Genomic DNA, 242,709 nt, shown 5'->3' with positions numbered 1-242,709 from the left:
TCGAGGAACAGAGTGCTTGAAATATCTCTGTACATCTCTTTAATGAGAAGCACGAAAGAAGCTGGGAAACCGAAAGCATCCAGCGTCCCGTAAATATACTCGTGCTCTAAAAAGTCGAACGCCTTCTCTTGATCAAGGGAAACAAGAAGACCCTGTGCGCGCCGCCGTAAAGTATACGTTAGGATGTCTCGCGTTACAGAAGATAAACTATGTATTTCACGGCCTGGGATGGAGCAAACCTGGTGGCAGGAAATAAGCAACGGGAGGAGAGACCGCAGACGACGAACGAGTAATTTTGCTAGTACTTTGTAATCTGAATTTAGTAGGGTGATAGGGCGCCAATCTGCCGGACATGTCGAGAAAGGAGACTTTTTGGGAATTAGGACAATGCGGCCTCTTTTGAATGATTCAGGGAAAACTTGCTGAGTGAAGCATAATTTTAGCACTTCCGAGAAAATGGGGCCTACAATATCCCAGAATTGTAAATAGAACTCCACAGGAAGGCCGTCTGGTCCAGGTGCTGAGCCTCGTTTCATGGAGTCCAACGCCTCCTTGATTTCCCTTGTTGTTGGCAGAGCCATAAGGCCGTCATGGAGTTCAGTGGAAACCTGAGGCAAGCCTGCTAAAAATGGGTTTGCGGAAACTACATTTCGATCAAGTAGAAGGAGCGACTGAGCAATACTGCTGAAATGGTTATAAAACGCACTGAAGTTCCTGCCACCTGGTTGGGACATAGACCCTGCGGTAGGTGTAAAGGCAGGGGCACCTTGAGGGGTCAACAGCTCTTGACGCGCAAAGCGAAGTACCTCGGGATGAGCAGTTGGACTGCGTCGACAACGCCATGCAGAAGCTGTCAAAGAGGAGGCACGTAAAAGGCGCTGTAGGCGCTCCGAAAGCTCCTCTTTCCATGCGCACATAAGCGACGAAGGCGACGGGGTGCGTTGAGCAATACGCAACTTCGCCGTCACCACGCGCACCTCATCTGACACGCGAGCCCTAAGGGCTCGACCAGATGCGGCGCAATGGTGACGCCACTGCTCCTTCAGACGGTCCCAGTCACCAGGCACGGCCCCAACAACCGAAAAACGCAAGACGCGCGTGAGCCCCTCTTTAGTGCTGGCGTCGTGAAGGATGCGTGCATCCAACCGCCATGGTCTCTGAGGAGATCCTGCAGCCGCCGGAACCGCGAGCGATAGAAGAAAAGGGCGGTGGTCTGATATGTGCACCGGCGAGGATGGTAGCATCATTACATTGGCTGCACACACTGTCCGCGAAAGGCTCGTCGGAACATACGCCCTGTCTAACCGACTCGCCGATAACTCGCGACGCCAAGTCCACACAAAGACGTTGCCATAGAGGAGCTCATAAGCGTCCGTGAGCATAAAATGGCTGATTAGGCGGCGCAACTCGCGCGCATTCCAGCCTGGCCTACCCCTACCAGGGCCTTGCACATCGGCGACCGTATCGAGCACGCAGTTGAAATCGCCCAACATCACAACATTACGCCCTCCAAGAAAATACACATCTAAATCTTTAAAGAATGCGTTTACCAAATTAGAATGAGCAGGCGCATAAATGCAAAGAATTCTCAGCTGAAGTGCGTTAAACGTGCAGTCGAACGCCAGCACGCTTCCAAGCGCATCGTAGATAACATGATCTCGCAAGAGTGAGCGGTTCAAAACGAGAACGCCAACGCCGCTAGAACGCGTGCTGGCGTACGAAAAGAAGGCATCGACGCCAAACCTACTCTTGAATTTCAACACGTCACTGAGGCGAAAAAAATTGGTTTCCTGCAGACAGACAATATCGCAACCCGAGGAACGAGCGAATGCGACCACCGCTGCCTGCTTCAAAACACTGCGGAACCCCTGTACGTTAAGAGAAATAATTTGAAGATGAGTCATTTTGGAAATGAAAAATTAAACCTGAAAAGTCGTGATGTTTAGGCAATACAAAGCGCGCCGCGAACGGCGCTAAACCACCTCACTTTTTGCGGAGGGTCGGACCAGAGGAGGCACGAGGCCTCCTTGGCCGACCGGCAGAATTGTCCGAGTCCGTAGTTGACGTATGTGGACGCTTTAAGCTTGAACTCAAAGCGACCATCTCAACATCGGAAGACTGTGCGCTGGAAGTGCTGGCGCTGGTCCTCGATGTCGAAGAGGACGGCGATTGCACAGGATCAGCGTCTGGAGATGATCTTGGCTCCTCTCCAAGCGATGTCGGCGACGACGACGGCGGCGTCGGGTCCTCCTCAGGCGTGATGACAGTCTCGTCAATGACGAGGTTGACTGAAGAGGCTGAGGATGGCAAGCTGCTGTCGTCACCGTCAACCTCAGCTATGTCGGTGTCCCTGCTCAAATCCGCAACGCTGGCCGCGGGCTGTAGCACGGGCTCCGAGAGGGGCACGTTCTCAGCATCATGGTTTTCCAGGGCCACAGTAGGCTCGACCCCCGTGGCATCAGGGACGCACGGAGAGACGGAGGCTGACGCAGCACGCACATTTACTGTCTGCTCACTTGGTGCAGTATTGGACGCATCAAGAGCAGACTCCGGTTCTTCAACGCAGTGAGGCTGGGACGCAGCGGAAGCAACCGTAACGGCGTGGGTGTTGGATGCGCCGGGCTTCTTGATGGTTTCAGCGGCTCCCTGAGCGGCCTGCGGGGGCGCAGGGCGGGTCGCAGCCTCCGAGTACGAGGGCTTGATGGCGCACGCCACGGTAGCGTGTGGATCGCCACAACGGCGACATGGGAGCACGCAACCTTGGCCTTGGTGCCCAAAGACCCCACAGCGGGCGCAGAAAGGAGCCGTACACTGTGCCCTGAAGTGCGCAGTGGACCCACAACGCCGGCAAACGCGCTGCATTCCCTTGTAGTCACAAGTCACGCGGTGGCCCGCGACCTTGATGTAGTTTGGTACGGGTGACTCCGGCTTCATCTCAATCCGCACATAACGGGTCCCGGTGGTGACAGTGGGACGCGACCCCATGACGCCGCGACTTATGTGCAGCACCTTGCCATAAGGGGAGAGAGCCTTGGCAAGGGCGTCACTAGGTACACGGGCGGGCAGAAAGAGGACAGTCACCTGGGTCACCTGCGGGCTCAGGGGAACGATGGCGACGCGTTCCTTGCCGATGATGAGGCAGGAAGCTTCAACGATTTTAGCCATGGCGGCTTCACTTTTCACAGTGACTTGGTAGTTGCGTCCACCGAAGTGCTGGACGCAATACACTTCTTCCAATCCAACAACGGAGGCTGTCGCATCGACGACATCCTCCGGACTAGCCCCCTCAGGGACGACAACATCAAAGGCAAGAGCCTTTGTAGGTGGCTGGCTCACCATATTGAGGCGCCCGCCAGCCGAAGGACACCTTAACAAAAGCGCACGTCCAAAGGCCGAACACCGGCCACCGACGCAAGCCGGCGGCCGGAACACACACCGCAGCGTCCACCAGCTAGCTAGCCAAGAGGCCGAGAAGCCGCGTTCCCTCCACCACCACGCACTTCCGCGTTCCCTTTACCACCACGCACTTCCCCACTCAGTAACACGTTGCTCGTTTCATATACGTTGTTGTGTCGAACATCCTAGACAGTTCCAACAATTGACAGGTTAATGACAGAACACGATGGATAGAAATACAAGAATATAAATATGAAATAGCCTAATTAACCTTTCTAGTTAGACCGCATAAATCAATAAAACCGAGAACGAAATTGGTCGAGTTGGGGAATCGAACCAGGGTCTCCGGAGTGCGATACGAGCACGCTAGCCACTCCGTAATGCCAGCTGAATGGTTTGGAATGAACAAAGGCGCGTATAGCTAATACGGCGTCTTCGTTCACTCCCATCTTCCCCCTTTCCCATACGGCGAGGTGCAGGTGTCCACCCAGATATGCGAGAGAGATACATTTCCTTTCCTCAAAAAAATTACCGACGATTACGTTACTTCCTAATGCGAAATTTGAGCGCAGCAAAAAGCTGTTTCACCTTTTCGATAGATTGAGGAAGGAAGGAAGGAAAAACTTTATTTTACTCTAGTCCTTTTTCCTGCGGTTTGGGAGCATCTTCAGAGACGTTTTCTCCTTGATTTTACCCCCAGGAGTCTTCTCTGATTAGAGGCGGACGACTTCGATAGATTGAGGCAAAGAAATCGAGCAACACATGTATGCGCTATCACAGATTTTTTTTTTATTTTTCACACGTATTCCTTTAACAAAGATTCCACTAACAGTTCTTGACAGTCATGAAGGAAGCTTTGTGGTCGGAGAAATAGACTGATATATGTTCGAATTGGTACACCAATGCTTGATTCTCAAAGACGAGATCTATACAAGTGCCTCGCGAGGTTGTCACAGCCGTGGGACGCGTTACGAGCGAGAGGAACGGGATGTTCTCCCGCATAAGAGTTAGGAAATTGCTGTTTGTCTTTATGTCAACATTAAAGTCCCCCACTACTATCATCGGTGTGGATCGATGGACGGTTAATGCGAGTTGCAGGAAGTGCATGACGTCTTTCGTGAGTGCGGTAGGGGCGAAGTAGGCAGCTACTACCAGCAAGCCGTTGGGCAACTTTGCGGCGCACAGTTCGCCAAGTTCATGTGACGTGCCAAACATTTCGACTGGTATTGCAGAGAGACCTGTGCGCAAGTAGATAGCGACTCCCGCCGCTGTGTTGTGGTCTCTGCGAGCACCACAGCAGTATAGGAAATCTATGATTTCGAGAGGCTCTTCGGGATCCATCCAGGTTTCAGCAAAGCAAAGTACAGAGGAATGGCGCAGAATGTGATCGTGGTGTACGTCCTTGGCATGTGCGGCAAGGGAGCGTACGTTAAGAATGTGGTTGTGAATGATGAATCAAGTGCTGCCAGCGAATGACGCGTCCATTGGCTGTCTGCGTGTGTTACTGATGTGTGGTTAACATGTTAAGCTTCGCCTGTAAGAGTGGAACGCGACAGCGTCTTGCAACGCTGCCAGGGAGTCCACAGAACGCCATCGCCAATTCGGCTGTACGCCTTGCTGGACGGTAAATTTATTTTTTGAGGAAAGGAAATGTATCTCTCTCGCATATCTGGGTGGACACCTGCACCTCGCCGTAAGGGGAAGGGGGAAGATGGGAGTGAACGAAGACGCCGTATTAGCTAGACGCGCCTTTGTTCATTCCAAACCATTCAGCTGGCATTACGGAGTGGCTAGCGTGCTCGTATCGCACTCCGGAGACCCTGGTTCGATTCCCCAACTCGACCAATTTCGTTGTCGGTTTTATAGATTTATGCGGTCTAACTAGAAAGGTTAATTAGGCTATTTCATATTTACATTATTGCATTTCTATCCATCGTGTTCTGTCATTAACCTGTCAATTGTTGGAACTGTCTAGGATGTTCGACACAACGTATATGAAACGAGCAACGTCTTACTGAGTGGGGAAGTGCGTGGTGGTGGAGGGAACGCGGCTTCGTACTTATGTTTTTTTTTCAGCAGCGTCTCCTTCCGCGGACGCTGTTGTCGCTGCGGCGCGCGTCTTTCTTTTCTTTTCTTCTGACCTCTTCATTCCCCTCTATATTAATTAGGCTAATTGATTAATTAAGCAATTAACTAAACTCAGTCCAACTTAGTTGCAGCATCACTATACGATCCCTTTGATTGGTTGCATGGTTACTAGCCAAAGTACAATTGGCCCCATTTGAAATTCGCGCACTGTGACGTCACGAGCATTTCGACCAATTGAAAAGCATGACATTGGGGGCGGAGCTGGTTACGAGGCCGACGCCGACGCCTACGCCGACGCCGACGACGACGCGAAACCCAGGAACGGACGCCAAAGAGCTGCGCTCTAAAAATAAATTTACCGTCCAGCAAGGCGTACAGCCGAATTGGCGATGGCGTTCTGTGGACTCCCTGGCAGCGTTGCAAGACGCTGTCGCGTTCCACTCTTACAGGCGAAGCTTAACATGTTAACCACACATCAGTAACACACGCAGACAGCCAATGGACGCGTCATTCGCTGGCAGCACTTGATTCATCATTCACAACCACATTCTTAACGTACGCTCCCTTGCCGCACATGCCAAGGACGTACACCACGATCACATTCTGCGCCATTCCTCTGTACTTTGCTTTGCTGAAAACTGGATGGATCCCGAAGAGCCTCTCGAAATCATAGATTTCCTATACTGCTGTGGTGCTCGTAGAGACCACAACAGAGCGGCGGGAGTCACTATCTACTTGCGCACAGGTCTCTCTGCAATACCAGTCGAAATGTTTGGCACGTCACATGAAGTTGCCGAACTGTGCGCCGCAAAGTTGCCCAACGGCTTGCTGGTAGTAGCTGCCTACTTCGCCCCTACCGCACTCACGAAAGACGTCGTGCACTTCCTGCAACTCGCATTAACCGTCCATCGATCCACACCGATGTTAGTAGTGGGGGACTTTAATGTTGACATAAAGACAAACAGCAATTTCCTAACACTTATGCGGGAGAACATCCCGTTCCTCTCGCTCGTAACGCGTCCCACGGCTGTGACAACCTCGCGAGGCACTTGTATAGATCTCGTCTTTGAGAATCAAGGATTGGTGTACCAAGTCGAACATATATCAGTCTATTTCTCCAACCCCAAAGCTTCCTTCATGACTGTCAAGAACTGTTAGTGGAGTCTTTGTTAAAGGAATACGTGTGAAAAATAAAAAAAAAAATCTGTGATAGCGCATACATGTGTTGCTCGATTTCTTCGCCTCAATCTATCGAAAAGGTGAAACAGCTTATTTGCTGCGCTCAAATTTCGCATTAGGAAGTAACGTAATCGTCGGTAATTTTTTTTCTTTTTATTTATTTTTTGCTCCTTTTCTTAATTTCATTGTTTTTATTTTTATTTTCACATCTTATTTTTATTTTGTTTATTTTCTTATTTTTATTTTTTATTTTCCTGACTTTACTCCTTTTATTTTATTTATGAAGCCCATGCATTCACTAGTTATGCCTTTATCCATGCTGGAACCTTGCGCCTTTTAAGCAGTGACGCCGAAAGGCGGACGAATCTGCCGACGGGTCTGTCGACTCGGCTGCCGACACGGCTGCCGACGCGTCTGTCGACACTCCTGCCGACGCGTCTGTCGACACTTCTGCCGACGCGTCTGTCGACACGGCTGCCGACGCGTCTGCTAACGACAGTATGAGGCACTAAAGGCTTTCGCCTTAAAATAGTGAATACAGTGTTGTCTTAGACGGGTGCTTTAGAGGCATGTACTGTGCTGTACATACCTTTCGGGTGTACACGGAAATATGAGACCGGATTTCCTTTCCTTAAAACGAATTTTCATTTCATTTTCTTTAAGGACCTTACTTCGCGGTTCGGGTGTCCACCGAGATATGGAAGAGACAGGCGTCGTTTCTTTCCCTTAAAACCAATTTTCATTTCATTTTTTTTGCCTTACGGCGCGGTTCAGGTGTCCACCGAGCTATGAGAGATTGTCGTTTCATAAAGCCATTTTTCATTTCATTTTCCTTGCCTTACTGCGCGGTTCGGGTATCCACCAAGCTATGAGAGACAGGCGCTGTTTCCTTTCCTTCAGGCAAGGCGTCGCGCCGAACGGGCGTTGGCGTCCTGTGGACCCATTTGTAGCCCTGCAACACGCTGTCGCGTCCCACTCTTAAAGACAAAGCTCGAGGGTCCTCCAATTTTTTTTCATCCTTCCTTCAGTCGCAACAACAGGTGTAGAGCGCTCCTCATTTTGATGTCACTTGGCAGGTAGCGTGCATTTTGCTGCTGCACGCTGTCAGTACGTGGTTACATTAAGGAGAAAGCCTTTTATACTGCCGTGACCAACATGCGTTAGCAAATCTGTCCGCGATTCAGATTGGTTGAAATGGTCATGATGTCACTGCGCGCGAATTTTGACGGGTGTCCACCGAAATATGTGAGATATTTACTGCGTAATTTCCTTTCCTCAAAAACGATTTTCATTTTCTTCATTGCGGCCCCTGTTTCTTCTTCTGCCGAAATTACATGAATGGCAGGATAGGTCGTCACGCGCTCCGTATACTCCTCGCAGCGAGTGACAGAATTAAAAACCGGGAAGAACAAAACGACAAGATCCGACACAAAATTGTGTGGGTACCGGGGCACACGGGGGTGGCAGGGAACCGAGAGGCCGACAGGATAGCTCGAGGATACATTACTTTCCGAGCTTCCGACGAGACCGCGGAACTAGCACCAGCACCCAGGGAATACTCGGCCATACTACAAAACTATAGAGGCAGAAGAATGCGATATCCCCCACCGCACAAATCTCTCAGCAGAGAGGAAGCTGTCACTTGGAGACAATTACAAACAGGCTCTTTCCCAAACCTACATATACTAAACAAAATGCACCCTACGATATACACGAACAAATGTCCCTGGTGCGACGAAAAAACTACACTATACCACATCACATGGGCCTGCCAAAACATACACGTGGTCCCCAAAATACAAAACCCGAGTGCGGAGCAGTGGGAGACTCTGCTGTCCAGCGACCGCTGCGAAGACCAACAAGGTCTGGTACAGCGAGCTCAACGGGCGGCAGTGGCCAGCGGAGCCCTGGACTGAGGGCAACCGACCCACTGATTAGATCCGGACGACTTCGACAGAGAAGGCTCCTGGGGGTAGAACCAAGACGTCTCTGAAGATGCCCCCAAACCGCAGGAAAAACCATTAGTGTAAATAAAGTTTTCCCTTCCTTCCTTCACTCCACTTCCTCTCTTCGTGTACGGTGCGGTTCGGGTGTCCACCGAGATGACAGAGAATTATAGCTCCATTTTCTTTCCTCAAAAACCGTTGCGTTCACAGGGCAATCCATTGCGCCGAACGGGTGGTGGCGTTCCATGGACTCCCTGGCAGCGCTTCAACACGGTGTCGCGTTCCACTCCTAAAGGCAAAGATTAAGTGTTTGGTTTTATGGGGTTTATCCCCCTCCCCACCCCCGCCTATCCCACTCCCAACAAATCCTCTGGAGGCGACTCCAGACCCGAACTCTTCCTACCCCTCAGCTTCTATCCCACTTCCGCCATGTTTCCCCCGAGTGCACTCTCTGCGGAGAACAGCACGCCACCCTAGACCACATCCTCTTCGGCTGCCCTGCCGATCCTCCCCCGCAGGGACAGCCCGCCATCGGTACATGGGAGGAATGGGAGGCCCTCCTTGCGTCGCAGGACCCGGACGCGCAACTTCGCTGTGTGAACCGGGGTGCCAGTGCCATGGCCCTACGTGGCCTGGACACATGCGCGTAATGTGAGGGCTGTGCGGTGGCCCTGAGACCTTGTACGGTCCAAACTCACTTGCTCAATAAAGTTTTCCATCCATATGGGGTTTAACGTCCCAAAGCGACTAAGGCTATGAGAGACGCCGTAGTGGAGGGCTCCGGAAATTTCGACCACCTGGGGTTCTTTAACGTGCACTGACATCGCACAGTACACGGGCCTCTAGAATTTCTCCTCCAAAGAAATTCAACCGCCGCGGCCGGGATCAAGTGTCATTAATTGACAGTTAATTAATGCACCAACAGAACTTGAAGTGAACAATCGCGTAGCAGAATGCAGCTCTCAGGCTTTCGCCTTTCACCACTTAAGCCGCTAAAGTTCCTCGTAATTTTTTGTCTTGCTGTTTTTCCTTTAAACTCCCGTCTCTTCGTCATTGCACCTTGCCGGTTGGCGACTGCGGACTCGCGTCGCAACAACCACTGCAGATCTGCGTCCCAACAACTGGATGGCAGCGCTGGGGTAGACGTCAGCTCATCGCATCGCCTAGCAGGAGATGGCAGTTGCAAGAGCACCCACGCCGGAGGACCCCATAATCGCAGCTCTGTGAGTGACTGACCTTTCTTCCATGAGGTGTTTTGCCAGGATTTTGAGTTTAGCGTCAAGTCTAACAGGCTTTTTTTGGCAGTGTTGTAAGTACTGATCGTTTAACGCATTGTTAAGAATTAATAAGAGATCGGTTGGTTGGTTTATGGGGTTTAACGTCTCAAAGTGACTAAGGCTATGACAGACGCCGTAGTGGAGGGCTCCGGAAATTTTAACCAGATGTGGTTCTTTAAGGTGCACTGACATCGCACAGTACACGGGCCTCTAGAATTTCTCCTCCAAAGAAATTCAACCGCCGCGGCCGGGATCGAACCTGCGTATTTCGGTTCAGCAGCCGAGCACCATAACCACTGAGCCACCGCGGCAGTAGGCCGAGTGTGTGAGCGCAAGATGAACCTGAAGTCTTTGCAAAAGCCGGATGTAATTTTGATCAGCAAAGAATTTGGGGTTGAACTTTTGAAGTCCGTGTGAAAACCGCACTTCATAGAGGCAATAATATCTAGCGAAGTGGACGAAGAGGAGCTTAGCGAATGCTGGGAATTGATTAAGGAAAAGAAAGCGGCTGAGAAGGAACAGCATGAGCTGGAACAGAAGCAACGTGATCGCGAGCTTCAGCTAAGGGAGAAGAAGCTCGAGTTAGCACGCCAACAGTAGAATATTTATCTAACGTTATTGGACGCGGAGTGGATGAGAGCCAAAGCTCGCGTCGCTCAGTCACGTTCCTCCAGGTCCGGAGGCTGGGAAACAATAAGTATCAAAGGTTTCATGCAACCCTTCGAGCTAGGCGAGGACATTGGTATTTTTTGGTGAACTTCGAGAGGACATGCCAACAATCTAATCTTGGGAAAGATGGGCGGCCGCAGCAACTATCGATCCTGTTGCCGTGAAATCAGAAATCAAGGAAATAAGTATTTGCTGGCAATGCTGTGCCCAGCTACTAAATTCCATGAGGCAGTGCCGCTGAAAGAGCGAACCTCCATGGCAGTAGTCGGTGGTTTACTGGTTGGTTTGGTTTATGGGGTTTAACGTCCCAAAGCGACTAAGGCTATGAGAGACGCCGTAGTGGAGGGCTCCGGAAATTTCGACCACCTGGGGTTCTTTAACGTGCACGGAGATCGCACAGTACACGGGCCTCGAATTTCTCCTCCAAAGAAATTCAGCCGCCGCGGCCGGGTTCGAACCCGCGTCTTTCGGGACAGCAGCCGAGCACCATAGCCACTAAGCCACCACTGTCTGTGTTCGCACGTGTAGGGTTCCCAACAGAGGTGCAGAGCTTTCAGGGTTCCGTGTTCACCAGGGCATTGACAACCACATGCCTCGAACGGTGCGGCATCAAGGTGATTCATAGCTTGGTGTACCACCCTCGATGGAATAAAGCCACTCCATTATAAAACGAGTCCTTCGGGCCCTTTGCTATGAGCATAACAAAGATTGGCACCCCTGCATCCCAGCTACACTCTTTGCACTTCCGACAGTGACGCATGAATCGGCATGGTTCTCTCCGGCCGAGCTTGTTTACGGCAGAAACCTCAGGTCACCTATGCTCAGGCTCCGAGAAATACGGGAAAAACGAGATGAGGACTCAACGGTGGTTCAGTACGTTTTGACCTCTTTAGAGAGGGTGAAGAGGGCTCGCAAGCTAGCGGAAAAAGAAATGGAGGCTAGCAGAGCCAGTGCGATAGCCTATTATGACCGAACTGCAAGAGAGCGAACATTCAGTCCGGGCGACAAGGTTATGTTCCTCAGGCCTTCGAAGGCAAACTTAACTAAAAATCCAATGGGAACGTCCAGCACCTAATTTGGAAAAACTGTCTCCCACAAATTACGTAGTCAGAATGCCAGGCAAGCGAAAGATTTGCAGCATCTATGACGCAAATATTTTGAAAGGTTGCAGGGAACGCGAGGCAATCGTGAATATGACTGTGAACCTACCGGAGGATGTTACAGAAGACATTCCTGAACTGGAGAGCGTCACTCGAAATTTCTCAGTAGAGGATATTGAGAAGCTCACCGTAAATCTGCATCACCTATTTTGGCATCGGCTTCAAGGCCTCCGAGAGGTCATCAGAGAATTCAAAGATATATTCTCAAAACGAGCAGGGCGGACCAACCTTGTGACGCACGGCATTGAGTTAAAAGTTTATGCATCCCCCGGTAGTTCAAAACCGTACCGGCTGTCACCTGAACAGCGGACCATACTCGAGAGCGAGGTCCGCAAGATGCTGGAGCTGGGGGTGATAAAAATTCAGGTGTGAGGGGGGGGGGGGAGCTTGGCTGTCCTAAAGTGCGGTCAAGCGAACGCCTTAGTGTTTCTGCTTGTGTCACTGATGCGTGGTTAAGATGTTAAGCTTCGCCTCTAAGAGTGGAACGCGACAGCGTCTTGCAACGCTGTCAGGGAGTCCACAAAACGCCATCGCCCGTTCGGCTCTACGCCTTGCTCGTTGGTAAATTGGTTTTTAAGGAAAGGAAATGTATCCGTCTCGAAAATTTCGGTGGACACCTGAACCTTGCCTTAACGGGAAGGGAGGAAGATGGGAGTGAACGAGGACACCATATTCACTAGACGCGCCTTTGTTCATTCCAAACCATGGAGCTGGCATGGCGGAGTGGTTAGCATGCTCGTCTCGCACTCCGGAGACCCTGGTTCGATTCCAAACCTCGATCAATTTACTACTCGGTTTCTTTATTCATGTGGTCTGACTTGAAAGTTTAATTAGGCTCAATTAGTCGTTAATTATCATGCAGTTATAATAAAATGTGTTAAATCCCGTTTCGATATCATTCGAATGCCATCTATTAAGTATAGATTAAGTAATGATTGTCACATGCCCATATAAGGCACGTAACCGAAACGCAGACACACTTGCCGATACGGCTGCTAACGACAGTATGAGGCATTAAGGCCTTCCCCCCTTAAAAGAGGTAGAAAGCGACTATAGATCTCCCATAATTACTGTTGAGGACCCGGCAAAAGATCCGCGACCATGCATCGACTACAGGAAGCTTAACGCACTCACAAAAGGCCAAATCTTTCCTATACCTAACATTGAAGAAAGGATTGAACAAGGCAGGGCCGCAAAAAATTCAGGGGGCACTTTGACTGTCTAAAGTGCGTAGAGGCGAAAGCGTTTTCCGCACCACTTTCAGTGCTTCTGTGGCACTGGTGGCGTCACATGTAATTGAGTACTAATTTCTAAGTGATGACAAATCACTAATTAATGGTTAATTACTGATTAATGCCTCAATGCTAATTAACTGCTAATTAAGCTTAAGCTTAAGCTTCGCCTTTAGGAGTGGAACGCGACAGCGTGTTGTAGCGCTGCCAGGGAGTCCACAGAACGCCACCACCCGTTCGGCGCGATGCCTTGCCGTTTCAACGCAACGGTTTTTGAGGAAAGGAAATGGCGCAGTAAATCTCTGTCATCTCGGTGGACACCTGAACCGCACCGTAGAGGAACGGAGGAAGTGGGAGTGAAAGAAGAAAGACGAAGATGGCCCGTAATGAAGAAAACGAAAATTGTATTTGAGGAAAGAAAATTACGCAGGAACTGTCTCACGTATCTCGGTGGACACCCGTCAAAATTCAGGGGGGGGGGGTGCACTTTTTTGACCTAAAGTGTGGTCACTGATGTGTGGTTAAGATGTTAATCTTCGCCTCTAAGAGTGGAACGCGAGAGCGTCTTGCAACGCTGCCAGGGAGTCCATAGAACGCCATCGCCCATTCGGTTCTACGCCTCGCTCGTCGGTAAATTGGTTTTTGAGGAAAGGAAATGTATTTCTCTCTCATATCTCGGTGGACACCTAAACCTCGCCGGAAGGGAAGGGAGGAGGATGGCAGTGAGCGAAGACACCGTATTCACTAGACGTGCCTTTGTTCATTCCTAACCATCGAGCTAGCATGGCGGAGTGGATAGCATGCTCGTCTCGCACTCCGAAGACCGGGGTTCGATTCCCGAGCTCGACCAATTTCTTACTAGGTTTTATTTATTTATATGGCCTGACTAGAGAAGTTAATTAGGCTAATTGGGTAATTAAGCAATTAACTAAGCTATGTCCCACTTACTTGGAGCATCACTATATGGTCCCTTCAATTGGTTGCATGGTTACTAGCCAAAGTACAATTGGCCCCGTTTGAAATTGGCGCACTGTGACCTCACGACCGTTTCGACCAACTGAAAAGCGTGACATTCTCTGTCGACAACTGCTGCTTACAACGATGAGACATTAAAGGCTTTCGCCTTAAAATTTATCTCAGCTTTCGGCCTCGTACCAGGATGTTTGCAAGTCCCACTTTCAGAGGTGGCTCACAGGTACGCAACCTTCGTCACGCCATTCGGAATGTCCTCTCCGACGGTGCTCAGTTTTGGCCTTAAGAACGCGCCGTTCTGTTTATCGCCTAGTGCGCAAGGTACAGCGCGGTCTAGGGGGCCTATGCTGTGACGTATCTAGATGATGTGGCCGTCTTTTAAGGCGGAAGCCTTTAATGTCTCATCGTTGTAAGCAGCAGTTGTCGACAGAAAATGTCACGCTTTTCAATTGGTGGAAACGGTCGTGACGTCACATTGCGCGAATTTCAAGCGGGGCCAATTGTACTTTGGCTAGTAACCATGCAACCAATTGAAGGGATCGTATAGTGATGCTCCAATTAAGTGGAACTGAGCTTAGTTAATTGCTTAATTACCCAATTAGCCTAGCTAGCTTTACTAGTCAGGCCATATAAATAAATAAAACCGATTAAGAAATTGGTCGAGCTCAGGAATCGAACCCCGGTCTTCGGCGTGAGAGACGAGCATGCTATCCACTCCGCAATGCCAGCTCGATGGTTTGGAATGAACAAAGGCGCGTCTAGTGAATACGGTGTCTTCGCTCACTCTCATCCTCCTCCATTCCCTTCCCGCGAGGTTTAGGTGTCCACCGACAAATGAGAGACAGATACATTTCTTTTCCTCAAAAACCAATTTACTGACGAGCGAGGCGTAGACCCGAATGGGCGGTGGCTTTCTATGGACTCCTTGGCAGCGTTGCAAGACGTTGTCGCGTTCCACTCTTAGGGGCATCAGTGACCCCACTTTAGGTCAAAAAAGTGCCCCCCTGAATTTTGTGAGACAGTTACTGAGTAATTTCCTTTCCTCAAATACAATTTTAATTTTCTTCATTACGGCTCCTCTTTATCTATCTTCTTTCACTCCCTGGACTCCCTGGCAGCGCTACAACGCGCTGTCGCGTTCCACTCCTAAAGGCGAAGCTTAAGCGTCATTAATTAGCAGTTAATTAGTATTCAGGCATTAATCAGTAATTAACAATTGATTAGGGATTTGTCATCACTTAGTAATTAGTACTCAATTATATGTGACGCCACCGGTGCACAGAAACAGCGAAGGTGGTGCGGAAAACGCTTCCGCCTCTACCCACTTTAGACAGTCAAAGTGCCCCCTGAATTTTTCCGATGGCTGTGACAAGCACTTGGTTCACCTGAGAAATGCGCTCTCTAACCTACAAAGCGCCGGTCTCGCGGTAAAACCCGAAACGTATCCTCCCCATGTGTGACCTGCGTCTCTCTGAGCCTGTGCGTGCTCGCAGACGCTGGAGACCCAAGAGCAAGAAATGGAGAGAGAAAGAGAGAGAGAAAGGGTGAGAGGAGAGAGAAGAATTCTCTCCAGCTACAAGTTTGGGCCAATCAGCGACCGGAACGCTCCTAAAGATAGCGTTCAAAAAGGCAGCGCTTCCTGATTGGACGAAATAGGCAGGAATGTGAGCTCGCGATTGGATTTAAGAGCTCCCGCCTCCTATGTTCAGAGCATTCCCCATTTTGAAGTATCTTGGCAGGTAGCGTGTATTTCGCTGGTGCACGATGTAAATTTGTGAATATATTTTTCTCTAGTTTTTCTTTTAAACTCCACGTCTACTCGTCATTGCTACTGCCAGTTGGCGACTGCGGACCCGCGTCCCGACAATCACTGCGGAGCCGCGGCCCATCAACCACTGCGACCCGCGTCCCAACAACTGGATTGCAGCGTTGGCGTGGAAGTCAGCTTTCCGCAACGCCTAGCAGGAGATGGCAGTTGGAAGTGCTTCCACGTCGGAGGACCCTATGATCGCAGCTCTGTGAGTGACCGACCGTTCTTCTCTGCGGTGTTTTGCCGAGCTTTTGAATTTAACCTCAATGCTGGCAGGCTTTCTTTTTGGCAGTGTTCTAATTACTGATTGTTGTACGCATTGTTAAGAAGTGATAGGGTATGGGTCGACTGTCTTATCTCTCCGATTTACTTTTAGTTTTGACAACTTCGGCCCTTGAGCCCAAAACTACACTCCCGAGAGTAAGCCACGGCATCGTTATTGCTTTTCAAATACCTATCTGTACTTCATATTACTCTGCTCCCATAACGCCCTATACTTCATTATCCCGACATTTCTTCCCCCTTTTTCCCTAAGAACTGTTCGTGGGTATTCTGTGTATATCGGTCCTTCGTTACCCCATACCCCGAGATATTTGTATACGGCCATTCAGGGTACCTCATGACATTGAATTGTAAGCCCTTGACCAACTCTATCTTTGAAAATCATCACACTTAACCGCGCAAAAACTGAAACCCAAAGCGTTTCCTTTGCCTTCGCAAGATGTAACCAAAGTTCGGAAATCTATTCATTGCAAAACAATCTCTCCTCAAAAGCTTTTGTTTTGTACGCACGCTGGAATGTTTTTCCGGTTAAAGGCGCTCGGACTTAAATTTATTATAGCACTGTGCTTGCCGGTTGATAACAAGGTCCTCAATCTGGATGGGGCGCACTGTAAAGTACATATATCTGCTAATGATGACGGAAGCATTAACAAAAATTAGGACAACGCTTAAGCTTCGCCTTCAATAGTGGAACGCGACAGCGTCTTGCAACGCTGCCAGGGAGACTACAGAACGCCAGTGCCCGTTAGGCGCGACGCCTTGCTCGTCGGTAAAGTGGTTTTTTGAGGAAAGAAAATGACGCAGTATCTGTCTCGCATATCGCATTATGCGCACCTCCTTTCCTTAAAATGATCGGAGTGTAAAACATTGACGACGCCGACACCAATGAACACAATGAACGCTGACAGCCTATGGCTTCAGCGCCGCGTTTCTGGCACAACCTTGTCAATGCCTGCAGCCCACATCTTTCTTTCTATAAGCAGCATTCAGGCGCCCACTGACCCAGGAAGCCATTATGCGCACTTCCTTTCCTTAAAATGATCGGAGTGTAAAACGTTCTCAACGCCAACGCCAATGAACACAGTGAACGCCGACGGCCTATGGCTTCAACGCTGCGTTTCTGGCACAGTGTTGTCAATACCTGCAGCACACATCTCTCATCACCCCGCGTACCTACAAACGCGATTCCGGCGTCCACAGGCCCTGGGAGCAAGTTATGCGCACTATGGCTTCAACGCCTATGGCTTCTGCGCCGCGTTTCTGGCACAACGTTGTAAATGCCAACGCACGCAGTGCCCATATATCACTACCGCCACCCGCCGCGGTGGCTCAGTGGTTAAGGTAGGCACTCTTCTACTGCGCCAGAGTACGCGGGGTTGAACCCGAACGCGGCGGCCGCGTTTCGATGGAGGCAGAACGCAAAAGGCGCCCGTGTGATGTGCGATGTCAGCGCACGTAAAGATCCCGGGTGGTCTAATTTATTCCGGAAACCTCTACAGCACCTCATTCTCTCTTCTTTTACTCTCGACCCTACTGCGCGGTTCAGGTGTGCGCCGAGATATGTGAAGCGAATACTGCACCATTTCCTTTCCTTAAAATCCAATTTACCAATTTTACCGCTATGTAGCTTAAAGCATGGTTGAGGTGTCCACTATTCCAAGTGGGCACCAATGAACATTAAAATACGATGAAAGCTCTTTGCTTCGCAGCAGGGAAAAATGTGAAGAATCACTGTAGGAAAAGTGCTTTTTCGGAAGAGATTGAATGAGATCGTCGCTGTCCGAGAGAGGGTCAATTCTGGTATGAGCAGCTCGTGAGCACTAGACGGGAATGAAGCACGTCAGTATGAGTACGCGTTCAGACAAAGCAGAGTGCTGAGCACACACGTTAACCTTGTTGAAATCAAACTAGCATTTTCATGAACCTCGTCCTCATTTCATTCAATGCCGTCGAACGCAGAGTTGGCGCCACGCGTGAAGCGTGCTGCGTGCAACGAGCTCCACGAGAACCGCCGAGCCTCCTTCCAGAACCGTTCCAGCCGTCACTGGCTTCTTGCACGAGACCAGTCAAGCTTCGGTACGCACCAGTCTCCGAGACCGGGGTTCATCCTGTCAGCCTCCCAGGAACAACACCTCTGCGAGTGCTACCCGTTGGCTGTACAGTGAGTGGTTGCTGCTATCTTTGCGGAGCTCTACTGCGTCATTGGCTCCGGTTGAAAGCGCGTGCGGCAGGCCTATTTGGAAGGCACAGCATAGAGAACGATATTGGTCTATGGGCACAGTATTAAGGCAAAAGCCTTTAATGCCTCATGCTGCCGTTAGCAATCCGTGTCGGCAGACGTGTCTGCGTCCGTGTCGGGAGCCGTGGCGACAGATGTGTCCGCGTTTTCACGGGTGTCCAGCGAGATATGTGACAGCTCCTGCGTAATTTCCTTTCCTCAAATGCAATTCTCAGTTTCTTCATTACAACCCCTCTTTCTCGTTCTTTCACTCCAACTTCCTCCCTTCCTATACGGTGCGGTTAAGGCGTCCACGGGGATGAATGAGAATTACAGCGCCATTTCCTTTCCTCAAAAAGCGTTACGTTCAAAGGGCAAGGCATCGCGCCGAATGGATAGTGGCGTTCCGTGGACTCCCTGGCAGGGCTACAACACGCTGTCGCGTTCCGCTCCTAAAGACGAAGCTTAAGCAGTCAATTAGCGCCGAGTGATTAATCAGTAATTAGTCATTAATAGTAATTTGCCATTACTTCGTCATCAATTATGTGACATCATCCAGTGGTGACGTCACCAGTGTCACAAAGGCAAAGTGGTGCGGAAAACGCTTATGCACTTTAGACAGTCAAAGTGCCCCCTGAATTTTTTCACCCTGGCTCGAGTAAAGTCACTAGTGCCTCTCCATTGTTGTAGCATCTCAGTTATCTGGGAGGCGTGGCAGCTCACTTAATGTCTATAACAATTTCTTGCCGGTTGCTCTTCCATATCGCTATTTTTTTGTTGCTGGTGAACCGAGGCAACGCGCTTGCTTGCGTGACAAGGCTAGAATTTCTAGACGCCCAGCGCCACTTAATGGCCGTCATGGCGTCCCTGCCCCGCCAAATCATCAGCCGCAATGGTATGCCTTCATTATTTTCGTACTGTGGGCCATGAGACAATGTATCAATGCGGTGCATTGGTGAACTTCGGAATTCTTCCGCCTAATATGATGCGGCTAAATAGTGGCTTCTACCTCCCTGTATCGCGGCAGTGGCATCCAGGCACCCTAGACGGGACCACTTTTGGCCAAATGCCTCTGACACAGTGGCTAAGACGTGTTCTGATAGCTTTCGCTGAGAGTCTGGAACTCTCTACGGGGCGGTCATTGCTGGACTCTGCTTAGCTAACATGGTCTGTAATCTACCGCAGCATAACCGCATCACGCGTCGCTTCTCATTAGTTCACGGCACTGCCCTCGGGCCCTCGGGGGCGTGCGTCCCACGCAGCTTTCGCGGACACCGAGCAGCTTGCCTGGTCGCTGCCCGACATTAAACGCTCGTTGATGTAGATGGGTTCGCCTCTTACCATACGTAGATCTCTCTGCTGTTAGCGGAGGCAGCAATAGTTCGCAGCTCACGCGAGTTTGTCGAATTGGCACACCAGTATACGCTGTCGTTGTGAGGTGTTGCAAAGTTCATCGGCACGCCCACTGCCGGAAAGAAAACGCACTAGGTGGGCGTCCCCTATTTGCGAAGTAGGCCTTGTCTCCCTCCTCTCCTTACCTTTTGTGATGTAGCAATACCCAGCGCATATTTTGCCTGAAGCCTGCTTTGCGCTCGTTTGGGGGCGAAACCTGGCAGCCATTCACGCAGAGTAAATTCCGTCATGGTGAAGGCTTTTAGGTGAAGTGCCTTTATGACGAAGGCCTTTAGGGTGACGACCTCCAAAAGGCCTTGATGGTGAAGGCATCGAGGTAATATGCCTTTGGATCAAATACCTTTAAAGCCCTTTAGGTGAATGAATGCATTCACTCACATTCACAGCATGTAATTCCCTTAAGAGAACAGGGTAAGCAAAAAATTCAAAAAAATTTAATTTTAAGATTCTTCAATTTCTGAAGAAAATTCATTGCTACATCTATTGCAGTATCACAATTTCTCCTACGTTGTATATCTCGTTTTAAAGAATAGCTTTAAAAATTACAGAAGGAACATCCAGACGACCATTTTTGTATAGGCAATATCATAGCAGCACTTTAAAGAAAAATTTCCTGACCGGAACTCAATGTTTCTTGATTCAGTTTGAATAAAAAATAACTAGAAACAATCTTCAAGCTTGCAGTATCTATGAAAGCATTTCAGTCCTTCATTGAAAACATCTGGGAGGAAGCTTCAAAAAAGAATGCATATTTAGTACCACAGGCACTCAATGCGTGTACAATAGGCCGCCTTCATATATTCGACGGAGGTATCCTAGAAAAAGCCAAGATTCTATAGGCGTCTAGACTAAATTAAGTTGCAGTACTCTCCGCCCACTGAAAGAAGTTGACCGACATCGTTTCGTCTGGTTGCTGATGAGCACAGCATGTAAAAATATAAGTAAAAACAGAACGACTGGTATTGAAACATATAAATTGAATAACGACTACGGAGCTCGTGCCTGTGGAATAAATCGGTCAGCGAATATTGGTATTGAAACACATGAATAATGACTATGGAGGTCGTGCCTGTGGAGTAAATCGGTCAGCGAATGTTTCGAAAGCAGAAAACTGCGTTATAAATCTGCCTTTATTTCAGATCGCTTATCTCAAAAAGAGCATTTTTGTCATTATCTTAAGTACTACAACAAGCTGCAGGTCCGTTCTTCGGTTATAATGAACCAAAATTAGGCGTGTGCAGTTTGGTTTCGATGTTGTAGCCAGCAACATCTCCAAAAGTAGCCTTGAATCTTGTCCTGTACATAAAATTTTAAAAAAATTGTGTTTTAAATGTGCAATGTTTTGGCTCGGTCTAAAAAGCATAAACCTATGGTAAAAAGAACATAGGATCCGTCGGTGCTATTTATATTTTTTTTATTAATGCGCACCAAAACATGCCCTAAAATACATTTGTTGGGCAAGCGTCAGCCTCCCTTGTGTTCCGAAAGTAAGCTAGTGCTACTGCACAGTAATTTCGCGCATAACAAGGTTAAACCTTCCATATTTCTCCTACTTATGAATGTGCTACAGCTGCCATCAGTCAGCTGGCCGAAAAGGATAGAGGCCGGCAACTCTCGTTATCTGTCCTAAAGATCACTGAAGAGCATTTCTCATGCACTTCACTGAATTATTAGCGCCAGTGAATAACAAAACCATTGTGGTTTCGTACATAGCATTGAGGTCTAATCCCGGCACCAGGGAAATCCATGACACCCACTTGCTGCGTGATAACAGCACATGTTTCAGTACGTAGTCGTTCTTCGTCAGCGGACTCCAATCTCGGTAGCAGTGAAATTCTAGGGTCGCCCACGTGCAGCGTGATTCCTGCTCATGCAGTAGAATCTATCGGGTGTCATGTACCGTCTCGAATCCTGGCAGCAGCGAAATTCAAAAAAGGCCCACGTGTAGTGCGGTCCCAGAGCGCTTTTGAGTAGGTACTGGTTCTTCGTTAACGGGCTCAAATGACGGCATCAGTGAAATTTAAAGTATGCCCACGTGCAGTGCAATTACAGTGCATGCTGGAGAATCTATTGGGTTGTTTGGTCATGTATGGAAAAGCCTGGGCGCACGCTGCACAGCCGTCGCAGCCGCTAACTTGCCTGATTGAGGGCGATGGGTGTCCTGATAGGGCAAAAAGCAGACTTGTCTCTGCTGATCGCGCCGAATATCTAAGGATATGGATGACAGGCCTGACATCTAATGATCTTGCCTTCGTTTCCTTCCTTCCAGCATACCTGGGCCGCCCACCATCTCGTCGTGAAACCACCCCGGACTGGACTGCTCCCTGACTGAGGCCTACCGCATTCTTAACAGCCACCGACCTTGACCTATGCCCGACTTCGACCTTGATTCAACATGACTGATAAAAACACAAGTACGTTGATTTCAACACATTCCTGCCAATACCGCAGATGCGAGCAGTAATGTTCACGTGCTTCACAGGCTGAAAATATGCAAGGGCTAGAAATGTTAACGAGGTATATTGTGGTGCCACGGACATCGTATGGACTAGGCTTTGGTGTCCCATCTCTCTATTTGGCAGTGCGAAAGCGGAAAAAGAAGGGTTCACAGCTTTGGTTCGGCAACCGCACAATTAAATTTCTTGGATAATAGCACAATGCTCTGAGCAGCCAGACATTCTACAAAAATCTATTCAGAATTCAATGTTCCGATCCACAATCATGTGCATAATTTAACTTGGCAGAAATAAAACTCTCTCAAGAACAAACTGCCGCAGCCGTTAGCTGCTGCTTATAGCAAGAGAAGCCTATTTAAAATTGAGGACCGTAAGCTCGCACTACGTATGCCGCTTGGTTTACGTGAGCGGTGTTCTTTGAGAACAGGGAAGAGTCCTGATCGAAGCAGGGTCGATGTCCGTTCAGTAATTTCTGAACTGTACCGATTCATAATCAGCCTAGCTAGTTCTTAGTCATTCCCATTGCAAATTCAGGGCATACTGTCTCTGTGGGGTCTTTCTGAATTTTTTCTGGTCTTTTCTGGCGCCAAGCTGGTCTACTGAGCCATGAAACTCTTCGGTCGGTCATGTTGCCACTTCCAGTCTATGTGCATATTTAGCTGTTTTAAACACAAAACTTTAATGAAAACCTGCGTTGTAACCAGTTCTTTACTGCAAGCTTAGGGTCTTCTGTCCGCCGTTGTCCGAATAAGCTCCTCACCTTCCATGTCTTCAGCCTGTGCATCGTGTCATCATTCCACGCTGTTGCCCTGACATCTATACCAGCACCTTGGGCTGAGTTTTTCCATCTTAATAATGGAGATTCATGTGCCTGCCTGTTGGGTGGTATGAGGCCTTTACGGGGCGATGTCACGGCATTTCATCAGCACTTTAAGGTAAATGTTTACTGCCCTATAGAATATTGTACTTGTTACAAAATGTATATAAAACTACGTTTTTTATTAGGGTGAAATAGAGGGTGTATTTCCAAATTCAGAAGAATAGTACATAAAAGAGCTTAGACATGAGCATGCTAAATTAATATATGGGCCAGCCACTATTTTCACTTCGCCTTCGAGAAACTTGGTATGGGGCTTTTATTGTGGTATTTTAAGGCGGAAGCCTTGAATGCCTCATCGTTGTAAGCAGGAGTTGTCGACAGAAATGTCACGCTTTTCAATTGGTCGAAACGGTCGTGACGTCACAGTGCGCGAATTCCAACAAGGCCAATTGTACTTTGGCTAGTAACCATGCAACCAATTAAAGGGATCGTATAGTGATGCTCCAAGTAAGTGGGACTGAGTTTAGTTAACTGTTTCATTACCCAATTAGCCTAATTAACTTTTCTAGTCAGCCCAGATCAGTAAATAAAACCGAGGAGGAAATCGTTCGAGTTCAGGAATCGAACAACGGTCTCCGGAGTGCGAGACGAGCATTCTAACTACTACGCCATGACACCTCGATGGTTTGGAATGAACAAAGGCGCGCCTAGTGAATACAGTGTCTTCGTTCACTCCCATCTTCCTCCCTTCCGTTGCGGTGAGGTTTAGGTGTCCACCGAGGTATGCGAAACAAATACATTTCCTTTCCTCAAAAAACAATTTACCGACGAGCAAGGCGTAGAACTGAACGGGCGATGGCGTTCTGTGGACTCCCTGGCAGCGTTGAAATACGCTGTCGCGTTTCACTCTTAGAGGCGAAGCCTAACATCTTAACAGCGCTTCAGTGACACAAGCAGCAACAATGCGCTAAGGCGTTCGTCTCACCGCACTTTAGGTCAACAAAGTGCCCCCTGAATTTTAACTCCATAATTTAACCCGGTGCATAAAATTGCACTTTAGAGGCATGCTTCTATTCAACCTTATCCGATCCACGCATGCATGCTGACATAACATTTAATGCCGCTGATACGAGACCTTTCTTTTGGTCACCTCAGTGTTCACGCATTACGGCGATGTCTTCTGGCGATTGTATGCTTTTTTTTATTTCATTACAATACAAACTTGCGTGCAGCCTGTTCGCTTGCCGCGAAATTCATTTTACAGGTAACTGCAGTTCAGATGCTTCCCTACCTGTAGCTGCTTTCTTGCGGTACCCTAACCTTAGAGAGGTCGTGGTCACGAGAGCACAGCTGAGCTTTCGGCTAGCAGAAAAATCCCGCGCAATTCTGGACTGCAAACTCCTGCATTCTAAAATTGCACAAGATCTGCAATTTATTACTGACATCCCCTCTTCTGCCATCGTTAAAATTATTGTTTTTTCCACAAAGCTTCTGTGATGAGTTTTAGCTGGAATAATTACTCAATTTTCATGCTCAAAGATCTCAGCAAGCAGTTTTTGTTATTAACTGAGGCGTCAAATCTTATGCTTTTGGGGATATTTATGTGTAGCATAACCGAACCTTGGCGCTGGTGGCGCTGGTTGACACACTCGAGGTTCGATTATACAACACACAAATACTTCCAGACGCAGGAGATTGGCCAGCAGTCGCCATAGTTCAGTTCGCGAAATTCAGAAATCGCAGGTTCGAATCCCACCTGTGGGATGTGGTTGTTTTTCTTCAGCTTTTGTTATTCACCAGCTTTTATTATTCACTCACTGATGAAAGCCACACAGTTAAGACATCCCCTATGCTTGTTAGTTTCAGTCAACATATGTCAACGACCACCTTTTTCAGTTCCCTTGTCAGCTCACGTCAGCTCAGTTAATGTGTTGCGTAAGGGTTGTATTTATTAAATAATGCCACCGGGTTTAACTTTGTATGCTTCAAATCGCGGATGGTTCAGATTGTGTAGTGTGCACGGCATTGATCGAACAAGGAGATTTTTCTTCACAGGCTGCATGTTTTTTTTTTACGTGCATATCAACAAATCAGTTCATGTGGGAGTTGCCGGTAATATACTTCAAGTGTTTCTACACATCTTGGTTTTTTATAACTAAGGAACAATTCTTAATTCAAGGCTAGTTTGTAGTGCACTTGTAGCTATTATCCACTGGTACCGACCCACGGGGGTTCTTTGCACGTCAGTCTCATTATATAACCTGCTTTGATTCATCTCCGACGTCGGATCTGTGCGTCCATCGCAGACCACTGCGGGTACGTGAATGAACGATTATAGCTTGCAAAATCTACGTACAATGCAGTAGTTTGTGATAGATCATGCCGTGCTCAACGCAGTTATTAGCGAGCCTGAAATGAGAGCGCTGACAGAGAGCAGGCGCATTGTAGACGTTTTATCCGTGCTTCTCAAGTGACTCCTAATCTCTGTTGGATGCAACCGTACAATAGGACTTGACGGATAGGATATCATCTGAAGTCGATAAGTAGAAATGCTTTTGCAAGTTCATGGCTACTATGACATCTGAACTCAACCGCTCAATGAGTAGTCTGAGCTTTTGAAATTCCCCACCGCAGTAAGAGCAGACTGACAACAAATCATGTTAAAATTGCGAGTTACTGGTAATATACGACACATGTTTTCCAAAATGGTCTAGTATAACTATGCAACTACTCTTAATTCAAGACTTGTTTACAGTACACTTGTTGCTGATATCCAGTGGTACCAACACGCTTGGGGTTCTTTGCATGTCAGTCTCATTATAATAAACTTCCTTTCTTTAATTCAGCTGCGGTGCCCGGATCGACCAGCGCAGCGCCAACCGCTGACGGTATGTGCATCAATGACCATAGCTTCCGAAATCTCTACGTAAAATGCAATAGTTTATGCTACATCATGTCGTGCTCAATGCAGTTATCAACAAGACTGAAATATGAGCGCTGGCAGAGAGCAGGCTTGTTCTAGATGTTTAATCCGTGGGCCTACCGCAGTGACACCTAATCTATATTTGATGTGACTACAGTTCCACTTGATGCTGTAGCTTCTAAAGCTGATAAATTGAAATCCTCTAACAAATTCATGGCCACTGATATCTTGACTCAACTCCTCACAAATTTGACCTTTTTAATTTCACCCCTACTGTAAGAGCTGACTGAGGGTAGTCGTATACTTTGGTGTGGAAGGGGTGTGCGTGAGTAGGATTTCACGAGCATGCGCAGCAAGAAAGCAGGTAGTATTTGCAGACAAAAATGCAGTTACTTATAACGTCTTATCCAGGAACGTCCCCTCACTCCTGGGAAGCACAACTGGAGTTTTCTTTTTTTTTTTAAGCATGGCTTCAAATTTCCCCTGCAATGAATGCATCAGCGTCTCTTCAGTTGTGCTTTGCAGCTCTTGCAGAAAATTTCTGCGAGATTCAGACATACGTTTTGCAGGCCGCGCAATACTTTGGAACATTAGAGCCTTGCTCCGTCAATAATGAAAGCTGCCGCTCCCTTGTTTGGTCGTTTACACAGCCTCTAGTCTCTCCTACGTACGTTTTCTCACAGGTTAGTTGTACCTGATAGACTCTGGCAGCTCACTTCACAGAGGGTGTTGGGAGCTTTTTCTCATCACTTTTTTTTTGTTGTCCTCGTATTAAATGAGGGCATAGTTTCGCCACTTCGAACGGCGTTCGAGGCGCCATAGCAACTTTCCACTTGCCTGCAATCTACTTCAGTTTGTGTGACACCTGCAGTGAATCTGGCATAACCACCAGTTTTACTTGAGTTAAGCCCCTTGCTACACTTTGCAGTAGTGTTTCAAAATCACTCCCCCCACAATCGCACAAGAGAAGCCGACATAGATGAGGCTGCACTGAGATCTGTTACCTTATTATTCAGTGCACTTGAAAATCGTTGAAGGCGCAATTGGCGCTCTGAGACTAGACTCCCCCCTCTTGAACATTTGTCCACAAGATTAAAGGAAAGCTTTATTGTCCACATTGCTGGCTTGTCCGTTCCAGCTTGTCCTCTGCGAACAGGTGGCTGGAACTGCAGTATCACAGATGTCAGAGCGACAAAGGGGTGCAACCAAAGTGAAACCGCTGGCGATGGCCTATGTGCATAAATTATAAATAGCAGTGGTAAGCGCTGCGCTAAAGATTGTCTAGCGCTTTCAGATTGTTGTGTTCGAATTTTTTCGCTTAACGTTTTTCCAGTGCTTGTCTTCTGTCGCGCCCTCATCTACCAGCATTTCCGCAGCGAGTGCGCTCCCCGAAACTGGTACGCATTATATACAGCTCTGTACGGTTAATAAAGCTGTAAAGTTATCAGAATATACATATCTTTCACCTACTTACAAAGTTGCACACCGGTTAAAACATACAGCATTGGCATCGCGCAGCGCGAGTATCTTGACCTGTTCTTCTAAATCCATATCCGTTAGATGTCCTGCATAGGTTCTGAAGAAGACACGCTGCCTGAAACTGTTGTACATATAACCAGCATATGTTGCCAAGTTTCCTAATTGTAATGACATCAATTACAGCGGGACATAAAAGGGGCTTCAACAGCTTGTATTGATAAACACCTCCCGCCACAGAAAAGAATGCGTCGACGTCGGCACTGTTAAGAGTGGCGCCAAATGTACAAAAGTCTCCTGATAAGCAGCTTAGGTGGGAGAGGTAAAAGGTAGATGAGCCACCTAGATCACGTGACCTTATGACGCCATCACATCCAGCTTACAGGATTATGTGCAAGCCGCCTATCGTGACCGGTGGCAGTTAAATTACTGACTGGGAAGCAGCAACATGGGTCTCTCAAGCCCCATTGATGGCTGTGCTTGAAGCAGGCACTTGCCGGGGTAGGTGCGCCTGGTTTAACTGCTTTCCCACTGCGCCAGGATAGGTATGATGACTCAGCAACCTGTGACAGAAGAGACCTGTTTATTTGTTTATCGGGGTTTAGCGTCCCAAAGTGACCCAGGCTATGGCAGACGCTGTAGTGAAGGGCTCAGGAAATTTTGACCACCTGGGGTTCTTCAACGTACACTGAGATCGCAGAGCACATGAACACAAATTCTGCACATATGGGAATTACCCTAATAAAGGTATTGCTTCATACTGTTAAGGCGGAAAGTATTCTCTCCAGCTTTCCACCAAAGGTAGCCAGCTCTTGTTGCTTCACTGTGACCATTTCCGCATAATTCACATAATGTCAGCAGCTTCACTATGATGCCATTCAAAAAGGTAATCAATCTTGCTAAAAGCACGCAGAGAATACAAAAACAGGTTTAAAACTAAAGCAAGCAGTATAAATTGCACAACCGGGTGGGGGTGGTTTATGTTACAGAGCAGCATATGAGCTATGAGAGACGCCGTATATAGGGCTCTGGGATCGTACGATAGGTTTTGACACCACTAAAGCACAACCTGTGATGTGCTGACATCTTGCAGTGCGCGGATGTTCTTTTCGCCTCTGGCATTTGTGGTGGGTCTAGTCACAACCCTCCCAAATAGCTTATGCGTAAGATTATAATTAGCTGCCACTTAGCAATTTTCGATAAGCCCAACCATCAGAACACGGCAAGCAAGGAAACTGCATACAAGGGATGTAGCGCCGAAACAGACAACACACAGCAAAATGGACCGGTGCATCTATCTTGCTGTGTGTTGTCTGTTTCGGCGCTACATCCCTTGTCTGGAAACATGCACCAACTAGCCCCCCAACAAGTATTACTCAAGGAAACTGCAGTTCACATTTGGTAGCGAGTTGCTGGAAGTGGTAAGGAAGAATATCTAGTCAGGTAGTATCCGCTGATCCGCATCATGAGAGGGAAAGAACTAGAACAATAAGAATGGGTTGAAGTGCATATGGCAGGTTCTCTCAGATAACAATGACATTTTACTAATCTACTTCAATAGAAAAGTATACAACACTTGCATTTTGCCAGTACTCGCAGCGCACAACAGAATGGATTCCAAGAGAAGGGCGGCAAAAAATATGGCGGGTGGTTGAGACTGAGCATTTTGATGAGATATGGTGGCCGCAGCTGGCAAAGGATGGCTTTAAGTGGAGATACATGGCAGAGGCCTTTGCTGTGAGCGTCGTCAGGCTGACGATGATAGTGATAATGATGGTCATGCAGCCAATTTTAAGTAAGTGCGCTAACTATCCAATTACAATTGACACTAATTTGAATGGTACAGTGTCGAGCCGAATGAATCAATTGCGTTGGTAGAAGGCTAACTGAATTAGGTTTGGTTTATTGGGGTTTAACGCCGCAATGGGACTCAGGCTATGGCGACATCCTAGTGGAGGGCTCCAGAAATTTCGACCCCCTGGGGCTCCTTCACGTGCACTGACATCGCTCAGTACAGGGGCCTCTAGAATTTCGCCTCCATATAAATTCGGCCGCTGCGGCCGGGATCTAACCAGCTTCTTCCGGGCCAGCAGCCGGCCGCCGTAACCACTGAGCTACTCCGGCGGGCTCGGCACTTAATTAGCACAATGAGAACTCCGAAGGCAATAACCCTCATTGAAAAAATAATAGCTCTTCAATCTACGACGACAAAATTCATCATCTTTTTAGAGCCGCCTTGAAAGTTTCAGTTTACTGGAATAGAATAAACCACTAATGGTACTTCCGAGGAGCATATAAAACTTCGCTGAGCAATCCCGACGGCTCCTATCAGCGCAAAACCTTTTCTTTAGCTGCGTATGGCGATTGTTTAAGCTCTCTAGGATTGCTTGTCAAGTTGGATGAACATTAGGAAGCCTATTGTATGGTCAGGAAGCTGACTCTGCCATTTGATACCATGAAATAATGTTCAGCTCAAAAGCATGTGATCACTGAATTAGAAAATAATCATATCCCAATAAAGCGGCGCCACTCACTGTCCATGTTTCTCCTTATGACGTAAAAGTGTGTAATATGTTTGTGCCTTACGATATGGGACACCTATGGTTAGCAGAGAAAAGTCAGTTTCTCAGTGCCGTTTATTGTATTACCCAGCCCTCTTTCACAAATAGGGAATTGTGAGATGAGCTAATTTGGTAAGGATATTCTGGATCACATATCCGAACCTGGCAGGTACACTACATACTAAGGAGAGTCTGAGTGCCAGAGCACGTTCACGTTTCTGTTAGTGCCACGCCGCATCGGTCGAAGTGAGACTCCTTTCAACCTGCTGGTGGATACTCCCTGCATAATCAGCCTGTATGCAATGGAGCCAATGATAGCAACCTGTCGTAATGCATGCCCGTGGAAAGCAAGAGCTCAGTGTCGTGTGGCCACAGGTTTGTGCACCAGGAGCAGAAAAAATGCATCCCGGTTTGTGTCAGTAATATCTAAAGCCTTGCTCTTTCTGTGCCCAGAGTAGTTTCGTACCTACTTCTGAAGCCACATCCCGAGCATTTGCTGATCTCCGCTAAGAACATCTGGAGTCTGGTCCCGCCCAATACCACACCGCTTTTGTCTCCCACACCTAAGGCAATACCAGACACTTCCGCTTATTGCTAGTTCTTATTTTTGCTTAATAATAATCGAAAATGTAGCTTGAATTGTCAGTGTTAAAGCGGGCTAAAACGAAGCCTTATGCAAATACCTTCCTTCCTTGCAGCAAAGGCGCCAACCTCCGGGCGGCTGACACCACAGGTCGGTGCTTCAAATCTATTGCCCTCCCTGGTAAAGGCACTGTAATGGAGCTAAAATCCACGTCCTTAATGCTGCACACAGGACTGAAGAGCAAAATTGGCCCAGACACAGGCGGCCGTGCATGTGGTCTGTCAGCCATGGTGTTTAATTTTAGTCAGCTCGCGTTGACGGTCACTGTGAAAAGCAATTTTATGAACCTGTTTTAGGCGGTCTTCAAAGTTATAGTCCTTTAGCTTTGAAGTTCAATGAGGTTTTCGAAATATACACGCTGCGAACGGAAGCCATTCGATTGATCTGTCATGTTTCCTACGTGCTAACAATGGCCGTTCGCGAATGTGTTTAATTAGCAGCAAATGCAGTAGGAGCCACGCTACTTGGCAGAGAACACATGCAGCCCCCAGCTGCTGTCTTAAAACAAAGCGACGCAGTCAGTAATTATTCAGTGTGCAATAAATGCAAGAAACTTTCCGACCAGAGTCCACCGAGTATACGCACCTTGTTTAGAGGTGTGCGGTTTTCTTTGCCCAAACGATGGTCACCAGTGTTCGATTCCCGCAGTCCACGCAATATAGTACACTGCATTTTTTATGCTCTTTCGCTACTGAGGCCTTACAGAGAAACCCTAAATGCAAAATAGTAGTACTGCATTGTGTAGCAACGGTTCGGGTAATTCGTTCTTCTGAGCATATCCAGCTTTATTCGCTAAGGCCTGCACTTATCATTCCGTCGCTAAATTATTAAAGGTTCTGACAAAATATGATTGTAATTCAATGTTACAAAAGCGACTTGAGCGAAGTCGGTGAGCGAGTACTAACAATGGCATCTATATAGCCGGAATCCTGGGCAATATTCAGAGAAGAGACAATGGCAGATGTCCAATGCTACTGCTACCCCAAAATATTCATCTGGGCTTAACACTTTAAGGCGCCATTTATCATCGGGTGTCAGAATATCTTTTCAATTATGCATTAAATTCAGGCCTCAAGAACGCCAGTCGAATTAGAAACTGCAATATTCAAATACTAGTAATTCCAAAATCACCGTGCCAGCAGCCGTCATAATTTTTTTCGGCGAATCATATGCCTCCACAATTTCGAAAAAGTGACATTAGTGCCAGGAACAAATATAGCCAATGAAATGGCGTAAGTTGTGGAAATCATGTTTTGAAAAATATTTTCTGCATTCGCTAGTTCACAAACTGCCTGTTTCCAAAATTGCGGCTGTAACCATTGATGGAGCACACCCTTGAAAAAGCCGCCAATTCGTAATGTACACTTGTCTTCCAAGGTCCTTAAAGCATCGATGTGGATGTTGGCTCCAAGCCGTATGTGCACTCTAGTGGCTTCATAGACTGCCATGTATTGAAGAAATGAATCTCGCGGTAATTTTTCTGCTTTATTTTTTTTTGTTGTGTAGTCATCAGTCACTGCTTGCTCTTCAGAACAAGCTTGACCGATGTGTGCACAGGGGCGGCTGTGCAGGGTATACAAATTTTCTTTAGGACAAGAAGTTTAGACAATGCAATTAGATGCTGAGGTGGACGTAAATGAAATCCCTTCCTATAGCTCTGTTGCTGTCACATTCCGCACCTTAGGTCAGTGATGGTTTACAATATTTAGTGGTGATTTTCGAGTTGTTGTCGAGCCAAAAGAGTACTGTACTGCGGGCAACAGTGTGGCTTTGGTTGCGGGATTTCCACTTCGAACGTGATTACTTTCTTGCAGGAGCTGCGGCGGTTGCCTCTATGTTGTCTCTGGGTAATGGCGTGCAAACTAAAATGCAACTCTTTCTTCTTTTTGTAATATTTTTTAAATTTTTTTAAATTACCAACCTAGTGTTCATTAGATGAGCACTTTCTTTCAAATGTTACATGTTAGGTTAAAGGAGGCACATGTGGAATTTGCAATCTAGAGAGTGGTGTACAAAGGTTCATAAAGGGTGCATGTTGACTTAGCAAATGTGCAATTTGGTGTCTTCGTAGAGTTGTTTATGTTTATGAAATGAAGCTCAGGGCACATTTACACCCCTATATTTTCAGGTGCATATCTGATTCACTGGTTGCTCGCTAGAAAAGGTTTCGCTGACGTGTGCGGCCGAGGTGCCAGTCCAACTGTATAGAAAGGTGAATCGAAATGAAACCCACTTCATCCGCCACATGCTACTGTGGGCGGGGGGAAATGAATGGAACGAAATCCTATCCTGACGGTGAGGAGAGAGGACCTGATGGGAGGCATAGCAGCTTGGGACGTCATTGCAAAATCAGGCTAATGCGCAGCTGGACGAGAAGAGGTTAGTGGCCGGCAGTGATGTCGCGGCTGAGCAATGCACAAGTTAGGTGTGATTTCACGATAAAATCCTTATCTATATGGTAAAACCAAAGCTACTAGAGCTTTTTAGCAGCCAAAAATTGGCCATTAAATGAAAACTTAGTTTTCGTTGATCAACACCACACCAAAAATACATGCCATATAACTGCCCCGAGTGTCCTTTACCTCACAGGCCTTCTCGTAATATGATAGTTAAGTTATGAGCCTCCCAACGCGAATCTGGCTATTAGGGTCACCGTAGTAGAGGGCTGCGGACAATTTCAACTGACTGGGGTACATTACCATGCACTGACATCGCGCAGTACTCGAGACGCTAGCATTTCGCCTCCATCAAGATGCAATCGCCGCTGCCCGGATTGATCCCGCGTCTTTCGGGTCAGCAGCCGCGAACCATAACCTCTGAGCTAACCAAGCGGCTGTTCTTGTGGTCTTCATGCCTTAGGTAGTGTGAGGGCTCTTGCGCAGCCTCAGGCCTCATCGTTCAATCTATTCCCATCTAACACTCAAGGTAATCGTGTGTTCGTTGCTCACGAGAACGGTTGGCTGGTGAGCCATTTTAAAGTTCTATCACGAATAATCGATACCTTCAAATGTAGATGATTGTATCCCAGGTGTGGTTGGCATGGTCACACTGCAATGGTTAAGACTTTTGCTGTGGCTGTGTCAACCATTAGCCGAGTTTAGTCTTAAGTTTCAACATCGAATCCAGTGACAGTGGCTACACCCAGTATCTCTGACATCACTCTGAAAGAAGGGAATAAGTCCTTACAAAACTTTCCAATGAAAGGATGCACGGCATGCAATCTGAGGCGCAGCAGGGTCAAAATCAACGGGCATGACAGTCTGGGCAGAGTTCGCAGGCGTAATGTATACACATGCATACGTGGGCTCCTTTATGCTTCATTTTCCATAAATAGTCAGCCCTCTTGTACTTGCCGTAATTTCAGATTGAAAGCTGAAATTTCAGGCTTTTAGGACTATCTAAAGAATTTGTGGACGTTATTGCACTTCCTCTTCGATTTTTTCTAATATACCATGAGCGCCTGGTTACTCGCACTTTTTAAAATCTCGATACCGAGGAGCACAAAGCATGCAAAGCGGATTTTAGGATTATCTGTTGCTTCGTTGCTGATAATACTGATAAAGCTGATAAGGCTGATCGCAATTGAAGAGGAGTATACAATGAGAGGTCCTCGGTTTACTCAGAAGCGCCACACACTTCGTCTTCTGTACTTGCGATGGAGCATAATTTTTCTGTCAAAATTGAAAACTGGATGTTACTCCAGGCATGCACGTATACCGCAAATTAAGGTTAATGTGATATGACCTTAGAGAGCAAGGTGCTTCACTGCGACGACTGTCGTAGCAGTGTCACCACCACCAAAGCCTTGAACTCAAAAAAACGCTTTCACTGGGGCAATTAATTCTGCTTGACCAATTAACTGAACAGCAGTGGCTAATCTGCTTTTGCTTGGTAGACTTCAAGCTTTGTATTGATTTTCCTAATTGCGTAACCAATTTGAATTACCAGGATATTATTTCTCAGTACGCTCTTGCAGAAAGTCGCGTAGGCACCAGCGAATGCAGTGTAATAAGCTCTAAACGCAGCCAAAGGGCGTTGTAGCAAGCTACGATTTCGATTATTCCTTAAAGAATGCTCCTCATCATGAGCCTGAATAGGTTGTGTGTAGGAAAAAGGCATCTCCCATATCTCGCGAGTTACCCACCACCTTGCGAGCTGTGGCAACCCTATTCCAACAGATATCTAATCTCATCCTTCCGTCTCACTTTCGGCCGCCCCTTGCTACGCTTGCCTTCTCTTCAAAAACTTTGGTGCCCTTAAGGACCATAGGTTACTTTTCCATCGCATTACATGTCCTGCCGAAGCCTAACTCTTCCACCTCATTTCGACTCAGATGCAGTAAATCCGCGTTTGATGCCTGACCTTCTCTGCCGTCTTCCTGTCTCTTAACTTTACCTGTTATATTTCTTTCCCTAGCTCACTGCGTTTTTGTTACCTGGAACCCTTTACATTATGGTCCCCGTTTATGCCCCCATAGGTACATGCAACTCATACTACTCAGGTAAAAAAATACCTTTTCGGATCATAGGAAATAGGAGTTATGCGTAGATTAGGTGTTGAATGTGCTAGAACTAGATTGAAGTGCATACGAAGCAGAATAACACTGTACTATGCTGCTGTGGGTATCTATAAATATCATCCAATTACTGTGCTCGAAAAAAACCGGTGTGAATTGGCGGAATCTAGCAGAAATACTTATGCAATTGCTTGTTTTGCGTTTTTATCAGAGCGGACCACCACCAGCAGCTCCCGAAAAGAATCCTCGGGTACGTATAAAACATTTATTTCAATATGGAACGCAAACACCTGTTTACAACACTGGTTACATTTTCGTGAATTCTAACCAGGCTACCGAGACCGCAGATGTTGCGGGTTGGTGGCTGAGTGGTGGCGCTCCAATCGCCAACCCTTATGTTCTCCTAATAGCGTGAAATGTGGTAAGGGAAGGCAGATAGACCTCTGTCTGCCTTTTTTTAATGCACACGCCTGCCTTAGCTAGGGCGTGGTTGAGCTCGGAACTCAGGCTTACACTTCGCGACCGCGCGACTTGCATCTGCCTCTTCGCTACCTTCCTCTAGAGGTTTACTTCTAGTATGAGATGCGACAAGGGCACAGCTGAGAGATATCTACCGGAGGCAAGGAGTACAGAACGTGTGCCATATACAACTCACGCAATCTTCAGCACGTTAGAATAGCCCCGGTCTGCACAGCGACATTGCTGTTGAGACGAGAGACCCAACTAAAAAACAACTGCACTCATAAGGCAGAGTATTCCTTTTATTGTTCGCCACTCGATTAAGTAATTACGTGTGTGAAGATACTCTCATAATATGAATTTTGCAAATTAAGAAAAATGTTACGCACCTTTGGCCGGTTCTCAATGCAGTAAGAAAACAGACAAAAAATCTGAAAGGCAGCGTCTGAAAGGGAAAAAAATCTGAAAGGAGCATGGGCATGTGCATTTTCGGTAATATTCTCAGCAGTGCCCTGTCCCGATTGGGACAAACTGTGGAGACGGCAAGGAGGGTGCGTTTAGGGCTGCCTGCCTCCTCTTTGTGAAAGAGCAGGGCTGCCACCACGTGCAGTACATGCATGAGTGATTATCCTTTCTGACAGAACGTGTGCCATATACAACTCACGCAATCTTCAGCACGTTAGAATAGCCCCGGTCTGCACAGCGACATTGCTGTTGAGACGAGAGACCCAACTAAAAAACAACTGCACTCATAAGGCAGAGTATTCCTTTTATTGTTCGCCACTCGATTAAGTAATTACGTGTGTGAAGATACTCTCATAATATGAATTTTGCAAATTAAGAAAAATGTTACGCACCTTTGGCCGGTTCTCAATGCAGTAAGAAAACTTAGACAAAAAATCTGAAAGGCAGCGTCTGAAAGGGAAAAAAATCTGAAAGGAGCATGGGCATGTGCATTTTCGGTAATATTCTCAGCAGTGCCCTGTCCCGATTGGGACAAACTGTGGAGACGGCAAGGAGGGTGCGTTTAGGGCTGCCTGCCTCCTCTTTGTGAAAGAGCAGGGCTGCCACCATGTGCAGTACATGCATGAGTGATTATCCTTTCTCAGCGCTGTTGTATCCATATTATTTGACTTACAAATGATTAGTAAACAAATAAATAAGCATCACCCTATGCTTCTGCTCTTCTGGCTTTCAGGGACGGCGCAGAAGTTTAAGGAGTCTGTGCACTCTCAATGATAAATTTTTTTATATGTTTATTCAGTTCAATGGTCAGGAAGATTTCGAATCTTCGGCGCCGTGCAGGTCACAGATTCTTGAACAACAGTTTTGAATAATTGAAAGCTCTAAGATACTGGCTAGAAATAAGGTAATAAAGATGCGAGCCATTGAAAAACCGCAGAAATCTTTCTTCTATAGTTTTTCCATGCCTCACATCGAGCAGCTAACACGCCATAGAAAACCTAATTGGAACACCGATGAATATTTGCGGTATATTGATTGTTATAGGAATGTCTTTCAATATGTGAAAAAATTGCCCTCAAAACTCTTTGCCGTTAAATAATGGCGACGTGGGCTACATAAACGGCAAGTATTAAACCAATAGGATGCTACATGACGTTTGCAACACCGAATAGAAATCATAGAGCCTATAAGGATCAGATATCCTTATGAAATAGTTTAAATAGCAAAGGGATTCCCATATAGTATATCATATGGATTGCATATTCCTGTTTCTCTGTATGGGCAGACCATATGAAACATTGCAGTGGGGATAGCCTTGTTTTTGCGCATTTTCGCTTTCGCTAATTATACACAATACAATACAACAGTTTCAGCGATGGGATTCCTCATATGGAGGAGTAAACGGTAGAACGCGAAGACCGCATATGAAAATAACCTGTTTGGTTTCTTTTTGATTTCAAATGAGAAGTGCAAAATGTACCGTTAGTTATTTCTCCTATTAACCGTGCCATCAAAGTAACCATGTAGCTAAGCATCGCTAAGCGTCACTTTCTTGCTACTGTGCACAGTGATGTTATATATGGTGAAATTAAAACCTTGGTACTGTAGGGCATGAGTGGTTTCATGGTTTTAATTGGAGGTTAGTTGCGAAAACGTATGCATAACAAATTTGAATTGTTGGTGAAGAGCTGGGACAGTGTATATTTAACTATCTGTTGTACCTAACAGAGAGCCCGACAGTTTCTTCAGTTCAGTGCTATCAAACATAATCGGATCCACCTATTTATTATTGTGTCCCTCCGAAGCAACACGAGCGAAGAATTTCAAGCAGTGGGGTTATCGATACAAATGAAGGGTAGTATTATCGTAAGAGGAAAGTGTCAGAAAATTGCATACAGTGTGTACACCCCACAGTAAGAAATGTATTTTAAACAGCTTCATAACTTCTTTGAATAGTTGTAGTGTGTATGTGATTGCAATGTGTATGTGCAGCATTTCGGCTGTTTTGGTATAATCTTCACCCATTGTTTCGAACATTTATTGTCAACGCCTTGGAAACTAGGAGTGACAATGTATGTGTAAGGAGAAAGCTTTAAATTAGGCACCAAAACTGGTAAGATATCAAAATTTGTAAGTGAATACACGGCATGTAGACACCTCAGCTTGAATGTGTGTTGGGAAAAATTACAATTAGGATGAGATGGAGCCCGTTAAGTTTGCGACTGAACTGCGGGTGCAATCTTCAAAATAACTTATTTGGTATCTCGCTAGACGCAGAATTTTCGAAGACAAAGAAAAGTTGTTCTGTTTCAATATGCACTCTGGAAAACAGCGATAAAGCGAAGCGATAACACAGTAAAGAAGAAATGCCCAATGCAAGCATATGCTTGCGAAAAAGTGAGAACTAATGGTGTCCTTGTGCAACTGAAACTAGTGTGTAGGCTAAATTAAGAAGTATTCTATTAAAGCTTCGCCAAAGCTGACGCAGGCCCATGTTAGAAGTGTCTAACAGTGGAGATGTGGTGTGCCCATGTAGAAAAATCTCGAGAAAAATGCTAAAAATGTAAAATTGGCAAAGATTGAAGATAGTGTTTCTATTGATCGCATCGAATGGTAAAGACTGCCATAAAAAGCTAGTAGGGATTGCTTTGGACGACAGCAAAAACTTTTATTGAAAAAATTCAAGACAGCTGTCGGGTGATCTCCCGGTGTATTGACTATTGCAGTAAATCTTAGGTTATACGAAAAAATTGCGTTCATAAATGGTTTCGTCCTCAAAAATGTCTTGGTGTAGATTTGTCGTTTACGTTAAATTTATTTATTTATTTATTGATGATACCTTACAGCGCCCAGAAGAGCATTGAGAAACGGGGGCAAAGAACGACAAAATGTGCAAAAGAGACTAATTAATACAACATGAAATAAAAAAAGATAAAGTAAAAAGTAACTAATCGAACAACTCATTAGTAAGTGCATATGCGACTGCGTTGCGGTCCGCATTTCAAGGCCAAGACCTGCTGACTGGGCAAAAAACTCTAGTGGCAGTCGATCCCTATGCGTATTTTTGCAAGCACAGCAAACAAAAATGGCCATAGAATTACAGCAGCGCCTCTGTGGTTGCTTGCGTTGCAGGGTGAGGCGCTGGGGCGTCTGGATAATGCGCCTGTGCATTGTGTTGGTTCGCCTACTCCTCTGGTGGAGCATATTCCACTGTGCTTATAAGTTTTGCATTATCTTGGTTACTGCTTTATGTGTAAGCATTCAGATTGGAGAGCTGGTATCAAAGTGTGCCACTTCCTCCTTTTCTTGTGCGAAAGGAATCAGTCGGCCAAAGCCTATCACGCTGCCTATACCTGTTCTGCGCGCGAAATACAAGGTTGTAGACCACGTGACTCCTTCCCCAGACTTGTAACGGCCATACTAGAGACGACCATGACTCAATAATATATTTATACACGCATAACAGACTCTGTATAGGCTTCTGTTCAGGTCCAAGAGGATTGTTTGCACCGTTTGATGGAAGTATCAGCTTTTGTGTTCAAAAGTAACCTCCCGTGAACGAAAATATGAAGGGTATACCTGCAGTCGAAGTGATCATGTTTTGCTTCAATGGCACCCAGAATTTCAGTTGAATTTGTCACTGTGAGCCTTTCCACATTTCTTTACACTACACGTGCACAGCTTGTGGCACACCACACTTCACAGACTCGAAGTAGTAGTCTGTGTATTTTTGATGTCTGAACGAATAACAAGAATTTTCTTCTGCAATGTTTGTCAAGTGAGTTCGAGGAGAACTTCATTACCTAGTCTGGAGGGTGATTGTGAATTGTACTAATATTACGGGTCTAATTGGTGACACGCTGCCAATTAAGGCTTCCATTATGAAAGCTGCTGTATGTAACACTGAAGAGCGCTAGTCGTTATTGAGCGTTTTTGTCTGCTGCCGGAAAGTAAGGTTGCGTTTACAGTTACCGTTCCAAATGTTCAAAGTATCTTGCAGCGCAAACGTCATTCGGATATGCTTCCAGGTGGCTGCGCATAGATTTCTTGCAATGGGCAGCTCGGAGTTTTCTTGAATATAGGGAGTCTTTCGGAGGAGTCTTGAATATAGGGTCACACAACAGCGCGAATAAGCTTCAACTTTGACCTTCATCCATCCATCGCTTCCTTCATCAGCAGCACAAAGACTAAAAAGGCAATCCACTGCTCTTCTCCAAGCTCCTAGTTCGAAGAAGAGACGCACGGTCTGGAGCTTCACGGTTCTTTACGGGACAAACTTCTGACTGAAGGCATTCCAGACACAATCGCTACGGTTGAACTCTGTGGACGATTGTGTGTTTCTGTGCAGTGGAGCTATAGGTTGGTGTTATACAGGGTGTTTCACCTAGGAGCTTCTGCAATTTTTGAAAATTGGATTTTTGAATTACAACGAATTTTTCTGGCACTTCATTGTCACCTGCGTAGTGCATGAGAGTGGAGATAAAATCTATAGATAGCAGGCTGCTTGTCTAATGCTGAGTAGATCGTTTTTACAATCACTGTTATCGTTTCTGAGCATTTAAGAGGCGTAAACCCACTATATATACCTATATTAGTTTTAGAAGTGCCAAAATGAGATTGCTCTTGGCACTGTTGCCAAAAAAATATTGTTTGCTACATACATGCGCTTTTGAGGAACTTGCAGACAAAGTAACCTCATCAGCGCATGCTACTTGCCGAAATAGCCAAAACATGTAGGACCACAGCACTGAGGGCTACTGCGTTTTCGGAATTCTCAAGTAATAATGGATATTGCTTATGGAGGGCTACACGTCTCTGAATTAAGGAGCCCATAAGATGATGAGGATGATTCAGGACTGCCGTGTTTCGTCGTCATCGCTGATGGCTTGAGTGGTCGACTCGGGCTGAAGCTGCTACCTCCGGCTGGCTGTCACGTCTTGCTGCGTCATGACTACTGCCTGCATTGGCCGCCGCTTTCTGTTAATAAGTACTTGTTCAAGCCTAAAAGTGCTAGTTTAAATGTTTACTGTTTAATATTAGCTGACCAGCGTTTTAGTTCCCAGGTAGCACCAAACATTAGAATAGTGTCATAAAAATGTTATGTAAGTTGGAATAATGTTACATGTTGCATAGTAACTTTACATTAACATTAAAAATTAACGTATAACGTTATAATTTACATGGGAAACATTACTTTCACATTCTAAACAAACGTTGTTTTAATATAATCTTATAAATTTTATTATAATGTTAGAGTCGCAACTATAAAACAACATTGCAAATATATTTCGAGCACGGATTTCCAGACATTTTCTCACTGTTCTTAGAGTAAAGATGCTTTTCAACTAACAGTACGTTGTAACCACATCTCTTGGATAGTACTCGCCATAGATTACATGAAGAGCCCCATTATTTCGTCACAAAACTCTAGTTATTACCCATTCCCCACTGTCACACATGGGACATCCCGCAGTAGCGAGTATATAAGCTAGGCGGCATGATATCGGTTTTGAGGTGAGTGAATACGAGTTGCTGGGCTGTAGTATAGTGGAGAAGGTGTCGCTCTTGTTGTTGGTTCTTGCAAAGTGTCGTAAGTTGTGTGCCGTCACCACTAGCAGGCCTGGCCTGCATGCTTGTGCGGGGCTGCTTCACCATTTTCGAGAAAGTTCCATTTATGTTGTTTACATGTTTCATGAATGTTCGGGGGAAGGTTATTCGAACATTTATATGTAACATTACAAACACGTTAGAAAAAAGGACATTAAGGACATTGAAATAACATTTGAGCGTAAAAAAAATGTAACATTATCGCAATGTTTCTGTGCTACCTGGGTTACATCTTAGCTCAATGCATTTGTAAACGCACCGTTGACAATGCTATGCAGGAAAAAGCGCTCTTCTAACTAAAAAACCCATTTTCAAAAAGTGCTTCGGTTTTAACGCAGTTAACTCGAGTAGGCGTGTGAAAGCATCTGCTAGTTGTGTGTCGAAGCGATTTGGGCAAGTCCTTGCAACTTGCAACGTTTTTGGGGTCTCGTAGTGGGTGAAGCGTCATGGCGCAGAGGCCAGAGGCGTGCGCGCAGTGCTTGTGGCACTTGGTGAGAGAGGAGAGACTGCCGCGTGAGCTGCCTTCGTTGCGTACTTGTCACACTGGTGCTACAAGTCCTCTTGGCGATATCTTCCAGTAGGGCCATTTACTAGCTGCGATCACATGAGTCACCCTAAAGATCAAGCTTCACCCTATTTTCATGGTGCACCGTCGCGGTGGCTCTGGTTACGGCGCTCGGGCGCTGACCCGAAAGACGCGGGTTCGATCCCGGCCGCGGCGGCGGAATTTCGATGAAGGTGAAATTCTAGAGGCCCATGTACTGTGCGATGTTAGTGCACGGTAGAGAACCCCTGGCGGTCGAAATTATCCGGAGCCCTTCACTACGGCGTCCCTCATAGCCCGAGTTGCTTTGGGACGTTAAACCCCAATAAGTCAAACCAAATCTATTTTCTTGGTTGGGGTTGCACCGCGTTAGACTGCATGCACACTAAAAGTGCACAAAGAGTTAGATGAAACAAGGAATGAGGGAGCAGACTGGAGTGTCGGTTATAGTCGGCGTTGTCACTTCGCCGGATGCGGTTGTTGCGACGTGCGTCTGTTCTTTCAATCTTTCTTCATCTCACATCTCTGTCTGCTCGTGTAAGCGATTGTGGCCCAGCTCGAGCCAGTGGGCAGGCCCTTGTACTTCTCTTTTCATCTTTCCTTCAGTCAGGTGAAACACCCTTATGTAGTATAAGACGCTAGCAGCGTTCAGCCTGACCTTGCTCTGTGCTTACCTGGTAGATTGCCCACACCATCACGTTGTCTGAAAGGCTTTTGAGCACTGGAACGCCGCAACTAAAGTGTGTTCACACATCGCAATTGTTAGTGGGCATCTTTCTCATGGCAAGAAGCAGGCCTGAAGATTTTTGTTATTTAAACCCAGACATTCTGAGAGTAGAATATCAGTGTTCAAAGTGTTTTATCTGTGCCGCTCATCGAGTCCGTTCCACCTCATCAGTTTTTCTCCTCACATTGCTAATTGGCACCGCAAAATTTTTTTCGGGCAGTTGTATTTTAGCACAATAGACCAACTTTTCATCGCGGCTTCTTCACGAACCCAAGCCATTCTGGGTGTTGGCGCAGTCCTTGACTACTCCTAATGCTCATGAAACTCCTGCAGCAGTTTGGTTTGCCTACAAAAGCGGACACTTAGGGCGCCACCTCCTATCGGGACGCCGCAAGCGGCAGTTCGCGTCGAAATATTAGTGTGGTTGTGCTACAGGAGCTTGCGAAGGTCCTGGATCTGCTGCTGTTCCGTTAGTGTAGACTGCTTGACGCTTATGTGATGAAATGCTGCCACCAATGCCACGGATGGCTTCTTTCCTGCCATTGTGCTGATCAACTAGTATACCTGTCTATCACTCGTCGGTTAACACCTATTTCAGACAGTTATGTTCTGATGACCATACTATTGAAGCATAAATGTATAAGTTCCTTGGAGTGCGCCTTTACTTTCACTTAACGTGGCATCACAATAATGACTTCACCTTAACGCCTCCTAATCGGTCAGTTGGTCCCCTAAAACGTTACCTCAAACACGCCCCTATCCACTTTGAAAAACTTGCCTTTAGCACCTTAATGCGGCACTTCAGTACAGCGTCTCTCTTAGCCTGAGTTACTTTGGGACATAAAACCCCAATAAATTAAACCTTCCTTAATACTGCCCAAACTCAAATACGCTAAGGCCGTCTGGGCCCCGATAAAGCTTATGTTATCACTAACACTGAATCCTTCCAGAGCAATGCGGTTCGTTTCGTATTTCCGCCATAAACTTGCCTGTTTAATTCTTTTTCATGAACTCTATCGCCATCCATCTCTTTATGACAATTTGTCGTCTGATGTTATCTTCCATTGTTTTAAAGTTAAACGCGTAAAGTGCCATCCATCATCTCATGCAAACCCTTTCATTCCTTGCACTATCATTGAATGGATAATGGTTTACAATCGGACATTGCTACAGAAAGGCAGAAAGTCCAAGAACTGACTGGCTGTAACGAAAATGTGTTGTGATTATTTTAGTTTTTTTTTCTTCCCATTGCGTTATGACCTGTTCTATTCGTTTTATCATTTCTCTCGTACTTCTTAAAATGTAACTCCTTAATAAAAAGTATCTCCCCCTCCTCTTTTTTGTAATACCCTCCCGGTGAGGGCCTTTAGAGGTAACGTGAATAAATAAATAAAAATAAATAAATGGGATTGCTGTGCTGTATTTGGTGAATAAGACTGAGCTAGCAAGGAACTCATATTTGCAGCACGCTTCTGTCACTGGTTACGCTGCAGTGGACACGACTGCAGGTGAAAGAGCGCGTTGAGGTATTCCGCGGTACATTTAGCGTGGCCCAGCGTGAGATTTTAATGGATTGTTTTTAATGCAATCGCATTATATGGTTTTTCCCATCAGCAGAAGGTTTCCTCAGTTTTTTCCGCGCGACTACTTCGTTCTCTGAAGATATGTGTGAAAGTGTTATTGTGACAGATTGTGTGTGTGTGTTAACGTGGGAAATATTTGGTTGATGAGGTGCATTCAGTTAATTAAACAGGAAAGAAAACGCAAAAAAGACAGACGTGAAAATAACTATGGATGCCGATAAAGTGCATGACGTAACAACAGCCACGGACTTCAATATAGTATGTGAACATTTTGCTTTCACGTTGTTCCAACGCGTGTCGCCATAGTGATCTGTTTTTTTTATACCTAAGCTTATGCGCGATTTTCGCACACGATACTTCCTACATAACTCCATTCTGAATCGTGACGAGGTGTGACAGGGTCAAGTACGCTTTACAGCATGGTAGCGCGGTCGTCTATAACGTGCTAAGGTACAGCAATTTGGTTTATGAGGTTGAACGTCTCAAAGCGACACAGGCTATGAGACGCTGTAGTGAAGAGCTCTGGAAATTGCGATCACCTGGAGTTATTTAACGTGTACCGGCATCGCATGAACACGAATCGAACCCGCGTCTTTCAGCTCAGCAGCCAAGCACCATAATCACTGAGCCACCGCGGCGGCCCAATGTAGAGTAAATTTGCAACAGACCCATCCATGGCTGTCTCTGACATTATACATTGTTATGCCGGAAAACCCGCCCAGATTCCAAATCTGCAGGCCGCAAACTTTCTACTGCGAACGTCCCTTTGACAAGCCCTGGTGCTGCGCCGCAAGGCAACAAACCCTAACGCTCCCTTGACAAGCCACGATGCTGCGCCGTAAGTCAGCTGGGTCTTAAGAAGAAGCATCGGCGAGCAGCGTGCCTGGACACGTCGCTGGGTGCCAGACTACGAGGCGCCCGTTTCCCTTTCCCCAGGGCGTCACCGCGCGCGGCAAAATTTGAAGCAGTTGGCCCGCGCGGTCGCTGGTTGGTCCTTTCGGAGTGCCGTCGAGTGCTGCCTTTGGATTGGCCAGTTCTGAGGGGCCACCGTTCCTCAGGCTATATAAGCCCCACCGCTGCCGCTTGGGCAGCAGCTAAAACTACGAGAGTGACCGACCCACCGTGAGTCAAGTGCTGCTCACGAGTGGAGTCGGATGGTGTGACGTGCTGGTGTCTCGCTGATCGTCGCTGTGCGAGAACCGTCGCGTTGTGTAGCTCTCGGCCCCCGTGCCGATGTTGAACTATATTATGCCCTGTACATAATGTATAAAGCGTTTTTCTTGATCTCACCGACGCCGGACTCGTCGCTACCGTCAAGAGGGCTCCCGTGCCGATGTTGAACTATATCATGCCCTGCACATAATGTATAAAGCGTTTTTCTTGATCTCACCGACGCCGGACTCGGAGTCTTCGCTACCGCCAAGAGAGCTGGCAGCGCTCAGTCACGAAACGGGTGGCGAGCGCTACGGGACCACCTCTTTGGCACAACATTGGTGGCAGCGGTGGGATGCCTAAGTCACAACAGCATGCACAAAATGGAAATGTGAACGTGTTATAAGCAGGAACAAATTATTCACATATGTTATAAAGGGGAAAAAGCGTCAACATAGCGGTCGTTTTCGGCTTGACTACTTGTTTCCTTGGACGGCGAATTTTTCCCATAGGAATGTGCGTGAGTTATGATTAAAGTGTCTCTGCAGATCTGGATTGGGCAGCTGAAAGTGAAAAAAAAAGGAAATAGAAAGGTGTGCGAGGGAGTCTATTTTTCTAGAAATTACAGCTATGATGAATTAGCACTAGCAAGCTACCTGTGCTTACGCTGGTTCTCACAGGGACTAGCTGCTTTGGTAACATCGTCGATGTGTGGGTGTTTGGGGAATTATCATCCGAAGCGTAGGCTGCTGTGTAAGCATATGGTGAAATATGGCTTCGCTCTGTTGATGGCGTAGAACGTGGAGTGGGCGTCATTAAGAATTGAGGGAGCTCCGTGAATAACCAGGAAGAGCGTCAGACTTCAGCCTCTCCAGCTAATTTAGCATACTCACCCCAATTCATTAGGAATTCGTCGTGCGGGCGATGTCCGTTGGGCATTTGTGCAAAATAAGCCACCAACTTCTGTTTCCTCTTTTCAGCCTTTCACAGTAAACCGTTTTCTCTGTTCGGCCTCAAACAGTAAAAACTTTGTCGTTGTTGCTCCCAGCTGGTCATTTTAGCGGTAGTTTGCGTGACGGTGAGGAAACACTCACATGTGCAGGGTAGAGCGCTGTAAATAGTGTCGCGTACCACCATTAACAGCCGCGGCTCCTTCAGAGCCTGATCTCAGCTTGCGGTCTAATGCCTTCGCCACACTTTCAAGAGGAAGTAGTTGAGCCAATATTAGGACAGCCTGCAGGTACCTACGCAAATTAGATCATACAGCTCTAAAAAGCGTCCTGTTGTCCATGCCATAGGATTTGCCCCTCTGGACCCATAAGACTACCTTTTCTATTGTGTGAGGCTGTAAAACGATTCATATATTTCTGTAGCTTCTCAGACTATATCGCCGTACGGCTTTTGAGGGTTTAAAAAGTTTTCCAATTTTTCCAAGAGAATGCTGCAAATGACTGCATCTTGAAGGCGTTAAATGCACCGGTGTCGCATCTGACATAGGTTAACTCAGTAGCGGCACCTTCAACCACAAACTTGCGTGCCACAGCTTATCGCTAATCGTGTTCTTGAACATAGCCACTGCTGTATGCTTATTCGGTTTTGAACGCTTTTACAGCCGAGTATAAGTCCCAGCTATTTGCGCTTAAGTAGTAGTTTTGTTTGCCTACCAGCAATTGATTCTGTACCAATTTCTAGCCTAGCATTACAAGAGAGAGAGAGAGAGAAAAGGACGGAAAGGCAGGGAGGTTAACCAGGCGATGCCCAGTTGGCTACCCTACACTTGGGGAGGGGAACAAAGGGGAAAAAAGGAAAAAGAGCGGCAAGGAAATGAGTTTTCTAAGTGTCCAGCGACCACCATGTCACAGGGACAAAGGGCGCGCACTGAAAACTTAAAGATTATAGGCGGGAATGCAACCCCGAGTCCCGTAAGAAAGTCAGGAGCGCTTTCACCGCTTTCCGTTGTCTGGAAGGTTGAGTCCAAGGTCCCAGAACGTTAGACTCTGTTAAAGGACGCGAGTCCAAGCGGAGCAGAGAAACACTTAGGACACCGCGCTCTCGCTCGGTGTCCTAAGGCAGTGTATGCTAGGGAGCGGGATTTAGCGTTCGTGTTCGTGATCTTGACTACATTCGTTTGCTTCCGCGCTGCCTCGTTTTGGGTTTAAGTCTGCTGCAAAGCACTGGCTGACAATGGGCCATGTGTGACGAGTGCTCGCTTCTTCCGCCATGATAAAAAAAAAATTGATGAGACCATCCGCATGCATCTTATAGAATCAGAGCAGTTCAGTCTTCATAATCTAGGTGAATAGCTCTCTGGATCGGCCAGTCAAATGAATCAGTACCGATCAGGCAAGATACAGTACAGTTGTAACTTTCTTGATTGGCATTTATTGAAGTTTTTTGCGTGCTAATGACTGCGCAGCTTCGTTGGGGTTCATTTGGCCAAATGAGCGAGCGTTATATGCCTGGTAGGCATAAAAACCTTTAAAAAAGTCTCAATTTGCGCTTAATGCAGTTGCCCCCCAACGACCTACACGGCTGCCATGGACCACCGCAAATGTGACAAAAGGTAAATACGCATGCCTCTGGGTGTACGACTTATCGGAGTGAAGAAGCTCTAATAGAATAAAGCGCGTTTTCAATCCGATCTGGCGAGAAAAATTATATAAACGCGCAACATAAGTAATGGTTCAGATTAATGTGGGTAACAGCTCTTTGTGTTCTGATGCGGAAGTTACGACGCACTTATTAGTGCAGCTGAACTATTGAAATGGTCGGTGAATGGACAGTTGCCAATACAAGCGGTTCGGGATCATTTTCTCTGGGTGCTGATTGCACCTACTAGGTATGTAAGATTTTTTTATTTTGCATACAAGGATTGCAAAATTAGGAAAAACAAAGCCATTTCATGTCATTTTGTTCAATATTGCTGCATGACGGGCAGCCGAAGAATCAGGCGGGTTGACTGATGGCAGTGAGATGATTTAATGGCCGCTGGCCTAGAGCGAGCGCTGCATCCCAGCCACTACCAGCTTCGTCTACTTCATCACAATATGTGCTAATGACCATTTGTCGCCCACAATCCGAAGTTTACGCGAAAGAAAATGCCAAGTAACGGGCTCGTAGAGGTGCCCTTAGGCGGCGGGGCACAGTCCTTGGTCTGTGAGGGACAGGAGGCTCCCGCTCTGAGCGATGGCAGTGCGGCTAGGCTAATGCTCTTCCTCACAGTGACTTCGGGGAGAGCAGGACCCATCCTGACGACTCACGGTGCCGACAACACGACCGGGTCGTAGTGCGGTTTGAGGCGTTGGACATGCACAGAGTCGCGGACACATCGGCGGAGGTGGGCAGACGGCGTGAGGGGCTCCTGTAGTTGAGTGAACAGGTGCACTACAGGACGCATTAGGGGCCATGTCATTTGGAAAGAATTTTCTGGGAGAGACCCCGAGCACTGTAGGAGATCAACTGCCAGACTTGTGACAGTGCAGTGCAATCAATAGCGACAGTATAGTGAAACAGTGACAGTGAAACCTGGCAGCACTCATCTGCTTGCTGGGCAGCTTTAAACTGAGTTGTACACAAAGATGAGGCAGGGCGGTAGGGGGAGAGGTGTTTCGATGGGAGCGCAAAATATACAAGAGCGAGAAACGTGAATGGGGTGGTTTGTGTTTTCGCGGACATAGTATGGACTACGCTTTGGTGTCCCATCTCTCTATGTGGCAATGCAAAACGGGAAAAAGAACGGTTCGCAGCTTTTGTTCGGCAACCGCAATTAAATTTCTTGGGTAACGCGTCAGAACTTTGACCAGCCAGACATTATATAAAAATATGTTCTCGATTCAGATTGGCGATGTGGTCAGGCTGAAATTGTGAGAAGTACTGCTAGCACAAATGAATAAACGTGAGGAAAGTGTCCAAGATATCAGTTGCCTTCCCACCAAAGGAAGATGGTGTGAGGGGCATGGAGACCGCCACTCAGGCTGACATCAATTACTCTCCACTTGCGCAAACGCCTGGGCGCACGCTGCACACCCGTCGCAGCCACTGCCTTGATGGAGGGCGGTGGGTGTAGGTCCTGATAGGGCGACAACCATAGTTCTCTCTCCTGATCGCGCCGAATATCTAAGGACATGGGTGACAGGCCTGACATCTAATGATCTTGCCTTCGCTTCCTTTCTTTCAGCATACGTGGGCCGCCCAACACCTCGTCGTGCTACGACCCCTGACTGGACAGAGCCTACCCCACTCTTAACAATCACCAATTTTGACCTGCACTGGACCTTGACCTTAATTGAACATGACCGATAAAAACACAAGTACGTTGAATTCAACCCATTCCTTCTAATACCGCAGCTGCAAGCAGCAACGTGATATGCTTCACAGGCGCAAAATATACAAGAGCGAGAAACGTGAATGGGGTGGTTTGTGTTTTCGCGGATATTGTATGGGCCACGCTTTGGTGTCCTATCTCTCTATGTGGGAATGTGAAACCGGAAAAAGAAGGGTTCGCAGCTTTTGTCCGGCACCTGCAATTAAATTTCTTGGGTATCACGTCAGAACTTTGACCAGCCAGACATGCTATAAAAATCTATTCACGATTCAATATTCCACGCCACAATCATGTGCATAATTTAAATTGGCGGAAATAGAGGACTCTCATGAACAAACTGCTGCAGCCATTAGCTGGTACATATAACAAGACAAGTGTATTTAAAATTGAGTACCGTAAGCTCACACTACGTATGCCGCTGGGTTTATGTTAGCGGGTCTTCCTTGACAACAGGGAAGACTCCTGACCATAGCAGGGCCAATGTTCCGTTCAGTAATTTATGACCTGTACCAATTGATAACCAGCCTAGCTAGTTCTCAGTCCTTTCCTTTGAAAATTCAAGGCATGCTGTCTCTGTCGGGTCTTTCTGAATTTCTCTGGTCTTTTCTGGCGCCAAGCTGTTTATTGAGCCATGACACCCTTCTGTCGGTCTTGTAGCCCCCTCCAATCCATGTGCATATATAGCTGCTTAGGAGAAGACAATCGTCAAAAGACTCTAATAAAAACCTGCGTTGTAACTAGTTCTTCATTGCAAGCCTAGGGTCTTGTTTCCGCCGCTGTCTGAAAAAGCTCCTCAGCTTCCCAGCCATGAACCTCTGCGTCGTGCCATCATTCCACACTGTTGCCCTGACAATTATATCAGCACCTTGGGCTGAGATTTTCAATCGTAATAGTGGTCGTTCATGTGGCTGCCTGTTGGGTAGTGTGGGGCCTTCATGGGGCGCTGTCACGGTATTTCATCAGCCCTATAAGGTAAATTTTTTTGCTCCCTCTGGAATATTGTAATTGTTACAGCATGTGTTTAAAACTACATTTTTTTATTACAGTGAAATAGAGAGTGCATTTCCAAATTCATACAGAAGAATAGTATATAAGAGCTAAATGTGCATGCTAAATTCATGTAAGAGCCAGCCACTATTTTCAATTCGCTTTTAAGAAACTTGATATGGTGTTTTCATTGTGGTATATTAACACCATAATTTAAACCGATGCATAAAATTGCACTGTACTGGCATGCTTCTGTTGGACCATCTTTTGGTAACCACACTGTTCACGCATTACGGCTATGTCTCCTGGAGATTGTATGGCTTTTTTATTTCTTTACGATATGAACTTGCGTGCAGCCTGTTTGTTCGCTTGCCACGAAGTTCATTTTACAGGTAGCTGCAGTGCAGATGTTTCGCTGCATGTAGCTGCTTTCTTGTGGTATCCTAACCTTAGGGAGGTCTTTGTCACGAGAGCAGAGCTGAGCTTTCGGCTAGCAGGAAAATCCCGCGCGATTCCGGACTACAAACTCCTGCATTGTAGGATTGCACAAGACTTGCACTTTATTACTGACATCTCTGCTGCCCTCTGCCATAGTTAAAACTATTGTTTTTTCCAGAATGCTTCTCTGATGAGTTTTAGCGGGAATAGTTACTAAATTTTCATGCTCAGAGACCTCAGCAAGCAGTTTGTGTTATTAAATGAGGTGTCAAATTTCCTGCTTTTGGGGATAATTTTGTGTAGTTTAACCAAACCTTCGTGCTGGTGGCGCTGGTTAACACACTCTAGGTTCGGTCGCACAACACATAAATGCCACCAAAAACAGGAGATTGGACCGCTGTCACCATAGCTCAGTTAAATAAGGAAAAAAAGGTCACCATTGTTCAGTTCGTAAAGCACTGGACGCGGAATTCGGAAATCGTAGGTTCGAATCCCAAAGGTGGGATGCGGTTGTTTTCCTTCAGCTTTTGTTTTTCACCCACTGATGCAAACCACACGGTTAGGACATCCCCTAAGCTTGTTAGTTTTAGTCAGCGTATGTCAACGACCACCTCTTGTAATTCCCTTGTCAGCTCATTTTAGCGCAGTTAATATGTCGCGTAAGGGTTGTATTTACTAAATGATATGACCGGGTTCATATGCATTAAATTGCGGATGGTTCAGACTGTGCTGTGTACATGGCACTGATCGAACCAGACGATTTTTCTTCAGAAATTTCAATTTTTTTTAATTGGCATATCAACATATCAGTTCATGTGGAAGTTGCAGGTAATATATTTCAAGTGTTTCTCAAAATTTTGGTGTTTTATAACTATGCAACAATTCTTGATTCAAGGCTAGTTGATAGTGCACTTGTAGCTATTATCCACTGGTACCGACCCACCGGGGTTTTTTGCACGCCAGTCTCACTATATAACCTGTTTTCTTTTATTCATCTGCGGCGTCGGTACTGCGCGCCCATCGCAGACCCCTGCGGGTATGTGAATGAACGATTATAGCTTAAGAAATTTGCGTACAATGCAATAGTTTGCGTTATATCATGCCGTGCTCAACGCAGTTATTAGCGAGCCAGAAATGAGAGCGCTGAAAGAGAGCAGGCGTTTTGTAGACGTTTTATCCGTGCTTCTGACACAAGTGACTCCTAATCTCTGTTGGATGGAACCGTACTATAGAACTTGATGCGATATCTTCTAAAGCCAAAAAGTAGAAATGCTTTTGCAAGTTCGTGGCTACTATGACATCTGAACTCAGCTGCTCAATGAGCAGTCTGAGCTTTTGAAATTCCCCACCGCAGTATGAGCAGACTGAGAGCAAATCATGTTAATAGTGCGAGTTACTGGTAATATACGACTCATGCTTTCTAAATTGGTCTTGTATAAGTATGCAACTGCTCTTAATTCAAGACTAGGTTGCAGTACACGTGTCGCTGATCTCCAGTGGTATCAACATGCTTGGGGTGCCTTGCATGTCACTCTCATTATATAACGTGCTTTCTTTGATTCAGCTGCGGTGCCCGGATCGTCGAATGCCGCGCCAACCGCTGACGGTATGTGCATGAATGACCATAGATTCCGAAATCTCTACGTAAAATGCAGCAGTTTGCGCTATATCATGCCGTGCTCAACGCAGTTATTAACAAGCCTGAAATGTGAGCGCTGACAGAGAGCAGGCTTGTTCCAGATGTTTAACCCGTTAGGGCCTAAGAAAAATCTAAGAGAGGGATTTTCTTCATATTTAGCACATAATGCTGTCTTATAGAGAAAAACAGATTACTTAAATTTCATTACAATTGCTTAATTCGTGCCGAAGTTACGCAGGTGTACATTTTATACTACACTGGGTCTTCCCCATAGCACATGTGGCTACTGCGCTGCACTTCTACTTGGTGGCGGGAATTTTGTTAACATGTCCGTGATTTTTATGCAGGGTGGTACAACACTTTTTGCAGGCCCTCAGGAATCTTTTTTGGATATACTGGCCCTGCAGTTATTCTAATCTGTGCAGTAATCATTGTCCTTTTCAAAGAAGATTCATACACAGTTGAGCCAGAGTGTCTGCGAACCTCTGGTTGTTGCATGTCAAGGCGTAGGTAATGGCAAGTAACATTCTTACCAAAGCAAAAACAGTCAGCAGGCTTGTCTCTAACAATCTGGTATATTGATTAGGCATTCACAATTGCAAAGTGGAGCTTTCATCTCAACAGCCACTCCCACTTTTTGTCCCTGATGCTGGTGTGGTTGCAATTGATTTATTGATCCAAAAGGTCGACACCTGCCATACCGCTCTTGGTAAAGGAAAGAAGTTTAGGCTTACAAAAGTCCTGTTTTTCGTGCGCGCTAGGCTACCACTGCTTTACAAAACATGTAGGCTCAATGCTGCTATAGTTTCAGGCCATACTGAGAACACTGTTGTCGATAGACTTCAATAAAAGCATGTAACCTGCACTACTAAAGAAGAACCAATTTTTCCTGGCTGCTTCTATTCCGGTGCTTTCTTTAGGCCGAGTGGACACTTCCTAAACCCGCTTTGGTGAACGGTTATAGTAGCCCAAAATTCTTCCCAGCGGAGCGTTATCATTAAATCCTGACTGGCAAAAAAAATGCCAAAAAAGATGAAGTGTTCGATAAACATTCAAATAATCTCAGGCAATAATAGGACAATGCATGCTTGGAAAAGCTTCTTTTCCGAGCTCAACGACTTTCCACAGTAGATGTGAAATGCATAACAATAACCGTCTGCTCTGCAGAGCATCCAGTTCTTATAACCAAACCTTGATTATAACCAATTCAAATCACACCATCACCATATTCAGCACAGCTATAGCGACAAGTAGTGCAGCCTCTGAGGCCTCGCTGAGCAAATAAGTGTTTTTTTTTATTAATTGCAAGGAACCATAAGATATATGGCCTTGAATATATAGGCGTCGTTGTGCACACAGGAAGAGCCAGGGTACTATGAAAATTAAAGCATCATATAATTCATCATAGCGCAAAAAAAAAAACCAAGGGTACGGTACTTTCAAAGCATCCATTATTTAATTTCATCATTCTGCCACTGTGTACTTAAAACTAGCGTAATATGTAGATAAAGATGGCCGTGAGAAAATTATAAGGCATCAACAACCGGTGCAGTTCATGGGAAAGAAACATGAAGTTTCACCATGGAAAGACGACGTACTGAGAAGATGAAAGGCGCCTTCTTAGTTAAGGGCCGTCGGCCGATGCCTTGGTGACAAAAGCATTACCTCCTTTCTTTGACTCAGCTGCAACGTCCGGATCTGCGGGCACATCACAGAACGCTGCGGGTACTTGCATTAACGATTATAGCTTGCGAAATCTACGTAAAATGCAGTAGTTTGTGACAGATCATGCCGTGCTAAACGCAATTATTAACGAGCCTGAAGTGTGAGCGCTGACCGCGAGCAGGCGTAATCTAGACGTTTTATCTGCGCTTCTATACAAGTGACTCCTAATCTCTGTTGGATGTGAGCGTACAATGGGACTTGATGCTGCAGCTTCTAAAGCCGATAAGTAGAGATGCTTTTACAAGTTCATGGCTACTATGGCATCTGAACTCAACTGCTCAATCAATAGTCTCAGCTTTTGAAATTCCTCACCGCAGTAAGAGCAAACTGACAACAAATCATGTTAACAGTGCGAGTTGCTGGTAATATACGACACGTGTATTCCAAAATGGTCTTGTATACGTACGCAAGCACTCTTGATTCAGGACTTGTTTACAGGTCACTTGTCGCTAATATCCAGTGGCAGCGACACATTTGGGGTTCTTTGCATGTCAGTCTCATTATATAACCTGCTTTCTTTGTTTCAGCAGCAGTGTCTGCAGCAAACAGCACAGCGCAAACCGCTGACGGTACGTGCATGAACGACCATAGCTTCCGAAATCTCTACGTAAAATGCAGTAGTTTGTGCTATACCATGTCGTGCTCAGTGCATTTATCAATGAGCCTGAAATGTGAGCGCTGGCAGAGAGCAGGCGTATTCTAGATATTTGATCTGTGCACCCACAGAAGTGACAGCTAATCTATATTTGATGTGACTGTACAGTACCACTTGATGCTGTAGCTTCTAAAGCCGATAATAAGAAATGCTTTTACAAATTCATGGGTACTATTACATCTTTACTCAACTGCTCACAAATCTGGGCTTCTTAAATTCACCCCTACCATAAGAGCTGACTGAGGGCAGTCGTATGCTTCAGTGTTGAAGTAGTGCCCGTGAGCAGGATTTCTCGAGCATGCGCAGCAAGAAAGCAGGTAGTATTTGAAAAACCAAAATGCATTTCCTTATAACATCTTATACAGGAACGTCCCATCACTCCTGTGAAGCACAGCTGGAGTTTTCGTTTTTTGAAGCATGTCTTCATAAGTTCCCCAGCAATGACTCCATCACCGACTCTTCAGTTGTGCTTTGCAGCTCTTGCATAAAATTTCAACCAGATTCCGACATAGGAGATACGTTTTGCAGGCCGCGCAATATTTAGGAAAATTAGAACCTTGCTCCATCGAAAACAATAGCTCACGCTCCCATGCAGGATCGTTCATGCAGCGTTTAGTCTCTCCTACGTACGTTTTCTCACAGGTTACTTGTGCCCGATAGACTCGGGCAGCTCATTTCACAGAGGGCGTTGTGAGCTTTTTCTCATCACTTTTTTTCTATTGTTCTTGTCTTAAACGAGGCCACAGCTTCGCCACTTCGAACGGCTTTAGAGACGCCTTAGGAACGTCCCACTTGCCCGCGACCTATTCGAGTTTATGTGACACCTGTAGGGAATGTGCATAACCACCGGGTTTACTTGAGTTTAAGCCCTTTGTCGCGCTTTGCAGTAGTGTTTCAATCACTGCCTCCACAATTGCACAAGAGAATCCGACATAGATGAGACTGCACAGATATCTATTGCCTTATTAGTATTCAGGACACTTGAAAATTTTTGAAGGCGCAATTGACGCTCTGAGTCTAGCCTCCCCCCTCCTGAACATTTGTCCACAAGATTACAGGAAGGCTTCATTGTCCACGTATGCTGGCTTGTCCCTTCCAGCTTGTCCTCTGTGGACAGGTGGCTGAAACTACAGCATGAGAGAAGTCAGAGCGACAAAGGAATGGAACCAATGTAAAACCGGTGGCGATGGCCTATGTGCATAAATTATAAATAGCAGTGGTAAGCGCTGCGCTAAAGACTGTCTAGCGGTTTCATGTTGTTCTGATCAATATTTTTCGCTTAACCCTTTTCCAGTGCTGCCTTCTGTCACGCCATCATCTGCCGGCATTTCTGCTGCGAGTGCGCTCCCCGAAACTGGTACGCATTATATACCGCTGTGTACACTTCATAAAGCTGTAAAGTTATCAGACTATACTTATCTTTCACCTACTTACAAGGTTGCACACCGGCTAAAACATATGCATTGGCATCGCGCAGCTTGAGTATTTTTACCTGTTCTTCTAAATCCATCACCATTATATGTTCTGCGTAGGTTCTGAAGATGCCACTCAGCCTGAAATTGTTGTACTATCAGGAACAATTGTGGTATACTCCACAAGGCGGGAGTTAACAGTGTTAAGTGCCTCCCACCACACAAAAGACTGCGTCAACGTCAGCGTAGTTGAATGTGACCGACAAATGTATAAAAATCTCCTGATAAGCCACTTGGGTGGGACAGATAGGATGCAGATGAGCCACATAGACCACTTGACCTTATGCCATCATCAAAATCTGCTTACAGTATTGTGTGCAAGCCGGCTATCGTGACCGGTGGCAGTTAAATTACTGTCTGGGAAGGAGCAACCTGGGTATCACAAGCCCCATTGATGGCTGTGCTTGAAGCAGGAATTTGCCGGGGTAGGTGCGCACACGTTGTTTAAGAAACCGGTTGATGGTTTATTGGGGTTTAGGGTCTCAAAGGACCCAGGCTATGGCCGACGCCATAGTGAATGGCTCGGGAAATTTTGACCACCTGGGGTTCTGCAACGTACACTGAGATCGCAGAATACACGAACACCAACTTCGCATATATGGGGATTACCCTAATGAAGGTATTGCATCATACTGTTAAGGCAGAAACTATCCTCTCCAGCTTTCCACCAAAAGTAGCCAGCTGTCGTTTCTTCACTGCGACCATTTGCGCATACTCCAAATAATGTCAGCAGCTTCACTATGATACAATTCAAGAAGGTAATCAGTCTTGCTATTAGCGCGCAGACAATACAAAAACTGAGGTTTAAAACTAAAGGAAGCAGTATAAATTGCACAGCTGGGCGGTTTATGTTACAGAGCAGCATATGAGCTGTGAAAGACGCCGTATATAGGGCTCTGGGATTTCTACCATAGGCTTTGACTCCACGAAAGAACAGCCTGTGATGTGTGCTGACATCTTGCACTGCGCGGATGTTTCTTTTGTCTCTGGCAGTTCCGGCGGGTCTAGCTACGTATTTTTCTAGTCATAACGCTCCCGAAGACCTCATGCGTTCGACACTAATTAGCTGGCGCTTAGCACTTTTCTATAAGCCCAACCGTCAGAATACGGCAAGCAAGGAAACTGCAGTTCGCAATTGGTAGTGAGTTACTGGTAGTGGTTAGAGAGAACATCTACGTAGTCAGGTAGTAGCCGCTGATCCGGTTCATGAGAGGCAAATAACTAGAAGGGTAGGAATGGGGTGGAGTGTATATAGCAGGTTCTCTCAGATGCCTGTGACATTTTACTAATATCCCTCAAGAGAAAAGTATACAACACTTGTATTTTGCCAGTACTTGCCTCTTGGTCATAAATGTGTAGGCTAACAAAAAGGGTTCAGCTTTGTTGAGCACAGCGCAGTGAGCTACGGAACGAAAAATGTTAGGTGCAACGTTTAGAGACAGGAAGCGGGCAATGTGATTAAGAGAACAAACAGAGATTATTGATGTTCTAGTCAAAATAAAGGGAAAGAAATGGGCTTGAGCTGGGCATGTAATGCGAAGGCAAGATAACCGCAACATAATGGATTCCAAGAAAGAGCGTCAAGAAGTTTAGCAGGTGGTTGAGATTAAGCAGTTTGCAGGGATATGGTGGCCGCAGCTGTCGAAGGACAGGTATAACTGGAAATATATAGGAGAGGCCTTTGCGCTGCACTGAGCGCAGTCAGGCTGATGACGATGACGATCCGCTAACTATCGAATTACAATAGACACTAATTTGGTTGGTGCAGTGTAAATCGGGATGAATCAATTGCATTCGTAGACGGCTAACTGAATTAGGTTTGGTTTATTGGGGTTTAAGGTCGCAATGGCACTCAGGCTATGAGCGACACTCTAGTGAAGGGCTCCAGAAATTTTGACCAACTGGGGCTCCTTGGCGTGCACTGACATCGCACAGTACAGGGGCCTCTAGAATTTCGCCTCCATTGAAATTCGGCCGTTGCGGCCGCGATCGAACCAGCTTGTTCGGGTCATCAGCCGAGCGCCCCGGAGGGCTCAAGACTGAATTAGCACAATGAGAAAACTTTGAAGCCAATAACCTTCTTTGAAAAAATATTAGCTCTTCAATCTGCCACCACAAAATTCATCATCGTTTTAGAGCCGCCTTCAATATTTCTGTTTACTAGAATCGAATAAACCACTAAAGACACTCCTAGGAGCATATAAAACATCACTGTGCAATTCTGACGGATTCTATCAAGCGCAAAACCTTTTTTTATTGAGCTGCGTATGCCGATTGTTCATGCTCTCTAGCATTGTTTGTCAAATTATATGAACATTAGGAAGCATATTGTATGGTCAGGAAGCTATCTCTGTCCTTTGATACCATGATATAATGCTCGGCTAACAAGCATGTGATCACTGAATTTGAAAATAATCAGACCCCAATAAATCGGCGCCTCTCACAGCCCGTGTTTCTCTTTATGAAATAAACGCGTATAATATGCTTGTGCCTTACGATATGGGACACCTATGGTAAGCAGAGAAAAGTCAGATTCTCAGTTCCATATATTGTAATACCCAGCCCCCTTTCAAAAATAGGCAATTTTGAGATGAGCTAATTCGGTAAGGATATTCTAGAGCACATATCTGAACCTGGCACATAAGCTCATACTAAGGAGAGTCTGAGCGCCGGACGACGTTCACGTTTCTCTTACTGCCACATCGCATCGGTCGAAATGAGACTTCTTTCAACCTACTGGTGGATACACACTGCATAATCGGCCTGTATGCAATGGAGCCAATGATAGCAACCTGTCGTAATGCATGCCCGTGGAAAGCAAGAGTTCAGTGTCGTGTGGCTACAGGTTTGTGCACCAGGAGCAGCAAAAATGCATCCCAGTTTGTGTCAACAACACCTACAGCCTTGCTCTGTCTGTGCCCAGGGTAGTTTCCTACCTACGTTTGAAGCCACATCCTGAGCATTTGCTGATCTCCGCTAAGAAAATCTGGAGTTGGGTCCCGCCCGCTGCCACACCGCTTATCTCTCTCACACCTGTGGCAATGCTAGACACTTCCGTTTATTGATAGTTCTTATTTTTGCTTATTGCTTATTAATAATCGAATATGTATCTTGAATTGTCCATGGTAAAGCGGGTTTAAAACGAAGCCTTATGCAAATACCCTCCTTCCTTGCAGCAAAGGCGCCAACCGCTCAGCGAACAACATCACAAGCTGGTACGTGAAAGCCATTGCCCTGCCTTGTAAAGATATTGCGATGGAACTAGAATCCCCTTGATTACTGCTACACAGAGGACTGAAGAGCAAAATTAGCTAAGACACAGGCGGGAGTGCATGTGCGCTGTCAGCCATGGTGTTTAATTTTACTATGCTCGCGTTGACGGTCATTGTTATGAAAAGTAATTTTAAGAACCTGTTTCAGGCGGTTTTCAAAGTTATAGTCCTTTAGCTTTGAACTTCAATGAACTTTTCGAAATATACGCGCTGCCAACGGAATCCATTCGATTGATCTGTCATGTTTCCTACGTGCTAACAATGGCCGTTCGCGAAGATTTTTAATTAGTAGCAAAAGCAGTAGGAGCCGGGCTACTTGGCAGAGAACACATGTAGCCCACAGCTGCGGTTTAAAAACAAAGCGACGCAGTCAATAAATATTCAGTATGCAAAAAATGCAAGAAACTTTCCGACCGCAGTCCAACAAGCATACGCACCTTGTTTGGAGGTGTTCGGCTTTCTTTGTCCAGACGATGGTCACCAGTGTTCGATGCCAGCAGTCCACGCCCTATAGTATACCGCATTTTTGGTGCTCTTTCAGTACTGAGGCCTTAAAGAGAAACCCTAAATGCAAAATAGTAGTAGTGCATTGTCAAGTAGGCGTTCGAGTAATTCGTTGTTCTGAGCATATCAAGCTTTCTTCGATATGGCCTGCGCTTATCATTCCATCGCTAAATTATTAAGCGTTTTATCGAAAATATGATTGTATTTTAATGTTCACAAAAGGAACTCGAGCGAAGTCGGAGAGCTATAACTTTTTTCAGGTGCGTGCGGCCATCTTTCGACAGCAGCGCCGTCTTGCGTCTGGCCGATTTCTCCGCCATGTTGGCTTGGGTGGCCGCCGCTGCATTACAGGCAGCGACTACTCGCCGCGCGGTTCAGCCTTGTCCGAGTGTTGATTTTTGCATGGTTTTGACCTGCAAAGTGTCGCACTGTATGCACTGAGCAACTGTGAACAAAACGGCCTATGCTTCGGCGAGCGGCGACGCGGATGTTTCCCTGCAAGTTGTGCCGAAAATCGACATTGGAGATGCGCTTCTACGCAAGTGTGCGCAATTCATTTAACGGCTTTCTGGTATCAATAATCGAGACATTTATTAATACAAGCACGAAACTGGCTGACGCGCTTCTATGTAGTAGCTATAATTATAAAAGAAAACCGCTCCGTTCCGAGCTAACAGCAGTGTTGCTGTCAAGCGCTCAAGCGGTCTGCTCTGCGTTGCACTGGTGACACGAACAGGTTTCAACTGCGTTCGACCGTGTCTTTCACAATTCTCCCTGTGCACTGTCCTAAAAAGCTGTACTTTCTGTACATGGAGAAGGCACCGCTGGAGCGCATAAGCGCACAGAATTCTGTGCGCACAGAATGCGGTGGGGAATTTGAAATTCCCCACAGCAGTAAGAGCAGACTGACAACAAATCATGCTAATAGTGCGAGTCGCTGGTAATATATGACACATGACTTCCAAAATTTTCTTGTATAAGTATGCAACTACTCTTGATTCGCGATTAGTTTATAGGTCACTTGTAGCTAATATCCAGTGGTACCGACACACTTGGGGTTCTTTGCATGTCAATCTCATTATATAACCTGCTTTCTTTGTTTCAGTGGCAGTGTCTGCACCGAACAGCGCTGCGCCAACAGCTGGCGGTACGTGCATGAACGACCATAGCTTCCGAGATCTCTACGTAAAATGCAGTATTTTCTGCTATATCATGTCGTGCTCAGTGCATTTATCAAAGGGCCTGAAATGTGAGCGCTGCCAGAGAGCAGGCGTATTCTAGATATTTAGTCCGTGCACCTACAGAAGTGACAGCTAATCCATATTTGATGTGACTCCACAGTAGCTCTTGGTGCTGTAGCTTCTAAAGCAGATAAGTGCAAATGCTCTTACAAATTCATGGGTACTAAGGCATCTTTTCTCAACTGCTCACAAATCTGAGCTTTTTAATATCACCCCTATCATAACAGCTGACTGAGCGTAGTCGTATGCTCCAGTGTGGAAGTGGTGCCCGTGAGTAGGATTTGACGAGCATGCACAGCAAGAAAGCAGGTAGTATTTTCAGGCAAAAATGCAGTTACTTAAAACATCCTATCCAGGAACGTCCCCTCACTCCTGTGAAGCACAACTGGAGTTTTCTTTTTTTTTAAGCATGCCTTAAGTACCCCAGCAATGAATACAACAGCGTCTCTCCAGTTATGTTTTGCAGCTCTTGCATAAAATTTCAACAAGATTCAGACATACGTTTTTAAGGACGCGCAATACTTTGCAAAATTAGAGCCTTGCTCCGTCGATAATAAAAGCTCACGCTCCCGTGCATAATCGTTCACGCAGCGTTTAGTCTCACCTGCGTACCTTGTATCGCAGGTTAGTTGTGCCCGATAGACTCAGGCAGCTCATTTCACAGAGGGTGTTGTGAGCTTTTTCTCATCACTTTTTTTCTATTGTTCTCGTGTTAAACGAGGGCACAGCTTCGCCACTTCGAACGGCTTTAGAGACGCCTTAGGAACGTTCCACTTGCTCGCCCCCTATTTGAGTTTATGTGACACCTGTAGGGAATCTGCGTAACCACCGGGTTTACTTGAGTTTAGCCCTTTGTCGCGCTTTACAATAGTGTTTCAATCACTGCCTCCACAATCCCACAAGAGAAGCCCACATAGATGAGACTGCACTGATATCTATTGCCTTATTAGTATTCAGGGCATTTGAAAATTGCTGAAGGCGCAATTGGAGCTCTGAGCCTTGACTCCCCCCACCTGAACATTTCTCCACAACATTATAGGAACGCTTTATTGTCCACGTTGCTGGCTTGTCCGTTCCAGCTTGTCCACTGCGGACAGATGGCTGAAACTGTTGTATGACAGATGTCAGAGCGACAAAGGGGTGGAACCAAAGTAAAACTGGTGGCGATGACCTATGTGCATAAATTATAAACAGCAGTGGTAAGCGCTGTGCTAAAGACTGTCTAGCGCTTTCAGATTGTTGTAATCGAATTTTTTTGCTTAACTTTTTTCCAGTGCTGCCTTCTGTCGCGCCATCATCTACCAGCATTTCCGCAGCGAGTGCGTTCTCCGAAACTGGTACGCATTATATATCACCGCATACGGTTAATAAAGCTGTAAAGTTAGCAGAATATACATATCTTTCACCTACTTACAATGTTTCACACCGGTTGAAACACACGGCATTGGCATCGCACAGAGCGAGTATTTTTACCTGTTCTTCAAAATCCATATCAGTTAGATGTCCTGCATAGGTTCTGAAGAAGACACGCTGCCTGAAACTGTTGTACATATGATCAGCATATGTTGCCAAGTTTCCTAATTTTAATGAGATCAGTCAATTACAGCACGACATGACAGTGGCTTCAACAGCTTACATTGATATAAAAACGTTAAACGCCTCCCGCCACGGAAACGTGTGTGTGGACGTCTGCGTAGTTGAATGTGAGCGCCAAATGTACAAAAATCTCCTGATAAGCAACTTGGGTGGGAGAGAGAGGAGGTAGATGAGCCAGCTAGGTCACAGGACCTTATGGCGCCATGGCATCCTGCTTTCAGGATTGTGTGTAAACCACCTATCGTGACTGGTGGCAGTTAAATTACTGACAGGGAAGGAGCTACCTGGGTCTCATAAGCCCATCTGATGGCAGTGCTTGAAGCAGGCACTTGCCGGGGGAGGTGCGCATGGTTTAACCACTTCCCCACTGCGCCAGGACAGGTATGAGGACTCGGCAACCTGTGACTGAAGAGACCAGTTAATGGTTTATGGGGGTTTAACGTCTATGGCAGACGCCATACTGAAGGGCTCAGTGTATTTGACCACCTGGGGTTCTTTTACGTACACTGAGATCGCAGAGTGCATGAACACCAATTCCGCATATATGGGGATTACCCTAATAAAGGTATTGCATCATACTGTTAAGGCGGAAAGTATCCTGTCCAACTTTCCACCAAAAGTAGCCAGCTGTCGTTGCTTCACGCTTATCATTTGCGCATACTACACATAAAGTCCAGCTTCAATATGATGCCATTCAAGAAGGTAATCAGTCTTGCTAATAGCGCGCAGAGAATACAAAAACTGAGGTTTAAAACTAAAGCAAGCAGTATAAATTGCACAGCTGGGTGGTTTATGGTACGCAGCAGCATATGTGCTGTGAGAGACGCTGTACAGAGGGCTCTGGGATCAAACCATAGGCTTCGACAGTACTAAAGAGCAACCTGTAATGTATGCTGACATCTTGTAGTCCGCGGATGTTTCTTTCACCTCTGGCAGTTTCGGCGGGTATAGCTACGTATTTTTTTAGTGACAACCCTCCCGAAGAGCTTATGCTTAAGACTCTAATTAGCAGGCGTTTAGCAGTTTTCGATAAGCCCAACCATCAGAACACGGCAAGCAAGGAAACTGCAGTTCACTTTTGGTAACAAATTGCTGGATGTGCTAAAGGAGAACGTCTACTTGTCAGGTAGCAGCTGCTGCTCCGGGTCATGACGGGCAAAGAACTAGAAGAGTAAGAATGGGGTTGAGCGGATATGGCAGGTTATCTCAGATAGAAATTGCATTTTACTAATATCCCTCAAGAGAAACGTATACAACACTTGCATTTTGCCAGTACTCGCCTATTGGGCATAAACGTGTAGGCTAACGAAAAGCTTTGAACTTAAGTTGAGCACAACGCAGTGCGCTACGGAACGAAAAATGTTAGGTGCAACGATTAGAGACTTGAGCAGGGCATGTAATGGGAAGACAAGACAACCGCTCGTACTTAAGGGCAACAGAATGGATTCCAAGAGAAGGGCGCCAAAAGGTTGGGCAGGTGGTTGAGATTAAGCAGTTTGCAGGGATATGGTGGCCGCAGCTGACAAAGGACGGGTTTACTGGAGATACATGGGAGAGGCCTTTGCGCTGCAGTGAGCGCAGTCAGGCTGATGACGATGATGGCGATAATGATATGAACTTGCAGCCAATTTTTAGTAGGTGCGCTAACTATCCAATTACAGTAGACACTAATTTGGATGGTGCAGTGTCAAGTGGGATGAATCAATTGCATTGGTAGGCGGCTCACTGAAATAGGTTTGGTTTATTGGGGTTTAACATCGCAATGAGACTTAGGCTATAAGGCCACCATAGTGACGGGCTCTAGAAATTTCGACCACCTAGGGCTCCTTGACGTGCACTGTCATCGCACAGTAATGGGGCCTCTAGAATTCGAATTCGGCCGCTGCGGCCGGGACTGAACCAGCTTTTTTAGGGTTAGCAGCCGAGCGCTGTAACCACTGAGCTACTCTGGCGGGCTCAGCTCTGCATTAGCACAATGAGAAAACTTTGAAGGCAATAACCCTCTTTGAAAAAAGTAATAGCTCTTCAATCTACCACGGCATAATTCATCATCGTTTTAGAGCCGCCTTGAAAGCTTCAGTTTACTGGAATAGAATAAACCACTAATGGCGCTTCCGAGGAGCATATAAAACTTCGCTGAGCAATCCCGACGGCTCCTATCAAGCGCAAAATCTTTTTTTAGCTTGGCATGGCGATTGTTTAAGCTCTCGAGCATTGTTTGTCAAGTTGGATTAACATTAGGAAGCTTATTGTATGGTCAGGAAGCTAAGTCTGCCATTTGATACCATGAAATAGTGTTCAGCTCACAAGCATGTGATCACTGAATTAGAAAATAATCAGATCCCAAAAAAGCGGCGCCTCTCACAGCCCATGTTTCTCTTTATGACGTAAAAGCGCATATGTTTGTGCCTTACGATATGGGACACCTATGGTAAGCAGAGAAAAATCAGTTTCTGGGTGCCGTATGTTGTGCATACCCCGCCCTCTTTCACAAATATGGAATTGTGAGATGAGGTAATCCGGTTAGGATATGCTAGAGCACATATCCCAACCTGGCAGGTACACTACATACTAAGGAGAGTCTGTGCACCGCAGGACGTTCATGTTTCTGTTAATGCCACGCCGCATCGGTCGAAATGAGACTCCTTTCAACCTGCTGGTGGATACACCCTACATAATCAGCCTGTATGCAATGGAGCCAATGATAGCAACTTGTCGTAATTTATGCCCGTGGAAGGCAAGAGTTCAGTGTTGCATGGCTGAGGGTTTGTGCACCAGGAGCAGCAAAAATGCATGCCGGTTTGTGTAAACAATATCTACAGCCTTGCTCTGTCTTTGCCCAGAGTAGGTTCGTACCTACTTCTGAAGCCACGTCCCAAGCATTTGCTGATCTCCGCTAAGAAAATCAGGAGTCTGGTACGGCCGCTGCATCACCGCTTTTCTCTCCCACACCTGTGGCAATGTTAGACACTTCCGTTTATTGCTAGGTCTTATTTTTGCTTAATAATAATCGAAAATGTAGCTTGAATTGTCAGTGTTAAAGCGAGTTAAAACGAACCATTATGCAAATACCTTCCTTCCTTGCAGCAAAGGCGCCAACCGCTCAGCGAACAACTTCACAAGCTGGTACGTGAAAGCCATTGCCCTGCCTTGTAAAGATATTGCGATGGAGCTAGAATCCCCTTGATTACTGCTTCACAGAGGACTGAAGAGAAAAATTTGCTCAGACACAGGCGGGAGTGCATGTGCGCTGTCAGCCTCAGTGTTTAATTTCACTGTGCTCGCGTTGACGCTCATTGTTGTGAAAAGTAATTTTACGAACCTCTTTCAGCAGGCATTCAAAGTTGTAGTACGGAAGCCATTCGATTGATCTGTAATGTTTCTTACGTGTTAAGAATGGCCATTCGCGAAGGTGTTTAATTAGCAGCAAAAGCAGTAGGAGCCGGGCCACATGGCAGAGAACACACGTAGCCCGCAGCTGCGGTCTAAAAACAAAGCGGCGCAGTCAATAATTATTCAGTGTGCGAGAAATGCAAGAAACTTTCCGACCAGACTCCAACAAGCATACGCACCTTGCGGTTTTCTTCGCCGAAACGATCGTAGCCAGTGTTTGATACCCGCAGTCCGCGCAATATAGCATACAACGTTGTTTATGCTCTTCACTACTGCGGCCCTACAGAAAAACCGTAAATACAAAATAGTAGTACTGCATTGTGAAGCAGCAGTTCGAGTAATTCGTTCTTCTGAGCATATCCAGCTTTCTTCGCTATGGCCTGATCTCATCATTCCATCGCTAAATTATTAAACGTTTCGTCAAAATATTGTTGTAATTTAATATTAGCAAAAGGGACTCGAGCGAAGTCGGTGAGCTATAACACACGCAAATACTAACAATGGCATTCATATAGCCGGAATCCTGGATTTTTGGATTGTAAAACGTTTATTGCCAACAGTCTGAAGGGCATATAGGCCCCCCGCCTAAACGACGGCCAGAAGGTCTTGGCTCCTGGCGGCGTCTTCGGTCCGGGCAATATTCACAGAAGAGACTATGGCAGATGTCCAATGCTACTGCTACCCCAATATATTCATCTGGGCTTAACACTTTCAGGCGCCATTTATCATCGCGTGTCAGAATATCTTTTCAATTATGCATTAAATTCAGGCCTCAAGAACGCCAGTAAAATTAGAAACTGCAATATTCAAATACTAGTATTCCCAAAATCACCATGCCAGCGGGCGTCATAATTTTTTCTACGAATCATATGCCTCCACAATTTCGAAAAAGCGACATTAGTGCCGGGAACAAACATAGTCAATGAAATGGCGGAGGTTGTGGCAATGATGTTTTGAAAAATATTTTCACCATTCGCTAGTTGTCAAACTGCTTGTTTCCAAAATTCGTCTCTAACCATAGGCAGAGCACACCCAATTCGTAATGTACACTTGTCCACCAAGGTACCTAAAGCATCGATTTGGATGTTGGGTCCAAGCTGTATGTGCATTGTAGTGGCTTCATAGACTGCTCTGTACTGAACAAATGAATCTCGCGGGGCTTTTGCTGCTTTATTTTTTGGTTGTTATGTAGTCATCACTCGCTGCTTGCTCTTCAGAACAAGCTTGACCGATGCGTGCACAGCGGCGGTTGAGCAGGGTATACAAATTTTTGTTAGGACATGAAGTTTGGAGAATGCAATTAGATGCTGAGGTGGATGCAAATAAAATACCTTCCTATAGCTCTGTTGCTGTCACATTCGGCTACTTTGGTCAGTGATGTTTTAAAATGTTTGCTGGGGCTTTTTCGAGTTGAGGTCGTACAAAAAGAGTACTGTACTGTGGGTAATGGTGTGGCTTTGGTTGTGGGATTGCCTCTTCGAACGTGATTACTTCCTGACAGGCGCTGAGCGGCGGCCTCTGCTGAGGAACAGCATTCTATCTCAAATGAATCAAATTTGTCGCTCTCTGGGTTATGGCGTGCAATAAAAATGCAATTATTTCTTCTTTTTGTAATAATTTGTTAAAAAATTTTTAAAATTAACAACCTAGTGTTCATTGGATAAGCGCTTTATTTCAAATATGCTAAAGGAGGCACATATCCAATTTAGAATCTAGACAGTTGTGTACAAATGTTCATAAAGGGTGCAAAGACTCGCCTCACAAACAGAGATCTAGGATTTGATAGCTCCGATCCCATATACATAAATGAACACCTTTGCCCCTCCCTGAAGAAGCTTCTCAGCTTGGCCAAACAAAAGAAAAAAGAACAAAACTGGAAGTTCGTGTGGGTTCGTGGCGGAAACATCTTTGCTCGCAAACATGAAACGTCAAAAGTTCTTCGCATACAATGCGAAAAAGACATTGGAAAGATTCAGTGAGCACAACAACTTATCTAGTATCCCATCTTGTCATTCAGAATGGCATTACAGCCTGCTGAAGTTAACAATCTTATCACATCTGGAAACATGAGAGGTCTTAAATGCTTCCATCTGAACATAAGATCAAGTCGTAATAAAGAAGACATACTTAATATTTTTCTTGAAAACTTTACCTTCCCTTTTGATGTGGTCATGTTAACGGAAATGTGGTCTACAGCAGAATGTGATGCTATAATTGATGCAAATTATAAAACCTTCTTTTTGAACCGATCGAAAAAGCGTGGTGGCGGAATTCAATTGAATATTAGGAAGTGCTTTCAGTGTGACTTACTTGATCAGTTCGCTGTTATCAATGACTACATCGAATGTCTTGCCGTAGTTAGTGAGCCCTACATTTTCGCTGTGATTTACAGGCCGCCTGATGGGTGCATGAACAGTTTCTTTCAATTTCTTGAAACCTTACTTGATTTTTCAAATAAGAATGACTACACAACAATCCTGGGAGGTGATCTTAACATAGACCTGCTTACCTCGTCCACCTCTAAGCAGTTATTACAGACAACACTCTTCTCGCAAGGCTACAGTAATATGATTCAGACTCCCACAAGGATAACCACAAAATCATCCACACTGATAGATCTATTCATAACAAACCTGCCTAAGCACGAAACAACAGCAGGTACAGTTTCATCAAATATCAGCGACCACTTGGCAATAGTTTTACTCTGTAAAACAACACCTAAACGTACGAATACTGTATCACTTCCAAGCAGAAAAATTCAAAGCATCAGTGAGTCTACTATATCCACTTTTCGTAGTAAACTTATACAAACTGGAGTGATGTTTATAGCACAACATCAGCTGATGATGCATATAATAACTTTTTAAATAAATTAATAGATGCATATTCACAGTCGTTCCCCTTCATTACTGCAAAAAAATTCAAGAAATCACGTAAACCTTGGATTACCAAGGAGTCCCTAAAAATGATAAAAAAGAAAGACAAACTCTTCCATAGATTTCAAAGCACGCCCGATACAGAAGATTGGAAAGCCTTCAAAAAATATAGAAACAAAACAAATGCCATACTGCGGAAAGAAAAACAGCGGTATCTTTACCTATTCTTTGAGACGGGTCATACCATAAAATCTGACGTTATGTGGAAGAAATTAAATGAGCTACTTAATCGAAACCCTCATAGTCCGAATGCACATGAATTAATTATAAATGACAAAGTTATTTGTGGACAAGAGCTAGCTGAAGAATTTAACAACCATCTAGCCAACCAGGTTACTAGTGCTCACTGTGTAGAAGCAACGGGAAATATTGCTAGAAATTTAGACAGCATCTTTTTTGTTCCCACAAGTGAAAGTGAAGTCCATGATGTATTTAGTTCTCTTCGTAACAGTTCGGCGCGGGACATAAACGATCTTCAGCTAAGGCCTGTAAAAGGTGCACTTGTCTTGCTTACACCACATCTCACTCATATCTACAATTTAGCTCTCTCCACAGGCGTTTTCCCAGCAAAGATGCAACTATCTAAAGTAATAACAATTTTCAAAGGCGGTGATCGCAACAATTTATCAAACTATCGCCCAATATCCTTGCTACCTATCTTTTCAAAAGGACTTGAAAAAGTAATTCATATCCGCATCATCAATTTTTTTGAAAAGCACAATTTGTTAACACCGACACAATTCGGCTTTCGCAAAGGCAAATCCACAGAACTAGCATTGCTCACACAGAAAGAAATTATACTGAAAGCATTTGAAGAAAAAGAAGCAGTAGTTGGCATCTACATTGATTTTTCTAAAGCTTTTGATCGTCTTAATCACATAACATTACTAAAGAAACTAGAAATATATGGAGTAAGGGGAACACCACTAGCACTCATAACTTCATATCTACAACATCGAAGGCAAAGCGTTTCAATAGATAACAACATGTCATCATACAGACCTGTAACCACCGGCATACCTCAAGGAAGCATACTTGGCCCCCTCCTATTTAACATATACGTAAATGATATCACATCTGTTAGCCCTGTTCCACATTATATATCCTATGCAGATGACACTACCTTATTATTCCACGAGCGTAACTTTCAATCCTTAGAGGCTGGTATTAACGCGATCCTTCAAGATCTCTACCAATGGAGTAAAGCGAACTCCCTGGACATTAATACGAAAAAAACAAAGGCAGTCATGTTCACTCCCAGGCAATCGAAAGCACCACACTTCTTAAATATCACATTAGGATCCGAACCAATAGAATTTGTTGATTCAGTTAAAACACTTGGCGTATATCTGCACAAAAATATGCTATGGGACACTCACGTCAATTATGCTATAACAAAAATATCTAAATCTGTCGGAATACTAGCGAGGTTCCACTCTTTCCTACCACAAGCAATTAAACTGCACATATACAATGCCTTGATTCTATCACATATAAGTTACTGCTTTCTTGTTTGGGGGAGAACAACCGTCACAAATCTAAATCGTTTGCACGTACTCCAAAAGAAATCTATTCGGCATATCGTAGGGGTCGACTCGCAAGCCCACACAGGCGAATATTTTATGCAGCTTAATGTAACAAGTGTACATAATCTATACCTATATACATTGGCAAAAAGATACAAACAACAACTTCGTAACAGCCAGCAAGAATTAAAATATATGGCACAGTTAACTCGAACAACACATGTACGTGATACACGCTTTTCAGAACCTTGGAAAGTTCCTTATTCACGGACAAATTATGGGCAACAAATGCTACGTCATTCATTACCAACACTTTTAAACAATCTTGAACATAACGGAATTGACATTAACCATATTAGTATTTCAAAAATTAGGTATTTCCTGTCGGAGCAAGCATCAGACAACCCATACTAATTAGTGCACCTGAAATAATAACATGCAATTCTGTTGCAAAACCGTTTGCCTTTATGAATATGTACCTATGCACTTTCCATTCTGTTTGTAAATTACTACAGTTTATTTTGTTTTGTCTTCGTACTTGCTGTACATATAAAAAATTGTTTAAGTTCCACAAGAGAGCTTTGCAAAACCACTCTATATTGTTTAACCTTGTACGTTTTGCTTGCTTTGTTTCATATTTCCATATTCCACGAGTATGTTTTATATAATGTCCACCTGTTTGTCGTCACTGCATGCCATGTAAAAGGGGGCTTGAGCGCAATCAAGTGAACATGTTTCACTTTTTGCTCGAGCCTCCTCCGTTGATTTCTTTCTGACGGAAAATAAACTGCATTTGATTTGATGTTGACTTAGCAAATGTGAAATTCGGTATCTTCGTAGAGTTGTTTATATTGAGGAAATGAAGCTGAGGGAACATTTACACCCCTATATTGTCAGGCACATATCTGACTGTCCCTGGCTGCTCGCTAGAAAAGGTTCGACCGACGTGTGCAGCCGAGCTGCCAGTCCAACTGTATACAATTAAAAGGCGAATTGAAATGAAACTCAATTCATCCGCCACCTGCTACTGTGGGCAGGTGGAAAAATGGATGGAACAAAATCCTCTCGCGACAGTGAGGAGAGAGGAGGGAGGACCCGATGGGAGGCCTAGTAGCTTGGGACGTCATTGCGAAAGCAGGCTAATGCGCAACTGGAAGGTAGCTCCACAGGAAGAATTTAGTGGCTGGCTACTACGCAGTAGGCGTCACGGCTGAGAAATGCACAACTTAGGCGGGGTTCCACGATAAAATTTACAGCTATCTGACGTAACTAATGCTACTAGAGCTTTGGCAGCCAAAAATTGGCCAATAGATGAAAACTTAGTTTCAATTGATCAACACCATACAAAAATGCATGCCGTATAGCTGGCCCCCAATGTCCCTTACCTCAGTGGCCTTCTCGTAATATGATAGTTAAGTTTTTAACCTCCCAACGTGACTCAGGCTAAGAGGGAGACCGTAGTAGAGGGCTGCGGACAATTTCCACCGCCTGGGGTTCTTTACCATGCACTGACATTTTGCAGTACTCGAGCCTATAGCATTTCGCCTTCATTAACATGCGATCGCCGCTGGCCGGATCGATCTGGCATCTTTTGGGTCAGCAGCACCGAGCCATAACCTCTGACCTAACCAAGCGGCTGCTCTGGTAGTCTTCATGCCTTAGGTAGCGTGAGGGTTCTTGCACAGCCTCCGACCTCATCATTCAATCTATTTTCATATAACACTCACAGTAATCCCGTGTTCGTTCCTCACGACAAAGGTTGGCTGGTGATCACATTTAAAGTTCAATTTCACGAAGAATCGATACCTTAAAATGTAGATGGTTGGATCCAAGGGACCGTTCGGATGTTCACACTGCTCTGGACAATTGCGTATTAAATGGCTGTGTCAACCGTTAGCAGAGTTTAGTTTTAATTTTCAACATCGAAACTAGTGACAGTGACCAAGCCCATTATCTCTGACGTCACTCTGAAAGAAGGGAATAAGTGCTTCCGAAACTTTCGAATGAAAGGATGCACGGCGTGCAATCTGAGGCAAAGGAGGGTCGAATTCAAGGGGCATGACAGTCTGTGCAGAGTTTCCAGGCGGAATGGATACACATGCATGCGTGTGCTCCTTAATGCTTCATTATCCGTAAATAGTCAGCCCTCTTGACCGTGCCATAATTTCCGGCACTAATTCTTGGGCATAAAGAGTTAAAAGCTGAAATTTCAGGCTTTTCGGCCTATATATAGAATTTTCGGACGTTATTGGATTTCCTCTGCGATGTTTTGTATATACCATGAGCGCGTGGTTACTGGCACTTTTTAGAATCTCGATATCGAAGAGCACAAAGCATGCAAACAGGATTCTAGGATTGTCTGTTGCTTCGTTGCTGATAGCCCTGATAAAGCTGATCAGGCTGCTCGCAACTGAAGGAGAGTATACAATGAGAGGTCCTCTGTTTATTCAGAAGTGGCTTACACTTCGTCTTCTGTACATGCAGCGGAGTTCAATGTGTTTTCTGTCAAAATTGAGAACTTGTCGCTACTCCAGACATGCGTGTATACAGCAAATTGTTAGTGGTATATGCCTTTAGAGGGCAACTTACTTCGCTACGACGACTTTCAAAGCGTTTTCACCACCACCAAAAGCCTTAAACTCAAAGGAATGTATTCACTGGAGGAATTAATCCTTTTCGACCAATTTACTGAAAAGCAGCGTCTAATCTGCTTTTGATTGGTACACGCCAAGCTTTGTATTGATTTTCCTAATTGTATGTCGAATTTGTATGAACAGGATATTATTTCTCACTACGCTCTTGGAGAAAGTTACGTAGGCCCCAGCGAATGGAGCGTAATGAGCTCTAAAGCAGCCAAAGGGCGTTGTAGCAAGCTACGATTTTGATTATTTATTAAAGCATCCTCATCGTCAACAGCCCGAATACGTTCAGTGTAGGACGAAGGCTTCTCATATTTCTCGAGTTAACCACCCCCTGTGCGAGCTGCGGCTACCCTATTCCCACGGACATCTAATCTCATCATCCCACCTAACACTCTGCCTCACCCTGCTACGCTTGCCTTCTCTTGAAATATTTTGGTGCCCTTAAGGACCATAGGTTATTTTTCCTTCGCATTATATGTCGTGCCCAGCCGAACTCTTCTAATCGATTTCGACTAGGATGCGGTTAATCCGCGTTTGATCCCTGACCGTCTCTGCCTTCTTCCTGTCTGTTAACTTTACCTGTTTTTTCCCTAGCTCACTGCCTTTTCGTTAACCTGATCCCCTTACATTAAGGTGCCCATTTATGCCTCATAGGTACGGAAAACAGATACTATTCAGGTAAAAAGAAATACCTTTTCGAATCATAAGAACTAGCAGGTATGCGTAGACTAGGTATTGGACTTGTGAGAACGAAAGCAGAATGATACAGTACTTCTGCTGTTATGGGTAGGTATACATAACATCCAATTCCTCTGCTTGATAAAACTGGTTTCAGTTTGTGGAATCTAGCAGAAATATTGGCGCAATTGGACAGCCAGCAGCAGCTCCAAGGAATCCTCGGGTACGTGTTAAACATTTCCCTCAACGTGCAACGCAAACACCTGCGCGCAACACCGCTTACATTTTCGTGCATTCTAACCAGGCTACCGAGACTGCAGATGATGCGGGCTGGTGGCTGAGTGGTGGCGCTGTAATCGCCAACCCTTGTGTTCTCCTAATAGCATTAAACTGGTAAGGGAAGACTGGTAACGCTTGGGAAAGATGGTAGCTTGAATAGACTTCATCAGTAAACGCCATAGAGCTTTCTCTGCCTTTTTTTATGCACACGCTTGCCTTGGCTAGGGCGTGGTCGAGCTCGGAACTCAGGCTTAGACTTCCCGTCCTCGTGACTTGCATCAGCCTGTTCGCTACCTTCGTCTAGAGGTTTACTCCTAGCGTGAGATGCGGCAAGGGCACAGCTGAGAGCTAGTTCTGCCGGAGGCAAGGACTACAAAATTTGTGCAAAAATTACGAGGAACTTTAGCGGCTGAAGTGGTGAAAGGCGAAAGCCGGAGTGCTGCATTCTGCTACGTGATTGTTCACTTCACATTTTGTTGGTGCATTAATTAACTGCCAATAAATGACGCTCAATCTTTGCCTTTAGGAGTGGAACGCGACAGCGTGTTGTAGCGCTACCAGGGACTCCACGGAAAGCCACCGCCCGTTTGGCGCGATGCGTTGCCCTTTGAACGCAACGCTTTTTGAAGAAAGGAAATGGCGCTGTAATTCTCTGTCATCTCGGTGGACACCTGAACCGCACCGTACAGGAAGGGAGGAAGTGGAGTGAAAGAAGAAAGAAAAAGAGGGACCGTTATGAAGAGAATGAAAATTGTATTTCAGGAAAGGAAATTATGCAATAACTGTCTCGCATATCTCGGTGGACACCAGTCGAAAATTGTATTTCAGGATAGGACATTGCGCAGTAACTGTCTCGAATCTTTCGGTGGACACCCGTCAAAATTCGCGCGCAGTTACGTCACGACCATTTCGGCCAATCTGAAACGTGGACAAATTTCCTAACACGTCTTGGGCACGACAGCATGAGCCATTAAAGGCTTTAGCCTTAATATACAACTCACGAAGTCTTCAGCGCGTGAGAATAGCCCCGGTCTGCACAGCGACAATGCTGTTGAGACGAGAGACCCAACTAAAAAACAACTCCACTGATCTATCCGAGCAGTCCACTTTCATTGTTCTCAACTCGATTAAGTAATTACGTGTAGGAAGATGCTGCCCTAATACGACGTTTGCATATTCCAAAAAATGTCACGCAAATTTTAAATATGAATGCGATGCGAAACCTTCGGCAAAATATTTTAAAAGCAGCGTATGCACATCAAGTGCGTCTCAACTACCGCATGCAGCAATAAAAGGAGCATGAATGTCGGCCTTTTTGACTGTCCTCTCAGCAGTGCCCTGTCCCGAGTGGGACACACCGTGGAGACGGGAAGGAGGGCGCGGTTAGGGCTGCCTGCCTCGTCCTCGTAAAAGAGCAGGACTGCTCCCACCTGCAGTACACGCATGAGTGAAGCAACTCGTTACTCCGGGGCCAGTCTGGTATTATCCTTTCTGAGCGCTGTTGTATCCATGTCATTTGACTAGCATCACCGTATCTTTCTTCTTTTCTGGCTTTCAGGGACGGCCGAGAAGGGTAAGCAGTCTGTGCACTCTCGGTGATAGTAAATTTTTTTTGCTGTTCTGCACCAGTTTACCAGGTTCAATGTTTAGGAAAATTACGAATCTACGGCGTCGTACAGGTCCATCATTTTTGTACAAGAGTATTGATCAGTTGAATACAGCAACTTTGAAATTAATGGGATGCTATATGACGTCGGCGAAAAGAAATGGAAATCATCGAATCTATAAGAAACAGATATCCATAAAAAAGGCACAAATAGCAAAGGGATATTATTATAGTATATCATATGGATTGCATATTCATATCGCTCGGTATCAGCGGATCATATGATACTTTGCAGTTGGGATAGCTATCCCTGTTTTCGGGCATATAGCGTTCGCTAATTGTACCCCATAAAATACAACTGTTTGAACGATTGGATTCCTCATGAGGACGAGTAAACGGCAGAATGCAGAGAGCACAAAAGAAAGTAGCGTTTTTTGTTTCCTTTTGACTACAGAAGACGAGAAGTAAGTACACTATGTACAGTAAGTTATTTGCTGTATTAACCTTGACATTAAAGTAGCCGTCTAACACATCGTCGCTTTTTCACCGCTGTGCACGGTGATTTTATGTATGTTTCGATTTAAACCTTGGTACAGTAGGGCGTCAACGGTTACATGGTTTTAAGTGGAGGTTAGTTGCAAGAATATATGCATAACCAATTTGAATTGCTAGTGAAAAGCTGTGACACATTATATTTAACTATCCATTGGTTCAGTTGTTGGGTGAGCATGGGCGCCATTTTTGGTGACTGAGGGATTTTCGAGATATTTATCTGAGTAATCCGAGCTCTTATTCAGTGCTATCAAACATAATTGCAGCCACCTGCTTAGTATTGTATCCCTCTGAAGCAACACGAGCGAAGTATCTCAAGCAGTGGGGTACCCTGGTGCTGGTGGGCGTGAACGGCTTCATGGTTCTAAGCCGAGGGTAGTTGCAACAATGTATGCTTATAAATTTTTCATTATTAGTGAAGAGCTGTGATTTTGTATATTTAACTATCTATTGTACCTAATAACGAGTACGACAGTTCCTGCTTCGGCATGGGAGCCAGTTTCTGCGATTGAGCGATTTTCAGGACATTTATCTGAGTAATCACAGCTTGTGTTTAGTGCCATCGAACATAATCGGAGCCACCTATTAAATATTGTGTCTCTCTGAAGGAACACGAGGGAATTATCTCGAGCAGTGGGGCTATGAATACATATGAAGGGTAGTATTACCGTAAGAGGAGAGAGCCAGAAAGCTGCCTAGAGTGTGTACACCTAGCAGTATGAAATGTATTTTTAAACGCTTCGTAACTTCTTTTAATGATCGCAGTGTGTTTGAGCAGCATTCTGGCTGTTTTAGAGCGCAGCTCTTTGGCGTCCGTTCCTGGGTTTCGCGTCGTCGTCGGCGTCGGCCTCGTAACCAGCTCCGCCCCCCTTTCATCCGCAGCTGGGGTTGACTCACTATCGGCGTCAGCGGCATCAGTCAGTCGCTGCTATCTCTTCCCTCCTCCCTTTATCGTGTTGTCCGCTTGCTGCGCGCGCTTCTGCCCCCATCGTTTGCCGCTGGGTGTACACGCCGCCCCCCTCCCCCCTCTTCCTGCGAGTCTCCGGTTGTCAAAGCGCCGGCTCGAACTTAATTCCTTTCTTCGCTCCTCCTCCAATGCAACCCCTGTGCGGTGGCAATCAGAGAGCCAGATCGGTGGCGGCGGATCTGTATATGTGCACCGCCCGAGCCGAAATTGCCGCTGCCGTTCGCCCTGTGCGGTGGCAATCAGAGAGCCAGATCGGTGGCGGCGGATCTGTATATGTGCACCGCCCGAGCCGAAATTGCCGCTGCCGTTCGCCACTGCGAAATTATCTGCCAGTTCTTTCTGAGCCATGAGCGAGACGACCGATGGAAGTCCTCCGTCTGTTAAAAAAAAAAAAATTCTGTGATAGCGCATACATGTGTTGCTCGATTTCTTTGCCTCAATCTATCGAAAAGGTGAAACAGCTTATTTGCTGCGCTCAAATTTCGCATTAGGAAGTAACGTAATCGTCGGTAATTTTTTGGTATAATTTTCACCCATTGTTTCACTTATTGCCAATGCCTCGGGAACTATCAATCACAATGTATATATGTGAAGAAAGCTTTGAATTAGATATCGAAATTGGTAAGATACATAAATTTGTAAGTGCATACACTGCACTTAATGACCTCAGCTTCGACGTGTGTTGTGAAAAATTAGAATATAGAACAGATGTACCCCGTTAAGGTAGCGGTGGAATTGCGCGTGCAGTTATTCAAAATAATTTCTTGGGAACCTCGCTAGACGCAGAATTTTCGAAGACAAAGAAAAGTTGCTTTGTGTCAATATGGACTATATCTACAGGAAGTATGGAAGCATACGGACGCTACAAGTAGTGATAGAGAAAACAGCGATAAAGCGAAGTTTTAGCCAGTAAACAAGAAATGCACAGTGCAAGCGTATTTTAGCAGAAATTGAGAACTAGTGGCTTCCTTGTGCCACTGAAACTTCCTTGTGCAGCAATCTCGGAGAAAAATGTTAAAAATTGAGAAATTATTACACAGTCACATGAAAGGATCGAAGATATTGGTTCATTCGTCTGGCAGGTAGCAACACGTTTCTTTTAAACTGGTTCCACTGATAGCATCGAACAGTTAAGACTGCCGTACAAAACCATTAGGGAACGCTTTTGATGATAGCAAAAACGTTTGTAGAAAAAATTCTAGGCAACCGTTGGGTGACCTCCCGGTGTACTGAATATTACAGGAAATCTTAGATTGTATGAAAAAATTGCCTTCATAGACGGTTTCTTGCTCAAACGTGTCCTTGTACAGAGTTGTTGCTTATGTTAAATTTTAGGACAACTCATTAGTATGTGCATATGCGGCTGCATTGCGGTGAGCATTGAAAGGCCGAGGTTTTCACATGCTGACTAGGCAGAAAACTCTGGCAGCAGTCAACGCTTATGCATATATTTGCGCGCGCAGGAAAAAAAAATGCCATGGAGTTGCAGCAGTGCCTGTTTGATCGGTTACATTGCAGGGAGGAGAGGAGGCTGCGGCTCTACAACATATGCTGCCTCCTCCTTTTGCTCGTCATGCTGCTCTGGTGGCTGATCTTCAGAGTCGCGCGTAAGTTGTTGCATTATCTTGTTTAAAGCATTATGTGTAAGTGCATAGATTGATAAGCAAAGCTATCAAAGTGCGGCACTTCTTTCTTTTCTTGTGCGAAAGAAATTAGTCGACCAAAGCCTATCGCGTTGCCTGTATCTTTTCTGCACGCGAAATACAACACTGTAGACGCCGCGACGTCTTCCAAGACCTGTAGCGGCCATACTACAGACGACCATGACCCAATAAAACATTTGAACAGCCGTAACAGACACTGTATATGCTTCTATTCAGGCCCAAAAGGATCGTGTATGCTGTTTCGTGGAAGTATATGTTTTTGTGTTCAAAATTAACTTGCCATGAACAAAAAAATGAAGGGTATACCTACACTCGGGGTGATCATTTTTTGCTTCAATGGCATCTAGAATTTCTGTAGAATTCGTCACTGAGCGTCTTGCCGAATTTCTTTACCCTCGATGTGCACAGCTTGTGGCGCACCGCATTTCACGGACAAGTAGTCTGCGTATTTTTGAACACTTAACGAAGAAAAATAATTTTCTTCTGCAGTGCACTTCTGAAAGTGACTAACTTGTGCTCACTTCTGCAAGTGAGTTCGAGACGAACTTCATTACCTAGGCTGTAGTGTAATTGTGAAATGCACTTAAATTACGGGTCTATTTGTAAACACGCAGTCAATTGAGACTTCCTAGGTGAAAACCATTGTATCTAACACTCAAGAGTGTTAGGCATTATTGAGCGTTTTTTCTGCTGCCTGAAATGATTTCTCGAGTAAGGTTACATCTACAGTTGCCGTTCGAAACGTTCAAAGTATATTGAAGCCGTAGTGAAGGGCTCTGGAAATTCCGACGACCTGAGGTTCTTTAACATGTACTGATATCGCACAATACAAGGCTTCTCGAATTTCGCCTGCATCGAAATTCAACCTCCGCGCTCTGAATCAAACTTGCGCGTTTGGGCTCAGTACCAGAGAACCTTAATCACTGAGCCCCCACGGCCGCCCAATGTACAGTAACTTCGCAACAGACCCGTGGCCGTCTTTGCTGATATACATGCACAAAATGAAAATGTGAACGTCTTATAAAGTAGGAAAAAGTTATTAACATATATTACTAAAGGGGAAAAGCGTCAACATAGCCGCTGTTTGTGGCTCGACTTCTTATCTCCTTGGGCGGGGACTTTTTCACGGAGGAAAGTGCGCGAGCTACGATTAAAGCGTCCGCGCAGCTCTGGATTGGGCAGCTGAAATTCTGGAAACAAAGTAAATAGAAAAGTGCAACAGCCAGTATAATTTTTCGTGCAATTACAGCTGTGCCCATTTGCTGTAGCAGGCTACCTGTGCTTACGCTGGTTCTCACCGTGATTGGCTGCTTCGGTAGCATCTTCGATGTTCAGTTGTTTAGGGAGCGAGTCATCCGTAACGTACGCTGCTGTGCAAGCATGTGGTGAAACATGGCCTTGCTTTGCTGATGGCCTAGAACGTGGATTGCGCTGAATTAAAAATTGACGGAGCTCCACGAAGAACCAGCAACAGCGCCAGGCGTCAGCCTCTCCAGCTCACGTGGCAGGCCCACCCCAATTCATCGTGCGAATGATGTCTGTTGGACCGCTTGGGAAATAAAAACTGAAGCTATTGACATCTGTTTTCTCTATTCAGCCTCAGTCAGCAAAAGTGTTTTCTCTGTTTGGTCTCAGACAGTAAGAAATTTGTCGTCGTTGCTCCCAGGCGGTAATTTTAGCGGTAGCGTGCGTGACGGCGAGGTAAGACTCGCTGGTGCTGGGTACAGCGCTGGAAACAGCGTCGCGTGCCAGTATTAAGCGCCGCGGCTCCTTCAGTGCCTGATCTCAGCTACGCGGTCCAGTGCCTTCGCCACGCTTCCGAGAGGGAGTAGTTGAGCCGATATTAGGACAGTCTGTAGGTACTCACGCATTACAGATCATGCAACCCTGAAAGGCGTCTGTTACAAGTCCTTGCGTAGGATTTGCTCCTCTGTACCCATGAGGCTAACTTTCCTATTCCTATTCCTAGGGCCTATTGCGTGAGGCCCTAAAACGATTCATATTTTTCTGTAGCTTAAAAGATTATATCGCCGAATGGCTTTTGAGGGTTTAAAAGTTTTCCAAGTAAAATGCTCTTATTTCACGCTGCTTCCTGCCAGGCCATTTCACAAGAGGCGCTCGAAAATCAAATAACGCGGTGTTATACGACATCCTTATTCGACAGAACGCCACTGACTGAGGCTGAAGAGAATGCTGCAAATGACTGCATCTTGAAGGCGTTAACTGCAGCGGTGTCGCATCTCTCGGAGGTTAACTCAGTACCGGCACCTTCAACCATTAACTTGCGTGCCACAGCTTATCGCTAATACTGTTTTTGAACATAGCCACTGCTCGAAACTTATACGGTATTGAACGTTTATACAGCCCAGTATAGTTCTCTGCTTCTTGTAATTAAGTAGTAGTTTTGTTTACCTACCCGAAATCGATCCGGTACCAATTTCTAGCCCAGCATTACACAAGGCAGAGTATGCTAGGGAGCGGGATTTGACTTTCGGGTTCGTGGTCTCGACTACTTTTATTTGCTATGGCACTGCCTCCGTTTGCGTATGAGTCTGCTGCAAAGCACTGGTTTACAATACGCAACGTGTGACGAGCGCTCGCTTTTTCTGCCATGATAAAAAAACGGATCACACCATCGGCATGCATCTTACAGAAGCAGAACACTTCAGTCTTCATAATCTAGGCGAATAACTCCCTGTATCGGCCAGTCAATTGAATCGGCGGGGTGATACCGTACAGTTTTAACGCTCTTGATTGGCATTCATTGAAGGCTCTAGCCTGCTAATGACTGCACAGCTTCGTTGTAGTTTATTTGGGTAAATTAACGAGCGCCACTTGTCTCCTGCCCCTTAGGCTTAGTTCGCGCAATTGTTTGTGCTGCATTTCATTACATGCCTGGTAGGCCTAAAAGGCAATAATATCTCATTTTGTTCTTAATGCAGCTGTGCCACCAACAGAAGGCGCCTTGCCAACCATTAGCGGAGGAAAATGCATATTGTGTGTGGGTATATAAGTTGTCGGAGTGAGGAAGCTTTAATATAATAAGGAGCGTTTTCGCTCCGATCTGGCGAGAAAAAATATATAACCGCAAAACATAAGTAATGGTTAAGATTAATCTGGGTAACAGCTCTTTTTGTTCTAACGCGGAAGTTACGACGCACTTATTAGTGCAGCTTAACTATTTAAATGGTCGGTGAATGGAAAATTGCCAATACAAGCTGTTCGGTATCATTTTCTCAGGGTGCTGATTGCACCCACTAGACATGTAAGATTTTTTTTTCTTTTACATACAAGGTGTGCAATATTAGTGAAAACAAAGCCATTTCTTGTCATTTTGTTCAATATTGTCGCTTGACGGGCAGCCGAAGAATCAGGTGAGTTGACTGATGGCAGTGAGGTGATTTAATGGCCGCTGGCCTAGAGTGAGCGCTCCGTTCCAGCCACTACCAGCTTCGTCTTCATCACAATATGTGCTAATGATGCTTTGACGCCAACAATTCATTGCTTACGTGAAAAAAAAAGGAATCAGCAGGCGCCCAGTCTGAGCGATTTAAGTGCAGCTAGGTCAATTTCCTTCCTCAGAGTGGCCCTGGGGAGAGCAGGACCCATTCTGATGACTCACGGTGCTGCAATACTCACGGTGGCGACAGCACGACTGGGTCTTAGGACGGTTTGAGGCGTTGGACATGCAGAGTCGTGGCCACATTTGCGGAGATTGGGAGACAGGTGTGAGGGGCTCAGTAATGTAGTTGACTCAACACGTGCACTGCAGGACGCAGTAGGGGCCATGGTCTTTCGAAAGAACTTTCTTCTAGAGACCGCGGATACTTCAGAGGATCCTCAGCCAGACTAGTGAACCGGGTGGGAAAGCCTTTTCAAGCTGACCTTGTCATGGCGGTGCTGACAGCAGTCATCTGCTTGCTGGGCAGCTTCATTAACAGTTGTACTCAAAGATTAGGCAGGGCGATAGGGGAGAACTGTGTCAATGGGTGCGGGTAGATGCCGGCTTTGAAGGAAGAAAAACAATTTGGTTTATGGTTTATATGATTAACGGCCTAAAATGACTTAGGCTATGAGCGACGTCGTAGTTAAGAGCTCTGAAAATTTCGACCACCGGGGGTTCTTGAACTTCCATTGACATTGCATTGTACATGCGCCTTTAGCATTTTGCTGCATCGAAAGGCGTCCACCGTGGTCGGAATCGAACTCGCGTGCTTCAGGTCAGCAGCAAGGCATTATAACGACTGAGCCATCGTGGCGATGCCAAGAAGAATGGGCAGAAATCGGTCGTGGATTGGGTAGCAGTGTTGTAGGCGTACGTTATATAAGTAGAAAGAGGTTACAGCGCGTGTAGGTGGCAGTAACGTGTAATGTCCAGCATGTCCCCCAGAGTGCGATTAAGGCATTCGTTTAGACCATTTTTTTTTTGCAGATGGTAGGCTATACAAGCCAGATGAATTATATTGCACTTGGCAAGTATGGTTTTAATTACGTCAGACAAGAAAACTCCTGCTCTGTCACTGGAGAGTTCACGAGCAGCACTTTGGCGGTGTATGGAGCGCTGCAAAATGAAGGACGAGCTGCTACAGCTGGGAGTGTTGTGGTTTCACCATAACTGTTGAATTGACTAATGACCCAATGGTTGCCAGTAGCGGTGTTTGACAGAGGGACGTACAAATCGGTGCCAACATGGTCAGAAGGATCAGGAGGACAATATAGTAGCTGTAAATCGCCATTAGCGTAATCAGGCAGTTTCTTGTGGTGTTTGCAGGCCAGGGAGTAGCGGATGTAGTACTTGAGAATGAAATTATACATGCCCCTCCAATAGTGCCGGAGATGGTTGCGACTTTACGTCTTGAATACTTCCGCGTGGCCGAAATACTGGTCAGCGTAGAAACAGGAGCAGATTTGGGAAGGACGAGAAGTCATTTCCGCCCATCAAGAGTTATATCTACTCCGATAAGAGATTACCACTAACTGCAAAATGTGAACCTTGGGGACTCAGGGAAAAGGACGCTGGAACCGGAGACTGGTCGGAGAGAAAGTTGAGAAGAGACAATCTAGTGATATTTACGCTGCTTGGAAGGCATGCCACAGGTGGTGAAGAAGTGCGCAGTGGATTTCCGGTCGGAGAGGCAGGAGACATTGGCCTGTAGTTGGGAGTGGGATTGGGAACCGGCGTCCTGTTGCTTGTGGCCCGATTGGTAGACGACGCGTATGTTATATACTCTTGTAGACAGAGCCTATCGAGCCAGGTGGCCGGAGAGATCTTTTAGCGAAGGAAGCCAACAGAGGGCATGGAAGTCCGTGACTACATCATAAGGCATGGATGGTGCAAGCGGCTACATATTCCTCTAACCAAGACTTGCACTGGGTAAGCACAGTCCCTAGGCCGGTACTACTGGCGTCCGTGCATACTTTAGTTGGGGCTGGGGGTCCAAGTGGCGACATATGGGTGCTGCCATGAGATGACTACTCAAGGTGTTGTAGGTTTCCTCACATTCAGGCAACTAACTCGAAAAATCCAAGTTCCTGCTGAGAAGCCGAGTTAAAGGGGCAACAGTTGCCAAGTTCTAAATAAAACATCAAAAATAATAAGAGGCCTTGGAAGCTGCGTAGCTCTATAATGGAATCAAATATTGGAAATGAAGTCACAGCTCGAAGTTTCCTAGCGTCGGGAAGGGCACCCTCCTCTGACACAAAGTGGCTTAAAATTAAGTTCATGAGCACCAAAGCGGCACTTTTTTTTAAGTTGAGCTGAATGCCGGCATGAGTAAACACGTTAAGGCATGCGTCAGCCGGGACTGATGAGTTTCAAAATCAGCGAAAAAGATCACGTTGTCACCCTGATAACAGAAGCTCGACCTCACCTTGAGAGTGCGAAATCGTATCAATCATGAGCTCGAGAGTAGCTGAACCGTTGCCGAGGCCGAAAGGCTGTAATGAAAGCAGAAACGAATCGAGCCATTTTTCTTCACGAGTGTCACGGGTGAGGCCTGTGGACTGAGAGGCCTGAATCACACAGCTGGGAACCTTTAGAGAGTGTTCTTGAATAACTTGGCGCCCAGTGGCGGAGACAAGACATTGGCCTTGACGCAGAAGGGCATGGACACCGGTGCCTATGTGGTAGGCAACACTTGACGTGCGGGTCAAGTTGGATTGGTGTGAATTCGAAGGAGGAACGAAATTAATGAAGCAGCTCGAGAATTTAAGTGCACTGATATGCAGGAAGAGAGGCATCGATGGAGGGAAGGAAGACGTCTATAGGTGAAGTGTGGAGTGCAGGAATCTGAACGAAATCAATGAGCTGGATGGTACCGAGGCACTTACCGCGACGCACAGCGGGATGACATATAAACGGACAGGTCGCGTACAATGCAATAAGGCCAGCCGAAATACTGAGTACATCGTAAGATGGCTGGCAGGTACATGCGGCGAATAAAGAGGGGTAAAGGTGTAAAAGGAATTTTGCCTTCAAAACAAGGTCAGAAAAGGGCACAAGGACAGGAGAGTACACAAGTACAGCCTTTGTTAAAAGTTTAGAGCCCAGGGGGTTTGCTTCTAAGCCTCGCAGTGGGACTCCTGTAACATTCGTGGTCGTCCTACCCATTGGAGGAGACAGGACCAGAAATCTCCTTTCCTTCAGCATATTTGGAGAACTGGAGATGCATTACGAACCAGACAGTGTGCTTCAGAAGCAAACCCCCTAGGCTCCAAACTTTTGACAAAGGCTGTACTTCAGTGTCCTACGGAACAATGCGGAAACTGAAATTGTTTTATTCAATATGATAAAGTTTACGCTAATAGGAAGGAATCCACGTACCCTACCCATCTTCACAGATTTCGTTTTTACTCTCGCCTAGCCAAATAAAATCCTGTCGACACTTATGGAATGAGTTTCGAGCTATTATTGGATACTTTCCGACAGCTTTTGTGCAGCTCTAGTCGGCTCATTCCAAGAAGCCAAATATAACTTCTGTAGGGGTCAGCTGGGACTAGAATGTTGCACTTGCAGCTAGCCCTACGCGCTCAAACTATGGACCGCACACACCGGTACTGAGGCGAAAACAAACATTGGTCAGTCTGCGGTTTACGGTAAAGTTTCCGCACGGATTAGTGCCACCCAAGTTGATTAATGTTCTCTTTGTTCATCTTGCCTCTGTAAACAGTAGGCGTGTGACCGTACACTGAACACACTACTATTTAAGAACCTTATGGCGACCACTTATGATAACAGCTGCGGAGATACCTGAGCTGTATGTACTTATTCTTGGAGGCTTGATAACTACGCAGAAAACTCAAGGTGCGTTTTATGTTCAGGGAATAAAAGTTAATTGGTGCCAGTACTGTAGCACCGTTAATATCAGCCTCAGTAAAAAAACTATGATGCAATAACCTCAAATGGTTTTTCATACATATATGGCATTCATTTTTTAAATGATACATTTGTATTACAAATGTCAAACTATATCAAATTGCATTCATTTGTATGAAGAGAAGCCTGTATGAGGTTATTGCATGATACTATGATTGGTTGGTCCATCAACATCATCGTTAGTACTAAGACGCAGTTTATTCCTGCACGTTCTCATTCGCTTTTTTAGGATCCGGCCGACCTCTTGTCACGGAAGCCGTAAGTCCTTGTTTCGTTTTACTCTCGTACTGGCTCAGCCTTCGGGGTTTGGTTTGGTTTGGTTTGGTTTGGTTTGGTTTGGTTTGGTTTGGGTTGGGTTGGGTTGGGTTGGGTTGGTTTGGGTTGGTTTGGGTTGGTTTGGGGTGGTTGGGTTGGTTGGGTTGGTTGGTGGGTTGGGTTGGTTGGTGGGTTGGTTGGGTTGGTTGGGTTGGTTGGTGGGTTGGTTGGGTTGGTTGGGTCGGTCGGTCGGTCGGTCGGTCGGTCGGTCGGTCGGTCGGTCGGTCGGTCGGTCGGTCGGTCGGTCGGTCGGTCGGTCGGTCGGTCGGTCGGTCGGTCGGTCGGTCGGTCGGTCGGTCGGTCGGTCGGTCGGTCGGTCGGTCGGTCGGTCGGTCGGTCGGTCGGTCGGTCGGTCGGTCGGTCGGTCGGTCGGTCGGTCGGTCGGTCGGTCGGTCGGTCGGTCGGTCGGTCGGTCGGTCGGTCGGTCGGTCGGTCGGTCGGTCGGTCGGTCGGTCGGTCGGTCGGTCGGTCGGTCGGTCGGTCGGTCGGTCGGTCGGTCGGTCGGTCGGTCGGTCGGTCGGTCGGTCGGTCGGTCGGTCGGTCGGTCGGTCGGTCGGTCGGTCGGTCGGTCGGTCGGTCGGTCGGTCGGTCGGTCGGTCGGTCGGTCGGTCGGTCGGTCGGTCGGTCGGTCGGTCGGTCGGTCGGTCGGTCGGTCGGTCGGTCGGTCGGTCGGTCGGTCGGTCGGTCGGTCGGTCGGTCGGTCGGTCGGTCGGTCGGTCGGTCGGTCGGTCGGTCGGTCGGTCGGTCGGTCGGTCGGTCGGTCGGTCGGTCGGTCGGTCGGTCGGTCGGTCGGTCGGTCGGTCGGTCGGTCGGTCGGTCGGTCGGTCGGTCGGTCGGTCGGTCGGTCGGTCGGTCGGTCGGTCGGTCGGTCGGTCGGTCGGTCGGTCGGTCGGTCGGTCGGTCGGTCGGTCGGTCGGTCGGTCGGTCGGTCGGTCGGTCGGTCGGTCGGTCGGTCGGTCGGTCGGTCGGTCGGTCGGTCGGTCGGTCGGTCGGTCGGTCGGTCGGTCGGTCGGTCGGTCGGTCGGTCGGTCGGTCGGTCGGTCGGTCGGTCGGTCGGTCGGTCGGTCGGTCGGTCGGTCGGTCGGTCGGTCGGTCGGTCGGTCGGTCGGTCGGTCGGTCGGTCGGTCGGTCGGTCGGTCGGTCGGTCGGTCGGTCGGTCGGTCGGTCGGTCGGTCGGTCGGTCGGTCGGTCGGTCGGTCGGTCGGTCGGTCGGTCGGTCGGTCGGTCGGTCGGTCGGTCGGTCGGTCGGTCGGTCGGTCGGTCGGTCGGTCGGTCGGTCGGTCGGTCGGTCGGTCGGTCGGTCGGTCGGTCGGTCGGTCGGTCGGTCGGTCGGTCGGTCGGTCGGTCGGTCGGTCGGTCGGTCGGTCGGTCGGTCGGTCGGTCGGTCGGTCGGTCGGTCGGTCGGTCGGTCGGTCGGTCGGTCGGTCGGTCGGTCGGTCGGTCGGTCGGTCGGTCGGTCGGTCGGTCGGTTTTGGTTTTGGTTTTGGTTTTGGTTTTGGTTTTGGTTTTGGTTTTGGTTTTGGTTTTGGTTTTGGTTGGCTGTGGTTGTGGTTGGCTGTGGTTGTGGTTGGTTGGTTGTGGTTGGTTGGTTGGTTGTGGTTGGTTGGTTGGTTGTGGTTGTGGTTGGTTGGTTGGTTGGTTGGCCAACCCAACCAACCACGCCAACCAACCAACCCAACCAACAACCCAACCAACCCAACCAACAACCCAACCAACCCAATTGGGTTGGTTGGGTTGGTTGGGTTGGTTGGTTGGTTGGTTGGTTGGTTGGGTTGGTTGGTTGGGTTGGTGGGTTGGTTGGGTTGGTGGGTTGGTTGGTTGGTTGGTTGGTTGGGTTGGTTGGCTTGGTTGGCTTGGTTGGGTTGGTTGGTTGTGGTTGGTTGGGTTGGTTTTAACGTCCCAAAGCGACTAAGGCTATGAGAGACGCCTTAGTAGAGGCCTCCGGAAATTTCGACCACCTGGGGTTCTTTAACGTGCACTGACATCGCACAGTACACGGGCCTCGAATTTCTCCTCCAAAGAAATTCGACCGCCGCGGCCGGGATCGAACCCTCGTCTTTCAGGACAGCAGCCGAGCACCATAGCCACTGAGCCACCGCGGCGGCTGATACTATGATTGCATAATACAATAAGATTAATAGTTTCATCATTCCCTGTAAGGAACCGAGGCCGATACCTAGGAGATCTCATCGAATCTATATGATAGTTTGTTGCTGAAGTATCGAGAGGTAAATATTTTATATGGATATATTCTACATGTTCTGACACAACGCCTCATACATGTCGTTTTGCTCATGAACGCTTCCTCTGTATGCTTAGGGAACTTTAAAAACAACTGAGGGAGCAGCTTAGCTACGTAAAGGGCAAAGGCCACTTTGCCACGGCTGGCAGACGAGGGTGAATTCGGTGTATATAGTTCGATGTAGCATGGATATAGTTTGGATGCTGATGATCAATGGCAGGGTACCCCAAATCTGCCGCCGCGGTGACTGAGTGGTTATGGTGCTCGGCTGCTGACCTGAAAGACGCTGGTTCGATCCCGGCCGCGGCGGTTGAATTTCTTTGGAGGAGTTGAATTTCTTTGGAGGAGAAATTCTAGAGGCCCGTGTACTGTGCGGTGTCAGTGCACGTTAAAGAAGCCCTGGTGGTCGAAATTTCCGGAGCCCTCCACTACGGCGTGTCTCATAGCCTGAGTCGCTTTGGGACGTTAAACCCCATAAACCAACCAACCATCTAGCTTTGTCATAGTATTTTATCCTTTCCATTAAAAATTCTTTGTCGTGTAATGAAAACCATTTTGATTGCAGCACTCTAGTAATGTGTGTGATATTTGTTTAAATCTCTAAAAGTCTGCACGGCAACTTTTTGGCGTGGATATTTTTTGTGCAGGCACGAATCAATGCAAAATGAATTCACTTTCTGTAAGGCATTTTGCTTTTAGACTTTATGAATTTCAGGGCCTTAATACATTATATTTTTTTTTGTAGCCCCACAACAGAAGGTACGGTTTTCTTAAGTACTCATCGATGCTCCGCCACTCTGAATATCAACTATGATCTTAGCACTGTAGAGAAAAAGAGCGCAATGCTTGGAAGCTATACTGATAAGCATGATATCACTTATGACCAGAGGTCGCAGTACTAAAGCGACAAGCAGCGGTGCTCCATGCAATGTCAATTAGGGACAACTGTGCAGTGATTCAACACTGAGGTACGCGGGGAAAAGTTCCGCTTGTGGTATTATTATGTATGTTCTTATGCTCATCCTGTTCATGCTGCTTGAAGTATGGAGTGAACACGAAGCACACTGCCCTTTGCTCAGAAGCGTTGTTCTTTGTAGAATGCATGCTGAGAACAGAAAATAACGGCTATAGAAATATTCTGAGGAGGGGAAAAAATAAAAACAGGCGGCACACGGAAAGTGTGGCACCAAGCTGTCACTTAAGAGTTTTTCAGGGGATGCTTCAGCCTGGCGTTCTTGCGTGAAAACACCCTTTGTTGCCCGTTGCTCCACCCTTGCCATGGCCTACTCATTGCACAGCAGCAGGCTACGAATATTTCATTGTCAGCTATCCTCGAGTTGCGCATTTCTCCGCCCTCACCATAACCTCCAAAGCCACTGAACAACCAGCCATTTCCATCCGGTATCCTCTCTTGCTTCCCACTTAAAGTAGATTATAGAAACTAATCACTTTTCCGAAGTATATTGCGCAATGTACTGACCCCTTGTTAACGTGTTACGACTGGTGCTGTAGAGTCTCCAACAGAATGCAAGGCTCCATTCCCTGAGCCAAAGCTATGACATCTTGGGTTGTAAAAAAAGGAATCCTGCTTTGAGCCGGGCGTATGCACATGCAGATTTCCAAGCATGAAAGAAAATGCGTCAACTTCTAAAAACCGAATACACGCCTGTAGCGTTCTGGAGGGCAACGTGAGAAGTCTTGCAGGAATTACAGACATAAATTACCTACATAAAAGCTCATAGAAAGGAGATCGCAGTGCAGTTGATGTTTACTCTCTAACAATGTTCCCAAAGCCACAGTTTCTAGCATGCGCTCAATGCAAAAACATCCACTTCTCTGAGACACTCTGTGACTAGTAGTACTGTGCCGGGTACAATGAATTGAGGATGCAAAAAGCGTTAATTGGAAATGTTTTTAAGTAAAGCTACCGAAACAACGCGTGCAACTCTCGTGTGGAGAAAATGGGCCTGCATAACGATTGGAGAGAACTGACTGAAGCGGTTAGAACATCGCAAATCGAAAGGCTAACATCCACACCCGCAGGAAGGAAATACCTAGAGCTAGCGAAATGGGCAACCGTAGATAGCACAGTGAACACCAGAACAGATCTGGGAAGAGAAATAAGAGAGCATCTTATTTTCGCTCCCATACCTAGAAACATGCATCCCATCCACGACAAAGGCAGAAGGAAAAGCAGGGTCGCACAGCTGACTGCTAAGCTAGGCAAGATGCCACAGGGAACCGTGGCCTACACTGATGCCGCGGTAGGCACGCTAGGAGACACCGTCTCCGTAGCCGTCGGGGACTCAGGCAGAACGTTACGCGTTTTAAGACACCTTGACTTAAAACCCCTTGTGGCGGAGGAGGTTGCAATAGCGATCGCTCTAACTCAGCCAGGTACCAAATACGTAGTAAGCGACTGCAAAGCCGCAATTAGAAATTACAGCAAGGGACGCATCCACGAAATGGCGGCTAAATATCTAAAAGACTTTATCCCAGCCCACAATATTCTAATTATCTGGACCCCAGCCCACTCGGGTCTGGTTGGAAACGAGGCCGCCCACAGGCTCGCCCGCTCCTCTTTACCTCGGGGAGCCGTGGACACCTCATACGAATTCAGCACTAAAGAGGAAACCAATACCTTTAATAGCATCACAGACATTCAGAAAAAGAACAAAAGGATCTATCCTCCTCCGGATAGATCGCTTAGCTCGGCTGAGGCCTATGACTGGAGAAGACTCCAAGCTAAAAACTTCGCATCCCCGCTCTGGAGGAGCTGGACAGGAGGTGACACGAGGGAGGATGCGGAGGTGTGCGAGTTCTGCGGGCATAACGCTACACTCGAACACATACTATGGAGATGCCCCAGTGTCCCAGGATATGGCAGAATCAATAATGCAGAGAAATGGGAGACCATACTCAGAATTGCCGACCTTAGCATACAACGATACGCTACCCGCCTGGCAGCAGAAGCTGCGCGACTATACCGTTGCTAGTCTTCCAGCTGCGACGCTGCCCCTCCCCGGACGCCTGCGTGCGGACCCGGAGGGGCACGGGTCTTCTTCTGGCGGAAATAAAGTTTCTTCACTCACTCACTCTCGTGTGGAGAAGCACTGCTCTTAGGTGAGTGGAGCACTCCATAAGCAACAAGCGCGTGCATCAGCCACTACTCAGGCAGCAGTTTCTTGCCTGGCGAAACAGTGAATACTATATCTATAATAAAAGCTATCGCCTTAGCTTAAGTAAGTCGTAGTTTAACGCCGTAGTGTATCTTACAGCACTTAGTACGCATAAAGCAAACACCTCTCCTATTATCTTAAACAGGTCACAGTAAAATTTTTCGCGCAGAAAACCAGCGAGACAAGGTTTAGGCTGGACAAGGCTGTTATGGGTGTATAACCCGCGTTATTCGGTGAAATCTTTCGCGATTTTAAATTTTCATACATAAAAAATTTTTGATCAGTGCAGTAACATCATGACTAAATAATTAGCATTTTTTTCAGTGTCCAAGTCGATGTTTTTCAGCTGTTGTTTACTTCCCGAGAGCACAGACCAAATTCACATATTTTTTTGATAGCATTGGAGAGGTCCTGAATGAACTAGGTGATATATTAATGTGCCTTCTATTAATGCCTGCTTGATTTATGCAACATTGACTGTTTCCACTCTTTTTTTAGATGACGAACATAAAGCAACTTCGACCAGTTCTTCCAAAGGTGAGCCATGATTTCAACTATACATTCACGATGAGGCCCTTTTTGGTATGGGCTTTTTTGGTGGAGGGCGCCTGTTCCGAACAATGGTGCAGTTATTAATTTCATCTTTGTAGCATATCAACAAGGGTCCTTTAACATCATTACCGCCGGTCCGCGCTTTCTGATACAATGGCAGGTGCGTGTACAGTGCAGTTGCACACACGCATAACTTGCAGCATAGTGTGTTGGGGAACCATGTATACTAGCCTTCTGTAATATTTCCAAAAAATATAATGAGGGCATTGGAATAGCTACCTACAGGTCGCTTCATAGCAGTGCTTCATATTATAGACTAACATTTAAATAACTATCATAGAACCCATGCATACCGGTTCCACAGTGTACATGGTGGTGTAGTTGTCCTTTTTTGCACAAAATGTTTAGCTCTGAAATCTTGTGTATATACTGCTACATTATACTGGATCAGTCGTCATTGTATGCATCAATCAACCTTCTTTGATAACAGGCGCTTTGAAGGATTTAACTGCACCAACCCCTTGAAAATTTAATTCGTTCATTTTAATTTATGCTCAGTGACGCATTTCTGTCAATTTATGGGCACTGAGTTTAAAAAGACTGTTAATCACTTCAGTGCAGTTTGGATACATCAAACTACGTACCTAACAACATCAAGACAGTGCAACGACTAAAAATGAGGCAAGAACACGTGACTGCTTGCGCGCAGGGATGCGAAGGCATACGCAGAACTGCACAAGATAGATGAACGGATTAGTTTTCCACACGCTTTCATTGTTGCCGTGCGCAGTGACTGCGAAGCAAGCTGGAGCCCAGTTCATAGCTTGATCGTACTCTCGCCACCTGGAGAGCTGGTGCACAGTACTCTGCGCATGTGGACGCAGAATAATGGTTCAGGCCCTGCTAAGGATGGGAGCTGGTGAACCAAAATCTTCATCCACATGTCTAACTAATGCTTGGCGATCACGTGGAGATGTGTTGGCGATGATGACGCGGCATCAAAACAAAACTCTCTGCTACGTCTAACGATGCTCAGGAATCTTTCGAATTTCGTGCCATAAACAGCGGACGGTGGCTTTTGGGCTAATAGGACACGTAATGCTGTCACGTTAGTAACAGTGATCGCTACTTTTCAGCAATTTTCACCTGGTTGAGTTCTATCCCGAGCTTCTTTTCATTATACGAAAGAACGTTTTCTATCTTTCGCAATAAAACTGGAAAACAATACGTTTACCGCAGAGCTCACCAGTCTTTGCACTCGAATAATTTGCAGTTGTACCGCCGTCAGAAAAACGCAATATATGAAGAAAGTATGCTCTACACCATCTACACCGAATCACTAAGCGCTAAACTCCAGGAAAGGAAAGCACTCCCGCGTCACTAGTAGATATCACTGACAATGTAGCGTGCCACCGTGGTCCAGCAGCCGAAGACGACGACTGTCCCAGTACGCCTGCCAAGCACGCGCTGACTGGATTTTCATGGCTGCTTAACTGCAAGGCCGGCGCAGCGCTGTTCCGTCCCAGCCTGGGTGTGCGCGTCTAGCCGAATATATTTGTGGAGACCCGACGATGACTGGTGCCCACGAGTCGTCTCCACAACAATGTAGCAAAAGCTGAAACATGCGGACAAGAAATGTTGAATTGCCGGTGACGATATATGGTACGCATGTGCACGACGATCTCACGAAAGCAAAACTACAAAACGTAAATAATCAGGTCAAGGATTAAAATTTTTAGGGCAAGCTAATAACAATGACAACCCAGTTGGGATAATCAAAATCAACTCCGATCTAAACGTGGTAAAAATGACCCCCAGCAAATGAAACTCGTCTGAATTCCGAGAACGCGACTTATCTCTTGTGTCGTCTTCAATTTGGACATACGCATCTTACACAACCTTCTACTCAGGAAACGAAATCTCCGTGGAACGGCGGGGTTGAGGCAGCCACAGTAAATAATTGCTTGAGAAACAAAAAAAACGCAATGCACCAAAGCAAAAAGAGCTAATAGTCCGGTGAGGGCTGCCCTGGATTAGAGCCACAGTTATTCTGCTTGATATTTCAGTATTTTGAATGTTACACAACAAGCTAGGTTTTGTCCCCTTACTGACCTAATCAGAGCAGTGTGAAGTGACCGGCGACTGTGAAAACTGCACGTTCTGTCTATTCCGCGTTACCCCCAGCCATGGCAGTGCGCTTTCTTTACCCAGTAAGGCACTTTCATCGATGGCCAAGTGGATGTTTTTCAGAGCTCTGTTTTCTTATGTGGGCAGTAGCACCATAAGAGCCCAACGAGCAGCAGACTGACATCAGTGGTGTATTATTCTAGAATACAGCTAAGACGTGCTAACTGGCAGGCTGGTTAGGTAGTATTGAAAAGATAATTTTTGCTATTTCTATGAATTACATGCACTGGAGAGGTTGCTTTGCCTGACGCAGTGCCGAGGGTAACAGAGTTTAGGAAATTTTAAAATCGATATGGATATTAGTTATGGTGTGCTACCCACCTCTCAATTAAAAATGAACTAAACTAATATTTAGAAAGCTGACTATTCAGTATAAATAAACCAGCCTTCTATTTAGGACTCAGCTGAATTCTGATGTCCTATAGCGGTTACAATGTTGTGTCTAAAAAAGCACTCTTCTAACTCAACACGAAAATATTGAAAAGTATGTAAAGTCTTAGGTGAAATCCCCTCTATTTTTCAGAGAAAAATAGAATGCTTCTGATCTCTGTGATATTAGACTGTGTTCTATTAGCTGTGTGACGGCTTGACTCACAAACACAATTTCCTCTGCTTTCATAGATGATGAAAACATCCAGTCGTCGACGGCTGCATCTAAAGGTGAGCATTTTTTTAGCAATATACACAGGAAGTGCCATGGTGTCAGGCATTGCAAATGAGCATCAATTTGGAATGCACTTTTTCGGTTTAGGGAGAATGCTTCATAAAAATGCGTGCCAGCGCTCCAAAGATATTTCCATCTTTGTTTAGAACATATTGACAAGGCCCATTTAAACCTCATTACTTGTCCATGCTGTCAGTACATTAATAGATCCCACTAGAGTGCATTTACACGTGCGCCTATAATTAACAGCACAATGTGTATATGAGCCACGCATATATATAGTGTGGAATATTTGAAAAAAAAGAAACAATCAGGCTATTTTTATAGCTACCTTTAGTGCGCTGCACAACAGTGCTGTGCTTGTCACACGATGCACTATTAATGCCCCAGCTTTCTAGCCATTCACTTGCCATTTTCAAGAGGATACCTCTGTCGTCTCAGTGTTATCTACAAATTCAAACTCACCGGTTTGTACTTTAGTATTGGTCGATGCATTTCTCATTAGGAGCCGCATTGAGACCTGTTTCTTAATTCACTATATTGTGTGCCTAAAATATTAGGTGTTTCAGAGAATGTGATCATTTTTTTTAAATTTCGCTATTTGCACATATTCCATTCATGACTGAATTATCGGCTCCTGTTTCACCAGACGTCGTTAACAACCTCGAAGTCTGATATCCTGGGACTTGCATTGCACGTTGTCCTCGGCATCAGGTCAGGACTTCGTCGTGCATGTGAATCGTTGCAAGTGCATGTATTCGAAGCTTAGTATCTTGGTGCAGTGTCGTTCTGAACGCGGTTCACGTCGTGGTCGAGGTTGACGTTTTGTGCCGCGTCGTAGTATCGGGGCGGCGTCTCATGCAGAGTGGTCGTTGAAGGATCTCTGTCGTTTCACTCGTGAGGAGACTGTGAATGCCGTAGCTGACGCTGCCGGCATGCAGTGCGTTTTTCGTGTTCTCCTCGTGTATTCCAGAGCAGACGTTTCTAGTCTGTCACACCACAGCATGTTCGAGAAACTGCAAAGGAGTGATTTTTATGCTTATGAGTGAGAGTGGCCTATCTCCGTCGATGATGTTATTACATATTCGAAGATGTTTTAGCAAACTGACGTTGAAATGTTGCTTATTTTTCTTTTCTGCCTCGGGCCAAAAATGGGCTCATATGGCTGCTGCAGGGCTTTGGCTGGATTACTCGAAGAGCAGTGCAGACACCGCTAAAAGCAGGAGAAAGAGCTCGGCATGATAGCACTTTTTACTGCTATGGTGCATCTATTCAGGTGACTGTATTGGCCATGTTTCACACGTTGTGATACCGACATGAAGAGAAAGAGATGTCGAAACAACTCGTTCTCTTGTAGCTCGCGCCGAGCACTCTGTGCAGAGGCAGCATAGTCATGAACGGCACGTGTGTTTCTCACGTCCAGGGCCCGTATAACGGAACTTTGTCAAAAATCTGTCAAAAGTTATTGACAGTGACGTCAAAATGACGAAACGATGTGACGTCGACGCCTAACGCAAAATTGACGCAACGAGGAATCAGCCAATTACAGCTGAGCGGCGCCCCGAAGCATTTACCTGCACGACGAGGGACCGTCTGCTAAATTTTTCTAAAACAGTAAAGAAATGCACAGCGATAAAAATAATTATTATTTTATTTTGCCAGAAAATGATGTTTAAAGCTAAAAAAATATAAAGAAAAACAAGAAGCGGAAGAAGTTAGGTTATTAAATTTGCTAGTGGGTAACTTTTCCTGCCGCGGGGGTGCGCAGACGGCGGTAAAACGTCAACAAGCCGCTTTGCACGAAACAGCTATTCCACGCCTTGATACTGTTTTCTTACGCGGCGTCGAAAATCAAGGTACTGTGCGGTTGTTCTAAGTGCGGAAAAATCGACGAAGCCAGCTTGCTAAGGTCTGTGTTGTTCGGCTTTTACGATCAATGACAAAAGTGTCAAAGCGTGAAGCATTGTATGTGATGTGTGGTCGTCTGTTTCTTTTTCCTCGACCGGTAAACAGAAGACGACCACGAAGTGCGATTTGCAGGGGAAAATAAAGTTCTTTGCCAGCATAAGCATGTTTTATTTGTATGTAGCTGTGGCACAGAGGTGTCGCCGGCTGTCGAAGCTTGCATGAAAGCCGCCGGTCGCAAATAACCGCTGTGCACACAGCACCCGCCGCTGCACCGACAGCGCGCTCGCACGCACCCCTCCCAATTCATCGGCGAGTTCGTCGCACAGCCACACCGCAGTCTGCCTCTCCAGTCGAAAAAGGCGTCGGAACAGCTCGTCCGGCAAGTCAAACGCGTCTTCGTGCGCCCTCCTTCGCCGTTGCTCGCGTCGCCGCAGCCGCCTCAGCCACATACGACGCAGCTGCCGCCGCCGCCATTTTCTGTCAAAAACGGAACGGTCCAATTTTGACCGCCTGGAAGCCGTAAAAAAAACGTCAAAATGCGCCTGCATAATTAGCTGTGCAACGTCACCAGTTCTGTCATGTCCGTGACGTAAACGCCAGTCACCCATGACGCAAGAAAGCAACATGGCCGCCGGCCACGGCCGACCAATAGGAGCGCGGCTAGGGCGGGGCTTTTTGACGAGTTTTTGACGCGTTTTTGATTTGACAGTTCCGTAATACGGCCCCAGGATGACATCTACATTATGCTTGACCTGGTTGCAAAGCACTTGCGTGAGGGTTCCTGTCTAACTCTTCGTGGATGACCGCGTAGAGATGACCAGTAGGCTTCTGTGAGCAAGTTGCAGTGGCTTCGTTGAGTCTCCGGCCTGTGTCTCCGATGTTTCCTTAGGCGGTGATCAGCTGATGAAAAGTTGACGAAAAAATGCCTTGCCCGCTTTGACTCACGCATAACGGGCCAAGTGCTGTTCAAAGTAATTCTGGCGTTTTTTTTTGGCTCAAGATGCATGCCTGCAAATTTTTATTCCCGTAGAATCCCGAGGGGGATACAGTATTGCACGTCGAAGGTATGAAACCTCTTCACTGTAGAACAGCCATTCAACACTTCAGTCTAAGATGTATTTTACTTATGCTTGGTACTACCTCTTTTGAGGTATATACCTATAACCTAGTCGTTAACTTTGCAGCTGATTTCAGCTCTTCAGCAAGCATTTAAAAAGGGAGTTTTGATGTAATGCTGACTCCTAACATTCCTCGAGGTAATTATCAGATCCGGTCTCGAATCCTTTGTAATCTGTTTTCACAGTACGGAGGGACTACATTCAAAATTCTTTGCTTCAAAAATCTATCTTACTATTACAGCTAGCCTTATCTGCGTCGTCATTCCTGCTTTTTGTCTTTTTTCTGTTGTTTTGCTGTAAAAAAAACTGTTTAACAGTCTGGGTGATCACCTTCGCTTGTGTGCAAATACCAAGTGATCGTCATTCATGTAGCCGGTAAATCTCAGTAACCAAGTTTCGGCGTCTGTTCAGTGTTACTTATATTTCTAAAATTGTTTATAAAGTATTCCATGCATATATTGCGATATTCATATATTACGATAGAGGGACTGCATCATGCCTCGCAGCTTTCATAGCGCCTGGAAACTGCTTTTTTTCGCAGAACAGAAACAAGGACTAATAAAGGCGATTTTATGTCTGGTAATTGTGGCTGTCAAAAATTTTCTTCTTCTATATCGATCCCGCAGTAATTTTTTTGCTCTTCCTTTACAGATGAAAACCAATCGACCGGCGAAATTCCATGTAAGCTTTTAAATAATTTTAAACGCTCAATGTTTCAAACGCTGCAGTGTAACATAACTCAAAATAAGCGAGAAATACAAGTGCATGTTACATAGCATAATTTTGCCGATGTCGTGCATCTTATATTGCACACAACGGAACGAATCAACGAAATGTGCCTAGCGATGCCGTCCGGCCTTTAGGACACTGCATTCCAGCTCGAGCGCCCTTTGCCGAGAAGTAGGCTATTTTCTTAATTGGGTGCATAGCTGCTATGACAACTGTTAGTCGGTCCTCGGTTTCATGTTCTCTTCACAGCCCAGGAGGCACCTAGGATGCTTCTCCCCACACTTTCCTCTGCAACAACCAAAAGTACAAGAAATACTAAAGATACAACAAAAAAGAGCTGCTGCCTTCAACTTCCTGCTCCTGCGCGTCTGCAGCAGGCCAATAAGCGGGACCTAAGATTCGTTCCAAACAAGCCAATGTTTTCCGACTACTCGTGGATGTCTAATTTTTGCCCAGCGCAACATACAAAGGCAGCTTTCGTCATTTTGGCCATTAAGAGAACTTGCATAACTGCGTCGTTGATAACCTCGCTGCGATTCTGCCAACAGGGTGCACCGGCTTCATTATGCCGTTGGCATGTGAATTTTCTTGGTCCATTCCATGGCAGGAAAAAGTTTTCCTTTTTTACTTTGATTCTCGAAAATAATGCCCTGATCCACGCCGAATGTTTGGATCTCTTCATTGCAGAACAAAGCCATTCGAATTAGTCTTGTAGCTGCTATATTTGTTGCTATTTTCTGCTGTACCGGTCCAATGGGAACCGCTTTTCCAGTAAGCTCTCGCGAACGAAGTGTTTTTTTTATTTTTATTTATTATTACCCTCAGGGTATAAACATTACAGAGGTGAGTGGGTTTTAATCAATAAACAAACAAGAAATATGCACAGCAACAAGAACATACAAGTAATACTGTAAGTGACAGTTAAGTTTGGTTAAAAATGATCTAAACAAAGTCCCATAACACAATATAACACAATGAAATTCGCGATACCGTTTGAGTGTACACAGTGGTGAAATTAAATAATATATGAACACACAGGAAGGAGGTAGGTTTTATACAATGTTAAGAAAAAGTCGCATGGTCTATATTGCGCACGGCAGACTGAAATAACCAAAATTTATCAATTGTTGCAACGGAAGAGGGAAGGCGGTTCCAGTCTTTAGATGTGCGGGGTATGAATGAATCGGTGAAACATTTAGTGTTGCATGAATTTATGCCAACCTTGTGAGCGTGGTCAATGCGTGATGATACATATGAAGGCGGAATGAGCAATTTATCGTGTAAGTCATCATGGTAAAATATTTTATGAAAGAGGCATAACCGTGCATGCTTTCGACGAAATGTGAGGGGTAGCAGATTCAGATTAGATTTCATTGAGGATACACTAGCGGTGCGGTGATAATTAGAGAAGATGAAACGAGCTGCATTATTTTGAATCATTTCTAGCTGGTTAATGAGGTCAGTAGTGCCCGGGTCCCAAACTGAAGATGCGTATTCAAGTTGCGAACGAACTAACGTTTTGTAAAAGAGAAGCTTGATACTAGAAGGGGCCGAGCGAAAGTTCCGTTTTAAGTAGCCTAGCATGCGGTTAGCTTTGTTGACAATGAATTCGACATGACTGTTCCAGCTAAGGTTAGAAGCGATATGAATGCCTAGGTACTTATATGACGCTACTGATTCGAGAGCTACATTGTTAAGGTGATACGTAGGTGAGTTGCTAGATGACCTTGATATGCGCAGGAATTTACACTTGTTAACGTTTAGCGCCATTTGCCATGCTTTGCACCAAGAGGAGATGTTGTTAATGTCAGTTTGAATTGCGCGTACGTCATCGTCGGTTCTTATTTCACGGAAAAGGACGCAGGCGTCTGCAAATAAGTGAATTGATGATGTAACAGAATCAGGCAGGTCATTAATGAATATTAAGAAGAGTAAGGGCCCAAGCACGGTGCCTTGAGGAACGCCAGAAAGAACGGGGTGTAAATGTGAGTTAGTTCCATCAGTTGCTACAAACTGCTGACGGTCTGTTAAAAAGCACTCTAGCCATTTTAGTACATCAGTATCGAGCCCTATCATGCGCAGTTTTAGTAGCAAAAGCCGGTGACAAACTTTATCAAAAGCCTTGGCGAAATCTAAAAATATGCAATCTGCAGTGGAACGATGATCAAGAATTGCATGCAATTTATGAGTAAAGAGAACAAGTTGCGTTTCACATGCATATGACTTACGAAAACCATGTTGTGCATGATGAAAAAACGAGTTTGACTCTAAGAAATTTGCTACATGTGAAAAAAGAATGTGTTCTAGGATCTTACAGGGGATGCTGGTGATTGAAATAGGCCGGTAGTTGTAAGGTGAGTGCTTGTGTCCAGATTTATGTACTGGAATCACCTTCCCTATCTTCCAGTCTGCCGGCATCACGCTATTTTCTAGAGACTGCTGAAATAATTTAGAAAGAATAATGGAGGAATATATCTTAGTGCTTTTCAGAAATTTTGAGTTAATGCAGTCGATGCCGGCGGCTGAAAATGGTTTTAGGCCGTCAATGATTTTGGCGATTCCATCCGGGTTGACGATAACAGGATACATTGGCAGATAATTATGGGCGCAACAATAAGGTAAGTCGTTTGGCAGGGATTTCGTGAAGAAGCTCCTCAACAGACAGCGGGCTCCTCAACAGATCATTTATTAAATCGCGGTAATGCTGTTCTTAAAACTTTGCATGCGTGGTCCGTTCAAAATGGGTTGTCTATTAATACCAATAAATCTAAAGCTGTTTTCTTCAGACCTAAAAACATCAAAATTAACTTAAACGATGATCTTCAACTTGGTAACCATAAAATAGAAATAGTGGACACCTTCAGATCACTCGGGGTAATTTTTGACGCGTGTATGAGCTGGACCGCACACGCAACACATCTTCGTAAGAAATTAGCTCCTTCCGTTGGTTTTCTTGCTCGGTACCGCACTGAATTTCCTCCCTGTATAAAACGAATGATTTATCATGCCCTATTCCAATCACACATTAACTATTGCCACATAGTTTGGGCTACCACATCCAAAACAAATCTACAGAAAATTCTAATTCTCCAAAAGAAAGCTATCAGGATTATCGAAGGTGCCAGTTTTACTGCCCATACGGCTGAATTGTTTATTAAGTATGAAGTAATTCGTGTAAATATTTTTCTTGAGTACCGCCTATTATACTATCTCAAATTTTCTTCACCATCAATATGCAATTTTTTGCTTAATATCGCAATGTTAAAGCCCATAGAAAAGTATGTTCAAACCCGATCAACTGCAAAATGGAAACTTCCACGCACTAGAACTAATTATGGTAAACAAGCACTTAATTTTCTTATACCTAATGTTCTAAACAGCTACGAATCTAACCAGCTTAGCATGTATAACCTCCGGCCACATGATTTAAAAGTGTACTTTGTAAATAATATTCCATAACTTCTTATCATATATTGTAGTTTGTGTATGTATCGGTGTCCTTTTCCCATTTGTCATCAACCCAGCAGTGTGTGTAACTTTCAAATGCATCTTGTTCAGTTTTAATTGTTTTTTTCTAGTTTCAAACTACATCTCTGTGTAGCAATCCGTTCAATTGTAAATATTAATTCTTTCTATAGTGTGCTCGTATGCGACCTGCCACCGTTGTATGAATGTGTTTATCTTATTTATTATGTTGTAATGGCTCTTACATGAGCCACAGGCATTTTCAAGCTATTTTCTTTAGCTTTTGGCCTGTGGCTCATTCTAAAGAATGTGCATATTTTTGAAATAAAGTTTGGATTCAATTCAATTCAATTCAAGCTACAGAAGACATCATTTAATACAGTGGAGCATTCATCGTCAGGAACAGGTTCGTCATTAGCGCTTGTTAAAGTAATTTTAGACCGGTCTGTAGGATTGATAACTTTCCAGAACTTTTTAGGATTATCTACCAATATATCGGGTAAAGTCTTTGCAAGAAACATTTTTTTAGCATTTTTAACTGCTGATATGTAAGCGTCGTTTGCAGTACGATATAAAGACCAACGAAACTGACTACATTAGGTGTTAGCAAGCCGGTATAAGCGCTTCTTCCGGTTAGATAAGCGCCTAATGTATGAGTTATACCAAGGTGCCTTTGGGTTATACGAGATATTACGGATGGGAATAAATCGATTGATAAGCTCGGTAACCTTATTCTTGAAGAGTGTCCAGTTCGTTTCAACAGAGCGTTGCTCGAAGCATTCTAGGAATTTTGTTAAAAAGAGGCTTAACTCACTGTTGATTTGGGTAAAATCTGCACGGTGATAATTGCGCAGCGTTTTAGTTGTCTTTACTCTCTTTTGTTTGGGTATGTTAATAGTAAAATTCAATGCAAGATGGTCACTCAGCCCTGGCAGGTATAATATTTCTGAACATAATTCAGGGCTCGAGCACAGGACTAAATCTAATATATTAGCAGTGGTGTCCGTTATTCGGGTAGGTTGTGTAACTATTTGCGTGAGGTTAAAGCACGAACAAAAATCTGTGAATTCCTTGGAACTAGAGGAAGTTGAATTAATAGAAGCAGTACTCACTGACCAATCAATGCCAGGAAGATTAAAATCGTCCAGTAAAAATATAGGTGTTGTCGGAAATCGTGTAGTTACGATGTTGACGCTGTCATGAAGCTCAGAGACAAACGTGGACGATGCGTTTGGTGCGCGATAACAAGCCCCTATAATGAATCGACGGTGCGTTAGTTTCAGATATACCCATATTATCTCTAATCCGGTCGTGACATTAAGGGCGAAAGATTCGAAATTTTTGTTAATGGCTATAAGGACGCCACCGCCTTGCCTTGCATTCCTATCACAACGATAAAATTGAAATTTGTTAGGCGAGTCAAGGATTTCGCTGTCGCGAATGTGCCCATGAAGCCATGTTTCGGTTAGTACTAAGATATCAGCAGAGCATGAATCAACAAGAGATGAAAGTTCAATGCTTTTCCTGATTGCGCTTCTTATGTTGGTATACAAGACGGACAGGTGTGTTGGGGGAAGGTGGCAGCCACTGCCCCTCTGAAACCGCTAATCACATGATAACGTATTTTGTTCCTCGGAAGAGGCAGGCGGGGGTGCGAGACTAGGAAGCGGGTTACGGGTGACAGAACGTTTTGGGCTAGTGTAGGGTAACTCAGATATAACATCTGTAATAGGATTGTACGTAAAGCACTTGTTATCGATGACTAGCTTATTGTACTTAAGCTTGAAAAATGGCAAGTTTGGTAGGGATTTAGCATATTCGATCAGCCTCTTTCTAGTTTCACGAGTCGCTGGTGAATAATCCTCAGTTATGCTGATTTCGTTTTCTTTTAGTTTAGCTTTTAACTGCACAACTTTTTCCTTTGACTTGTGGCTGGCGAATTTTACTATAACGGGGCGGTTACGGGAGGGGTGGTGTTGTCCTATTCTATGCGCGCGCTGAATGTCAGCTGAAGTTATCTGGTTACCGAGCAAGTTTAGCACCTTCTCTTCGGTCTGTGCCCATGTTTCGGTTTCATCAGGAATTCCATGAAATAACAAGTTGTCTCGCCGGCTTCTGTCCTCGAGTTCGTTCATACGCGATTGCAAAAGCTCGTTTTGTTTCCTAAGATCGTTGATAGTGTGTTCTATATTTTCTTTAAGACTGTCTATGGCTTCCACCTTGCGCTCAACGTCCGCAAGCCTGCTGCCCATGTTCCCGAGAACCGATTCGATTTTTTGCTGACCTTGACGGACTTCTTCAATACTTTTTTTCATTTCAAGATTACTGGCTGTTATTGAAGCAGACTGGTCCTGTAGCACTTGGAGGATGCGCAGTATTTCGTCGTTTTGTGAGGTTACTTCTCAAGTATTAGACGTAGACGGTTTGACTTTATCGGGGGGGCTATCTTTCGAATCTTGACGGATAACATTGCGTGTCGAGGGGCCGGGGTTTTCTTCGACATCTCCCGACATCAATAACAGAAGGCAATTGTTTAGACACTCGGATAATATATGAAAGAAAACCCGTGGGCACGGGAACAGCAACAGGCAACGATTTGCGTTCTTTTTTGCGTATACAGAAATACAGTTACGCACCTGGAGCAGTAGAACAGGGTGTTTGTCAGACATGGCTGGCGCCGTGCTGTCCGCGTGCCCACTGAAGGGCGCAGGGCGTTGCTGTAGGTTTATATCCGGCGGTTCCCAGTGTGTAGATGATGATGCAGCTTGCCACGTGAAGAAACGGCTATCGGGGATCGCCAGGAGTGCTTCTGCGTCGCCTGGCGGCAGAGGGATGTCAGCCTGTAGTTGAACGAGGTTGGCCGCAGGATAGCGGCTTTCGATGAAGCAGTTGGGATTGGGTCGACTGCCGAGCTGGCAGCCACCGTGCACCAAGACAGAAAGCAGGACCTGGAGCAGTAGAACAGGGTGTTTGTCAGACATGGCTGGCGCCGTGCTGTCCGCGTGCCGTGCTGTCCGCGTGCCAATGTGATCATTGCCCATGCAGTGATCACAATTAACAATCCTTACACTAAACGCGTTACTATAATAACACATCATACTACAGCTTTTCTTATAAGCATCCTCGTTTGTGTTCATACTTTCCAAGTATTCTTAATCTGGCTTAGGTTGCATCAGTGGTACACAGTATGGGCTCATGACTAACATAGTTTAGTGCACTCAGAGGACTGTCTGTCATATGCTCATATGAGAGTCAGGTTTACGCGCTACACTAGCTGTAGCTCTCTCTCTATATAATTCTCATCATGCAATATATATTCCTGGCAACAGTTGCGGGTGCCGATAGGGAAACAGCCTGGTTATGTATTTCGATTGGCGATTTGAAGAGACGTGCCCTAGCTTGCCTCAGTGAAAGCGTGCCTGGCGGTTTTCAGTCGTCCAGGGTAGGTAGGCCACAGGTCCAGAGGGCCCTCAAGTTTTCTGCGCCCTTTTTCTTTCCCTTTAAAATGTTCTGGAGTCTGCGCATTACTAACGCCGTCAGCCATAGCGTTCGATTTCACACCAATTTACCACACACAGATTTCTTTCTTCGTTCTCTCAACGCTAAATGCTCGTGAAGTGTTCCATCAACGTATCCATCGCCTCTTCCATGGAGATTCCATGGGTCTCCATGGGGATTGCGCTTTAGACACAACATTTTTTCCCTGAGTAGGGGCGCAGCAGACACGCGTAGTGGCTTGTGCGCAGTCTTCCGTCGCGAGAAGTGGAAGAAATAGCTTGCAACTGATAAAATAATGCACAGTCCTCCCCTCCCAGTGAATAGAAGCTTCCTATTACGTGGGACGAGTATTAATACGTGTCTGTGGTATTCTGCTTCAGAGGTATGCTTAGCAGAGAGCAGGATCCACGACATTTTGAAGTCTCACAGCGTGGGAGACTGCTAGTGCGTGGAGTAAGAAAAATATGAGAATGAAGTAGGAAAAAGTACCCGCTCACTAAATGCTGGCACTGGGCAATCTTAACCAACACTAAATATCCTCGCTAAGCGCTCCAAAACATGCAACCTCTCAAGTTTGAGGTTGCATGAAAGCTTCTGGGGGGGGGGGATTGGTCAGTATGCGAATCTTTGGCTCCTTCCCAAGATGGATAGTCTTCTAAAGCGTCAATATGATGGCAGTCGTGTGATTAGTTTATTAGCGCAATCTTTTTCATGCGTGCGTTCCACCAAGCTGAGCAAGATTGTAATAATTTCTTAGGGCTATATTCACGCTGCAGCCGTAATTGTTAAAAGCCTTAAAAGAGGTTTTCCGCGCAAGTATTTTCTCCGTCATCCTCCCGAATGACCAGGCCTGAATTCCAGGCAGATGGTAAACGCCGTGGCCACGCTGCAGGCAAGCTGTGCGTGTTTTTCGTCCTCATCTCGTGCTTGAGAACAGACGTTGCTATAACTTCTGTCACACCAGAGCATTTGCCCCATACAGCAAAGTAGTGTGTTTATCACATGAGGGACAGAGCCACCTCCGCTGGAGGATGTTGCATGCTGGGTGCCATTTTCGCGAGCTCACTTGGAAATGATGCTTTTGTTTCTCCTCCCTAAGATAGGAAATCTTCCTTGCGCTTTAAATTCCGAACTAACTGAATCACTTGAGTGAGCATACTTTTATGACTTGCATCAAAAGTGAGAGCACGTGTAAACTGGTGGTTTTGCACAGGATAGAAGCAAGGAGTGATAAATGAGATTTTAGGAAGCAAAGTGACTATTGAGACTGTCAAAAAGTTACCATATTCTGCTATATCGATCCGGCAATAATTGTTTGCTTCGTTCTTTCTTTACAGCTGATGACACAACTATTGAGACTAGTGAAGGTAAGCTGTAAATGTTTTAAATGCTTAAGTAAGACAGAGAACTCAGAATACGCGTAAAATACGTGTGCAAGTTATACAGCATGATTTCATGGGGTTTAGTACAGCTTATATTGTACAAAACGGAACGAAAAACTGAACTGAGCATATTTGGTTAATTTGCTGCATAGCTAACTCTCAACCTATGGCAATTAGGTGTCAGTTGTTTCGTAGTTTCAAGTTCTGTCCACAAGAAGGAGATTGCCTAGGATGCTGTTCACTGCGCTTGCTCCTGGAACAACAAAAAATACAAAAAGGGTGTCTGGTTTCTCCGGGTACTAGCTAGTATTGACAATGTGAACATGGCAAGGCACCGCCCGTCAGATCAGGCAGCCATCCTTATAGCATAGCAGTTCATAAAGCATGAAAACCATTGTAGGGATTGTTGTTGCGGCGTATCTGCTCTACCGGGAATTGCGAGGCAGAGGTGGCGAGAATAACAACACACGCACGTCTTGCATGAAAGGCACAGGCTGTCTTTTTTTTGATAAAAATGAATGCGATGCTTGCCGAACACCAGACGTAAAAAATGCGCATAGAGAAATAATTTTGTCAGGTGTGTTTTGATATCTATATAAAAAAGATGCTGAATGTATTAGAAAGATTTTTAAAAGATTCATTCTAAAAAAATGTGCTTCGAATGCTTCATGAGAAAAAGAAAATTATGCTGCTCGTAAAGGCCAGTCACAGTACCTATATCACCTGCTGAGCTTATCTTCGCTTTCACATTTTTCCACGTACTGCCGACGAACAATACAAGCAGGTAGGTAAGTAGATTCGGCCTGCCTGAGTTCGCAATGGACTGAATCACTCGGTGGCGGCGAAAGCACCATCAATTAATATCATCTGCTGGTATAAGCTCGGTGGGACACAGGTATAGCATCAACCACACCCCTTAGCTCCGTACAACGTAAAAACCTGCTTCACAGTAATATAGGTATTTGCTCTTACTACTACGTGTTCTTTACAGCTAATTTAGATATGAATAGTAACTTTCGTGTCTTCGAAATATATTTCGATGTTATCTTTTGATTGCTTCCGTCTAATACGCGAATGAAGCATCTACTTTGGAAACAAGTAGATTACATCAGGTGTGCCACGAAACAGCATTTACATGAGTATTGGACATTTTGTGAGCCTCTTGGGAAAGAAAAGCTTGATTTTTTCAGCTTGTAGAAGCGCAAGACTGTTTTTTTTTTCAAGACGGCATGGGCGGCTTTGACGGCACCCAGGGGGTGCGGGCGACAGGGGCATCAGTTAACATCTCCACCAGATGTCACGCAGTGGTGACTGCAGTCCGAAGAGCAGGAAGACAGCGAAGATGGCTTCTAAACAAAACTTTTTATTTGAGCAGACTAGTGCCCGCCAAGAATTGAATGACTCAGCGGTGGCGTAGAAACAAGCGTGCTCGGTGGTCGTCGATCTGAATGACCGCCACTCTAAGCCATGCTCATTTTAAAGCTTATAGCTAAGTTTGGAGATAAAGCCTGGAAAGTGAATAGAATATTCTGGAGCAGTGTAGAATTGGCTCCGCGTGGATGGGATCAATCTAGATAAATCTGGGCGAGTCTTGCATGACTACAAAGATTCGCGGCAACATGATGTGTTGGTGATGCTCTGTAGGACACCAAATATAGCATCAAGCTGGCCCATGAGCTCTGTATAATGTAAAAACCCTGCTTCACAATAAATTTCGGTATTTGCTGTTCTTTATAGCAAATTTGTGTAGATCAAATTGTAGCTTCCGTGCTTTTGAAACATACTTCGATGTAACAATTTGATCGTTTCCGCCCAATGTGCTAAAGAAGCGTGAAATCTATGGAAACCAGTAGATTACATCAGGTGTGCCGCTAAACAGCATGGATATCGATAAGAGACGCTTTCGGAGCCTCTTCTTAGGGAATAAAAGCTTCATTTTTTCAGTTCGTAGAAGACCAGGACAGCTTATATAGTCCCTGAACTTTATTTTGCCATTAAAAGCTGGATTTTCATAATGCGCACACACATGTCAACATGACACTTGTGGGCTACATGTCCATATTATATAATAAGAGTTACAGGACTGTGTACTAGTTCCATGTTCTTAGGACAGTTGATTTGTCAACTTACAATGATTAAGTGGCCCTCCAGCAATCCAATTCATGCTGACATGTTTTCTTACACCATGATCAAGAAGTCGCATATCCGATGTGTTTAATCAGCAACCCGCTGAGCAAACAAAGAGCCGGTCCCAGCTTTAACACACCTCATGGTGGTCAATTCTTCTTATGCGGAAGGTCATTGTGTGCGTTACGTTGACTAATGTGTTTATTTTTTTTCAGCTGTTCTGTCCTGTGTTACTCATGGCCATCAGAGGTTTTACGCCTAGACGGCGGGGATTCTTGAGTTATGTTTGAGAGCTGAAGCTCCGGCTGAGATTGGTATTAACGGAAGACTTCACTTCAGTAAGTACCTGACGACGAGGGCGCCCAAAATTGCCACTTGTTCCAACACATATGATTTGTGTTATCGCTCTTGTTTCTAGTTCATAAACAGACTGCACACCTTATCTTAACGCAAGTTTTCTGTTTTAAAATAATAAGTTGGGCATTGAGAATACATGGAGTGTAGCACTACGGGGTATTTGCACCTACGACCGCTGAATGCCTTCTAACTGAATTTCTACTGTCATACTGTTCCCGTTTTATGAAGAGAACGATGGCTATGATTTCCAGTTAAACTATAGGTCAAAAGAGGCAAAGAAAAACTACAATAATAACGATGAAATGAAGTTTTAACTTACTACAGCACCTAAAACAGCTTATTCAAGAACTAGAAAAAAAATTCAGGGGGGCACTTCGTTGACCTAAAGTGCGGTGAGGCGAAAGCCTTAAGCGCAGTGTTGCTGCTTGTGTCACTGATGTGTTAAGATGTTCAACTTCGCCTACAGCGAAACGCGGCAGCGTCTTACAACGCTGCCAGGGAGTCCACAGAACGCCATCGCCCGTTCGGTTCTACGCTTTACTCGTCTTTTTTGCTCGTCTCGTAAATTGGTTTTTGAGGAAAGGAAATTTTCTGTCTCGCATACCTCGGTGGACACCTGAACCTCGCCGTAACAGGAAGGGAGGAAGATGGGAGTGAACGAAGACGGTATTCACTAGACGCGCCTGTGTTCATTCCAAACCATCGTGGAGCCCCAGGCAAAGATGTTTTATAGACAGTGAAAAAAATGCAGGTGCCGCCAGGAACAAAAACCTTCTTTTTTAAGCTGCACACCGGAACCTTACCGGTTAAAAAATTTTTAGAAGGAAAGGAATTCTTTTTACCCTGGGGATCTCACTGTTTGGTTTGCAGGAAGCCGGAAACAATAGACCATGTTTTTTTACACTGTTGGGAAGGGGTTTATTTTTGGGATGTGTTGCAGCGAACCTTAAAGAAAGAATTTCCGCTAGTCCCGTACGGCATTCGGTACTTATCTGTTGAAAATGAGGATGGGGTGTCTTTCGACTTAATAATGCTGACAGGCATCCACTGTATATGGCGCTCCAGAATGGCAGGCTACCATTGTGACCGAGACGCAAGACCTGCCAGGATTTACTTTCGCGAAAATATGGACATGTTTCTGGCCATTCAGAAGGCCGCTGCGGACCCTCCGGAGTGGCTCTCAAAACTAGAGCCGCTCTGTACATTGCCTGAATTTTAATTAGATGAAGCCAGATTCATGCTGGCTGACCACGAGTCCTATGTACATAGCGTGTATTGTGTTTTGTTGATTGTTTGTTTTATCCAAATTTATTTGCAAAAGCCAGGCAATACAGAGAAAAAAAAACAGGCATGGAGGAGTGGTAGCATGCTCGTCTCACACTCCAGAGACCGGGGTTCGATTCCCGAACTCGACCAATTTCCTACTCGGTTTTATTTATTTATCTAGCCTGATTAGAAAGATTAATTAGGCTAATTGGGTAAATTAAGCAATTAACTAAACTCATTCCCACTTACTTGGAGCGTCACTATACGATCCCTTCAATTGGTCGCATGGTTACTAGCCAAGCGTGCCGCAGCTCCGCAGGAGCGAATGATGAACCTCCATCGATGAGACAAGTTGGGCCCCCAGCTCTCCTCTTGTCGTGACGTCACGCGGTCACGTGGTAGCACGCCGCAGCTCCGCCGGAGCGAAGGATGAACCTCCATCGATGGCAGAAAAGTGCAAGCAGTATTGCTTTCGCAATAAAAATTCAGGGGGGCGCTTTGTTGACCTAAAGTGCGGTGAGTCGGAAGCCTTAAGCGCGGTGGTGCTGCTTGTGTCACTGATGTGTGGTTAAGATGTTAAGCTTTGCCTCTAAGAGTGGAATGCGACAGCGTCTTGCAACGCTGCTGAGGAGTCCACATGACGCCATTGCCCGTTCGGCTGTATGCCTCACTCGTCCGTAAATTGGTTTTTGAGGAAAGCAATTGTATCTTTCTCGCATGTCTCGGTGGACAGCTGAACTGCGCCATAACGGGAAGAGAGGAAGCTGGGAGTTAACGAACACACGGTTTTTTCTAGACGCGCCTTTGTTCATTCCAAGGTATAGAGCTGCCATGGCGGAGTGGTAGCGTGCTCGTCTGGCACTCCCGAGGCCCTGGTTCGATTCCAGAACTCGACCAATTTCCTACTCGGTTTTATTTATTTATCTGGTCTGACTAGAAAGGTTAATTAGGCTAATTGGTCAATTAAGCAATTGACTAACCTCTGTCCCACCTACTTGAAGCATCACTATACCATCCCTTAAATTAGTTGCATGGTTACTAGCCAAAGTACAATTGGCCCGTTTGAAATTCGCGCACGGTGACATCACGACCATTTCGACCAATTGAAAAGCGTGACATTTCTGTCCAAAAGTCCTGCTTACAACTATGAGGCATTAAAGGCTTCCGCCTTAATAAAACGAAAGGGTGTATCAGCAGTTATATATCATTTTTTGCGGCTCGCCATCACTCTGTTGTCGAAACCGGAACAGCACATAGAAGAAATTCAGATGTTAATTATTTTCCGGCCATAGGCGAATAGCTTAGGGTGCTCCATATATATGAATTTATAGCACATCGCCTCAAAAAAAATCTCTGCCTCTCCTGTAACCGAGAGTAGAGTAAGCATGAAATTTTTACGGGCATAACACATTGGTTGTAGATGGTACTAGTAAAAATCTGAAATGGGCGTAGTGTTCAACACACCACACCACACCACACTCTTCTTGTTGCCTCGAAGCGATCGCCTGCAATAGTGCGGGCTTAGGTAGGCAGCCGCGAACCGTGGCGGCCTTGTAGCTTTCGGGAGCGGCCGCATAATCATGGTGTTGTCCGCAGGGGCGAGGAGTCTTCTCCAGTGGCGTATCACTCGCAAAGCGATCGCTTTCCGCAAGACGATTCCTATCTCTCCTTTCATCAGGCTCCACTGATCGGCTTAAGCAGCTGTGAGGGCAATGAAATGCAGGGCGATGGAGAAGCGTTCGCGGACACGAGAAGACGCAGGCCTGAGAAGAATGTATCTGCAGCCCGTTCGAATACTCCGCGAGCGTGTATACATCTGCCTGCCAAAGGGGGAACCTTCATGAGCTGAAGGTTGTTGTTTGTTGTTGTGACTGAGAGAAGGATGAAAAGGAAATTGCACGGGCCTGCCAACTGGCTCCAGCCGAGCCACCACCGATACCACGTGCACATAGAGGAGAATTCAAAGATCAGAGGAAAGAGAAAAAGGAAAGAAAAGACGCGCGTCGCAGCAACAACTGCGTCCGCCGGAGCGGACGCTGCTGAAAAAAATAGGCAGCCGAAGCCGCTCTCGTCGAGCTGAAGGCCCAGCGGCCGGTCTTTTGTAAGTGGGACCGCAGCGCCATCCTTGGGGACGGCGCGGAAGCGCGGCCCTCTCTCTTAGAGAGTCTCGTTAAATCTCGTACGGTGCCCGGATGCTCTCATTTCAGTGCCCGGATGAGTGGAATGCAGTGCCCGGATGTTGGCTCTTTGTCTCGGCGCGACGTCACCACACTGCCGACATCGGGAGCTTAAAGCATTTCATGCTTAAAACATGAAAGCTAAACATTGGTGTCTTTCATCCTTTCAAAAAAATTAGGCACGAACAGCACGATCAATCCTTCGCCTTGCCATGGAGACCACTGTTCGAGGCTATTTGTTAGTCTCTGACCGAAGCGTTTAGAAGTTTCTTGTTTAGGTAAGAAAACACTGAAGTGGACACTTTAGCTCGCTTGAAGAGTATGAGGCGATGACGTAAATGGTCAATTTTCCTTATCCGGAACGTCATTGTGTGCGTTACGTTGACTGATCCCTGGGATTCCTGCTCCTCACACAGTGGTGCAGTAGTTAAGCGATATTATCACGACCCTGCGATGGGAGATGCTCCCAGCGGAGGGCTTCGTGCGGCCCAGGTTGCTTTTCCTGACTGAACAAACATTAACTTACTTGCCACATGACATGGTGAGCAGTTTGCTCAGCATCTGGTGGGCAGGATAGGATGATACCGTAAGGTCACGTGACCTAGGTAGCCTACCTGCCTTGTAGTTGCTCATTCGCAGCCACCCACCAGTGTCATGCCCGTGAACTGTCCCTCGCAACCCCGGCGCCGATACCAAATTTTCTGTACTGTAGTGCCTGTAGCACTATCGCATTAGCAGGAAGTCATTTTTGCATTGATACGGTTTATGACACTTGAGTGACTCTGCCAGACACAACAGGACATTGCTCGGGTAATGACTGAGGACCGAATATTTTCATTTTATGGTTTTAGAAAAATACGAAAACCGATTCTATTATAACACCAGTTGCACTAAAAATGGTACACTAAATTTGCAATGTTGCACAACCTGAAGGTAAATTAGGTTTGACATAAGTAGTTTTATATGGTAAGGCTTGAACTGGATTGCAGAAGTTACCATTTCTTCTACTGAAGCGTTTCTCCCCAGACGGGAAGCAGACTTAATCTAAAGGTGTCGGCAATAATAGTTTAAATTAATAATCTATGTTGCGCCCAGTCCTGATTTAGCAGGTTGTAAACCTAACCAAGACTTCTGCTGGATGTCGTAGCACAACCAAGCAGGATATATGATTTCATTGACTGCCGCCGCCGATTTCTCCCCAGCTGAATATGCAGGTTTGCAATGGGGCGAGAAGCAGTCATTCAAGCTAAAAGATGTTGAAAATAGATTTTTCTTTGCGATTCCTTTTTCAGAGCTACGGGATGATAATAAACATCCCTGCGGAAAGTACAAGCAACGCTTCTTTTTCACCTATGACACTGCCATACGAAACCATTGGGCGGCCAATCCAAGATATTTTGGTGAACACAAGACTCATGAGTACAAGCCAACTGCAGCCGGATATGGCTTCATGCAAATTTCATTCTAAGAACTCCTCAACACTGGCATCTTACAAGTAAGTATACAACGACAAACTTTGGTCACTCTTTCTCCAAATGGGCCTCACGTAATGCGGAGCTACTTGGAGCTTCGACGCGGCATCCCTCGTCCTATCGTTTGCCGCTTCCGAACACGTATGTGTACATGAGGCCATGTGCTATCATTTCCAAACTGAGCAACGGAGTTAATAATTAGGCGCATGACACAAACTTAACTGTCAAGCACATTTGCAAAGAAAGTGGAGGTGATGAGGTACAGTCACAAACTATCGAATGCAAACAAATGACCCCATTTGTTTCATGATGCCTTGTTGAAAGTTTTCGTCATCCGAGCAGGCCCTCGGCAATCCCACCTGAATAGAGTTCAATACCAATTTTTCCCAAGAGCAGTCGCATCATTGAGCGCAGTGGTTGCTCAGAAACACAATTAGTGCTTGCCTGTAATGTCGACGTCACCAGTGTGTGGTAGAAACTGCCGCTGCAGCATCATGGCGCAACATAACGGTGGTGAATGGATGGTGTGGTGGCAAGAAGTTTGAGTTTATTTTAGGTTCACAACCTATTTAGTGTGAGACATTATCTCCATTTAGTGCCCGCCTTCTCAAGTTTCATGGCGCATAGATCATGGGCACACAAGTATGACATCATCTTCATCAGCCTGACTACTCCCACTGCACGGCAAAGGCCTCACTCCAGATGCGGTCACCCACCGTATCCCCGCAAACTTCTTAACCTCATCCGTGCAACTAACAATCTTCAGCCCCTGCTATGCTAGCCTTCTCTTGAAATTCACTCTGACTCTGTTACCTTTACCGCGGTGGCTCAGTGGCTATGGTGCTCGGCTGCTGTCCCGAAAGACGCGGGTTCGATCCCGGCCGCTGCGGTTGAATTTCTTTGGAGGAGAAATTCGAGGCCGGTGTACTGTGCGATGTCAGTGCACGTTAAACAACCCCAGGTGGTCGAAATTTCCGGAGCCCTCCACTACGGCGTCTCTCATAGCCTTAGTCGCTTTGGGACGTTAAACCCCATAAACCAAACCAAACTCTGTTACCTTTAAAGCCGCCGGTTCTCTTACCTTCCCATTATATACTGTGCCCAAGCCCATTTCTTTCTCTTGATTTCAACTATATTGTCATTGACCCGCGTTTCCTCCCTCACCCACTCTGCCCGCTCACGGTCTATTAACGTTACAGCTAATATTTTTCCTTTCCAACAGCTCTCTCCATTATCCTTTACTTGAGTTGAGCCCTTTTTTCAGCTGAAGCATAGCATGTGAAATGCTGACGTCAGTGCATCACCTTTCTCTTCTTGAGTGGTCAATATCCAGCCTAGATTTTACAGCGAAGCCAGATAAGTTTCACAGCAATTTTCCACAGATGAACTCGCGCTGCGCCTCTTTGCGCTTCAGTCTGAGCGGGTTACCTTCACATCCCGGGGTGGCACTCTCTGCCAGGGAGTACGAGCTATTCATTCGGATAGCGCTGATATTTGATACTTCTAACAGCTCGTGTTCTGTGCTTAGTAATGTCCTCATACTTTTTGTATGAGCAGAGGCCATAAACCATCCGTGTAGCCGCAGGGGTAAAAATTATGCAAGTGTGTGAATTATTTTGACTTCATTGCCGCCGCAGTAGCTCATGTTTATAGTGCTCGGCTGCTGACCTGAAGGACGCGAGGTCGGTCTCTCCCTAGGAGGTCAGATTTTGGAGGCGAAATGCAAGAAGGTACTGTGCGATATCAGTCCTCGTTAAAGAACCTCAGGTGGTAAAAATTATCAGAAGCCTTCCTCTACAGCATTCCTAATAACGTAAGTCACTTTGTGGCATTTATTCTTTTTGGTTAGTTCTATGGAATTGTTTGCATGCATCTCATGAAAGCTGTGTATAATTTAACACCCATTGTGCGCTTCCACTGACATGTATCTACCCACTGTGCGTCTCAAAGCATGGCTTATTTTGCATTCTGAGATGGTGCGCCAAGCCTTCTCTTCAAAGGATCAACAGTAGTTTGATGCAATGAGAATTTTGCGAGATAGATACAGCCAGCATCGGTACTTAAGGTGTCATAACAGAGGTTTTTAACCTGAAATTGGTGTAGTCAATCTGAATATGATGGCGATGATGTCTGAAAACTCTGGTACGCGAGCGACGGATACCAGACTGATGATTTGGTAGTTTGGAATTTGTGGGAATAAAAATAAAAGCTGATGGCTTCAAGGCTTAGTGACGGAAGTGCAAATAAAGGTTGCAGACATAAGGCAGTTAAAGGGAGATTGAAGCACTTTTTCTGAAAATCGGGCTGGCAGCGGCATCCTATAGTTTTTCATGCTGTATACTGGAATATCGCATCCAAATAAGGCAAAAACAAGTGCGAATTGCCTCTTTTAGCCGACATATGCGGCCTGTGCCGCAGGGCACGCCGCGCGGCGCGCCGCCGCCCGTGATTGGTCAAGAGAGGTCGTGACGTCACTTTGAGGACTGGAGAAGCTGCCGATGCGGATCCGGCGCAGCGTTGAGGGCAGATCGCAGCTTTCCGTGTCGTTCTAAAAGCGAATGCGGCGACTAATGTTTTTTACTGACTACCGAAGAAAAGAATACTACAGTTTGCTCATTCCACGTATCGCCTGAAACCAAAAAAGACACGAGCAAAAAATTCTATGCCTAGCACAAGCGTACGCCAGCGTCAAACACGCGATACAGACCATGCGTAAAAGGTGCCAGCACAACATCGGCTCGTGTTCTCGGAAAATAAGGGGTGCGAACAATACTCAAGTCAATTACCACCACCGGACGCCTCCTGGCTCGCCCGGAAGAGCGTCATCCTAAAGAAAAGGCCCAAAGCACTGTGTAAATCTTGTTCTCAGTACCCGGCGTTGCAGGTTAAAGTATTTCAAGTGAACGATGAAGGAGCACAAAGTTGGTGTCAAAATTAGCGAAACGCAGTGGCCAAGCACTGCGAGGCATGTGACCACAGGATAGTGACGCAATCATGGTGCGCTGGAAACCAAGCCAAATACGCGCACAAATACGCTTCACTCCTGGCGCGTTCAGCAGATGCCAGAAAATATTAATCGCTGCCTCGGAAACGTTCGCCCTTCCTAGATTTGCAGTTTAGGTTCAGTGAAGTAGTTGCCAACAATATGTGTGTTTAAAAGCCAAGCTAGCTGCAACTCGCCCGCTGCCACAACTTGATGAAGAAACCGAGTAAGGTTGCGGTGTTTTTTTGCAAAAACTTGGTTGGCATTCATTTCTCTCATAAATTTGCATCCGAAATCAACGTCGAACGCTTTCATTTTAATTGCTTAGCTAGGATTAAACGAGATGCCGCATATGAAGAGCTTCGATGGTTGCCTGCTTTGCTTTATTGTGTTTTGCTCTGCTTGCTGCTTGCTTGGACACGTCGAACCGAGTATAAAATCACAAACCGAGCCTTGCTGAGCACGTCTCAGGTGGTCTGGCCGCACCTAATCTGAGGAGAGCGACACATGCTTAAGCCTCTATAAGGTTTCTTCAGGGGCTAAGTGAGCATGTTTCTACTTTTAAAAGAGGCGCTTCTTCGGAATGGTGACACGCCTCTTATGCGCGAGGAAATCGATGGGACTGTGTCATGGTTCAGCCCGCCTTTTCGCCAGAAATCTCCAGAGATCACACTAGGACAAGCTCTGCCTGTAGCCGCTTTTGCGAAAGTGTTTCGAGCAGAGTAAGCTTGCTTTAGTCGGCTTGAATTCTTCGTCACAGCAGCGAGCGGTTGCGCTGCGAGCTTGTGGTCTTGCGGAAAACAGTGGAAGACGACACAGTCGCGGCCGTGGTTGTTCATGGACACGAACGCAGAGTAGTACCTGTTGAATCTGATTCTCAAGGTCGGCTGACACGCTTTGTACGTCGCAACGCACGCAGTGCGAGGAACAACGCATGCAGCACAAGAAACAACGCGCGCTGAAAGCGCGCTCGGGTGCGCCGAAGCATCTCCGGCTCCTCAACATGACGTCACGCTGGCCGACATGGACGAGGTTTCCCTCTCCGCTGTTCCCTTCTCCTGCGCTCGCGCGGGGCGCGGGAAATTTAAACATCGCGTTTTTAATTGGTGATTGCGCCACTGTTTTAGCCAAAATCGAAAAAATAATTTCACAGACGTTATCAGCAATGACACTACTTCAAAACCCTGGAAGGTTAGCTGATTCGAAAACCGCCACAGTATCCCTTTAAGGCAACCAATATCCAGAGCTCTCCTCCCGCTCCTTAGGTCGTTCATACCTTTGTGCTGAGAGACAAAGTGCGATGATTACCCTAGGCCCCAAATGCCATGTTGTGATCTCATATCTGTAGCTTGGAGTAAGCGTAGCGTTGTGCTTTCGTACACTTACAGTACTGCAGTTTAGGTACGACTAGCCTACTGCACATTCTCTGAAAGTTAGTCCTTCAGCTTAATAATCTTTTACCATGCAAAACATTTAAGCCAGGAACGACAAGAAACTTACCGTGCCTGTTGCTGATATGGATTTACTGCAGGCAGCTATGCGATGTGCTTTCAAACGCTTATAATTCATAGCTAACACTAGCAAACCCCACGCCTAATTATTCTTTCTACTTAGCAATTTTGCCTTGTGCCACATTTAAAACAATCAAATAAAATTACCTTACGCGCACTATATTTAAGACAGTCACAAGAAATAGTTTGTTTTTGAAGATCGTGATGTATGAACAAATAATTAGTCGCTGCATTAAACTGGCCTTTATTACTGCCCGCACACGTAGACACCTGTACTTTAGTGTTCCGTTGACACAAAAACGGCGCCAGCATCCCCCGCTCCTAGTGTCAAACGTCGGCACTCAATGGTGTCCAGTTTATACGTTCGCACACCATCATTCCACTGACCTCACTGCTTCTAGTCTCTCGACGCTGTGCCTCATGCGATGATGCAGTTGGGATTGCATGGGCCTAGCTAACCTCATTTGATTCGGCGCACTGAAATGAAAGCCTTACTACTAATGTGGACAGCAGTAAAGTTGGCAGCTCTAGAATGTGTTTTCACTTTTAACTAAAGCTCTTGATGATATGTGCGTAGCGTTATGAATCGCGTGGTCATAGATGGCATGATGTGAAATCACACTTGTATCTTGGACACACTTCGGTATCCTTTTAACACAACATAAGCATGTCCACAGTATTCACTCATCAGGAATTCAATTCCTCGCAGGCTTTCCCCACAAGTGTAAAAGACATCAAGAAGGACAAGATACTAATCAGGACGGACATCTTATATTTTGGCGACGAAATTCTAAATCAAGTATCACCATCGATTTTCCAAAGGTAAGCAGAATATCTGCACTTGCTCTGTGTAGTCTTGAGAGGCGTTCAGCTATTAAATTTGAAAGCTGGAAACAGCGTGCTGCCTGCGAAAGCAATGCAGCTTGATATATTCATGCTTAGATATCTAGTAAATGCACAACAAGTATACTCACTGTACACCGTTTCCAGCATATTAGCGCAATTCAAGGTGGAATTATACCGTGTATGCTATACTGTGAAAATGTTTACAGGCAAAAGTCAACGACACTCATCGAGCACACAGGCTCGTGGTATTAGATTGTCTTCAGAAGTCTTCTCTAACTGTAGCTGAGGGGGCCTGAATGCCATCCATCCAGCTTTGTATGGGTTCTGTTCTAAAGGTTCTTAAAAGCGCCGTGAATGAAAGAGCATCGATCACAGCGATGTGTTCGATGACGACACTGCTCAGTGCTCAACAAAATGCTTGCCCATTGTCTTCTCTAGTCAGTTTCACACTTCACCGCCCTATATTCAGTGAAGATAAATTTACAGGAGTTAGGTAAATAGATAAGCACTTCTGGATACTAACTTCGCACCCCCAGAGCACTGAATAAAGTCACAATGCGTCTATCTGTCTTTTACGCTTCTAAAACATTTCCAGCACATCCTACAATTTTCGCAATCAGAAATTGTCAAATCTGAACTTATCCGCGGAGTGCATATGGTTAATTTGGCATAGTCAGGGTGAAGGTGATGAATCGTGGGCGCAATGCGAAGTGCGTACATCCAAAGGGGTGTTTTCATCGAAGTCGTGATTGTAAACTCCTTTTAAGGGTGTTTACTTATGACAGTGCTTAATTTCAGGCCCAGTTCCAACAGAACATTTCAGAAGCAGAAAGCAAAGCGTGATTACTGGTGTTACAATATGAAGTGCTGGCGACGTTAACGGCGTCCTGCTGCAGAGCTCTCCTGTGTTTAATGTGATAGCATTGATGGTGAAATAATGTTGTTTCAGTGAAGAAACGACTGATGTTTAAAGTGCTGGGCAGTAGATAAGAATGCATGCTGGGAAGTGGTAAGTGCGAAATATATATATATATATATATATATATATACATATATATATATATATATATATATATATATATATATATATATATATATATATAATATGTCTGATTTTATGGGATATTTTTTAGTAAAACCTGCTCTTTCTACATTGTATTCAAAACCATGTGCATGAAAGGGAGCGCACATTCGCAATTGCCTTTTTTCTACAAAATATTTCTTAATCAAACCTGAATTATGAAACCTTTTGCAGAACAACGCGATTTGTGGCGAAACTGCGGATAGAAACATCGCCGTATTTTAACTCTATTTACTTCAATACAACGGCCGCCTCGCTGAGGCACGGAACAGGCAGGATGCCGAATTTCAGGCACGCTTCCTGCAGGTACGTGCTGACAGCATGCACCACACTTTTTACATCAGAAGCGGCTGCATGCAATATAATGTTGCTATATTCATGGTTCCAAACCTGTGCTTAACCTTTGTATGGCCGCCTCTTGTGGGACGTGGCTCAGTATATTTCAGTTGGTCATTTATAACATGAAAGAGAAATGAGCCTTCAGCATCTGTTAGGAGCACAAATTTGCAACTGAACCTTGTATGCGCAGCACCTCAGCGAGGCTTCCGCCGCCGTGACAGACCTGGCCGGGGCGGAGAGAGACACCAGGGCGGAGTTGGTGCGCCTCCAGGAGCACCTTGTGGTGGCGATATGTTTTATGTTGCTGCTGTACAACCACGTGCAGCGTCAATCAAACTGAGTGTTTTATTTGTGCGGCTATGTGTTTTTAAGCCTTCTGCAAGGTGCAGAAGGCTACATGTGATATGTAGACTTTTTTTATTGCGATGCCTTGCTTTATGTAATATATATTGTAGTTTTTTTTATTATTGTGCTTTTTACCTACTTCAAAATAAAGATTTGTGTGATATTTTCTAGTCATTTGCTTTTGCATATTTCCAATGGTGTCTTTTTACATTCTGAAAGTAGCGGATGTACGATGTCTAGTCAGTCTCTATCTGCATTTTTCTGATATCGCCAGTTTTTCATTCTGCAAGATGCACAAGTGTTACTGGCCCAACCATTGAGCTCCGGCAATGAGGCTTCTATTTAGTGTAGCCTGCATAGCAACAAGCTTTATATTTTGTACAACTTTGCTATTCAGCTTGCTACAGCTGGCTTAACACCCGGCCGCGGTTGCCGAATTTCGTTGAAGGCGATGTTCTAGAGGCCCGTGTACTGTGCAATGTCAGTGCACGTTAAAAAACCTCAGGTGGTCGAAATTTCCGGAGCCCTTCACTACGGCCTCCCTCATAGCCTGAGTTGCTTTGGGACGTTAAACCCCAGTAAACCAAACCAAACTTTGCATTGCAGGTGCCGTATGCGGCTGGGAACGGCATGAAGTCTTGCTTAACTTGAAGATGCGGAACTGCACGAAACTGTGGCCACGGTCATTGATAGGAACCTGACCGTCTTGACTTGTTCTTGAGTTCGTGGTAGCCGGTTACTACACTTCAGTCATCTGGAATAAACAGCGCCCGAAACCCGCGTACTCAGAGCGCAGCTGGGACTTCTGTTCTTCTTGAATAGTGTCTTTCGGTGGTGCGTATGACAATCAGCGTTGCATTGCACTAACCAGTAAGTAGGCAGGAAACCAGGACAGAGCAGAGGTTTTTTCTCCCACTTCGGAGCATCGACAATCTGCGCTTCGAGCTTGATTTTATGGAGGACTGTGAAAGGCGACACAATTGCGGCCTATGTGGAACCTATAGGGACAAACAGCAGCAATTGGGCACACCAGTTTCCCAGCGCCGCCACAGCCCATGTGGGACCAATTTGGGACCCATGTGGTCCCACATGAGTTGTGACGGGGCTGGGAAACTATCCAGCTACTGCTCTGTGATGAAGATGATGATGATGTCCTCGGGCTGAATGGCACATTACTGCTCTATGCCCCTGTAGGTTTCACATAGGTCTGACTGTGTCGTGTTTCCCTATTATCCACAAGACCAAACGTTCGCAGCGCAGACTGTCAGTGCAGCAAAGAGGGAAAATAAAACTTCTGCTTGCCCAAACCCATGCAAAACCCCTTTAGGGCCCACAGTAGGCCTTTGTGGGGCTGGTTAAGGGGCGTGCTCAGTACGGAGGCCCCTTAGTGTGCTACCTGGCTTGAAAGTTTAATATGCTGTGTAAGAAGAAGAAGAAGAGGACGTCTTCGCGGTGCCGCACTTCGTCGTCACCGCTGGTGGTTCCGGCGTGAGGCTCGTGCTGGAGCTGCTGCTTTCGGCTGGCTCTGCCGTCTTGCTACGACCTGACAGCTGCGGGCGTTGGTCGCCGTGACCCACTAATAAATGCTCTGTTCAGCTGTTTATAGCATTAAAAAGCGCATTTACCAGGAAGGTGAAGGAAGGTAATATGATTGAAGGCACTAGTTTTGGGCATGCAGTTCTTTAAGAGCCTTAAAGTAGTCGCTGAGGCAATTCACTTTCGAATCTGCTAATCTTGTAGAGTTTTTTTCTAATTTGTAATTTGGCAAAACATTGCCTCAATCAATAATTAAAATTCCTGTGTTAAAATGTCCCGCGTCCCACGTGAGCGCAGGAGAAAACACCGGAGAGGCAAACCTTGTTCATGTCAGCCATTGTAACATCATGCAGAGAAGCACAGGATATTTCTAGACACCGGAGCGAGCTGTCAGCTAGCGTTGCAAACGCTCTTAGTAAATGCCCTAAAAAGCATTTTCTTTAGCGCCATCACCAGCTACCTTTTATACACAATAAAGCCACGAATTTTTCCCTCCTCTCCATATACCTGCTGCCTAGGAGCCCATGACGCAGTGATGCTACCCGTACAAGTCTTCTGAAAAGAACTGTCTTGTGCTTCTTTCCTTTTTATTCCTATATGTGCCACGTGCTTATTTTTATTCGTACATGGGGCACAGTAGACGCGCCACTTATGGGGAAAGTTACAAGCTTGTAAACAAATTGCCCATTGTGTTCTTGGATCCCAGCACGGGCTACACATGCCGAGTGCGCGAATGGTAAGGATACGCCGGTTATGCGAGTTTTGATTTCCCATTTTACGGCGAAAAGGTGAAAAATCATATGTGCTGCAGGCGCCTTAGGGCATGCTGTGAATGTGCACCGATGCGTCCGGTGTTTTGATCGCGTATTACGCTTATTCCAACACAATACCGCTTAATCCTTCTTTCCAATGACGCACCTACTCATTAGCATAGACCGTATGCAATATATCTACTAGTAGCACCATTATTCGCCAAAATGCAACGCACTCTTGTGTTCTACGGGGTTGTGTTCTCACCTAGCAATCTGGAAGTACTGGATTAAATTCCCCGCGCGTTCGGAAAAAGTTTTATTTTTCTTACATATCACGTTGACGTCATCTGACATCATTCGTGACAACTTTTGCGGTCAACGACGAGAATGCCCGGATTGGTTGCCGATGAGCAATAACGTTTTCCTATTAATAATGCCGCTTATGTGTGTGTTACTCTGTTGTTCTTAACGCGCTGAGAAGACGGTCGGCGAAGATCCCGTGATAAGTCCCCTCACAAGTTGTGTGCTGGCTTTTCCGGGCCGTAAGGTATAGAGGTTTCATTTGTACAAGCCGAGACTAAGTGAACACTGACGCCAGCTATGAGATACGGTAGCATGCACGTTTGTCCTGATCTAGGAGGACGGTTATGAAGGCGCCCGCAGGAGCAGCGAAACTTTTGGTTATTTATTTCCTTCTGGCTCCGTAGTGGATAAATATCATTCATCAGTTTGTGTAAAGAAGCACTACACTCTGTAGACGCGAGTGATCAATGAAGTATTTTGTTGTATGTCAAAAAAAGTCTCAAATGTATGAATATGCCTGCGCAACGCCACTGACAGCAAAAAGTATATATGGCATGATCATAGATAAGTTTTGGTCTTTGGCTGCCCATCGGGCACATTCGGAATTCCAGCGTCAAGAGCCATGGCATGGAAACTCGATCGGGGGTCCGATAGTAATCGGGCTGGTGAATCAAGCTCTCGAACCCGGCCGTCTTCGAGCACAAGTATCCTGCGTAGAGAAGCCAGAGGTCATCATTTGTTACGTTCGGGCATTTGTGCATGCATCAAAGTTTGTGATTTTTGTTGGAAAAAAATAATACGCGGCTGCCGCTAATACCAGTACCAAATCAGTGTTAGCATCAAAAATGGCATCATAGCACAAGACGTATAAGCAATTTGCTCTTCCTAAGATAACCATGGCGTCTTTAGCGATAGCAGCGAAATATCCGCTCTTTCGATTTTTTTCTTATGATTATTGCCTTGTGCTATTCCCTTAGCAAGCCTTGTGCTTGAAACTCCCTCGAGAAAAGTGCTATATGTGTTTCCCATACATTTTACAAAATTCACATAAATGATAAGTATTAAAAAATAACCTGAGTAAATACAAAAGTAAATTTTTAAAAGCTACATGTTGTAAATCACTGGCCACGCTGAATGAGTTTTCATGTTGCCTTTGTTGGCGATGATGCGAATTGAGTTCGAAGTGCGATTCTTGCAGCCCCAAAAATGATGCAACTAAGCCTGTTTAAGCATCAACTGAGATATCTTGTTTAGTACTATTAACTAATTTTCCCAGAAGTAATGGACGCTTTTTCCTTTTCTCGTTGTTTTGGCAGGAACAGCAGGGAGCGATGAGCTGTCTAGTGGAGTGCGATTATGAATGATTATTAAATACTTATACTGCGCATTGTTAAACCTTACTCAGAAATTGAAGACAACAGAATATTTCAACGCATTCATGAGCGCAATTTTTTCACATTTTCTAAGATTCCACTATGACAATACATTCGCTGGCCACTTTTCGGGAGGTTTGGAGTTTTTAGATAAATTTTTTTCTAGAGTCAAGTTCCCCATTGAGTTTCTTAACTTCTCCTTAGCTACTGGATGCGAGTGAAGGGTAAACTTTAAAAGAAAGAACCGATGAAAAGATTCGACAGTTACCATTGTTAATTCCATAAAAGTAGTTTACAAAAGTTCACAGTTGCCTCACAATTAAAACTGATGCCCAAGAATTATAGGCTTGCATTGCTGCCGACGTCAATATAAAAAAGACATAGTTTGACTGCACTGGATCTGAAACTCTTTCTCAGCAACTGGCAAAACCAGGTGACAAAGACTCATGCCTCCGGTCCTTAAATCGGAGGCCCATATCTCACCTGTCGTAGTCGAGGACTGTGTTGATGCGGTGGGCGATGGTGAACAGCGTGCACTGAGCGAAGGCATCCCTGAGTGCTGCCTGGATGAGGCGATCTGTGTCCCCGTCCATCTGCGAAGTGGCCTCGTCCAGTAGCAGGATCCGCGTGTCGCGAAGCAGGGCCCGGGCAAGGCACACCAGCTGCCGCTGACCCACGCTTCATGAACAAAAGGAAAGCATGCGTTCGCGTGACGGCCGCGATGTCGAAGGAAAAACATATGAAAAGGTTGCAAGCGAGGCATGCGTCCGATCTGAAGCAATAGGGCATCTAGGAAGAGAGATCCCAGCACGCTTTCACCTTCGGACCGCACTCTCTGGCAGGCACGCAGCTCCGTGGTGCCAGACACGAGGATACCTCCGTACATCCATCATAACTGATGAAATCCGGTGCTCTACAAGCACATTTGCCTCCCTTAGTCGCTGTTGAACACGTGTCTGCCGTCGAGGAAGCGCGCTCGCTTTTCTTCACAGGAGTCCCAATTTCGATCTCCACTGCCCACTAATTGACAATGTTATGTTATCTCGCAATAATTTATTTCCTTGTATGTACCTTTGAACTTTTGGTCCACCTTGTGATCTCTGCCGTCAACGCCAAAAATGATTCGCTGAGAGAACTGCGGCTATTTTTAAGAACGAGTTGCGCATACTTAAAGGACGAACACACGAAAGACGATGAAGCCTGAAAGAGCGCAAACTCCCTGCCCTCCTTGTGGTAGACTCCCCCCGGTGTTGCTCTTGCTCTCCTGTGAGCTTTTCTTTTGCCTTTACTGTGTACAGGTGAATGCCAACCTTTACCTCCCGATTCTTGGCCGATCCCCCAGTGTGGGTATGTGTTATTCTTTCAAAGGCTACAGCAACAACTATGAACTGCTTTAATACGGATCAATGCTCCTTGTACGCGCAGTGTGCACATGTGCCTAAAACAAGAAAGTGGTGGATGCGAGAGAGAGATAGAGGGCTACTCAAGCCTGGGCACAAATCATCTTAATGCGCGCAGAAAGTTTTTTCGTTTTCAGCATTACACAGGATAACTTGTGTCACTAATACATTCCTCGCCCTTGAAATTTGTGTAGTACAGTTCTAGAAGCTCATGGCCTGCTTTTTCTTCACTACTGCCTAGAATCTTAATCTTCTTGAGCCGTAGCTTGCATGTAATGAGATCTTCGCATGTAATGCGATGGGCCGGCAAATCTGCTCCTTCGCTGTTCCGAACTGACCGCGCATATTCGCCTGCGCGTTCTGTCACGCAGTGGCCTGTCTGGCCAGCATGCACGCGACCACGCTTGAGCGGGATTTCATATACCACGCCCGTGGCACATGCCATGAAATTTGGGGCATGTTTTATTCTGCACCCGCTTCGTCGGGATCCTTCGCTGCAGATCCTCGGGCATAAACCGGCGAGCGTTCGTCGTACTGAGAAAAATCACTCGGACGCCATGGCTGCTTGCCCCTCTTTTCAAGTTGTGGGCGACTTTGCGCGTTTAGGGCACAACCGGGGCGTTCTTTCTGAACATGCGCTCATTCCTGTTGTCGCGTTCTTCATTTTTACCTGCGATATAGTATCTGAGGAGGGTTCTAACCTCGCAGTCCGTTTCGACCAGTGGCGAATTATCGTTCCACAGACACTGGCCTTCGCATCGAACGGGAAATAGAGCGCTCTTGCGCTAATACCTTGTGGTATATATAACAGCTATTGATGAACTCTCATCTTTCTCACGAGAGCGCATCTCTGAGGCCCTTCTTGTGCACAGCATTCTAGATAACTGGAATCAATAGAATAAATATGTATTCTGCCTTGTTCTAATGTGCTTCAACTAACGAAATGTTATCAAATCGGCACCGAATTTTCATTGGCATATTTTTCCAATGACGCATACATCGAAAAAATTCCACAGACTATAATGAATAATTAAGCAGGTGTATGCCAGGCCATGATATCTCCATGTCATGACTGCGCGCTGCTTCGAAGTTACAAATTCTAATTTTTGCGGCCCATTTCTATAACAAATCATTGCGTAAACGGCTGAGCCTATTGTAGGACTTTGAAAACGCTGATGCATGCAAAACAAGCGAAATAATACACATAGGGTCAGAATTCAAAGTGGCGCTGACGTGAAACAAAGAAACGTATAGCCTTTGTCACAAATTTGCAGCCCAAAAGGGTTTGCTGCTAAGCTGTGTAGGGTTGTTCTTCTAGCATCCCTGGAAGTCTCAACTGTAAAAGTGGTGAGAACCAGAGCTCCTTTTACCTCCAACTGATTTTGAACGACGCAGATACAAAATGAATCACACGGCATTGCCCAAAAGTCAATCCTGCCTGGCTTATGAAGTTTTGATAATTGCTGTATGTCTTAAAAGCAATTTCTTACGTTAATTTCCCACTAATCGTTTAAAATGGCTCTTCATAGCTGGTCGCGAAGGGTTGAGAATATCAACTCCACCCATTCGCGAAGCACTATATCTATGCACTGTCCAAAGCCGAGACAAACAAGTTGACTACACCAACACCCCTGCCGTAACTGAAGTGAATATTAGTATCCATGGAGCTACTGAGGTCATATTTGGTGCAGGTTGACCATGGCCCGTAATGCCAAATCCGAATACCACGGTTGAAAAGGAACTAGCTTTAAAACATGTTAATGAATTCTTTCTTTTTCTGTTTTATATTCTCATGACCCTTCGTGGTAGTGCAGTGGCTAACGAATTCCGCTGCTGTATTCGGTAAAAGGCACGGGTTAGAAATCCGGCCTCGGAGGCTGGTACCCAAGTCGGAGAATGGGTACGAAAACGCCCCTGTACTAAATGGGTACACGTAAAGGGACTCTTTTGCGTATAACTATACTGCGGAAATATAGCATTCAGTAATACTACTGCAGAATGCAGGTAACACTTTAACTATAAAATAACACTAATACATGTAATACTTTGACTAAAATAAAAACAATATAAAAATATTCACATGTATCTTTTTTCATCGCATATTTTTTTTTCTCGCATGGATTCGTGCTCCGGGGGATCTCATATAAGGACATTTGTTTTCCACATGGACTGTCTGTCTGACCGCGAAATGAGCCAGAAGACTATTCGCAGAAAGTATTTGTAGCCTAGTTTTTCCTTAAAACGCAATATGAGTGACAACAAACAAGCGACATAATGGGCCTATAAACTTCCCTGTTACCTCCGGGATATGGTATCTGAGGAGCGCATTACGTATCTTGTTTATGGTGTAGGTATCATGCAGAGTTATTTTAGCTTTATCATAACTAATAATCGAATAATGACGAATATTTTCAGTAAACGAAAAAATAGCGTGTACACTTTGTACTGTATTTGTTTTGAATACACATGCATTGAGAAAGGCGCATGCAGGCCGAAATGTACAGGTTGAGGTACATTAAGGCGTTCTTAAGTAATCTTAAGCTCACAATCCTAACAGCTTGCATGCTTATACAGTACTATGACCAAAAGCTGGACATACTAACGTTGTTTATGTAGTTGAAGAAGTAGACACCACTTGATAGCACATTTAGAGAGGTACACAGTGTTTGGGTAGAGCTTCTGTTTACATATTCCTTTGTTCTCCCATTTTATTTTCTTCTTCTCAGAGCTGTGCCCACAATATGCTGGACACTTCGAACTCCTAAACGTGCGCGCTGCTCTCCGCTATAAAACCGGTCGCACTGCGCTACCGCCTGAGCAAGAAGGGCGAAATACTTGCCTTAGATTGCAGCCGCCATCGCTTGTTTCCAGGAGCAGCTTCTTGGGATCCTCCCTGACAATGTTGGCAAGGTGTGCTTTCTCAAGGGCCCACCAGATTTTTTCGTCTGAGCATGAGTTGCCAGGGTCCAAGTTTACTCGCAACGTTCCCCTGACGAGGCTTGGATCCTGAAAATATGCCGCATTAAAACCTCACCGAAACGCTTTCCAGCAACGAGTATTTGGGAGTCATTTGTACCACCAGCTGAGTGATGGAAGCACAATAATAGCCAAAAAAAGCTGTTTATTGCGAGCCAGAATGAGTTGGTCTAAATGGTGCCCAAAATATTGCAGTGGTTGCAAGCCTGCTATCTTCCGCTTCTAATGGGGCAGCACTGCGGGAACGACTTATGTCCATACGCGAGTATCTCAGCAATACAGCACAGAAGAAGTCGTGTCTGTTCCAAAACGAAATCGTGCGACGTTCATTTCAGTTCAACAAAACAATACTGACGGAGCTATAGGCGCCCTGTCCACCAGCGCCCCGCTAATATAACTGTTTCTCAGATTATCTTCTTTCCAACGGAACCCAGCGCACGGACGCTTCCTTCACTAGTCGTCCGTTATGCATTACCATCCGCCTTCGCATTACTTCATTGTGTATGCGGCACTGCGCAGCACTTCTTATAGCCTCCGCGGCACGGCGCAGTCCAACCGCTGGCGGTAGTCACTGGATAATTTTCAAGAGTACCGTGATGCACTTCCCCTTCTGGATTTGGAAGCGTCATGACTGCCGTGCCTGATGCCCCCAGCGCCGCAATTGGGGCAGAGTCCAGCTGCGGCGGCATGCTTCATGTGTGGCGATTACTAAGATAAGCTCAGCGGTGGTGGCACTACGCGTCCACAGTGGCGGAATCGAAAAGAGCGCTAGTAGAAGAACATGTGCATGTGCGAAACTAAAAAGAAAGGTGTAAAACGGTACATATGTGAAGTCACTCTCATATGCCCTGCGTCAATAAATCGTAGCATACAAGTCAGATAACCGCTGGTACGTGAGGGTAACGGAGCAGATTTCAAGAGAAGGCAAGCGAAACATGGCGGCGGCAAAAGATGAGACGGGCAGATCAGATTAAGAAGTTTGCGGGAATACGGTGGCCGCAACTGGCGAATGACAGGGTTAACTGAAGAGACATGGGAGTGGCCTTTGCCCTGCAGTGGGCGTAGTCAGACTGATGATGATGATGATGATGTAAATACCTTACAGGCTCGCTGAACCTCGCTTTACAGAATGCTAACCATGCTGTAAGGTGTTTCACATTCTATTTTATAATTATCACTCTTTCTTTCGCGATGGCTTTTGCCATCATCCGTTCTGATTTTCAGGGCATCTTCTGCTGAAAAGAATCATTGAGAGCACGAAGGTGAAAATGTGCACATCACGGCTGTCAGCGCCCTCGACACTTGCTCTCACCTGGGGGATGACGGTGATGCTCCTGCGCAGCTTCGGCAGCGGTACCTCAGAAATGTCAACGCCGTCGATGACGATTCGCCCCTGCGATGCGTCGAGCATGCGCAGAAGGGCCAGCACCATTGACGACTTGCCTGCGCCCGTGCGACCGACGACGCCAATCTGCGCACGAAAGTTGCCCGAGGCTCTGGCTATCAGGGCATGCAAAGCTTAAATTTTCGTGACTTAGAACACTATTTCTGCAGAAGTACAAAAATTATACCAACCTTTTCATGAGCTCAATGTGCCCTGCCGCAGTGTGTCCGCAAGACGAACACGTTTTTCATACGGTGAACCCTACACATCCATTGAAAAGGTTTTATGGCGCGAACCCTTGGCGGGCACTCGTTGGCAATTTTTTAATTAATCATTTATAAGCTTCAAGTGCATGATGACAGGTTGTCCTATCCGCGCTGGTGTACTCGTTCAATATCCCTCTTACGGATGAAGAACATTGCCTGTCTAAATCTCTGCACGCCTTAATTCCTTATTGAGTCTAAACTGTACAGATTAATGGGTAATCATAACCTGCAATTGGAATCATTACACACACCAAAGCAAAGATAATCAACATCTTCCTAAATGTCATTACTTCCAACTGTTGTGCACTCTTCAGGAAATGTGCAACTGGCACTGTACACCAAGAGTACTCAATCGGCTGTCACTTGATATGTTTCATGGTTCTGAGACAGTGCGAGAGTATTAAGTGTTTAAAGAGAACTTGGAAGCAAACTGAGGTTATCCTGTGTCCAGTGCCGCTTTCTGATGGTCAAATATCTAAATTTCAGCTGAAAAGATGCTTTCCAGAGTAAGGAAGACTAAAACAAAGGTGGGTATAGCTGCCACAGATCGTTTTCACGACCAAACTCAGCTCAAGTCAACGTGAATATTTTTGCTGATATACACCACCATTCCTAGATACTCGCGTTTTCTCGGCGCGAGCAGAGCGTGTTAGTATAGAGTACGAAGACGTAAATAAAGGAATGCCCAGTGACGCCGAAAACATTAGAACATCACTTCTTTTTATTGTGGCCGAGAGTTCATACATTATTCTGACATTTTTTATTGATAACGTTTCTGAAACGTTCCAGATAACATTGGAATAATTGACCATTTAAGCAAAATGTACGCAAAATTTGCTGAACTGGTAAAGCAGTTCTGCAAGATTACACTGTGAACTCTGATCAGCCACAGCGTTAACCAACATTTCACGAGTAGTTAGGGGCCGCTACAGGGCTACACGCACGACAAAGCAGTAAAACAAACATATGCGATTCTAAAGCTTACCTTCGAACGCATAGCATATCTTCAAGCTTATATAGCCTGCTTTTAAGAGTGCCGTTAGTAATAGTGGAGAATGGACGATGTGCCAAAGTATTTATTTAAAACTGTAGGGATATGCGGGTAACATATGGTCAGTACAATCAATGATATTTAATTGCAGAGGTTCTGGTAGTTGAAAAACATACTTCCTTCCCGAACAGTAGGGAAACTTAGGGAAAACTTCTCTCGCATATTGCTTGAAAATATTCGTTATGAGGTTTTATCGTTATCATTCCAGCGTTACAAAATTAGAATTCGTAATGCATTGGTTACATGATGTGAAGTTAGTAACCTTCTGAATGCCACATTATCATATTGTTAAGTTCGAACACTAATTTCTTCCACAAAATATTTAACGTTATTTACGTAGAAAACCAAAATGGCGTTTCAATGTAACATGTAAAGTTTGGAACTTGCATAACAATCAATAAATTTAATTTATTGCTCAATGGTTCCTTGGTGCAAGCAGTTTACTCCGTAGTACTGATGCGCCAAATGCCAATTCAAACCGGGCCTTAACCTGCGCTCGCGTTACATACCCTACTTTCTGAGTTGAGCGTGCGTGGGTCCTGCGTACGCAGAAGTAACGTTTCGAACACTGCGATGCGCTTTGAGTCAGGATGCTTGGCTTCGGAGTAAATACCTAGCTTTTTCAATGTTTTTACGTGCCATAAATGGAGCTTGGGCATTAAATTCTTCCGATTTTGCATACAAAAAATATATCAGCGATAAAATGGCTACACCATTTTGCAACTCTCCAACTCCAAGGCCTAACGACAAGCGTCGATTTCATGACAAAAGTGGTCTCCTTTCTGAAAATCATATGGCACCACAATGCGCGAAATTGTCCTTGCGTGTTGTCTGGATACGCTGAACCAGTACTGCCGGCTGTGAAATACAGTGTATGTACCGTACATTGATTGCGTTCAGCGTGCGTAGGTCCGCATGTGTTCTATGAAAATTTTCTAATTTCACCACAAATGCAAATTTTTATACAAACTCCCGGTAGCAAAAGTATTCGAACATCAACTACAACTATTTTAGCAATAAATGCTTTATTTGTTGACGAAGAAAATCCACCACATCCACAAAACCGAAATGTATGGTTTGGTTTTCAGGGGTTAGCGGCCCAAAGGGACTCAGACTATGAGGGACGCCATATTGGAGGAATCCGAATAATTTCATCCACCTGGGGTTCTTGAACGTGCACTGACTTCGCACAGTACATGGGCCTCTAGCATTTCGCCTCTGTCGAATTGCAACCGCCACGGCCGGGATTGAACCTGCGTATTAACCACTGAGTCCAGCGACATAACGACTTAACCTACTGAATTCTAAAATTCGAATTCAAATTCTTTATTTCTACCTTGCAAAGATACAGACGGCGGAGGCGCAGAAAAAGCTGTTAGAGACAGCTTGACTAAGCCGCAGCCCCCTTTCGCTTGGCAGCAGCTTAACAGCAAGGCTTTTAAGACAAAAGGCCGTTGCAAAGCGTGATAACAGGTACACAATAATGAGCAAGTACATGAGAAAACGAAACAACACTATACAATATTGACACAATATTCACATTGGGTAAACACAGGTAATGGCAGCAAAGAAAAAAAGAGGCACAAAAAAAATCCTACATGCTAGCATACAAAGCACGCAAAGACCTGTTTGACGAACTGAAAAGGTCAAAATTATTATATACATACGCGTTTAGCAGGGAAGGAAGAGAACTGCAGGCGTTCTCTACCTGAGTTTATCCGTGGGGTCGGGACTATCCATGTCTCCGCATACATTGTTGTGTAGCTTGCGTCTCAGGTAGATAGTTCGGCAAGTTTACGTATGTGATTTACATGTCTACGTGTTTCGAGCTTAAACCGGACACTCAAGCGATATTTATACAACTTGTGTATTTTTAGCACACCGCTTTGTAGAAAGAGATCTTTGCTTGGCGAGTCCCAGTGAACATTGTAAACATGACGAAGAAACTTTTTCTGAAAAATGTAGATACGCTGAAGACAGCTAACCGTAGCTGTGACCCACACTAGATCGCAGTAGTTTAAATACTCCTAACTCTTAACAATGGTGTAATTGTTACCTGTGTCCCTCCTTTATTATCAGCCGTACTCTACTGAGACTAAAGACTAAAGTCTCTCCCCGCATTTCCGCCCATGTGTCACAATTGCCATAGGGTGTTGTTTTGTCATAGCATGCGAGTAGAGTAGATGATGGGACTGCTACCAGTTTTGTGCATATCGTTCAATGCTTGCTTAGAAGACAGGATTTGAGATCTTTTGCATAGACTATTTGAGAGAACCGGGTAGTCTCTGCAATGGCTACCCATTGTGAAAGAGTCCAGTGATACATAAATAAAATAATTAAGGCTCCTGGAAACTATGCGGGATAGAAAAAGTCAGGGCCGCCTTATTCTTCTAGCGCGGCTTACTTTCGTATTCGTCTTTCTCCGCAGTACTCTTGCTTTTTCCAGCCTCTATACAGATGATTAGCATGCTAAATAAATGGGCGTAAAATGTGCTCACTTTCTCCTGCGGCTTCACTGTGAAGGCGATGTCGTTGAGCACGTTAGGCAAGACGCCAGGTCTGTACGATGCCGAGTAGTTCTGGAACTCCACCTTGCCTTCGTTGGGCCAGTTCGCTAAGCACTTCTCGACGGCTGCTTTTTTTTCTTCTGTCCAAGTGTCTGCAACATCTTTCTGAAAAATGAGTGATCGCAACATAAATTCTGTCGACAGGTGCTTGGTGAGTTCGGTATCAGTGACGAGAGTATATAGTTTGCATCGCACAGTCGATAGGAAAATCGGGCAATAATTTATAAGTTTTTCACATCTCAATTTTGCTTATCTACTTTTTTCACTTGGATTGTTTTTTTTTAACTTGAATCCACTTGAAGTTGTGAATTTGTGTAGACACAAGGTATCGAGCTTTCCTGAAACAATATCATCACCGTTCTTCATAAGAGCAGCTTTAACTCAACTTTAGTCCCTTTTTTCTGTGATTTGCTCTAATGACACTCACACATTATCTTTCCATTGAATTCTCTAATGGCACTGCAGTTTTTTCTCTCATTATGAACTATCGGAATGAAAAACATACAGAAGACATGGATTTTCGAAAGTTTTGTTTTCGTGCATTCACGTATGACAGTCGCTTGATATGTTAGAAGGTATGAGGGGGCATGCCTGCCCTGTCGATGGGCAAGAATACCAGGTGACTGGATAGTAAGGCAGCGCTTCAATATTTTTTTTTTCTGAAGACACGCATATGCAAGAAACTTTTGAGGTCGATTGTACGTACACCTGATTTCTGTTGACGCCTAACTCCTTTTTGCTGCTTTTGGCTTACTGCGTGCTTCACTGCTTAATCAAGGCTCTCCATACTAAACGAGTTTCAGCTATAAGCATTCCACTTAGAGCAAAGATTTTTAGTTCAACTAATAATGCGTGATTTATTAGATTTGACCCTTGCTTGCTGAGGAGTTTCGTTTCTAATGTTTATTTGCATTCTAGGAGTGGTTAAAACTCTCCATTTTCTGCCTACTTTATCTCCCATATTAATTGCTGACTGCATTATTATTTTGCTAAGTATTTTAATATTCGCCACTACGATATGATCCTCTGCTTCTCTAAAAGCTGGATATCTATTATCGAATGAGGTTCTGAATCACTGCCCTCATCCTCTCAGTTATATATATATATGTATTCTTTGTAATTTTCCTCCTTTTCGCTTTGAATGCTGTGTTTCAAAACCTTACAGAGTGTTATACAGAGTGTTATCGCCGTTGCCTCTCACTTCATCTTGTACTGCATCTTCCACAAAACTGGGAGAGGCGCTAATCCAGAACTCTCTAGTTTCATCTCTCTCTTAGGTTTGTGCTTTTGTACTTCCTGCGATGAAAGCCCAGAATTTACAGACCCATATAGATGGCGTTGGGGAAAAAGCATTATGGCAATTTTACCTCACACTTTCGCATTACAATCTTCGTTGCTTTAAATGCGCACATTTCCGATAGCTCTATTTTGGGCTCGTTCAAGTACGTTATTACCTCAGGACTGAGTTCCGTGTATTCCAGGCAACGTTCGAAGGATACGATCATCTGTAGCACACCGAAGAGCATGACGCCAAGTGTCATTAGACCCAGGGGTACCTGCGCAGGTGTAGAATAGTACAAGCGAACTCATTGCACAAGGACAAAATATATGTGTGCGTGAGATGTGGAAGCTCTTCAAGGAGATACGACCTAGAATAGTGCAGCGTTTTCTCCGCCGAAAATACAGATTTCTGAGCTGGTTTCTATTAAAGCGGCATATCCCCACTGGTAAAGATCATGCTTCTCAAGAGAGAATGTGGGACGCAGGAAATGTCTTAAAACAGGATGCATCCTCGGTACAGTATTCTCTGCTTTGGGTTGAAGCCTCATTATTTTAGGTTTGTTCACCCGCATAAAGCTGTCAAAACATCAGTTAATGAGCTTGTTTCCATCAGAAAAGGGCTTTCAAGAAAGCGTAGGCTGCTACTGCATGCGGCTCAATGTTCCGGGCAAAGAAACGTCATCTTGAAATTGCTCGATGAACTGTCTTGCGCCGTTCTTTGTTCCTTGCAGACCTTCATTTACGGTCTGCTATTCACGGCACACCTCACCTGAGTATAATTTCTGAAAGTAGCAGTTAGCCACGTTCAGCTTGACCACAGATGGAGGACTCAATTCTTACTGGTAAAATTTTGTCAAGAGCTACCCCCACCAGTGCTGCCTTTCTCGAGGGGTCTTCTGCGTTACTAATGACAATTGTTTATGTGAAGTAATGTTTTCACTCCGAACGTGGAGACCGGGCAGGTCAAGCACAGAGAAAGAAGTGTTCCGCAAAGGAAGGGCAAAATAATAAACAAAACTGTAATTAAAGACCAAAGAAATGACATATCAGTGATCTATTTATGTTCCTTCTTGCAGCCTGTATTTTATTATTATTTTTGAAAACTGCAAGAAAAATACGGAAGTTTATTCTCCATGTTCAAAGAGTGCTCATAGTTAATAAATTGCCTTTATCAAAGGTACCTCGCAAAAGCATGAACAGAGAACAATCTTTTTAAAGTACCTGTTACCTATGCGATTTAAACCTCACAGGGTGCTATCAAATTTGCACCCACAAATTTGCAAAAAAAAATGTAATCACGTACATGAAGGGAACAACATATGTATCATTAACAGATGGGTGTGGTGACATGCTTCTAACCTTTTTGCTGATGACGTGAAAGGCACCTTAAATTTGGCCCCACTCACTTTACTTTTAACTGCTACAATATATTCGTTGAAATACATCGCGAGCATATCTGATCAGTATCGGAATCAAATAGAGTAGTGAACAGACAATAAGGATCATCATTAAACCATTTAAATGCCAATATTTCCACGTAAGAAAATTCAAAGAACGCTGAAAATTTAATTTCATAGTCTTTATGAATTACAAAGCAGACTAGAGGGAACAGGCTGTAACCATGCAACAAGGCCAACAAGCCCTACCCACTGCTCTGGTTCGAGACAGCATTTGGTTCTGTTCGGCGGTCTCCAATATAGGAAGGTAATGTGGATGTGCTGAAAAGTTTGTTGAGGGGCGGCATTTTTGTCTTCTCCAGAGCAAATGTGCGATTATTTTATTAACACCGGGAGTCATCCAAATGAAAATTAGATAATGAGATGACACAGAGAGAGGGCCTTATTCCTGGAGGGTACAGTGACACTGATAAAGTCTAACGACCGGACTTATGAACTACAAAGGCATATCAAATTATATGCATGCAACTATCACACTGCCTAGTGCCTGACATGCCGAGTACTTTACATGCAAGAGTGTCCCCTCCTACATTTTTATTTAGAGCTTTCCTGTGGGGTTCACAGCATACATCGTCGACGCCATCGAGCCCGATAATCAGAATGCGCATTCTTCCCGCCCAGTCGGATAACCAGGACATTCCGGAAACTAAAAACGCCAGTAAATGAAACATGCGTTTATATGTTCTCGCGATGCTTTCTTCGGACCAGCGGCCTTATCACTTGTTTTCTACGCCGGTCGCAACCAAGGGGCGTGGTGTACAGCATTTGTTTTGTTTGACTTCCTTACGATATTCTTTATTTGATGTCGTCAGCCACGGCCTGCATCAACGGCAACCCGCGAGCAACCCGGCAACACAGTGCTGAAACGAAGGAAACTGAAACGAATAGCTGCATATTATAATCGGAGAATGCTTTTCAACGGTCGTGGTTTAAGGCCGTAATTTCTGCGATGCTGGAGATAGTTTTAAACGGTTTAGTCGCTTCGTATTGAAGGTTCGCAGTTCCCTTTAAGTAGAGCGCAACAGAAAGCGATGGCCATTCTAAATAGAACGACTGCAGAATGCACCTTTTTCAAACGCTGTCGACGACTTGCTTTCTGTTTGTGGGACAAGCTAGACACTTAACAGTTGAGTTTTCCACCATTATGACTTTTTTGGTCTACTGCTTGCCTATTGTGTCAGCCGCGTGACAATGTTTCCTCAAAATTTCCTCACTGTTTCTCGGCTGAAATTAAATTTGAGCAGAAACCAGGAACATAATTTGTTTTCAGCCCTGGCTCGATTGTGGAATCACTCACGGTGCCGGAGTCTCGCCTTCTTCGGCACATTCAGATGAATGCAGTTATCACCCCGTCCCGCCTCTTCCTCTATCGCTATCGATCGGACCCTTCCTGTCCCAACTGCCTCTGTATCTATGCGGACCTGGCCCATTGCCTCTTCAATTGCCCGGCTGCTCAGCAGTCGGGTTCCTTCCCCCCACCCTCTCTATCCATCACCACCTGGCTCGACTGGCTTGGCGCTGAAGGGGAAGAAGAACAGCGGCTTCTGGTCGCCCAGGCGGTCGAAATGCTCGGCCTGTAAATTACGGTCGATTAAAAGTCTTTACTACTACTACTACTGGAATAGCATTGAAAAAGTGCAAGCGCAGAGGGAAATAAACAAAATTCAAGCATGAATGTAAACACCGGTGTAGAGATGGAGGCTCCAATAACTTTTGCAACATGAGTAAGAGCTTCAATTCTTCTCAGCCCACGCAAAAGACACGGACTGGAACAGAAACACACCACACGCAGGGCTTCTCGGGTGTTTCTGCCATTATACTTTGTGTGCCTAGAGAGAATTTGAAGCTTGTACAACCAACTAACGCAGCAGTTCGTCTTGAGCAAGAGTAAGAGAACATTGGTGCATCACTTATTCGTATGGCTGGGATTAGAAAAGTAGTTGAGCGGAGCAAATATTCTTATACTCTCGATCTATTTCATCGTGGTTGCAGTTGTGTGGCCTGTCCTATAGTGAACGACGGCGAGGAGTTTCATTGAAGCAATTAATGGCAACTGCTGGGAAGGTCGAAAATGCCCGTAATAACACATACCGAGCAGGCGGCGCTTAAAGCCAGACCCAGGCTGCTGGGATTCGGTCCTCCGTCTCCGGCGAACGTGGTGTTTGCAACCAGTGTGCTTAAGACCACAACGAATGCAGCACTCGATGCGATCGCTCGAGTGAACCGGTAGCAAATGATGAACAAGCTGTAGGCGCTTATGGTCTCATCCGTCAGGCGGCAGTAATGCTGCCGGAACTGCGCCAGCATTCCATAGGCCCGTAGGCTGCTCAGTGCCTGCACGGTCTCGGTGACAAGCTGCATGACCCGGGACATGGCGAGGCTGTCACCGAATGTAGCCCTGTACGACACCTTCACGGTTAAGTTCTGCAATAAGAAAGGCGAGAACATAGATTTTAAGGCGAGGCCGCTAGAGGACACCAAGTAAGATGTACGTCGGCAATAACATGAAGTTCCTTTGTCTCAAAATCACAGTTGGAATATGAGGAAAGCCGCAGTGAGGAGCTGCAAATTCATATAAAATATCATATCAATATCAATATTAATATCAAATACGAATATCCTTTAAAATCCCGAAATACAAACGTTTGTCCACACCCTCTTCCAGTGCGTGCAGCTGCGTTGACGTAAAATTCACGTCCTCAGTCGCTCAACATCAAGCGTACCTTCTGACCAAGCACGACGGGCCTTGTTGTACACAAGGTTCAGTTCTAGTTGCGTTTATGTAAGACTTAATCACAAATCAGGGACAGTTAGCTTATGATCGCAGCATAGGTTCTGCTATGCGGGAGCTTGACTGGGCACGTTCAAGAGCTCTAGAAAGTGGTAAAGGTGAAAGCAAGCCCTCGGTGTATAGGCGATGCATAATTAGGTACACCGTAACTACCTATTCAAAGCGTTGTCTCTATGCCAAAAGCTCAGAGGCAGCTATTTTTTGGTCAAAAGTTTAGGGGAATCCCCCAAGGCGTAGTAGATTTGTAATAATTACTCATTGGGACCCACCTAAGTGCAGCCGTACGGCTACAAAGGTGAAGCGGTGATTGTTTCGAACCCCGGACCAGGACGAATGTTTGTTTAACTACGAAGTGCCTCTGGAAGCTCCATAGCTTCCCTTTGTAGCCGCATGGCTGCGCTTGTGTGCGTTAGAGCACACAAGAGCAGAGTGCGTTAGAGCACATGCTTAGATAGCATGGTTGACCGGCACTAAGTCTGATCTGACTTTCTCAGTGCTATCCGGAGTTTTGTGTCTATACGTAACGCAGAAGCAGCACGGCGTCTTCTTTCTGCAACCACCTGAGTGGCTGCAGAATAACCGCCCACAATATATATATGCAAAAACGCAAATGCTTATCCGCGCCACAGCTTGCTACCAAAGCCCAGAGTTCCTAAACGTTCTGCCAATTTGAGCTCCTGATTTCGAAAAGACAAATTGCAGTGCTGCTGTGAACTACCCAAATAGGAGTATACGACACTAGTCATATGCATAGATACCACATGTTATGCATTACGTCAGCACCAAAAAACCTTCCTTCACGTCGTGTGAATTCGACGCCACGAGAGCGAAGCTTCATGTTCAGAACCCTGTTTCAGTGGACTGCAAAGCCGGTGGGCAAATCCACCGCTTACCAGTCCGAATCCCCCAAGAATGATGACGACAGCAGTCGCCGCGACCACTACTGGAGACTGCGTAGCTATGACGGCCACCTTAGCCAGCGTGAGCAGCGTGTTCTGCACGGTTTGCTTGCCGGCCAAGAAGATCCGTGCATCCATTAAGTCCATGTCGGTCGTGAAGCGGTTCAGGATTCGTCCGCGAGGTGTCGCATCGAAGAAGGACACTGGACTCCGCAGAACGCCGTTAAGCATCTGACTGTGCACGTTAGCGGACAGCTCCCGCGCTGTGAAGCCCAACAGTACGGCGCCCAGAACACGGAAGGAAACTGCGAGAAAACGAATGTCTTTGTAAAAAAATGCATCGGCGATCATACAAGGTGATGCGACAAATCTGCGTCAGTAGCACCCCTTGCTGGTTTGAATTTTATTTCGTTGTCGCTTTTACTAGCCAGGGCTGTATGGGCTTCTCGTGCGTGAGGGTGTCTGGAGGCTACAATTGAGTGGATGGGTTGTGAAAGGACTCTTCTGGAGGGTGCCACGGGGTGGTTGGTGATGCTTCAGTAGGTTGGCGGTGGCTGGCTGCCGGATTGTGTACGATGAAGGTGGGAGAGCACAAAAGAAGGGGCATTGGGTGAAGGCGTTTTGCAAGTTGGAGGCGGCCGAAGCTTCTGGTGGATAAATTTGGACTGCTTAGTGGCACGTGACGATTTCGAACTGAAGTAATGGGTGTAGACGAGGGTGCGTGGGTAGACAGATTCCACCTCCTCACATGGCGGTGCCCAAGGAAGGAAAGGCTCACCTGCGAACTCTTGAAAGGTACTTAGCATGTGCGGAAGTAAAGCTGCATTCTGGTAGTATCAGCTTTTGAGTTGTTCACTTTCCTTTCTGCTGCCGAACACTAACTCCTCCCTCTAACCGAAAAAAATACCAAGTGCAGCGTTTGCGGGAACGCCTACCATCGAGAAGGCATAGCCCCAGCAGCACCTGCACCCAAGGCGCTTGTGTCGCCTGTGGTGTCACCGCGGCGTCCGTCCATTCCTTGATCCAAACCTGCTCCCAGCCCAGGGCACATGCCGCCACGCAGAACACGGCCACAGCCAAGGGCCCTTGCCACCCGCCCAGTCTCAGGAGAGCACGCAGCAGCTGCCAGGAGGTCTGCACGGGACACGGTCACATGAGATGCACTACTTCGTTTAAACTCATTGCCGGCTCACAAGAGAGAGACTGAGGACTGACACAAGACGGACCACAAAGCGCCGTACTTCAAATAGTTTTTTTTTATTTCACGCAATGCGTATACATTTATACAATACAGCGCATAAGCTCGAGCAGGAAAAACCCCAAATATAAAAGCGAACATGAATTCTTTTGCCCTGTGCGCGAGCCTACGTTGGCCAGGCTTGCCGATGTCTGAATTATAGGCTCAAAGAGCCGATTTAAAACGTCGCGGTTGGCTCCCGACACCTAAGCGTACAATGCTGTGACTGCGAACAGTGCAACCCAGTAAAAAAAAACCATTGGGACAAATTTAGAATCTCAAATGGATCCAAATGGTTCCAATGGGATACAAATGGAGATCCAAATGGGTCTGATTGGAGATCCATTTGGACCCAATTGAATTCAATAGGAAATAGCAATCCAATTTGTTGGGCCAGTGGGATTATCCAACTGGTTCTGCAGATCCCAACTAGCTATTCCAATTGGTGTCGCGTCGCCTATTTAGATAATCCAGTTGGGAGAGACGACACAAAATTTTGGAATCTTAGGAACCAACAGGCGCCCGTCCATGTCCTTTCTCGTCCGTGTCTTTTTAGCGCAATTCCCTTCTTTAAGTATGTACGACCGAGCGCCAAGCAACGTGCTCTCTTGAACCAACAGGAATTTGCAGTTGTACATTTCAAATGGTTCCTGGTATTCCATATGGTATACCAGTAAACCACAACAACAAAAAATTGAGTGCCAGTTAGGTGCAAATCTTGACCAGTTTGTCTGGTGTATGGAACAATTTCCAGGTGGTTCCATTTGGAACCAACTGGGGCCAATTGAATTCCCAGCGGATCTCAACTGGAACCAACTGGAAATTGTACCATAAAAAAGTTAAATTGGAAAAGATGCAACTGAAAAATTGCAATTAGAAGTTCTTTAGGAGTGTGTTTACAATTGGTTTCAACTGGAATTCCCAATGGTTTCTTTTTACTGGGAAGGAACAAGAGCCTTTGTTTTTGGCAGATCACAGTTCTGCGCAGGTGCGCAGAAAAGACAACAATTGAAATTGTTGAGACTGGGAAAATTGCAGAGCTTCAAGAAAACTGCGTCAACACGCTTTCAGTACTGCTAACTGACAAGGAGCCTCATCTCTCTTGCAGAATGACAGAGTAACGGTTCTTCCAAGGCTGTCCATTCACGCTCGGTGTGCAGTAATGTATTTGTGTTTAGTTCGTGAAGTCGCCTCGTGCCACACGTTGTTCATCGCCGCTATCAAAGAGGGGCCTGGCGTATCGCTTTTATGTTTGTGATTTTTCCTGTGTGCGCTCATGCGCTGTATTGTATTCTATAATGTAGGCGCACTGCGCGAAAATAAACTAGTTTAAGTACGGAGCTTTGTTGTGTGTTTTCTGTCAGTGTCATCTCTTTCTTGTGCGCCGGGAATCATTTAGCATGTGGAACCAGCTAGCCTACCACTTCGTCCTGAGTAAATTCGTTCCTTGCTTCATTTCCTGCGTATGCATTGTTTGAAAATTGCTGTATTTTGGATGACGAAATGTGCTCACTTTCAAGCGCGAGCTTTATTTCATGGCGTTAAATGTTCTCCCTACAAGGCAAAACAATTAATTAGCTGCAGAACGCTCAAAAACTATGGGTACGTGAACTTGAAATTGGTGCGCATCAGTAACAAACCTAAAGACTCTTCGGTCAACCATGCGCTTCCACTGTGGCGCCTTATCAGCATTATGAATAAAAGCAGCAATATCGTCGTAGCACTGTCCAGAAGAACCCCAACATGATATAACTCAATCAATAAACCAATGATATTTTGGTTTATTTTTCGTAAAAATATCATGTCACCGACACAAAAATAGAGGCACAGATTAAGCTAATGCCAGCATCTGAATTAGCCATCGCGCTTTATTATTTTTTACTTCCTGAAATAAATATGGCGCACATACCACGCTTGCATTTTAACTCTCACTAAACATGCAGAGATAAACACGTCAATATACACACACTCATGTGCACAGACATATAAACTAGTGTATTTTCTATCTGCGAACATTTCAAAGGGTAGCTGTTTGGCTGCCGCTCCTTGAATACAGCAATGTCGGCGCCGCCTGAAGGAGGACATGAAGGATATGTCTGAGAAGCAGTGGGTGAAGTTAAAGCGCTCTAAAGAGTACGAATTAATAGCAGAAGATCAGTACATGTAATACGAGGTTCGTGGGACTCAGAGCATGTGCCTGCGAGATAATGAAAAGGAAAGTGCAAAGGAGGACAGCGCTGGTGTCTCCTGAATGACGATGTGCAGGAAAGGTTAGGGGCTTACTGAGTGGGGAGGTCGTAAGTGCCCCGGAGAGGAAAAAGAATGACCCGGGCTGGGCTAGAAAAGGCCCACTCTTGCCAGGCATGGACCGTGTCGAGGCTTGAATTTGGGGAGCCTTGGAGGGCTCTTGCGCACACATAGAGGGTTTTTGAGAGCCTTTTCGTTCAATACTAGTAAGCAAATTACACATAACGAGATGAATCAGCCTAACAAGAAGAGCAGGGTCGAGATTCCATAGAGAAAAAAAAAAGTCACTGAAGGCTAGCTTGCTTATTTTTTGGTGTTGGCTATAGTTGCATTTTTCTCAAACGAGAAAAGTCTCAAGAATACTATTTTTTGTTTGCTTTTGCGGGGGGGGGGGGGGGGGGGAGCTGTTGCACGAACATTTCAGAAATGACATAATTTTGGCGCTAAAGTATTTCAGGGGAGTTAGTCGTTGACTCGGAGAGAGAGAGAACTTAACTATGTCATTTGTAACCCCGTTTATTTTGCGCCACTGCAAGAATTCAGCGCACAAGATGGGACCAGAAGAGAGACGACAACAAGAGCGCTACTGACAACTGAAACTTTATTGCAAGTGGAGCATATATATATATATATATATATATATATATATATATATGTAAGCAGTAGGGCAAAAATATAGATATAAGAAAAGGGTAGGGCATAAAATATACATAAAAGAAAGGGGTAGGACGGGAAGGCTTTACGCCTTTTCTTTGGACATAAAACAGCTGTATTAGTTCTTTCCCCAGCCCCTTATCTGCGAGGTAGTCAGTGACTGTATTCATTCTGTGGAATGCATCAAGTTCAAAAAGAAAAGCAATAGGTAGCATAAACAAAAAAAATGCGCGAGAGAGGGAATCAAACTGCAAACGCTTGAGCGGCAGACGAAGACTGCAACCCTTGACAACATTAGGGCAAAATGCCTTCCATATTTTCGTCAATTACTGTAATCGCAGGTCATATGCTTTCACTGTGGAGGTGTTTGTTTTATTTCAGCCCGTGCAGGAGCCACTTGTCGTTCAGTTCACATAATTTTTCCATCAAACCTCCTTATCGGCCTTGTGCAAACGCATTCACTTCTAAAAAGAGCTATCGGAGTACATACAGACAGTGCAGTCAGGCCGTGCCAACTGCGACTTTCGGAGCTTATTGCCTTGTTCTGAATTCATTTTTTTTTCAAATGACTACACTCTACGATAACTAAGGCCTGTGAGTATAGTGATTCGATAAGAGACTGCCTAAATATGTCACTCTACCATGTGGGCATGCGAATCTGGTTTCAAGTGCAAATTTTGGGGGTCAGTCGCTGACAAGCCTTCGCACTAAATTAGACATCGGTACCTTTTTTACGTGACGCGTCCACGCGACGCATTCACAAGACGGATATATGTAGTGTCTTCGATACGAGCGTAGGTCACAGCTCGTCGGAAACGCTTGCTGTCGTGGCCAATTAAGCGACCGAGCGAACAACAAGTGCGAATTTTTACTCGTCTGAAGGCGAAAGGCGTCGGCCCTGAGGCCCGTTGGCTTTCACCTTCACGCTGGCGCAGTCGCGTCACCGATACTCGTGTAACGCTAGCAAAAAACGCTTTGTGTTAAAGGAGTCTAATATTTATATAACACATACCGTAGAAAAATCAGTGATTACAAATTTTACATGACAGGTACGATGGTCTTGTTTTTAATGGGCGTGACTGAATTACCTCAACGACGTGGGGTCTCAGCAATTCTTCTATTTAAGGCCTGCTGAGTCACACTAACTGCAAGCAGCCAAACGATCCCATGTAGAATTTCCTCGAAAGACTAAAAATGGGGTGCCAGTCGATTTCCATCACTTTAATTTAGTCACCATTGTTGAATATTATTAGCCGTGGATGTTCCACATTTGCCGCATGTCGCTTACCTTTTTAAACACTCCAGTTTCGTCCACCGTCACTCTGCCAACTGAATCATTGTCTTCGAGATCATCGCGCATGCTGGAAAAATTCAGATAGGTATATAAGGGGATGAACTTAAGGGTTCATGCAACAATGCTATAGTTCCATAGTTGTCAAACAGATCTAAAATATCAGTAAGACAATCATGTTATCGCGTGTGTCTCGAACTGTATACACAGGCGACAAGTTGTCAAATCAGTCGTAGCACTACGAAAACGTGCGTTCCTGTTTTTACTGAACGACTATGAATCATTGTTACACAGGAGCATGCGACCTTAGTATATTTTCTTCTGTGTACTATAAGATATGTGATATATCGCAAATAAATATAACGCTATATTATGAAAAAGTTCTAATTGCGGTGCCATTTAACTTTCAACATGCTCGAAAACATGGCCTTTATGATATATAAATCACAAAAGCACGAAACATTTGTTTAAGGTGAGTACAGGGATGTGGTGGAAAAGAGCGCCAAGCAGGTTAGTGGCAGCACAAAAGATTTGTAGATGCATGTTTTCCGTAACAATGCTCGCCAATGTTTCTTTTCAGCCTCTATGAGACGATAATCAGACAAAATGTCATTATACAAGAGGGTGCAAATAAATACCTCCTGCAAATGAATCTGGGCGTATATGTGAAATTTGAACGAGAAAAATCAAGAAACAAGCCTCACATTATGAATGCGCGCGCGACCGTCAGCAGTATCTGCCAAGCATATTAGTCTTAATGAGCAGTTGTGAATAGTTTAAAATATGAAGAGCGCATGGCAGTGCAGTAAAAAGGCACACACTGGCGTCTAACTCTCAGCTTCGCGCGCATCACAAGAAATATTTGGAAAGTTGAGTACACTGCCAAACACCGCCGGTCTCCACCACCTTATATAAAGACTGCTCTATGCTCTCCATCTGGAATGCGTACTCTTACATTCTAGCTAGACGCATCAACGTAATATGAAATCAAACTAAGAAAAGCACATAAATTTTTATCCACATGCCGCTATTTCGTGCCTATTGAATATTGCATGGCTCAATGAACTGATGACTCCTTGGGGATAAGCAGCTAACGGAATAAGTAACATGTCCTACCGGTACTCACTTAGGGGGCTAAACATGGAGGTTAACAAAAGGGTTCATCTGAAGTTAAGGAGAACGCGCTAGTTATGGAAAGTAAAATGATAGGTGTAAAGTTAAGAGACAGGAGGGGGATAAAGTCGATCAGGGAGCAAACGCCGATTAATGACATCCAAGTCGAAATCTAGAAAAAGAAATGTGCTCTGGCAGGGCATGTAATGCGAAAGTAAGAGAACCGATGGTCGTTAACAATAATGGACGGGATTCCAAGAGGAGGCAAGTGCAGTAGGGGGCGGCAGAAAGTTAGATGGGAGGATGAGATCAAAACGTTTGCAGGGACGCAGCTGGCACAGGACAGGTTTATATAGAAAGGTGATGACTAAGTAAGGAATTATTTTTAGTCTAGGCTACACAGGTGTGGTTAGGAAGAATGGAGAGATGAGTATGTTGCGTAGCAGCTTGAGAGGCGCCGCTGTGTAACGTCAGTCGTCGTCTTCATTATGTTTAATTGAGGGCGAGGCCGAACACAGCGGCCGAGCGCCGCAGTGCTCGCCGCGTTGCTCGCTGTTGCTTCTTTTTTTTTTATTCGAGCTGTTTGCCATTAGGCATAAAGAAAAAGGGAAAGAAAGTTATAAAAAGAAGTGTAAACTAGCTTCTCCCCTATCTCTGCCGAGCCTATGCGTCGCAAGTTCAGCTGGCGGCATCTGCTTGTAACAACTTCCTTGTAGCAACCGCAAGTTTTGTGTGTTCACTCCCACGCTGAGACCTCAGGTTTGCCCCATTGTAAATTCTCGCGACTTCGTCATGCCTTGGAGAAAACACAACCGGCGTGACAACGCATTTTATAAGCGCGGTTGATAAGCGCATAACACCTTTTTATTACACTGTTGCCGTTTAGCAGTAAAGTCCGGTGGATTTGCACGCAGATACCAACAAAGGGACAGCGCTTAGGAAGGTCCTTTTAACATCATACACTGCACTAGGCAATGAAAAAGAGGAATACGATGCGTTCAGAAGGACTCAGGGTAGTGGTATGAATGCAATAGCCACCAGGCGACAAGCAGTCCTGTTGTAGCCGCGAACAACGAGGCAGAACCAGAATGACGACCAACGTAGACGGTCTATTAGCACGTCAGTGCGTAGCGGAAAGAACATGGAAAGCCCAGCTGTCAGCGCTTATATACCGATATAGCGATGCGCTATCAATGTGACGTCACACGCACTTCGTACGACACCACAGGGCGTTTTCACAGCTTTTTGTTGAAGACCGCTTTCTTGTTTCCGTTCTCGTTTCTATACTTTAAAGCGGAAAGTCTCCCGTGAAACGAGGTTCTATAGTGCTCTTCCTTTTTGGTCGCACTGCTAGGATTTGCATCCACTGCATCCAGGCTGCCTTTTCCCGCTCCCGCATTACAAATGAGCAGATCAATCATAAAGACCCATTTAAGCTATTTTAGAATTTCGTTTGCCCAGCTGCATATGGTCTCTAACGCTTGCACTACCGTAGAGGGAATATCGCGGGAAACATCTGCTCGACTAGACGGCATGTTCACAGCAAGAGAGGCGTATCAGTAATCGAAGTCTCAGTTCGACCTGGTGCACACAATTATGTGCGCAGTACTGGCTGTAATTTTCAACTTTGGGAGTAGCATATAGTGCCTTGATGCGTAAAGTCTATAATTAGATAGAAATAAATGTTATTGATGGATTGATAAACAGTGCTTATTGATACTAGGAAGACATCGCTCCGCTCATACATTTTAAAAGTGTGGACGCACTTCTACAATCAACAGTCTATTGTTACCATTCAAACTGACTGCAGCTTATTCGAACTAGCAGGAGCTTTTGCGAGTTGCCAACGAAGGTGGAAATGGTACTGCATTGCTTTCGGTTGCTTTCAAACAAGAGGAACTAAAATCAACATAAAAAGTGTAATATTTGCCATTTTTCTCCTCGCTGCAGTTCAGTGTCATTTATACTTAATTTTTTTATACTTAATTTTCCTTCCCCATTTGCATTTATTTGCCTTGTTTTTCTCAGGTTAACATGCGGAGAACTTCCTGAAAGCATGCAAAAACTTACAGTGCAGAATTTGCACTGCATAGTTTTAAAAGCTCACCGAACACTTGAGGTATCTTCCGACGGACTGTGCCGTAAACAATCATTTAAATTCTTTGGTGCCTGCGGGTCTTGAACCAGGTCTTCTAAACTATTGTAACTCCGGATCCGTCTGTCGTGCACCAAAACAAGCTTGTCCATGTGACATAGATAATTCGCCTGATTACACACCATGATTCGAGTCTGAAAAAATGAAAGCAATGGAAAAATAAGTGGTTATCGCTTTAAAACCACTGGCGTGGATAAAAATGCATCTTCATTCATTTACGCTATTTACTTGGCGCAGATGTTTCGAACATTTCTGAAAAAGGGTGCGTGAGCAAGCCATGGCCCTTAAAATAGAAGAGAAAAACAAACACTCCGTTCAAACTTGTTGATAACAGCTGCTTTCAGTTGTTCACATCACCCATTGGGAAAGCACCCGCTTCTCTGCGCATAGGATTGGCATTAGAAACAATAACGATTCCTATGAAACTCCTCACTTTGGCTCTCTGCTCAATAGAGGACCAAATAAGGAGTTCAAGAAATAACTGTACAGTTTAAATCTCCAGTGGGCGTTAAAAGTTCACCAAATTTGCGGGCCTCTGCTGCAGCTCCCCATTGAAGCCTGTGAACTTTGACAGTGGAGTGAAGAAGCATCTCGCGTCTTCCATAGCAGAACGAAGACACAGGCGCACAAATTCGCTGCTTGACCTCAGGGATGCAAGGCGCATGCAGAAGAAAATTCAGCACAGAATTGAAATCTTGCAGGCTGACCTTTGGAAGCTTTTATGTGAATTCCTGGATCCACGGAAGGCTCTCTCACTCATTTGCAGGGTGGTGCGTTGTCTACGAACTTTTCCTCAGCAGCTTCACACATTCAAGCCTAAGGCACTTTACCAAAGACGCAGCAAAGCGGAGATTGGTGAAGATTTTTGCACACGAATAGCAGGTCCCAAGAACTCATCCACAACTCTGAATTGCTGAAGGGCCCAGATCTAGGGACTTGCGAATGGACCTCCTTTTCTCCACGGAAGAACTAGACGCCGCCATCGCTGGTTCCACGCAGTCATCGTCGCCGGAGACGGATGGAGTAACATGCTCTGCACTTGCAAACCTTGGTCGGGAGGCTGGACGTACTCTTTTAGACCATTTCCATTCATCATGGAGTGCGGGTACAGTTCCGGATGCGTGGAAATCAAGTCGACTGGTTCTAGTGCTTAAAGCCTGAAAACCACCGCTTGCCCTTGCATCGTATCGTCCAGTTGCGTTGGCTAGTTGCGTAGGAAAACTGATGGAAAGGATGGCGCTTACACGAATTGAGTGGTATCTAGAGCGCTGCCAAATACATCTAGATGTAATGTCCGGGTTTCGACGTGGTCGTTCGTGTATTGTTAATGTGCTTGACCTGGTCTCATCAGTTCAGCATCAGTAACATCGGAAGCGCATGACCGTGGCGTTGTTTCTGGATGTTAAAGGAGCGTACGATAACGTCACTGATCTAGATATTTATGACACCCTGTGAAAGAAGCTATCGCTTCCTTGGAGCAATTATTGATCGCAGCTTATGATGGAGCCCACATGTCCCGTACATGAAATGGCGACTGACGTCGATCGTTCACGTTCTCTCCTTTCTGGGAGGGAAGTCGTGGGGCGCATCAGTGCAGAAGTTGCTCCAGCTGTACACGGCGTTATTGATGGGTTTCTTTGAGTACAGTCTCCTTGCACTTGGAAACTTGGGGAAAACGAACATAGGTGTCTACAAAACATTCATGATCAAGCTCTCGGGACGTGCCTAGGACTACCCAAATGCGCGCCTGCAGCCGCAACAGTACTCATCGCTCAGGAGAATCCAGTGACTAACTATATAACAATTGACGCCTTGAGAGCGCATACTCGACACCTCTTTCAGATTCCCGCTCGCCATCTTGCCAGTATTCCAGCTAACCGGCTGCGTATATCCTTTGAGAAAAATATAGATGCCTATTGCGACTTTTTACCATCCAAATTTACTCCAGCCTCCGCACCGTCCTCTCCATTAAGGAGCTTGCATCAACTTCGTGTGCTTCTTTCCATACCAGGCATCAAAAAGAAGGCCGCTTTATAGCCAGCAGCATTAAAACAGACCACTCTTGAATATCTGGATAAGAAGTACGGACACCACCTGCACGCAAACACCGATGGCTCTGTGACCATCTCGAGTTCCTCGGGCTCCGTGGTCATCTCCGTAAGGACCATAGTAAAGAAAGTGCAAGAATAACACCAGACTTCATCTACTAGAGTAGGATTTACTGCTATTTGCGTCGCTAGTAAACATATTAATGAAGAAACACCCCAGCAATGGTCCGTTTGAACTGATTCAAAGCAGCCCTCCAAGCCTTCCAACCTGCTCTTCGCCGTGGGTCCCATGAACAACTGGTCGCGGAAATCCACCAACTACACCACACCACCATCAATAAAGGGCACGGTGTTATCTACCAATGGCTACCAGGACACAGCGGCATCGTAGGTAACCACCACGCGGACGAGGGCGCGAACTGCTCACCACGAGGGAGATTTTGTGTCCATCCCTATCTCGAGAGCCGATGCAGCGGGTAGCCTTCGAACACTGGCGCGAGAAATCGCGCCTGCTTTGTAGACTTCCGCCCAGTATTCGAACCGGCGTCTGTTATCCCGAGGCCCTGACCTGAAGTTACGGTTTGCACTCGGACTACCACGACGTGAGGCAACTTTGCTGTGTCGCCTGTAGCTTAATGTCGCATTCACAAACCACTTCCCCAACATGGCTGATAACCCTGCCTGTGACATCTGTGGCCGTGGTGAGACCATATCTCAGATTCTTTGTGAATGTCCAGCGTACAGTTCTGCAAGCCATTTTCTCCGCCTTGCTCTGGAGCCCACCGCTTTACGCCCGCTAACGGAGTTCCAGATTCTTGGGCACTGGCCGCGGAGATCATCGGCGGTGAGGGCCTACCAGGCCCTCCTGCGGTTCTTGTGAGTGTCGGGCCTGCACGACAGGCAGTTGACTTTGGCTAAGCCTTTTCGCCTTGTGCTTTTTCTCATCTCTCTCTTCCTTCCCTCACCTTTATATCCCCTCATCCCTTTCCCCCAGTGCACGGTAGCAAACTGGCTTCATCTAAAGGATAACCTCCCCGCCTTTCCTCCTCATCTTCCTCCTTCTCTTCCTTTAGGGCTTCCGGAAGGCGCACCCACCTATAGGCAGAACTGCAAGATATACAATGGTGTAGAAAACGTATATCTTGTAGCAGCAGCACCATTAAGCAGAAATGTACGATTTGCATTGGTACAGAGACGAGAAGTATTGTCGCGGCCGCACTGATACGCGATACCGTATGGTGGAAATGGCGTACAAAAGAGAAGAATTGGGCCAGCCATAACGAAGGAAAAACTGTACTGTGGGCAAATGCACACAAACCTGAATTGTTGGGTCAGTGTCACAAAATTCGGCGTATTTTAGAAACAAACAAAGAAAAAAACCGCCGCGCGCACGGCGTCTCGCGGCGCGAGCCCAACGGGAGAGAGGGAAAGACCCCGCCGAGCGCGTGCCTCTCTCTCCACCGCCACGGCGTTCGCCGAAGGAATGAGTCATCCACGCCGAAGATTCTCGAACATGCGAGTCGGTTCTACAGCTGACGGGGGGAAAGGGCGTAGCCTAGCGTGCACTAAGACACGACCCCCTCGCCCGTCGGCGTCGGCGCCACTCAAGAACACGCTCGAAACTTCGAGATGCGACCCCCGACCTCTGACCAATGGGGACGCGCGGCCGGTGAGAAGAGGAAAGGGAGACAGCACTGCCAATGCTGCGTGTATGTGCGCGCCTACTCGGGCGCGAACAACAAACAGACGGGAGAGCGAGCCTATAATGAAGGACGTTGACCGCTATCAGTCAGTCCGGACCGCCGTTTAAGCTTCATGGAAGCGCGCCCGTCTGACTCCCGGGGAAACTCCACTCGGCCAGCATCGGACCAACGAGGCAACGGTCGCCAGTCTGCGGGACGGCATCGTCGTGGAACTCTGGTCGTCGGACTGCCGCAGTGCCCGGTGAACAAATTGTGTTTTGTTTGTTTACCTCTCTTTCGAGTGTTAGTGCACTTTAGGTGCAATATTACCTTTGTATTGTACTCTCTCTCGAGTTTAACTTTGCACGAGTTGCATTGTTCTGTTAATCACTTTGTATGTGTTTGTACTAGTGATTGTGAAATCCTCTGTATCGTCTCTTTGCTGTATAAACCTTGTTTTGTCTTGTAAACCTTTGGCTCCGATCCATTCTCTGGCTTGCGACCAGCGAAAGCTGGGCACCGAACGCCCAAAAACCTCTTGTCACTTGGTGGCTGGTCTCCGCTGAGTTTGCCACGCTGAGTCGAGGGCATCTCCTTTGAGTCCGAGACCACTACCCCCACACGCTCTAAGGGTGTCTGGGAGCTTCCCACTAAAAGTGCGCGAAGTGTGGGTGACAGTCAGGCACACCAGTAAGAGAAACTTATTATCTCTAACATTAGGAAAGAGGACAATTGTGCCAGTGGCACGAGCAGTAGAAACTGCAATCTGTGGAATGTCGTATAGACTAGAAGTATCAGGGCAGCCGCGGCGATAGGCCACACTGCAGAGTGTGGACTGGCGTAACGAAATAGAAGCATTGCGGCTTCGGCACTTAAAGGCTAACCTGCAATGTGTGACATGGTATATAAAAGCGAAGTGTTGTGGCAATTACCCAGTCCTGTGCAAGCTGCGGTAAACTTAACCCCGAACTTCATAATTTCGTCAGCTCACTTGACGTTCTGCCACTCCCTCTTACGCTTCCTTTCCTTGTAATGCACTCTGTCAGGTTGAACGACTGTCGGTTATATTGTGTTCGCATTATGTGAACAGTCCATGCCCATTTCTTCGCTCTTACTTCAACTAGGACGTCATTATTCCGCGTTTGTTCCCTCACCCACTCAGCTCTTGTTGAGCACTCGTGTTGTCCAAGCCTCTTTCTCTGTCCGTGTTTTTTTTTTTGCGCTTGTACGTGCCTTAACATTCCACCTATCATCTTCCTTTCCATAGTTCGCTGTGTTGTTCTTACGTTAAGTAAAACGCCGTTTTTCTCTCCTCGTTTCTGCCCCACAGATGAGTACGGTTAATGTAGGACTGTTTTGTACTTTTCTCTTGATGGATATTGGTAAACTTCCATTCATAATCTTAGAGTACCTGATAAATACGTTCCACCCTACTCTTATTCTTCTAGTTATTCCTCTCTCATAATCTGGATCTGCGGTCACTACCTCCCCTAAGTAGACTCATTCCCTTATCACGTCCTGCGCCTGTCTACCAAGCGTGAACTGCCCTTTCTTTCTGAGACTTGCACATTTTTTCTTTTATGCATATTAATATTTGAGCCACCGCTCTGCTTCACCTGTCGACTTCCTCGATGATGCTTTGCAATAGGCTGGTTCAGTTACTAAGGAAGACAATCTCGCAAGCGAATCGGAGTTTACTGGCATCTTTATTATCTTTTGTGATTAACTGTTCCCGACCCCTTTCTTTTAGTTCCCTACAAATAAACACCACCATTACTGCAACAATCCCAGCGTTGCTAGTGCCACATGAGTCTACATTCCAGCTGCTTAAAGAACATGTAAATTTCTCTGGGGTGTAAATCATTAAGTATGGAATGCCCTTAGCTGCCGTTCACGGCAAGTGGTGTCGAGCCGGTGAAGGACCTTGACGCCAACACACAGGGTGACCTTCACAACCCTAATCTGGTAAACGCAGGAAGAATATGAGTAAGACCTAAAGCGAACTTGGCGAAACTGTGGGTCCAACCTGCCGAATGGCGCCCGCGCAGTCGTGGTAACGCGGTGAACGAAACAAGCGCGTGGGATGAAAGTGTGTACATGTTGCCCACGCAGCGCTTACGCAGCCAGAGCTGCGCACGCGCCGTCCTAGTCACGTCTAAACGAAGCTGCGCAAGGCGCTGTTAGCACCGCTGTGAAGTATTCCGCACGCTTACGGATTTTTTCAATTTATGCAATTAGCGTAGTTGTAACGCCATCCATCGGCGTGCCGCGGTACCTGCTTTAAAAAAAACGGGGGCAGAGGAAAGGGTCTGCTCCGGACTACACATGGTCCGCTGCGCCGCCCGAACTGCATTAAGGATGATTTCGTTGAGTTTGGCCGGTAGGGGACCTTGAAACGAGAGCCATTTCTCTAGGTTGTGTCAGACATACACCTGAAAGCATCCCCTGCTTACATGTACTCTCAATGGCGAGGGAGTCGGCATTTTTACTAGCATTTACGAAAATTTAAGTTGCTGCTTGGTAGGAAGACAGCGCAAAAAACGACACCACAGGGGAGGACAAGACACCAACCAAGAATACCAACTAGCCCAGCACCATGTTTTATGTAAGTTGCTGTCCGCGCCAGTAAACAAAATTTCTATCGTCATCAATGACAATCAGTGTGCTCTAGCAGGCAAATCACTAGGTGCGTTACGATCGGCGTAGAACGCCATCTTTATGGTTTTACGCGAAGACGTGATTGTGACGAGCGTTGCCACATGCGTGACGAAGGTTATAGAGCCATCCCTGTCGCTTCATCCCGAAGTGAGCAAAAAGCCAAGGTTTTTGATTTTTTCTGCCGCAGCTTCATTTACTGGTGTCTCTGCGCGGAGTGCACGTAGTTCTCTAACTGAAAACCAAGGACCGCCGGTTTCTACCTCTTGTATTGTTTGCAAACTTTGACAGGAAGCTATGCCTTCCAGCTTCTTCTTTTCTTATTCGTATTAAGCACTGAGACCGAATAGATTTGATGCAACGACAAACGACTGTAAACTTGCCTGCATATTTAGGTTATAATTAGCTGCTAGGAGCGTTGGCCTTCCAATCATTCTTCTGGCAATTAATCTACATTGGTGACACTTAGACATGCTTAATAAAATCGCCTACTTGCGGCACACATGTGGCCTGCTGATCTACGTCGGCAGCAGCAGCTGACTAAACTCGCCTTGTTCTTGAGCAGGCCTTCGTTCCCGATGACTTCTTTGAATAGGCGGGCGGCAACCACGGGGTCCAGGGCGCTGAGCGGGTCGTCGAGAAGGTATACATCGCTTTGGCTGTACACGGCCCGGGCGATGGAGATGCGCTGCTTCTGGCCGCCGCTCAGGTTGGTGCCCTGCATCAAGTGTTCTTCGAATGAGGCCTGAACCACACCAGGTTTGCGCCCAAAACTGTCTTAACCTTTCTATTCAAGGATTTCGACCCATACTAGAAAAGTATATTAATGAAGCTCCTAATGCTACGTGTAACTACGTAGCTTTGACTGGATCATATGTCGGATGATCACTATGGCGTGCGTACACCCAAAGAGGAGAGGAGCCCGTGAAACCATTTAAACGTCATAGCTTTCCATTGCGACATAAGACATGTAAGACCGATGGTAGCCTGCAAGAAGAATGTTGTCTACAAGATTCCTGTGTCATGCGGTGTGGTGTACATCGGCCAAACAGGCCGTTGCATCAATACGCGCCTCAGTGAACACCGTAGAGATATAAATAATGGCACAGGCACTCACCGCACATGTCATGTGCGAAAACACCGGGAAATTAATAAAGCTTGTGAGGCCCTCCCGGACCAAACATCAGTAATCTTTACTAATCGGCATAAAGAGATTCGGGAGATTGCTGACGCATACCACATTGCTAAGACATATCACTGTATCAGTGAGCCATCCCTTGCGCTGACGGAGAAAGAATGTTTTTTTCTAGAGTGTCGCAGCTAACATTTCATCTGTTCCTTAGTTTCTTTGTCTTGTTTTTTCTTATCCCGTATGTATTCCGAGCGTTTTTAATAAACGCATTTGTTGTTAGTAAGCGCTCGTCGTGTTTTCCTTCGAGTTTCTGGTCTTTTTTTGCGCTGTCCTCCAATCAAGACTTTCCATTCGCTTTTAAGGACACTGCTTGAGGCACAAAGTCGTAAATATTCGTAATATTCGTTACGGCATCGAACCCAAAAGCCGAAAATTGTTGCTACTGTCTGCTTTCAGCCCAACTGACTAGAATCTAGACAATGGCGGCAACCATACAAAAAACTGTCACTCTTCGACATTGTCTTACTTTTCCACCCCTAAATCGCTTTCCTGCCCACCCTTCACGACACGTCCTAGGTGTGAAAGCGCATGTCTTGAAGTGACAATTTCTGCGGTGGCACAATGATAGGTATAAGCCGGCGGCGCCATCATGAGCACTTCGCGCCTACAGCTGAGTCTATAAAAAAATAGCAGACGGTTGAGGGGACTATCGTGTAGTATAACAAGTTACACTGAGCCCTTAAGGTTCTTACGTGCCAAAGGTATTTCCCCTGAAGAACTTTACCCGGAAGGCGTTTACCATAAAGGCTTTACCCTAAACGAACTTACCTTAAGGCTTTTAGTGAGAAGCCTTTGACCTAAATGCACTGTGCCTAAATGCCTTTCTCTGGTGGCTTTCACCTTAAAGACCTTCCGCCAGGTACACCCTCGAACGATAAATGGCTTCGAGTCCTCAATCCTCCCAAGCTTTGGAATTGCTAGATGTTTTAGGGAATCTCGATATACAGAGTAGAAGGAAACTGCTTGGGCTGTGAACTTAACGGAAGCTGCACACATCTGTTCCTTAAATCGAAAAATCGGCCTAATAATGCTGCCGCACTAATTGTCCTACCTGTAGGAAATCGTCTTCAGAGACATATACATCTTTAAAGGAAGCGCTCGGATCTCTCGTTTGCTGATTTAAAGGAATTGCACATGCTGTACGACAATTCCGTTAAGCCATGATAGAATTCATGGTGTGGAAGGAGTGATGACCGCGCTCTCCTGCGATTCTCAGCGACAAATTTTGTGAGGGAGAGCGGAACTAAGTACTAATTTTTTTTTAAGCGAAAAGCTTCACTAGGCTAGTCGACACCGCGCTTCGCGTGAGCCGGAGTCCAGATCTGCCACTTCTGCGCATGTGCGAAACCGAGTGACGTCACCCACGGCGCAGGTGGCCGCAGCAGTCGCCGGCGATTCGTTACTATTTAAAAAAAAAGAAACTGCGTCGAGGCTGCGAATTGCACCAGGGCCTTCGGCATTGAAGCGGAGACGCTACAACTCCGCCACGAAGGCTCAAGGTTTGAGCATAAATAAAGGCGCATATAGTGCAAGCATGGGTTTCATAAATAAAATATAAGGAATAAAAAGTAAAAATAAGAAAAAATAAGAACCGGCAAACGCAAGTAAAGGAAGATTAAAAAAACAATAACAATAAGAACAGAAACAAATATAAAAAATAAGATGATGAACTAAAATATGAAAAATGAAAAAAAGGAAAGTACCGAAAATAAAATTTAAATGAAAAAAGAAAATATTAAAAATAAAACAATAACAGAACAATAGAAATAAGAAAAGAAACAGAAACAAAAAGAATGAAAAAATAAAATATTACAAATAAAAAAACGGTGCGCCAGGAAACGTTTTCGCCTTCCAGCACTTTAGAGAGCCAAAGTTCCCCCTGAATTTTAGCCGCGCCGATTACCGCCTCCTCCTCCGCACAGGCAGTGTGTGGACGGCCGAACGCCTCCACCGTTATCGTGGTGCTCCCAGTGCATTGTGCGCGAACTTCCCCGGCCATGACGTCAAACCAAGCATAACTGCAGCGTTTCGCTTGTATATCCAGGCTTAACCAGAGCAATGCCACTGCCTAATTTTTGACGAAAACAACATACACTGTATTGTGCATAAATCCGTTTCGCAGATAGAAGCGCTCCCCCAGCCATCGTTTTAAAGAGTTAACATAAATCCATTAATAGACGAAAATACGAATCATTGCAGGTTTGCGCAAAGGAAAGTGCAGTTGTTTTGCTGTTTTTAATGAAACAATACAAAAGCTTGCTGATCGTCTGTTTTGAAACTCAAAGTACCTTATAAAGACGCCCAAAACGACCTTTTTTCACACAAACTTTTTGTCCTTAAAACTGTAATACATGGCCTTTTTTCATACGTCGGCTACAGGTATCCCAGGCAGTTACAGGTACAGGTGCGTTGCAGCATTTGTAGTTCTACTACAGGTCTGCAAACGTAAGTTAGCTGCAAAGAAGCCGACAGGCTTTGTGTTTAGTAAGGTAAATGATATAAACGCTGATGAGCCCGATAAATTACTGCAAGGACTCTACGATAAATCGCCAGAATGTAGTAGATTCGGCGATAACGTTTTGCTAACGCCCAACCACAGGTGAGAAAAAATGCTAGGGCTTTTACGTAGTTAAACCCAGTAGACGTGACAAATCAGGTCTTCATTCTTCAATTGGAGGGGATTAAGCTCTGCCTTAAGGGTATGACAAGATAGCTTTAATAGGTTAATGCTCATATATGCGGAATTGGTCATTCTCTACTTAACCACCATACATAGCGGCGAGTCCTCATATACTAATACCAGTGCAGTGGCGCAGCGGTTAACCGCTGCGCCACTGCACTTTCAAGGGGCCGTTTCTCTCATACCTGATGGTAGGCATTAGTGAAAACAGCGCGAAAGAAGAAGCCCGAAGGCGAAACGAGGAAGTGACAGGAAAGAGCGCTGCTAGAAAGTTCTGCTAGATGGTAGGAATTGCGCCACCCATGTTGCTTTTCCGGAGCAATCACTTGCGCAGTTGGCGCGACGCTTCTCCGAACTGACCCGAACCTACCCGAGTTACTTGCCGAGCTTACCCGAGTAACTCGGGTAAGCTCGGGTAAGAGAAATACTCTGCGTTTTCTCTTTCAGTGCTGCACCAAGAAAGGCTGCCAAACGCCTCAATGTCAAGAGCACGAAGGTAGCACGAGGCGCGTTCCACGAAAGCATGCACTTGAGTGCACTTCACGCACCCGTAGCTGCCTCGTCTTTGCGGTTCAGAGCGGAGCGGAGGCCCACGGGCCATTCCATTCTCTCGCGTTACCAGCCGCGGGACCATGGGGTCAGCCGCCTTCAGCAACCGAGTGTGGCCTCGCCAATGTGAGAATCGTCGGCAAAGGCCCTACATGAGGCGAGATACCGGCAGTACGTGACGTGGAACGCGAAGCCACTAGGCGTCAAGATCGTACCAGGCAACTTTCCCAGATGAACACAGCATATATTCTGGAGAAACTGCCCTTTGGCCCTGCCCAGACACTCAGCGGAGCCGCCGGCTGCTGAACGCGCGATAACGGACGAACAATCAGCTCGCAAAGACGACCAACAGCAGGAAGGGACCCGCGGGGACAGTTTTTAGCTGAATTTTCCTTTAAGCAGTAGCTTAGCGCTTCTAGTTTTTTTTTTCCAATTTAAGTAATAAGGAAGGCCTGGGGAACGCTCCAAGCATCAGCTTCATCTGCCCACAGGCCCTAATAGCAGCCGTGGTAGCTTGCCTACCATGTATTCTAGCTTATATCTGCTTGCCGTGAATGCACGTGATTTCGTGGTAAGCAGAAATAGACAGAAATTAGAAGTGATTTACGGAACACAAGTAGAAGTCATTTGTTGCTCTGGTAATGTGGAATAGCGCGCTTCGGCTGCCAGCAACGCCAATACTCGAAAGTGAGCAAAAAAGATCCCACACCACCAAGGAAATACACAGCACTTGATTGCTGCATATGAACGACTGCGGTACCTTTTCGCCCGCCTCCGTCATGTCTCCAGACTGCAGCTTGTTCAAATCGCTCATCAGCTGACAGCTAGAGACGACGCGGTGGTAAAGTGGTGTGTTCATGGGCTTGCCGAAGAGTATGTTGTCTCGAATGGTCATGTTGTGCACGTTCGCAAGCTGAGGCACGAATGCTATCCGGCCCTGGAACGCGAGGCGATCGTATTGTTAGTTTCTTCACTGCCAAAACAACACTGAGATCTGACCGCAGCAACAGTAGTTATGGTTATTTCAAAGTGAAAGTGAAAATGAAAGTATAAGATGGCATGTTTTATAACCGGTCTGTATAGCATAGAGAAAATAATCTGGAATTGAGTGCAGTGTACACACTTCTTAAACCATGCTACGCGCCATCATCTGTGAAAGGTACTCAATAAAGGTGCGCAATTTCGGGCCTCCGAAACGAACTAAACCTCTTGATGCTAAAACTTCATGTGACCGTCCCATGTTATATTATACGGTATTATCCCACAAAGGGCACCGTTGGATCGTACACCAGCCTTCCATGTTAAAAGTTACATAGATATAATTAAGCACCAACTATTGCAGATGTTTTTTATCAATGTTTAGAGATGTTTATTTTGAAAACTGCGTAAGATGATTTAATGCGGTCTGTGTAGATGTACTGTGCAGCAAGGCGGACATTATGGATGTTATAGCTACCCTTACACGTCCTCTTCTAGACATTGTTTCGCCTTTTTTTGCGCCCTGCTTAAGCAAATTAAGCGATAGAGCTCAATAATTAGACGCTTAAGTAAAATTGACTTATTGCCGTTTTATTTTTTTACTTTAGCGCAAAGATTATATTGCGAAATTAGAGACTGGCAATATCAAATGTGAGCCTAGTTTTCAATTTTTCTAAAGCAGCATTCTGGTTTGAAATGACCAATGCCAAAAATGCGTGTTTGGAAGGTCGTTGAGCTGGCTTTTCCACGTTGCACATTTACAAAAATGGCGCTGCTCCCATGTCTAGCGCAGCAAATGTAGACAACGTTTGTCTATTTAATGACGTAGATGAAGTTAACATTACTATGGCTGCGATACTGTGATAGCAGGATGCCAGGTAATGAAGCGTTTTGCATCAACGGCAGCAGAAGACACTTCCTCTGCTACAAACGCCACAGCCGTGTGGATAAGAAGGTTACTTCACTGCTGCAGACTCTCCGCTCTGTGGCTCGACAAGATGCATGTGAGCTCACAGAGGTATCCCGCAAAGTCTGCGCCATTTGTGAGCATTTCCTCCTGATCGGAATAGACATGGGCGTACTTACAGTGGGCCCTCCCAATCGGAGCATAGCTCCAGAAATTTGATTTCACTCTTTGGCCGCAGGGAAGATAAGTAAGAAAGTTTTGAGAGGGAAAGGACATGCGAATATACATTGCTCCGAGAGCTGTAGGGGAGGAAGGAAGTGGGATGGCGTCTTGATGCTCGAGGCTTTTGTTTGAGACGAAATTAAAAACGGCAAAGCGAACGCGTGCAAAAGGGTCGTCGTATTAGACATGCATCATGCGGTTGGCTGGTCTCACCGCGCGCAACATCATCGAGCTTTGTAATTTAAGAGCTCGCACCTTGATCAAATCCACTCAAAAAAGGTGCATTATTCCGCTCGATATTTTGCACTGGCCGATCCATGAAGAATGACGTTCTAATTTGCCGGTGGAGGCAGCGAAGGCAAGCGATATTCGGCACTTTTCACTCACTGGAAACTCAAGTTCAGACAAAATCGCTTTGGAAGCAGCTGTCTATCACTATGCCAGAGGTAGGTCTCTTTCGGGACGCTGTGACGCGTACATTTGAAAGCCCACCATAGCAACAAATAGATTTTGCGTTTTAGTGAGACATATTCATGACAATGCGGTGGTGTGTCCCTTGTGAGCCCCATATTGTCAGTACTTGGAAGGCGAGAGGGCTGAATTCTGCCAATGGTCAGACGCCTCAATACGCCTCGTCTGAGGGCTGTCGTCCACCCATCCTCTCCCTAAATTCACTGTTCTTCAGCTAATGCCGAGAGACAATTCGCAAAACCACTCCCACAATTAAATGGGAGCGACCTTTTTACAGGTGGCGTCAGTGGAGCTACTGCTGAGGACAAGCACGAGGGTCACACTACGCCATATCTTGTTCAACCGCTTCCTTACTGTCTAATCTGAGCGTCATCCGCGCTGAAATGATCACGTGTTGAACGATCGCCGGCATAGCCTAAGTTAAGCATTCCAGAAGAACTTTAGTGTGACCTCACCTCAGTGAGCTCAAGCACTGCCTTTTGTAAGCTGCCAAGAAAAGAACGGCTAGTAATCGGGATCAAGAGGAGTCTGGTTAACGCCATTCACGCATTACTAATTAAGCCACAAACTGCAGCAGCCATAAGTGCACTGACACCCCTGACGCCTCAAGCAGTGTGCTCGAAAGACTTCTTTAAATGACGGGTTGCCAGCATCGGTGTGAAGTGAGGAGCACAGAAATTTTTTTTTTGGAATTAATGAGGACTCAACTGGCGAATCTCAAGTCTGAACTAACGCGTTTCCATGAATTATGAAATATTTGTCGCTTAATTGTTGCCATAAAAAGGAGAGCTAAATAGAGGAACCGCGGTCTTCGGTCACGAATTCTTTTTCACCTTAAGAATTTATCAGCCACCGGCTTGAGCAACCACCTACAAGGAAACCAGGCATTTTATTGTATCTCTAAAAAACGGAGTGTACATCTAGTTCGCAATCATGTTTAGCTCCCATCGCTCACTTAAATTTTAAGTCAGCCAGTTAGGCATTCCACCTGATTAACTTCAGTGCCTTTCGTTTCTACTGCCTTTTTCTCCCTCCCCTCTCAATAGAAGCGCTGCCGCTTTCCTATTCGCTCCACCTTGCGTCTAATTACACCATTACTCCGAGTGGCCCTGGCTGTGCGCGTTTAAAGAATGTGTGGTGTAGGTTTTGAAGGATGTGGTCCGATCACGTACAGTTGTGGACAAAAGTCTCTGCACCGCGTGCACTGTAAGCGATACCGATAGCTCTGTTATGAGCCTCCCGCTCTAGATTACACTTATGGAGGTGAAGAACAGAATTTTTACTTTCACCTCCACAGGTGTGGTCTTGTTGACCAGCTCGCACTACCCTTCCATAAGCTTACCGTCCCGGTTAGCTCAGTTGGTATAGCGACTGTTCTGGTGAAGCGATGGTCCTGGGTTCGAACTCAGAACCACGACAAATTTTTCTTCAACTACGAAGTTTCTGAGAATGCTGTATGACGTTCCTTTATAGTCCTATGGCTGCGCTCGGGTGGATGTCAAAGAGTAATTACTCACTTACTACAAACTTACTCAACCTTGGGGGATTCACCTAAACGTTTGACCAACAGGTGTGGTCTTCAGCAGGCGGCTGAGAATAAAGTTATCGCCGTCTTTCACGGCGCACCCGGCTCAGAGACGTCTGTTCCCGGCGGTACACACTTGTAGCAGCGGGGCAGGAGCACGGTTTTACTATTTCCATATCTTCTTCTTGCAAGTGGGCGAAACGTCGACTAGTTCTCTCACTATATCTCATACTCACAGTGGACATGGACGCTCCTTTCACCTGCTCCATGTCCCCGAGAATCGCGGACAGTAACGAAGATTTTCCGCTGCCCACGAAGCCCACGATGCCCACCAGTGAGCCGGGTTCAACGTTTAGCGTTATGTCCTGAAGTTGGGCTCCTGTCTTGTTTTTCGATTCCTGGTACCAGGAGAATGAGCAATTCGCCATTCTTACAGCTCCTGCCGGAAAAATATGGATACCCGTGTATCAGTGAACTTAAATGCGACAAAACACTTGCGGGCGCTGAAGTTGGCCTTAACGGAATAACGCGGTAGCATTAAAGAGTCATTACGGTAGCTTGGAGGTAGGCTGGACATCTCGTTACCAAGCGACGAGGGGGACGGTCCTATACATATTGTTTCAGGAAGACCTTAATTAGCTTGTAAAAATAGGCTTCTTGGGGTAAAAATATGGATTTTGCGGCATAGTATTACCAGTATTGGCGGACATAGGAAAGTCGGGGAATTGTCTTAACTAGTAAGTTGACAATATGGCGCTTACCTAGTCAAAAAACAAATTTTGTGTACCCACAATGTAAAGGGTAATCGCATTTTCTAAATTTTAAAAAAGTTATGCGGCTATTACTAACGACCAGCTAAAAACCTCCAATTTCCATTAGGCGCGTAACTGTAACAGTCAAAAGCTTAAGCATTAGTCATCTCGCTTACTGCTTGAAATGATGCACTGGTTTTCTGGGGTCCGCTAGCCCTGGTAACACTATTCTGAAAAAGCGATATTTTTACCTCAAAAAAACCTATTTCTGACAATGAGGTCTTCCCTGATACACCTGACATACTCAGTGAAGGCTGTAGTCAAGTGTTTGGGAACTTCCAGTTCATCTTAGGCAATCGTGAAGAGCAACTCTTGTCTTGTGCATTAGAACAACTTCGCGTACTGCAAATACCATAATCTCCGTTATACCCTACGCGGACAATATATGCGTAAGTCAAAATTATTTTGTGCTTTGTTTGGTATCTATTGGGAGCCGCGGGTTCGATCCCGGCGGCGGTGGCCGAATTTCTATGGAGGCGAATTTCTAGAGGCTCTTGCACTGTGCCATATCAGTGCATGTTAAAGAACCCCAGGTGGCCGAAATTCGCATTGGAAACCGAAACCTACTGGTGCGTGCTGTACAGTATGTTTTTCAAATATTGCCCTACACAATTCCCCCAAGAAGTGTTTTGATACTCGCGCTATGCTCATGATGCTATTGCGTGGCTGTCTGGTTGCACGTATGGTTACTTGCAATAGTTTGTATCTAAATTTTGAAGAACATGAAATTATACAGAAATGTACGAGGGGTTGCTTAAATACTGTAAATCGATGCCTTATCATGTTATCGCCAGGAGTTTGACTAAATCTGGCTGGCGGACTTGTAGGAACGACAATGAGAATTGCATTGAAACTTCCGTATACAAGGACGAGTAATCTGTCGGCGTACAAATGAACGGCTATTGTTCCGCCTACAGGCGGGATAATGACATTCAGCACGCGCCACACTATTTTAGCACGGATTCCACCCCGGGCCCCAAAAGATTAAATACTGGGTTTCCCCAGTCTAGCCAAATAATCTCCACGGAAAGTTGATCTTTGCGGACTGTACATCTGGCGCGGTCTGTCTGTCGGAAACTGCAATTTTTGTTTGGACCTTGTTCTCTAGTTATGATTTGCACCCTCACAGCTGGATGTTCGCGCAAGTTCTATGCAGGTATGCGCCGGGCCCGAGCTGATAGACAAGCTGCAAGACGACACCGTTCGCAAAAACAGAGAGAAGAGTTCGAATAACACCACTGAAGATAGTTTTCTGGCAACAAAAATGCTTGTGACTGCGCAAGCCACGCAATCAATGGGGCCTACTGATCTCGAATTCCAATTACCTAACTTGCGTATAAACCCATCGTCAGGCCAACCTTATTAGATGAATGTGCGATTTTTGCAATGTTCCACATACAAAACACAGATTGTGCTCCGTGTACCACTGCGTTTATGCTGACGTATGGAGGGTATTAAAACTTACCAACTCCGTTCACAAGCGAAGATTTTTTGCTTTGCCTTTCTTCGTCCATTTCTTTGGCGTTACAAAATCCGGCAATGCGTTTGAGGGCGACTAAGGCCTGCGAAGGAAAACGCCTGCGTCACATATACTTTGTTCTCGGCCATGCGTCATTCAAAACTTTACATGCTCCAAAAGTTTGTCTTCTACTGAACACTTAGCTCTCTGTGGAGTCCCCAAGTAAAATTATTTCTTAAAAATAAAAATCTAATCACCCAACCCCGCATTTCACCTCTGGATTTCAGTTTTTAACATTAAAGCCGATTGCGACCGAAAATAATTTCCCCACACCTTATCTTCCACATCAATCACAATGTGGGAACGCGAAGCTTGGCACAAAAGCAATGAAAAAAAGGCAAAATTCATGTTCTTCTTGTGTTTTCTAGTGCCCCTGTTTGCAGAAAAAAAATAGTGACGATGAGCAGTTCTCTTTAGTTCCAGGATGTTTTTGTAATGGACTATACCTTACCTAACCAATTCATACCTACTCTTTATGCATAATTCTTTAAGCACACCTGCTCAATTTCCACACATGAGCTCGGTCCTACCGCTCTCTGTTTCCGCGCGAATAACTATTGGTCGCCAGTAAAATATGAAAGAACGGACTCAGTATAATGCCAGTATTTCAAAATAAGTAACGAAGGCCTGAAATCTTTGGTTCCCTTCAGCATAAGTCTTTGATAGATAAGGGATCTCTCTTTTTTCTTTTCACAATATTTTGGATCAGAGTAGAGAATATGTGATTCTATATTCTGAAAATAAATTCAGTCCAGCGGTGCGCAAAAAAATACACATTTTTGCATAATCGTTAGCAAAGTGGGAAGTTACCAGCACTGTCCTCTTCGGCATCACTGTGTAGTAATTGCACCTGTCTGTCTTATTCCCGCAGAGGTTTTTCAGCGGCGCATTTTGAGATCTGTCACCAATTTTATCTGCGCAGTGTGGGACGTTCGTGACCGAAGGAAAAATAAATAGAACCTGGGAATCGTTTCTGCTGTTCACGTCAGCATATTGCGGAGGAACGAGCATTCATTTACCGAGTGCGCATATCTGACACCAAGTAATTCAGCTATAACCAGAGTAAAATGCTAGTTACACTACACTTCACTATACCACTCATCTAAACTCAGAAGTTATTACTTAAGCGGCAGGGTGGACTTTGTGAACACGTGTGACCATAAAACTGAGAAAAATAGGAATATGCGCCAGCGATCCGCATAATCGAGATCATCGCGCCATAGGACATAGTACTGCCATCTACACGGTGTAAGCTGAACTACAATAGTTTTTGCGCAGATACCAAAGTCAAAGTCAAAGTCAAATTTATTTTCAACATCAAACGTCCGCTAGACAGGTGTGATGTTGAGGGGGGGGGGGGGGGGGCAAGCCAAAAGCCTGAAAAAGGTTTGGTTTGGTTTATTGGGGTTTAACGTCCCAAAGCAACTCAGGCTATGAGGGACGCCGTAGTGAAGGGCTCCGGAAATTTCGACCACCTAGGGTTCTTTAACGTGCACTGACATCGCACAACACACGGGCCTCTAGAATTTCGCCTTCATCGAAATTCAGCCGCCGCGGCCGGGATCGAACCTGAAAAAGGCTTGACAGGGCCTGCACCCCGTTGCAGATGGCGGAGCGACGCAGAAACCGACATGATAAGAAAAGAAAGGCAAGTACATTCTTATTTCATGTACAACAAAAAAAAGAAACAAAGATATATCAATGCAGGAATTACAGTGCAAGTAGCAAAGATACAAGAAAGGCGAAAAATACAAGAATACAAGATAAAAAATACAATACAAAAAATACAATGCAACAATATGGATACAAGAAAGGCGAAAAAGACTAGTTACAAGGCAAGGAATAGCTAGGAAATTTGAAAAACTCGCGAAAAAAAAACCTATAGAAATAAAAATCACAGAAGTTTCAGCGCACATTGATTACGAGTGAGCGATATGGGCAGCATTTAATACACTTGGTAAGGTGTAGCGCAGCATCTGGCGACCGTAATTGGTTCGTGTATATGGTAACTGCCTTTGTTCTGTGCTCCTTGTGTTATAAGCAGCGTGCCGTAATTTCATTTCTGCAAGTTCCTTGAGATAAAAATCATTGTTTTTCATCGAGGTCTGATAACGTGATGCAAGCACTGAATTATAAAGATTTGGTAATGAGATGATGTTCAAGCTTTCAAAAATGGGCTTGGTGTGGGCATCATAAGCAGCATTTGATATTATGCGCACAGCTTTCTTTTGCAACCTGTGTATTTTAGCAAGGTTAGTAGCAGTTGTGGTGCCCCAGACTAGGTAACAATATCTTAAAGTTGAAAAAAAGAGGCTATGATAAAGCAATAATTTTATGTTTGGGGGCAAAAGAAATCGCAGGCGCGATAACATCCCAACACTACGAGATAATTTAGAGCAGGTCGTTTGAACGTGATCGTCCCACGTCATGTTCTCTTGGAAAAGAACACCGAGGCTTTTTACAACGGGCACCACTTCTATGTTAGATCCAGCTAGGCTAAGATTAAAGCTTGCGTTCATCGGCTTGTTTTTGGGGCGGAATAAGACTGCCTTCGTTTTAGAGACGTTTATAAGTAATGAGTTTACCATGCTCTAGTCCGCTAACAGCGTAAGTACATCATTGGCTTTAGATTCGATCGCAGTCAAACTAGGCCCTGGAAAGAACAAACTGGTGTCATCAGCATATATGATAAATTTAGTGTCGTCGTTAATGTTAACAATGTCATTTACATAGATATTGAATAGCAATGGCCCGAGAATACTTCCTTGTGGGGCGCCACTCCAGAGACCAGAAAAATTAGATGTGTACCCGTGTATTTGTACTAGCTGCTGTCGATTATTTAAGTAACTATGCAAAGGTTTCAAGAATGTGCCTCGAAATCCGTAGTGTTCTAACTTAGTTGTGAGAGTAGTATGATTAATTCGGTCAAAAGCCTTCGAGAAATCCACAAATATTCCTAGCACGTAATATTCATGTTCGAAAGAGTCCAGGATAATTTCTTTTTGTTTTATTAATGCTGTCTCGGTTGAACGGTGTTTAGTAAATCAAAACTGCAAGGGTGTTAGCAAGTTGTGTTTTGCCAGAAAACGGTTAATTCTATCGTGCATCAATTTTTCAATCCCCTCAGAAAGGACCTTTAGGATCGATATCGGCCTGTAGTTGGTCATATTGTTTTTGTCACCTCCTTTATGAATAACCGACACTCTCGCCATTTGTAGGCGGGACGGGAAATGCCCTGTCGAAAAGATTAAGTTAACAACATGTACCCACAAAGGCGCTAAGATTAATTGGATGAATCTGCAAGCCGTCAACATCAACACACCTACTGGATTTCACAGACAAGAACACTTCTTTGACTTCAGGCACAGTAACCGGGAACAAAAATGCACTTTCTCGCCTTCTGTTTTTCAAATATCATGTACAATTCGGGTCATGCTTGCTGCACGCCACAGAGGCAAAAAAACCTATTAAATGCTTCAGCTGTTTCGTGACCAGTAAGGATTTCTTCATTGATAGCTAACTTGACAGGACAATCACCGTGGGCTGAATGGCGATTTAAAACAGAATTCAGTCGCCTCCAGATAAGGTCAGATCGCTTGGATATGTCGTTGTTCAGAAGGTTTTTGAAATAACGTTGCTTACTTCTACGCAGAAGCTTGTTCGTTCTATTTCTTTGTTTCTTGAATGATTTAAAGTCTTCAATATTTCTGGTCTTTAAGAAGCGCGCAAACAGGGAGTTTTTTTCGCGAATTGCGCTGAGGCATTCGAACGTAACTCAAGGCTTGCGCGCTGATCGCGGTCGCGTTTTCGTCACGTACGGAAAACAGCTACTGTAGGATGCTTTGATTTTTTCGACGAGATGTTCGCATGCCTCGTCAGCACCTGCGGAACAGAACACTTCCTGCCAATCGATTTCAGATAGACAAGCAGAAAAGAGGTTCATCGATCTATTGTTTATATCTCTAAATGTAGTTACAGGAGCCTCTGAATCTTTTAACTCGAGTGGACGCCCACTAAGCACTACATATATTGGCAAGTGATCACTCACATGTACATCTAAAGTGCCACAGCAAAGCAGTGTGTTTTTAGAGTGCGTAATCAAAACGTCAAGCAGCGTAGACGTGTTCGACTGAATGCGAGTTGGAGTCGTAATAACATTTGTGCATGCATGAACGGTTAATAAGTTGTGAAGCTGATCCCGATGCCCAGAATGACTCAAGAAATCTATGTTTAGATCTCCACGAAGTATAAAATTGTAGTTATGGTCATTAATTCAATCCAAATATGCGTCAAGAAACAAAAGAAACGCTTCCATGTCTCCTCCAGGTGGCCTGTATACAGTAGAAAAAATACCAAACGTGCTTTGTATTACCAGAACTTCATACTCGTCTGTAATTTTTGACAGAGAGGTAACCACGTCACAGTCAAATGTGTTTTTGATTAGTAGCATAACGCCGTCACCTTTTTTATTACAGCGGTTTAAAAAGAACGACATATAGCCAGGTAGCTTTAACACTTCCCATTCATTGCGGTACCATGTTTCGGTGACCACTATGACATCGAAACTGAAGGTAAAACTATCAAGCAACGTTGTGATCGTGCCTTCTTTGTTTCGAGCTGATTGAGCATTGATATGTAGGCATGAAATTTGCTCCTTACTAGTGGCGACTGGTGCTATCAAATCATGCGGCGTCATGAGGCCAGTACTTGCAGCCTTATCGTTAGACATGGGTCTTTCCATGGTGAAGTAAAAATTGTAGTTCACGATTCAAGCACATCTTGCTGAAATCACAGGCAATGCGACCATAAAACAAATTACCTTTGCTGCGGTTAACCTTGAGTCTTGATAAGTTGCACATTTTGTTTTTCATATTATTGCGCTCAAATCTTCCTCTTTGTTCACGTGAATTACCAAGGCACTTTCCATCTTTCTCACCAAAATGTGCCCATTTCGAAGCCAAACATAGCGGTAACTCATTTCCTTTGCTCAAGTTTTCGTTTGCCAGAGAAGCCTTTTTAGAGCCGGTGTTAGGTTCTCGTTTAAAAAAATTTTGTCCTCTTGTTCTAAAAGTGCACTCTTTCTTTCCATCGATTTTTCCTTGGTTTCCCGCCTTAGAAAGCGAACTAATACAGGAGGAGCTGTCTTGTCTTTACCTTTTATTCGGTGAACTGCCTCGATGTCGTCAGGACTGGGAACATCTAGCCCGAGTTGGCTTGCTATAGAACCAAGAGTTGCCCTCAGATCCTCATTATCATTCTGTTTCACACCATGAATCTCCAAGTTGTTTTTTCTTGAGTACAGTTCCAACCTCTCTACTGCTCCTTCTAACCGATCAATTTGTGCAGCTTTATCAAGTATCACACTTTCCAAGTCGCTTGTTTTTTTTTCTGAGATCTTTTATGTCCTCCTTTTGCGAACTGAGAGTGGCCAGTGCCTGATCATACTTAGTTGAGAGCATCTCCATCGAATTTTCTATGGCCTCAAATTGTTTCACTTTATCTGATAATACTACTTTGTGTTGACTCGTGTTTTTCTATTTGCTCTTCCTGTCCCTGTTCTAGTCTTTCTAGGCGAAGAAGTACCAGATTAAACTTAGCCATGACGTCCGTCAGCGATGGTTCTGCGCAGTCATCGGATTTGCGATCAGATTCTGTGCTCGCCTGACTACGAGTTAACCGAGATTTGGAAGTTATGCATGTGGGACAAGACCATGCCTGCACCTTGTCGTTAGGCATGCTTTTCAAGGCAGTCTTTGAAACACCAGAGCATTTCCCAGTATGGTATCGGTTGCCACATTCATTACATGTAAGAGAAGAACAATCAGGTGTGAACGCCTTACGACACACAAGGCAATCGACTGACATGTCGGCAAAAAACACTTTTTTTTTGCAGTCCGGCAGAGTGAAAAATAGAACCAGCTAAGAAAAATGAAATAAAAGAAACCGTTCTCACCTAAACAGGCAAGCAGAAACAAACGATGTTAACCGGCTCGCGTGCTCCGCCGGACTGCAGATCCCGACAGCAAAGATGACGGTTTATATGCCCTGCCGCTCTCTGCAGTGCATCATGATTTGCTGTAGCACAGGTGACGTAGTTGCTCCTTGATGACGCGTACAGGACGTCGGGCCCGGTCCGGCGTTGCAGAAGATAAAAGGCCGCGGTGATAGCCAAGGGACGAGTCGGGGAAAAGAAAAAAAAAACGGTAGCCAGGCAGGTCGTCCAAGAGACCTCAGTCCATGTGTTTCCTAAACAGGCAAGCAGAAACAAACGATGTTAACCGGCTCGCGTGCTCCGCCGGACTGCAGATACCGACAGCAAAGATGACGGTTTATAGGTCCTGCCGCTCTCTGCAGTGCATCATGATTTGCTGTAGCACAGGTGACGTAGTTGCTCCTTGATGACGCGTCCCGGACGTCGGGCCCGGTCCGGCGTTGCAGAAGATAAAAGGCCGCGGTGATAGCCAAGGGACGAGTCGGGGAAAAGAAAAAAAAACGGTAGCCAGGCCGGTCGTCCAAGGGCCCTCAGTCCATGTGTTTCCTAAACAGGCAAGCAGAAACAAACGATGTTAACCGTCTCGCGTGCTCCGCCGGACTGCAGATACCGACAGCAAAGATGACGGTTTATAAGCCCTGCCGCTCTCTGCAGTGCATCATGATTTGCTGTAGCACAGGTGACGTAGTTGCTCCTTGATGACGCGTCCCGGACGTCGGGCCCGGTCCGGCGTTGCAGAAGATAAAAGGCCGCGGTGATAGCCAAGGGACGAGTCGGGGAAAAGAAAAAAAAAACGGTAGCCAGGCAGGTCGTCCAAGGGCCCTCAGTCCATGTGTTTCCTAAACAGGCAAGCAGAAACAAACGATGTTAACCGGCTCGCGTGCTCCGCCGGACTGCAGATACCGACAGCAAAGATGACGGTTTATAAGCCCTGCCGCTCTCTGCAGTGCACCATGATTTGCTGTAGCACAGGTGACGTAGTTGCTCGTTGATGACGCGTCCCGGACGTCGGGCCCGGACCGGCGTTGCAGAAGATAAAAGGCCGCGGTGATAGCCAAGGGACGAGTCGGGGAAAAGAAAAAAAAACGGTAGCCAGGCAGGTCGTCCAAGGGCCCTCAGTCCATGTGTTTCCTAAACAGGCAAGCAGAAAGAAACGATGTTAACCGTCTCGCGTGCTCCGCCGGACTGCTCCGCCATCTAGAAGCATTGCCACCAGTCCTGCGGCGGTAGCACAATATTTGTTTTCAGTCAATGCTGCCAATGATAGATTTTGAAGTTATAGTAACTTGAGTCTAGATGGCGAGTATAGGAACCTTGAAGTTACTGTCTGCATTTGAATATTCGTTAACGTCTGTAGAATGTCCCTTGTCGACCAGTTTTCTTCTGTCTTGTGCTCTTTCCTCGGTTAGCCACAATGCGATAAAAAACAGTGGTTGCCAGCGTCAGGCAAATATGCTCCGGGATGGGCAGCAATGTGGCCTGTGTTCGAACGCAGCTAAGACGACCTTTTTCGGATGAATTTTATATTTTTGCAGATTTCTTGTCAAAAGGATATGTAGAAATGTGCAGACGCAAAGAGCTGGACTCGTGTGTTAAACAACAGCAATCTATGTTGTCATCCAGAGCACACGCACGCGTGAAATTCATGACAGGGAACATGTGCCACTTTCGGGGATGACGCATAGGTGGTTGCCGCACAACGGTAGAAGCCTTAGGCATTAGCTGCTGAAAGAATTCAGAACAACGTCCGCTTTTTTTTTTAAATCGGCAGCGTGCATGGTCTTCGGGGCTGATTTCGTTTGGTGTTTCATGTGCCGCCATGTAAGAACATATATTTTTTCTCCTGCCCTCCTCTTAAACAGCTTAGGAAACCTTCATGGCGCAGAACGAACGCGTTGACGATAAAACGATGATTTCCAGCACACACAGTGAGAGGCTGCCAGTTAGAATGCACAGCGAGAGAGGCTGCTGCGATGGTCGAATGTTGTAAGGCATCGGTTAACAAAGCTCCCTTTTTTTTTAGTTGGCGCGGGTTTGTATAGTGCTCGAGGCTTCATTTCGTTTTTTTCTATTTGATAGCGTTCGGCTGGACAGTTTCGCAATGTTCCGGACAAATTATACCTGATGTTCAGGTTCAGGTCCACCGCAGGTTTTTCCCGAAGAATGGGACATGGACGCATTTGATGTTTAAACTGCGATTACTTCCAGAGAAAATGACATGCGCACTTGGCTGCCGCAGTTATTCATTTAGCTTCCTTCACTATTCAGCTTCAGTGCTTAGGATGGCGAGAACAATGACATTTTGGTTAACGGGCTGAATACTGGGGCGCGGTACAATGCAGCAATCCAGCATTTTAGGCCTTCTGGGCCGCGAGATCACCAATGAAATCGTTGGGAGCCGACGGCTTCTTTGAGTGTGGCATTTATCATTTCAGTGTCCGTCCCAGAGCCCTATACAATGCTTGAAAAACAAAATAGGGTATCGTAATAAAAAATCTGCTGCTACAAAACTAATTGGACGCGTTGACAGGGCGGTAGCCTAGATCAATAGACAATGATCTGCCTTTCAGCTCTGGCCTGTTTAAATAAGGAAGTTGTTTCTGAAAATGCCCTGCGCCAATTAAAAGCAGTAATTACGCGCATCGCTAAAATGCTTCCTTATTGATAAGACCATGAGACGAAAAACAAGCTGGATCGCATAGTCGAAGATAAGCTAAATAGTCTTGCGGCAGTAAGCAGGAGTTCATTTAACCGTGTGCTCACATGCGAAAAAGAGAAACTTCTAACAGAAAAACAACACAAAGTAAATGAACCATAAGATTTAGAGGATGATAAATTCCTTTAAATGCACCGAGAACTTCATTAGAGCACCTCGATCAAACAATTGTTTTTCCCAAGTTTCTTAGACAAGCATGAATGACGTCAACTACAAATTGCTCCGACTGGACAAATAATCTGGATAAGCTCAATCTAAAACCTGAGCCATGCTCAAGGTAAACCGCATGCTCTGACCTGCAAAAAAAATATGTTTTAAGAAGAAGCACTTTCTCGTCTTTGGCTGGTAATTACCTGATTCGAAACTCTGAGCAATTGGCCACATCCGCTCATGGTCAGGTCAGTCATGGATATCAGAGAAACGCAGGTGAAGGACAGCGCCGGGCTCAAGGCCACTTGAGGCTCCAAGAAACTCAGCGCAGCAAAGAGGATAATCATGAGCTGCAAGAGAAAATTACAGTTGTACCTAGGCAATGAAGCTATGAATTGGGATGCGAGATGTTCAGTGCATTGTCATTTCTAGTAAATGTTGTTGATGCTCAGACTGGTAAATCTGTATGCTTTTAGGTCTGATGCACGATTTCACAGAACCAAGATTTTTCGCAGCAGTAACAACGATAAGGTCAAGATTTTGTTTTGCGGCTGAAAAAATATGAACCCAACCTTCCCAGTATTGAGAAAACCTGTAAAATTTTCGCATGTATAAAATGCGCTCTTCAAAAGCGCAGCATCGTTGAAGCGCTCTTGACAAAGCGATCGAAATAAAGCTGATATTCTCCTATTTACTTTTCACTATAATTGCACCAACTCAACGTGTTCTGATTTTCCCCAGATAAGGAAGTTTTAAGTGACCCTTGCGGTTGTTCCCATACGTGTTTCTTCGTCGTATCTCCTGTTAGCCTATCTATGGCAAGAAATACAATCAGTATTTAACATTTTACAGCAAGAACTTAATGCCAAGTTTCTCGTTTCTGCAGTGGCGGTGTCCATGGCATGACACACAATGGACAGCATGTCACGATCACTGGTCAGAATTAAGTGATGTCACACATGGCTTCATGACAATGAGGTACGGTGATTGTGTAGTGTGGAGTGACGTTACACATAATGTCATCACAACATGCTCGGCCGACTAGTCAGAATGCCAATCACTGAATGTGCCGAACGTGAAGACGACACCTGTCTCATCACGAGACATTCAGAAAGCCTTACTCGTGGCACAAATGTGATTATAGCGGCATGAAGGCAACATATCCTAAACCTGCGCCCAGAGTTCCTAAATATTGGGCATTACTTAGGCATTGGACAACATCCAAGCTGCACTCGAATTCGCGTTACAGCAACGAAAACGTGCGGTAAATTTGTTTTGCCGCTAAGGCTTTCCTGAGATTGGACCGTTCGGTAGAATTAATGAATCTATCACTGTCATTTATTACTTCTTTCAGTAAATCATACGTACACATAGAAAACAATCAACAGGCAAGGCCTGCATCCTCATGTGCTGGTCGAAACCTATTAATCAAGATTCTTATTAATCGTACTACACAAATTTATAACTGAAAACGCCAATTCAGCGACACAGCATGGCATCACGCCTTTTTTCATATCGTGGTACTCGAGCAGAATCGGGGTTCTGAAAATACAGTACGCTCATTTCTATGTACCATGCACGTTAAAACGGCATTGCACGGAGGCTCTGAAAATCAAACACAATCCACCATATCTGCAATTGGTCCTCGCAGTGTGGCCTGTTTTCAACCAGCAACCCTTGATATATTTCAAAGCTACGAAAGCAGTATCGTTATCGTAATGAAACTAATAACTTCATTAGCCCTCAAATTTACATGACGGCGAGCCTGAAGTTTATAAGCTGATGTATGGCGCCTTGACCGATCTTTATGTCCCACTTTGTCAATAGCAAAGCAGTGTTCACATCGAAAGTGGCAAAGCCATTCAATTCAGCCGAGTAAAAAAACTACACAACCCTGCCAAAAGTGTAACAAAATGTTTTGCTACTTTCCCGTAACAATAAATACTTTTTATATTGTTGCATTTTCCCTTTCTATAGTCGTATTTCCCCGTAGTTCAGTCGCCACAAGACGCAGCGCAATACTAATGAAAATAAATCCTCTTGTTACCTCGAAACAATTTCTTTCTACTAGAAATTCATGTAAAAAATGAAACAAAAATTTGTTGCGACAACAGAAATTTTTCACTTGTTGTTTCGACAGGGAGTGCATGAAGATTGGAACATAGCGTGAAATCAGCAGTACTGCGCTTCTCAAGGGAGCTTAACCAACGCCAGTATAGTATACATTGCATCACAGTGCGAAAATTTCCATGCAAGCAAATTAAAATGCATTACCCCCTGAAATTTGTGCTTACATGAGATGCAGCCTTAGCCATGCCACATGGCACGGTAGCAAGTCTGCTGGCTGTACATGTTGCACAAAGACTGTTTGACCGCTGAAAAGTTTTGTTATCTTCAAACGGTTGACACTCTTCCCTCACTATTGGAGAATTTTTCTTTCGAGTTTTGTTTCTTTGTTGCGGTGCCTACCACAGAGCTGGACGAGCTGTACACAGAGTCCATCACAGCATCCAGCAGGTTCACCCTGAGCAGCCACTTCTGCTCGGTGAGGCGTGCGCGCAGCACGCTTTCCTGCAATGCATCCTCCCAGGCGTACATCTTCACCACGCGAATGGTGGACAGCAGGTCCGAGGTAGCTTTAAGGCGCTCCTCGCGGGCAGCCTGGGCACGAATCTGCAGAGAGACGTCACAGAAGAGTGCCGCTTTCCACGCTCGCAATGTACCTACAGCGGGCTTTGAGTATTTGATAAAGTAAACTTTTGACGGACAAGACCTAAAAACGAAGCAGCTGAAACTTGTAGCATAAGGGCTTGATCACACGACTGCTTGTTTTTTTTTATATATTTCAGCAGCTATGGTGGCATGTGACGTTAACCTGTTTAGATGGGAAGCATTGCTGGTCTGGCGCGCCGCTATTGGCCTTATACGCTGTCGGTCAAAAAGTAGTGCGCAGTTCATTATAGCTTGTTAATGGTAAGCAGTTGGTAATGGTAATGGTAAGTAGTAATGTTAGGGAAATCAAACGTTTTATGTCAGAAGCTTTGGTCCTTTGGAAATGCCTCTGAATATTTGATCCATATGAATCACTGCACTGCACTCATCTTTGTTACCGGCCACCGCGGTGGCTCATTGGTTAGAGCACTCGGCTGCTGGTTCGAAAGACGCGGGTTTGATCCCGGCCGCGGTGGTGGAATTTCGGTGGAGGCGAAATTCTAGAGGCCCGCGAACAGTGCGATGTCAGTGCACGTTAATGAACCCCAGGTGGTCGAAATTTCTGGAAGCAATTTCTGGAGGCAATTTCTGGAGGAAATTTTCTGGAATTTCAGTACGTCGTCCTTCATTGTCTTTGTCTTTTAGGACGTTAAAACCCCATAAACCATCATTTTTAGCATGACAAGAATTCACGTTCGTAAAACTCTGGAGGTTCGTTATTATACGACGTTTCCACACGCACAATGGACTCCAGAAGAGGGCAAATATGGGCTGGTTGGCACATGTTTTACGAATTGGAAAAAACAGCGCAATGAAAGACGACACAAGAGAAGGACAACACTTCATGAATAAATAGCTTCATCAAACATTGTGGACATCCTCAAAATTTTGAGATCACCATGCAATTGGCTCCTGAGTTGCTTCATCTCCGTTTTCACGAGTCTTGCAACCCAGCGAGCACAAATTTTTCTGTATTCCAATCTCTCGACTGGCGCTAAGACAGATTCTTTTGTCATACCCGTTTCTTCCTTGATCTATCTCGTGGAGATGCATCTGGCACTTTGAATGAATTCAGCAATGACTGATGTATTTACATCGGTTGCAACGCTTGACAGTCTGTCTACCTGAGCGTGGCAGGACCTGGATGCTCCGCACAACAGACCGAAACATCTGAAGCTATCGATACACATTACTGGGACTGACTGTGCTGTCCCCATAGAGTGACAACCGCTTACTGCAAATTGGCATTGCTTAGTTATCGACGGACTTGTAGAGGAATTCTATCACTGCACGTTAGAGCAGTAGTGTGTCACATTTATCATGCTTGGTGGCTTACATAAAGCAGCCAGAAACAAGAGTTGGTATGGGATGAGAGGAAAAAATTTGGTGTCTATACATTCTGTACCGTGCGGAACACTTCCGTATAGTGAGGTGGTGTCATGACGACACAGCGGCAGCTTCCAGAGGCAGCCGCTACTTGCGGCGGTACATAAAAGATCAAAAGAAAATACTTTCATCTCCTTTATGTCAGGTCAAGCTTTTCCTATTTTTAATTTTTAACAGTTCAACTTTGGTTTGTATCCCAAACTGCAGCGGCAAAGTTTTGGTTCAGTATCTCTTTTTAAATCGCAAATGTATTGATGTCTCACATGCACACAAATGGTAAACTTGCACTCCTGTGACTATAAAACCTGAATGACTTCACATCGGAGCCGTTTCTGCCTTTCGCTTAGTACAAAAGAGGGGTACACATTTCACCACTGACTTTGTAAAAAGACCTCAGATGTGGAATGTATCTGCTCCTCAGTCTTATAGACGTGTAAGATAACTTTCATTGTGAATTAAAATCGCTTCAAGATGTATTTTATGGGAGTTCACTTATGTACAATGCTAAAGCTCTCAAAACGTTTCCAATTTTTGGTTTTTCCATCAATGGGCAGTGGCGAGCTGTACACCTGCGCTTGTAAAAACGCACTAAACACCACGAAGGTCTATTATAGAAGGATAAAAACATGCTTTAACTTCTGAAAGATTTCATAGCCACTAACTGACCAGTGTGAGAGGAGCAAAAGTGCGATTGCGTAAGAGAACCCCTTTCTGTACTCAACTTTGAAAATGCGTTACATTCAGTGAAAAGTTTAAGGACGGTGATGCTTTCAAAGCATTTTACAGTCTGCGTGTACAAAAAGTATTACATGTGTCTGGTTGTATTGCTGGTGGTGGTTTGTATCATACACACAGAGTTAGGCTAAAGGTACCAATTCTAGGATGCATCAAAGATAGCGACGACATAAACGTTTCTGATAATATCGCATTGCACAAGCCTTTGACTTTGGCTGTACAGTAGAGTAAAATGAAACGCGTTTTAGATACCACAGCGCAAAAACAAAAATACCAAAATAACTTCTGGAGAAGAAATGCAGGCTGTATTCATTGACAGTTCTGCATAACGGCCTTCACGACATAGAAGTGAATGTCATGTGGACTGGTATTCAGTTTCCTTTACGTAGGGTTCTCGCGTTCCGCTCATCACAGTTGCATTGTCTCTTTCGACTTTAATTTCAAGCGGATAGTACATGATCATTCGTTTCAGCTTTTTTACGTTACTGCAGCGTAATTGAATACCTAAGACAAAAGGAAGTTGGGCATGTCCGCTGCATCTAGCTTTTTAGTTCCTGGCATTGTATGCGGCTTTGTAGCTTAATTTTTCTCACTGCCTAGCTATCCATTAGCAAGGTGTGTTGCTGGGCGAGTTGGTTGACGTGCATCTTGAGAAAAACAGCTCTTGCAGACAAAGGACCAGAACAACAAGGACAGCGCAGCGCAGCGCAGCGCAGTTGTGTATCCTTCTTGTTGTGGTCCTTTGTCTGCAAGCGCTGTTTTTCTCAAGTAGCTATCCATTAACCTGTGAATTTGTTACTCATATATATTATCCTTCATTGTTGCTTGTACAAAGCGAACCAGACGAAAGACAAAGGCCAGCGCTAACTTCCGGCTACTTTTTTATGTATGAAACGTAAACGCTTGTACAAATATTTTTTTTTTCGATAAAGTTAAATTAGTTGTTAGTCAGCGCTCTTCCGCGTACTCTTCTATTTTGTCTTTCGTTTGTTTCGCTTTGTACCACCTACAACAAACTACCATTACCAACTCGCCCAGATATCTATCCGTCTACATATACTATTCTGCTTGCCTGAAGTCATCATTTTCCACAGTAGCGGAGAAAGTTCATACCAACGTAACGATCAGAAAGTTCATCACATTCTTCACGTGCACATTGGTCTAGCAGTAAGTGGTTAGTAAACGAAGGTGAACCCAAAGCGCAGGGATTTCTATGCTTGCCCCAACACACTTTCCTCTTGATTTTCAAGAAGTTGCTCGCATTGTGGACGCCTTGACGCCGCCATATATGCGAGAGCCGAAGCTTGAAGGCTTCGCACTTATAGAAACTTGAAGTGTTGCACCACAACACTGTGAATTAAAAAAAACATATCTTCCATTGATATCCGGCATCAGCAAAAGGCAGTTTTCGGAATCCGAAGCGCGAAGCAAATTTGTCTGCATTTGAACAAGAATTTGTAAAAATGAAATTCCTTGCTAAAGTCCAGGAGTGCCTGAAAAAAAATTGTGTATCTTTTCCGAGTATTATTCAAATATATGCAATGTTTGTTGAGCAAAACATTTTTTTCTTGTGTTTTTCTGGCGTTCAAAATTTACAGATGTTTTACCTCTCTACTTGCGGGAGGAAAGAGCCGGCAAAGAGATTCCTCGGCGAGAAGCTGGACCGAAGAGAAGTTACGAATAAGCAGGTATGTGTCGTTTCTCGAAATATTGTAGGTGGTATGCGTAATGGCGATACATTAAGTGAGAATAACGTCAATAATTGGCGATACAACGTAGCCACAATCAGGTACCAGAGGGAGACACGAGAAGGGGACCTAGGTCGTGGCTTCTGGTTTGGTTTATGGTTTGTGGGGATCTAACGTAACGAAGTGGCTCAGGCTAAGATGGACGCCGTAGTGAAGGGCTCCGGAAATTTTCACCACCTGGGGCTGTTTAACGTGCACTGACATCACACAGTACACGGGTCTTTGGAATTTCGCCTCCATCGCAATTCGACCGCCGCGGCTGGGATCGAAATTGCGTCTTTCCGGCCGGCAGCCGAGCGCCGTTACCACTAAGCCACCGCGGCGTCTGTGGCTTCTGGTACCAGACTTATAAAGTGGACGGTACACAGGCGGAGCTCAACATGAGCGGGCGGGTGCGACGGAAAAGGCAGGGCTTACTGAATTACGAATGTGGCAGAATAGATTAGGGTGTAATAGTAGGAAAGACAAGGCCGAGCATGAAATTTTTGAGCGTAGTGTTTTAGGACAGTAAGGGAAAAAATGTAGCGGTGGAATCCGTGGTACGCCTAGACTGCCCTACCGCAAAAATGAATATGTGCTAACCCGTGTTTTCTTTTCATAAACAACCAATAATTTTGCGGAAATATATGTACATTCATGTGCGTATTTTTTGCTGTCGATTATGACGGCGTGTAAAGACACGCTATAGCGGAAGTATGAGACTTAATTAATGATGGTCCCATCGACGTGTCGTGCGAAGATGTAGTCATGACAAGAGGCAATTCAGAATGCCAGCCGCTATTAGCAATGCGGACAACTGTTGAGCGGGCAGGGTTAAGAACGTTTCGCAACCGGCGGTGATTCGTGACGCATATGTGCGATCGCAAGCCTAACAAAGCGGTGTACCTCAGGTATGACGTCCACGTGCATGCTCAGCAACTTTCGTGGGCTGCGGAGAGTTAAAGGAATTTTCGGGTCGGATTGTAAATGCCATACCGCATCCAGATACTGCAGCGATCAGTTCTCCGATACACAACACGTACACGGGAGAGAAAGAGAAAGAGAGAGACAGAGAGAGAAAACTGTTCTTTAGACCTAAGAAGAATTTGCAGGAGCCGAGTGGTCGATGCCCCTAGTCAAGGGCTCCACTGAAGACAGTTGGTTTGCGAACTAGCCCGATAATCTGGGCTTGCTGACCCGAACTGGCACTGGCGTGTCTTATATGGCGCTACTAATGCTTGGTCTAGTTGTTCTTGGTATTCCCAAGAAGTATAATAGAGCCTGGGGGTTGGTCGGCATCAGTGGTAGTTTTGTTTCAAAATGTGAAGATTACAATATTTGTTGGTATTCTCCTCCAGTTATAGCGTCCGAAGTGGATAGTTGTTTTCTTGGTGGTGAGAAAGCTCTCTTTTCTAGCCTAAGGTCTTCAGACTGTGACCTTATGGTCCTAGGAGGGACTGGGGTATGCATGGGGATTTGATTTGTTTGTGAGAGCTCGAAGCAGGAGACGAGGTGCGCCATGGCTTGGGCGACAGAGAATGGCTGCATGGAGCGACAAACAGTGAACGGAGGATGTTGAAGTGTTGAAAACACTGATGACGACTGATAATTGCGTAAAGTAGCGGAATCCAAAAAGAGGTTGCATGTCGGTGACCATATGCTTTATCATTGTCGAGAGATGCGGCCTAATCGGCAGTAGTTTAAGTAGATAAGTCGATGATCAGGAGTTGTCCACTCGAAGAGGTTACCACCATTGCGTGTAGATATACGGGATGGATGTCTTGGGCACTTATAGCGTTAACAGGATGGAGTCCCAGATTTGCGAATCCTAGCCGGTCAACCGCCTGTATGAGGGATACTACCGAAAGTGAGTAATACGCTGGTAGCTAGAAAGAAACAGGCGATATGGCCTCCAGCACGCAGCGTACAGCTCGAGTGATATGGCTGCATTGGCCACAGTAGCATAGGGCGAACGCCTGAGGACGTCGCACGTCCGTTCCGCAGCCTGATGAATGGCTCGGTAAGGCGACGGCTCTTCGCTTATTCAAAACATTGGCTTTGCTTGATGATCTGGTCAACCATCACATATTACTTATACGCGAAGATGCTGAAAGAGTCATCCGCAATGCCTTTCAACGTGTGCACTACCTTGTCACGCTATGATATTGGGATGTCGATTTTCACGCATAGGGGTAACATTGCCTGGATGTGCGTACATCACGTATGACTACGGTGATATTTGCGCGCGACCTGCGAGGTCCATATCAGCTGTGGTTGGCAACCTACATATTTACCAAACAGGTCACAGTGCTTCTGATTGCTGAGGTCCCAAATATTGAAAACGTCCTCGTCAGTCAAGAACCCTTGCCGTATCCTCCAAGTAGAAGGTTACAAATTGGGATCCGAAATTCTAGAGGCCCATGTACTGCGCGATGTCAGTGCACGTTAAAGAACCCCAGGCGGTCGCAATTTCCGGAGCCCTTCACTACGGCGTCCGCCGTAGCCTGAGTCGCTATGGGACGTTAAACCCCATAAACCTAACGACCGACCGACCGAATCCCACTGGTTGAGCGTACTAACAATCTCAAACATCGCGATACAGTTCTCCACATCGCCGTCATTTGCACAAGAAATCCCGGGAGCACGAGGGTGAGAATTGATGGCGGTCGAGGTGAAGCATACTGGTGGAGCACTGCCGTCGTTAGGCAAGTCTGGGGAACATAGGAAGCTGGTGCATAATTATGCTTTCACTGGCGCGTTAGCCCTCACCTTCTATTTAATGTAACATAAAGCCGTATTACCTAAGAGGGGAGATATACACAGAGTACTGCTGGCATACGCGCAGCCGAAGTGTTTTTGACGACGGCACTAGTGCACTCTTAGTAGTCCCCATCTACAGATGTGCCAATATGGACAGGCTCTGCGCACATCTTGCGCCAGCATCCGGCCGTGCTGACTATTACTCATTGCGCCCTGCAACATAATTTTTGGGATTGTATTGGCTACCAAAGCGATCAATGCAACTGCTTTAGGGGCACAAACAACTGCAATGAAAGTTTCACTTCACGCTTAAAAATTACAGAAAGCGCCTGTTTCGCATTTTATATGTTCCGTACCCAAAATTGTCGATCAGGCTAACATGGGACATGATCCTGGAGGCTCATTTATCAAATGTATGCTAAAAGACCCCAATTTTGTTCACCATTATGTCCAAAAGAAGCTTATTATTTTAAGAACGGTTGGGATATATTCAAAGCCACATACTAGGATCAGTCTTTGTGGCTTACGCGCACAGTCCACTCTAAGTTTTCTAGTAAGCAGCATAAGGTCACAGGAAAAGAGACATCGTCGGCAGGGAACATCTCCTGCCAAGGCTTGTGTCTAGCGATATTTATTTTATTGATCTATTAAGTTCCTTATCTCTTCCAGAATTTGAATATTGCCCGAGGGAGTGGTGTTGTTAAAAGGTTAGTGTTCACAATTTTAAATACACAAAACCTAGGAAAATGTTTAGGAAAACAATTATCGGCGCATTCAGCTTGCTTTCCAGAGAAGACATTGGTATCAAGCCAAGAGGATAAATACTGGAGGGTATACTTATGTTCCGCCTTAAGGATACTACGCGACAGCGTAATGAGTTTATTCCCCTACATAAACAAGGTTATTCTTAACTTTACATTTATAGACCTGTGGGTGTCGTCATGCCCCTTCTGGCGCAGCGATAGAGCTTTTAAGCGACACGCCACTGCACTGCGATGACAGTTGCTCCCAGCTGTGGGCTCTGTGCGGCCTAGGTTACTCCTCCTGAGCGACCAAACTTTAACTGCCGCCTGGCACGGTGAGCAAATTGCTAAATACCCGATGGGCAGGTTGTGCGAAAGTCGCAAGGTCACGCCACATGAATGGCCCACTTGCCTCTTAAGTTCCTCCCTCGGGACCACCTGCCAGAGCCTTGCCAGCAATTTTTCGCTAAAAACTCCAAAGCTGACAACGCCGACATTGGAATTTCTAGGGAACGATACCTTGAACTCCAACCCGTACATATCTTCGACCGAGACCCCTTCACCTGCTGACAAATAGGAGTTCTTTGTCGTTGTTCTTTGTTTAGAAACCTTCAAGCTTTGACACATGCAGTAGGCCTCATGCCTCGTTTGCTTACATACACGCCTCTACTCTTGGCGCCTGGTGTGCCCCAAGACACTCCTCTTCGGGCTGACTCACCCATATCCGCTGTTGCACAGGCGCCACGATGAAGGGGAGGCTGAGAACGAGTACCATCCAAGCAGCGCAGCAGAGCGCGGGAACTGCGCCCACCCTTACGGCCAGCATCCAGAGGACGAAGGGAAGTGTCACGAAGCCCACTAAGGGCACGGGCGCCACGAAAATCAGATTGCAGAGCTGCAAGCAGTCGACGCCCAGCATGGAGAGGATGCGGCCAGTCGGGTAGAGAGCACGAGTACGCGAGGTCATTCCGGTAACCTGTCGGGAGATTAACGCCACGGTATGAATGCGTGTGCGTCCCACAGGAAATTGGTCAAGGCAACTTCTTTGGCGGAAAACTTAAAAAGGCACTTCATTCTGATTTTTCCCTTGTTATGCGCAGCTTTTCTCTCATGGCGCAGGTTCAGTGCTTTACATACTGTCGTTTTATTATTTCCAAGGGTCAAGACATGCTAACCGGGTGCCATATTAGCATACTGACATCATGAAGTAAATCTATGCGCCTTAAGAACAGAAGGGGCAAATTTGCAGCCATACAACCATAACAAGTAGAGCCCCGCTTTAGAGCATGTCCAGCAAAGCGGGCTTTTCTAAATAGAGGCAATAAAGGACGATTTAGAATCCAGGTCAAGCGATGAAAGGTGAAGTCTGCTGCATTCCTTATTTGCAACACTGCCCATTTTGAGAGGTTCCTTGCACACACCTCCTGCGTTTTCGTTCCAGCCATGTGGAGAGGATAGTTCACACCCAAATTCAGATTCAGCGTGCTTACTTTGGTATTCACCCAAAATTGCATTCACGCTGTTTACCCGAGCAGACAGGACAGCATCTTATCGAAATGGCCGCTTTTTACATCTGTATTATTATAAAAAAAAGAAATAGCGGCCGTATTTCAAAAGTTATTTTTGCATCTTGCAAAAATAAATTTGTTTTCTCTATTAAATTAAAGTATTTCGACCATGTGAAAGATGGAAAAAGAGTGCTTAGAAGATTTCAGCAAACCCTTCTATTTCCCACGGTTTCCTATCTTCCATAGCGGTTAATCATACACGTGTCGGAGTGTTAGCTCTTGTACTCAGTATTTTTTCACTTACATGAAGAGAAGAGGACAACAAGTGGACAGAACACACTCACAGATTACTTAAAGCAAATTTACTTTCAAAGCGCACTTTGAATATATAGGGTGTGCTTTTTTAACCGTTTGCAGGTTAAAAAAAAAAAGACCCTCAGAGTATCGTGAATGCCGCCTTCAGGGAATGTATACTCGGCTCGGCAGACACAAGATAAGGACATAGCGGTTAAATTTTAAAATTAATTAGCCAAACTTTGTTAATTTTAATATCTTTTCCACTTTCCACTTTACGCTGCATTGAGATATTTTGATATTCGCGACTGAATTTTCAGCTTTTCGCATCTGATTCGGGAACTGAACGCTCAGAGTGCCCCGGAAATCCCGTCCATGATGCTATGTAAGAGATTGACGAAATGATGACGACAAGCGACGGCACCAAGGCTAGCTCCGACTGGGGCAGGCAGGCGCTCGAGAAGAGCGCATGGTCACTGCCTCCGTAAGCAGCACGGGCTCTTTTTTCGCCACTGGGATTGAACTTAGAGGCGCGTTTCCTGCCGTCAGCGGCTTAACCAAAACGGGGCGCACGCATCTCTATGCACATACCGTTCGTATAATTATCCAGTCACCTCTAGCGTATAGCCTATAATTCACCTCACAAGCAAGAGTTAATCAACTTTTTATTACTCTCCATCGGGAAAAATTTTAAACTGCTATTAGGAGCACTTGCAATAGCAAGACAGGAGATATTCGCCGATAGATATTTTCTGTCTGCATGAAATTAAATGCGAACAGGAGATGTAGACAATTTGTTCACGTTTCAGCGTTCTTTAGCGATGGTAGACACACCAAGAACACGTGGAGTTGTTCAGTGGTGTAGATATTTAGTTAGATATTCATAAAATCGAGTATATACTAGGTGGCCCGTTTACCAATAGCGAATGCTGTTGAGCATATTTTTTATACGATGCGCTCTCAAAATGTGCCTGAAAAGGACAAAAATTTACGATTTAGACTGTTTCAGCGAATAATTAACTACCTTATTGGCAATCTTGGATACCTGGGCGGGGGGAGATTTGAAAACCATTCGCGTCTAAGCGAGAAGGGCATTAAGTCGACACCGAGACAAGATGTCCTTGCTTTTGACGCTGCATTTCTTCACATATAAATTGCACGAACTAATCCGTCAGAATGCTGTTTTAAATTACGTCTATGCTATTGCGCTTCCTATCATAATGGATAGGTTTTAAAAGTTTCGACAATGCAGGAACAGTTTTTCTCAAACTATATAGAAGCAGTTGTCGTTAAATAGGCACAATTCACATAAATGAAACTTCAGAACTTTCACCTTTTGAGTGCACTGAATTAGTAAGTCCAAAATTTCAAGGCATATTAGCGAGCAAAGGCGAATTGTTGGTATGGAATTAAAAAAAATGAATGCACTTGAGCACAACATGTACTGAGCATACTGAGCACACATGTACTGAGCAACATGTACAAGCCCGCCGCAGTGGCTCAGTGGTCACGGCGCTCGGCTGCTGACCCGAAAGACGCGGGTTCGATCCCGGCCGCGGCGGCGGAATTTCGATGAAGGCGAAATTCTAGAGGCCCGTGTGCTGTGCGAACGTTAAAGAACCCCAGGTGGTCGAAATTTCCGGAGCCCTTCACTACGGCGTCCCTCATAGCCTGAGTTGGTTTGGGACGTTAAACCGCTACAAACATAAAAGACAATGGTGGTCTCTGAAGCAAGTACCCTGCAAACCTATGGTATTTAAAGGTCGTCGAATACCGCGATGAGATCGTGTTTAGTAAATATAAGAAAGTCATTTCGGATAAGTTGAGTGGGGCTGGCGACATACGTGGTTGACTGGAGATCAATGAGATTATACTTTGTTCAAAAGTAGCCCCTGCACGTCTAATGATAGGGAAGAGTATGGAGTCGCACCTTTTTGTAGATGACTGACAGGATTAAGGAACGAACTCTGCATCCGAAGACATGGGTGATTTCCAAGGTGTACACCGAGAGAAGAAATTCGCCCAAGCAGGTTACGATGAAGAGCAGAGACGCAGTAGACATGTAAGCGGTACCACAACTGGTTACAATGTACCTGAAAAATATAAAACAGCAGTGAAAGCGTAAAGTTTAGCTGAAAACAAGCTTCGCCTTACACTGATTCAGCTCACCGGTGGAAGTTTTCTGTGAATACAGCAGCTCAAGGAGGAGGGCCTTTATAATTATTTACACTTGCGGTCTACTTAAAGCATGTTGGCACAGTAATACGCGAAATCATTTTGCGCTGAATTATTTTGAGAGAGTGCTAAAAATGATTATTTGTGTACTCGCCTTCTTTAAATCTTCGCTTTCAGACTAAAAAGAGGCGTGTCTGGAAAGCAACTTTGACCTGACCTCTTTCCATAGAAACAATAGGCAGCAGAGCAAGTGAAAGTTTTTTGCATTCTATTTCAGAGAAATCTTCAACAAGATCAAAACTGCAGTTCGGCTTGTTGGTATGATTTTTTCTATGACCTTTTGCAGCACAATGGGACGACAGAGACAGAGAAGTTGTCTTTCCTGTCTGTGTCGGCCCACCACGTGCCAGTACAGATAACACGTTGTTTGAAGTAAATGCTCAGAAAGTTACAATTTGTCGGCTAGCAGCTAGCTAACAGCAGCTGCTAGCTGCTAGCAGCTAGCAGCTAGCACATAGGCTACAATTTAGATTGCTTGGATTCTCCGCACCCAGGGTTGTTCATTGACGAGCGCCCTTATTTTATAGATTCAGCCACTTTTATCACGAACGAAATTGTTTTCACTCACTGAAAAAAATGTCAGGTAATTTCGTTGTATAGTTCACCGTATGTTCCATTTTCTGTAACGAATATATGTTAGTTGTAAATGGTGCCTTTTTTCGAAAGAAAAACACACAATTAAAACTGTTCCTTCGATGTTGCAGCTTGTAAGAGTGGTGGCTGCAAGTAAAGGACATTAACGCCGCTTGTAAACCGGACTCAGTACAAATAGACTGCATAGCGTTTCTCGCGCACCTGTTGAGCATAAACTTTGCAACTCTATGGTATGCTATAGCTGAAAGTAATAAAACAAAATGTGTCGTTTTCTTCGTAGGCAGTGTTAACGTTTTATTCCGGCCTGAAATTGCGGGCCACTCTACTATCAAATCTGGTGAGGTCGGGAAAGTGATCGCCGTGCGCTTCCTTACTAGTTCTTTGCCATAACTGGCATCAAAGCCTTAGTGATCAATTGCTGTCAGCTATCAGTAGCTACGTGCTTGAGGCGATTTTTTTTTCTGTATGCCGGCCTCCCTTGTACCAGCATTACAAAATATCACAAAGCCCAGTTTTCAGTACTCCTGGACGATTCAGTGAAGTCCATCCACCAACGGATGACACAGCTATCTGTTGCGGCGTCCACTGAAATCTTACGCACGCGGAAGAAAAACAGCGGATGAATCTGAACTTTTTCTTCTACTGAATTACTGCTAGATGCGCTTAATCCAAAAATCTTAACTCCGTGCAGGCTTTTTGCTGCCTGCTAAACTGAGAAATTTATAAAAAAAATCTGAGTACCACGGCAAAGGCGGTTTCATTTTAGCAAAAGGTGTATTCTTGCCATCTTGAAGCATTTATCTGAAACATGATCGGGTTTTTAAGGCTCCCGTAGATATCATCAGTTGCTCAGTTTCAAACTGTACTAAAGGTAGATTGTTCTGTCGACGACGAATATAGAGATGCCGGATGGTTCTTGCAGATGTTTCCTTATCCTGGTAATAGCTAGAGGAAACTTGCGGTTTAAGCCGGGATATGAATTTCAAACTGGCAAAGAAGGTCGCGCTGGAAGAAGCAGTTCCATCGTGCTAAGTTCAAGCTTCCTAGACCTGCAAATAATCGGGCAACACAGCCTGGAGTTGATATAGCACACTTTTTGATTGAGACTTACGGGGCTGAGTGCCATAGATACTGTTTTTTTTTAATTTTTGCTAGGAGAAACATCGGGCACCTTAATTTTTTTCGCTTACAACTAGCCACCGTTTCTTGCATCGTTTAGCTGTGCTTTTTCATCATCTCTTCCGCTCTTTTAAGGGAAACAGACTGCCATTATGTTGCCAGTGGTCCTGCCATGTTGCCGGCAGAACGGTGGCTGGTATCTGTGGTAGATATCACTAGGTTTTTTATTCACAGCAATTTCAAAACCAACTTGTTTTTAGTAATACTTATCTACCTGAGTTACTACCTTGCTAAATAGTGCCACTGTACGCCTACAAGGTTGCGCGGAAATCGCTGTGCCTCTGAAGTCGCACAGAGTTACTCTACTATATATGTCATGTCCCCGAATGCGGGGTTTTGAGACGCCGTATGCAACGAGAAAGCAATAGTACATATAGAAAAATTAGGATTTAAGTTCTTCTGCTCTTCTGATCAGAGCCCCCCCTCCTGGAGTATTAGTTTATCTTGGCAATGAGCATTCCATTGGCACCCAAAAGGTAAAGTCATTGAAAGTAATTTCACTGTTCCTTTAATGTGGATTTTGGTGCTCGCGGGCCGGAATTTTCAGCAGAAAGAAGTAGAATTTATCTAATAAAATGGCCGTCAATGGTACTCAACTCAAGCGCTGGAATTCTTGCGAACAGGCAGCTGAAGTAGGCCATCGTGCACAATAGCAGGCGCAGTGCGTCTATCCAAAGGACATTCATTACACTAAAAATGAAACTTCTGGGGCGTCTGGAGTGAAGACTGCTGAAAAAAAAAACACAGGAAAGATTGTCATCCTGCTGAGAAAATCAGATACGGATGAACACCCTCGGCCGAAATCAATTCTGTGCAGCAGCTGAAACCGCGTATTCGCAGAGGCAACGCGTCACCGAACAAAACATCGCCGCGGCATGCAGTAGTTAAACTCTTCGAAATAGAAATTCTAGCACTCTAATAATCATAAGAGTGTAGGAGTACTATTTTATCTCTTCAAGAGCAAAACATTTCTTTTCCAAGCCGGGCAAATATTCTTGTCACTAATGAATAGACGAGGGCGTACGCATTAATCGTCTGTCGGCGGTTATCTTGCATGGTGGACGGCAAACAAGCGTTTCTAAAGAGAAGATACGAATCAAGAAGCTTCTTTAAACATTCGCACTGACCTAACACGCATATCGCCAGGATATTCCAATGGAGGCAATCTCACCATCCCTACAACCCAACACCCACGCTAAAGGCGCCGCATGCTGTCAGGCAAAGTTCACCGCGGTTACAAACTGTGGATTGCGTTCCTTCTAGTATCTATTTGCGCTCCACTTCGTAGGCCTAATTAATTTTACCAATACATATTTGCGGGCCAGTATACCTTTCTCTTTGCGTCGCTTATACAAATTTAGTATGCATGAAGTGGAAGGCATATCGCTAATTGTAGCACCGGCTTAAAGCCAAGGATTGTCTTGCAAAACCTGTCCGAAAAACAGCACCTTTTGAGAGAAGACCACACACTTGAGTGCAGTAAGTGGCCACTCTCTTTACATTGCGCAGGAAGTATTTTCCCCGCCGTGGTGGCTCAGTGGCTACGGCGCTCGGCTGCTGACCCGAAAGACGTGGGTTCGATCCCAGCCGCGGCGGCTGAATTTCGATGGAGGCGAAATTTAGAGGCTCGCGTACTGTGCAATTTCAGTGCACGTTAAAGAAACCCAGGTGGTCGAACTTTCCGGAGCCCTTCACTACGGCGTCCCTCATAGCCTGAGTTGCTTTGGGAAGTTAAACCCCAATAAAACAATAAACGAAACCAGTATTTTTGGGTATTATGTATTTTGTTTCTAGCTCCCCCTCCCCGTCCTCGTATTCCCTCAATCGAGCACATTTAGGGGTACTTTAAATAAAATAAATAAATAATTGCCGCATCTGGCATTAAGGACCATCTCAACGTTTCTTAATCCTACTTTTCTTTCCGTTGCCTCTGTACAAAAGGGGCGCTATTCTGGTTCCATATTGCATAGCATATCGAGTTTGACGTACTCATGCACGTGCACTATGAGTGACGCTGTAATGAAGGCTCCAATGAGGCTCCAAGGAGCCGCCGCGGTGGCTCAGTGGCTATGGTGCTCGGCTGCTGGCCCGAAAGACGCGGGTTCGATCCCGGCCGCGGCGGCTGGAATTTCTTTGGAGGAGAAATTCTAGAGGCCCGTGTACTGTGCGATATCAGTGCACGTCAAAGAACCCCAGGTGGTCGAAATTTCCGGAGCCCTCCACTACGGCGTCTCTCATAGCCTTAGTCGCTTTGGGACGTTAAACCCCATAAACCAAACCAAACCAAACCGAAGGCTCCAAGGATTATTTCCGACCACCGGTTGTTCTTTACTGTGCACTGACGTCGCACATCACAATGGCATGTTTGCGATTCACCCCCATCAAACTGCGCTTGCTGCAGGCGCAGTTTTCTCCTACGGCACTGAAGTGCGCAGCTGAATGCATAGCTACTCAGCCACTGGGCTGGCTGATAATGAGATGTGTCATATAGGTTACGCTCATGCGCACTACTACCAAGGGTGCACGGGCGAACTTTATGCCAAGTTGGAGAACTAGGCATGTCAGTATAGAATGACCAAAAAAGTAGCAGAAGCACCGGAGATGCAGGGGAGAGATGAACGATAACTCTCCACTTCAAACAGATTGATTCCAGCTGCTCACAAAAATGTGCAGGTGTAGCGAAGCGTAGAAACGTATTTCAAGAGCGTGTGCGTAAAAATTTCGCACATTTTAAGATGATGCGAGGGATACCGGACTCCAGCAGTCTGGCCCGCTAATGGTCCGCTAATTAGCTCAAAATGAAGGATTCCATTAACTTTTTATACTAGTGACCTTTTCGTAAAATTTTGTGCTACACCTAAAAAAAATACTGCAACAAAATCATCTTTTCTCTTGCGCAAAAGTGTGATTTTCATATTAATGCACATGTGAAACTGTCAAAACAACATTTTTTATAGCGTTTGGACTGCTACCCCGCAGCATAGCGTAAATAATCGTCGTTTCTGAACATTCTTTTCAACCTAACGTGTACAAGTGTCCTTTGACGCTGGTCTCCGATTCGCACTACCCAGCTTTCCGTTGCCCGTGGGCAAGAGGCTACTCTGCGGTTTTTGCAAAAGCAGCACATGCTACAAATGCGATGCCGCTCAAGCACTCAAAAAACCTGCACCTCAACTGCGCCGCTGTCGCTGCCTCATCGCGAAATGCCCGCAGCCTACACAGCATTGGCTCTGGTAGCAGGCAATATGACGGCACTGCTGCGGCGTTATGCAAACAGGGCACAGACACCAGGGTACTAGTGAGCTTTTGGCGATCGATCTTGAACTACAACCGGGTGGCTCTTCGCAGAGTAGCAACTCTGAACGGACATGCAACAATGAACATTAAAGAAGTCAGAGCAAAGTGAGAGACCTTGTGTTGGCTTAACCAAAACGGGCCGAAGTTATTGCTTTCTACATACCGTGCATATATGCAGTAACCTCGTGTATACTCTATAATTCACCTCACAAGTTGTTTGCAGCACTGTCAAAAGTACAACTCTCTAGTTCAACCAGGGCCAAAGAATACAACAAAAAGTCCTTCAAATATTTGAGCAGCGTTGCGTCTATTTTTAAACAATATTGCAGTAGCTGAAAAATGTAGTTCGGAATCGTGTTTTGAAAGTTAAGGAAACGTTTCATTCACTGGTTAAATTAACAGAGAAAGCCCGCGCAAAGGCACCCCTGCGGAAACTTGTGAACTCGTGCGCCGCCAGTCGTACACATGGCGTCCGCTGCGTCGGCTGAGCTTGCGGCGCGCCGCAGCTGTAAGCTGGTGTTATCTCCTTCCCTGGGATGGAGCCACCAGTCGCGGTGCGAGAGGCATGGAGGGACACGTTTTGTATTGCACGGTGGTCAGAGTGGTTAAGGTAGCTTTTGACTTCACAGCACTGCGAACAACTTGTGTGATGGGGTGCAAGACACTGGCAGTGCAGTTGTATGTAAGTATCTACTTGCTTTTAGTTCTTTTGTTCGGGTATGTGTACGTTTTCTTGCAAATTTGTACTCTTAGTAGGTGAGTGTGCCTAGCCATTATATCTCCTAAATATTCATTTTTGCTGCACATCCCATCTCTGTTTTTATCCCTGTTATACTGCACCAAATGCCGATCAGACGCCCTGCGCATATGTGATAGTGTGCTACGGCTTACATCCTCTTTTTGGCAAAGAACTGCTACAGCCACAACTAATATGAAAAGTAAGAACTACCACGTGACAAGGCTCCTGTCCGACAGCACATGCGAATTGACATCCTTGTTGGAATGAGGGGAAAAGAGTGAATGAAAGCGCGGTAAGTAATTGGGTGTGCATTTAAATTATAGTTGCTTAGATTGACATTGTACATATCAAGTGAACCGAAATATAGATTGAAGAGCCGCATGGCACGATATAGCACATATATTCTTTCATAGTTTAGCGGAAGAATGTGGCCGCTACTACCTGAAGAAAGTGATTAGTTAATATCAAGTTAGAGTACTTAATCTGGTTAAAGTCGATTATGACGCAAGTGTTATGTTGTTCATCGCTCTAGAGCCTCTGCTCGAAAAACTCGGTTAGACAGGAAACTTACACTGGGCCATTTCATTGCGCCGTACGCCATGCACCAAGCATATCAAGGCAATATACCTATACGCCGTCATCACGGAACAAAGAAATGATGATTCCTTGGCAGCATTCTCGGCTACAACACTGCCCACTCTAAATTCGGTTGCACAGGTTCTCTTTTCCAATTCTTGGCACGGGTTTCACTTGCCGAGAATCCATTCGCGGTGCCAGTCGCTCCAGTAGTTTCTTGCAGCGCATTCCTCTTCGAACCACGGGAAAAGTGATTTTTGCCAATTTTTCCCGGCTCATGGCGTCTCGGCACTGCCTTGGGGAAGAAAAATATTCGAAAATAAAAGCCAGAGCAAAGGATAAAAAAAAACGAGCAACTGAAATACAAGCCCCCACCATTATTCCTCTCTAAGAGTCTAAGTAAGTTAGGTCCTGTGTGTTCATATTTATTAACACTATTTGAGGCCCATTATCACGGCATGAGCTCTGCAGCGTATAAGGAAATGCTTCGTTTCTATCCACTGTTTTTCAGTATTTGTTGTACAACTAAAATAACTTTATCGACTCCACGAGCAGTGCTCAAAAGACTTGATCATCCGCCCTTGCTTCAACATTCTCCTGAGGAGTGCGCGAAAATTTGTCTCCTAACCAGAAAACTGGTTGAAAACCAGCACCCATGGGCGACGGAGGAGCGCTGCGGCTCCACAAGGTGCGAAATGAGTTTTCGAAGTGGCAAGAGTGGGCACGAAAGCTGCCGTTATCGGTCGCTCCCGCCTGTCACTAACATGAAATGTGGATGCGCAGTAGAAGCTGGCGGTTTGTTTGCAACCAGTCGAGAAATAGGACGAGAGCCTCACTTCCGCGTATTGGCGATTGCAGTCCGCTCGCTTATTAAATGATTAAACATTTAGTTCTTTTATGAGCGGCACCGAATCTCCTTGCTTAGAGAAGGACAAAGACAAAAAGACAAACGAAGAGGTACTGGTGTTGCAGACTTCTGGGAATTTGCTCATGACGGGTATGTTGCCTTAAAAAACTACACGACGCTAACTAAAAAAACGACACTAAGGATCAGCCTCACGCAGGGGGGGCACGTAGGTCTAGCTTAGAGTGCCGCTCCTTACTCCACGGAGTAGGCGATTGATAGAGTTTTCTGTGCTTCAGTTGCAGTCTTCTTCCCTTCCTCTGGAGGCAGTGCTTCTACCGAGGCTGAGACTGTCGACCTTGGCAAGCGAAGATTGTGCGTAGAACTAGGTTCCTCCATAAGGACACTTTTCTAGTGCTTGGAATGCAATGCTTACAGCACTATAAAATTTCGGCAGCGGGGCCATTCAAACGTTTATTTTTTTTAATTTCACGCCGGAATGAACACCTCGCTCCTCTATAACTTGTTTTCAGCGCCTTGTTCGTCTTTTTAAATTTGTACTGTTCATTAGCGGTTTTCCTCTAGCCTAAACTACGAAAAACAAGACAAATCACAGCTCTGAAACGTTGAATGTCTACTGTCACATAAGACGTCAGAAATCGTTTTTTTTTTGTCACTTACGAATAAACCATCACGCAGGCGATCCGAGCAAATACTGACGAGCTATCTTCGTCTTTAGATCTCTGGAAAGAGGCAAGGGACATATATCTGGCGTTAAAATATTGCGCTAGGTGCTGGTATTTTCTATTGCCACTTGGAGTTCACGGCAATTGTTCATTGCCAGCGCTTGGCACAGTATTTACCTCCCCCCCCCCCCCCAGCCTCCGTCCTGGGGCTAAGAGGTCAATTTGCCGTTGAGCGGTTGGCCACTAAGGTACCGGGGGATGCGCGCGGGATCATTAGTACCGTCCGGCCTTCCTTCTCCCGTGTCCCTCCGCTGCAGAACTCCGAAGACCCCTCGATGGGAGGCGGCGTGAAGCGCTCAAAGTAGGCAGTGGCAGAGAGAGGGAGTACCTTTAAAGGAAGAAACAGCGCGACGAAACACGGACACACGAAGAAATGACACACACACGAGCGCTCACTCACAACGCTGAGTTGTGAGTCAGCGCTCGTTTGTGTGTCGTTTCTTCGTGTGTCCGTGTTTCGTCGCGCTGTTTCTTCCTTTAAATGCATTACCAAATAGCCCGGAACCTAGCTCGTCAGAGGAAGTACCGGCTCGCCCGAGCCCCCAAATGACCCCTTCAGGGAAAGAGGCGAGTGGCGGGGAGTCGAGGGGTTTGTTTCTCGCAGGGGCTGCATCGCGCCAACTGTGGAAAGAGCGGTAAGAGTCGTTGCACCGACAGAGCGCCGCACGCCGACACCTCCCCACGTCTTGACGGACACCGGACGTGAAACAACCCAGCCACGAACGCTTCGTTCAGAAATTCGGCAGCTCTTTTGAAGAGGAAACACTGCCAGACAAAGCGGGGTGAAGCACGCACTGTGGACGGGAACAGATAAATGTGAGTTTTCAGCGACGGTGTGGATAGTTGGTGTTCGGTAATGGCTCCAAAGCTCCAAAGTCTGAACGTCAACAGTTCTCAAGGGCCGGGCTGGCCTAGGGAGTGGCCGCCGGATGGAGCGAACGCCGCCACTTCGTAAAAGACAGTGACGACCCGTTGAGTTTTGCCACCGACCGGACTCCGGGAGGAGTTTGCTATGTCAGCAGTCCGCGGGAATCTGACTCGCACGGGAATTCGGTTCGGCGCTTCTAGTTGCTGTTCGGCAGGGTGGCGGCTCACGTTTGGGACTGATAACTGCATTAATTCCGAGAGTCGCCATGGTCACGGGTCCTGGGGAGACCGCCCACACGTGGAAGTGTTTTGCTATGTAGTTTTTATGTGTGCTGCTTTTTCTTTCATAGGGGAGATAAAGTTTGTGTAGTACAGTGGAAGTGTTGGGCATGCACGTTACCCAGTGTGCCAATCAGTTGGTGTGTCCATTCCCGCAATGTGCAATTTTTGAAGTAAATTGATCTCCTTTTTACGCTATGTACATTTGGGAGAGGGTTTCGTGACGTGCGGAAATTGTAGGGCCGATCGCATGGTTGATAAACCAATCGTATAAGATTTTCACATGATTCGATGCTGCCGAATGTAGGCCGGGCCCATAGGAGCTTAAAACTGGGCCGCAGAGCACGGGAAAAAAGTTCTGGGCTACGGTCAGATGTTATGCAACTTCGGCTATGCCGAGTAGGGTCTCCTCTAGCGCTGGCCAGTTCCATGTTTTTGTGCTCACTGTTCAACTAGTAAATATGGGAATTCATGTGCATAAAGCATCAGTTTATCTCCCATGCATGTTCTATGTTGTTGTCGGGTATTGTCTGCTGACAGGCTCTGGCGGGGCACCTCTGGTGCAAAGAAAACCTTCAGCTTTCGAGTCAACAAGCCGTCACTGACGGGGCGCTCTTGGTACGAAGAAGGAAAAGAACCAAAACTTTACTCTCACAATAATACTGTACTAGTCAGATCGATGCTTTAGACAGCTAAGGGCCTAATGCAGGGAAGTCAAAAACATTTAGCGTAATTTTTATTAGGCATTATTATCGTTCATATAGTACTGTGTTAATCATTCAGCATCGAGCATTACAGGCCGGTCGCCTGTGCTCAACCGCGCCAAAGATGCATTTACCGCGGAGAAGATTAAGTTTAATAATCTTGCCGCAATTGGATTTAAATTTTTCATGCGCCTACAAAAAAGGATGGGCTGCCACTGTTTTGAAGTAAACTGCTTTGTAACCTAGCCCCGGGGGTCTGCATGAAAGAACTCTGTGTCGGCCCACACATTATATTTTTGGTGACACCTCTTTATCGTTTTTTATTCTTTTCTAACATTTCGTTTAGTGGTTACTACAACGCTGTACCTTATATATGCAGACCTAATTCAATTTGTCCTTACTCACACCTTAGCAACTGTGCTATTACCAGGCAACACATCATCCCACAGAAATCCAAACTTTTTTTGCCGCTACTGATAGCTTCGCAGTGCTATCGTCCCGCAGGTCTCTCGTATCTCTGGTAGCCCACACTCTATCCATGCGTGGTTTAGAAAATGTGTTAGGAAATTGCATTTATTCAGTCAGGAGAGAAATCTATAAAGCTCCGCCAGTATAGCCGAAACCTATTAACCTTTTTACGGTTTCTGCCGTGCTTAATACGACGGGGATTACAGGCTTACAAACGTAATTATATGTTTCAGATACAAAAGCAAATTTATTCCGTACACTAGATGAAAATGTCCCTGATGGAAATATACCTGATGAAAATATACCTAAATTTAGTGTACGGAAATATTATCTAACCTTTTGTTCACTCATACATCGGGCTCATTAATCACCATTTCCAGCACATGGCGGCCAGTGATGGCTCCTTGGGATTTCAGAATTGGTTCCAAGAATAGGCTAAACGTAGCAAGTCACGAAAGGAATCATGCGGGCAGATTGGGTTTAGAAGTTGGCGGTTATAGAGCGGCAAAGAGGGCTCAGGACAAGGTTAATTGTAGTTGAACATGAGAGATGCACCTGATGCTGTAACGGTTTTTAATGCGTGTATCTGCACGTTTACTTTTTCTTTCGAATGGTCGAAAACAGCAAGCTTCAGGCATTGGGTGTACTCCTTTTTGAACGTATTTCAAATGACACGAAATAAGGTTGCTTAACTGTATGCGCTCCGCGAAGTTGACACAGATTATGCAATTCGGCAAGCACATTGATACAGATACCTTTGGTCGCACCCTCGACCAGGTTATCTGTGGAACGCTTTGCGTGATTGCCTCTTCAGCTTGCTACAACAGCAGTTTCTGGGTAACAAGGCAGACGGCTTTCCATAGAAGTGAGCGCGCACAAGCGCTCGTGAGTGTACAAAAGTACAAGGTTGCTTCGAGGCCGGGTGGGAGCACCGGCTGAAATACAGCGCAGTGGCCGGACCACTGCCAGTAACCTCACCCACCCCTCCTCACAGCATGTATTCGAAAGGCAAAGTGGTCCTGTGCGGCTGCTAAATATAGCTTCTCCAGCGAAAGCTGACTCACTTGCCTTGTCTCAGATCTCTGGTACTGCATCCTCCAATGAGTGGGACCTCCAGGAATACGGAAGCACCACTACATGCCTTAGAAGCAAACACTCTGGACTCTAAACGTTTGACAGGGCTGTACTTGTGTCCAAGCAAACTTTCATCGATGACATGACCTTCCAGGTTAAAACATGCACTATCATACTCTTGAAAGTCTTTATCATTTCCATCGGTGGAATATTTTAACTCGATTTGAAACATTTTCGCTGAGAACTGCAAGGGCGTAGAATTATCTCGGAAACCATTTTAGCAATATCATGCCCAAACTTTGCACCCTTAGGCGATATCAACTCTAGTTAGCCTTTTTAAAAATATACCCTGACAGAACGTGCACCTTTATTGTTTCTGCTCATAAGGGGAAATATATACACCTTCCAAGCTACAAAACGGCGCCCCTACTCAAGCAGATCGACGCAGTCCCTGTTCCTGGCTCTCTTATTGAAGGCTGACCCTAGCTACTATTTCGTTAATGCCCACGCACCCCAGCCCTGAAAAAAAGGTTCGTCATTTTTACTATGTTGTCCCTATAGCTTCGCATGAATTCTCTGAAATATATCTGAAAACATTGCGAACCTTTATCTGCTATTGCAGAAACCTGACACAATATGTTCCAGAATCCTAGGTCCAAGAAATTAAAATTGCAGCCCGCTATCAGACCTTAAATGAATTCTGCACTGCTTTGTGCAATAAAGGAAAGAATATTTGAAACAAATATATATATAACGACATTTATTCTTTTTTTAAATCCTGATTTGCCTACCGATACCGCAAAACAGTGTGCGAGGGGTCAAAATGAAGGCTTACCTTGCTCATTCTCGGCTGGAACAACACGATATCACGCAAGCCTGAATCTAGAAAGCTTCCGAGCATCACAGCGGCCAGAACAAATCTCACGACAAGCGATTGCTTGCTTCTCAACTCGGCCTGCATCAGGGAAGTCTGCAAGAAAACAGACCATCGATTAACACTAAACGCATGTGCAGTGTTTTCTCGCACGCAAGACTGCGGGGTGCGTGAAGATCATAAAGACGGAATGCAAGTCACTGCCTGGTCGTTCATGCCCCCTCCACACCAGCGTCACACACGAGCAACGGATTCAAATTATCGATTCGACTTCAATTCAGTCCCCAGCTGGAGAATCTAGAGCCTGATGTGACGCAATTAATTCATGAAACCTATGGTTTTACAGCGCAGCTGTTTATGGTTCACTTCAGGCACGAATGCCGTCAGCGGCGGTGTAACTCGTCACATTACCAGCGTCACTCAACTGGCCCTGCGTCGTTACGTCACCATCCCAACTATTCACCGGAACGACCACAGCCGCTCGACGGAAGCGCATAAAGGCCTGAATCCAATAACATTCCCGAGGCTTCGCCTCACGCGCTGGCGCGTTGAGCGCCGCGCCGCGTCGGACGTCGAGAGAGGTACGCATCTCCATTCTCCTTGAGCTGGTTCGCGCCGCTCGCGTTTGGGCACTCTTGGAGTGGGGCGCTACAGTGACGTTGCTAGTAAAGTTGCTAGAAGCAGTTGGACTGCCAGTAGTGAGGAGAGGTAGTAATTAGTATATTAAATGATTTTAAAACGTCCGGAACGTATTTCGTACACAAGTAATGAAGCACGCCTTTTCGCTGTGATCCTGCATCTAAGCACTTGCAAAATCCGCAGCACTATCGACACTCGTTCATTCTGTGCTCGCGTGCAGAGCGCGCGTGGCGCGCGCCAATTATGTGACGGACAGATCTGAGCGTCGAGGTTCGCGCTGCTCGCGTCTGGCGCCACACGCATGCGCAGACTGGTTCTGGCTGGAGCGCGGGACGCCTGGCGCTCGGTGGCGCGCAGCGCAGGTGCGTTTGGAGTGCCGGTTTGAAAGCGCATTTCCATAGAGCCATCCGAGGCATACGCGCGCAGCGCCTAGGCGCCCAGCGCCGCGCCGCGAGAAGCGCCCGAAAACAGACGAAACTGGATGGCCTGTCGCCTCATGTCTGCTGGTACTCGCGCTCAGCTCAGCTCACCGAAGAAAACGGCACGAAGGGCCGTACCGGATGCCAGAAGAACTGCTTTCTCTGATTAGTTACACCGACCGCAAACCAGCGAGCCACTTCCGGCGCCGACGCGAGCGAAGCGCAAATATCTGACATGGGCAGGTATTTGCCACGCACCAGCGCCAGCTGGGGTCGGTTTCCCGCGCATGCGCACACCGCCTCCGGCATACGCTGGAACGCGTAGGCGCTGCGCTCATGCGCCTCGGATGGTTCCATGGAGATGCGCCTTAAGAGCTGCGCTCTAAAAAGTCTTTCCCAGAGTCACTTTTTAGAGCGCAGCTCTTTGGCGTCCGTTCCTGGGTTTCGCGTTGTCGTCGGCCTCGTAACCAGCTCCGCCCCTCTTTCATCCCCCCAGCGCTAGCAGCGACCGACTGATACCGTTGGATGCCGCTGACGCCGCTAGAGAGTCAAGATAACGTGACTGCATAGAACACCGTCGCCGCCATGCAGAAAGAGGAGGAAAGGGTCCCCCCCCCCCCTGTTCTTGTGTGGCGGATAGGGTGCTCTTCAGTTGCCGACGCGCCGGTTATTTCACGTAGGCGTGAAAGAAGAAAGAGAGGCCGTAATGAAGAAAATGAAAATTGTATTTGAGGAAAGGAAATTACGCATTAACTGTGTCGCATATCTCAGTAGACACTAGTCGAAAATTGTATTTGACGAAAGAAAGTTGCGAGAACTGTTAGTGGAGTCTTTGTTAAAAGAATACGTGTGAAAAATAAAAAAAAAATTCCGTGATAGCGCATACATGTGTTGCTCGATTTCTTTGCCTCAATCTATCGAAAAGGTGAAACAGCTTATTTGCTGCGCTCAAATTTCGCCTTAGGAAGTAACGTAATCGTCGGTAATTTTTTTCACGTGGCTCACTCAGCAGAAGATACCACGGCCACGCGTTCAACTTGCCCTAGAAAAACTTTGATTACTGGCTCGTTAAAAGGATGAAAACGCTTTCTCAGACGTCTATAATGGCGCAAGTATGGCTGTTCTTGACATGCTCAGCACGCTAGTAACACTATTTCCTACAAAATTCCATGTTTGCATTGACTAATCTGTCTCCTTTTTTTGTTGTTTACATCAAAATCTCTCCCTACCAAGTTTCCACTAAGCAATGCGAAAATGACGCCCTGAAGAAAACCAAAAATTAAAAGAGTCGTAAGCGGCCCCGTTTCAAACGCCCTCATTGCTTTAGACAGCACTGTTCGCCTATGCTGCTATGCCAGCGTATGGATTACGCCCAGCCGAAATACCTTTGAGTCCGCGGCTTTCGTTCTCGTTTTGGGATAGCGCTGGAAATCCTTACGTAATTATGGAAGCTGTTTTGCTTACTCATGATCTAAATGTTCGGGGTCTTAGTCTTGATTTGCACAGGTTTTCTTACGCTGCAGCGCCTTTCAGAGGAATAGGTCTCTGTGTGTGTCAACGATCTACGCTTAGGTACGGGTATACGTATTGCAGGAACAAGGGCATTCCTCTCGAAATGCGGGTAAAATGTCATGTCCCAGTTAATCGCGGTGGAACGTACCGGCAATGAGTGCGCTGGGGCCCAGAAGCGAAAGGCGTCGAGGACGGTGGCTGTAGCGAGACCCCCAAGCAGGGTGCAGACAAAACCTGAAGGGGGCAGGCATCGGATCCAGCGCTTCGCAAGCAACGCTACCATGAGGGCCTGCACATAAAGTAAACGTGAAAATCACAACCTATAGGATGGCCAGTCAGGGTCTATCTTGGCTTCCGTCAAGACGGCGGTGGCAGGGGGTTAAGAAATCTAGAGGAAAACAAAATCAGCAGGAAGCGTCAACTCACAGCTGCGAAGCCTAGTCATAACAAATGAAGGTAAATCGGACCCACTTTCGACTGGTGGTCGATTTCTTTGGCCTCAGGAGAGCGCCCTCAACTACGTGAGACTTAATCAGGAGTCACCGCGTAGTGAAAGAGGAAAGCGAATGGCTTGAGAAGAGCCTAAGTTTCTACGGCCGCCGTTGTAGCGTTCATTCCCCTCTTAACTCTCTTCCCTCCGTGATTGGCAAGCCGAAAGCACGTTACAGTCGTCGATGGGTCAAGGCACTTGACAGGTCAGAACAGCGACACATAAGGCTTTTCTTTCTACAAATTTCAGGGCTACTGCACAGTCCAGTCTCGGCGTGCTTTCCTTCAGATCTGTGCTGCATAATAGAAGAGCTGATTTGGATAAACTGTACATCAAGAGAAAGGAGGAGGTGGTAAGGAACAGGACGTACCAGGGAGAGGGCCATGGCGAAGTCCGCTGTCGCCGAGCGGAGTGTCCACGCATCCAGATTGTCAACCGAAAGAGCGGGCTTCAGAGTGCGACACCCAGTGGCCAGAGCCAGTCCAGTCGACGTGACGAGCAGCATCTAAGTCGGAGTCAAACCATATTAGCTCTGAGTATTAACAAAATTGTTCAGTGGCTGAGCGTCTGCATGGTATTTAGATCATAATTCCGTTCATTCCCAAACCATCATACTCTTCAACAGCGCAAAAACGCACCTCGTTCTGTGGGCCCATTTCATCCTTCAAACGAGCGAAGCAGCATTGTTTACAACTATGCAAAGGATATTAACATGCTCCCGAAGACAGTGCTCATCTAAAGTGAGCGACGGCCGTACGGAAGTGGCACTTGGCTTTCATGTGAACCTCCTTCTTTTTAGTTCATTCTGCAGTCTCATAAAGAGGGCGTGCAGTAATGCAAGCCTCACGGGAATAGATAGAATGATTTATTATGCACTATATGATACAATACCATTTGATTCAGCGAGAAGTAGTAGTATTATCTCAGCCCGCGGTAGCACCCAGCGCTTGTTGGCAGGGCATATATTTGTTCAGTGTCGTTGTTGGCACCGCCGTTCGGAGTGGATAACCGTAACTGATATTTTTGCGTTCTCCGTAAATGCATTAGGACATTGAACAAGAAGGGATCACTACTTATCACATCACTTTATTTCCTTAAAGATCCGCAGTTAAGGGGCATTACATAAGGATACACAATACGAAACCATAAAAATTCTTGAGTGTGGTATACTCAGCCACAATAAAAAAAAAATGCGCTAGCTCGATACAACTGAAATGCAAGAACATAGGGACGAGGGCAGAAAAGCGCAGACACAAAATCAAGAGAACGTTCAAGAATTATGACTGCTACACACAACAGCACGAACGCCAGTACCGGTGAGGGGAGTAGCTGACGTCATTTCGGTGGAGGGGTTGGTAATCACATGGGCAGTGCCGGACTGAGAACGCAGGAACGCTAATTTTTATTTGTTAGCGATTTTTTTAGTTCAAAGGAGCTAGCTTAAAAAAGTAGGGAACTGTCTATTGAATTATCACAAAATTATTCCTTCCTGATCTGCCTTTTCTAATTTGAATACAGTTCTATAGTCCGCTTGCTTTCCAATGAAATAAAACAGTTTTGAACTTTTGCGTTTACTACCTGCAGTTTAAAGCTCTTTATTTCTCCGTATTTGTGTCCTGCATTCTTACTAGATACTTTCGTAGTCCTTTTCCGCCACTGTATAACAACACTCTTTATGTTTAAGTATTTAAATATCTTAGCTACCCACCTGTTATCGTTCAATTTATCAGATGTTCTTCATATAATATTTTACTCTTAGCTTCACCTGCTTCGAATGATGCCTAGCCCATATCCCCTTGTACTGCCTCGTTGGGGGGTTTGCCATGGGACACAAGCGCCAGCTCCGGCACTCAACAGAGTGGCGGCAGAATAGTTACCGCGCATAACGATGAGAGTTCAAATTTCGAGACAAGCAAAAGGTAAGTACCACTCGTGCTTTGCATCTAGAAAAAAATTATTTTGGACCACTCATCACCAGGTGACTGTCTATTTAAATACGTCCGTATCCATTAGCGATGCTTCTGTTCAGGGACCAGTAAGCAAAAATTTAGAAGCCTAATCTTAGACAAAAGTGTAAAACCAACGATTGTATTATTTTGAAAGGTAAACAATAGTTGCAATTCGAAAACAACTCTGAAGTTACTGCATAAAGTATTGCGGATACTATGCTCAAAGCATAGACAGGCTTCGTTTTACGCACTCAGAAAAGTTCACACGCATGTACTCATGAGCGCACTAGTAATAAGGTGAACTTCGGTCTCAAAAAAATGCTCGACTAACGTACCAGCGACATGGGCCTTACTCAATCCTGGCCGATACATTGCAGCCTTGTTTTGTTAAACATTATTTTGATCATTTTGTGTAATCGGTGTGGTATACGAAATAAATTTAATAATATAAAAGTTTTAAGTAGGTGACTCGCTTCGCTTGGAGGCTTCAGTGTGGGTCGCATAGGTAGCTTCCACCGCCTCGGCAAGGTTTATATGCAAGTTAATTCTGACTAGTGGCCGGTAATTGTCAAGCCGCTTCTTCAACGCTGTCCTCGTGTGCTCTGTCGCGTGGAGGCAGCTACAGACGGGCCCGATCCTACACGTACTCAACAAAATATATCCAACACAATACAATGACAAATGTCCTTGGTGCCAAGAACCCCCCACGCTGTACCACATAACGTGGGCATGCCAGAGGATAAGCGTGGTACCAGTGATAACAAACCCGAGTGCGGAGCAATGGGAGGGAGTGCTCTCCAACGATCGCCGGGTCGACCAAGAAGGTCTGATTCGGCGAGCAAAACTGGCAGCAGCATCCAGCGGAGCCCTGGACTAAGGGCAACCGACCTTTGAGCAAGATGGACGAAGCCATCTCAAAACCGCCGAACACAACCGAATCTAGAGCTAATAAAGTTTTCACTCACTCACTTACTCGTGTGCTCGCGAAAGGTGAAATGGTAACAGTAGCCGCCGTGCATTGCCGGGCCATGTGGAGACGGGTAGGACGGTTAGCGCAGTACAGCCGCTTGGGCGGACTGATAGAGAGGTTGAAGTAGCAGCAGAGTGGTAAAGCTTGTAAAATAATGCTGTCGATTAGTCTCTCGCGAGTCAGGGTAGGTTTACGCAAAATAGTAATGCTGCCGAGTAAGGCAAATCGGTGCGTAATCACTTCAGTGTTCATTGTAATCACTTCGGTGCGTAATCACTTCAGTACTAAATGCAAGCATTTGCCTATTTCTCGTCTATCTAATACACCCTCTACCTATTGCATTAATGGAATCGCTCTTGAAGCAGTGTCGTCTTATAAATATCCGGGTGTTCACGTCTCTTCTAACCTCTCTTGGAAAACTCATGTTGACTGCATTACAAATAACGCCAATCGCATGCTTGGATACCTTCGCAGAAATTTTTCATGTGCACCGAGTTCATTAAAACTATTACTTTACAAAACATTTGTCCGCTCTAAATTGGAATATGCTTCATCGGTGTGGAACCCTGGGATCAAATCTCTCATTTCTGACTTAGAATCAATTCAAAACCGCGGTTGTCGCTTCATACTTTCAAACTATCATCGTACTAGTAGTGTAACGGCCATGAACGCTAACCTTTCCCTACAGCTTCTTTCCCATCATAGGTCAATAGCTTCATTATGTACTTTTCACAAAATTTATCATAACCCTTATCTTAAAGAGAAGTTATTAAAAATACCACACTATATTTCAGCACGCATTGATCACCGTCACAAAGTTTGGATCCCTCCTTGTCGTACAAGATGTTTTCCCGATTCATTCATACCCAGAACTTGTGTCAGCTGTAATCACCTTCCCCGCAATATAGCTGTAATTACTGATACTTCTGCATTTCGTAACGCTCCTATTAATTTTATATAGGTATGTGTCTATAACTTTGTTAATTTATTAGCTGCTGTTTTCTTTTGTGTTTTGTTTTGTGAAATGCTGCCTTTTGTTAATTCTGTTATTGATTTTATACCAGTGTGTGCTGTAACTATATTAAATTTTTCTAGCTGCTGTTTTGTTTTTTGTACTTGCTTGTTATTCCCACTCCCCTCTGTAACGCCTAACTGCCCTGAGGGTAAGTAAATAAATAAATAAAAAATAAATAAGAAGTCCGCCGCGGTGCCTCAGTGGTTATGGTGCTCTGCTGCTGACCCGAAAGGCGCGGGTTCGATCCCGGCCGTGGCGGTCGAATTTCGATGCAGGCAAAAGTCTACAGCACCGTGCGCTGTGCGATGTCAGTGCACATTAAAGAACCCAGGTGGTCTAAATTTCCGGAGCCCATAACTACGGTGTTTCTGATAGCCTGAGTCACTGATGGACGTTAAAACCATAAACTAAGATAAACTAAACTAGACTTCTGTATAAGAAAATCGTGTTGTCCGACGATGGCGGCAGCCCGTGTTCAGAGTTCCCGGCCTAGCGCATACCACTCTTATTACCGGGGTAGCGGCACGCACAGGCAATAAGGTCGCGAGGGCGATAACGGCATATAGAGTTTGAGCACGTTAGTGGGGTGACAGTTGTCGTGTAGTTTGTTAAAGGAAGCCCGCAAGCCCGCCCGCCAGTCAGGATGTGGTGGGTAGTGGTAGAGGAGAACGATGAGCAAGGCGCCGCGCCACATCTCTATGACACGAAGGAAGAGCGCAGGTCATAACGGCATGCGCCAAAACAGCGCACAAAAAACAGCAGAGAGACAAAATAGCGCAGGGGATAAACGGCGCAGCAACAGAACAGCATTACGAAACAACACTAAGGCTACAAAACATCACAGTGATCAAACAGCATAGGGAAAAAACAGCATGGCGACAAAAGAGCGCCAGGAAGAAACAGCACACATCAAAACAGCACCTCAGGCAAAACCGCATAGCGACAAAACAACTCAGAGAAAAAGCAGCGCCACGACAGAAGAGCGCCGGCAAAAAACAGCACGAGGAGAAAACAGCACATCTGAGTAAGGTGCAGCGCTGCTGGAGGGGAGAACTATCATAGACATAACCTCAAATGGTAAATCTAAACACATACCTCACAGACCTTTAAAGTCAGAGAATATTCGTTTCACAGACTCAATAAGGAACAGGGTTAGGGTAATAGTCACGATCTCAAATACCCACTTTTTCTGGCTGGTTATGGAATGAATACCGCTGAAGAAGTTGTTCTGGAAGCATCGGTTCTGCGGGTTGAACATTGTTACGTTTCTGGGCGATTCGACGAACGGTGAGCAAGCGGCGACACCGACGGTTGTCTGGAATGCCTTTATTCAATCTCGGCAGCCGGGAAGGAAAGAGCGGCGCAGCGCTCTGCCGCGCCGCTTATATAGCCCGCGCTATCAGCGTTTTTCATACGCGTCACGATGAACAAGCAATCAGCAATACGTTCCGCGCGACAGAGGCTGTTATCCCCAGAAGACCGTAACACCATCCTGCTGCTTATTTCTGGCAAATACGCCCGATGTAGGGCTCTGGGTGTACCAAAAGCTCTTATTCTTCAGAACTCTCGCAGTCGGCAATTAGACGTCAGCAGTTTTGTCTGTAGCGAGCTAGAGGGCGTTCATACACTGAAAATATCCAGTATGCGAGGCTTACTTTTTACGACGGCAAAACTGCCCGAGCCGACATTTTCAGTTTGTTTTGTGTTTAACCAGGACCCTCGACAGTGATTGTCTAAGGCTGAGCGGAGGTTACTTTATTTTGCAAAATGGGATGCACAGCTGACCTGAAAATTCATGCATCAGCACGCATTTGTTGAGCGCAATTTTCTATTGAATCTCTTTTTTTTTCTCTTGTAAGAAAATTATCTCCAAACATCACTTCTCGCAACATTTGACCAAACCTACTTTTATCGCTTAGGAGCCAATTTTTGTTAACCCGTCGATTGTCGACAAATTTGACCCTTCAGCTCATAAACCACAAGAAACACCTTACACACACGCGTCTAACGTAACAAGCACAGGTGGGAATCTAGTGAAGTAGAGTTGTAGAATAAATACAGAGAATTACGCTGCTCAGGTAGTTTATTCCCTCTTTATTTATTTATTTGGGAATACTACAGAGTCATCTGACTCCAAGCAGGAGTGGACACAAAAAAACAATTACAAGAATACACGAATACAAGAAAGAATACAAGAATACAAGTGCAACTTCACCCCAGCATTTTCAGGTTTGTAACGAACTCTTGCGCACTGGGACTGTCGACAATATTCCAGGTAATTTATTCCAATTCCAATTTATTCTTAATTTTAGTTTGACTAAAAATGTACATTTAAGATATAAGTTTCAGTGCTTGGTCACACAAGTGGGCGTTAATTTAATGCGTTAATGCGATTTATTTTGGCTGTTTGTTTCCTCGCAGTATGACTTAGCCCTGTATGCTATGCTGTATTAATGTGTTCCTTTTATGTTGATCGAAACTTTGTTTAACGATGTGACTGTACCTGCTGTTGAGTGATGTGTTTGGGAAGGGGGGAAGGGGGCCGACACTGAGTCAGGCATTAATTTGCCTTTATGTCTGCCTCCTAGGCACCTATTACTGCTGCCTGAATAAAATGACTTTGACTTTGAATTAATTAAAGTAATCAATATACGGAAAGCGTCATGAGACCCCGCGGCACCAGCAGCTGCACTACCTAAGTCCAGAAATAAACGTACTGCATTCATCAGTGCAACGCAGCTGGGCTGCCACAGAGGCCCCATAGTTGTAAAACAAATAACACAGCGCTCACGTGCACTGATCCCGTGGGCGAGAAAAACAGCGCGCAAGGCAGCTAGACTCCAACAGGTGCATGTGCTGCGCATTACCGTTGCATTGCGATTTAACGATAAATCACAGAACATGCGCCAGCCACTCTTATAGTTAGCAAGTCCTCGTTTCACTGGTTCATTAAGAACCAGGGCACTATATAGTCCTTGTTTGCTTGCTTGACTGCAAGGCAGCATGCATGGCGTCTATCGGTTGATTTCGCTCTTTGACGTGTCATAGCCCTCGCCCGCTCTTCACCGGCCATAGCTAACATTCACGGCGATAACGACTTCGAAAGCATAGCGAGAGGCTAGTAGTTAGAACAGGTGGAGCGAGAGGCTTCAGCGATGGCAGAGTGCTCCAAGGTATCGAAAAACCTAGCGCGTCTTTCGTTTCAATTCAGATTGATTTATTATCATTTTTTTCCGCTTCGTACAGTTCTGCCGCAAAAGTTCTGAAATTCTGAAGCATCGAAATGGCACCTAACAGCTGCAACAGCAAAACTAAAAGACGAACGAAAATGTTTAAAGCACAGCAGTTATATATTTATACTTCCGTGTCATGGAATTCGGATATCGAATCGAACTTCTTTGTGTTTAAACGATCACCAGTGTACGAAATAAATCTATTCGCTATTTTAGTCACGAAACACAGAGCGGTGGCAGAATGCCTAAGGTATGCTTGACTATTGAAACTTACCGCAGCCTAACATGCGAAATAACCAGAAAATATAAAAACTAAATTAAGTTAGACAGGAGCTAGTTAGAATGGAGTTGGAATCTAGCTAGCTCGCGCGCTGTTTAAGCAACGCACACGTGTTCGCGCAAGCACTGATTGTCGGAGACCTGGATGTCGTATTTGAAATGGACCAGTACGTGCAAAGTAGAGATCTTCCTACAGTAGCCCGAGAGATTCTGAAATAGTGCGGAGATCATGACGAAAAAAATTCGAGTACACGAAGATCTACAACCTTCTCGGGTTGTTTACCTAAACCAGTGCATTATAGGGGTGTATTATATTGTGCAAATCTCTACCATTCAGCTCTGTCCTGCATCCATTGATAACCACAGCAGTTCACCAGCTCGAGCCTACCGTATTCGTGTTCTCTTCTGTAAAAAATTTCTGATTTGGATAGCACTCAGTTTATCATCCAACAAATAAAGCATATTAATCAGGGTTTCTCCAGGTTTAGGCACGGAGGCTACACTTCCCGCGCTTTTCAACGATAACAAACTTCTCTCTTTCGACGACATGCGTCCAAAAACGGCCGTTCACTTTCGTAGCGGCTGCTGGGATCGCGAACATATGGTTTGGTTTGGTTTATGGGGTTTAACGTCCCAAAGCGACTAAGGCTATGAGAGGCGCCGTAGTGGAGGGCTCCGGAAATTTCAACCACCTGGGGTTCTTTAACGTGCACTGACATCGCACAGTACCCAGGTCTCTAGAATTTCGCCTCCATCGAAATTGGGCCGCCGCGGCCGGGATCGAACCCGCCACTTTCGGGTCAGCAGCCGAGAACCATAACCACTGAGCCACCGCGGCAGCTACGCGAACATATGCGGATCGTATGCTAGCGTCTAACACCTGTCCAGCACATAGCTCGTCTGGCGAACGCAAAAAGTATAAGGCAGCGCACTCACATCGATAAACAGATCTTGCTCTAAGAGTAAAATAACCGGCCGGTGTGAGCGCCCGTGATGTGGCTCATACCAGCAAAAAAGCTCTAAAGTAGCTCTACGTACCACCTGAGCACCATCCAGCAGCGTCAGGAAAGGGCCTCGTGGAAACTTTGGGTAGTTGCCCTGAACCGTTTGCTGGTTGCGAAACAAGACCAGGACGAGAAGAACAGCGCCCTTAAGCAGCTGCGACGCGACCTCAGACGGCTGGGCAGAGTACTCCATCTGCAAGCGAAGGCACATTCTGAGTATTAAGCATGAAAAGGAGCGCGGGATTACAGTCGCAATAAACTTCTGCGGAGCAGGGTGTCTGAAGACGATCAAATTGACAATGTGAGCTAGAACGCAGGTTTTTCTTACCGGAAATCACGTACACTTGGTGGTAAAAATGGTAGAAGATTGGTTGCTGTTTGATGATTTGTCGTACAGTAACTAAGGACACAGTATCTTTGGCCTGTTTAAGACGCATACTATTTGTTTTAGAGTTCACCCAGTAACGCATTGTCGCTAGGCGGAAAGTGAAAACACGTTGGGTGCCACATTCTTAAAGAAGAAACTAGGACATCATTTAGGTTGCCGTCTACAATGACTGTTTGTTCTCGTGAGATAATTTTGCTTCATTTCCTAAATTTTAGGCTCTTGTTCTGTTTGCTTTACAACTCAGCTACCATCCCGGGCCGCCTTTTGACTGTATCCTGCCACAGTAGGGAAAAAATGTGGTGGGATGAAGCACTGACCACAAATACAGTTTGTAATGCGTAAGCATTGTATGGCTATGTTTGCGGAGCTTGTCCGCAATCATAGCCATACATGAATGTGTTTATGAAAACAAAAATGGTATCATCCGATAAAGCGCTAAAAAATATCGTACGGGAAATCGGGAGGTTTAGGTAGGGATAATTGGATGAATAATTACAGTCAAAAATGTCCAAAAACTGGGCGGAGCCAGAGCAATAGTGGCGACAAATTTGAAAATGCCGGAAGTGTGGCACCACGTGACCAGAAATGTGGGCGGAGCCAACGCGTGTCGCCAAATTTGAAAACGAAGCGTGGCACGAAGTTTGAAAACTCATGCTTACACATTTCATCGATGCGGGTGCCGCTGTATTCTCTACGTCTTTTTAATTTCATAAAAATTCTTGGATCCTCACAACTGACATGCAGTTCGGCCACTTCTAGGCAATTATTTCTATTAAGCCATTTCTACGGAGTTATCTCTAAGGAAGTCAGTTTCACATTTTCGGAACTAGGCCGACTTCAAAATTTTGGGGGCTCATAATTTTTTAAAATTTGATGTCACCCTATGATTGGTCCACTGGCAAGTCACATGTTGTCGATGACGTCGCGGTGATCTCTAAGCTATGCGCCACTGAACCGTCAGGTGCTGCTTCAAACACAGCTACCGGTGAGCCTGAGAGACCCAGGTTGCTCTTCCCGAGGTCCCGTAAGGCTCATGCGCAGCATCATTGTTGGCAGGTGAGAACTGCACTGACTTTTCTTAATTTACTTGACATGTGACACGGACGCAAGATAGTTCGCAACCCGGGGGCAGGTTTCCACGTACCACGGTGAGCTGGTTGTGCTGACGTCACAAGGCCCCATCTAATCACTGGTAGTTCCTAGAACACCATGCACTGCTAGCCTAGCCTCTCTGGATAGGGTTCTAGTGTTAAGTGTTGCCTGAGTCACTTTCCGATGGAAGCCTGTCGAGAGCCAGAATCTTAGCGCCCTCAGCTTCGTCACAGGTCTGACCGCCCACCAGGGTCAGTTGCTCGTCGGGGGCTGGGGTCTTAGCGCCGGGAGTTAATTTTTGTATTCAATACGAGGTGCTTTCCAAGTATATAATGGTGGCGTAATCTTATTGTGGTAAGAGAGTACCAGCGGTACTTCTGTGGAGCGAGGAGTCCTCTTCTATCGTACTCATCTACGGTGTATGGTAAGAGGATGCGTTGTCAGCTCTAGTCATCGTGGTCAGGCCGCATCCATTGCTCAGTTATTCCATTCCATCGACATTCGCGGTTTGTTTTCGATTTTAGAAGTGTGCAGCACCGTGTTTTCAACCACGGTCCTCTTGCATTAAAGAAGCACGGGCGGTGATAAATTATCCACTGCGCCGTCCCTCAGAGCCTGAGTCGATTTGGAACGCTAATCCTATATAACCGAACCAAATGTTCCATAATCATATTTTCTGAACCACTTTGAACTTGGACAGATTTTCATACACAGTGATGTTTGGAGCTGGGAACGTTGCACACACCCATACTGCTGTAACGCTAGTGTGTTAAGAAGCGTTCGAATTTTCATATTATTGAAATGGAGCAGTTTTTAGGCTACTTTAACGCCATGGCGGACAAACAACAGAAGATTTAGGCGTAAATAACAATTATTGATGAGACTACAGTCCCGCTAAGATGCAGATACTAGCGGACGCCACGCACATAAACACCTTCGTGCTTAGCCTTGTAGCTGTTATTGCAGCGTTTTCGTACATATGTACACACTCTCGTTGTGGTATTAGAGCGAAGCTTCGTTGTTTGTTCAGTCGTTTCCATCAACATGCACTAACCAGCCCGACTAAGCCCTCTTCTTGTTCTGCAATTTTCCTTGTTCACAGCTACTGGCATGCCGCCTTGCCATTTTGCTAGATGGATCATGCCGAGAGCGCTGAGGAAGGGTGAAGATTACGAGAAGCAGTTTGTAAGACATACAGATATTGGCGTCGATGATTAAAGCTCAAGTTTGCTATCATCATAAAGTTAAGCACGGGAAACAAAGGCACCGACTTAACTTTGTCACGACCGAATAAGAAAAGAAGGATGAGTAAGACACTGAGCCTAAGGAAAGGCACTTTAATTTGCATGTGGCACTTGAGAGGAAGAGAAGAGAGAACAAAAGAGAGTGTAGTGGTATTTTTGGAAGAGATAGAGAAGACGGAGACGAAACTGAAAACGAGGCGGTAGAAGAAAATGAAGTGGACGTATAAAACGAGGGGTGACGACGTGGTGGCGGCTCGACCTGAGCCAGTCGGCAGGCCCGTGCACTTTCCTTTTCATCCTTCTCTCAGTAGCAACAGCACCGGACAGCAGAAGGAACGTTCTAGGTGCGGACGTTGGCGCACGGCCGTCAGCTGCTGCAAGAGGTGTTCCATCGTGAGGAGTGGTTCTCGCCGGCTGACGCCCCGGTCCCGTGGATCATGGCGCTGACTGCGTCTTTGGAACGCGACCCCGCCTCAACGTCTCCGGTACGACGACTCAACCAGCGTCTGGTGTTACCTCCCAGACCTCGTCACTGGTATGAGGACGCTCCAACGCCGACATCCAGCTAAGGCGACGTGGCCGCTTCGACTCCCTTCACCTGATCCTCCTCAACGCTACTCTCGTAAAACAGCGGTACCTCTTGAAACAAGGTACCACATGGGATTTGGTCCGTAATCCGCGTCCGTGATAGCGTGCGAACCACCCGTGTTTGGTAGCAATGCCTGCAAGAGTGTGACTGTGGTTTACGCGTGAGGACCTCTAGTGTGGTAGGACTGCGGTCTTGTCGTGAGCATTATCTTTGTGTATGTTTAGTGCGCTGTTTGATTTCTTTGTTTTTCGGTCATGTATAAAGTGTGGCTTTATTAAGCGTAGAAAGTTGGGCTAGTTGGTTGCTAGTACTATTGTGAGACATTCCAGCGGCTAAAAAGACAGGGACGAAGGTAGACAGACAGGAAGTCCGGCGTTCGTCCTGTCTGTCTACCTTCGTCCTCGTCTTTTTAGCCGCTGGAATGTCTCACAATAATAAAATGTGGTGTCCTGAGTTTCCCCTTCCAAGACTTTTTTTCTGCTTTATAGGCTTGCACGCACACAGATCGCTTACCATTCAACACGGTACGCACATTTTTTTTCGTGACAAACTTAAAGGACGGGCGTGAGCACTTGCTGCTATTACATATTTGTTTTCTTTTCGCGGGCATAAAAGTTCCCCAATAAAGAGTTTATTTCGGTGTCGCATCTTCATACCCTTTGATGGCGGTAGCACTGAACAACCCCGCCCTCCCAGAAAAGTAACTATTGTAGTGTAGTGTAGTCTTCGAAGGCGCTGCGTCGCGAACGGCTAGCGGTACGTCTCGGTTCAGTCCAGATGCAGCGATCAGTCCCAGCGGCAGCGATCAGCGCACACGCACGAGCATCCGCACCGTTGTCTTCGTCCTCTTCTTCCTTAAGCCAGCCACCGAGGATTCGGGAGCCGAAAGCCTGTCTTACACTATATATTCACATGAAACACGACAACCAGTGTCCTGTGTTTGTAATTACACTATTTCTTTCGTTAAAAACACTAAGCGATGAACCTGCCCCCATTCTTTAAGGCATGCCAACTCCTGGAATGGCTTTTGCTGAGTCATACCAATTAAACGATTTTTGAAATCAAATGATTTCTACGGCGTTTCAATGGCGCTATGAGCTAGCCGAGGAAGCACTGACATCACTCACAAAACCTAAATTAAGACGAACTCAATGCGCGATATGTCATGCTATCTGGCTACGTCGAAATATTCTAAAAAGAAAATTGCAGGACGAGCACACCGATTACTTCTACCTTCATCGTTAATTATATGTCCCTGGACACTAAGGATATTTAACGTATATGAACAAGGTCAACAACGGTGTTCGTATCCTGCGCAAAAACTCTGCATTTAACACCTCACATTTATTGCGAACGCAGAGTTAGCTGAACATAATACGAGCTTTCACCGGACTATGACGATATTTACGGGCAGTCACACGTCTGGCTTTCATGCGTTTTGCCAGGCTAACAGCTTCGCGATATGCCCATCAGTACTGACGCAGTTCAGTTAGCACCAGTGCAGCGATTTGGGCACCGGACGTAAAAGAGCAGTGCGTGTCGTGAAACCGACGCACGTCAATCAAACCGACGCGCAGCGAAAGGATGCACACCGTGTGGGCCTTCTCGAATTATGGCGAAGATTCCTTATCATTGTGTCTGCTACAACGATTCCTCCACCACCTCACCGAGTAGCTGCGGCACGGCCGGCGCAGAAACGACTGCGTCTCTCGACAATTCTCCCTCTTCTGTGACTGCTAAGGCATGACTGCCGGGTAAAAGCCTTCGTCGCTCAGAGCGACTGTCTAGCAAAGAAGCGCACGGTACTGAATACCTAACGTGTTCTCGAGGCCGCACCTAGCTTGCTTCTTTCAACCAACTGTTGCAATGCCTGGTGAATAATCTGCGTGCTTTCTGCCTCTCCGTCGTGTAACAGTTCTGTTCCCTTGAACCTGAGTGTAACGTCTTTAAGTCTGCATCTGACATTTAGCTCCGCATGCGTATTTTTGTATGACGTCTAGTCGCTCTGTATCATCCTTCTTTCCGTTATTTAACCTATTGTTCCTCTCTAAAATACTTTTACTCTGTGGAACTCTGCGACACTGACTCATTCCCTGCTTTGCGAGCCTCAACAACTGATCACTAAACGCCGACCTCCTTCTGTCACTCGTATTTTTTAGCACATGTTCTAACGTCAAATCAAGGACATGTCACGGAACAATTGCCAGCTACATGCTCTAAAGATGCGTGGTACTGTGACAATGTGACACAATTTACGGCGAACGCACAAAAGCAATACTTTACGGGGTCAAACCCAACCAAGAATCTCGTGGCATCCATCACCTTCAGGGTACTGAAATGAAATAAATAACCGCGATTGGGTTTCGATTACTCGACGGTGCGAACAGATCAGCCTCGTTGGCCACGGCCCTAGAGTACTATGCTGTCGCCCCAGCCGATCGCAATTCGTGTTCAACTGCAACACAGTCTCGCGCTGTGCACTACACATCTCCAGCTTCATTAATTTCCATGTGTTGTGCGAACAGGTCAGGTCAGCTTAACCTGAGTCTAATATCGCCGCCAGACGTGCCGACAGCCCAACAAAACAAGACCATCAGCCAACCAGGCTAAACACAGCTTTCGCGTGTCTATTCGGTTTAACCACGTTTACCTACGTTTAAACTCTACCACTTTTTTCCTGGACTTAACAAAGCACTGCATGGGCAGCCACTGCACAGATCACGGCCTCGCAAAATAAACGCGCTCTTGCGCAGAAAACTGCTCCACCCATGACCACGGAACAAAAGCAACCTAAGGCCCGGTGCAACCATTGTTTCTGTGTTACGTTTCTCTGGTATGCGCCGCACACGTCTCGTGGTGCCTGCCTCACTAAGAGTATTTGTTCGCTTTTAGACCGGTTCCTTCACCTAACGTAACTTGTATGGGAGCTATGGATGTTGGAGCTATTTTTATGGAGCCTTGGCTTTGCCTCCAACTGGGTCGCTGTCGACTGACTCTTATTCATGCAGGGACCGCTTACATCCCAGTTGCCGCCACAGCCACCCACAACACGCGCTGTTCCACGCGGCTATGCATGTCTCGCGCTCACACTGCCACACCGCTATAAAAGTTCATCTCGTGCGCCTCCAGTTTACCACGAGTGTGGCGTTTCCCGACTACCTCCAACGGGTACATACGCCCAAAATTTTGCAATAACTGTTTAATTCCAAGAAAGGCACGCACGTTTGCCGAAAAAGAATTGTATTTCGCTGCTGCTATCATCCTGAACGCATGTCTCAACCAAATATTTCAAGAGTCGTGCACATTTCCGCGAGCACACAGCCACCCGTGTGCCACACAGAGCCTTAATGTGTGTCTCAAGAACAGTTGTCATTGATCAATGTGCATGTCTGCTGAACTGCACACGCGGAACAGAAAACTTTAAAACGTGCCTCAAGCACAGTTTTCCATGACATAATGCACGCGTGCGCACATACAAGAATTAACCATCATTGTGCAGAGTGATAATACGTGTCTCAACGAAAGGTTTGGTTTGGTTTATTGGGGTTTAACGTCCCAAAGCGAATGGGGCTACGAGAGACGCCGTAGTGAAGGGCTCCGGAAATTTCGACCACCAAGGGTTCTTGAACGTGCACTGATATCGCAGAGTATATACGGGCCTCTAGAATTTCTCCTCCAAAGAAATTCAACCGCCGCGGCCGGGATCGAACCGGCGCCTTCCGGGTCAACAGCCGAGTACCATAACCACTGAGCCACTGTGGCGGCTCTGTCTCAAAGAAAGGTGTCTTAGACATAATGAACGTTTATGTACACGTGGCCTAGTACAGGTGGCAAATAAATCTGTTGCACATGTCTCAGGCACAGGTGTTCTAATCATAACCCAGACTTCCACGCAAACACTAGCTAGTACACATGTCACTCAACGCCTTAACAGCAGTCCCAGGGAACGGCTGCTGGACGGCATCGCCATAGTGTTTGAAGCATGATGCGCGTGTATGCACGCACATATGTTTCATCGATAGTCACGCAGGCTCTTTTACAAAAATTGGAGTAGTTTTCCCTACATGCCGCCTCCGTTCAGCTCCGCATAAAATAGTATTCTGGGGTAGAGGGAGATAGCCAATGTTTCCACAGTAGTCTGTAAAGATCTTCTCTCGCCCTCGTAGTAAAAGTGATTGCAATTAATGATATAAAAACGACCCTCCGTATGGCACAGGGTTGCTTTCACATCCAGTCCTGTGGAGAACACGCATTTGATGCGCAACTTTCCTTAAAAATTGAAAACTACGCTCCTCGTCTGTCAGCTTCTGGCGCATTTCCTGAACAGCAGTCAGAGGAGTATTGAAGGCTAAGGACCCGTAACAACATATACCTCACTAGAAAACAAGCGGCACTACGACTGGCACTCGGTGATGTCCTGGTGGCTAGAAAGCCGTTTAACGCCGGGTAACTCTAGAGCATTCTACAGCTTTTTCTCCGTACACGGGCTTCTTTTTCTTTTGCCCAAAATAGGCGCTATCTGGCTTTTAAAACAAGGAGCGATATATTTGGTGATCCCCGTCGTTACGAAAGCATGGCAAGAGCACACCGATGAACATAGAGTTTCTTACTACTACCTAGAGGGAAAGCTGGCGGCGCTGCATCAGCCAACATGGACGCTCAAAGCATCATGGGGCGGTGAGCTACTTGTTGCGGCACAGTCGTAGTTTTTCGGGAACACGGAGTGGCAGTACTAAGGCGTTTCATTCCGAAAACGTAGTTCGTGTGTGCGCAGACGACTTTCGCGCGAACGCAGTGTGCAAAAGCCATAGTAGTGAAGACGCGACGACACACGACGCCAATAAAAGGTTTTACTCTTCCGAAATGCCATTAAAAAACCTCTTTAAGTATCTAAACAACAACATTTTTTCTGAAAACATATTTACTTTTAAAAGTGCGCCTGTTAATTACGAAATATTAGTTTTTTTAGTGTTCATCACTTGGCCAATAGGAAAGCTAGTCATGTCTTATTTTAGGCAAACTTTGCACTTAAATGCTTTTCTGCTCGTTTGTTGCAATCATTAGACAAGATATTGAATGTTAGGACGTTTGTAGCTATCAAACAGCTTTATTTTTTTATAGATTTTTGGCCAAAAGTTACAGTTCCGCAACAAGTAGCTCACCGCCCCATGATGCTTTGAGCGCCCATGGTGGCTGAGGTGGTCACGTGGGGTCTCCATGCAAATTCCCATAGACGGCTTGCCAGCTTTCCCTCTAGGTAATAGTAAGAAACTCTATGCCGATGAAGAAGTTCCGACAGCCTCACCTCATCTGCATAATGAACGCTAAAAGCTCAGTTTTGCGCATGCCCAGTATACAGGGTGTTTCATCTAAGGCGTTTTAGAATTTTGAAAGATATGCTTTTTTAGAGCGCATTTTTGGACATAGCGTTGGCAGCGCAGTAGTATATCAGAAAACAGCTAACGCGCTAATTAGCGGACTGGTTAACTAATATTGAATATTTAACTTTTTAACTATTACTTTCAGGCTCCTTATTTATTCAGGGGCGTGTAGCCCACCGGAGCTAATATCCATATCAGTTTTTAGAATTTCGAAGACGCAGTTGCCGTCGGAATTGTCGCCCACCAAATTTTGGATGCATCACTCCAAAATACATGCGCTTTCGAGAAACTTGCAAGCAAAGAAACCTCTCCAGTGCATGTAAATCGTCAAAGTACCAAAATTTTGTTGGGCCACAGCGCTGTGGGTAACTGTTTCTTTTTTTTGAAATTCTAGAAACTGATGTGGATGTTAATTACGGTAGGCTACACCCATCTCAATAATTAGGGAGGTTAACGGTAACAGTTAAAACGTTATCTATTCAATATTAGTTAACAGCCTGCTAGTTAGGACGTCTTAGCTGTATCCGCATCTACTACAACACTGGCAATGCTGTGCCTAGATAAGTGCTCTCCTAACTCTAAAAGTCCATTTTTAAAACATTGTGCAAACTCTTAGGGGAAATACTCTGCACTACGACGGTGATAATAAGTGATATAGGTACACAGGTACTTCCATGCAGGAGCAGTTAATTCGCTCGGTTTTTGCCATGGCACCCACCACCAATTTTTTGCACTGGGCTCACTGACGCATCGCACCGTGGTACACTTATGTGCACGCTCGCGTACATACAGCACCATGGCAGCTTTCACTGGCGCTTAGTTCATCTGTCTTTGCAGGCCCAATCAGGCCGATAAGTGCCCCTGCCATGTATGTGCAAGAAATTTTCCTACCACTAGCCTGCTCTTTAGGAGAACTTGCACTTCGCTATCCGGGAACGAGCAAGGTTCGATGATTTTATGACTTAGTGACAGATACTTAGGAAGTGGCACATTGACTGAAACAGTACGTCGAAGCGTCGTTCTGAATCTCTATGCTGTTCGGTTCCACATTCAGACAATTGTGTATATGGCAATTGCGCGCTACACAAAAACCTTTCATTCTCGCAACAGAAAAAGTGCCCTCATAATCAGATCCTGTAAGAAATGCACTTTTTGCAGACTATTTAGAATTTTGAACACATTGAACCGAGCCCCTGTTCCTGCCATGAGGCAGAAGCCAATATCAGGATTAGATTAGTGAACTACATAGGCTCGAAAAGAAAGCTGTTCGTTGCATTGCTAATGTTTCATACTTTCACCACACTCATGACCTCTTTACTCAGTTCAAGTTGGTCAGTATACAACAGATTTACGAGTACCGTCTAATATACCTGCTGTACTTCTCAAGTGTATCTTACCAGCAGTTCCTGAAGGAGCTGTGTACTCTTACTGTGCAAACTCGCACATATCGAACCAGAGCGTCTGAGGAATGGTATGTACCGCGGCCACGCACTAATTATCTTCTGCAAACATTAACCTACAACGTACCATTTCTATTAAACAAGATTAAAACACAATTTTCTGGTTCCATTGCCCTAACGCGCACCGCATTGCGCAGCATGTTTGTTTCTGGGCAATTTTCTAAGACTGTTATATGATTTTGAGTGGTAATTGTGAAATTGGGCATACAGAGTGAGTGTGTGTGTGTTTGCCTTCTCATCGGGATCTCATGGGTAAAACGCTTTATGGTACTAATTTTTATTCGTTTGTTGCGTAGTTTTATTGTAGGGCACATTGTTCTTTTGTGGCGTAGTTAAGTTGATGAATGAAGTCCGTGTATTCCATTACAATATTCACTTGCATTTTAACTATTGTACTCAGTAAGACAATGTATGTATTCTGTTGCAGATTTCATTTGTATTTGAATTATTGAAGTGTATATGAAGTCGCTGCTGCCAAAATGGTTCCCTGACCTAGTCAAGCTGTCCTCACAGCTTTTTGTCACGGAAGCCATCAACATTGTAATGTTGAAAATAAATTTTTGATTTGATTTGATTTGATTTGAACTATGAAGTTCACTCCTCAAATGCCCATTATAACTTTTGTGCACCGCTCAAAGTACATATAAAAAATTTAACTATGCGGGTTCGATCCAGAGTGCCACCGGATATATACCGGTGATACTTTGTGTACGAGTTTCCCATTAGCGTTGCGCTCGGATTATCCGGGTTGAAATGCTTGGGAAATATGTTTTTGAGCCCATATTGCGTTCAACAAAAATACCTTATACTCTGGCACACTTTGGCCAAAGCTGCCCTCAAGCCATTAAAAATTGGAGGGAGCACTTAAGCTCCATCTTAAGGGCTTGACGCAACAACTGATGGTTTAATGACCATATATGCAGAAGTAGTCTTTCATTACGCAACATTCATACATCCCTGGAAGTCCTCATACCAATCCCGGAGCAGTGGTGCAGCGGTCAAGCGATGCGCCAACTGCCCTGGAATGGCAGGTGATCACAACGTCAGAACTCGTGCTACCTAGGTTACCCTTCCCGAGACACGTCGTGCGAACAATCATCAATTTTACCGCCACCTGCCACGGTGCCCAGTTTGCTCACAATCCATTAAACAGGTTACGGTGACGCCACAACGATACCCGTCGCGGTGGCTCAGTGGTTAAGGCGCTCGTCTACCGAGCCGGAGTACCCGGGTACGAACCCGACCATGGCGGCCGCGTTTCGATGGAGGCGAAACGTAAGAGGCGCCCGGGTGCTGTGCGATGTCAGTGCACGTTAAAGATCCCCAGGTGGTCAAAATTATTCCTGTGACCTCCACTACGGCAACACTTTCTCCCTTTATTTTTTCACTCCCACCTTCCTCCCTTCCCTTACAGCGTGGTTTAGGTGTCCACCGAGATATGTGAGACGGATACTGCGCCATTAAATGTATTTTGCTCAAAAAACAATTTAGCGCCGCTAGGATAAGCGACCTAGGTGGCCAAGATAAACAACACCTACGCGGACGACGCCGCCGGATATTCTGCGACGCGAGCTTCTTAACGCTATAACGTTAAAATCATCACCAATTCTATCCAACTGAAATACTCTTTCCATTGTGAACTCCGGATTTCTAAACTAACCGCAGACTTCAATGTATGCTACGCAATGTGTAAACTCGAATGAGTGACTCAGAGTCTATAGTGTGCGATATTTATTTGTATAGCGACAGCGGTTACGCGCCTGTTCCTGGGTTTCGCGTCGTAGCTAGTAGTAGTATGTCGCAATAGTCATCGGCATAACTCATGTCCAACTCTTGGACAAAAATTTCTCATGTTAGAAAACTCTGCTGGTTGCTGGTATAGAATACTGAAGGTAATGGTCCATTCTTCGGATGTGTAACAAAATGGTTATTATGCGAAGCATATTAACGTAGGTTTCTGGCCTTCGCGCGACGCCCGGCGGTGGCCACCATTGACCTTGAAGTGAGATCACATGATGTGACGTCACGTGATGACGTCACACCGGCTGCAGATGGGGCCTCATATCGCGCCGTCGGACGTCGCCCGGCGGAGGCCTCCACGCTTCGGTTCGCGCCGTCGCGCGCGACGCGGCGGCGGCGCCACCATCGCTCCATCACGTGATATGTGACGTCACGCCAGGGATGAAGCGGCGCGCGCCCGCCGTCGCGTCAGTCTCTGTGCCCGCAACCGCGCCAGCGTCTTTGCGCCGGGCGTGTATGCGGTCAAGATGCCTCAAAACGCTAAGGACGTTAATACTAAGAATGCAAAGCGAAGGCTGCTTCGCATCCACTGGGCTTAACCTTGATAAGCCTCCAACTTCTTTTGTACTCTTTCTATCGCTGGCATCGAACAGTTAAAACTGCCATAGAAAAGCAATAAGGAACGCTTTCGACTACAAAAAAAATAATTCATGCAGAGAAAAAATATTCATGGTTTACGACGGGAGATGTGCGGTTGTACTGATTTTTATAGTGAAGTCTTACAATGTATGAAAAAATGCGCTCATTAACTCTTTGCCGTTTAAAAATGCTTTTGTCCAGAATTGTTGGGTGTGGGTGGGTCCATTCCCACAGGAACTGGGGTGTTTGGGAGTGCTCTTAGTGCTAAATCTGCCATCCGCGATCAGAACTGACCGTGCAGCTCTGGGGCCACACGCCCGCTTGTAACGACGGAGAATGCGAAGACCACCTGTGCGCTATACACCGCCATAGAACTGTTGGACGGGCTGCTATGTTAGATGGGTGTAAATGTCGAGGGTGACAGTGCTGTTTGTGTTAAATGCATCGGCCGCGACAAAGCTGTAATGTGACAGCGAAGTCTCGGACTCGCGCGTTGGGTAGGCACGAAGCCCTTTGTACTGTAGCTTTCATGTATCTCGCCTACCGCGTCCGCCTCGCGTTCTCAGTGCGAAAGGCAGTAAAATAAAATCTTTGCCTTGATACAGGGTGCGTTTTCGGATAATACGAACCACTAGTAGGGTGGTTGCCATTGAAACTGGAAGGTATGCCGTGAGCTTACGAAGGTTCTACCGGTGGGTAGGTATCATGGTAACCATTCGAAAAGTGGTTGCTGTCGAAGAAGGAGGGTCGGAAGAGTGGCGGAATCCCCAACACCGTATGATGGCTGCCGTGCAAGGATGAGGGTATGGAGAGAGTGTAGGATTGTTAACCGGAAGGGGGTTACCGTGGAACTGGGGTATGGCGAGAGCAGAGGAATATATCAAAGTCAACCTGCGGAAGCTGCTGCGAAAAGTGCCACCCGAGGAGGTCAGCTTAGATCTGTTTATTACATTAAAAGTACCCCGTATGGGCATTTCATAAGGGGCTGATTTTATTGCAGAGAACGTAAGTATGGATCTAGACAGTCAATGGGCCGCCGCGGTGGCTCAGCGGTTATGGTGCTCGGCTGCTGACCCGAAAGATGCGGGTTCGATCCCGGCCGCGGCGGCTGGAATTTCTTTGGAGGAGAAATTCTAGAGGCCCGTGTACTGTGCGATGTCATTGCACGTTAAAGAACCACAGGTGGTCGAAATTTCCGGAGCCCTCCACTACGGCGTCTCTCATAACCTTAGTCGCTTTGGGAGGTTAAACTCCATAAACCAACCAACCAACCAACCAGACAGTCAATGAACAACATGGTCGGTTATAAGTTCTAAAAATAAAGATGGACAGGGTGTAGCAGCGATGTCGCGGTAAAGGCTGTTCCAGTCTGTGGCGTTTAGAAAGAAAAAAAAGAGGCAGCGAAAATGGTGATCCGAATACGCGGGCGCGCAACTTGAAGCGGGTGGCTTGTGTAATGGGATAAGCGTGCTGTTGCTGTGACGTCTTATGCTCGATTAAGGGCAAAGGAAAATAACTTGTGATAAAGGTGATGATGATGATAGCGAATTTTTATGGCGGAAAGGCATCTGCGGCAAAACAGCGCCATAACACAAGGTATTTTTGTTTGTTCAAGGTGGGGTCAAAGACCCATTTCCCAAGCGATTCGCTCTAAAGAAACCAATCACCAGGCAAGGGAAACCTTGCACCCATTGTATCATTGGGGGTACCCTGTGCCACCGCAGATCGAACACTTAATATACCCCGTATTCGTCTACTCAGGAATCATCTGTTACTTTCAGACATGGTAGATTTTCGTTCTTTTAAAAACATTTGGCCTGTCTCCGTCTTCAACTTCCTCCTGTGGATTTTTATGCGATAACCTCCGTCATTACTTTTGGGATTGTTCCGTTACTGCTTCTTTAGCTTCTCATTTAAAGTCTCTTTGCTCATCGGACACCACAACATCTGTTTATCCCTTCCTTCTCCGAGACCCTGCTGCTTGTGCTCTTCTCCTTCAAGTGGATCACTTCATAAGTAGTACAATTCCTAATTATTCACGCTGATTTCTCTTTTTCCTTTGATTTCTCTTCCCCAAGCTCTACACAGAGAGCCCCGTGCTCTTTTATTGGGCATAGGCGCTTTCGTAGTGGCGTGTTTACTGTTTTGGCTGTGACTGTGTCCTTGACTGTGTGACTGTGAGTGCGTCTTTGACTGTGTGACTGTGACTTTGGTTTTGCCTTGTTTTGTTTTGATCGTGTTTTCATTTTTCTGATTTTCTTTGTGGCCGGCATTCGGTGCTTTCTTTAGACTGTTGCTGTGACCATGGCTTTGCAGTGACTTCGTTTTTTTAATTATTATTATTATTTATTCCGCGGACTGCACACTGTGCTTTAGCTATCTGCCTGTGACTAACTTTTACTGTGATGAGTTTTTGGTTTTCGCTTATTTTGAACTCTTTGGTTTACTGCTGTTTTTCGCTTCAATTCTTTCTTCTTCTTTCGCACATTTACTTCTTTTTCATTTATCTTGAATTGGCGTTAAGCCTGGCAAAGCTTTGCTGGTCCGGGCACCCTCTCTCTTTCTTTTATGTTTTTTGTTACCTTTTCTGAGAGCACTAACAGAAGGGTAAAAGGGGATCGAACCTCGCACTTCCCGCATGCGAGGCGGATGCTCAACCACTAGGCCACCGCTGTGGTTTTTTGATAAAGAGAAAGGCTGGAAATGCGACGTAGACATCCTACCATTCAAAAGCTTGATTCGGATTTCAGAGACGACACGCTGCCGTCATATGACAATGAGACATGAATTAGAGCACCATCTTCAATTTATTCTAATCCGTTGGGGAGATGTGCTTGATGCGGGTTCCTGGTGGGTGATGCGTATTCGAGTTTCTGCCTAACATAAAACGTATGGGCAAGTATTTTCACGTGTGGTGGGGCGTTCCGTACATTGTTTTTTAGGAAACTTGAGGTTTTGTTCACTGGCGCGCTAATGTTATACATTGGTGGCGCTGCGCGCCTAGAGTGACGGACTGCAGAGGACAGCTAGTCGACAAACGAGTATGCGTGGAATACTAAAAAGAGCGTTCGAGAACTATACAGATATGAAGTCACTTTCGTGTTCCGTACCTAAAGATGTCGTAAAATATAAATAAATTAATAGCTGCCGCAGAATCACGCGTTACGCAGTGTTAGCCGTCCAGTCATTTTTTGTTTCTGTTCTATTGCCGTTACGCGGAAATTGTAGCTATTCAAGCTGTATTATCTGCTCACGCTGTAGTCAGCCCATTAGTGTACAACCAACTCAGCAAGATATAAAGCTCGTACGGGGAGGCTATTCGGCACAGTTGCTTTTTTCTCCCATCACTCAGTCTGTTTTGTTGCCGCGGATATAGTCTGAGCGCATACCATGGAATCATTCGCAGCTTCGACAACCTTTAGAGGTTTCATATTTTCTATTTTTGTACTTAATAATTTTGCAATTACTTCCAGTTCCTGTTTCTCGCCTTTAAAACACTTTTTTTACACACTGAGCATCCTGTCTTTTGCTATAACTTAGGCAACAGATATTGAGGAAGCAAAGAAAATAAATTAGAAAAAAAAGATAATTCGGGTGAGGGTTACGTTCTGCATTAAAGACATGAAGCGACAGCGTTAATTAATGACTTCTTTGACCGGCCTGAGGTCCTTTTTGCATACCAGTTCGCACATATGGGCAATCTTCTTTTCTTTCGCCATCAAACCATGCTTTACCGCTCATGCTATCTCAGCACACTCATTTCACGGCTTTTTTGCTCGTTTTATTCTTACATCTACTTTTTATTTTCGTACAAAAAGACACTCAAGGTCTCGCTTTAACTTTTTACGAAATCAATCAAACGTGCCTTGTTTTTCTGGCACCGCCTTCAACGGACTCTCACAAAGGACAATGAGATTACGCCCTATATTATGGGTTTCTGGTAGTTTACCGTCCCAAAGCGACTCAGGCTATGAGGGAAGGCCGCAGTGAGGGGCTCCGGAAATTTCGACCACCAGCGGTTTTTTTAACGTGCACTGACATCGGGCCTCTAGAATTGGGCTTCCATCGAAATTCGACCCCTGCGTCTGGGATCGAACCCGCGTCTTTTGGGCCAGCAGCCGAGTGCTATAGCCACTGAGCCACCGCATCGGTGGCCTATACTAAAAGATTCTTGCCTACAGTGGAACGGTCTAAGGTTCCGTGTCATCTTTTAGTGTTCATGGGACTGTTTAGCCTGTGCAAGAGCCGCATGGCAGATCCCCACGCACAGCCGCCATGTTCAACGAAGTCTCTCTTCAGAAAGCCGTGTGCTACGGTGCGGAGGGTATATACTGCGCATGGTTGACCTCCTACTTGGCTCTCTCTCCTCGATGCATGCGTGTGTCTCCCAGAATTTTGATGTGCTGACAAAGTGAGAGTGTATGCTGGTGTGATTGCGTATGACGGGTGGCATGGTGAGACCTGGTAATGTCGGAATTGAAGCCTATCAGTGTGGGTGTACTCCCATGCATTAAAGAAAAAACGTGCCTCAAAGACTTTCGGTAGAATGCCTGACTCGATACCCAGGGGTCACAGGTTCGATTCCCATCGTTAACCCATCTTTCTTTTCAGCCCAAGTGATTTACATTCTTGCATGCCATAGTGCCGTTTGAATCATGTAGCGATTTCGGGTCAACAGTTCATCTAATGCTTTAGTCACTTTTAAATTCCGTAGCTTCACGTGTGATCTCACGAGCCTCTCGTCCAATCAGTATTTCCTCGACACGCCAACTACTATGGCATGTCATCCGCGGAACGAAACCCCTAAAGCCGCACCGTTAAAAGATGCGCGAAAAAAGGCACAAATTGAGCAAGGTCCCCCCCCCAATTTCGTAATGAGACGTTTACGCACCGAGCGGTAAGTACGCTTTCGTTCAAGCGGTTTCGTCTGTACTGCCAGTATTAGGGATCTCAATGCTAGGGAAAGATTTTTATTTTAAGGGAGTTCAGTTTTGTGGGACACATTCACCCGGCTGCATGCTCCGTTGCCTGTCACAAAGCTCTGTGAGCTGTAACGAGCAAGGGTTAGTTACGTTGCGCAACGGACAGAAATTGTGCAAGTTATTCGTATAAGCGAGAGTTGAGCAAGTAATCGTACGATTGCCGTCACTCCCAGGAATGCACTGTACCCCGTATTCAAAATTCACCAGGTACACGCGGCTTTGTTAGCAGCGCTTTCACCACAGCAAGCACGCACATTATTCCCATGTTTCAATACTGCAAATTCGGAATAATGCAAAATTTTTCAGTACTGTTATTGAAATATTGACGGTGAAAATCCATTTGATGATACAAGTTTCAACATTGGACAGGACGAACGAAGAACCAACCAGGACAAGGCGTTTGAGTCAAGCACCAACTCTCCAAACAGTACATTCTTCTGAATGATCCATGCTTCTGATGCTTAGGAAAATCTTTCTTTTTGAACTTTTTCCATCACTCGCATCGTGCAGTTACGACTGACATAGAAAACCAATGGGGAACGCTTCTGACGATATCAAAAAAATGCAAGCCAGTTGAAGAAAGTTCTGGGAATATATTCATTGTCATAGTGAAATGTTATGATCTCTAAAAAATGCGTTCATAAACTTTTTCATCTTCAAAACTGATTTCGTGCAGAATTGTTGCGTATGGCTAAACAACTGGCGACGCCCTTTTTAAATGGAATGTATTTAGGGCTCCAAAGCTCACTTCCTGAGCAAATGGGTCACCGCGAGGGCTCAGTGTTTTTGGTGCTCAGCTGATGACTTGAAAGACGCGGTTTGGATCACTGCCGCGGCGGTCACATTTCAATGGAGGAGAAATTCTAGAGGCCCGTATACTGTGCGATGTCAGTGCACGTTAAAAGAACTCCAGGGAGTCGAAATTTCCAGAGCCCCCCACTACGGCGTCCCTCATAGCCTTAGTTGCGTTGGGACATTAAACCCCCATAAACCAATCCGAACCAAACCAGTTCCAGTGCAGATCTGAAGCCATACTGAGCAACGCTAAAATGTGAGCTGTTTTTAGCCGGAAGTTGGATCATGACATCAAGCGCACGAATATGACGTAAAACCCTGTTCTTTGGGGAGCGACAATTTGTTCGTACGGAGCAAACCAATGAAGCGTAATAAACCGTTTCAATGCTTAGCACAGCAGTAATCTTTCGTTGCTCGTTCTAGAACGGTAAAGCATGACGTCAGCTATACCGCGAGGCAAAGCTCTGCGATGTGCCATTCTTGTTGCCCAGCGGCTGGGACACTCGCGATAACCGCTCTGCTCCTTCCAAAAAAAGGCGATGTAATTTTGGACGTCAGGTGTGCACGCTTTTTGCCCAGTATCTCACTGAGTACAAGCTGTGCTGCTCTTTTCGTGCACGCGCTACCGATAAGAGCATACGTTCCACTCTAACCTGAAACATAAGACAGGGCAGAAATGAAAGAAGCGGCGTTTTGCTTCAGCGCTGCTTACCTCACAGGTTGTTTTTTTCTGAAGTTCCTCGCACAACTCGCCGTTCAAAAGCTATCCGTTTTCACTTGCACGTGTGTGACAGGACGGCCCCACCGAGTGGAATTGCCGCGCAGCTGTTCTCGGCTCCGAAATAGGCATGTGATGCAGCCGCAGAAGTATGTTCGCAGCACAACCCTCCTCACGAGGTCACTATGGCACTTCCATTACTTGGCGATAAAAATCGAGCTTGTTTCTGCTTGCAAAGTGACAGTATTTTTGGAGTATTTTTCAAGAAGAGTATGGTCTGGGAGGCTCACGTTGGTACAGTTCTATGTCGTTTTGCAAAATGTTTTGTTTATGGTTTATGGGGGTTTAACGTCCCCAAGCAACTCAGGCTATGAGAGACGCCGTAGTGAAGGGCTCCGGAAATTTCGACCACCTGGGGTTCTTTAACGTGCACTGACATCGCACAGTACACGGGCCTCTAGACTTTCTCCTCCAAAGAAATTCAGCCGCCGCGGCCGGGATCGAACCTGCGTCTTTCGGGTCAGCAGCCGAGTGCCATAACCACTGAGCCACCGCGGCGGCCTGTCTTGCAAAATGTGTAGCAGTGCTAGCAAGATTTCGGCACTTTCTTTTGACGTCTATAAAACGATGATTTACAATGCACTGTTGCTACAAAGTGATCACTTGGGCGTGACGGTGAAACATTCCAAAAACTTGAAACGCACAAACAGACAGGACGTAGAAAGCGCTCGTATGTGTAACGTTTTCTTTCTACGCCCTGTCTTCTTTTGCGCTTCATGTTTTTGGACTGTTTCTGCCTCACTTAAATCACTGCTTATTGATATGGGGAAATACAACACAGGCAAACAACAATAAAATGGTTTGGTTTGGTTTATGGGGTTTAACGTCCCAAAGCGACTAAGGCTATGAGAGACGCCGTAGTGGAGGGCTCCGGAAATTTCGACCACCTGGGGTTCTTTAACGTGCACTGACATCGCACAGTACACGGGCCTCTAGACTTTCTCCTCCAAAGAAATTCAACCGCCGCGGCCGGAATCGAACCCGCGTATTTTGGGTCAGCAGCCGAGCACCATAACCGCTGAGCCACCACGACGGCTAAACAACAATAAAATATTCAAGCTCCAAAAGAAAGCTGTGCGACACATAGCAAATGTGGATTACCGTGCGCACAGAGAGAATTGTTTGCTCGCTTTCACACCACACCAGTTCATGGCCTATACGAATATAATTTAGTAATGAGATATAAAAAATGCATCCGTCACCACCAAAACAAGTTTCTAGAACTATCCTACCTCAAAGCAAACATTTAAACATATGCATTTCGCAATCAATCATTTTCATGTATTCCCTCCTCCCGCACACAATGCAGACGCTCTATGTTGCGCTTTGGTCTTGCCCGTTTATTAAATAAACTGCTGAGTGAAGGCACATCTGTGGAAAAGAACAGCCCGCGTGATATACGTGACGCTCTGATATGGTGACTTTAATGCTTTCTTTGATATCCGTGCTGAGATACACGAAATTTTTTTTTTAATTTTTTATTCTTTTTTGCTTAGCTAATGTTTTACGAATATATTTTTCTGTCATAATATGACGTGCAAGTAGTCCTAGGAAGCTTCTTTATCTACTTATTGCCTCCTTTCTCCCCTTACCACATGAACCAGCACTGTCACATGTTGCTGACTTCATATTCCTTCTTGCGCAGCTAATCTGTAGTGTACATCAGTTATCCAGCATGCTCTACCGTTCTCGGGCCCCCTCCTACAAGAGGGCCTGGGCTGCTGCAAGTGAAATGTTTCACTTTTTTGCGTGGGCCTGCCTACATCACCCTGATGTAAATAAATACCTGACTTCATTTGACTTAAAATCACCGTCAATGGTTCAGAGAAGCCTTAGGAGGCATGGAAAATATCTCTTAATGAGCGCCAAAAGTGCGATCACGGTTATAGGCAGCATATTTGTGATGAGAGAAAGAGAATAAGGTTTGTTGACATACAAGTCTTGAGAGTTCCTGGTCGGTCAGATGAGTAGGGTTCTCACGCCAGAAATCCAGTGGTTCGAAAAGCTTCACGAACCTGGTCGCTGAGCTTTAGCTGATCTTCCCAGCACACGTTAGTCATTCGAGCCTCACAGTGCTCGTAAGACGTATTTGCCATCTTTAATACTTCAGGCTTGTCCGCACATCCCCACGAAACGGGAAAAGTGTGGCACTTGCGTCACTAAGGCTAGGTGTCAGATTATTGAGTAAGATACATTTTGCTCTATATACGTGGGTTTAAAATGAATTTTTCTGTGTTTGACGCCAGGATGAAGCATCTTCTGGGCTCAGTTTACTTATCATGAAACATTTCGCGACACCTCGACTCTGCGAAAGAAATGAGGCTCTCCAGCAGCAATTTGTGACGAGAGGCGATTTTCTATCCGGAGGTCATACATCCGTCAGCGCTAATTCTGATCTTGAAACCGGATTTCTTCTCTGTTTTAGGATAAAACTTAAAAAAAAAACAGTTCGCAAAAGTAGCCCATGGTTGCATTTTACCGGCAATCAATCAGAAGAAAAAAAGAAATGAAGTTAAAATTTTTCAGTTTCTTAAACTATTTATATTTGTTGCAATTTTTCCGTCGAGAAATAAACAGTGAGATAAACTTCTTGTTAGCATAACAAGAGAGGCATCGATAGCAAACAAGATCACATTATCTGAGGAAAAGCCTTTTGAAGTAATACATGTAAACAGTGCCTCCATGCTGAATTAATATGTATCAAACGATAGCTGCGGCATGTAATGCGAAGAAAAGACAACCGATGGTCGTTAAAGATAATGGACTTGATACTAAGAGTAGGCAGGCGTAGCAGGGGGCCGCAGAAAGTTGTGGGCGAATAAGCTGGGATAAGCTGGTCGCGGCTGGCACAGGAGAGGATTATATGGGGGGGGGGATATAAGAGAGGCGTCTGTCCGGCAGTGGGCGTAGCAAGGCTGATGATGATGATACTCCTGGAAATGAGAAACAAGTGCAAGAAAAGATGAATAGAACATGCGAAAAAGGCGGAATAGAACGCGGTGAGCGCAAGGTACACCCTTATTATGGTGGTTAATCTGGTTCCAGATACAGTTAGTTCTCACTATATTTCTTGTTGGGAAAAAAAATTTTTCACAGCTTGCTTTGTATTGAAGGTGCAGTGAAGAGGAATCTGAACTCGTCGTTTTGCCGCGGGACGATTCTTAGAAGCTTCGATTTATTGCCCTGTGTGGCCGATTTCCCTAATTAAATCGAATTAGCGTCCGGCTCCCGCCTTTTTTATTGGAATTCTCCCCGTACGGTGGGCGGAGTCGACTAACGCGTGGAGTGCCTTTCACCCAGTCCTGTGGCGGCTTGCCGCTCTGCCATCGGCGGAGTAATACGTAGTAATTCGTAGAAGCAAATAGTCCGCGCGTATTTTTATTTTTGCGGCTATATTATCTGCGAATGAAACTATTCACGGAAACCTAAAAAACAAAATAAAGCGAAAGCAAAGCCTCCACGGAGCTGGCTGGAAGCCACTCCACGTGCTGGTCGACTCCGTCCACCGTACGGGCAGAATTAAACAAAGAAAGGCGGGAGCCCGATGTTAATTGCATTTAATTAGGGAAATTGGCCACACAGGCCAATAAGCCTAAGTTTCTAAGTATGCTCGGAACGTGTAGATCGAGTTCCCGCGGCAAAAAGACGAGTTCAGATTCCTCTTCACTGCACCTTCAAGCTGAATAAGGATTTTCTAAATTTCTTAGAAAGTATGCTTGGCTGGGGGTGTTATTTATCAGTGAAAGCGAGGACTGTAATGCGCAAACAGGCAAAGCACGTTCCAAGAAGGAACACATTAACGCTGCTGTATATTGCTTTGCTACATCTCTTCATGCTTACGCTTGTGCTTTATGGTGCACGCTATGACTTGTATTTTCTATTGGCTTTGATCTTGTGTTGCAGCATGCAGGCTCTTATTTGGTCCACGTGACCCAGTGTGGAACACGCGGGCTGCTGGAAAAACAGTTTCGTCGGTCATAAAATTTGCCCATGGACGGAAGTAATTTGACGCAGACTGGATGACGCACACTGACGCACCGGGGCGATGCAGGTAACTAATAAATAAATAAATAAATAATTCCCAGTGACTGTAGGGAAGCGACGTCAGCAGACGGTAAGTGATACCGCTGCGGTTAAAGGCATCCACTTCTTCCAACGGTATCGCATCGCCAACAAAATATATTTATGTGTCCCAGTTCCCGTCGGGTATAAAGAAGCATGTTGCAAATTAAGAGGATACTTTGAGGAAAACAAGCGAGTGTGTGCACCCCCCCCTCCCCCCGTCTTTAGGAGGTGTGTAGGGAAACCACACTGCTTGTAGTGGTGTGAGGAGTTTGCATAAGTTATCTATGACTTATGCGCTCCGAAAGGCGTCCTATCCTGCCGAAAGTTTTCCTGGAAAGCTTGAATATCGGATTGTTTCTCTGAGCCGCTCCGTCGCCGGCTTCTTTGGATAGAAGAAACGAGCTGCGGCGATCGCTAGAGGTTCCATGTATCCATAGAAAGTGGCTTTCGGGGAGCGCAATGATGTGGCGGGGGGGGGGGGGGGGGGAGGAGCGAAGAGTTGTAATGCATATGGACTCAATCTCAAAGTTTTCCTCAGTGCAGTAAAACCTGCAAGCCCACGCGACGGTTTCCATTCTTATGGCACGACCGCTGGTTATGCTATTCTCACGTTCTCGCGAGAAAAACCGCCGAGCTCTGGAAGACGTCACGTCGCGCTCTCGCAGATTCCCCTTCGCATCGAAGCTCTAAAACTGAGCCCACATCTATGCTGTGAATCGCTAGGTTTGTTACAGTGATTTAATATGAGCAGTGCACAAAATGGGAACCAATGCAGGAGCATATGTTTGCAGTGGCCGCATTGCTTCTGGTTGCACGTGTTATGGTGCTATAAATTCTCCACAACACTGCCGGCCTATTCGCCAGAACAGACTCATCCAACATTTAGCCATCGACAGTTTCAGTGCCTTCTTCAGGTGAAACCACCATTCTATTTATTTATTTATTTATTGGAAATACCTGCAGCGCCCGAAGGCATTATTGCAGGGGGGATGAGGATACATAACAGAAGAATAGGCCAGAAAAAAAAGAGGAAGAAAAAAAAAGCAATACAACAAGGCATGACACAGCAAGTACAAAATGAATGAAATATAAAACAACAAAAAGACATGACGAAAAAAAAAAGAAAGAAAGTCAACTGCGCATTCATACATCCGACAGCAACGCGCGGAACATAGACTCTGAACGGCACTCAACAATTAACTCAACAATTAACTATAAAACCATTTTTATTGAAGTGCAATGTTAAACTGTCGCAAGAATAGCGCCTGCTGTCAATCAAAGCAACTCATTTTCGTCCATGTTAAAATAGTTTGCCTGGTTTTGTTCACAATGAGCCCGTTTGGAGTTTTGTGAAGACTATCTTTCGTTCATGCTTCATTTTTCAGCAGCTATATAAAATATTCCTCGGGACTCCTAATATTCGTTTTGCAAATGAAACGAATAACAGGAAATCGTTAGCTGGCTTTGATGTCTCATCCTGGCTGCTTGGAAATCAGTGTTCTTATTAACTGCGATGATTGAATTTGTTCAATGTGCTTTTATATTTATGCCTTTCTGTCTACTCTGAATGCTTTGTCACGGCAGTTCGGAAGGTAACCTTGATGATGTCAGTGATGGACGTCTGAACTTTGGTAAATAAATAAATTTCGCGTACATGCCAGTTACACTGAAGGATTTATTGTCATTTCAAACGAACGACAATCTCTAAATCGCTCTGAGGTAATGGCCGTAAGTGTTTTTAGGCGGCCTTTCATCTGGAAAAATTTCGTTTTGGAGCAGGTGCCATTTGTTCTGAAGCAAAAATAAGACCGTCACAGTAGAAGTTCAAAATGTGAATTATATCTCTTATAGGTATTACAAAAAAAATACATCTAAGCAGTCTGCAGTAAATAAAAAAATACTGTATGACGGGAAAGTTCAAACAGGGGGATGAAAATAGGAATATACCTTTTGAAAGCTGCCAGAAATACTCCAACGAAGGGCACACGACACATGGAAAGAGTAAAACAAAGGAAAGGGAAATGAATAGGACAACGAGCATGAACCAGCTTCGCTATTGAAAGCAGATGTTCTCATCCACAGCAGAATTGCCGAAAATACGACCGAGAATGAGCACAACAACTGTCGAGGAAGAACGAAAACTTCCAAACGAAATAGAAACGCACTAAAAAGAGGTTGTTTGCTTATCCGGAAATCATCCATTCATTATGGCCAAACACAAAACATAAGCAAAATGACTAGTATATAAAAGCTATCCAGGTACGCCACTTAAAAAGGACTAAATCCGCTAACCTGAGCAGCAATAATACTAAACCCAACGAGCAAAGAACGGAAAGTGCACAGAAAAAAATTTAATAGCACCGCGTATCACGGTCAGAGTAATTGTGAGAAATGAGGCTTATGCAACTCCGTATGCAACAGAAAAAAACATGAGCGCCAACTTCGTTACGCAAGCCACCAATTTTTAATAAAATTATGACGCTGCTTCAAACACCACGTGAGAGCCATGCGGTAGCGGTTCGTTCTGGATCCGTTGAGCACAGATAGAAGTAATGAAGACGATGACATTGTAAGCACAACACGAGTGTCATGACTGACAATCAAGCACGCGGGTAGCAGACTAAGGTGATCGCGTAAAATGAACTAGCAGCTGATGCGGAGACCCAAATGGCGCTTGATCTGTTTATACGTGAGTATATTCTTATCATCAGCCATTCGAAATGCTCGCCTGGAGGATGAATGCTGTTTCTGCATAATAAACTAGAAATGACCGACTGACGTATTGCATCGATGACCAGGGGCGGCTCACACTTATGTTGGGACCTGGCAATTATGGGCAAGCACTGGAAGCAAGATAGAAGTGTTTTTTCAACTCATTAGTGAACTTCCTGCGTACGGAACGGGAAATTTTTCTGCTGAGATATTTCAATAGTGTTTGTAAGAACGAGGATCGATAGGCATATCGCGAGTGTTATGAGCTCAGTCTTGCAGTTCTTGTTGAGTCAGATTGTGAACGCAACATTATTGCCGTTGGCCGACTAAAAAGCAGTAGCATACATTTCATGCATTTCCAATCCTTTCTGGACGCTCGACCTGACAAGATCTGTGTGTCTGCTGGAGTATGTGCAGCTATTGTATGAGGCCGATATTTTCAGCCACCACTGTATGGTCTCCACTCACATAGGAAGCTACACTCGACACCTACTGCAACCATGGCAGGAATTGCGAAAGCTAGATAATTCTCTCCCGTGTGATGAAATTTTTCTGCGATCTTTCGCTGTTTGCTTCAAGGATACGTAGGAACGTGCAGGCCTGCAGACCTCTTAGTCCTTCAAAGGTCGGATCCATTTAAGCAAGAGGCTAAGAATTTGGCTATCGAAGGATCATCACGAATTTCATTCCTGAAGCGTCAACATCGTCAATTGCACACCTTAAATGAACTGCGTAAGCTGCAAAGGATTGCCCCGAGACCGTATCTTGAAGACATCCTTTTTCATCGGAGACGACAAGCACTTCTGCAGCCTCCAAATACGCTGAGGGTTGCCGGCAGCTCGGCCGGTCGCTAGCGTCCGACGACCAGGGGCGCCAGAAATTCCGCCTCGACCACTCGCATAGCATAAACAGTTTTCTTACGCAATCTCTTGTTTAGGTCCGCTTGCCTTGTGCCCCACCCGTCTCCCTACCAAGTTGCTTCTGTACCCTGATATATTTGTCGATGCTAGAAGCGTGTCCCACCAGGCATCGGATCCAGGATCACCGCCGCATTGCCGAAGGAGGACGGAAACGTGGGCCGGAGACGGGGAGTAGGGGAAGTGAAGGAAAAACTGTATTCACATTATTACATTATTTACATAGAGCGGGACTGAGAATGGCTCTCAGCTGAAGGGGAACGTCTTCGTCAACCGTAGTCGACTGGAGCTAGCAGGCTTCTCTCGGCCACACTCACGGCCGAGTTAAATATCGTCCGGTTTCCCCAGATCCCTGGCTGGGGAAAAATGGTCGACGAGCACTGTCCAATCGGATGGACCGAAGGGGACCTCCTTGTTACCGCCCACGGCTGGGCAGGTGCGAGCTTGTCCACTCTGT

The 242,709-nt window shown here is 45.7% G+C and overlaps 2 protein-coding genes across 28 annotated transcripts; one reads left to right on the top strand and one right to left on the bottom strand.

Annotated features, from left to right (window-relative positions):
* Positions 1-15,574: 15,574 nt before the first annotated feature.
* Positions 15,575-122,951, top strand: LOC149337028 (uncharacterized). Of its 27 annotated transcripts, none has more exons than XM_089553243.1 (24): positions 15,579-15,937; positions 17,971-18,172; positions 20,782-20,840; positions 21,912-22,056; positions 35,249-35,287; positions 48,084-48,137; positions 49,752-49,884; positions 52,888-52,929; positions 55,215-55,256; positions 56,637-56,699; positions 59,991-60,029; positions 61,696-61,737; positions 63,106-63,168; positions 66,515-66,553; positions 74,760-74,825; positions 76,440-76,454; positions 79,525-79,613; positions 87,275-87,303; positions 93,280-93,318; positions 96,142-96,180; positions 99,862-99,891; positions 108,240-108,269; positions 115,504-115,706; positions 120,887-120,999. In XM_089553243.1, exons 8-23 carry the CDS (start codon positions 52,909-52,911, stop codon positions 115,677-115,679), a joined length of 822 nt encoding a protein of 273 aa, XP_089409369.1. In that variant the 5' UTR covers positions 15,579-15,937; positions 17,971-18,172; positions 20,782-20,840; positions 21,912-22,056; positions 35,249-35,287; positions 48,084-48,137; positions 49,752-49,884; positions 52,888-52,908; the 3' UTR covers positions 115,680-115,706; positions 120,887-120,999. The 27 variants fall into 27 exon arrangements, with proteins under 27 accessions (XP_089409394.1, XP_089409373.1, XP_089409375.1 ...); XM_089553245.1 differs by having other exon boundaries at positions 15,581-15,937; positions 55,218-55,256; XM_089553253.1 differs by lacking the exons at positions 74,760-74,825; positions 76,440-76,454; positions 79,525-79,613 and adding exons at positions 30,577-30,611; positions 122,279-122,410; positions 122,634-122,951 and having other exon boundaries at positions 15,583-15,937.
* Positions 122,952-125,937: 2,986 nt separating this feature from the next.
* LOC149337027 (multidrug resistance-associated protein 1-like) lies at positions 125,938-234,569 on the bottom strand. The gene is made up of 27 exons (XM_089553236.1): positions 234,493-234,569; positions 215,505-215,663; positions 207,391-207,525; positions 206,679-206,819; positions 203,922-204,056; positions 199,630-199,691; positions 198,283-198,399; positions 194,090-194,221; positions 191,415-191,577; positions 188,401-188,658; positions 180,089-180,292; positions 177,823-177,969; positions 168,708-168,804; positions 166,667-166,869; positions 163,088-163,264; positions 158,457-158,624; positions 151,474-151,655; positions 148,251-148,323; positions 143,760-143,958; positions 142,819-143,129; positions 141,226-141,558; positions 137,851-137,952; positions 136,328-136,501; positions 132,441-132,599; positions 130,992-131,158; positions 127,236-127,430; positions 125,938-126,088 (listed from the first exon to the last, which is right to left on the bottom strand). The coding sequence occupies exons 2-27, from the start codon at positions 215,661-215,663 to the stop codon at positions 125,938-125,940; spliced, it is 4,344 nt and encodes a 1,447-aa protein (XP_089409362.1). The 5' UTR covers positions 234,493-234,569.
* Between the last annotated feature and the right edge of the window lie 8,140 nt (positions 234,570-242,709).

The sequence above is a fragment of the Amblyomma mixtum genome, chromosome 7, assembly GCF_055824585.1.
Source record: "Amblyomma mixtum isolate Tamu chromosome 7, ASM5582458v1, whole genome shotgun sequence".
Classification (NCBI taxonomy): Eukaryota; Metazoa; Arthropoda; class Arachnida; order Ixodida; family Ixodidae; genus Amblyomma; species Amblyomma mixtum.
This window is presented reverse-complemented; position numbering and strand designations above follow the sequence as displayed.

Bases quoted from the DNA above. Each gene is read 5' to 3' on its own strand.
- LOC149337027 (XM_089553236.1), bottom strand. From the start codon at position 215,663: ATGGAGTACTCTGCCCAGCCGTCTGAGGTCGCGTCGCAGCTGCTTAAG. The intron at 163,265-166,666 runs GTGAGTATGAGA...CTCGCGTTCCAG, and splicing joins AAGGAGCGTCCATGTCCACT to GGCCGGATAGCATTCGTGCC. The intron at 126,089-127,235 runs GTGAGATATGGG...TTCTCTACGCAG, and splicing joins ACAGTCCTCGACTACGACAG to GATACTTGTGCTCGAAGACG.
- LOC149337028 (XM_089553243.1), top strand. From the start codon at position 52,909: ATGCCGCGCCAACCGCTGACG. The intron at 56,700-59,990 runs GTACGCATTATA...CCTTCCTTGCAG, and splicing joins GAGTGCGCTCCCCGAAACTG to CAAAGGCGCCAACCGCTCAG. The intron at 96,181-99,861 runs GTGAGCATTTTT...CTTCCTTTACAG, and splicing joins GTCGACGGCTGCATCTAAAG to ATGAAAACCAATCGACCGGC.